The sequence below is a fragment of the Trichomycterus rosablanca genome, chromosome 7 (assembly GCF_030014385.1).
Source record: "Trichomycterus rosablanca isolate fTriRos1 chromosome 7, fTriRos1.hap1, whole genome shotgun sequence".
NCBI classification, from domain to species: domain Eukaryota; kingdom Metazoa; phylum Chordata; class Actinopteri; order Siluriformes; family Trichomycteridae; genus Trichomycterus; species Trichomycterus rosablanca.
This window is the reverse complement of record NC_085994.1, coordinates 21366135-21635000: the sequence shown is the minus strand read 5'-3', so window position 1 is coordinate 21635000 and position 268866 is coordinate 21366135. Positions and strand designations below refer to the sequence as shown.

The window sequence follows — 268866 nt, the reverse complement described above, 5'->3', positions numbered from 1 at the left end:
CATTAAAACCCACCTCCTTGTTTCTACACTCACTGTCCATTTTATCAGCTCCACTTACCATATAGAAGCACTTTTTAGTTCTACAATTACTGTAGTCCATCTGTTTCTCTACATAAATTTTTAGCCTGCTTTCACCCTGTTCTTCAATGGTCAGGACCCCCACAGGACCACTACAGAGTAGGTATTATTTGGGTGGTGGATCATTCTCAGCACTGCAGTGACACTGACATGGTGGTGGTGTGTTAGTGTGTGTTGTGCTGGTATGAGTGGATAAGACACAGCAGTGCTGCACTCACTGTCACTGCTGGACTGAGAATAGTCCACCAACCAAAAATATTCAGCCAACAGCGCCCCGTGGGCAGCGTCCTGTGACCACTGATGAAGGTCTAGAAGATGACCAACTCAAACAGCAGCAATAGATGAGCGATCGTCTCTGACTTTACATCTACAAGGTGGACCAACTAGGTAGGAGTGCCTAATAGAGTGAACAGTGAGTGGACACGGTATTTAAAAACTCTGATCCACTCATACCAGCACCACCACCATGTCATTGTCACTGCAGTGCTGAGAATGATCCACCACCTATATAATACCTACTTTGTGGTGATTCTGTGGGGGTCCTGACCATTGAAGAACAGGGTGAACACAGGCTAAAAAAGCATGCAGAGAAACATGCTTTTTTCCAAACACATGTAGTGAGGTGAATTGGAGATACAAAATTGTCCATGAGTGAGTTTGACATTAAAACTTGTGAACTGATGAATCTTGTGTAATGAGTAACTACCTGTCCTGTCATTAATGTAATCAAAGTGTGTAAAACATGACGTTAAACATTTATAAATAAATAACCTTTAACTAGCCTCAAGTAAGACAACATAAAAAATGTACTTCAATTAACTAATGCTTTATTATATGTATTTTAGCATAGACTACATTAGAGTTAGAATGTTATTAAATATGCTAGATAAAATATTATATAAACTAAATATATTAGAAAATTTACTGTTAATCACTAGATTTGTTTTTATTTAAACAGCTAAATATAGACTTTTATGCATTTTCTCCCATTTTCCTCCCGATGTAGCATAGTCAATCAATTTGTCCTCCACTGCTGGGGATACCTGATTGCATTCGAGGAGGGTATATTGCTGCTCACGCCTCCTCCGACACATGCGCAGTCCTAGTGGACCCCTTCTTTTCACCCATGCATTCTGCACAGGCGCCTTTATCTGCTAATCAGGGTCCTTACACGTGTTTGAAGACACGATGACCAATTAGTGTTTGCTGCAGGCACTGCCAATTATGCCCGCTAGAGACGCCTATAGACTTCAATATTAATTAACTAGCTATGTTAGCTGAAAATGTTAAACTGTTGGTCAGGTTGCAAATCCTTTGTCAAGATAAATTTTTTAAGCTTTTATTCTGTGTCATTGTTTCAAATGTCATAAAGATGCCATAGATAAACATCTGCCATATTTGCTGTTACCATGCAGTCCACTTTTAGTTCGAATTCTCTTCAGAATTTAAAATTAAAAGCATTGTGATTCAACAAACACCACATGAGGTACTAAAGAATTGAAACAGTGCCTACAAGCACAGCAGGAATTCCTCCGAGCGAATTCAATAAGGAGAAATGCGAATTTGTTTGCGACCTTATTGGAATGGGGGCTTGGTTTGAGAAACTGGCTTTGTGTGAGGAAGTACATTGTATTTGCGAAGTGCCATTACTCATTCAGGGTGGTGTGACACACGAGAGCTTTCATAGAGGGATGGTGAGAGAGAAAGATGACAGAACAGCTGATGAGGTAGGGACTCTGATCTGTACTGCAAGGATGATATATGGCACTGGCATTATGATGAGTGGCTTGCCAAGAATAAAACTCCTCATACACAGGCAGTGCAGAGGATGCCACTTTCTGGTGTGTGTGTGTGTGTGTGTGTGTGTGTGTGTGTGTGTGTGTGTGTGTGTGTGCATGGTAGATTGGTCCCAGGAGGAAAACACATGAGTTGTGTTTCTAATTTAGAAAACTGACTCCAGTGTTGAACTTAAAAGCACAACCACAACAAAGTCTGGCATTTTTAGGACTGTTACATCCAGACACTCAGTTGCCACTAAAAGCTGCTATAGTAACAAGGTGAAAGTTGTCGGTGATAGGTGATTGTCATTCAGATTTCTAGAACATCCTAATAGTTATCCAATTAATAGTAATACTAATAGTAATAATAAGTATATTATAATAAAAATTATAATCAGCTTTTTAAATAATATTTCCAAAAATACAGTTACAGACAGTGACCAGAGACGAGGTTTAAACCCAGGTTTCATCTTAAAGGGGGATGCTTTTTAGTCGCAGTGACTGGCAGCAAGATTTTTGGTAAAAACTAGGGCTAGCTCGATACCACTTTTTTATGTCCGATACCAACACTGCAAATTGAGTATCTGCCGATACCAATCCAATACCATCATTTCTCCTCTTAAACAACTAAGCAGTAATAATACATGTCTCAATGCACCATGGTTAAACTAGCTAAATAACAATGCTCAGAATGTGAAATAAATATTCTAAAGGAATAAATACAGAACCTACATCATCACACTTATGCAAAACTGCTCTTTTTATTTTAACGTCTACACACAGAACATTTAGCAGCATTTTTGGCTTGTATAACAAAAGTGTCTACAATTGGAAGATGTGGATGTCAATCAAACGCGATGGACCAATTAGAATTGAGTTAAGATTTTCCGTTAAAGTTCTGTCGTGTTTTGAGATTATTAAAAACCAAAGCAAGCTTATTAAAAAACCCTGCTGGATTTTGAAGAGGAAAATGGGAAAAGGTGTAGTTTGTTTTATTTCATAACACATGGATTAATCGTTGAGGATGTGAGCGATCTCCAAGCCAGGAAAAGTCCGATTTATCATTTATAAAGCGATTTTTATTGTGTTTAAACAGATATTAAAGTAGATGATTTTTTTTTAAATGCTTAAAGTTTAAGTAGATCAGTGTGTTTTAATTTCTGAATGGCTGTCGCAGACGAATTGTAGATCAGTGGCACATGTTAATGATGAGCTGGCAATAAACCGCACTCTGTTGGAATGTATCTTTGTGTGTTATTTGCTTTACACACAAACAATGGCCTTATTTATGTTAAGTGTTATTTACATTAAGCAACAGTATCGGATCGGATTACACGTTTTTTTTCCTTCCGATATCTGATCCAGTGATTTGGGCCAATATTGGACCGATACAGATACAGAGTATCGGATCGGTGCCAGCCCTAATAAAAACATTTTTCATTTTGCCAGAAGGTTGAGAAGAAAGTTTGTCTATCGCAGGGGACCAGTCGATCGCACAGTGCACGCTGGTAGATCACGCCTCATTCAAACAGGTCAATGTGATTGACATGAAATGTGGCCACTGTTTCTTTCATTTGCAGTATGTTACCATAGCTACGCCTCAGCCCGCCTAAAGCACAGCTAATCTAGAAGGTTCAGTTTTCATTCATTAGTAGCCAGTTTGCGCTAGTGGTGTGCGATACTGCAAAATTTGGTATTGATCCGATAGCAAGTAAATATAGGGCCAGTATCGCGGATTAAACTTTTTTAATAATTAAGGTAGATGCATAATCAATTTGCTAAATCTGAATGAATTTTTATGACCTTTAAGTGTATTATTGTATTACATACATTACATACAGTAAGTAGCTGCTCTCAGTAGGGTTGTAGATAAATTCAGTTGTTTAAAGCGGTCCGATTTATTGTTTATTGTTCTTTACTTTCTCACAACGTTACCATCATGGCGTATCACCACCAAGTGGCTAACTCATACCATGTAGTTGTGTTTGCTGGGTGAATAACTTTGTAAATTTTTAATAGTGACCAAATACATGCTCGGATTCATTTGAGTAGGGTGCGCAAAGTGTGTAAGGTGCGTCCGTACTTTACGTACGTATAGTCCATAAAATGTACCCTATTTCTGTATCTGCAAAGCAAAGTATTCAAAAACTTACAACCTTCTAATGTCTACCAATGTACTGATGTCTGTTAGGATTTTAACAACATAACAACGTGACAGTACCACAACAAAACACAGCAGAGCAGGAGTAAGTTGTGCATGTAAGATGTGAGAGGAGCGGCGTCTGCACAGACATGGTCTTTACTTTTTGACGAAACGGGAGAAACGTGCTGAATGTAACAGAGAAAAAGTCAAACTATCGATCCGATACCAATACCAACGTTGGTATCGATAATATCGATATTTGGATCGATCCGCCCCCCACTAGTTTGCACCATTTTTCCCTTTTGTAACCTACACTGTTTGTGAAGATGTGTGCGCAACCAAGCACAAACAAACCAAAAACGGTTTGATTCAGGCAAGGACACTGCAAACGCGGCTGTTTCGTTCATACGTGGGAGAAGCTGACTGAAAATATTCTAATCAACCTACTTGTGTGAAACAGCCTTTTTTCTCATGAAAATAATTAAGTCTAAATATGGGTCCACCCTTACTGATGAACACTTGGAAGCCTGCTTGAGAATTGGCATCGGCAGCTATTGTCCAGACTACATAAACCTGGCTGACACCATTCAGTGCAAATCATCAGAATAAGGTTAGTGTGATTTTTTTTTTTTTTTTACTCGCTCACCCTGTGCTGAATATCAATATAGGCAAATATGATGAGGCCAACTTTTTTAAAAAGTAGATCGCGATGACCTGTCGACTGAAATAGTAGATCCCAAGCCACGAAAGTATGGGCACCTCTGGTCTATCGGATAGTGTCCCAATTGATACAAATTTTGTCCTTCAAGTGGCCAATTCAAGAATCTTGATCTTTACAGAATTGCTTTGCACCACCACTCAACAACTAATCTAAAATAAATTGCTACTGGCTTTAGTAGCTCTCAGTGGTGGCTCAGATAAGAACTAATTAAGGTTTATTATTATTATTATTATTTTTTTTTTTTTTAATTAATGGCACTCTGATAATACCAGTGGTCTAATAGGCTAACCAAGAGCCAGGCCAAAGCACTGCAATGGATTGGTGCCCTGTCCAGGGTATTTCTGCCTTATATCTAGTGTTTTTAGTGGACCTGAACCTGATCAAGGAAAAGTAGTTAATGATAATAAAAAAAAAACTATTATTTGTGTTATCTGAACATATGAAAATAGAAGGTTTGTGTCAGGAAGGATGTCTGGTGTAAAAGCTGTGCTTTAAAATAAAATAAAAAAAAACTACTTTGTTCTAACAGAGTTTCAGCAAATTTGTATTCTTGGACTGTTGTCTGCCTAAATAGTAGGAGATGTTTACTGTGGAGACACTTCTGTAAGTCGCTCTGGATAAGATATGTCTGCTAAATGCCGGGAATGTAAATATAATCGATTATATAAAGAAAATTATACACCGATCAGCCATAACATTAAAACCACCTCCTTGTTTCTACACTCACTGTCCATTTGATCAGCTCCACTTACCATATAGAAGCACTTTGTAGTTCTACAATTACTGTCTGTAGTCCATCTGTTTCTCTGCATACTTTTTTTAGCCCTCTTTCATGCTGTTCTTTAATGGTCAGGACTCCCACAGGACCACCACAGAGTAGGTATTATTTAGGTGGTGGATCATTCTCAGCACTGCAGTGACACTGACATGGTGGTGGTGTGTTAATGTGTGTTGTGCTGGTATGAGTGGATAAGACACAGCAGTGCTGATGGAGTTTTTTAACACCTCACTGTCACTGCTGGACTGAGAATAGGCCACCAACCAAAAATATATCCAGCCAAGAGCGCCCCGTGGACAGCGTCCTGTGACCACTGATGGTCTAGAAAATTACCAACTCAAACAGCAGCAATAGATGAGCGATCGTCTCTGACTTTACATCTACAAGGTGGACCAACCAGGTAGGAGTGTCTAATAGAGTGGACAGTGAGTGGACACGGTATTTAAAAACTCTGATCCACTCATACCAGCACAACACACACTAACACACCACCACCATGTCATTGTCACTGCAGTGCTGAGAATGATCCACCACCTAAATAATACCTGCTCTGTGGTGGTCCTGTGGGGGTCCTGACCATTGAAGAACAGGGTGAAAGCAGGTAAAAAAAGTAAGTCAGTAATTGTAGAACTACAAAGTGCTTCTATATGGTAAGTGGAGCTGATAAAATGGACAGTGAGTATAGAAACAAGGAGGTGGTTTTAATGTTATGGCTGATCAGTGTATGCTTTCAGCTTTGTAGCAACAGTTTAGGGAATACCATTTTCTGTTCTAGCATGGCTGTGCTTCTGCTCACAAAGCAAGGTTTATAAAGACATGAAGAAAAGCCTGGTTTTAGGAAACTCTAGTCGCCTGCACAAAGACGCTGACCTCAGCCCCACTGAACAGCTTTGAAATATAGTGGAACATCAATTGAGGCATCAGTGCCAGGCCATACAAATGCTCCTTTGACTGAATGGGCACAAGTTTCCACAGTCTTCAAATTCTTGTGAGAAAGGATCACATAGATGACACTATTTTAATAGAATTTGTTTTTGAAATGGGATTTCCAACAAGCTCATGGTCAGGTGTAACTTTGTTGTGGCATCAACTATTCTATGTCATTTGCTCTGCTTACATACACGTTTTAGTTAGGTTATGCTAATTAGGGACCTGGGTTTAATCCTCACCTGTGGTAAGTCTTTTCAGCCTTCAGATTTCCACATGGGTTTCCTTGAGACTCCTTCCTTGTGAATTAAACACTCTTAATTGTCCCTAGTTGTTGGCAAGTAAGTTAATTAATTTGCGTAACCCCAGAAAGGTCTGATGCTTTGTCCAGGGTTAATTCCCCTCCTGTGTTTTATCTACACTTTAGGTTCCAGCTGCACTGAAGTCCTGATTAAGATGAATCAGTTACTGACGATAAATTCATTACTTCTAAATTAATCAGATTGGCTATTGAATGATAATATAATAACATAATTAATAATGTTATTTATTTATTCATTTATTTTGTAACTTGAACAATTTTGATTTCAGTTTGTACACTACATGCTTGTCGTATTTGCTTTGCCTCATATATTTAATTTTTAAGGTTACTTTTGAGCTTGAGCAAGAACCATCTTTTATCGAATTAAGCAAAAAAGTGTTCATTCAGAGCAAATGTAGAAGATTAATGTGATCCAGAGTTGAATTTAGCAAGAGTGCTTTCAATTTGGAGCTCAACGCTCTGCCGCACAGGTAATTGGACACCTCATTACAAGCTTCTGCATCTACTTCGATTTCAGACTCGAGTTTGTTTCATGTTTTCTGTGGTCTAAATGTATCCTAAAAACAAATCTGTCTGGTTACCGGAGTTTGTAAGGCATTTCAAGATAATTCAAGATAAACTGTAACAGTTGAGAGTAACAGGACTAATTAAATTTTGCCTTCTTTTTTAAAATGGATGATTTTTATTGTTCTTATTGGTTATTATATACCATATTTTGCTTCATATGCAGGTTTTAAATTAACTAATTCACCAGTAAAAGGTGAGTAAAAAAGCTTAGTAAAAAGGTGGGTTTTTAATCGTTTTTTAAAGATAGCAAGAGACTCAGATGTTCGGACAGACAGAGGAAGTTCGTTCCACCAATTGGGTGCAAGTACAGAGAAGAGCCTTGATGCTTGTCTTCCTCTAAAGTGAAGAGAACGCAGCAGTGGAATGATGTGGCAGTGTTTAGGTTGGTTAAAAACCAGATGGGCAGCTGCATTTTGAATGAGCTGCAAGGCTTTAATAATGGACATTGGAGAACCTGCCAGGAGGGAGTTGCAGTAGTCCACCATGTCAGTGTCACTGCAGTGCTGAGAATGATCCACCACCTAAATAATACCTGCTCTGTGCGGTGGTCCTGACCATTGAAGAACAGGGTGAAAGCAGGCTAAAAAAAAAGTATGTAGAGAAACAGATGGACTACAGTCAGTAATTGTAGAACAAAGTGTTTCTATATGGTAAGTGGAGCTGATAAAATGGACAGTGAGTGTAGAAACAAGAAGCTGACTAACATGTTAGTTTACACTGTTATTTTGCTCACAAACAATTCCTGTTCTCCTCACTGCTATCTACTGTGCCTGTTCCTGGAACAAACACCCACCTTGTTGTCTGAGAGCTTCTGCTCCACCACTCTTTCACTTTCTTGTTTGCTGAGAGAGCTCGCTTTAGCATGTTATTCTTCCCTGTGAGCAACCAAAGAGTGGCTGCTTTCATTGCTACTGCTCTGTCTTGCATGCCAACAGAGAGTCCCTGATTTCTTTACAACTGCTCTGTCCTTCATGCAAACGGGGAGTATATTCTCTGTTGTCGGTCTCCACTGAATGTTGACGGAGATTGTTTGTAAGCAGCAACAAAGGGTAGGCTACCTGCCTTCACTGCTGTGGCACATTGACGAAGAATACTTGCTTTCAACATTGCAGAGTTGTCACTTTCTGGTTGTGAATACCTGTCTTACTGTTGCTTCATTCTACAATGCTACACTCCTGCCATCAAAGACACACAATGCAGTTGCTCGCCCATTGTCTGTGCTGTTCTGCGCTCTTGCTACTGACAAACGCAGCTACTGAACTGCCTAAACTCAACAAATTTTACCACCTCCTTAGAGACATTGCCTTAATATCTAGTGAAGCTCGTATACTCAATCGATGTTGTTAAACGCTGTTGCAATAGAACTGTCCACTATTCTGATGGCACTAACAACTGTCAATACTATGCAACATAACCCTAAGTTCTGTTATTTATATTCTTTTCCATATCCCTGAACCAGCACTCACATGAATTACAACCCCCAAATCAGAAACCGTTGGGACTCCATGGAAAATGCAAATAATAAAAAACACAGCATTTCTTACATTTACTTTGACTTGTATTTGATTGCAGACAGGATGAACCTGAGATATTTCAGGTTCTATCTGTTTAACTTCATTTGATTTATTAATAAACATCCATTCCTGCATTTTAGGCCTGCCACACATTCCAAAAAAGTTGGGACGGTAAAGCATTTACCACTTTGTAATGTTGCTATTCCTTTTCACCACGCTTAAGAGATGTTTTGGCACCGAGGATACCAAGTGATTTAGTGTTTCAGCTTTTATTTTGATCCATTCTTCCTGCAAACACGTCTTAAGATGTGCAACAGTACGGGGTCGTCGTTGTCTCATTTTTCGTTTCAAAATACTCCACACATTTTCTATTGGGGACAAGTCAGGACTGCAGGCAGGTCAGTCCAGTACCCGTACCCTCTTCTTCTGCAGCCATGCCTTTGTAATATGTGCAGCAGGTTTTGCATTGTCTTGTTGAAAAATGCATGGACGTCCCTGGAAAAGATGACGTCTTGAAGGCAGCATATGTTGCGCTAAGATCTCAATGTATGTAATGTATATCTCAGTGTAAATGACCTTTGCCAGGGGGCATTGTTCTTTGGGTCTTTGATCCGGAGCACACGGCGTCCATTTTTTCCAAAAAATACACGTTTCCACTGTTTTCATCCTAGATGCCTCAGAGCCCAGAGAAGTCGACGCCGCTTCTGGACATGGTTAACATAAGGCTTCTTTTTTGCACAGTAAAGTTTTAAGTGGCATTTGTGCATGTAACTGTATTGTAGTGCTTGACAAAGGTTTGCCAAAGTAATCCCTCACCCATGTGGTTATATCAGCTATTGTTGAGTAGCGGTTCTTGATGCAGTGTCGTCTGAGGAATCAAAGATCAGCTTAAGCTTGTGTCCTTGGACTTTACGCACCGAAATTCCTTGAATGGTTTAATGATATTATGCACTGTAGAGGGGGAAATATGCAAATCCCTTCCAATCTTTCTTTGAGGTTCATTGTTTTTAAACATTTCAATCATTTTCTCACACATTTGTTGACAAACTGGAGATCCTTTGATCATCTTTGCTCATCAAAGACTCAGCCTTTCCTGGATGCTGCTTTTATACCAAACCATGATTACAATCACCTGTTAACATCACCTGTTTGGAATCACATCATTATTTAGTTTTTTCACCTCATTACTGGCCCTAAATTGCCCCCATTCCAACTTTTTTTTGAACGTGTTTCAGGCCTGAAATGCAGGAATGGAGGTATATTAACAAATGAAATAAAGTTGAGCAGATTAAACATGAAATATCTTGAGTTCATCCTGTCTGCAATCAAATAAATGTCAAAGTAAATGTAAGGAACACTGCACTTTTATTTTATTTGGACTGGCGACCTGTTCAGCGTGTTTCCTACTCTTCGCCCAGTGAATCTGACCCACAGCAATTCTAAAGAGGATAAAGCGGTGGTGAAAGAATGAAATGAAGAAATGAAACATAGTAACAAGCTGGTAACAACCAAATATTATCTACATCTGCAAGCCTCTCCCTGCTTTACATGGTGGTGGTGTATCAATAATCTTCTGCAACAAAATTAAGATTACAGAGCTCTATCTTACAACTGTAGCTTCTTTTTAATATCTGGTTCCTAAGCTACCTTGTTCCATTACTGCAATATTACTCTATCGACCTCTAAAAAATCATCTTTCCTCTCTGAATTATCTAAACTGTGCACAGTTGCTGGTTTAATTTCTCCCTGCTTGTTGTTAATTGGCAACTTTAATATCCATGGTAATTTCCCAGACTCCAAGCCTACGAAAGATCTTACTTCACTATTTGATTATTTCCACCTCACACAACATGCTGATTTTCCCACCCACGCTAAAGGTCATTCTCTTGATTTAGTCTGCTTATTTGTCTTACCTGTTCTGAATCTTCACCCTATACTGTTCCCCTCTCCGATCACAAGCTCATTCTGTTCACAGTTTCTCTTGTGGCTCCACGTCATTCTAACATTCTAACTTATTTCCTTCCACAAAATTCAGACTCTTACTCACTTAATCTCTTTTATTTTCCCCTTAGTGCTGCTCTTCCATCTCCTGATAAGCATGCTACAATGCTTAATGCTGATCTTTCTAAATCTTTCACCATTTTGGCTCCCTTGGAAACTAAATCTGTCTCACTACTTCTCTCTGGTACACTTAAGAATTATGTGCTGTGAGGCTGGTTGGTCGCAGACTGGAATGTCTTTACAAGAAAACTAAACCCCCGGGGCCGCTCAGGCGGTGCAGTGGTAAAAACACACACTGGAACCAGAGCTGGGATCTCAAATACATCGTATCGAGTCTCAGCTCTGCCTGCCTGCTGGGCTGAGCAACCACATGAACAACAATTTGCCATGTTGTTCAGATAGGGGTGGGATATTAAAGTCGGATAGGGACTCTCTCATAACTAATGCAATTACGACCTCTGCTGGCTGATTGATGGCGCCTGCACAGAGACGGGAAAAAGAGTGCTGTCAGGGTGTGTCTCTCCATACACAGTGCTGATGCACAGCTGCTGCCCATGTGTCGGAGGGGGCGTGGGTTAGCTTCGTTCTCCTCAATCAGAGCGGGGATCGGCATTGGAGGAGAGGAAGCATGACGCGTACGGGCAATTGGACGCCCTAAAAGGGAAAAAATGCATAAACTATATATATACTGTATATAGAATTATATATATAAAATTGTCCGTGACTATGTTTGACATTAAAGACTTGAACTGATGAACCTTGTGTAACAAGTAACTACCTGTTTTGTCATGAATGTAACCAAAGAGAGTAAAACATGACGTTAAAATCCTAATAAATAAATAAATGTTACCCCATACTTAAAAGTATATGGCCTTGACCAATCTTATCTTAACAACTACCACTCTATCTTCCATTTCTCTCAAAAATCTTTGAATGAGTTGTTGCCAACCAACTTCAAGTATATTTGCAAACTAATAATCATTTTAGTCAATCATTGTAGTCTATAATACCATTTGTTAGTACAGAAACTACCTTGGTTAAGGTAATCAATGACACTCATATCTGCCAATGAGAGCACAATGAGTCTCTCTATCTCTCTGTTAAAGCTCTATGAGCTGGACTTTAATGTATCTTCCTTGAACTGGTTCACCTACTACCTAACTGACAGACAGCAACGTATCACTCTTATTGGACACACTTCCTTTACTGCTTTTGCTCAAGGTGTCCCACAAGGCTCAGTCCTAGGACCTCTCCTGTTTATAATCAATGTACTCCCTTTTGGACACAACATTTAAACTAGACTTTTTATCCGCTATGTGGGTGACACCCCGCACAAAATCAATCATTTATCTGCCATTCAATCACTTAGATGCATGTCTTTCCAAAATCAAACTCTGGATGAATCACAACTTCCTTATGTTAAATAGCAGACTTTGATGTTTCTTCCTTGGACTGGTTCATCGACTACCTAACTGACTGACAGCAACTCATCACTCTTATTGGACACACTTCCTTTACTGCTTTTGTCACTCAAGGTATCCCACAAGACTCAGTCTTAGGACCTCTTCTGTTTATAATATATAGACTCCCTCTTGGACACATTATATTTGTATCCACTATGTGGATGACACCCAGCACAAAATCAATCATTCATTTGCCACTCAATCACTTAGATGAATGCCTTAAAGAAATCAAAATCTGGATAAATCACAACTTCCTTATGTTACATAGCAATAAGACTGAGTTCATTCTCATTGGTTCAAAATCAAAAAACAGTTTCTTTTGCTGTGTACATTGATGACATAGCTTTGTCTCACTCTCCACTGGTTTGAAATCTGGGGGTTATCCTTGATCCAAATCTCATTTAATGCCCACATTTGTGCAATTGTTAAAACTTTCTTCTTTCACGTAGGGAATATTGATAAAATCCGAGCATGCCTCTCTTCTCTGCTGCTGCTGCTGAATATCTCATTCACGCTTTTACCTCTAGCCATCTGGACTACTGCAACTCTCTTTTTGTTGGCACCATCTCTCCAGAATTCTGCTGCTTGTTTTCTCACTTACACCAAAAGACCTACTGGATCTTCTGCGGCTTCCTGTGAAGTATCACATTCACTTCAAAGTTCTCCTTCTCACGTACAAAGCTTTTACCTATCTTGGTCCCCCTTATCTGTCTGACCTTCTTTCTTGCTACAAAACCCCTTGCCACATAGTGTAAATGGTATACAATGCGTGCCCGAGACTGTGTAGGAGTTGGTTTGCTCTAGATACTGTATTTCCTTCTACATTTCTAAACCTTCCCAGGAGGTGTATTGACTAAATTGTTTGTAAGACATTTTTTATATGCAAATTCGACGTTCTATTGTTTTCATTCCTTTTTACCAACTGCTTTACTATGATTAGGTGCCAGACAAAAATATATCTACCCAGTTCACTCTACCGCAGGTCATCAGCACTCACGCCTACAGACATTTTTGTGTATTGCATCCAATAAACCTACTGCATACTATTTTGACATGGTGGTGCGGTGGGTAGCACTGTCACCTCACAACAAGTAGGGCCTGGATTTGATTTCTTGCCTGGGCTGCCAGGGTCTTTTCGTTTACATTTACTTTTTTGGTATTTAGCAGACGCCTTTATCCAAAGAGACTTACATTACAGTTACAGTATACAGTCTGAGCAATTTAGGGTTAATGGCCTTGCTCAAGGGCCCAATAGCAGCAACCTGGCAGTGGTGGGGCTTGAACCAGCGACCTTCTGATTACTAACCACTAGGCTACAGCTTGCCCTTGCTTCACACAGATTTTTTGTGTGGAGTTTGCGTGTTCTCTCTGTATCCACATGGGTTTCCTCCGGGTGCTCTGGTTTCATCCTACAACTCCAAATACATGCAGTCAGGACAATTGGAGCTACTAAATTTGTCCTAAGTGTGTGTGTGTGCCCTGTGATGGACTAGCGACTTGTCAGGGGTGTTTTCTGCCTTTTACCCAATCATTCGGACCCACCATAATACTGACCAGTATAAATCAATGGTAAAGCAGACAATGAATAAATAAAGGAATGTTTTTTTTTTATTATTGTCTTTATTTTATACACCTGCTAGCACTGAGTGTGACTGAGACACCTAAGTCTAGTAATTAAAAGAGGTGTTCACATGTATGTTTATTGTATTGCTTTTAAATCCTGTGGTTTTCAGCACTGCACACTGGCTGGTTTTTGCACTTGTCCGTAATTATTATATGTTATTAAATTTTACATTAGCCATTTTAGGTTTTTGATCCGAACTTCTCTGGGCTGCAGTTGACTTTTAAAATTCAGTGACTATGTAAACCTGCTATTTCACATCATATGTGTCTCTATTATGAAGTCCATTTAAGCTGTAATGCTGTATTTATTCTCTTCTCTCTAGGACTTTATGTGCTGCACATTTCTGTGTTTCCCTGCTCTAACCAATTTGCCTGTTATTAAACCCTTTATGAGCTGAGTCAGGTATGTTCAAGGGAGTAACACAAAATCGCAAAGGTTGCCAGGTCTGAGATTAAAAACTGCTGCTGTAGTAAAAAAGCATGACTCGGGGAGGTGGCAGCACCCTTACAGAAACATAAAGTGCTTTTTTCACAGCCACTTCGGCAACGTGCAGGAGCCATAAAATCCACAAATTTCTGGCATGAACGTAACTCAGAGTCTAGAAGGGGTAGAATGGTGACTCTCAGGGGAAGAGTTAGCCAGAATCACTCCTACGTCCTACATGTGTTATTTTTAGTCTGATGTGTGTTCTTACATTTACAATACACTGATCAGCCATAACATTAAAACCACCTTCTCGTTTCTACACTCACAGTCCATTTTATCAGCTCCATTTACATTTACATTTTCTTCATTTAGCAGACGCTCTTATCCAGAACGACTTACAGAAGTGCTTCCATATACTATATACTATAGTAAACATTTCATTTCTCAAGTTTAAGTAAACAACAATTGAAGAACACAAATCTGCTGAAACCTGTTAGAACCAAAGTGTTTTTTTGTTTAGTTTTTTCTCTGGAAATGGAAAAATGTTAGTAAATAAGTACAAGTCAGCTCAAGTGCTTAGTAAAAAGGTGGGTTTTTAATTGTTTTTTAAAGACAGTAAGAGACTCAGACTCAGCTTCACTTACCATATAGAAGCAGTTTGTAGTTCTACAATTACTGACTGTAGTCCATCTGTTTCTCTGCATGCTTTGTTAGCCCCCTTTCATGCTGTTCTTCAATAGTCAGGACTCTCCCAGGATCACCACAGAGCAGGTATTATTTGGGTGGTGGATCATTCTCAGCCGGCTGTTAGAGTTTTTAAACACCTCACTGTTACTGCTGGACTGAGAAAAGTCCACCAACCAAAAATATCCAGTCATCAGCGCCCCGTAGGCAGCGTCCTGTGACCACTGATGAAGGTCTAGAAGATGACCAACTCAAACAGCAGCAATAGATGAGCGATCGTCTCTGACTTTACATCTACAAGGTGGACCAACCAGGTATGAGTGTCTAATAGAGTGGACAGTGAGTGGACACGGTATTTAAAAACTCCAGCAGCGCTGCTGTGTCTGATCCACTCATACCAGCACAACACACACTAACACACCACCACCATGTCAGTGTCACTGCAGTGCTGAGAATCATCCACCATCTAAATAATACCTGCTCTGTAGTGGTCCTGTGGGGTCCTGACCATTGAAGAACAGAGTGAAAGCAGGTTAAAAAAGTATGCAGAGAAACAGATGGACTGCAGTCAGTAATTGTAGAACTACAAAGTGATTCTATATGGTAAGTGGAGCTGACAAAATGGACAGTGAGTGTAGAAACAAGGAGGTGGTTTTAATGTAATGGCTGATCACTATGGCCATCTCTTTATACTGTTCTGGTCACATGACATTGGGTGTTTGACTTTCCTCAATTCTGTGCTAAGTGTTGTCTCTTATCTGGTTACAACAGCTTAATGACAGACATTGCTTATCTCTGTACTCCCAGCCTCACCTCAAGCAGCCACATAAGGATTTAACAACTGTTAGTATTTAATGCACAATCAGCAAAATACTAATTTTCGGGTGATATCAAGCATAATATCTCATTTTTCCATAACAGTAAAGACACCTAAATTTCATTATTCGTACTCTTGGCCATATGATGTATCTAACAAAATAATAAAAAAGTGTGTGTGTGTGTGTGCGCCCGCAGTTGATTTGCCTCTAGCTGTGTGCACTAAATGTATCTAAAAAATTTGAATTTCAATTTCATGGCATTCAAATGTGCAAATTTCACCCTGCGCCGCATCCACTTAAGTTGTGTAGGAGTGTACGTAACGACAGACTGGACTCAGATCAGATTGTTTTGTTACTATAGAAACATTGAGATGTGCAACATGTAAGCAGGAAAGCAGAGAACAAGGTTCAATAGGTCTTCAAGAACCTTATCAGGTTGCCTTTTTTTCTTTAAATTGCATTACTTAAGGTAGGAAAGAAACGTTGCCATGTTTTCCTCAAAATGTCCTCTTTTCTCGGAACGTTCCGGTGTGACAACAAGCTGTCTTAGCCTGCAGCTTACATTTTCTCTTAATGTTCATGAGAACCAAGCTGAGCGACCCCTGCATGGCCTCAGGCGTCGTCTAGTGACAACCAAGTAAACAAAAGGCACGGGGCACCAAACACAGCGATACACCGTTACTAACATTTTTCTTTTAGTCCTTTTCCATTTCTATTTATGTAGATATGTGTTCTATTTCTACAATTGTTGTAGTTCGCTTCAAGAAATGTTTTTTTTTTAGAAAGAATAATCCTCTGGAACCTAAACACTGGCTTCACTGGATGATTCATTCATTCATTTTTTACCAACTGCATTGTCCTAGGGGTCGGGTTGCAGTGGGTCCTGCTGCATTCAAAAATACTGGTCATAACGCAAATACTTTCTTGCCAAGATGCAAATTCATCACAGGCAATTATAAGTTAGTCTATCTGTCAATTTGTCCATTCGTCTGTTCGTCTATCTACCTACCTATCTATTTAAGAAGAATCTGTAATTTGTTCATTCTCCTGAATCTTAATCTAACTGTGTTTTGTAAATAGAAATACATTTAGATTTTGATGCCAACACGCTCCAAAAAGTTGGGACAGAGGCAAAATAAGAGTAAAAAAAATTATATAATGTTTAATTACAGCATTCTACAATAAGCTGGTGAATTGGTATCAGGTGAGGGAATCATGATTGGGTATAAAAAGGAGGATCCATCAAATCATTTTGCTTTACAAGAAATGGTGACTTGTGGCTCACTACTTTGGGAAATGCCAGGATAGAATTGTCAATGAAAGGTTGCAAATAATCTCACCATCTACTGTTCATAATATTGTAAAAAGATTTTGCAAATTAATCTGTCTGTCATTCATCTGTCATTGCTACTGTGATAAATATAGCCACATGGGCTTGGGAGTACTTGGGAAAACCATTGTCACTTAACACAGTTCTATTCTATGCAGTTATCTGGGTCCAAGCTAATTTCAAATGGTCCAAAAGACAGTGGAAACCTGTGCTGGGGTCTGACGAGTCCACAGTTTAGCTTGTTCACAAACCCAAACTAGTTCCCAAACCATTTATATTAAACCATTAGAAAGCTCAAGTGGTGCAGCAGTAAAAACACACGCTGGAACCAGAGCTGGGATCTCGAGTACATCGTGTCGAATCTCGGCTCTGCCTGCCGACTAAGGCTGAGCGGCCACATGAACAGCGATTGGCCTGTTGTTCACATATGGGCGGGACTAAGCCGGATGGGGTCTCTCTTCCATGACTGGTGCAATTATGACCTCTGCTGGCTGATTGATGGTGCCTGAGATGAGAAGAGAGTGCTCTCAGGGTGTGTCTCTCCATACACAACGCTGAGCTGCACTGCACTCGTCAAAGTGTGGATGATAAGATGCATATGGCATGCTGCCCACGTGTCGGAGGGGGCATGAGTTAGCTTTGTTCTCCTCAATCGGAGCAGGGATCGGCATTGGTGGAGAGGAAGCATGACGCAATCGGGCAATTAGACGTGCTAAAAGGGAGAAAAAGGGGAGAAAATGCATAAAGAAAATATAAAAAAAAAAAAAAAAAAGAAAATCTCAATGATAGAAAAGGTGATGGAACACAGGGATAAACACATCTCTGTCCCAACTTCTGGAGTGTATTGCAGCTATCAAATTTTAAATGTGTCTTTATTTGCAAAACACAAAGTTGATTAGTAAAAACACTGGAAATCTTTTTTTTATCAGTTAATAAAAATTCAAAAGAATGAACAAATCACAGATTCTATAATTTATTGCATCTCAACTTTTCTGTAAATTATGTTACAGCTTCAGCTAGGGCGGCGCAGTGGCTCAGTGGGTAGCACTGTCGCCTCACAGCAAGAAGGTCCTGGGTTCGATCCCCAGGTGGGGTGGTCCGGGTCCTTTCTGTGTGGAGTTTGCATGTTCTCCCGGTGTCTGCGTGGGTTTTCCCCCGGGTGCTCCGGTTTCCTCCCACAGTCCAAAGACATGCAAGTGAGATGAATAGGAGACACTAAATTGTCCATGACTGTTTTTGATATAAACTTGTGAACTGATTAACCTTGTGTATAATGAGGAACTACTGTGTCTGTCATGAATGTAACCAGAAGTGTAAAACATGACGTTAAAATCCTAATAAACAAACAAACAGCTTCAGCTTTGACCAGCTTTCAGAGCTAGTTGTTCTATCTTTTCTTTCTAGAAGAAGTTTTGTATATTATACTTATAATTATTATTTTATTATATTAATATTAACATTAGATTATTTCAATTTAATTGTTATTTCTATTAATATTTTTGTTGTTGGTGGCAGTGGTGGTAAATGATTACAATATGAATAGATATTTATAGCCTAAATAATACATTACTTGGGTCATTCCTACAATTCGGTGCCTGGGTGTCCCCAGTACAGATCACTGTATTTATTAAGTACAATTTTAAACAATACAATTTTCTAAACATCTTACTGAAATAATTAACACTTTCAAATACTAAACACAATGTTTTCTACCCCCCCCCTCCCCCCAAAATAAAATGACTGTATACACACTGTTTTTATCTCTTAGATACCAGAATACCAGAGGCTTTCCCACGTCCCCAGTGTTGTACATTCTGATTTAGTAATGGATATATGAGGTTTAATCATGAAAATACAGTATCTCAGTCTGTCATGCTTTGAGCCTCTGTGTGCGCTCCTGAGGTGCCACGCCCCCCTCTCCATGAGCACACTGTCTCCTGCCACACCCCATTCCTGATTGGCTCTTCTGGGCTAATTAGCTCCAGCTGCTCCTAATAAAAGGAGGCAGCTTCTCTACAGAACTATTGAACTGAACTGGATTTATGGTGTGGAACTCTGTTTTGGACTCTGTTTTGGACTCTGTTTTGGACTCTGTTTTGGACTCTGTTTTGGACTCTGTTTTGGACTCTGTTTTGGACTCTGTTTGACGGTTTGTTTCTAGCTTGTGTTACTAGCCGTGTGCTTAGCTTGTGTTACTAGCCGTGTGCTTAGGTTGTGTTACTATGTAAATAGCACTTGTCTTCATTAATAAATATATCCTTGCTTTAGTTCACATCTCTGCGTGTGTCCTTTTGTCTAGCTGTAGACCCCCTCGTGACATAATAGTTCTCCCCGTTAGGACACAGCGAGATGGCGGTGGTTATTGAATTCCCGGAGTTTGACTCCATGGGGTTCCATCAGACCTTTGCACTTTGTAGGCCAGCTCTCTATGATGGAAGCAACCATAGTGTTGAAGGCTTCCTCCTTCAGAGCCAGCTCTATTTGCAGTACCTCAGTGACCCTAAGCCCACTGAACAACAGCAAGTGCTGTTTATGATGTCTCGGCTTAGTGGTGCAGCTCGCAGATGGGCTAGGAAGCTCTGGACTGAGAAGGGAGCTGAGCTTAACTCAGTGCAAGGGTTTGAGGGCCTCATGCGGGATAAATTTTCTGGTACTCAGGTTCGGGTGAGTCCTTTGCCAAGTCCGTCTGTTTCCTTGACTCGTAGTCAGTCTAAGTCTTTGGTTAGGAAAGTTTATGATTGTATCCTGCCAGTTTGGGTAGCTTTACGTTCGCCGGTGTCAGTCAGTCCAGTCCATGTCTTCTTCACTAGTTCAAACTAGTCCAGCTACTGTGTCGAGTCCAGTTTCTCCAGGGTCCAAACAGCTGACTTTTGACGCATATCCAGGGTCCAAGCAGCTGATTTCGGACGCCCCTCCAGTGTTTTCGCAGCCGAGTCCAGTCTCTCCAGGGTCCAAACAGCTGACTTCTGACGCATATCCAGTGTCCAAGCAGCTGATTTCGGACGCCTCTCCAGTGTTTTCGCAGCTGAGTCCAGTTTCTCCAGGGTCCAAACAGCTGACTTCTGACGCATATCCAGGGTCCAAGCAGCTGATTTCGGACGCCTCTCCAGTGTTTTCGCAGCTGAGTCCAGTTTCTCCAGGGTCCAAACAGCTGACTTCTGACGCATATCCAGGGTCCAAGCAGCTGATTTCGGACGCCTCTCCAGTGTTTTCGCAGCCGAGTGACGTTTCTCCAGTGTTTTCGCAAGTGACTTCGGACACCTCTCCAGGGTCCTCACCATTGTTTCAAGAAGTTTCTCAAGGATTTTTGCAGCTGACTTCGGACGCCTCTCCAGGGTCCTCACAGCTGTTTCAAGGAGTTTCTCAAGGATTTTCGCAGCTGACTTCGGACGCCTCTCCAGGGTCCTCGCAGCTGAGTGATGTTTCTCCAGTGTTTTCGCAAATGACTTCGGACACCTCTCCAGGGTCCTCACCCTTGTTTCAAGAAGTTTCTCAAGGATTTTCGCAGCTGACTTCAGACGCCTCTCCAGGGTCCTCGCAGCTGAGTGATGTTTCTCTAGTGTTTTCGCAGTTAACTTCGGACGCCTCTCCAGGGTCCTCACAGCTGTCTCAAGGAGTTTCTCGAGGGTTTTTGCAGCTGATTAATGACGTTTCTCCAGTGTTTTCGCAGCTTATTTCGGATGCCTCTTCTCAAGGGTCCTCGCAGCTGACTTCGGACGCCTCTCCAGGGTCCACGCAGCTGAATGACGTTTCTCCAGTGTTTTCCCAAGTGACTTCGGACGCCTCTCCAGGGTCCTCGCAGCTGAATGATGTTTCTCCAGTGTTTTCGCAAGTGACTTTGGACACCTCTCCAGGGTCCTCGCAGCTGAGTGATGTTTCTCTAGTGTTTTCGCAGTTAACTTCGGACGCCTCTCCAGGGTCCTCACAGCTGTCTCAAGGAGTTTCTCAAGGGTTTTTGCAGCTGATTAATGACGTTTCTCCAGTGTTTTTGCAGCTTATTTCGGATGCCTCTTCTCAAGGGTCCTCGCAGCTGACTCCGGACGCCTCTTCGCCAGGGTCCTCGCAGCTGACTCCGGACGCCTCTTCTCAAGGGTCCTCTCAGCTGACTCCTGAAGCCTCTTCGCCAGGCTCCACGCAACTGGTTTTTGGTCTCAAGTTGGCGCCCCCCGATGGCGCTTTTGGTCTCAAGTTGGCGCCCCCCGATGGCGCTTTTGGTCTCAAGTTGGCGCCTTCCGACGGTACTTCTGGTCTCTCGACGGCGCTGCCCCTCGTCGGCGCTTCTGGTTTTCCGTCCGCGGCCTGCGTTCCAGCATTTTTGTCATGCCTGTCTCGGAACTTTTTAAATTACTTCAAATTTGCCCCGCAGGGCCCAGGACCTCCTTGGTTTTGTTTTCTTTTTTGGTAAAGGCACTCCGGGAGTAGTGCCTTTGGGGGAGGCATCTGTCACGCTTTGAGCCTCTGTGTGTGCTCCTGAGGTGCCACGCCCCCCTCTCCATGAGCACACTGTCTCCTGCCACACCCCATTCCTGATTGGCTCTTCTGGGCTCTTCTGCTCCTAATAAAAGGAGGCAGCTTCTCTACAGACTCTGAGAACTATTGAACTGAACTGGATTTATGGTGTGGGACTCTGTTTTGGACTCTGTTTGACGGTTTGTTTCTAGCTTGTGTTACTGGCCGTGTGCTTAGCTAATGTTACTAGCCGTGTGCTTAGGTTGTGTTACTATGTAAATAGCACTTGTCTTCATTAATAAATATATCCTTGCTTTAGTTCACATCTCTGCGTGTGTGTCCGCCCTTTTGTCTAGCCGTAGACCCCCTCGTGACAGTCTTTCAGTACTGTTTAAAAGGTTTGCTTAAGTCCCTTTAAACCTTGGATTTTTTTTTTTTTTTATGAGTTTCATTTTATTGCTGATTAAAAGGTTTTTTTTTTTTTTACACATCCCTCAAGTTGCTGTCCACCCTGTTATTTCTTACTACTGTCTCTTAAAATGAAGAGCTGTTTTACATACTGACATCATTTCCTGGAGCTCACATGTTTTTTTTGGAGGGAAAACAACTGTGGAAGCTGAGTGGCTAACTCCTCATTTTAATGTTTTTTTTTTTTTTTTTTTTTTTTTCTTCACATTTTATCGAAAAGTCTTATATGGTCAACCAGAACATGTCCACCCTGTTATGGGATACCTGAGAAAAAGCAATACGATTTGATCATTTTAAAAACAATCATACTAAAAAGCAGAATTCTTTGTCTGATTTCACTTTTATGCTAGCATGGTTTTGCTCACTCGCTAGCTAATGGCTAATTTTAGTCAGAATGTCCACCTTGTTCAGATTAGGTTGTAACAGGGTGGACGTCACCGTGTATATGAGGTGCATGTGTAATTTAGCTTGACCAGTATTAGTTTGGAAAAGTAGAACAAGTCCTTTTTATAATAAAACATTAAAAAACAGTGTTTCATTTTTAAAAAGTTTTAAGATCCAAAAGGCACCCAATCACAGGAATGACCCACTCAGTTTATTTCGGTCACAACTCATATTTTGGCCTAATATTACAAAGTTTGTGAGTTCTTGTAAGTTTCCCGCTGTGGAAGTCAGAGAGAACCAAACCAACGTTGTTCAAATTACTGTGGTCTGCCTGTTTTACATGACTCAAAAAGCAAATTCAGAATAAGCAAAGAAATACAGGGGTTGGACAAAATAACTGAAACACCTGGTTTTAGACCACAATAATTTATTAGTATGGTGTAGGGCCTCCTTTTGCGGCCAATACAGCGTCAATTCGTCTTGGAAATGACATATACAAGTCCTGCACAGTGGTCAGAGGGATTTTAAGCCATTCTTCTTGCAGGATAGTGGCCAGGTCACTACGTGATGCTGGTGGAGGAAAACGTTTCCTGACTCGCTTCTCCAAAACACCCCAAAGTGGCTCAATAATATTTAGATCTGGTGACTGTGCAGGCCATGGGAGATGTTCAACTTCACTTTCATGTTCATCAAACCCATCTTTCACCAGTCTTGCTGTGTGTATTGGTGCATTGTCATCCTGATACACGGCACCGCCATTGGATGCACATGGTCCTCCAGAATGGTTCGGTAGTCCTTGGCAGTGACGCGCCCATCTAGCACAAGTATTGGGCCAAGGGAATGCCATGATATGGCAGCCCAAACCATCACTGATCCACCCCCATGCTTCACTCTGGGCATGCAACAGTCTGGGTGGTACGCATCTTTGGGGCTTCTCCACACCGTAACTCTCCCGGATGTGGGGAAAAAAGTAAAGGTGGACTCATCAGAGAACAATACATGTTTCACATTGTCCACAGCCCAAGATTTGCGCTCCTTGCACCATTGAAACCGACGTTTGGCATTGGCACGAGTGACCAAAGGTTTGGCTATAGCAGCCCGGCCGTGTATATTGACCCTGTGGAGCTCCCGACGGACAGTTCTGGTGGAAACAGGAGAGTTGAGGTGCACATTTAATTCTGCCGTGATTTGGGCAGCCGTGGTTTTATGTTTTTTGGATACAATCCGGGTTAGCACCCGAACATCCCTTTCAGACAGCTTCCTCTTGCGTCCACAGTTAATCCTGTTGGATGTGGTTTGTCCTTCTTGGTGGTATGCTGACATTACCCTGGATACCGTGGCTCTTGATACATCCCAAAGACTTGCTGTCTTGGTCACAGATGCGCCAGCAAGACGTGCACCAACAATTTGTCCTCTTTTGAACTCTGGTATGTCACCCATAATGTTGTGTGCATTGCAATATTTTGAGCAAAACTGTGCTCTTACCCTGCTAATTGAACCTTCACACTCTGCTCTTACTGGTGCAATGTGCAATTAATGAAGATTGGCCACCAGACTGGTCCAATTTAGCCATGAAACCTCCCACACTAAAATGACAGGTGTTTCAGTTATTTTGTCCAACCCCTGTAACTTCACACTGAACAGCAAAATGCATTTTTGTGATTGGTTCAGAGATAATTTTTAAAAATAGCCTTTGCTTCAGTTGCGCCGGCCCTGATCTGACGGGCAGTCAATCGTAACAAACAGAATTTGTATTTTAATAGGTTCAATTTAGAAATGTTTCTAAACCATTTTAATATTTTACTGGCAATACAAACCAACAAATCAGATATTCATTCTACAGTTATTTTCATATATTACTTTGGTGAACTTAGGTTTGATCAAAATGCTACGGTTGCTAATAAGAAGTAATATTGTCTGTCCATAAGCATCCTATACTAGCATCATTAACCAGTGCAGATGATAACTCCTGTTTTTATAATTCTGTGTTTATGTTTTTTATTAGTTTTTTATCATTCCCTGCTGACTAGTATAAACAAGCATGTGTGCATTATTAAAGACTGATAGAATTTCAGATTTGCAGAGGCATCTGAATTGCATATTGTTACACAACCAGGTGCATTAGCATATAAATGCATAGCACTTTTAGGGAAAAATATTGAGTTTTGTTTTTGCTTGAATGGTTTTTAAGGAACTGTTGTCTCTGCGGCGTCCTTCACTTAATGCAACAGAGTGACTTATATCTGCACATATGCATTAGAGAATATTCAGATGAGACATTGAGGAGATTTCCACAACCAATTTAAATATAGAAGGAATTTTTTTAATGTGTCACCTACCTCACCTTTTTTTAATGACTCACCTACCAATCAGATGGGTATATTAATGAGTCAAGGGTTCAAGAGGGATGCTCAACAACAAATTGCCATGGCAACTTCACCCATTCAGGCAGCCACAGTGGTACCAAAACAAACAGTCGGTAAATTACCATGGGGGCTATGATACTTCTTAAGTGGTACAGTTCTAAAGTAGCCTGTAAGCATTTGCATTTTAATAATAATATAACTATATTTTGTTTTTTTTTTGCTTACAAGAAAATATGCTGCATTACTATCTATACCACTACTACTGATAATAATAATAATAATAATAATAATAATAGCATGTGCATAAAATCAGCCACATAACGAACACCAGTGTATTTAACCGCTTGTTTATTGGAATATTTAACCTATTACTTAGATTCACGGACTGGAGTGAAGCCGGTTCAGCCAAATCATCTGAGTCTGTGGCTTTTCCAGTGAGCCTGCTCAACTCGCCTTGTGTACTTAGCAGCAGCCAGTCAGAGGACTCCTAGGATCCTGGTTAATTGAGATTTCGGACTCGTGATTCCTGATTCAGTACAAAGATTCGAATTATTAACCCGGGTGATTCAGGAACCGCCCAGCTCTAGTGTCACAGTTCAGTTTTTATTTCCAGATACCAGTCAGGAAAAAGTTACTAGTGGGAGGGGATTGTGTGTGTGTGTGTGTGTGTGTTTTAAGAAACAGTTAAGCCAATTTACTATTACTATGCGCATTTTCCTGAGTAATTAACAGCAATTAATGGGTTTATATGAAAGCACCCTAGAGTTGCAATGCTGAGTAAGTTCATACTGCCAATTACTGGTCAAAACATGGTACAATTGCAAGATAAATACCAAAAGAGCTCCTGTGCAAACAAAAGCTGACACATTACAAAGTAATAGAAATACTGAAGAAAAACAACAACATTTAAAACAGCTTTCTTTGAGCTCCTGAGATTTCGCCACACACAAACACACACACACACACACACACACACACACTATGTTGGAGCAATTTGCTCTTTCTTATGTATGTATATTTCTATGTATTTTTAATTATTCTATTCCTCTCACCACAATAACTCTGACCATGGTGCAAAACATCACATTACTAACCACCTTTTGGTGTGAAATTTTCACATGTAGCTTCAGTTCTCAAATGGCATAATAAATAACATCAGGGATGCTAAAGGAATCTATTTACATCGGAAAATCTCTGCATGCTTCAGAAAAACACAGCAGGTGACATTCATGAAGACAAACAGGTTGTTTTTCTCATTGAAAAAAACAAAAGACTGTGTGAGTACATCAGCTTTCACATTTGAGATTATTACAATATGTACACATTGTACAAATCTGCACTCAATTATGATCTTTATGTAATAGCCAGTGGTGTTTTTAGGAGAGGTACAGAGGTTTCAGCCCCTAATGAATTATAGGAGTTTGATTATTAAAAAAAAAAAAAAATCTACATATCTTATTATTGTAATGGTTTCCTTTTTTTGAGTTGTTTTTTGCACAACTAGTTTGGGTAGTTGTAGCCTAGTGTTTAAGGTACTGAACTAGTAATCGAAAGGTCTGGTTCAATCTATTCTATCTATTTTACTATAATTACAGGCAACTCTAAAAAGAGACATTTACATTTCCGGCATTTAGCAGACGCCTTCATCTAAAGCGACTTACAGTACTTGGACAGTATACAGTCTAAGCAATTGAGAATTAGGGGCCTTGCTTAAGGACCCAATAGCAGCAACCTGGCAGTGGTGGGGCTTGAACCAGCAACCTTCTGATTACTAGTCCAGTACCTTAACCACTAGGCTACAACTGAGTCAATTCCTTTATTACAAGCATTACAAAATTAAAGAGTTGATTCCGAATTATTTTAATAGGCTAAAATGGTAATGATATTCCTTATTACATGAATAAGCAGAGACTGACATAAGCAAAAAGAGGAATGGCATTAGTGCACACAGTATATGCACAATATAAATTCAACTTATCTTGTTTAAAGATAGATTAAACTGTCGCTCAGGTGGTGCAGCGGTAAAACATGCTAGCACACCAGAGCTGACATTTTGAACTCGTCGGTTCGAATCTCAGCTCTGCCATCCGGCTGGAGTGGGCGGCTACATGAACAACGATTGGCTTGTTGTTCACACAGGGTGGGAAGCCGGATAGGTACCTCATAACTGATGCAATTACGACCTCTGCTGGCTGATTGGTGGCCCTGCCCAGAGACGAGGGATAATGCATTGATCAGGGTGTGTCTCTCCGTACACAAAGCTGATTCACACATGAACTCGCCTCGTGCAGGTGAATAGATGCAGTCGGCTACTGCACGTGTCAGAGGAGGCACGTGTCAGTCTCACTCTCCTTAATCAGAAGTGGAGATCAGCATCAGTAAAGAGGCAGTGGAATGCAATCAGGTAATTGGATACGACTAGATTGGGAGGAAACTTTCTCATTCTTTTGTCTGCTGGCTTGCAGGTGGGAGAAAAACAAACAAACAATACAACTACAACAAAAAATAGACCATTAATATTTACCACTTTTACTAGCATCAGACAGGACCAGAGAGAGGAGGTGCACAAAGGAAATGACAGTGGAGAGGTGGAGATAACAAACTAATACATTATCACAGTTTGCAAGTACAATCATCATTTATTAATAATACACAAATAAAATAAAGACAGAAGCTTTAAAGCAATGCATATTCATTTTCAACCTTATATTTGTAAAGGCAATTAATTATATGTTTGGTTGAAAGCATAAAAAAATGATGAATCAAGCTAAATAACCCCAATCAACAATAATGCACCTTGTGACTCATCAGTGTACCATGTGACACAGCAATGTTAGCGACCCCTGACCACATCAAAGTGACAGAGCTGAACTTCAGCCACGGCATTGACCTTGCACTGCTTTGAACCATCATCAATCACATTTCAGCTCTGAGACTTTCAAAAACTAGTGGAAGTTTAAATCATGCCTTACAAGCTAAAATACTGCAGTCCCTGAAGTGCTGTTAAAAACCAAGCGTTCAAACTTGCCTTTGAACCAGTCGTTTTAAATCATTAAAATCCATGTGGAATGGAAAGTACTTTGAGTTTTTCATACCTAAGAAAATGAGAAACAAACCATTAACAATGTGTGTCACAGTAGCAGATGGTAAAGTGGGTACAGCAAAACAACACAGGTAACTCTCTGTGAGGAATTTCAAATATTGTCTTTGTGGGATTCCTTCTGGTACTCCAGTTTTCCACAGCTTATCCAAAATGTGACTGTAGTTAGATGGGCTACTTTAAATTCTGAAACAGACTGACATCAAGTGTATTTTTGCCCTTTGCATATTCTTACCAGGTGGAACTGGACCAACCACAATTATCACTAGGATGAGACAGTGAAAATTATTACACACACAGATATGTAAATGACTGAGTGTATGTTTTCTTTGCAATGGATCTCTGGCCTGTTTAAAGTGTATTCCTGCCCAGTGGTCAGTGTACAGAGACCCTGTGGTGGAAAAACCCTTAATGAAATAGCTGACAGACTGGAAGTAGAATAGAGTTTTAATCTCTGCAGAGAAGGATCACACAAACACACAGACTCTGTGAATGCGAAAACATTGGGAAAAATAAAAGTCCTTATATATCTTGTTGGTGACCTTGTAGGACAGTGGAAAAGTCCACAGTAAACAGAAATTAGCCAGAACTTGGGAACTGGTCTAAACCAGCTAGAACTGGGTTTTAGACGTCATACAATGCAATTGACGCACTTCTTAACATGTACACCATGTACACATCCAGTAACATTCTATTGTAGCAGTATTCTTGGCATATTGAAAGTAGTAATTGATTATACAACATTCTATTGTAGCAGTATTCTTGGCATATTGAAAGTAGTAATTGATTATACAACATTCTATTGTAGCAGTATTATTGGCATATTGAAAGTAGTCATTGATTATACAACATTCTATTGTAGCAGTATTATTGGCATATTGAAAGTAGTAATTGATTATACAACATTCTATTGTAGCAGTATTATTGGCATATTGAAAGTAGTAATTGATTATACAACATTCTATTGTAGCAGTATTCTTGGCATATTGAAAGTAGTAATTGATTATACAACATTCTATTGTAGCAGTATTCTTGGCATATTGAAAGTAGTAATTGATTATACAACATTCTATTGTAGCAGTATTATTGGCATATTGAAAGTAGTCATTGATTATACAACATTCTATTGTAGCAGTATTATTGGCATATTGAAAGTAGTAATTGATTATACTGTACAACATTCTATTGTAGCAGTATTCTTGGCATATTGAAAGTAGTAATTGATTATACAACATTCTATTGTAGCAGTATTATTGGCATATTGAAAGTAGTCATTGATTATACAACATTCTATTGTAGCAGTATTATTGGCATATTGAAAGTAGTAATTGATTATACTGTACAACATTCTATTGTAGCAGTATTCTTGGAATATTGAAAGTAGTAATTGATTATACAACATTCTATTGTAGCAGTATTCTTGGCATATTGAAAGTAGTAATTGATTATACAACATTCTATTGTAGCAGTATTATTGGCATATTGAAAGTAGTAATTGATTATACAACATTCTATTGTAGCAGTATTTTTGGAATATTAAAAGTAGTAATTGATTATATATTAATACATCTAGTGTACATTAACATTTTTCTCTCACAACCTTAATGAAGATTCTAATATGGGATGAATAGAAAAACAAGTAAAATAATCAACACTGACAAAAACCCTGTCATCCTAAAAAAAATGTAAAAGTGTGAAAGAAAAACAGCAGCTCTCATGCCTGCCTATAATAGCAGAATGCTTCTCTATCTGCAAATAAACTACAGTATATGATTGCACTTTTCACAGTTACAAATGAGAAGGATTTTAGGATTTATATAATCATATTCAATCATTTATTTAACAGTAGCCAAACCTTGCAAAATACATTTACAGTTTGGCATTTGGCAGTTTTTACTTATTCAAAGGTAAAGTCGGTGGAGCTGCGAGGCATGGTGGCTCAGTGGGTAGCACTGTCACCTCACAGCAAGAAGGCACTGGGTTCGAACCCCAGGCGGGGCGGTCCGGGTCCTTTCTGTGTGGAGTTTGCATGTTCACCCCGTGTCTGTGTGGTTTACTCCGGGAGTTTCCTACAGTCCAAAAACATGCAGTCAGGTTAATTGGAGACACTGAATTGCCCTATAGGTGAATGGGTGTGTGTGTGTGTGTGTATATGTGTGTCTGCCTTGCAATGGACTGGTGCCCTGTCCAGGGTGTTACTGTGTGCCCATTAAAAAGCTGGGATAGGCTCCAGCACAACCCCGTACACCCCGCCCCCCCACGACCCTGATTGGATAAGAAAGTGAGTGAGTGAGCTGATATAAATCGGAACAATCAACAAACTGGTTGTAGTTTGTTACCAGGCCCAGTTGACCAACATGCTTATAATTTAAGAGGCTCATCGTAGCAGGTTTTTAAAATGTTTTTTTCACTTTAACCTGGTCAGGTCCTGTATCTTGTCTTTTCAACTATCTTCAGATATTAGTGATGCAGTGAATAGAATCAGTATATTACATAAGTTTGTAGATCCCTTATCCAGCAAGAATGCCTGGTCTGTTTTGTACGGTATTATTAAGTTTTACTTTCATCTAAGACAAGCTTCTCATGTTTCCTCTCATGGATCTTTAATTAGCTACTTTAAGATAAATACCATTATTCTTTTTTTCTCAATAACCAGTTCAGCAAGATTAATGATACGATGCCTATTGTCCTTAAAGTACTTTCACTAATCACTGAGAGTGCGATGAGGCAGCAGAAGAAAAAAGACATTAAACAATGCAAATCAAACCACATTCTTCAAGCCTGCTGCGGTGCCCAGCTCAGCCAGATAGCATGGAAAAAGGAGACAACTCCATTAGCAATAGAATGGTAATAAGATAACACAGAGTGTATGATGTATGTGTTCCCTCCAGTTTCTGCTTAAGAAAAAGAGGTAATTTTTACTCAAAGTACATCCAAACTGAATCTGTTTCACTGTTTTGACAAACACTGTCAATTATTAAAGTGAGTTTAGACAAGCCACAATTGGCCCCTAAATCTTACATATATACATACGCAAGATGTAATGACCACTACAAAGCAGGTATTATTTAGGTGGTGGATCATTCTCAGCACTGCAGTGACAATGACATGGTGGTGGTGTGTTAGTGTGTGTTGTGCTGGTATGAGTGGATCAGACACAGCAGCGCTGCTGGAGTTTTTAAATACCGTCCACTATATTAGACACTCCTACCTAGTTGGTCCACCTTGTAGATGTAAAGTCAGAGATGATCGCTCATCTATTGCTGCTGTTTGAGTTGGTCATCCTCTAGACTTTCATCAGTGGTCACAGGACGATGCCCACGGGACGCTGTTGGCTGTATATATTTTTGGTTGGTGGACTATTCTCACTCCAGCAGTGACAGCGAGGTGTTTAAAAACTCCATCAGCACTGCTGTGTCTTATCCACTCATACCAGCCAATTATGCCCGCTAGATGGCGCCCAGCTGACCAGTGGCAATGCCGAGTTTCGAACCAAAGAGATTACAATCTCGGTGCTGGTGTGCTAGTGGAATATCCCGAATCCAGGACCTTCTTGTTGTGAGGCGACAGTGCTACCCACTGAGCCACCGTGCCCACACCCGAACCTAGAACAGGAACAGCTGTGTAGGAAATGGGGATGAGGTGGGTTCAAGGATACATTTTTGATGATTATGCCAAAGTTTCTGACTTGCTCTTTAATTTTAAAGCTCCAGGTTTAAGGTTTGTACTGTTTTTAAACACTCCTCTGTGCTACCAAAAACAGTAACTTCTATTTTGTCCTTATTTAATTATAGGTCGATCTGACTCATCCATTTATTTATGCACTCCAAGCATTAACATAGTGTGTCTATTTAAGTCTAATCATCAAAAAAACAAATATTTTTATTTATACTTATATACTTAAATTAAATTAAATACATTCCAGTTTTGTTTACATTCATATATCATCATTATCATAATAATCACTGTTAATTGTGAGTGGCAGCAAGGAGAACCAAAGACTACTAGGTATACTTTTACAAAAATAAAAATCTCAGCAAAACACTTTTCCAACATAAAGATCATTCACAGCTGTTCAGTTTGTCTTGTTCTGTTCTTGTTCTGACAGTGGATCAATATGTAAACAAACAAGAAGGACAACAACCTAGCCACCCGCACATTGATGAGTGTGGTGCCACCTAGCGTTGTGTGTGGAGAGACACACCCTAAGAGCACTCCTTCCTCATCTCCGTGTAGGTGCCTCTAATCAGCCAGCAGAGGTCGTAACTGCACCATTCCGACAGAGAGAGACCCACTTCCAACCTTAGTCCCGCCCATCTGAACAACAGGCCAATCTTTGTTCATATAGCCGCTCAGGCTCGGTCGGTAAGGCAGAGCTGGATTCGATACGACGTACTCGAGATCCAGCTCCGGTAGCAGCGTGTGTTTTTACTGCTGCACCACCTGAGCGGCATAAATACTTATTCTAAGGTATGTGTTGAGCAAACACAAAAGCAAGGCAAGTTGTGTCACTTTGGCACCCACATGACGACATTAAGGGCAGCATTATGACAGGACTTGGAATGACTCAGAAGTCAAGAAAGACCAAGAATAAGCTGGATCGAAGGCGTTAGAAAAAGCAGCCAACCATTATGAAGTATTTTCGGTATTTTTAAAGGTTTTTTGATGCACTTGTTCTTAAAAGCCTGTATGCTGAATGTCATACTTATTCTTTCGTCAGTATCCAGGCTTTACATCCATATGTGGCTTCTGGCCAGACCAAGGCTTTCATCAGTTGTACATTGGTGATGGTGCTGACTTGTTTTTCCATATCCTTGTCAATTCGGCCATCACCGCCATGCCCATTTGCATTCTAGACTTTCGTTTACCAGCACTTTCTGCAGTATTTGACACTTTACTCCCCAAATATAAGTCCACTTGTTCCAATGTTTTACCTTCCACCATAATCTCCAGTACTTACAGTCAAGCCTGAAAGTCTGCACACCCCTTTCACCTTCTCCACATTTTATTACGTTACCGACTCATTCTATAATAGATTGAGTTCCTTTTCTGCCTCAAACTTCTACACACAATCACCAATAATTACGTAGTGACAACAATGTTTAGAAAATATGCAATTTTATTTTACTGACAAAAATGGTTTATTTAGGGGTTACATACACTGTATTGCCAAAAGTATTCGCTCATCTGCCTTCACACGCATATGAACGTGGATAACATCCCATTCTTAATCCATAGGGTTTAATATGATGTTTTCCCACCCTTTGCAGCTATAACAGCTTTAACTCTTCTGGGAAGGCTTTCCACAAGGTTTAGGAGTGCGTTTACAGGAATTTTTGACCATTCTTTCAAAAGTGAATTTGTGAGGTCAGACACTGATGTTGGACGAGTAGGCCTGGGTCACAGTCTCTACTCTAATTCATCCCAAAGGTGTTCTATCAGGTTGAGGTCAGGACTCTGTGCAGGCCAGTCAAGTTCTTCCACACCAAACTCGCTCATCTATGTCTTTATGGTTCTTGCTTTGTGCACTGGTGCGTAGTTATGTTGGAACAGGAAGGGGCCATCCCCAGACTGTTCCCATAAAGTTGGGAGCATGAATGTCCAAAATCTCTTGGTATGCTGAAGCATTGAGAGTTCCTTTCACTGGAACTAAGGGGCCGAGCCCAACTCCTGAAAAACAACCCCACACCATAATCCCCCCCACCAAACTTTACACTTGGCACAATGCAGTCAGACAAGTACCGTTCTCCTGGTAACCGCCAAACCCAGACTCGTCCATCGGATTGCCAGACGGAGAAACGTGATTCGTCACTCCAGAGAACACGTCACCATTGCTCTAGAGTCCAGTGGCGGCGTGATTTACACCACTGCATCCGACGCTTTGCATTGTGCTTGGTGATGTAAGGCTTGGATGCAGCTGCTCGGCCATGGAAACCCATTCCATGAAGCTCTCTACACTCTGTTCTTGGGCTAATCTGAAGGCCACATGAAGTTTGGAGGTCTGTAGTAATTGACTCTGCAGAAAGTTGGCGACCTCTGTGCACTATGCGCCTCAACATCTCGCTGACCCCGCTCTGTCATTTTACGTGGCCTACCACTTCGTGGCTGAGTTGCTGTCATTCCCAATCGCTTCCACTTTGTTATAATACCACTGACAGTGGACTGTGGAATATTTAGTAGTGAGGAAATTTTCACGACTGGACTTGTTGTACAGGTGGCATCCTATTACGGTACCACGCTGGAATTCACTAAGCTCCTGAGAGCGACCCATTCTTTCAGTAATGTTTGTAGAAGCAGTCTGCATGCCTAGGTGCTTGGTTTTATACACCTGTGGCCATGGAAGTGATTGGAACACCTGAATTCAATGATTTAGATGGGTGAGTGAATACTTTTGGCAATATAGTGTATCTGTACACACCCTTAGCCTAATACTTGTTTGATGCACCTTTGGCAGCAATTACAGCTTCAAGGCGTCTTGGGAAAGAAGCTATGAGCTTGTTTCTGGACATTTTTGCCCATTTCTCTTGGCATATCCTTGCAAGCTTTGTCAGGTTGGATGGGGAACGTCCGTACACAGCCATTTTCAGCTCCTTCCACAGATGTTCGATTGGATTCAGGTCTGGGCTCTGGCTGGGCCACTCAAGGACACATTCACATTCCTTTGTTCACTTGGCTGTGTGCTTCAGGTCGTTGTCATGTTGGAAGGTAAATCTTTGCCCCAGTCTGAGGTCCAGAGCGCTCTGGAGCAGGTTTTCTTCAAGGATCTTGGTGTACTTAGCTGCATTCATCTTTCCCTCTATCAGGACTAGTCGCCGAGGTCCCGCTGCTGAAAAACATCCCCACATCATGATGCTACCACCGCCATGCTTCACTGTAGGGATGGCATTAGTCAGGTGATGAGCGGTGCCTGGATTCCTCCAGGCGTGACGCTTGGTATTCAGGCCAAAAAGTTCAATTTTGGTTTCATCAGACCAGAGAATCTTGGTCCTCTAGGTGCCTTTTGGCAAACTCCAAGCAGGCTGTCATGTGCACTTTCGTCTAGCCACTCTACCATAAAGGCATGATTTGTGCTGCCTGAATGGTTAATCTTCTGATAGGTTCTTCCATCTCCACAAGGATATGCTGATGTGATCAATACTTTAAAGTCATCAGCATACATAGTACTGCTAATGGTCATTCCACCAGTCTTGAATTCGCTGGCAAACGCTTGTAGCACCTTTGCCATTATTTGTTCTCCAATGATGTTAAACAGACATGGTGAGATGTTACATCCTTGTTGGACTCCATTCCTACCCTGAGCCATTCTAATGTGTGATTGGCTGCCCTGATGGAAGCATATTTTTTCTTCATTCCAGTTGAACTTTTTTCCTTGGTAAAAGTTTACCCACAGTGCTGTAGGATCAGAGAATCCACAGAGAGCAGAATATGCTGTCAATCAAAAAATGGCAATTAAGCAGAAGAAGCACCATCTGGCATAGCAGAACACCCAGCATTCTTAAAAGATTAGAGACAAAAAAAACGATGTATTATTTAAATGAATGCTGCTGACATCTAATAACACTGTATCAAGGATTTTAACATTATGTACATTTTGATGAGGTTTATCTGGAGGCTTTTGTCCTGCCATGCCGTCTAGTCAGAGCCAGCCCATGGCATAGGCGGTATAGGAGAATGCTATGGGCATCGTCCATCCATAGGGGTGCCTGACCCACACCATCATAACTTTATAGTAAAAAATATAAGTACTAATATTTTCTGATGTGTGATGCGTGCACCGTACGGCATCCCCCTGGCACATAAAACCCACCTTTTTCTTATTTCATATAAAAAGCAATAAAGATGCATGGGCATTTAATTAACACATTCCTAAAAGGCAACACAGATGGCTGATTTCGTAGCTTCTTAATCAGAGCCAAATGGCTTATTAGATCGAATGTTTGATCTGTTGTTGAGTTTCACATATTTTGGTCTCAATCTACTGTTGATGTGGAGCCAGCCTTAAATCACTTGCCAGCATTTAGTTCCTATAAAGATCTTAGAACTTTTCTTCATTCTTTGTGCTCTTTATTAACATTAGGGTTGTGCTGGGTGCCGGCCAGTAACGCTAAGTACGAGGCACAAATATACCCTGGACAGGGCACTAGATTATCCCAGGGCACTAATCAATTACTCACCAACCAAAAAGTGATGATTTTAAGTAGCAGTGGGCAGTGGGAGAAACTGAAGTATCCTAGAGAAATTTACACAGAGAACATGCCAAATTAGATCATGAAACTTTGCAACAGTATTCTTACGTTTACTTTTATTTATTTCATTAATTCATTTATTAATAAACATCCATTCTTGCATTTTAGATCTGCAACACATTCCAAAAAGTTGGGACACTAAAGCATTTGCCACGTTGTATTGTTGCATTCCTTTTCAACACACTTAAAATATGTTTTAGCATCAAGGATACCAAGTAATAAAGTGTTTCAGGTGTTTATTTGTCCCATTCTTCCTGCAAACACATCTTAAGATGTGCAACAGTACATGGTTGTTGCTGTCACATTTTTCGTTTCACACATTCTCTGCTGGGGACAGGTCAGTACCTGTACTCTCTTCATCCACAGTCAGGTGGAAGTAATTTGTGCAGAATGTGGTTGTGCATTGTTGTCTTGTTAAAAAATGCATGGACGTCCCTGGAAAAGATGTCGTCTTGAAGGCAGCAAATGTTGCTCTAAGATCTCAATGTACTTTTCTGCATTAATACTGCCATCACAGAAGTGTAAATGACCTTTGCCAAGGGCACTGACACAAGCTCATATCATGACAGACCCTGGCTTTTGGACTTGTTGCTGATAACACTCTTGATGGTGTTGAGGGAATTCAAAATAACCCTTAAAGATTGACACATAAAACAGGAGTAATAGTAAAAGCAAAAAATCAATTTATTACTCAGCTGAGGACCCATCTCATAATGCAAACACACACAGGCCTTTACAGGAGAGAAGGGTAGATACCGTCCACCCTATCGGCTTATTTATACTCCGCTTTAATCTAACTCTTCTCAGCGACCCAGCTCAAGGCCGACTTTCCACACCAAACTTGTTTATAGCTTTACAAGAATAGTTAGCTTGTTAAGAACATGGCGTACTTGCATAAGAATGTGTGTGCAATCAAAACTGTGCCCATGCCAAGGTCAACATATCACTGGGCTGAAATCTTCAAAAATTTACTTCTACCTCTGCTAATTGTTCTAAGAAAGCAGAAACTTATGAGTTCAATGCAAATAACTAATAAAATATCAAATTTCCAGTCACAATTATCCTTTTTGTCTTCGGTCCAGAGCACATGGCATCTATTTTTATTAAAAAGGTCTGGAATACTGATTCACCTGACCACAATACATGTTCCCTGTGTGATGGCTCACCCCAAAGAACTCCATGCTGCTCCTGGACATGGTTAACATTAGGCTTCTTTTTTGCACAGTTAGGTTTTAAATCACATTTATGAATGTAACTCCATATGATAGTACAAAGTAATCTCTTGCCCATGTGGTTATATCAGCTGTTGATGAATGGCACTTTTTTGGAGTGTGTTGCAGTCCTGAAATGCGGTAATGGATGTATATTAACAAATTAAACAATTATATTGTATTTATACTGTCTGCAATGAAATAAAAGTCAAAGTAAATGCAGGAGTATTTTCTGATTTGGGATTGTACATACAGACATGGTTGGCTATGTCTAAGGGAAATGACCAAGGCCCACAATAATTTGGTGTCCTGTCTGGGGTGTGTAACTGAACTGCATTCAGTGGTTCCAGGAAAGCTGAACCTGTCCGACCAAGACCAGAATAAAGTGGTGGTAAAACGTGAATGAAAATCAAATGAAAGACACAAGCAGTCGATTTGATTTATATACCGAATCACGAGTCTTATGAAATTTAAATTCAAAATAATTTATATTAATTATTAGGATTACGGGTGGCACAGTGGCTTGGTGTGTAGCACTGTTGCCTCACAGCAAGAAGGTCCTGGGTTCGATCCCCTGACGGGGTGGTCCAGGTCTTTTCTGTGCGTTTGCATGTTCTCCCTGTGTCTGCGTGGGTTTCCTCAGCAAGCTCCGGTTTCCTCCCACAGTCTAAAAACATGCAGTCAGGTTAATTGTAGACACTGAATTGCCCTATAGGTGAATGGGTGTGTGTATGTGTGTGTGTCTGCCATGCGATGGACTGGCGCCCCATCCAGGGTGTTAGTGTGTGCCTTGCGCCTATTGAAAAGCTGGGATAGGCTTCAGCACCCCTCCCCCCTTGCGACCCTAATTGGATAAGCGGTTAAGAAAGTGAGTTAGTGAGTATTAGGATTACTGTATACTAATTATGTCAGCGCTGGTATTATTAAATGTGTATTTTTTAAACAAATATCTAAATAAACTTAAAACTACAAATAAGTTTGTGTTTATTGACCAGTTTATCACCAATAATTTCCAAACCAACACAACCATAACCATTTACTATAATTATTTGGTTGGGGTCTCAGAACTGAAAGAAAGTATACATTGCACGTATAATATTTTATTTATAAGTAGTAAGCTGATATTTAATTAGAGATTTGTAATAGTATTAGTGTGAAAATCTTTACTTGTTGAGTTATTTTTACAGTATATAGAGGTTCGGTTAAAAAGTATTCCTTTAACCACTTAGATACCGCTACCGCTCAGGTGGTGCAGCGGTAAAATAAGCTGGGATTTCAAATACATTGTATCGAATCTCAACTCTGCCATCCGACTGGGCAGCCACATGAACAACGATTGGCTGTTGTTCACAGGGTGGGTAAGCCGGACCAGGGTTTCTCATGACTGGTGCAATTGCGACCTCTGCTGGTCTGCTGATTGATGGTGCCTGCGCAGAGTTGGGGAATAATGCTGATTAGGGTGTGGCTCTCTATACACAAAGCTGATCCTCATATGAACTCGCCTCGTGCAGGTGAAAAGAGGCAGTCAGTACTGATCATGTGTTGGAGGGGGCGTGTGTCAGTTGCGAAGCTCCTCAGTCAGCAGTGGAGAGTTGTATCGGTAGAGGTGAAGCGTAGTGCAATCAGGGTAATTGGATACGACTAGAATAGGGGAGAAAATTTGGAGAAAAGAGGAAAAAAAACACTGTTTACCAGTCCCAGTAAACAGAAATTATCCAAAGAAAAGTAATAAATAGACATTATCAAAAAAGCAAATAAAAAACAAACTGCAAGTGCACTAGGATCTTTTGCTCATCAAATACGTGACATTGGTTGCTCTGATTCTTGCTCTGATGAATGCTAGAATGGTATCACAGATTGTGATCATTTAACTTTCCAAATCACAGCCAAGTTCTCATATAAGTACAGCGTAGGCTTTTAAACACTGCCACAAGGTGTGATAATTTCCAGCCTACGCTCACAAAGGTAACAAGAATGCTTTGTGAACGCCAAAGCTGTTGTTTATGCAAATCCTATTCTTGTTTAATCTTGTTACATACATTTACTTGACTTTGTTTTGTAGAAATAAGAGTATATTTCTAGAGCTCAGATGAAGCTAATGATTCTGTAATTAATACAACATGCATTTCAATTTACTTGTTTTTAGGTCTGTCTGTGTATGATTGAAGTAAATCCTAATAATAGCTTGGTACATTCAGAGCTGTAGATAGAGAGAGTTGCGACACTCCTTGATCTCGCCGCCACGTGGTCACATGGTTCATGTAACCCTCCAATAGTTCCAAACAAACCCGGCGCTGTCATGTTCTCATATGGGACAGGCATCAGTGAATAAATAATAAACATTTGTACAATTTCTGGGTACTTTTAACTGCCTTTACATTTACTGCATCTGCTTTAATGTCAATTTGGTATATGAAGTGGAGATTGGTATATGAAGATTGATGTTTATAATGACTTGTTAATACAGTAGATCGTTCTTGTTAACACACAGTACATTATATTAGCATACATTACATAATGCGATATCATTAAGTAGTAGAGACAATATACAGTACAGAGATTAGACAGTTTTTTTGTTTTGTTTTTTGCATAAACTAATCTCCCTTCACTTTCCTGAGGATTCATAATAATAATAATCATTTTGGTTAAACACTAAGCCATGTGGCTGGATTCATAAGGTTTACCTGCACTGAATGAACAGATTCATAAACACACTACCGTACCAAAAACATTATAGTGCAGGTACATGAAATAGCATTCATTCATGTCTTATTTCATGAGTGATTAATAATTGATTCCTACATGTAATACATTAATGAATTCATTATGAATATGCACTAGTTCATTTTGTCTAATGTAAGTGGTGGACAAGGTACACAAACCATGCAGTTGAGTTAAAGTAGAGATATCCAAGGTAAAATATTACTCCAGTAAAAGTAGTAGTAAAAGTAAAAATACTCTTTACCTCCACTAAAGTACTAAACTAAATTTACCTTCAAATGTACTTAAGTATGAAAGTAAAAGTAGCATGATTTATTATGGCTCTAATGTTTTATGATCATTTCTGTAACAAGACTTGATTAATCAACTCATTTTAGGTGAAAAGACTCTAGTGTCATTAATTTAGCTTAACTGACTAAGCTAAATTGGGTTATACCTATTAATTAAGATAAACATGTAACATTTAGTGCTGAGCAAATGCTAAACAATAACAGTATTAAGTATATTAATGACATTAAATTCATTATTTTTTTAAAACAAAGCAACATACAGCTAAAAATGCTTGATAAGTAGTGGAAATGAATGGGGCTCTATGGGATGTTTGGAACTTTTCAGAGCTCCACAACCCGGAAGCTGCGCAGAAAAATGTCCCGCCCCCGTTACAACGGTTCCCTATGGGAGTGTCGCCACTCTGTTCTCTCTACTGCTCTGGGTACATTGATTAGACACTTTAGATAAGTGCATGATGGAGAAATTGTTGTAGATTCATTGCAGAAATCAATAGTGGGGTCAATAATGAAAGAGAAACACCAACCCGTATGTGAATGACTGGTAACAGTGTGATGACTGGGCTCAATAGAAGATTGCAGCTTTTTTAAACAGCTGTTGAGCACCAGTTTTAAGCAACTTTCCATGCCTCTGCCATGTTATAGGATGCCATCTTTTTGACATGAGCCATTTGCATTTTTTACTGTTATTACTATGATTATTCCAATTTCCAATGACTCTCTACAGCATTGTCAATATCTGCCTCATGCATGACAGCCACACTGGTCAATAAGGACTAAGAATAACACCGCCCTCAACAGGTGTAAAGCTTTTGGGTTATTCTTTTCAACATTTAGTGGTAAATTTCTTTATAGAGAGTAACACACTTTGTACACAAGCGCCCAGCTGGCATCACCGGAGCACCAATTGCTAATATTCTGACATGGAGAAGTATTTTTTACCAACACTGTCCAACCTGAAAGCAACAGAATGAGAAAGTAGAGTGCTACAGGGTATAACGTGTAATATTTCCAGTTAAACCAGTCCTTTGTAGAACATACAAACCTAGGGTCAGTATTAACAGTGTCAAACATCGGTTGAAGTGGTGTGTAAAGCACAGCACTAAATTCTAAACAGTGAAAAAAAATTCATTACATTTTTACTTGCTGCCTAATATATCCCACCCACTAACAGGAGCCGATTAGATTAGGAAAGAGTACTAAAATATTGTACTCAAGTAAAAGTACTATTACTTTAATGAATTTTTACTTAAATACGAGTAAAGTTACTAGTCTAAATATCTACTCAAGTAAAAAGTAACTCATTTAAAAAGTACTCAGAGTAAACGTTACTTAGTTACTTTTTTTAACAGGAGAGGGTGACAAGTTGATATAAATCTCACAATAGTTGTTTTTTATTTAAATATAATAGAATTTAGGACATTTAGGGATGTGAAATGTGTCATTTCAGTACAGACCATCCCATAAAACATTTTCAAACCGTATAACCACTAGTGATGGGTCATTCATGAACGATCCGATTCTATTGAACGGTTCTTTAAAATGAACTATTTATTTTTTGTGCGCACTTCTTATCGGCAGTAATCCACCCATTGCTTAGCAGAAACAAACACAGACACATCTCTGCACAAGAGAGGATTTTTCTGAAACTAAATGAATGAAACCACAGTATGTCTCTTCCCTGTAGTTTTTTCTCTATCACGTATTACTGAGTGGAATGTAATGAAATGTAAGCCCAGTTTGGCTACAAGTTATACAACAGATGATTTATTGCAATTATTTTAACCAATTTTTGTTATTAAAATATACTTGTTGTCAATTTGTATACTTTTGACAACAATCTTTTTTTCTCATTTAAGTGTTGTTTGAATTAGATGATTGTTCATCCTTGATATTAATATCGAGGCTGTATTATAGTTACAGTAGCGCCTCTCGCTGCCTGAACAAAAGAATGAAAAGCCATTTTTTTGAACGGCTCTTTAAAAGGAACTGAGCCAAAAGATCCGACTCCCCATCGCAGAATTCACTGCAGCAGTTTCCCAGATACAATTTTTTAGCATTTGTTTTTACTCAGTAACAGATGTTATTTGAAATGTAGCGAATTACAATTCGTAATACAAAACATACTTAAGTAAAAGTAAAATTACAGGTTGTAAAATCTACTTTAAAAAGTAAAAGTACACAAAAAAACTACTCAATTACAGTAACGCGAGTAAACGTACTTGTTATCTTCCACCTCTGCCGATCAGGCACAACATGACCACCTTCCTAATATTGTGCTGATCCCCCTTTTGCTGCCAAAACAGCCCTGACCCATCGAGGCATGGACTCCACTAGACCCCTGAAGGTGTGCTGTGGTATCTGGCACCAAGATGTTAGCAGCAGATCCTTTAACTCCTGTAAGTTGTGAGGTGGGGCCTATGCAGCCCCATACACAACAAACTGTGATGCACTGTGTATTCTGACACCTTTCTATCAGAACCAGCATTAACTTCTTCAGCAATCTGAGCTACAGTAGCTCGGCCAGCCTTCGCTCCCCACGTGTATCAATGAGCCTTGGCAGCCCATTACCCTGTCGCTGGTTTACCACTGTTCCTTCCTTGGGGGCAGCACGGTGGCTAAGAGGGTAGCACTGTCGCCTCACAGCAAGAAGGTCCTGGGTTCGATCCCCAGGTGGGTCTGGGTCCTTTCTGTGTGGAGTTTGCATGTTCTCCCCGTGTCTGCATGGGTTTACTCCGGGTGCTCCGGTTTCCTCCCACAGTCCAAAAACATGCAAGTGAGGTGAATTGGAGATGCTAAATTGTCCATGACTGTGTTCGATATAATCTTGTGAACTGATTAACCTTGTGTGAAGATGAACTGCTGTTCCTGTCATGAATGTGGCCAAAGTGTAGAACATGACGTAAAAATTCTAACAAACAAACAAATCCTTCCTTGGACCAGTTTTGTTAGATACTGACCACTGCAGACCGGGAACACCCCACTAGAGCTGCAGTTTTGGAGATACTCTGACCCAGTCGTCTAGCCATCACAATTTGGCCCTTGTGAAACTCCTTACGTTGCCCATTTGAACTGCTTCTAACACATCAACTTTAAGGATAAAATGTTCACTTGCTGCCTAATATATCACACCCACTAACAGGTGACTTGAAGAAGAGATAACCAGTTATTCACTTCACCTGTCAGTGGTCATAATGTTATGCCTAGTCGGTGTATATATGAAAGAACTTGATTGGCTTGCCAAAAGTCTTGATGTCAGCCCTAAGCAACCCCTTTTCCGTGATCGAAAAGGGCTAACTGGATAACCCTGCACCAGTGCCTAAGTTTAGTAATGCTTGGAACAGAAGAGAATTCTTGCTCTGCATGGACAAGTGGAGACTGTTACAATTTTACATGACTTTGCATGGTCTTAGAGTGTGTTATTCATGGAGTCTGACTTAGATGTGAGCTTTGGGTGTCCTCATACCTGTTCATATGTCCTATACAGTGACAGAGATCAAGTTGTGTCCTCTCTGACACTAACACTGCACCTGTGCCTAAGTTGAAGAATGCACTTGTCATCTGTTCTATGCCATTAAAATGAAGGATGTTTGTCTACAGGGTAATTTATGGCACAAACGTTTTGTTATCCCTTGAAGGTTTTTAATCGTCTGACACACCAAAGGTCTTCTTCCTATCCCGTAGTCACTCACACTGACTTTCAGCTTATGTCACTTAATTACTAAGCCATTGCCATCATGGGGTTTCGGTTTATACGTTTCAGCTGATGATTAGCCCTGTCAGACCCACCATCTCTCTCCTCATAGTGCCATATTGCAGGAGAGGGACCACGCGTTACGCTGTTGATATCACTGAGAGTCTGTACCCACTGGTCAGGCACTGAATTATTGATATGATGCACTACAAGCGGGAAGTTTTAATGGTGGTCATTCAAAAGATGAAGTGGCATCAGTAGGGCCCTAAATCTTGACAGCACGGTCCACAAACTGCAGCTTTATTGGCTGCACAGATGGCTGGCGCATTCCAGTTCTCTAGCTTTCACTGGAATCACTGGGGATGTGTTTCAAATTGATCACTGTCTCCAGAAACAGTAAGTTACTATCTATAGACTGAAGGTGAGTGACCTTATTAGGTTGTAAAGGACTCAGATTAACTGGAACAGAGGGACACGTAACAAAACTTGTCAAAAGTAAAGAGAGGAGGATAGTAATACTTCCTCTGTATTTACACTGGAGAAAAAGTAATTTGTCCTTTTGATTTTACACATTTTAAAGCAAATAACTACTTTTAATTTACACACAACATGCCATTTAGCTATGCACTTACAAGTATCAGCAAAAAAGTACACATCAGCCATAACATAAAAAAATCTTCCTCTTGTGCTAAAAACTCCCCCTGTCCCATCAATACATGGACTCCACAAGACCTCTAAAGGTGTCCTGTTGTACTGGCACCATAATATTAGCAGCAGAAGTGGGGTCTCCATGGATATTTTTGTCCAGCGGATCGCACAGATACTATATGGGATTCAGATCTGGGGTATTTGGAGGCCAGTTCAACACCTAGAACTTTGACATGTTCCTAATACCATTCCTGAGCAATTGTAAACACCATATATATATATATATATATATATATTATGCATAAGGAAGGTAACATAAAAGCAGCTTCTGGGGACAATTAGATCACATGCTATTATTTGATATTGCATGCTGACCCATGATGACTTCATTATGAGCTAATAAAGAGAGAGCATAAAATAGACATAATTACTGTCAAACCGGAGTTATAAAAAGTGCAGGCACTGAAACTGGTGTACATGAAAAATCAAAGAGCAATAGAGAAATACAAATAAAGACAGAAGAGAGGGAAAAAAGAGGTAAAAAGAGAGCACATTTAAGCCATACTTTGCTGTGTTAGATTGCCAAAAGTAAGTAGACACATGATCATGAGCTTGTTGATTGATAATACTATTTCAAAACCATTTTCATTAATATGCCCTCCAATGCCCCCCTTCCCCTTTGTGGCTACAGTGTACATTAATCTAAAAACTGAGCATTGTGTCAGTGAGAATTTGAGTCTAATAATAAATGTTTGTAAAGTCTGGAACTATTGGACTAGAAAGTCTGGCTCACAAATGATTGTCCAGTTCTTACCAAAGTTGTACCATATCTGCATAGTACTCTGTATAGGAAAACAGTCATGCTGAAACAAGGAAAATGACTTTCTCAAATTAATGCCACCAAGTATTTAATATTGATATATTTGATTTAATACACGTTAGTAATAATTGTAGCTAAAACACTACACTCAATATTTAGGAGGGGTGTACACGTACATTATTGTGTAAGCAGAATAGAAATATTTAATGCAATTTTCTAATGAAAATTGAAATATGCTTATAAAAGTATGCGTTCGTAGAGTATCCACTAAAAAAGTGTGTGTATGCATGTGTATAATATATATATATATATATACTGGTGCTGGTCATGAAATTAGAATATCATTCCATTCAAAAAATGAAAAATTGTATATTATATTCATTCATTACACACAGACTGATATATTTCAAATGTTTATTTCTTTTAATGTTGATGATTATAACTGACAACTAATGAAAACCCCAAATTCAGTATCTCAGAAAATTTGAATATTGTGACAAGGTACAATATTGAAGACACCTGGTGCCACACTCTAATCAGCTAATTAACTAAAAACACCTGCAAAGGCCTTTAAATGGTCTCTCAGTCTAGTTCCGTAGGCTACACAATCATGGGGAAAACTGCTGACTTGACAGTTGTCCAAAAGACGACCATTGACACCTTGCACAAGGAGGGCAAGACACAAAAGGTCATTGCTAAAGAGGCTGGCTGTTTACAGAGCTCTGTGTCCAAGCACATTAATAGAGAGGCGAAGGGAAGGAAAAGATGTGGTAGAAAAAAGTGTACAAGCAATAGGGATAACCGCACCCTGGAGAGGATTGTGAAACAAAACCCATTCAAAAATGTGGGGGAGATTCACAAAGAGTGGACTGCAGCTGGAGTCAGTGCTTCAAGAACCACCACGCACAGACGTATGCAAGACATGGGTTTCAGCTGTCGCATTCCTTGTGTCAAGCCACTCTTGAACAAGAGACCGCGTCAGAAGCGTCTCGCCTGGGCTAAAGACAAAAAGGACTGCTGAGTGGTCCAAAGTTATGTTCTCTGATGAAAGTAAATTTTGCATTACCTTTGGAAATCAAGGTCCCAGAGTCTGGAGGAAGAGAGGAGAGGCACAGAATCCACGTTGCTTGAGGTCCAGTGTAAAGTTTCCACAGTCAGTGATGGTTTGGAGTGCCATGTCATCTGCTGGTGTTGGTCCACTGTCTTTTCTGAGGTCCAAGGTCAAAGCAGCCGTCTACCAGGAAGTTTTAGAGCACTTCATGCTGCTGACCAACTTTATGGAGATGCAGATTTCATTTTCCAACAGGACTTGGCACCTGCACACAGTGCCAAAGCTACCAGTACCTGGTTTAAGGACCATGGTATCCCTGTTCTTAATTGGCCGACAAACTCGCCTGACCTTAACCCAATAGAAAATCTATGGGGTATTGTGAAGAGGAAGATGCGATACGCCAGACCCAACAATTCAGAAGAGCTGAATGCCACTATCAGAGCAACCTGGGTTCTCATAACACCTGAGCAGTGCCACAGACTGATGGACTCCATGCCACGCCGCATTGCTGCAGTAATCCAGGCAAAAGGAGCCCCAACTAAGTATTGAGTGCTGTACATGCTCATACTTTTCATGTTCATACTTTTCAGTTGGCCAACATTTCTAAAAATCCTTTTTTTGAATTGGTCTTAAGTAATATTCTAATTTTCTGAGATACTGAATTTGGGGTTTTCATTAGTTGTCAGTTATAATCATCAACATTAAAAGAAATAAACATTTGAAATATATCAGTCTGTGTGTAATGAATGAATATATATATATATATATATATATATATATATATATGAATATATATAATAGTTTCACTTTTTGAATGGAATTACTGAAATAAATCAACTTTTTCATGATATTCTAATTTTATGACCAGCACCAGTGTGTATATATATATATACACACACACACACACACACACACACACACACACACACACACACACACACACCAATCAGCCATAACATTAAAACCACCTCTTTGTTTCTACACACATCGTCCATTTTATCTGCTCCTCTTACCATATAGAAGCACTTTGTAGTTCTACAATTACTGACTGTAGTCCATCTATTTCACTACATACCTTTTTAGTCTGCTTTCACCCTGTTCTTTAATGGTCAGGACCGCCACAGAGCAGGTATTATTTAGGTGGTGGATCACTCTCAGCACTGCAGTGACACTGACATGGTGGTGGTGTGTTAGTGTGTGTTGTGCTGGTATGAGTGGATCAGACACAGTCGCACAGCTGGAGTTTTTAAATACCATGTCCATTCACTGTCCACTCTATTAGACACTCCTACCTGGTTGGTCCACCTTGTAGATGTAAAGTCAGAGACAATCGCTCATCTATTGCTGCTGTTTGAGTTGGTCATCTTCTAGACCTTCATCAGTGGTCACAGGACGCTGCCCACAGGGTGCTGTTGGCTGGATATATTCTCAGCGCTGCTGTGTCTGATCCACTCATACCAGCACAACACATACTAACATACCACCACCATGTGAGTGTCACTGCAGTGCTGAGAATGACCCACCACCCAAATAACATCTACTCTGTAGTGGTCCTGGGAAAGTCCTGACCATTGAAGAACAGCATGAAAGGGGGCTAACAAAGCATGCAGAGAAACAGATGGACTACAGTCAATTGTAGAACTACAAAGTGCTTCTATATGGTAAGTGGAGCTGATAAAATGGATAGTGAGTGTAGAAACAAGGAGGTGGTATGGTATGATCAGTATGTATGTTTATATATACAGTTTATATACAGTATATATATATATATATATATATATATATATATATATATATATATATAAAACAACAATAATAAATAAAATAAAGTAAAATACAACAATAGCTGTCATGAATAAATAAATAATGGAGGCTTTAGGCAATGCAAGGTGAGTGCACTATGCATCTGAAAGAATTGATCAAGTGCTTTCAAAAAAGAAAGAAAGTTATGAGAATGAGAGAGTTAAATGAAGGACAGAGAGAGACAGCAGGAGGGGAAATGAAGGTAAAACCAAAGGATTAAGGGAGAAAGTGCTGTATGGCATAAAAACAGGAGGAAATCATGGGATGCACAAGAACCACCAAGTAAAGGAGAGATATACCGAATATAGGGAGGACAAAAAATAAATAAAGAAAAGAGATGGCATTAGAAACAAGGGAGTGATGAGTGAGGAAAAACGGGAGGATTAAGAAGAGTGAGAGAGAGAGAGAGAGAGAGAGAGAGAGAGATGCAGCTGCTTCAGATCCGCTACATTCACATTCTCACCATCACCACTACAGCACTAACTACCGCAACTCTCCTCTCACTGATTCCGGTAAGTTATTCGCTTCTTTTCGTTCTTATTCGTTTTAATTCGTTCTTTCTCGGCTCTATTCGTTAAAAGTGAACACGCTCTCATATAGATGAATGAATGGCTGGTATATTCAGGTTAAAAGCTGCTGTACTGTACTGTGTGTATCTGTTGCATTCATCAGAGACGCTGATCTGCTCGGTTTTAATCTGATCTGATCTAAATTAGATCTGCTGGACCTAAGCATTAAGTTTAAAAGAGCTTTCAGGTGTCCTGAGGAGAAGATCCACAAATGTGTTTTATTTCTTAAATCCTATATAAACTGTCTAGGAGTAAATATGTAACAACAACCTCGCTGCATTTTTGCTGCAAACAGGACGAAAACTGATACAGACACTGTTTAAGAAAATAGGAGCTTATGTGTTAAACATGTAACCTACAGGGTGTCGTGCTGTTTTTAAATACTGTTTAGTATGTTAGTATGCGGGTAGTTATGCGCATGGGTGGCGTACTATTATTTTCACGCACTAATGAGTATGGTAGATTGCGAGTTTACAGCTTTTAGTGCGTCAGAAGTCTGCAGATGCAATACTGTGCATTATTTAATTTAATAAGTTCATTATTTTTTTAATGACTATAGGATGCTACTGTTGCATACTATCATGAGTTTATCATGCAGATAGATTCTTACTACGTCGACTTGTACACAGTGATTCATACTATTTTGTATAGCTGGATTAAAGTATTTGTGTTAGTACTGGTACGTAGTGTCTTGTTAGGTTAGTTGAAGTACTGTTTCCAACGTACTATTAAGTATGGAAGTATGTGGATTATTGTTATTTAACAGGTTATTTTTTTATTTAAATTGTGTACATTTTGCCACACTGTTTACAAAAGAAAGACTGACATATGTGACTATGGGGACAGTGGTAGCTTAGTGGATAGAACTTCGGACTATCAATCCCATGCAGCCGCTGTTGGGCCCTTGAGCAAGGCCCTTAACCCTTAAGGGGTGCCATAATATGGCTGACCCTGCGCTCAGACCCCAGCATCCAAACAAGCTGGGATATGCGAAGAAAACATTTCCTTGTACTGTACACCTGTATATTTATATATGACAAATAAAGGCATTCTTCTAAATTATTGGGACACATCATTTATGGTGTACTTTTCAGTTACCAATTCATCTTGGTCTGGGTCGCAGTAGGTGCGAAACTGCTAAGGGCAGCTTAGACATTCACATTTACTCACACGTCAAGGCCTAGGACAATTCAGCAAAGCAATTCGGAGCACTCGGAGCAAACCATCATGGACATGGTGAAAACATGCAAAATTCCTTAAAGATAGTAAGCTAAGAGAAAGATCAGACTCAGGTTTCAAGGACCTATGTTGCTTTGTGGCACCCACTCTACATACCGTACCACCATGCAAATTCACAAGACAAAAATAAAAAGTGGATTTCTACTTTAAACCTGCTTAGTATGGTAGAATGTGATTTGATACCATTTTGTGAGGTAAAATGTGTGGCTAAGTACTGTAGTTCAAATGGCATTTGGTAAAGTTGGGTACAGTTAATGCTTACATACTTGCTAATACGTTAGGATAAAGACTAAACCCACTTGTTCATCTCAAAGGTGAAGCCAACATTATTAATTCAATGTCAACAGTTTTGATGGTGGTAATAGCATCAAGAGTGTAAAAATCAGTTGTTTCTTGAACTATACAGTTTAATGGTGTGGATTTCATTGTCAAAATACTAATATACTGCTGAGGATCTAACTGCAATTTTATGATAAACAGTAACAAAGTCCTCACAGCATTGCGCTTCTATAGTGCACACAATTTATTGGTGATTGTGTAGCTGACTGCATGTACCCATACAGTCCTATAGCATAGTTTAGCAGGTATTCTTAATCCTTTTACACATTCATTTACACTAGACTACTATACTATTAAAATTAAATGTGTTTATGTGTTATGTTAGCATCTGCATTACCTATATTCTTTTTTTCTATTTTATTTATACTTTTCCAATTGTGTCTGCTGCAGACACTGCCAATTGTGGCATTTACATTTACATTTTCGGCATTTAGCAGATACTTTAATACAAAGTGACTTACAGTTGTGATATTGTACAATCTAAGCAATTGAGGGTTAAGGGCCTTGCTCAAGAGCCCAACAGTAACAACCTGGCAGTGATGGGGCTTGAACCGGCAACCTTCTGATTACTGGAACAGTACCTTAACCACCTGGGGCCAATATCTATTGTCTGTAGGTGGACTTAAATGTGACTAAATTGCAATTGCTTTGTTTACATTGTGTGCTTTGATTTTTTATTTAAATGTAAAAGTTATCTACTTAATTTTGAACTTAATGATGGTTAATTATAAAATATGTATTAAATACAGAAATGTATAGTACTTAGAGTAACAGTTTCTTGTAAATACAAAACATTAAAACCAACAACTAATTACATTTTGTAATCACTGTGCATGATATGAAATGATGTAGCTAGAGATTAGATCAAAACTCTGAGTATTCCTTTAAGAAACGTTCAGTATTCCTTTTAACATCACAGCCTCATTTGTTATTACTCACCCTCTCGTTCACTCACTCAGTCTCTCTCTATATCTTTTCCCCACAGACCTGGCCTTTCCATTATAAGATGATGGGATTAAGACGAATGGAGTGTAATCTTTTTGGAGAGCAGTAAACACCAGCAGCACGTCTTTTGGACCAGATCTGGATTTTTTAACATTAAAGCCTACCTACGCAACCTCTTTGCTTCTAAACCCTGTCAAGTGTATGTGGATATTGTGTTTGTCTACCTTTCTAACCATGGCTGCTTTAAACTCCTGACCTTGGCCCAGTAAATGAGAAACTGCAGGACTATTGAAACTGCTTTTAACATTCTTCAATGCATTAAGGGATCTCACTAGTATTGCACCGGTGTTGCTTCTCCACATCGTTTGAGTTTTCTTTCCCCTCCTTGGATCCTGTCTACATGGACTCATTCATGGCATTTACTCAGTACTGTGTGATTTGGTGGTAATCCACTACATCAGGAGTGTTTTAAGGGGACGGGGGGTGGGGGAGGATGCAGGCTGGGCTGCGGGCGCTGTGCGTCGGTGGAGGCGCTTCTCTCTGCTGCCTGCTTCTGCTGGCACTCATCTATACACACCTGCTTAAAGATGGTAAGCAAAATTTTTGTCCTCTCTGTGTTGGTGTTGTAGATGTCCAGTACAGCTATTAGAATAGAATAGAAAGCCTTTATTTGTCATAGATACATACACCGATCAGGCGTAACATTATGACCACCTTCCTAATATTGAGTTGGTCCCCCTTTTGCTGCCCCATACGCAACAAACTGCGGTGCACTGTGTATTGTGACACCTTTCTATCAGAACCAGCATTAACTTCTTCAGCAATTTGAGCTACAGTAGCTCATCTGTTGTATCGGACCACACGGGCCAGCCTTCACTCCCCACGTGCATCAATGAGCCTTGGCCGCCCATGACCTTGTCGCTGGTTTACTACTGTTCCTTCCTTGGACCATTTCTGACAGACACTGACCACTGCAGACCGGGAACACCCCACAAGAGCTGTAGCTTTGGAGATGCTCCGACCCAGTCATCTAGCCATCACAATTTGGCCCTTGTCAAACTTGCTCAAATCCTTACACTTGCCCATTTTTCCTGCTTCTAACACATCGTTTGAGGATAAAATGTTCACTTGCTGCTTAATATATCCCACCCACTAACAGGTGCCATGATAAAGAGATAATCAGTGTTATTCACATAACCTGTCAGTGGTCATAATGTTATGCCTGGTCGGTGTATACATATGTACAGCACAACAAAATTCTTTCTTCGCGTATCCCAGCTTGTTTGGAAGCTGGGGTCAGAGCGCAGGGTCAGCCATTGTACGGCGCCCCTGGAGCAGAAAGGGTTTTGCTCAAGGTCCCAACAGTGGCTGCATGGCAGAGCTGGGATTCAAACTCTTAACCTTTCAGTGGATAGACCAAAGCTCTACCCACTAGGCTACCAAATTTTTGTCCTCCCTTCTCTGGGTGGTGCAGCAGGTAGTGTTGGTGTTGTAGAAGTCCAGTACAGCTATTATAAAAGCTTTTAAAATAATTTAGCTTTACAAAAGTTGCCAGGAAGTGTATTTTTGTAATAATGCAGAGCTGGAGTTGGCATGGATGCAAAATCTAATGAACCATGTTATTCCAGCATGATTTCACAATATTCCAAAGAGCATCTTGTAATGTTACTGAATGCTTGGCTGTTTCTGTGTTCTAGTGCTCTCATAAATGTTCAGTAGGGATTAGGTCAGGTGACTGTGGAAATAAGGTGGTAACAGACAGCACTTCATCTTTTTTGGTCTTAATGTAGTTGTTGCATTAAGGTTTGTGGAAAAAAAGCATTTTTACTAGTGCTGTCAGAGTTATGGCCCCACTTTACACTGATCAGCCATAACATTATGACCACCTCCTTGTTTCTACACTCACTGTCCTTTTTATCAGCTCCACTTACCATATAGAAACACTTTGTAGTTCTACAATTAGTCCATCTGTTTCTCTACATACAGTTTTAGCCTGTCTTCACCCTGTTCTCCAATGGTCAGGACCCCCATAGGACTACACAGAGCAGGTATTATTTAGGTGGTGGATCATTCTCAGCACTGCAGTGACAATGACATGGTGGTGGTGTGTTAGTGTGTGTTGTGCTGGTATGAGTGGATCAGACACAGCAGCACTACCGTGTCCACTCACTATCCACTCTATTAGACACTCCTACCTAGTTGGTCCACCTTGTAGATGTAAAGTCAGAGACAACCGGTCATCTGTTGCTGCTGTTTGAGTTGGTCATCTTCTGGACCTTTATCAGTGGTCAGAGGACGCTCCCCACAGGGCGCTGTTGGCTGGATATATTTTTAGTTGGTGGACTATTCTCAGTCCAGCAGTAACAGTGAGGTGAGGTAAAAACTCCATCAGTGCTGCTGTCTTATCCACTCATACCAGCACAACACACACTAACACACCACCACCATGTCATTGTCACTGCAGTGTTGAGAATGATCCACCACCCAAATAATACCTACTCTGTAGTGGTCCTGAGGGGGTCCTGACCATTGAAGAACAGCATGAAAGGGGGCTAACAAAGCATGCAAAGAAACTGATAGACTACAGTTAGTAATTGTAGAACTACAAAGTGTTTCTATATGGTAAGAGGAGCTGATAAAATGGACAGTGAGTGTAGAAACAAGAAGGTGGTTTTAACGTTATGGCTGATTGGTGTATATGCGTCTTAGGTGACCCACTGGCATACATAGTCTCAGTAAAGCCTTGTTTTAGGAAATAACTAATTGTTTCTGAACAGAACAAAGATCAGGACTAACTGGACAAAAGACTTACAATTTGATCTATGCCTCTGATGTGTCCATGTAGGTTTTCCCAAGATACTTTAGGTTTAAACTGTTCCTAGGCTTAAATAAGTAATGTCCCAAAGTAGAGTCCCAAACTGCTCTGCTTTGTGGTAATGCTTCAAGAGTGGGCTCCAGAGACATTACACTCAGGTTACTAAGTGACTAAGGTAAAAATACTACTACTTTATTAGTATACTACTATATACTAGATACTTAATACTATATAAGTACTTTAAACAGCACAATCTATGTGAACCGAAGACAGTGACCACTCTGCCCAATAGAGCTTACAGTGTTTAATAGAGTAAAGATCAGAACCTATTCAACAACAAGCTTTTACCTCATTATTTTGAGTGCCATGCGTATGCCCAGCTTCCATTAAATTCTGCAGGCCTAATCCAGAGTGCTTTTCCTACATTAACCGCCTCAACTATTGGACAGTGGATTCTGAGGATGGTGTTACAGATATACAGTAGCAAGGTTCTGGGTTTGATCTTTACCTAGATGACCTTTGCTTGATCTTTTTTTTGGCTGTGTAACTTTACTCAAGTGACATTAGTTGATGGTTTTAAGGTCATTCAACCGACCGTTATTAATAAACGGTTGACCGATCACCAACAAGCTTGTAGCATCTCATTAAAATATAAAACGTCTAGTCCTTGTGCTTTATTTAATCAAAAACAGCCTAATGTTGTGAACTCCATGGTAAGATGAACTTAAACACAGTGAGCAGAACCAGTTAAATGTAGTTTATCAAAAGTGCTAACTAAACATGACTTTTTTTTTGGTAACACTGGTCAACAGAGATTTTGTTTCTTGAACACTTTTGGGTGTGTCTTAGGTATTTTGAGCTGCTGATAACAAAAATCACCTCAAATTTTTCCTATCACGTACCATTTTATTGATTCATGCCTCAAGGCTGTCTTGTTATACAGTGACAATGTCTATCCTTCAGTACCTGTTGGTATGCTTTACACATGAAGGAAACATACCAGAACATGGAACTGTTGTTTAAACACATCAAGTACAGCAACTACAACTGAAACAGCTGGAGATTTACAGTGGCACTGCTTCTTTGATTGCAGCTCAGATATACCAAGTATTGCTGCTTCATTTGCAATTGGGACAGTCATAAGAAGAATCATATTACACTAAAAATAACTGGCCAATTCATCAGAATTTGACCCCAGGGCAGAACAATATTGCACATAAACCACTTGTGAACCCAAAAAAAAAAAGATATTCACTTCACTTAAAACTCGGGCTGATGAAAAATTTTATAAAGGCAACAAACAAATAAAAAGCAAGAAGAGTTCGCAAGAATAACTGATACCATGATTAGTGAAGGCATTTCTGTTGGTCCACAAATGCGACACATCATGAATGATCAGTTCAAAGAGCTGGTGGTGAGACCTGAGAAAATCACTTGGAAATCATTCCAGGATGTTGTTGAAATTTTTTTTTTTTGCAACTATCGAGCGCCAAACTTCATCAAGCTGGGTGACAACCTTCTTCAAGCTTACAAAGTGATGAAGTGCAACGTCACTGAAAATTCATTTCCTGCATTTCTTCCCTAATCTTGGTGCAGTAAGTGATGAGCATGGCGAATGCTTTCACCAAGACATTGCCACAATGGAAAAATGTTACCAAGGCCACTGGAATCCGTCAGTGCTGGCTGACTATTGCTGGACACTAATACGAGATGCACCAGATGTTGAGTAGAAACGAAAATCAGCAGCAAAACACTTTTAGCTCAGTTGAACTAATGACACGTATAAGATTTAAATGTGTTATAATCAGTAAAGTTAATCTCATGTTTCTCAAAATTTCTATGTGATACAGACAATCAGAAACTACATTTGTGTTCAGATCAAATGGGTCTGTCACCATCACCAAAAAAATTCAAGGAAACAGAACTTTGGCAAAAAATTGTTGTCCAGTGTAATCAATCATCAGTCACTGATATCTTTAGTGTGTATACACCGATCAGGCATAACATTATGACCACCTTCCTAATATTGTGTTGGTCTCCCTTTTGCTGCCAAAACAGCCCTGACTCGTCGAGGCATGGACTCCACTAGACCCTTGAAGGTGTGCTGTGGTATCTGGCACCAAGATGTTAGCAGCACATCCTTTAACTCCTGTAAGTTGTGATGTGGGGCCTCCATGGATCGGACTTGTTTGTCCAGCACATCCCACAGGTGCTCAATTGGATTGAGATCTGGGGAATTTGGAGGCCAAGTCAACACCTCAAACTCGTTGTTGTGCTCCTCAAACCATTCCTGAACCATTTTCATTGCTTTGTGGAAGGGCGCATTATCCTGCTGAAAGAGGCCACAGCCATCAGAGAATATTGTTTCCATTAGAGGGTGTACATGGTCTGCAACAATGCTTAGGTAGGTGGTACAGGTTATCCACATGGATGGCAGGACCCAAGGTTTCCCAGCAGAACATTGCCCAAAGCATCACACTACAGTTGCTGGTCTGTTGGATCGGACCACACGGGCCAGTTTTTGCTCCCCACGTGCATCAGCCTTGGCCACCCATGACCCACTTGCCGGTTTACCACTGTTCCTTCCTTGGACCACTTTTAATAAAAACTGACCACTGCAGACCGGGAACACCCCACAAGAGCTGCAGTTGTGGAGATGCTCTGACCCAGTCGTCTAGCCATCACAATTTGGCCCTTGTCAAACTCACTCAAATCCTTACGCTCACCCATTTTTCCTGCTTCTAACACATCAAGTTTGAGGATTAAATGTTCACTTGCTGCCTAATATATCCCCACCCACTAACAGGTGCCGTGATGAAGAGATAATCAGTGTTTAACACATAACCTGTCAGTGGTCATAATGTTATGTCTGGTCGGTGTATAATAAGTGAATGTATAGACCAATAAATTCAATGTTTGAATTTGGCTATATCACTACTACTTTATTACTACTATATTTATAAAATAGAAATCGATGTATAGTTTTTCTTGGTCCTGTATTGTAGGGGTTGCCACACTAGATCATTCTGGTCCACATAACCTAATATTGGCACAGTTTTTATGCCGGCTGCACTTCCTGACGCAACCCTTCCTATTTTTATCCAGACTTGGCATAGGCTCTGAGAGTGCACTGACTAGTGCACCCCCAATGTAAATGTACATGTTGTATATGGGTTTTACTTTACTATTTACAGTACGTACAGCATTTTTGCTCCATCTGGTGTACCACCTGGAGTACTTCACTTACCACTGCTGGTACTTAAACTAGAGTTTTCAGAAGCTATTGTTTTGAAGTCTATCTATCTATCTACAGTGGGGGAAATAAGTATTTGATCCCCTGCTGATTTTGTAAGTTTAACCCCTTACAAAGACTTGAACAGTCTATAATTTTTATGGAAGGTTTATTTTAACAGAGAGAGACAGAATATCAACAAAAAATCCAGAAAAAAACATTAAATAAAAGTTATAAATTAATTTGTATTTAATTAAGGGAAATAAGTATTTGATCCCCTACCAACAAGCAAGAATTCTGACCCCCACAGACCGGTTATGTGCACAAAAGGCACACAAATTAGTCCTGTCCCTGTATAAAAGACTCCTGTCACAGAATCAGTTTCTTCCGTTCAAATCCCTCGACCACCATGGGCAAGACCAAAGAGCTATCAGAGGAGGTCAGGGACAAGATTGTAGACCTGCACAAGGCTGGAATGGGCTACAAGACCATCAGCAAGAAGCTTGGTGAGAAAGAGACCACTGTTGGTGCGATAATTCGAAAATGGAAGAAATACAAGATCACAGTCAATCACCCTCACTCTAGAGCTCCATGCAAGATCTCACCTGGTGGGGTAAGAATGATTCTGAGAAAGGTGAGGTCAGTCCAGAATTACACGGGAGGAGCTCGTCAATGATCTCAAGGGAGCTGGGAGCACAGTCACCAAGAAAACCATTAGTAACACACTTCGCCGTAATGGATTGAGATCCTGCAGTGCCCGCAAAGTCCCTTTGCTCAAGAAGGCTCATGTACAGGCCCGTCTGAAGTTTGCCAATGAACACCTGAATGATTCAGAGAAAGCTTGGGAGAATGTGATATGGTCAGATGAGACCAAAATTGAGCTCTTTGGCATCAACTCCACTCGCCGTGTTTGGAGGCAAAGAAATGCCCGGTGGGAATGGTGTTCTTGGGGTCATATCCAGCATTTCTCTGCTCCCAGCTCCCTTGAGATCATTGACAAGCTCCTCCCGTGTAATTCTGGACTGACCTCACCTTTCTCAGAATCATTCTTACCCCACGAGGTGAGATCTTGCATGGAGCTCCAGAGTGAGGGTGATTGACTGTGATCTTTTATTTCTTCCATTTTCGAATTATCGCTCCAACAGTGGTCTCTTTCTCACCAAGCTTCTTGCTGATGGTCTTGTAGCCCATTCCAGCCTTGTGCAGGTCTACAATCTTGTCCCTGACGTCCTTTGATAGCTCTTTGGTCTTGCCCATGGTGGTCGAGAGATTTGAACAGAAGAAACTGATTCTGTGACAGGAGTCTTTTATACAGGGACAGGACTAATTTGTGTGCCTCATGGGCACATAACCGGTCTGTGGGGGTCAGAATTCTTGCTGGTTGGTAGGGGATCAAATACTTATTTCCCTTAATTAAATACATATTAATTTATAACTTTTATTTAATGTTTTTTTTCTGGATTTTTTGTTGATATTCTGTCTCTCTCTGTTAAAATAAACCTTCCATAAAAATTATAGACTGTTCAAGTCTTTGTAAGGGGTTAAACTTACAAAATCAGCAGGGGATCAAATACTTATTTCCCCCACTGTATCTATCTATCTATCTATCTATCTATCTATCTATCTATCTATCTATCTATCTGTCTGTCTGTCTGTCTGTCTGTCTGTCTGTCTGTCTGTCTGTCTGTCTGTCTGTCTGTCTGTCTGTCTGTCTGTCTGTCTGTCTGTCTGTCTGTCTATCTATCTATCTATCTATCTATCTATCTATCTATCTATCTATCTATCTATCTATCTAATGTTAACCGAATTTTGTGCTAGCCAACCCCTTAGACTTTTATGCTAATTAGTGCTTAATGCTTGCCAATTTGTTAGCCATTTTAACTCTAAACTTAAGCTGGTACTCATTTAATCTGTTTTAATTGTATATTTATGCTGGCTTTTCCTAAAAAGTTTTTCTTATGCTTAATGTATGCTGGTCATGCTAATCTAAGCTGCTTTAAGCTAAATGTATGCTTGTCATACTGGTTTAAGATGCTTTACAGCAACATTTATTAGTCATGCTGATTAAAGCTTTCTCTTTTGAGTAAATTTATGGTTGTCATGCTGTTTTTAAAGATGCATCTAAGCTATTTTTTTATTATGTTGGTTGTGCTGGTCTAAGCTGTTTTTAAGTTAATATGCATAGATCATAGCTTATCAGCTATGATTTCTAAATGATTTAAAAGGACTGTGCTGGTTGATGCAAAATTTTACGGTTTTACACTGATCAGCCATAACATTAAAACCACCTCCTTGTTTCTACACTCACTGTCCATTTTATCAGCTCCACTGACCATATAGAAGCAGTTTGTAGTTCTACAATTACTGACTGTAGTCCATCTGTTTCTCTGCATGCTTTGTTAGCCCCCTTTCATGCTGTTCTTCAATGGTCAGGACTCTCCCAGGAACACTACAGAGTAGGTATTATTTGGGTGTTATTTGGGTTTTAAACACCTCACTGTCACTGCCAGACTGAGAATAGCCACCAACCAAAAATATATCCAGCCAACAGTGCCTTGTGGGCGGCATCCTGTGACCATTGATGAAGGTCTAGAAGATGACCAACTCAAACAGCAGCGATCGTCTCTGACTTTACATCTACAAGGTGGACCAACTAGGTAGGAGTGTCTAATAGAGTGGACAGTGAGTGGACACGGTATTTAAAAACTCCAGCAGCACTGCTGTGTCTGATCCACTCATACCAGCACAACACACACTAACACACCACCACCATGTCATTGTCACTGCATTGCTGAGAATGATCCACCACCTAAATAATACCTACTCTGTGGTGGTACTGTGGGGGTCCTGACCATTGAAGAACGAAAGTGGAGCTAATAAAATGGACAGTGAGTGTAGAAACAAAGAGGTGGTTTTAATGTTATGGCTGATGAGTGTATATTAAATCATTGTATTTAGCAGAAACAACAATAACTCTCATATTTCTCTATTATTTCCTTCTTTATTTCAACAGTATTGTATTTTGTAGGTGTAATTGCACGAAAGAAAGAATACTTCACTCAGCGACTTCCTTCTTCTCTCTCACTCACTGTCCCCTCTGTCTGATACACAGTGACAGCTAATGGCAGGAGTAATTATACAACAACACATAATGATTTTTTCATTTTCTCAGCTCTGCGCTCTCTCTGCACCTTATTTGGGGCCATTTTAATATTGAAAACACCAGAAAAACACCGTCCGCTGCGCAAATGTTCACTCACTGTGTATGTATATACAGTGGGGAAAATAAGTATTTGATCCCCTGCTGATTTTGTAAGTTTACCCCCTTACAAAGACTTGAACAGTCTATAATTTTTATGGAAGGTTTATTTTAACAGAGAGAGACAGAATATCAACAAAAAATACAGAAAAAAAAAACATTAAATAAAAGTTATAAATTAATTTGTATTTAATTAAGGGAAATAAGTATTTGATCCCCTACCGACCAGCAAGAATTCTGAGCCCCACAGACCGGTTATGTGCACAAAAGGCACACAAATTAGTCCTGTCCCTGTATAAAAGACTCCTGTCACAGAATCAGTTTCTTCCATTCAAATCCCTCGACCACCATGGGCAAGACCAAAGAGTTGTCAAAGGACGTCAGTGACAAGATTGTAGACCTGCACAAGGCTGGAATGGGCTACAAGACCATCAGCAAGAAGCTTGGTGAGAAAGAGACCACTGTTGGTGCGATAATTCGAAAATGGAAGAAATAAAAGATCACAGTCAATCACCCTCACTCTGGAGCTCCATGCAAGATCTCACCTGGTGGGGTAAGAATGATTCTGAGAAAGGTGAGGTCAGTCCAGAATTACACGGGAGGAGCTTGTCAATGATCTCAAGTCTTTGTAAGGGGGTAAACTTACAAAATCAGCAGAGGATCAAATACTTATTTTCCTCACTGTATATATACAGTATATATATATATATATATATATATATATATATATATATACAGGTCCTTCTCAAAAAATTAGCATATTGTGATAAAGTTCATTATTTTCCATAATGTAATGATAAAAATTAAACTTTCCTATATTTTAGATTCATTGCACACCAACTGAAATATTTCAGGTCTTTTATTGTTTTAATACTGATGATTTTGGCATACAGCTCATGAAAACCCAAAATTCCTATCTCAAAAAATTAGCATATCATGAAAAGGTTCTCTAAACGAGCTATTAACCTAATCATCTGAATCAACGAATTAACTCTAAACACCTGCAAAAGATTCCTGAGGCTTTTAAAAACTCCCAGCCTGGTTCATTACTCAAAACTGCAATCATGGGTAAGACTGCCGACCTGACTGCTGTCCAGAAGGCCATCATTGACACCCTCAAGCAAGAGGGTAAGACACAGAAAGAAATTTCTGAACGAATAGGCTGTTCCCAGAGTGCTGTATCAAGGCACCTCAGTGGGAAGTCTGTGGGAAGGAAAAAGTGTGGCAGAAAACGCTGCACAACGAGAAGAGGTGACCGGACCCTGAGGAAGATTGTGGAGAAGGGCCGATTCCAGACCTTGGGGGACCTGCGGAAGCAGTGGACTGAGTCTGGAGTAGAAACATCCAGAGCCACCGTGCACAGGCGTGTGCAGGAAATGGGCTACAGGTGCCGCATTCCCCAGGTCAAGCCACTTTTGAACCAGAAACAGCGGCAGAAGCGCCTGACCTGGGCTACAGAGAAGCAGCACTGGACTGTTGCTCAGTGGTCCAAAGTACTGTTTTCGGAAATCAAGGTGCCAGAGTCTGGAGGAAGACTGGGGAGAAGGAAATGCCAAAATGCCTGAAGTCCAGTGTCAAGTACCCACAGTCAGTGATGGTCTGGGGTGCCATGTCAGCTGCTGGTGTTGGTCCACTGTGTTTTATCAAGGGCAGGGTCAATGCAGCTAGCTATCAGGAGATTTTGGAGCACTTCATGCTTCCATCTGCTGAAAAGCTTTATGGAGATGAAGATTTCATTTTTCAGCACGACCTGGCACCTGCTCACAGTGCCAAAACCACTGGTGAATGGTTTACTGACCATGGTATTACTGTGCTCAATTGGCCTGCCAACTCTCCTGACCTGAACCCCATAGAGAATCTGTGGGATATTGTGAAGAGAAAGTTGAGAGACACAAGACCCAACACTCTGGATGAGCTTAAGGCCGCTATCGAAGCATCCTGGGCCTCCATAACACCTCAGCAGTGCCACAGGCTGATTGCCTCCATGCCACGCCGCATTGAAGCAGTCATTTCTGCAAAAGGATTCCCGACCAAGTATTGAGTGCATAACTGAACATAATTATTTGAAGGTTGACTTTTTTTGTATTAAAAACACTTTTCTTTTATTGGTCGGATGAAATATGCTAATTTTTTGAGATAGGAATTTTGGGTTTTCATGAGCTGTATGCCAAAATCATCAGTATTAAAACAATAAAAGACCTGAAATATTTCAGTTGGTGTGCAATGAATCTAAAATATATGAAAGTTAAATTTTTATCATTACATTATGGAAAATAATGAACTTTATCACAATATGCTAATTTTTTGAGAAGGACCTGTATATATATATATATAGAGAGAGAGAGAGAGAGAGAGAGAGAGAGAGAGAGAGAGAGAGAGAGAGAGTGAGAGAGACGCTCTGAGTCAACTTGTTCGTGATTTCACGTGTTTCGCGAATTTCGGTTCGTAATCCGAAATTTGTTTGTACGTTCAGTTGAAAAAGATCGTTCGTAACCCGAAATGTTCGTATGGTAAACCGTTCGTAACTCAAGGGTCAACTGTAATAAAAAAAAGTATTTGGTCACTAACCAATGAAATTAAAGGGTTACATAATAATAAATCTTTAGATCACAAACCTTTAATCATGGTGAAGGTAAAGAAGCTTTACCTTCACCAGTTGTAGGTTGTAGCCCAGAGGTTAAGGTACTTGACTAGTAAGCAGAAGGTTGCTGGTTCAAACCCCACCACTGTGAGGTTGCAAATGTTGGACCCTTGAGCAAGGCCCTAAACCCTCAATTGCTTAGACTGTAAGTCGCTTTGGATGCCGAAAATGTAAATGTAAATGCTTCCAAATAATTCTCAGAGACAAAATTAAACCTGAATGAAAAAGCTTTAGAACCAAAGCAAACACCTTAACCTTTGCTGTCAGTACAGCTGAGTTTGTTAAACCACAACATGAATCATTTATTCATTGTCTGTTTTACCAGCGTTTTATCCTATTGAGGGTCTCAGTGGGTCTGATTCACTGGTTGGAAGTTGGAAACACCACAGACAGGACGCCAATTCATTACAGGGCAAACAAACACACACACACAACTGACTGCATGTCTTTGGACTTATGGGCGAAAACCAGAGTACCCGGTAAATTTAACACTTGTTTAACCGTACAGACGGTTAACAGATTATGAAAGAAAAAAATAATAGAGCAAGCAAAGATGCATCCAGACAATCATACCTCATAGCAAAATTAATATTGTACTATGCTCTGTGGTATGTATACATTTTTGATCAGAGCCCAGTTCACTTTGATTTTGAACCAACATTGGATGACATTAAAAGAGAGATTAGAGCTTGGGTGGCACACTAGTCTATAATGCCACTAGTTGCCACCACAAGTGAGATCTCAGCAGAGCTGCAGCATCTACGCAGACATGATTGGCCGTGACACTGACTAGAATAAAGCGTTTGTTGAAAATGAAATGAAATGCAAAGAGAGTTTATTAGAGCATGGGTATCAGTAACTTTATACAAGCCTATAAAAAGCTTTATAGCTATATAAAACAGTACAGTTCTGAATGATTGACCCCTACAGTATGTGGTATGTGATCAGTTATTATTTGAAGGACAATAGATTCATCTAGAGAGAGAGAGAGAGGTCCAAATAAAGTGATTAAATGTTGTTCCTGCTGATTAATATAATGGGACATTTCTATCCTGATGTAATTTCTTCTAGGATGGCCCAATTCAAAAGGCACTAAGGAAAATATGTTGAAAGAACGATCCAACAGACGAGCTACTGTGGCTCAAACTGCTAAAGTAGTTAATGCTGTTTCTGATAGAAAGGTGTCAATACACAGTGCATCACAGTTGTAGGGCTGTTTTGGCAGCAAAAGGAGGACCAGCACAATATTAAGAAGGTGGTCATAATGTTATGCCTGATCGGTGTGTATAGGTGAACAATTGGCACCATAATCTATTATGCTAGCCCACCACCGATAAGATCCAGGTTTGAATTTCAGCAGGTGCTATTGGCTGGCCGATACGCTGACATGATTGTATATCCCGGGGTGGGGGGCAAAGCCCTATGGGTTGTGCACCCTGCTTGTGCAGGAATATAGAACAATTTTAAAACTATATAAAAGGAAAACCACTTCATTTCCCATAGGTACATGCTACATATGTATTTAAGCTTTGTTCAGCTTTTGGTAAGCACATTGCTTCTTTCTGATAAGTTTACACATTTTTTTTTTTTAACTGTTTACCTGTTTGTCACTGACGTAATTTTGAGTAAATACAATATGTCTCCTATAAATACCTGTATGGCTGAATGTCACTCATTACTGAAAGGAAATTTGTCCAGAACTAAAAGCTGCTGGAACACAGGTGTCCATAGTCAATCAGACTTCACCTTGCTATGGGCTTAAGCCTTTAAAAGTAGTTTTATAGCACAAATAGTTGCAAAGAAGGCTTTACAGAAATTGTAGTCCAAAATGTATTAGTAGCCTTGGGCAAAAGAACAATAAAAAACATTACTAACATTGTAATGAAAAATTACTTTTGCTAGAGTCCTTCAGCTCTCGTTTCTGGGATGTTGATTAGGGTTAAGTAATTGGAATCTAGAAATCTTGTAATCAGAAGGTTGCTGGTTTAAACCCCACTTCCAAGTTGTCACTGTTGCAAGATCTTAAACCTCAATTGCTTGACTGTAATTAGCTTGGATTCTGCACTTTTATATTTTGGTTGGAAACAGTGAGGGTGGGAGGAGTAGTAATTGGTCGTGTCTGAGAGACTGAGAGAGAGCTTATAGTCCGGATTTAGCACCATCTGATTTCCACCTTTTTGGACCGCTCAAAGAAGCTTTAAGAGGAAGAAGATTTTCATGTGATGATGATGTGAAAGCAGCAGTGCATCAGTGGCTACGTACTCAACCAAAACCATTTTTTGCTGATGGCATTAAAAAGTTGGTACGTCGCTGGGAAAAATGCATCAGAAGGTGACTGTAGAAAAGTGATGTTATTTGTTTTGGTTTTTTTTCAATTTTTCCCCTAATGTTCTCCCCTAATCTAGTCGTATCTAATTACCCTGATTGCGTTACGCTTTACCTCTATTGAAACCCTCCACTCCTGACTGAAGAGTTTGCAACTGACACATGCCCCCTCCGACACGTGTGCAGTACCGACTGCATCTTTTTACCTGCACGAAGCGAGTTCATATACGGATCAGCTTTGTGCTCGGAGCGCCACACCCTGATCAGCATAATTCCTCAACTCTGCGCAGGCGGCATCAATCAGCCAGCAGTGGCCGTAATTGCACCAGTTTTAGGAACCCTGGTCCGGCTTCCACCCTGTGAACAACAGCCAATCGTTGTTCATGTAGGCGCCCAGCCGGATGACAGAGCTGAGATTTGATATGATGTATTCGAACTCCCAGCTCTGGTGTGCTAGCGTAGTTTACCGCTGCGCCATGTAATTTGTTTTTGAAATTTCTAATAAATAGAGTTTAAAAAGTGTGGAAACTTTTTTAAGAACCCTCATAAATGTGTGGGTTGCAGTGATAAATCTTATGTGTGAGTAAGTAGGCAATTGTAAGTGTGAGTCAGTGAGTGAATGGGTGGATTTTTAATACTGTTTTTTAAGTTTAAAGTCAGGGTAAATCAATTACTGAAGATAATGAAATAAATTAATGTATACCTCACCCTATCATCAACCTGGGGAAAAAACTGACCACTGAATGCTGTGGTTAGTCAAAGGCATGAACCCTTTTTAGTGGAAGGTCACAAATGGGCCTTGTGGTGAATCATCCAGGCATCTAGACATCATCTTCCATGATAATGCGGGAAGGACTGAGGCCTTGACCTTTATGTCCATGTGCTGAAAGTTATTGCCACTACACTATACTATACTGTGTGTGTGTGTGCACAGTCTTAATGCTTTTCTTCCACTTGATTAAATTACAGCTTTCTCTGAGGCACAGCTGTCATCTACTATCACAACAGTGAGACTGTGGTCACTGGAAATAGTGACCACAGTCTCTGATAACAAGAACTTCTATCAATAATGCAGAGTAAAACAGCAAAATCAGTGGTGAGAACTGCCATAATCTGTCAATTAAAAATCATGTCATTACTGGTTAATTGCTACATCAGAGAATTTTGATTACTAGTTCTTTGTAAAATATGTATAAAAAACATTATTCATTCATACTCATTTTACATGCATTCATGATTTATTGTCTGATATGATATGCAAACAGGATAAGATCTTTGCCTGAGGGTGCAAGTGTGATTCTAGTTTTGATTTATTTCTATTTGTTTATTATTATTATTATTTTGGGTTTTTGTTAGCTTACATAATTTTACTTACATTTAAACTAGATCTGGCTCGATACCACTTTTTATGTCCGATACCGATACTGCAAATTGAGTATCTGCTGATACCGATACCAATCCGATACCGTCATTTCTCCTCTCAAACAACTAAGCAGTAATAATACATGTCTCAATGCACCATGGTTAAACTAACTATCTAAATAACAATGCTCAGACTGTTAAACAAATATTCTAAAGGAATAAATACAGAAGGCCGCTCAGGTGGCGCAGCGGTAAAAAGACACGCTGCAACGAGAGCTTGAATCTGAGTACATCGTATCAAATCCAGCTCTGCCTTACCGGTTTGAGGCTGAGTGTATGAGCAACAATTGGCCGGCTGCTCAGTTGGGGGGCAGGATGTGGGTCTCTCTCTGTCAGAATGCGATTATGACCTCTGCCGGCTGATTAGAGGTGCCTGCACAGAGATGAGGAAGAGTGCCCTTAGGGTGTGTCTCTCCGTATGCAACGCTAGGTGGCACACACTCATCAATGTGTGGGTGGCAAAAATGCATCCGGCTGCTGCCCATGTTTCGGAGGGGATATGAGTTAGCTTCGATCTCCTCGGTCAGGGCAGGGTTCGGCATAGACAGAGAGGAAGCACGATGCAAATTGAACAATTGGATGCGCTAAAGGGGGAGAAAAAAAAAAAAAAAAAAAAGGAATAAATACAGAACCTACAACATCACACTTATGCAAAACTGCTGTTTTTATTTTCACTTTTACACAGAACATTTAGCAGCATTTTTGTTTACGTGACACATCTCGCCTTACGGCGTGTCGTTCAAAGTGTCTACAATTGGAAGATGTGGATGTCAATCAAACGCAATCGATCAATTACAGTTGACGCAGAGTTGAGATTGTGGCTACATGGGAAACGGTGTAGTTTGTTTTATTTCATAACACTAATGGATTAATCATTGAGTATGTGAGAGATCTCCAAGCCAGAACAAGATAGGTTTTCTTTATCTCAGGTGAGCGATTTATCATTTATAAAACGCTTTTTATTGTGTTTAAACAGTGTTTTTAGATGTGGCAGTAGTAGATTATTTTTTTAAATGCTAAAAGTTGTAGTATATCAGTGTTTTAATTTCTGAATGGCTGTTGCAGATGAGTTGTAGATCAGTGCCACATGTTAATGATGTCATCAAGATGCACCTTGTTACGGCAGTTGCCGAGTGAGCTGGCAATAAACGTCACTCTGTTGGAACGTATCTGTGTGTTATTTGCTTTACACACAAACAATGGCCTTATTTACATTGTGTTATTTACATGGTGTTATTTACATTAAATGTAATTTACTTTAAGCAACAGTATTGGATTGGATTACACCGGTTGTCAGCCTTAATTTAAACACATATTATATCTTTAATTAACTGATAAAAAAGATTTCCAATGTTTTCACTTATCATTGCATTTTGTAACTATAAACATTAAGAATTTCAAAAAAGTTGGAACAGAGGCATGTTTACCCCTGTTTTCCTTTACCGTTCCTATTAATGACACTTTTTAATAGTTTGGAAATTGAGGACATAATTGTGGCAGTTTTGCAGGTGGAATTTTTGTTTATTCTTGTTTGATATGGTACTTGCTACCTAGCAGTCTGTACTCTGTACTTGCTGTTAACTGATTCTCCTCTTCATTGTGCACCATACATTTTCAATAAGAGACAGATCATGCACAGTCATGGACACGCATTCTGTGTAGCACATACAGAACCAGCTTTGTGTTGCTAGGCAGTTGTAGCCTAGTGGTTAAGGTACTGGACTAGTAATCAGAAGGTTGCCAGTTCAAGCCCCACCACTTCCACCTTGATTGCAAAATTTTCTATCTAAAATCCCAATATATGCCTTTTCGTTAATTGTACCTTCACACATGTGCAAGTCACTCATGCCACGGTCACTGATGCATCCCTATACCATGACCGATGTTGGCTTTAGCGTCTGGATGGTCCTATTCATTTTTGGCAAAGAGAACTCAACATCTGTTTTTCTCAAAGACCATCTTAGATAAGCTCTGCCCAGAGAACTAACCTTTCTGCATAGATTTGTATTGACAGCTTTCTGCTTTTCTCTTAAGTTAAGCTAGGTAACAGTGGTTTCCGGCTTTGTCCTACACAGACTGAGATCTTTCCAGATTCCCTGAATCTTTTCACATTAGTGTGAACAATAAGTGGTGAATACTAAATTATTTGTAATCTTGCATTGAAAATGTTCTTTTTGAACTGGCAATTGTCTCCTGATGTTGTTGCCTCTGTCGCAACTTGTTGAGGTGTGTGGCAAGCATCAAGTTCTAAAGGAGTTGTAGGGGCTTTTAACAGTCGACTGGAGCACTTTCATTGACCTTCGACTACACTGGCCCAAAACACAGAAGTGTTCGATGCACTGTGTTGATAAATTCACCTTATCACCAGTATTGTCATTATCTTTAATTAGAACAACATTAGCTCTTATGTTGGTCCATACCAGACTCCATAGCCTTTAAGTCATTAGACAACAATAAGTCCTGGCTGCCTGGTGTTTTACAGACAAACAAAGCCATAAGTAGTTACCAGAAGTATTTTAAAGTGTTAACTGATATGGTTGAAAACCATTGTGTACATTAATTTAATCTTTTAATAGCAGTATACATTTTTAGCTTACCAAGTGGGCATTGGACGTTATGGGTAGTGAGTATCATAATAGTAGGCTTACAGTGTAAAAAATAGGAATTCCAATGCAACCCTGGATGTAACATGCTTTTTCTTGTTTTGCCATTAAATAAAATGAATCTATATACAAAATGTGCCTTACGATGTTAATCCAAAATATTAGTTTTTTTTTAACACGTGGCGGCATTTTTAACTGTAACACTGAAAACTGTAAATTTAGATAAAACATGGTTTAGTGTAGAGAGATTGTAAGGGTTTATGCAGGAGAAAGACCTCTTTGGGTTTTTGTGTCTGGAACATTACTGCAAGAATTTCTGTGGACTAGTGTTTAATTTTGGCTCCTTAAGTGATAAATCTTGCAATTTGATAATAAAGACAGAACAGCATGCTTTTTCTCAGAGGAATTTGGATTCTTTAGGAGCATTTTAGGGGATAAGTAATGCACAAAAAGCCCGAATCGAATGTGCACAAAGGTCAGATTTGTATCATCAATCCTACCTTTTTTATACTCCTTGAAATACTAAACCATTTTACAAGCATTGAATTAGATAAAATATGTAAAATTTACATCTGTCGAATGCACTAACCTATCACCACAGAAACATGTTTCAGTTATAGTAGTGCCAACACAAACTGGATTGTACAGTTATCTTTATTTATGCAGATTTGGACTTTTTATTTTAAATCTGCTGGATATTTATGGAGATTTTGGTTCTATGTATCCTTCCAAGCTTCCTCCTGCCTTTGGAGGGTAAACAGGTCCAAAGTATCGCAGGTTCTTTACTGTTAGTAAGTGGGGATTGGGTTCCAGTAGTGTCTAGCAAACTCTAGGTGCTTACTTTTGTGATTAGATGAAAAATGTCCCTTTGCGATGAAGTAAAATACAGGGGTTTTTTTGAAGGACCAGTAACAGATTAAGGATCTGTACGTGCTTTTTTATTGAGAATTGTAAAAATTGCAGACTGGCTCTTCTGAGAGTTCAGTATTAAAGATCCAGATTGCTGTTTTATATAAATCGCTGACATAAAATCATGATGAGTTTCCGTATGCTTTGTGTGCAGCTTTAAAAAGCACAGAGGCATGAGACAACGTTTTGAAGGTGCACTAATACATCGGTGTACGGGGTCTCCATGCATGAGTGGCCCTGAATCCTGGCCCCGATGGCTACCCCACAATGCCACCATCTGTCATGAAGTGGACAGGAAATCAAAGAGCGCTTGGCTAAAGGCCTGAGAGCAGGCAGACAGATGAGCTGTCATCACCCGCTCAGCCGTCCGTTTGTTTAACAATACATTTAGAAATGTCACAACGCTGCCTGCATGGCTAGACACGCACACACACATACACGCACTATGCAGTTGGATGTTGCTTATCTTCATCATGGCTATGAAAGTTTTAACCAAACTAAATTTGTTACCTTCTAAAAAACCAATGTAAATGTGTAAATGTAGTTAATATGTTGTTAAAAACTGTTTAACCACTTTATAGCAGAGATGGGAACTCAAGTCTGCGACTCTCTGCGCACACACAGCGACTTCAGACTAGACTCGGACTCGTTTCAAATGACTCGTGACTCGCAAAAAATGAGTTGTGGACAACAAAAGTCAGCCACATTAGTTACGTGTGACAATTCATCATTCTGATCGTGTCATTTTCTGCTCTCTAATAACGCCCTGGCCGTCTTAACCCGCAACGCACACAATGGGTAAATGTTCCAGCCAGCTTCCGGCGTAGTGATGAAGCGTCGCTCCCTACTCCCTCTTTGGATTGCAATCTCACTTAAAATGGTGGAATACCCTACGTAGTGCACTTCACAGGAACAACTAATGTGAATGGGACGCTCCAACAGAATTGGCGCTAATGATTGTAAGAACCGCTTTCTAAACCAATCAGACCTCCTGATTTTAATTTTCAGTAAGAAATGCTGTTATTTGCATGTATTGCAGCGTCACACAGATGATTGTCAATGAAACGCTTGATTGGCTTTCTAACGAGTTCGTGTTTTACTTCACAACTGGGAAAAGTTTGGAGGTTTTTAATTATAAGCACATTTACAAAATAACAAATTATATTCCTAATTGGACACACTGTTATAAATTTAATAGCATCTGGAACAACATAAGCTAAGGTAAGCAGTGGTTATGGATTTTTTGCTGTGTTATGGATTTTGGCCTCTGCTGTAATTTGCAATGAATACAAAACGTCAGTTTAAGCTTTTAACTGGTACCTAGGAAAGTAAAGGCACGAAGTAAAACGGCAAAATACAGTTGTAATCTGTTGTTGTTTTTTATCTGAACTTATAGATTATTTGTTTATTTCTAAGCTACATTTCCAATATATATTTTGTGTTTATTATATTGACTCGTGACTTGACTCGGACTCTAGCCTAAAGACTCGTGACTTGACTCAGACTCGTATTTTGTGACTTGTGAACATCTCTGCTTTATAGTCAACGCTTTTAACACAGCTAAGTGCCACAGCTGGTAGACTGCCACACATACGTGGGTCAAGGGAATCTTCTTCTCTTTAAACCCTAGTTGTGAGTGAATGTGCGTTTTTGCCTTGAGATTCCACCACTTTTGAGAGATTTTGCTTTTGATTAAATGTACACACAATGCTTGAGTAGAGATTTGAATCTTGGGATTCAAATCTCAGAGGTTCTCTTAGTCACAAAAACATCTACACAGGCAGGATTGGATATGTCTGATTGCCAAAGCCTTGTAATGGAGTGGTGCCCTGTTCAGGTATGCCTTGCACTAGTGTTTCCCATTGAAACAACCCTGAATACGATAAACGAGTTAATTTAAATAAAATAAAAAATAAAAACAATATCTACACACAATTCATGTATTTTAAAAGAGCAAAAACAACTAAATTAATAGGGAAAATGTATTCAGATACACAGATAAGCCAAAACATTAGGACCACTCACATAATGCTGTCAAAACAGCTGTGACTTACCAACACAAGGACTCCACAAGGAGGAGAGTTCCATAGTATCTGGTAAATCACTGTTCCAATGTTCAGTTCTGATGCTATCATGCCCATTGTGGGTGCTTGCAAAAGTGGACAGGTGTATGGCCTACTACCCTATACACAGAAGGGTTTGTTGTATTAAAATGATCTGCAGTTTAAGCCACTGAAGCCCTTCTGTTGGTCTGTACCAGAAATCATAGTCTTGGCATTAATGAGTATTGGCTTCCCAACAACTTGTCCCTCCTCAAACCACTTTTGGTTCTCATCTGAAAATAAACATCTTGGCTCTTATCAGAGTCCCTCAGGTTTTTATGCCTGATTATATCTGCTGCATTCAGCATGTGCACTACGATTAACTACCATCAGCCCAACATTTAGCATATACAGTGCCTTGCAAAAGTATTCGGCCCCCTTGAACTTTTCAACCTTTTGCCACATTTCAGGCTTCAAACATAACGATATGAAATTGTAATTTTTTGTGAAGAATCAACAACAAGTGGGACACAATCGTGAAGTGGAACGAAATTTATTGGATATTTTAAACTTTTTTTAGAAATAAAAAACTAAAAAGTTGGGCGTGCAATATTATTCGGCCCCTTTACTTTCAGTGCAGCAAACTCACTCCAGAAGTTCAGTGAGGATCTCTGAATGATCCAATGTTGACCTAAATGACTGATGGTGATAAATAGAATCCACCTGTGTGTAATCAAGTCTCCATATAAATGCACCTGCTCTGTGATAGTCTCAGAGTTCTGTTTAAAGCGCAGAGAGCATCATGAAGACCAAGGAACACACCAGGCAGGTCCGAGATACTGTTGTGGAGAAGTTTAAAGCCGGATTTGGATACAAGAAGATTTCCCAAGCTTTAAACATCTCAAGGAGCACTGTGCAAGCGATCATATTGAAATGGAAGGAGTATCAGACCACTGCAAATCTACCAAGACCCGGCCGTCCCTCTAAACTTTCAGCTCAAACAAGGAGAAGACTGATCAGAGGTGCAGCCAAGAGGCCCATGATCACTCTGAATGAACTGCAGAGATCTACAGCTGAGGTGGGAGACTCTGTCCATAGGACACAATCAGTCGTACACTGCACAAATCTGGCCTTTATGGAAGAGTGGCAAGAAGAAAGCCATTTCTCAAAGATATCTATAAAAAGTCACCTGGGAGACACACCAAACATGTGGAAGAAGGTGCTCTGGTCAGATGAAACCAAAATCGAACTTTTTGGCCACAATGCAAAACGTTATGTTTGGCGTAAAAGCAACACAGCTCATCACCCTGAACACACCATCCCCACTGTCAAACATGGTGGTGGCAGCATCATGGTTTGGGCCTGCTTTTCTTCAGCAGGGACAGGGAAGATGGTTAAAATTGATGGGAAGATGGATGGAGCCAAATACAGGACCATTCTGGAAGAAAACCTGTTGCAGTCTGCAAAAGACCTGAGACTGGGACGGAGATTTATCTTCCAACAAGACAATGAACCAAAACATAAAGCAAAATCTACAATGGAATGGTTCACAAATAAACGTATCCAGGTGTTAGAATGGCCAAGTCAAAGTCCAGACCTGAATCCCATCGAGAATCTGTGGAAAGAGCTGAAAACTGCTGTTCACAAACGCTCTCTATCCAACCTCACTGAGCTCGAGCTGTTTTGCAAGGAAGAATGGGCAAAAATTTCTGTCTCTCGATGTGCAAAACTGATAGAGACATACCCCAAGCGACTTGCAGCTGTAATCGCAGCAAAAGGTGGCGCTACAAAGTATTAACGCAAGGGGGCTGAATAATATTGCACGCCCCACTTTTCAGTTTTTTATTTCTAAAAAAAGTTTAAAATATCCAATAAATTTCGTTCCACTTCACGATTGTGTCCCACTTGTTGTTGATTCTTCACAAAAAATTACAATTTCATATCGTTATGTTTGAAGCCTGAAAAGTTCAAGGGGGCCGAATACTTTTGCAAGGCACTGTAGCTGACCAGGACATGCAAAATTTTTAGAAAATAGGTATTTTCGATGCACATTTTTGGACTTTGGTCTGAATATATTTGCTCATCAATGTCTATAAACTTTATACATGTAACACTTGTACAACCCCAAATCAGAAAAAGTTGGGACAGTATGGAAAATGCAAATAAAATAAAAATGCAGGTGTTCCTTACATTTACTTTGACTTTTATTTGATTGCATGTTTTATCCGCTCAACTTTATTTCATTTGTTAATATACCTCCATTCCTGCATTTCAGGCCTGCAACACATTTCACAAAAAAGGTTGACACGGAGGCAATTTAGGGCTAGTAATGAGGTGAAAAAACTAAATAATGACGTGATTCCAAACAGGTGATGTCAACAGGTGATTGTAATCATGGTTTGGTACAAAAGCAGCATCCAGGAAAGGCTGAGACTTTGATGAGTAAAGATGATCAGAGGATCTCCAGTTTGTCAACAAATGTGTGAGAAAATGATTGAAATGATTAAAAACAATATACCTCAAAGAAAGATTGGAAGGGATTTGCATATTTCTCCCTCTACAGTGCATAATATCATTAAACAATTCAAGGAATCGGGAGGAATTTCATTGCGTAAAGGCCAAGAGCGAAAGCTCTTCGATCCCTCAGACGGCACTGCATCAAGAACCGCCACTCAACAATAGCTGATATAACCACATGGGCAAGAGATTACTGTGGCAAACCTTTATCAAGCACTACAATACAGAGTCACATGCACAAATGGCACTTAAAACTTTACTGTGCAAAAAGGAAGCCTTATGTTAACCATGTCCAGAAGCGCTGTCGACTTCTCTGGGCTCTGAGGCATCTAGGATGGACCATCACTCAGTGGAAACGTGTATTGTGGTCAGATGAATCAGCATTCCAGGTCTGTTTTGGAAAAAATTGACGCCGTGTGCTCCAGACCAAAGACAAAAAGGACCATCCAGACTGTTATCAGCTACAAGTCCAAAAGCCAGGGTCTGTCATGGTATGGAGCTGTGTCTGTGCCCTTGGCAAAGGTCATTAACACTTCTGTGATGCCAGCATTAATGCAGAAAAGTACACTGAGATCTTAGAGCAACATTTGCTGCCTTCAAAACGTCATCTTTTCCAGGGACGTCCATGCATTTTTCAACAAGACAATGCAAAACCACATGCTGCACACATTACAAAGCCATGGCTGCCTGCAGTCCTGACCTGTCCCCAATAGAGAATGTGTGGAGATTTTGAAACAAAAATTGCGACAACGACGACCCCGTACTGTTGCACATCTTAAGATGTGTTTGCAGGAAAAATAGGACAAAATAAAAGCTGAAACAATAAATCACTTGGTATCTTCGGTGCCAAAGTGTCTTTTAAGTGTGGTGAAAAGGAATGGCAACATTACAAAGTGGTAAATGCTTTACTGTCCTAACTTTTTTTGGAATGTGTTGCAGGCCTGAAATGCAGGAATGGATGTTTATTAATAAATAAAATGAAGTTAAACAGATAAAACCAGAAATATCTCAGGTTCATCCTGTCTGCAGTGAAATAAAAGTCAAAGTAAATGTGAGAAACTGTTTTTTTTTTATTCGCATTTTCCATGCTGTCCCAACTTTTATTGATTTGGGGTTGTATTTTGTACATTTGTTTTACCACAAAAGATGCAGAAAATAAAGAATTTCTCAGAGCCAAACGTATGAACCAGCACTTGAATGTTTAAAGCCACATAGCTACAACAAACACTTTTATCATTCCCATCAGTACAGTTGGTTTGATAGTCTGCAAGTAAGAAAGTCATAAAACCACATATCTGCCCCAGACAGACACAACATAAAATACTTATGGACTAAAGATACAGAAGGTAAAAGTAAACCCAGCACTCACTTCAAAAGCTAAACAACTTAAAAGAAGCAGCAGCAGAAAATAAAGACAGTAGACAGTAAAGAACAAACAAAAAAACTGCATTACAATCACCCTCTTCTTACACCACAGACAAAGTTCCTCTATTAAGAATGAAGCAAGTGATAATTGTCTTGATTTTGCACAGAAGCATTCAGACCAATCAAATCAATTTACAAAGGAAACACAATTACATTTGAATTGGCAGTAATTTAGTTTGTCATGTCTTGAAAGTGTTACACATACAATCCCAACAACACCGGGATATATTCGACATATTAGAGAAAAACTATATATATATACAGGGCTGAGGAATAATGCTGATGGGGGTGTGGCCCTCCATACACTGTGCTCGTCAAGTGTATGAACTCGACTCGTGCAGGTAAAAAATGCAGTCTGTACTGACTGTACGTGCCGGAGGGGGCGTATGTCCGTTGAGAGGCGTCCTCAGTCAGCTGGGAAGGGTCAAATCAGTATAGAGGACGCATTTAGGGTAATTGGACACGTCTAGATTTGGGGGGAAAATTTAGGGGATAAAAAAATACTCTTACAGTTATTGTTAGGTCAGTAATAATGTGTCATGTTATTTTCACTGGTCTGGTTTCACTGGGAAACACTGGGCACAAGGCAGGAATATCCTGTATAGGGTGCCAGTCCATCACAGGGCTTTGGCCATCCCTCTCCTTTGGACATAGTTAATCATGACTGTAAACGCCTGGTCAGCCAGAGATATGAAGGAAAAGCTTTCCACAAGAATTGCACACAATGTGGTCAGGTATATATTAAATGTACAGATAGTGGTAGTTACTTGTATTACCTGTGTTTAATGTACAACTCCAAATCAGAAAATGTTGGGACAGCATGGAAAATGCAAATAATTAAAAAACACAGAGTTTCTTACATTTACTTTGACTTTTATTTCATTGCAGACAGGATGAACCTGAGATATTTCATGTTTTGTCTGCTCAACTTCATTTCATTTATTAATAAACATCCATTTCTGCATTTCAGGCCTGCAACACATTCCAAAAAAAGTTCGGACAGTAAAGCATTTACCACTTTGTAATGTTGCCATTCCTTTTCACCACACTTAAAAGACACTTTGGCATTGAGGATACCAAGTGATTTAGTGTATCAGCTTTTATTTTGTCCCATTCTTCCTGCAAACACGTCTTAAGATGTGCAACAGTACGGGGTCGTCGTTGTCGCATTTTTTGTTTAACAATTCTCCACACATTTTCTATTGAGGACAGGTCAGGACTGCAGGCAGGTCAGTCCAGTACCCGTACCCTCTTCTTCCGCAGCCATGCCTTTGTAATGTGTGCAGCATGTGGTTTTGCATTGTCTTGTTGAAAAATGCATGGACGTCCCTGGAAAAGATGACGTTTTGAAGGCAGCATATGTTGCTCTAAGATCTCAATGTACTTTTCTGCATTAATGCTGCCATCACAGAAGTGTTAATGACCTTTGCCAAGGGCACAGACACAGCCCCGTACCATGACAGACCCTGGCTTTTGGACTTGTTGCTGATAACAGTCTGGAAGGTCCTTTTCGTCTTTGGTCCGGATCACACCGCGTCCATTTTTTCCAAAAAAGTCCTGGAAAGTCAAAGTTAATGTAAGGAACACTGCATTTTTTATTTTATTTGCATTTTCCATCCTGTTCCAACTTCATCTGATTTGGGGTTGTTTGTTTATTATTGTTTGTTTATTAGGATTTTAACGTCATGTTTTACACTTTTGGTTACATTCATGACAGGAAACGGTAGTTTATCTTTACACAAGGTTAATCAGTTCACAAGGTTATATCGAACACAGTCATGGACAATTTAGTGTCTCCAATTTACCTCACTTGCATGTTTTTGGACTGTGGGAGGAAACCGGAGCTCCCGGAGTAAACCCACGCAGACACGGGGAGAACATGCAAACTCCACACAGAAAGGACCCAGACCGCCCCACCTGGGGATCGAACCCAGGACCTTCTTGCTGTGAGGCGACAGTGCTACCCACTTAGCCACCGTGCCGCCAGATTTGGGGTTGTAGATATTTGCTATATGGCCAAAAGTGTGTGGAAACCTGACTTGAGCTTGTTGTATTCCAAACCATTGGCATTAATGTAAAGTTGGCCCCACTTGTCTGGGAAGGCTTTTCACAAGAAATGCATTCATTGTAGTCAGGTATATATTAAATGTAGAGATAGTGCTAGTTACTTGTATTACATGTGTTGAATGTAGCATATAGGGCCAAATAGTTACACCTAGATGACTGTGTTAAAGTAGTTTGCAACAACCTACCAATAGTGGGTGAAGGAGGACAACTCATCACAGTGTATAGTTATATTGCAGGTAACTTTAATGGTGATGAGGGGAACTGTGTTCTAGCACAGAGTGCATTGAACCCTTAAGTGTATGGGGCTGAGTAGTCAAAGGCTTGTACACTGTTGTAAGCTCTTACAATGCATAAACGTTGAAGACTAGATGTTGGGGCAACGGAACAAGTTTGGCAGGTTGAGTGAATTCCATTTGCTGCTATAGGAATTTGGGATTAATATTATAATTTTTTCGTGGCTGGCATGTGTGTGTTTTGTATGTATGATGGCAAAGGAAATAGTTGTGAATCAACATAGATGATATGCATTTCAACACAGATTATGCTACATTATTCACAGCAGATTTTAATAAAACATAAAGTGCGCGTCTTTTCTTTGTGCCTGTTTATTCTGTTGGCAAATGGAATGCAGATGAGCTTTTACTTCAGTGGTTTCCAGCACATAAGAATGTGACGGTGGCATTGGTGTTTCAGAAATGCAGCGTCAGGCTTCAGTCGTGCCACTGTAGCTAATGAAGCTCTTACAGAAGAGGAATGTTTATGAAAAACCTTTGAAAAGCAAAGGCAATTGTGACACCCCAAAGCCCTGTATTTTACAGTCTTGTGGTTCCTAATTTTATTCATGTCGACGACTGACCTGTTTCCACTTCAAATTATGTTGTTGTTTGTGTTACTTTTTCTCCTCGTGCAGCTGTGGAATGTTCTGCACTCCCCTTTTTATCCATCATAGCATTTTTGTAAATATATGCGTTCTTCTCTGTCTGCTCCTCTGAGCCCCTACATTTGTGGATCTAGTGTTGGATAAACACTCCAGAAATTCAGATGGGTATAAAAAGACATGAAACAATGTACAATGTACACTAGAGGGCCATTATTGTTACTGGTATTTCAGCCATACCTATTGCTAACAGGGTTAATTAAATGCTTTCATCTTTATGACAACAGTTTATGCACTAAGTGGGATCTATAAAGATGTGGTTTGATGAGTTTGGTTCACTAAGAACTTCAGTTGCCTGCACAGAGTTTGGACCTTAACCTTACTGAACACTTTTTAGGATGAATCGGATTGTTGATTGCAAGCCGTAATCAGAAGCTAAACTCAGGAATGCTCGTTTGACTGTAAAGGCACAAATTCCCACACACCTTTGTGTGAAACCTTTTCATAAGAGTGTACACACTTAAAAGATAAGACAAGATAGATACTTTATTGATCCTTTGCAGGAAATTTCTTTGTTACAGCAGCTCACATCAGACAAAACAATTTGTAACAGCATCCACTGACACAGTATAAAAAACAAGCTAAAAAATTCACAGGAATATCTACACTGACCAGCCATAACATTAAAACCAACTCATTTTTTCTATACTCACTGTTCATTTTATCAGCTCCACTTACCATATAGAGGCACTTTGTAGTTCTACGATTCTACGAACTGTAGTCCATCTGTTTCTCTGCATGCGTTGTTAGCCCCCTTTCATGCTGTTCTTCAATGGTCAGGACTCTCCAAGGACCACTACAGGGTAGGTATTATTCAGGTGGTGGATCATGCTCAGTACTGCAGTGACACTAACGTGGTGGTGGTGTGTTAGTGTGTGTTGTGCTGGTATGAGTGAATCAGACACAGCAGTGTTGCTGGAGTTTTTAAATATCGTGTCCATTCACTGTCCACTCTATTAGACACTCCTACCTGGTTGGTCCACCTTGTAGATGTAAAGTCAGAGATGATCGCTCATCTATTGCTGCTGTTTGAGTTGGTCATCTTCTAGACCTTCATCAGTGGTCACAGGACGCTGCCCACAGGGTGCTGTTGACTGGATATTTTTGGTTGGTGGACTATTCTCAGTACAGCAGTGACAGTAAGGTGTTTAAAAACTCCATCAGCACTGCTGTGTCTCATCCACTCATACCAGCACAACACACACTAACACACCACCACCATGTCAGTGTCACTGCAGTGCTAAGAATGATTCAGCACCTAAATAATACCTACTCTGTAGTGGTCCTGTGGGGGTCCTGACCATTGAAGAACAGCATGAAAGGGGGCTAACAAAGCATGCAGAGAAACAGATGGACTACAGTCAGTAATTGTAGAACTACAAAGTGCTTCTATATGGTAAGTGGAGCTAATGAAATGAACAGTGAGTGTAGAAACAAGGGGGTGGTTTTAATTTTATGGCTGATCTGTGTATATACCAGTGTTAATTTTGTTGACGAATGATTTTCGTCATAGTTTTCGTCAACTAACCTTTTTTTCATGACAAAAACGAGACGATAACTAAATAGAAACTACATAACTACATCGTCAACGAATAAAAACGAGACGAAAATGTTTGGCAGGGACGACATCCAATAACTGATTTAATTTTGTGGAAGGTAGGGACAAGTTAGAAAGAGATCCAATCATAACTACTTTAGCGTATGTGGAGAGGCGGGACAAGCCGGGTAGCCATCCAATCAGTACTAATCTCTTTTGCAGTACAGTGGTAAGACCACACTTGCACAAATTTGATCTAAACCCGGGAAGACCAGACTAGCCTGTGAACTGTCTTTACTTATGGAACTAGGTTAACTCCACAATGTCAACAGGGAGAAAGAGGAGAGTCGATATCTGGACACATTTCTCATTTGACGTCGTGAAAAACAAGACGATTTGTAAACCATGTGGGGCGACGATCTCAGGTAGAAACACAACAAATCTGAAACGACATCTGGCACCGCTGGCAGTATAATGGCAACATAATGTCACAGCTGCTTTTACGGTACCCAGTTTTATAAAGAATGTGATATGCAATTAGTTATGAACAGTGCATATATTTTTCAGGCAGAGCAGGCCTACTGGTCATTAATATTTTGTTATTGTTATGCTCAATAAGCAAGGTCAGCTAAATAAAGATGTTTGAAATAAGTTAAATCTGTTTTTGTGTGTATTGCACATTCAAACATTAATAATATTCCATAACTGGTTAAAAAATGTTTAATTTTGTGTAAGTGTATATAATGACTTAAATAATTCAAGGGAACTGATGAAAAAGCATTTACATTTTACACCCTTTATATTTTAGTCGACTGAATCGACTGTAGATTTAGTCGACTATATTCTTATGATAATTAGTCGACTAAAACTAGACTAAAACAATTCAGATGACTAAATTATAACTAAAACTAAATGACATTTTAGTCAAAAGACTATGACTAAGACTAAATCAAAATGTGCTGTCAAAATTAACACTGGTATATACATGTAAACATTAGACAGTGTATGCATAGCATATTATTATGAATTATTGAATAGTCTAATTGCAGCTGTTAGGAAAGACTTCCTGTAGTGTTCAGTCCTGCATCTAGGAGGAATCAGTCTATGACTGAAGGTGATCTGTCAACACCTCCAGGGCATGAAGTAGGTGTGAACGATTTGTGATTATTAAGTTTAGTGAGTTTTGTGAGCATTCTTAACTCTGCTACCTGCTAAATTGAATCCTGTTCGAACCCAATTATGGAGCCGACCTTCCTGATAAGTTTGTTAATTCTGTTTGTGTCTGTTGTTCGAGCACCCTCACCCCAGCAAACCACTCCAAAGAATGGTAAAAGATCTTAGCCTTCTTAAAAAGTAGAGTCTGCTTTGCCCCTCTTTGTACACTGACTCCATATGTCTGGACCAGTCCAGCTTGTTGTCCAGCTGAACTCCAAGGTACCTGTAGCTGGGTACAAATTCAACCTCTGTTCCCTGAATGTTAACTGGCTCTGGATCTTTCCTCTTATAGCTGAAAGCTAAGATATAGCGATATATATATATATATTGATTTGAAATTGGATGTCCAGCAAGCAAATGGTCAGGTGTTCACACACTTTTGGCCATATCGTGCATTTGTAGTTAAATAGCTTATTATTAGGCTTAAAGTGAGAGAAATTGCATCACAGTTATCGGCACCCTGGCATTCAATATTTTCTGGGGCAGCACGGTGGCTCAGTGGGTAGCACTGTCGCCTCACAGCAAGAAAGTCCTGGGGTCGCTCCCCAGGTGGGGCGTTCCGGGTCCTTTCTGTGTGGAGTTTGCATGTTCTCCCCATGTTCCTCCGGGATCTCCGGTTTCCTCCTACAGTCCAAAGACATGCAATTGAGGTGAATTGGAGATTGAGAGACTACAGAGGCCAATGAAGAGAACACAGCAATGGGGTGATGTGGCAGTGTTTAAGTTGGTTAAAAACCAGATGAGCACCTGATTCTTAAATGAGTTGCAAGGGTTTAATAGTAGACATGGAAGAACCTGCCAGGAGGAAGTTGCAGTAGTCCAGCCGTGAAATTATAAGTGATTGGACAAGAATCTGAGTGGCTTCCATAGAGAGAAACGGTCTAATCTAGTTGATGTTCTAGAGGAGGAACCGGCACGATCTTGTCATGTGGTAAACATGAGGAGAGAAGGACAGTTGGTTATCCAGGACAACACCAAGGTTTCGTACACTATCAGATTGTTTGATCTGGGAGTTATTAAAAGAGATGACTAGGTCTTGGGTTGGAGATTGATCTCCAGGAATAGGTACAGTGGGGCCAAAAAGTATTTAGTCAGCCACTGATTGAGCAGGTTCTCCTATTTAGAAAGATGAGAGAGGTCTGTAATTTTCATCATAGGTACACTTCAACTATGAGAGACAAAATGAGAATTTTGTAGGATTTTTAAAGAATTTTTTTGTAAATTATGGTGGAAAATAAGTATTTGGTCAATAACAAACAAGCAAGATTTCTGGCTCTCACAGACCTGTAACTTCTTCTTTAAGAAGCTCTTCTGTCCTCCACTCGTTACCTGTATTAACGGCACCTGTTTGACATCGTTATCTGTATAAAAGACACCTGTCCACAGCCTCAAACAGTCAACCATGGCCAAGACCAAAGAGCTGTCGAAGGACACCAGGAAGAAAATTGTAGACCTGCACCAGGCTGGGAAGAGTGAATCTACAATAGGCAAGCAGGTTGGTGTGAATAAATCAACTGTGGGAGCAATTGTAAGAAAATGGAAGACATACAAGACCATTGATAATCTCCCTCGATCTGGGGCCCCACACAAGATCTCATCCCGTGGGGTCAAAATGATCATGAGAACGGTGAGCAAAAATCCCAGAACTACACGGAGGGACCTGATGAATGACCTGCAGAGAGCTGGGGCCAAAGTAACAAGGCTACCATCAGTAACACACTACGCCGAGAGGGACTCAAATCCTGCAGTGCCAGGCGTGTCCCCCTGCTTAAGCCAGTACATGTCCAGGCCCGTCTGAAGTTTGCCAGAGAGCATATGGATGAGCCAGAAGAGGATTGGGAGAATATCATGTGGTCAGATGAAACCAAAATGGAACTTTTTGGTAAAAACACAACTCGTCGTGTTTGGAGGAAGAATGCTGAGTAAACACCATACCTACTGTGAAGCATGGGGTTGGAAACATCATGCTTTGGGGCTGTTTTTCTGCAAAGAGGACAGGACGACTGATCCGTGTTAAGGGAAGAATGAACGGGGCCATGTATCGTGAGATTTTAAGCCAAAACCTCCTTCCATCAGTGAGAGCATTGAAGATGGAACGTGGCTGGGTCTTCCAGCATGACAATGATCCCAAACACACCGCTCGGGCAATGAAGGAGTGGCTCCGTAAAAAGCATTTTAAGGTCCTGGAGTGGCCTAGCCAGTCTCCAGACCTCAACCCCAGAGAAAATTTGTGGAGTCCGTGTTGCCCAGCGACAGCCCCAAAACATCACTGCTCTAGAGGAGATCTGCATGGAGGAATGGGCCAGAATACCAGCTACAGTGTGTGCAAACCTGGTGAAGACTTACAGGAAACGTATGACCTCTGTCATTGCCAACAAAGGTTATGTTACGAAGTATTGAGTTGAACTTTTGTTATTGACCAAATACTTATTTTCCACCATAATTTACAAATAAATTCTTTAAAAATCCTACAATATGATTTCCTGGATTTTTTTTTCTCATTTTGTCTCTCATAGTTGAAGTGTACCTATGATGAAAATTACAGACCTCTCTTATCTTTCTAAGTAGGAGAACTTGCACAATCAGTGGCTGACTAAATACTTTTTGGCCCCACTGTAACAGCTCTGTCTTGCTGGAATTAAGTCTTCTTCTATAATGTTTAAAGAAACTTGAGAACATTCTTTTAATGCATGATCTCCCCAAAACCTACAGCTTTTCCTTTTGCTTACTTCAGGGCTTTGGGTTTTGGGAAAAGGAGTTAAAAGGCCAAAAACCTGCTTATGTAGTTACTCAAACTTTTTGTGAGGATTTGAATGTGTGTTAAGGATCTCTGTCCTGTTGAACAATCCAACCATGCAGCCACATTTTCAAGTTTTGGAAAAAGAAAATTGGGTAAAAAATCCCAAACCCTTACAGATCTTTACTCATACTTAACAGCAGGTAACAATTTATGTTTAACCATTCTTCCACTATGCTTTTTTGTCTCATTTAAGTAAATGTGCTCTGCACCTAAAGGAGTTTGGCAGTGAGCCATGTTGAAGTTGTGTCTTTCTGCATTGCCACTTTTGTCCAGCAGAGGGGGCACAGATGATTGATGAGTTGATTCCTTTTAATTGACAGACACCTGCTTCCCATGAAGTCCTAGATTGCTTCCACTGGGAGTGTCTGTGGCTGCGTTCGAAATCACATACTTAAACAGTACATACCAGATTCGAGGCAGTGCACACTGCTCGGCATCTTACCAACGTCACGTGATGCATGACATCAAAGTGATGCATTCTCCACAAAGCTACTCATAACGTTATCAAGGTTGTACTTAATCATAACATTTTTAATGTTTGTCTTACTCTGCTTTCCTTCATCTTTCTTCTTCACTACGAAAGCCTTTGCAGCTCCAGTTGAATTATGGGATGCCGCGAGTGTGCATCGTTTGCATACTCAGAAATGGCTGCCCAGGCAGTAGGTCATCGGGGTACTTTTTGTTTAATGTATACTACGTATTCGGACATACTAACCGCTCTCGCGTACTGTTTTCGCGTACTGTTCAGTATGGATATATGCGATTTTGGACGTAGCCTATATGTCACGGGTTGCCCCTTTTAGATTTGCCAGCTCCTCTGTCTGGCAAACCTGCTTTTAACTGGAACTGAGGTGCTGGGCCTGGTCTTGTTTTCTCATGCCAGCAGGGGTCACACATTGGGGGTGTCATGTTTGGAACTTGAATAAGTGAGCTGCCCCAGAGTCAGTGTGACTTCTCCTTTTCTGGAGCAACCCCCATGTAGTGGAACCATGCTGGCCTGGACTTGTGTTGAGGGTTTCATATCAGTCAGGGAACTGGGTTGTTGCAGACAGCTGCAGCAGCATGTCATATTATGACAACCAGTTCTCAGTTCTGCACTATCCCTCTTCTGTCCACTATCTCCGTTACGGACTACGGATGTTTTTGTATCTTTTGTTTGTTATTTTGGCCACCTTATTGTGTTTATTCCCCTTTTGCTATTTCTACCTTGGACAAGCATCCTGCGCTTGGGTTAATTTTTTTAATCTTGCAGATGCAGGGCTTTACCTCATGCCTCAGTAACAGTGTCTACAGTACATTAATGGTTAAATAAAAGAAAAACCTTCTGGAATTACAGTATTATGCAATTAAAGTTAAAACTAACTTCCAGAAAGGAAATCTAGAAGAAAGACTTCATAATCTTACATAGACTTGGTTACCCCAAAGTCTTACCATCTTCCGTTTCATTATTCCAGTTTTACACTGAATGTTTCATCAGATTCATATGGTTACACTTCTAAAAATTAATTCATTGTTTTACCACGACTTTACTGCGACTCAGGGTTGTAGTTGGTCTGATTCACAGGGCGAAAGGCTTAATACACAACTGTCAGGTCGCCAGTCCATCACAAAGCACACACACACTTACACTTGGGGCAATTTTTAGTAGCTCCAATTGGCCTGATTGCATGTCTTTGGACTTTTGGGAGGAAACCAAAACACCCATAAGAAACCCATGTGGACACAGGAGGAACATGCAAACTGCACACAGAAAGGACCCTGGCCTCACGGCCAGTGAATCGACCCTAACTGCTAATATCCAGTTTCAAAGTAAATTCTCTGAAGTGATGGATCTTACATATTTATATCTAAAAAAATAAATACAGTACATTTAAATAAATAATTAATAAAATCATTAAATGAAAATGTGTTTGGCATATACACCAATTAGGCATAACATTATGACCACCTCCTTGTTTCTACACTCACTGTCCATTTTATTAGCTCCACTTACCATAAAGAAGCTACAATTACTGACTGTAGTCCATCAGTTTCTCTACATACTTTTTAGCCTGCTTTAACCCTGTTCTTCAATGGTCAGGACCCCCACAGGACCACCACAGAGCTGGTATTATTTAAGTGGTGGATCATTCTCAGCACTGCAGTGACACTGACATGGTGGTGGTGTGTTAGTGTGTGTTGTGCTGGTATGAGTGGATCAGACACAGCAGTGCTGATGGAGTTTTTAAACACCTCACTGTCACTTTTGGACTAAGAATAGTCCACCAACCAAAAATATGCAGCCAACAGCGCCCTGTGGGCAGCGTCCTGTGACCGCTGATGAAGGTCTAGAAGATGACCAACTCAAACAGCAGCAATAAATGAGCGATCGTCTCTGACTTTACATCTACAAGGTGGACCAACTAGGTAGGAGTGTCTAATAGAGTGGGCAGTGTGTGGACATGGTATTTAAAAACTCCAGCAGCGCTGCTGTGTCTGATCCACTCATACCAGCACAACACACACTAACACACCACCACCATGTCAGTGTCACTGCAGTGCTGAGAATGATTCACCACCTAAATAATACCTACTCTGTAGTGGTCCTGGGAGAGTCCTGACCATTGAAGAACAACATGAAAGGGGGCTAACAAAGCATGCAGAGAAACAGATGGACTATAGTCAGTGATTGTAGAACTACAAAGTGCTTTTATATGGTAAGTAGAGCTGATAAAATGGACAATGTATGAGAAACAAGGAGGTGGTTTTAATGTTATGGATGGTCGGTGTATGTTTATTGATTTCATGTAACAAGCACCCTCAGATCAAATTTCAATTCATTTCTCAGTACAGGGAAAGGTTGAATTGTGTGCTTCAACACAGATTAGGTTGAAAAATGCTTAAGTATTTCTTTACGACCTTCAGGGGAGGCATGGTCTCTTATTTATTATCATTTCGTCTATTTATTGCATAACCACCTCCCAAAATGGACATATCAATTGATGGAAGCCTACTGTGCTCATAAGCTGTTCCTTACTTCCCAGATGGCACACAAACATCAGCACAATGTGGCCAATTTGCACTTTTACGTCTCAGTGAGGTAACATTCATCTTTTGCTAATTGGGAAGCCTTCACAATAATGTTTGTATATCGTCTGTTCCTTCTAGCTAACCTTACATCAGCATAACTATTCTCTTCTGGTTATATTTCAGCTATTTGTAGAGTTAATTTAGATTAATTCAGTGTGATAAACAGTCATTTCAAGTTTCTCTCTCCAAATTTTCTGTTTTGCCTAATGGATGCCGAAACACAACCATGCAAATTCTACAGTAATTTCAATAAAACACAACCATGCAAATTCTACAGTAATTTCAATAAAACACAACCATGTGAATTCTACAGTCATTTCAATAAAACACAACCATGCAAATTCTACAGTCATTTCAATAAAACACAACCATGCAAATTCTACAGTCATTTCAATAAAAAACAACCATGCAAATTCTAGTCATTTCAATAAAACACAACCATGCAAATTCTAGTCATTTCAATAAAACACAACCATGCAAATTCTACAGTAATTTCAATAAAACACAACCATGTGAATTCTACAGTCATTTCAATAAAACACAACCATGCAAATTCTAGTCATTTCAATAAAACACCACCATGCAAATTCTACAGTCATTTCAATAAAACACAACCATGCAAATTCTAGTCATTTCAATAAAACACAACCATGCAAATTCTACAGTCATTTCAATAAAACACAACCATGCAAATTCTAGTCATTTCAATAAAACACAACCATGCAAATTCTACAGTCATTTCAATAAAACACAACCATGCGAATTCTAGTCATTTCAATAAAACACAACCATGTGAATTCTACAGTCATTTCAATAAAACACAACCATGCAAATTCTAGTCATTTCAATAAAACACCACCATGCAAATTCTACAGTCATTTCAATAAAACACCACCATGCAAATTCTACAGTCATTTCAATAAAACACAACCATGCAAATTCTAGTCATTTCAATAAAACACCACCATGCAAATTCTACAGTCATTTCAATAAAACACAACCATGCAAATTCTAGTCATTTCAATAAAACACAACCATGCAAATTCTACAGTCATTTCAATAAAACACAACCATGCCAATTCTAGTCATTTCAATAAAACACAACCATGCAAATTCTACAGTCATTTCAATAAAACACAACCATGCAAATTCTAGTCATTTCAATAAAACACCACCATGCAAATTCTACAGTCATTTCAATAAAACACAACCATGCAAATTCTACAGTCATTTCAATAAAACACAACCATGCAAATTCTACAGTCATTTCAATAAAACACAACCATGCAAATTCTACAGTTATTTAAATAAAACACAACCATGCAAATTCTACAGTCATTTCAATAAAACACAACCATGCAAATTCTACAGTTATTTAAATAAAACACAACCATGTGAATTCTACAGTCATTTCAATAAAACACAACCATGCAAATTCTACAGTTATTTCAATAAAACACAACCATGTGAATTCTACAGTCATTTAAATATGGGTAGTATTTATGGACATTAAAATCATGCTGATTTTAATTTTATATAATACATTTATATAGGTCATAGAGTAATCTGTATTGAAATTAAAACAGCATTTTCTTTTTTTATTCTGGCATAATTTTATTGTATTCTGAGACTAACCAAATGCACTGTTTGTTACCGGGCCGCACAGAAAGAATAAATAATTAGAGATTGCTACAAAAGCAATAAAGACACTGCTTCCATTTCCAACATCCTATCTCTGCGAAGCGGGATTTTCTGCAGTGACGGCAAACAAAACAAAGTTACGGAGTAGACTGAACATAAGGAACACACTTGGGGTGTTATTGTGTGTCATCACCCCTAGGTGGGAGCGTCTCATTGCAGAAAAAAAAGCTCAAAAAAAGTCATTTCAATAAAACACAACCATGCAAATTCTAGTCATTTCAATAAAACACAACCATGCAAATTCTACAGTCATTTCAATAAAACACAACCATGCGAATTCTAGTCATTTCAATAAAACACAACCATGTGAATTCTACAGTCATTTCAATAAAACACAACCATGCAAATTCTAGTCATTTCAATAAAACACCACCATGCAAATTCTACAGTCATTTCAATAAAACACCACCATGCAAATTCTACAGTCATTTCAATAAAACACAACCATGCAAATTCTAGTCATTTCAATAAAACACCACCATGCAAATTCTACAGTCATTTCAATAAAACACAACCATGCAAATTCTAGTCATTTCAATAAAACACAACCATGCAAATTCTACAGTCATTTCAATAAAACACAACCATGCCAATTCTAGTCATTTCAATAAAACACAACCATGCAAATTCTACAGTCATTTCAATAAAACACAACCATGCGAATTCTAGTCATTTCAATAAAACACAACCATGTGAATTCTACAGTCATTTCAATAAAACACAACCATGCAAATTCTAGTCATTTCAATAAAACACCACCATGCAAATTCTACAGTCATTTCAATAAAACACAACCATGCAAATTCTAGTCATTTCAATAAAACACAACCATGCAAATTCTAGTCATTTCAATAAAACACAACCATGCAAATTCTAGTCATTTCAATAAAACACAACCATGCAATTTCTAGTCATTTCAATAAAACACAACCATGTGAATTCTACAGTCATTTCAATAAAACACAACCATGCAAATTCTACAGTCATTTCAATAAAACACAACCATGCAAATTCTACAGTCATTTCAATAAAACACAACCATGCAAATTCTACAGTTATTTAAATAAAACACAACCATGCAAATTCTACAGTCATTTCAATAAAACACAACCATGCAAATTCTACAGTTATTTAAATAAAACACAACCATGTGAATTCTACAGTCATTTCAATAAAACACAACCATGCAAATTCTACAGTTATTTCAATAAAACACAACCATGTGAATTCTACAGTCATTTAAATATGGGTAGTATTTATGGACATTAAAATCATGCTGATTTTAATTTTATATAATACATTTATATAGGTCATAGAGTAATCTGTATTGAAATTAAAACAGCATTTTCTTTTTTTATTCTGGCATAATTTTATTGTATTCTGAGACTAACCAAATGCACTGTTTGTTACCGGGCCGCACAGAAAGAATAAATAATTAGAGATTGCTACAAAAGCAATAAAGACACTGCTTCCATTTCCAACATCCTATCTCTGCGAAGCGGGATTTTCTGCAGTGACGGCAAACAAAACAAAGTTACGGAGTAGACTGAACATAAGGAACACACTTGGGGTGTTATTGTGTGTCATCACCCCTAGGTGGGAGCGTCTCATTGCAGAAAAAAAAGCTCAGGGTTCCCACGGATTTTCCATTGTTGGTGAGTAGTATTGTTATGCATGTTGTGTTTTTTTATTATGCTTGTTGCATAATTTTGTTGTAAATCCTCTCGCCCCCGCTGGTTCGTGAAACTATATCTTATATGAAACCGGTCCGTGGTGCAAAAAAGGCTGGGGACCGCTGTGGTAGACGGTTTACTTCTTAAGATGGCTTTCACATGATAAGCATTTTGTGCTTCGCTTACAGCGAGGTTGAGCACATATTGCCGCCTACTGGTTTTAAAGCTTTAAAAGCATTTAAGCTTTTACATGATACACAGCAAAACTCCTTTCTGCTGGGCGTGCTACTAAATGGCAAACCTAGAAACAATACACGATATTGACTGACAGTATTTACAGTTAATTCACATGCTGTTTCATATGAAATGGATTTTAGTTCAAATCTCTGGCAATAGTTATAATTTGGAGGCATGAGAAGATAAAAACCAACTAAAAGAATAAAGCAACTTTTAAACTTTGTCATGTAAACAATTTGTCTTATTGGTGGCACTATCAAATGGTCAGCGGTTTTCAAATTTTTAAATTGGGTCAAAGTTCAATCAGATTAAACTTTGAGCGCAGTGACAAGTGGTAAAGAGGCGGCACGGTGGCTAAGTGGGTAGCACTGTCGCCTCACAGCGAGAAGGTCCTGTGTTCGATCCCCAGGTGGGGCGGTCCGGGTCCTTTCTGTGTGGAGTTTGCATGTTCCGTGTCCGTGTGGCTTTCCTCTGGGTGCTCAGGTTTCCTCCCACAGTCCAAAAACATGCAAATGAGGTGAATTGGAGATACTAAATTGTCCAGGACTATGTTCGATATGACCCTGTGAACTGAAGAATCTTGTGTAATGAGTAACTACCGTCTCTGTCATGAATGTAACCAAAGTGTAAAACATGACGTTAAAATCCTAATAAATAAACAAACAAGTGGTAAAGAATGCACAGAAAACTTCACAGGAAACGATGGCACAGCCAGCGCAAAAGTGCTTTTGCCATATCATGCAAATGCAGCCTAAGCCTCTCTCTTAGCGCCTTTGGAGAAAAAAATGCCTTAGTACATCCTTCACCATACTTAGAATACTCATGTTAGAAATAACCAATTATGGTAATCAACAAATGACTTTATCCAAATTAGCAAACACATTGAAATTATGTTGCTTAGATAAAGACTGCAAATATTGTGCACAGATGGTCAGCATGCATAAACTAAGTCTGAAAATGCCACTACCACCATTAAAATGTTAAGATTTGTAAGGACACGTGGTCAAATGGGTTAAAGATGTAAGTGTTGTTACTACTGTCCAGTTCAGTGTGGGGAAGATTGTTGCAGGATTAGCTAAAGCAGGAAAGCTGTAAAACTTTGTCACAGTTGTAATTACGAGGATTCTTCCAAAAGTTTCCGCACTTTTTTAAACTCTATTTATTAAGAATTACAAAAACAAATTACATCACTTTTCTACATAGTCACCTTCCATTGCATTTTTCCCAGCATCGTACCAACTTTTTAATACCATCAGCAAAAAATGTTTTGGGTTAAGCGCGTAGCCTTCTTCCCCTTAAAGCTTCTTTGAGGGGTCCAAAAAGGTTAAAATCAGATGGTGCTAAATCCGGACTATAAGCTCTCTCTCAGTCTCTCAGACACAACTAATTACTACTCCTCCCACCCTCACAATTTCCAACAAAAATATAAAAGTGCGGAAACTTTTTGAAGATCCCTCGTATAATCATGCCATAACTAGAGTTTGAGATGTACTGTAAAAATATGTCAATAGGTGTGAATATGTGAACAGGTGCACAAGAAAATCTGTTCCTACAGTGGGGCCAAAAAGTATTTAGTCAGCCACTGATTGTGCAGGTTCTCCTACTTAGAAAGATGAGAGAGGTCTGTAATTTTCATCATAGGTACACTTCAACTATGAGAGACAAAATTAGAAAAAAAAATCCAGGAAATCACATTGTAGGATTTTTAAGGAATTTTTTTGTAAATTATGGTGGAAAATAAGTATTTGGTCAATAACAAAAGTTCAACTCAATACTTTGTAACATAACCTTTGTTGGCAATGACAGAGGTCAAACGTTTCCTGTAAGTCTTCACCAGGTTTGCACACACTGTAGCTGGTATTTTGGCCCATTCCTCCATGCAGATCTCCTCTAGAGCAGTGATGTTTTGGGGCTGTCGCTTGGCAACACGGACTCCACAAATTTTCTATGGGGTTGAGGTCTGGAGACTGGCTAGACCACTCCAGGACCTTGAAATGCTTTTTACGGAGCCACTCCTTCGTTGCCCGAGCGGTGTGTTTGGGATCATTGTCATGCTGGAAGACCCAGCCACGTTCCATCTTCAATGCTCTCACTGATGGAAGGAGGTTTTGGCTTAAAATCTCACGATACATGGCCTCGTTCATTCTTCCCTTAACATGGATCAGTCGTCCTGTCCCCTTTGCAGAAAAACAGCCCCAAAGCATGATGTTTCCACCCCCATGCTTCACAGTAGGTATGGTGTTCTTGGGTTCTTCTTCTTCCTCCAAACACGACGAGTTGTGTTTTTACCAAAAAGTTCCATTTTGGTTTCATCTGACCACATGATATTCTCCCAATCCTCTTCTGGATCATCCATATGCTCTCTGGCAAACTTCAGACGGGCCTGGACATGTACTGGCTTAAGCAGGGGGACACGCCTGGCACTGCAGGATTTGAGTCCCTCTCGGCGTAGTGTGTATACTGATGGTAGCCTTTGTTACTTTGGTCCCAGCTCTCTGCAGGTCATTCATCAGGTCCCTCCGTGTAGTTCTGGGATTTTTGCTCACCGTTCTCATGATCATTTTGACCCCACGGGATGAGATCTTGACCCCAAGGGAGATTATCAATGGTCTTGTATGTCTTCCATTTTCTTACAATTGCTCCCACAGTTGATTTATTCACACCAACCTGCTTGCCTATTGTAGATTCACTCTTCCCAGCCTGGTGCAGGTCTACAATTTTCTTCCTGGTGTCCTTCGACAGCTTTTTGGTCGAGTTTGGAGTCTGACTGTTTGAGGCTGTGGACAGGTGTCTTTTATACAGATAACAAGGTCAAACAGGTGCCATTAATACAGGTAACGAGTGGAGGACAGAAAAGCTTCTTAAAGAAGAAGTTACAGGTCTGTGAGAGCCAGAAATCTTGCTTGTTTGTTATTGACCAAAAACTTATTTTCCACCATAATTTACGAATAAATTCTTTAAAAATCGTACAATGTGATTTCCTGGATGTTTTTTTCTCATTTTGTCTCTCATAGTTGAAGTATACCTATGATGAAAATTACAGACCTCTCTCATCTTTCTAAGTAGGAGAACCTGCTCAATCAGTGGCTGACTAATTACTTTTTGACCCCACTGTATATCCACAATTGCAATATAAGGAAGAGTACAGATGGTTTTTGAGCAACTTACTTAAACCTCTAAGGTTGCCTGTTCTTAACTGAGTAGAGCTTTAAGAACATGAGCAATGTTATAAGTCAAAATAGATTGAATGTCTTGAAATTATTGAGAAATCTTCACTGTAATCTTGACAGGAAATCCTGAGTAACATTTGGGAGCTTATATTTAGAGGTCCCCACAATGGATCATTCTGTTTGCATACCTGATTTGGCTCAGCTTTTCACGGCAGATGCCCTTCCTGGTGCAACCCTCCTTATTTTATTCGGGTTTGGGACCTGCACTGAAAGCACATTGACAGGTGCAGACACACCCAACCTCCCAAACATAGCAAACATGTTACCGACCGATTGCACTGCTGATATTCGAATATAGTTGGCTAGTGTATTTTACCGCTGCACCAGCCGAGTGCCCTTTTGAAAGCTGTCTCATGGTCCTAATTTTTTTTTATCTCTGTATACATAAAACATGCTTTGTTTGAATGCCAAAGCTGAATTTTTATTCATCTTATTCGAGGTCAGAATACACCTAGTGTGCACTAGACAGCACTGGAACATTGCTGATAAGAGATATTGACTTTTTTGGCAACAAACACTTAAGATGGATTTGTGGAAAAAAAAGAATGGCTAGACAAGACAACAAAAGCATAAATTACACTGTGAAGTGTGCTGAAGAATCTGAAATGTTTGTCACTGATTTATCTTTAAAGGCCCTGGCAACGCTGTTTGAAAACTTGGCATCATGGGCTCTATGAAACTGTCTTGACTGGATTGTTCATTGTGACACATTTTCTAAACCTACGTCCAAATCAATATCACAGTATCAAGATTGTGTCATGAACATTCCAGCCTGCTGAATTAAACCTCATTAAAAAGCTGAAGCATGAGCTGAAGAAGAGCATACACACTAGAGGACCTAGAAGTCTACAGCAGTGGTCCCCAACCACCGGGCCACAGAGAAAGAATAAATAATTACAGATCGCAGGTGTCTCCAATCACCCCTAGGTGGGAGCAGTGTCTCATTGTAGCAAAAAAGCTCAATTGTGTGTAGTACAGTTATTCTATTTTTAATCCTCCCGCCCCCGCCGGTCTGAGAAATTACATCTTATTTTGGTCCATGGTGCAAAAAAGGTTGGGGACTGCTGGTCTACAGGATCTGGACAGACTCTGCACTCCTTGTGCAGGTGCCTCAACCAGCCAACAGAGGTCAAATTTGTAGTAGCAATGAGGAACCCCATTGAACCCCTCCTTCAGGCACAACCAATTGAAAGCCTGACCAGATATATAGCACAGCTGAGATTTAATCTGAAAGAATGAGGTCTCAGTGGTGTTGGGCTAGTGCACTGGGCTGCTGTGCCTCTAAATCTGAATAAATTTTGGGTGTAGCTGACATGATTGTGGGATTTATTTATTTTTTGCCCATTCAGTCAGGAGAGCATTTGTGTGGCGCCCAGGTAGCACAGCGGGAAATTCCACTAGCACACCATGATTCTGAACTCCTCGTTTTGAAAGGTCGGCTGGGCGCCATCTAGCGGGCATAATTGGCAGTGCCTGCAGCAGACACGGTTCTGCTAGGGCGAGATGACCGGACTATGTGGGTGGGGTCTTTAAACGCTGTGTAAGAACCCCGATTGGCAGATAGTGAGGCGCCTGTGCAAAGTGCATGGGTGAAAAAGAGTTCCGCAAAGGGCTGCGTGCGGGTCGGGGGAGGCGTGAGCTGCAATATACCCACCTCGACTGCAATCAGGGATCCCCAGCAGCGGAAGACAAATTGACTACACTAAATTGGGAGAAAATGGGAGAAAATGCATAAATAAATTGAAAAAAATAGAGCGTTTGTGAAGTTGGGCACAGTATTAAAAATGTAATGTATCCCAAAGTTGTAACAATTAATTGAGGTCAGTTTCTCAATGCCAAACCATGTTTTTATGGATGCCGAGACGTTATACACCTGTTAATAATAGGTGTGGCTTAAATACTTGAACTCAGTAATAAGGAGTGGTGTCTACATATTTTATATATATAGCCTCACTACAAAATAGGTGTGTTTTATAAAGTAGCGTTTTAGTGTATAGTGTGCACAGATGCTGCTTATTGCCCTGGAACATATAGCTCACAATCATCTGACAGCACGACGAGGCCTTCTGTCCCTCTGCTGTACAGAGACAGGAAATTTTCTCATAACATCAATTAATATGACAAGCTGTCATAGAGCTAGACAGTTCAAAATCTTGATCTCTTTCTCTTTCCTGTGATTGTGCTATCTCTCTCGGCCTCTATCTCTTCTCCTATTGGGTGTCTTTCAGGGCTTATCTCTGTTGGTGTGTTCTTCTGTTTGTTGTTGAATCATGAGAAGGGCATCTGATATCTGCTGGCTCACAACTGGCAAACTCCCACATCATCTCTTCATGTTCTTACTAATGTTTACAGGTCAAATTTAAAGTTTCTATACACATGTAGGGCATCTCTAGCTAAAAGTACTTTAGCATCTGGCCATGAGTTGTAAGACATCCCAGTCATAACAATCAGCATTGTTTTTTTTGCAATCTCCACTCTTATAGCAGATTTTGGTAAGGTCCGGCACTGTTCCAGTGCTTTCAAGTTGACAACCATATACACCGAATAGGCATAACATTATGACCACCTTCCTAATATTCTGCTGGTCCCCCTTTTGCTGCCAAAACAGCCCTGCAACTGCAATACACTGTGTATTCTGACCCCTTTCTATCAGAACCAGCATTAACTTCTTCAGCAATTTGAGCTACAGTAGCTCGTCTGTTGGATCAGACCACACGGGCCAGCCTTCGCTCCCAATGTGCATCAATGAACCTTGGCCGCCCATGACCCTGTCACCGGTTTACCACTGTAACTTTTGATAGATACTGACCACTGCAGATCGGGAACACCACACAAGAGCTGCAGTGTTGGAGATGCTCTGACCCAGTCGTCTAGCCATCACAATTTGGCCCTTGTCAAACTCACTCAAATCCTTACACTTGCCCATTTTTCCTGCTTCTAACATCAACTTTGAGGATAAAATGTTCACTTGCTGACTAATATGTCCCACCCACTAACAGGTGCCTTGATGGAGAGATACTCAGTGTCCTCAGAAAAGCTGTGGTAAGAGAAAAGATGATGTAACTTAGTGGGAAACATGGGTTGTTCTGTTGAAACGTTACGAGTGTCAAGTTTGGAATGAGCAATCTATCCATGCATCATTTACAGTTGAAAATTTCCAACCCCCTTCATTCTAAAAGGTATTAAGGTGATGGGTATATAATTAAACTAAAATCTACTACAAGTAGCCTCAGTAAACAGAAAAACAATATTTATTGATACATGCAAGCTATTTTGATTGCATGAGGTAGCATCATTTTGATTTAAAATGAAAAGCGTCTAGTTCTCTTTACAATGTCCATGTACACTGTTGTTAAACTTCTAGCCTTGATAACTTTGATAACGACTTTCTATAAGTGCTTACAAGCTACTCACACCTCTTCTGTGGCATTATAAAGGGTATTGTTAAGTTTCCAAAGGTTTAATCATGTTGTAGGACTTAAGCAATATGACATTAAGGTAAATAAATTATGATATGGCAGTATTAAAAACTACTTAAAAATATTACATAATTGGGCGCCCAGGTGGCACAGAGGGATATTCTGCTAACACACCAGCACAGAGATTCTGAACTTCTCGGTTCAAAACTCAGCGTTGCCACTGGTCGGCTGGGCGCCATCTAGCAGGCATAATTGACAGTGCCTGCAGCAGACATGGTTCTGCTAGGGCGGGATGACCGGACTATGTTGGTAGGGTCTTCAAACGCTAGGTAAGGACCCTGAATGGCAGATAGAGAGGCACCTGTGCAGAGTGCATAGGTGAAAAGGGGTTCCGCTAAGTGCTGCACATGGGTTGGAGGAGGCATGAGCAGCAATATACCCACCTTGACTGCAATCAGGGATCCCCAGCAGCAGAAGACAAATTCACTCACTCACTCACTCACTTTCTTAACCGCTTATCCAATCAGGGCCGCGGGGAGGTGCTGGAGACTATCACAGCTTTTCAATGGACGCAAGGCAAACAGTAACACCCTGGACGGGTCACCAGTCCATCGCAGGGAAGACACACATACACACACACACCCATTTACCTGTAGGGCAATTCAGTGACTGCATGTTTTGGACTGTGGGAGGAAACCGGTGTTCCCGGAGGAAACCCACGCAGACACGGGGAGAACATGCAAACTCCACACAGAAAGGACCCGGACCGCCTCGCCGGGGGATCAAACCCAGGACCCCCCGTGTCGCCCGGAAGACAAGTTGACACTATGCTAAATTGGGAGAAAATGGGAGAAAATGCATAAATGAAATAGAAAAAAAATACTACATCATTCATTTTCTTTGTTCATTTGCTCTACCATTCATCTGACAAAGACTTCATTTAACTTTGCAGAATAGTTTAGAGTTATACATTTTTATTTCTCTGTTTGGTTTGATTGAAGATTTTACAGTTCACGATAATAAAAAGGTTTGCGTTGTCTTATAGAGAAGCACCGCTTATTAAAACAAAGAGAGAAACAGAAAATGAGGGAAAAAAGTTGACCTTGATCTGGTTCCTTACCCGTTCTCATCTTTTCCATAATGATGTCTGCTGGGGTGTCTCTCCTTCCTCTGAATAAGACGTCCCTAATCACTGATGAGGTTAAAACAATGTTAATAGCTTCCCCACAAAAGCTTCTGGCTGCAGAACATCATTATGTTTAGTTCAGAGACAGGACTGGCACTAGCCGCGTGTCCTCTCAGCCAGTGATGCCACCAGACGCATTTCATACTTTATACTTGCTACCTTAAAAATTGACCATATGTCCAGCTCATGGAGACTTTCAGCAAAAACTTTTTCCTTTTTTCATATATATATAAAAAAATACTATACTGCACAATTTGGGACAAAAAGAATTTTTAAAATAAAAACAGACAGTGCTTGCAGATTATTTTGTACCTGAATTTTATAGTAAAAAGACAAGATCACCTTTATTGTTTTTTTTCTGTAAATATTTTCTAATTTTAAGTTAATGGCTGCAATATGTTCAAAAAAGTTGAGACAGGAGCATGTTAACCACTATGTATCACCTTACCTTTTAAAGACGTTTTGTAATCATTTGAGAAGTTGCTTGGCATAATACTTAACATATGTAATTTATACATCAACCACTGCATCGAGAACCGCCACTCAACAATAGCTGATATAACCACATGGGTGAGGGATTACTTTGGCAAACCTTTGTCAAGCACTACAATATAGAGTTACATGCACAAATGCCACTTAAAACTTTACTGTGCAAGAAAGAAGCCTTATGTTAACCATGTCCAGAACCGGCGTCGACTTCTCTGGGCTCGAAAGAGAAGTGGAAATATGTATTGTGGTCAGATGAATCAGCATTCCAGGTCTTTTTTGGAAAAAATGGACGCCGTGTGCTCCGGACCAAAGATGAAAAGGACCATCCAGACTGTTATCAGCAACAAGTCCAAAAGCCAGGGTCTGTCATGGTATGGGGCTGTGTCAGTGCCCTCGGCAAAGGTCATTTACACTTCTGTGATGCAGCATTAATGCAGAAAAGTACAAGGAGACCTAAGAGCAATCTTTTCCAAGGGACGTCCAGGCATTTTTCAACAAGACAGTGCAAAACCACATGCTGCACACATTACAAAGGCATGGCTGCAGAAGCAGAGTGTACGGGTACTGAATTGGCCTGCCTGCAGTCCTGACCTGTCCCCAATAGAGAATGTGTGGAGAATTTTGAAACGAAAACTGCGACCCCATTCTGTTGCACATCTTAAGACGTGTTTGCAGGAAGAATGGGACAAAATAAAATCTACAACACTAAATCACTTGGTATCCTCGGTGCCAAAACGTCTGTTAAGTGTGGTGAAAAGGAATGGCAACATTACAAAGTGGTAAATGCTTTACTGTCCCAACTTTTTTTGGAATGTGTTGCAGGCCTGAAATGCAGGAATGGATGTTTATTAATAAATTAAATGAAGTTGAGCACATAAAACAGGAAAAATTCAGGTTCATCCTGTCTGCAATCAAATAAGTCGAAGTAAATGTAAGAAACTCTGTGTTTTTTTATTATTATAGACAAAGTATAATTCTTTTTCATTATTTATTAATAGAAATTGTCCCAACTGCTTTCAGCTGTAGTTCTGTGGAAAGTTTTGAAACTTTGGAGTGTTTCATACGACGGCATATTCCAGGTTTAATCCCCACACACTGAACAGCTGAACAGAACTCTTGTGAAACTGCTGTGCTAAGTGTTTAAGCTATCTGTAGAGAAGCAGCTACCCGCACTCCAGTGCCTGTCAGGATCTTCCTGCTGGAAGTCGGGTGTTTTTCTATACATGGGGCGGGGTGATGGTGATGTTATGGGCTGTGTGTCTGTCTTAATCACGAGGCTCTGTGTGAAGTGTTGACCAAGCAGAAGCAGTACTCATCATTATTATCGCCGTCATCTATCGCACTCTGCTGCATTTGCATTTCTGCACGTCCAGAGCTATCATGAGTGAGAGAGGAAGAAAGGGAAGTAGAAAGTAAAGGAGAGAAAGGATGGGAGGAAAGAAAAGAAGGGGAATGTAAAATCTGATGAATAGAAATAAGCTCTGAAGCACTGTAATCAGCAATTGCTGACCAGATAGGAAGGACTGGTGCATACGTCCCAGCACATGATCTGACTTCCATCATCTCCACTCTGAGTTTCTGCACAGCTTGATTAAAGCTATTAGAGGACTCAGAGTCGCAGTTTCTAGATGACCTCAGGCTCTTCAGACTCTCATTTTCTGGGAGAAAGGCATCTGATTGGGTCTTTATTCCTACTGATCACTGTGAATTATGATTCCCCTTGAGAATGCCGTCCTCTGAAAACCAATCTAGAAAGTAGAAGTTTTTGGTAATTTATCATTGTTTCAGAGTTCTATTACAGATATAAAAATCTCCTTTCCTCACACACCTGTCAGCCTCCCAGTAGTAATCGCAAAGATTAATTGGTGCTGTAAATCAGTTTTTTATTGTTGGGTGAAATGACTGGACTATAGAGTACAACAAAGAAGGTTCTTGGGCTTCCACATATAAAAAAGGTGGCTTGGTGGGTAGCACTGTCACCTCACAGCAAGAGATCCAGGGTTTGAGTGAGGTGAACTGGGGATACAAAATTGTCCATGACTGTGTTTGACATTAAAGACTTGAACTGATGAATCGTGTATCGAGTAACTACCTGTCCAGTCATGAATGTAACCAAAGTGTAAAATATGACGTTAAAATCCGAATAAATAAAATAAAAATAAAATAAAATTTTGACTGCACTTGTTCAAATCTAACCACAAGCAGGATAAATCATCCCACATCTAAACAACAGTTTCATAGGCGCTCAGATGGCGCAGCGGTAAAACACGCTAGCATACCAGAGCTGACATTTCGAACTAGGCTGGGCGCCTACATGAACAACGATTGGCTGTTCAAGGGCAGGGTGCCGGAGGGGACTTCAAAACTGATGTAATTCTGACCTCTGCTGGCTGATTGAGTCGAGGGATAGTGAGAATCAGGGTATGGCTCTCTGTACACAAAGCTGATCCACATATGAACTCGCCTCCTGCAGATAAAAAGATGCAGTCGGTTACTGCACACGTGTCGGAGGGGGCGTGTGTTAGTCACAGCTCTCCCCAATCAGGGTGAAGATCAGCATTAGTAGAGCGGAAGAGTAATGCAATAGGGTGATTGGACACGGCTAGATAAAATAAACAACTGTTCATGTATTGCTGTATTTGTGGAGGAAAAAAAATCATTAATTAAATGAATGGGACAGAATAACTTCTCAGGTTGTTTGCTGAGTCAAGTGTCATACGAGCAGAGATGGGCTCTCAAAATAGTGATACGCGTCGGAGTCAGAATACAAATAGACTTCAGACTTGACTTGCAACTCATCTGTAATGACTCCCGATTCGACTCGGAATCGTCAAAAACAATAGGCGTCATTCCAGGTGGGACTCTGCAACGTTGGGCACTTCGTATTATTTATTCATTCACTGATTGTTTTATAGGCGGCACGTTGGCTCGGTGGGTAGCACTGTCGCCTCACAGCAACAAGGTCCTGGGTTTGATCCTCAAGCGGTCCGGGTCCTTTCTGTGCGGCGTTTGCATGTTCTCCCTGTGTCTGCGTGGGTTTTTTCCAGGAGCTCCGGTTTCCTCCCACAGTCCAAAAACATGCAGTCAGGTTAATTGTAGACACTGAATTGCCCTATAGGTGAATGAGTGTGTATGTGTGTGTATGTGTGTCTGCCCTGCGATGGACTGGCGCCCCGTCCAGGGTGTTACTGTGTGCCTTGCACCCATTAAAAAGCTAGGATAGCCGCTCAGGTGGCGCAGCGGTAAAAAGACACGCGCTGCAACCAGGGCTGGATTTCGAAGGAGCGTCGTTTCGAATCCAGCTCTGCCTTCACGGTCGAGGCTGGGCGGCTATGGACAACGATTGGCCTGTTGTCCGGGTGGGGGGCGGGACTTGAGACCGTAGGGGATGCTCTCTCAGGAACGGGGCGGTTGCGCCCTCTGCTGGCTGGTTGGTGGCGCCTGTATGGAGACGGGAGGGGGTGCGGCGGAGTGTGTGATCCTCCGTGCACAGTACTCTGCCACACTACACTCGTCAAGTGTGGGTGATAAGACGGTCGATTGGCTGTGCACGTTTCGGAGGAGGCGTGGAACGGCCTCTTCAGCCCCAATCAGGAGCAGGAATCCGCACTAATGAGAGGATGATAGATGGGATGAAATTGGACGCGCTAAATTTAAAAAAAAAAAAAAAAAAAAAAAAGCTAGGATAGGCTCCAGCACACCCTACACCTTGGGTAAGCGGTTAAGAAAGTGAGTGTTAGTGAGTGTTTGTTTTATCAGCCCTTAATCCTATTTAGGGTCACGGTGGGTACGATTCACTGGGCGAAAGGTATGAAACACACTGGACAGGTCGCCAGTACATCACAGAAATGCTTTATATTAATATATCATATAAAAATGAGAGATCTTCAAAAAGTTTCCACACTTTTATATTTTGGTTGGAAACGGTGAGGGTGGGAGGAACAGTAATTGTTTGTGTCTGAGAGATTGAGAGCGATCTTATAGTCCAGATTTAGTGCCATCTGATTTCCACCTTTTTGGACTGCTTAAGAAAGCTTCAATGGGAAGAAGCAGCGGAATATCAGTGGCTACACAATCAACCGGAAAAAATTTTTGCTGATGGCATTAATAAGTTGGTACAACGCTGGGAAAAATGCACTGGAAGGTGACTATGTAGAAAAGTGATGTCATTTGTTACAATGAGTTTAAAAAGTGCAGAAACTTTTTGAAGAACCCTCGTATCATCCTTATGCGGTTGCCATTTTAAAAGTGCATAGCCCTTTTAAAGAAAGTAGCATGTGTTTTGGTGTGTTTCAACAAACGACTTTTAATTTTTGGTGTTGATCTGTTTTAACATTGGTTGCGCAGCTGGACATTGCAGCAGTATAAAGTAAGACGATGCTTACTTGCTCCCGAGCTTTTAGCAACTTGATATTGTGTACAGTTGCCTATCTAAGATTCATAATACTTTTGTGCTTTTGTGCATTGTGCTTATTTTGCACTCTGTGAATAAAGCATAGCCTATTGGTGTGCTTTAAACAGTAAACACATACCTATTAATGTTTTGGTTTATTGTGGACTTGAGGGCGAGTGCTTTCAGAGCAACCTATTATCTTCAAAGTACCAAAGTAACTAGCACTAACAAACTGGTAGGCCTTACACATAAAATGATTTTATTAGCATATCTTGCCTTGTCCGGCAGATTCTTATGGGGGTATTTTTACAGAATCCTGCAGGTTGCTGAGCAGAATAAATCACTGTTTCATTCTCCTTTACAGTTTTTGTTTTTGGCCTTAGTGGTCACTGTTTAGAATGGGTTTTAAGGAAAAGTTGCCAACTGGTATAAATCAATGTGTATTATTGTTTAATAATGCTTATGAGCGTTTCTGAACTATTTAACCCACTAAGCCTGAGCCAGAGTGGGATCTGTATTAATAGTTGGACTATATAACACAGAGTTGTGCTGCTGGAGTCTTGGTGCTGCTTTGCTTGGACTAATGTGTGGAGAATTGCTTTAGGTATTTGGTGTCTCTTTTGTGAGAATTTGCTTCAAGTGTGATTGGCGCTGTAAAATCTTAGGTGCCCTCTTCTGGTTACTAGACCACCATGGGTGTATTAATCCTTTTATTTCTTTATTCCCCCTACTGCTACTTTCTCCTACTGCTCTTCTTTAAGCACTGTTGATAATTCGGCTGTATATTTTTTAAAGATAGCAATATGGTTGCTGTTTGTTTGACACTTGACTTGGAATATAACCTAAAGACTTGTGTCTTGACTTGAACTCTAGCCTTAGGACTCTTGACTTGACCTGAACTTGTATTTTGTGACTTATGAACATCTCTGACACACAGTGTTTTACCAATTTATTGTGTACACTTACAGCCAAGCTCAGCAGTCGGCTCCCTATCTTTATAGCTAACTTTCTAGAAAACAGATGTTTTAGAGTAAAAATTAATTGGTACTCGGATTACCACTTGCAAGAGATGGTAGCCCAACAATGGAACATCCTCTCCATTAACTTTTCAACCTCAAAATAAATAGTGTAACCACAGTGATCCCACCACGATCTCTGCATCCTCTGCAAAGCGCCAGTTGCAGCTTAGCGTTAACAAAATCCACCACTGGCCAGTTGTTAAAGCAAAACATGTATGCAGATGAACAAAGATGAACACTCCACCTCGAACCAGATCCCTTATTAAAATTACATATACATCTACATTTCTAGAACTAACATTAGACAATAAATTATCCTTAATTTCACACATCAAAAACTGAAAAAAGGATTCCTTAGGAAACTTGCCATAATAAAAATACTAGCCAGCACCAAGTGGAGTTCAGAATTCCTCCCACTAATCCGCATCTACAGAATGATGATCCGGTCAAAGTTAGACTACGGATGTATAATCTATGGGGAATGCAGGAAGTTGTATCTGAACTGTCTAGACACTATCCACCACCAGGCCATGAGACTGGCCCTAGAGGCCCTCCGAACTTAACCTGTATAGAGTTTATATGTGGAAGCTCAAAAACCCTCTTTAAAATACAGCCGTTTAAAACTTGTACTCCAATATGCCATCAAACTTGGAAGCAACCCACAGAACCCTGTGTATAGCACATCCCCCAACCCCTGTGCCTTGGAAATTAGTAAAGCCCAACATCATCTTGGTCATTGCCAAATACCAAAAATCATCCACTCATCCAAATACATACCTCAAAGACTTCCTTCGAGTCAGAGATACAGTGGGGTCAAAAAGTATTTAGTCAGCCACTGATTGTGCAAGTTCTCCTACTTAGAAAGATGAGAGAGGTCTGTAATCACATTGTAGGATTTTTAAAGAATTTATTCGTAAATTATGGTGGAAAATAAGTATTTGGTCAATAACAAACAAGCAAGATTTCTGGCTCTCACAGACCTGTAACTTCTTCTTTAAGAAGCTCTTCTGTCCTCCACTCGTTACCTGTATTAATGGCACCTGTTTGACCTCGTTATCTGTATAAAAGACACCTGTCCACAGCCTCAAACAGTCAGACTCCAAACTCAACCATGGCCAAGACCAAAGAGCTGTCGAAGGACACCAGGAAGAAAATTGTAGACCTGCACCAGGCTGGGAAGAGTGAATCTACAATAGGCAGGCAGGTTGGTGTGAATAAATCAACTGTGGGAACAATTGTAAGAAAATGGAATACATACAAGACCATTGATAATCTCCCTTGGGGTCAAGATCTCATCCCGTGGGGTCAAAATAATCATGAGAACGGTGAGCAAAAATCCCAGAACTACACGGAGGGACCTGATGAATGACCTGCAGAGAGCTGGGACCAAAGTAACAAAGGCTACCATCAGTATACACACTACGCCGAGAGGGACTCAAATCCTGCAGTGCCAGGCGTGTCCCCCTGCTTAAGCCAGTAAATGTCCAGGCCCGTCTGATGTTTGCCAGCGAGCATATGGATGATCCAGAAGAGGATTGGGAGAATATCATGTGGTCAGATGAAACCAAAATGGAACTTTTTGGTAAAAACTCAACTCGTGGTGTTTGGACATACAGACAACACAACGCTACTTTTCTACAGCTTAGTCCACACACTGCTAATGGCACTAAACCACAACGAGCACCTTTCCAGTGCACTGATACGTACTGACTCCAGGTCCTGCTTACAAGCAATGGAAACTCATTGTCACCCAGCAACCCGACCATAAACAGAATTTTAAGGAAAATATAAGAACTCACCAGTATGAAGTATCACATTAGATTCTGCTGAATTCTGCTGTAAACTTCCCCATCAGATGCCAAACTACTAATATCTTTCTCTACATTAAAAATATGTGGCAAATAGAATGGAACGCACAAAGTCAAAAGAAACCTGACATTTACCACCAACTAAAAACCTAACCAGAGAAACTATTTAATCAGGTAGTCTATACCAGATGCCGCATCGGACACACATGATTAACACATTCTTTCTTGTAGGGGGGGGATATCCCCCACTCTGTGATACCTGCAGAATACCTCTTTACATTAAACACATACTGACTGAATGTACTCAATACTCTCAGAAATACCAAAGACTATGTAAAATTGGTGTAAAAGAACACATTTCAAGAACAACAAAAGAACAGCACTTGACAAGGTTGATAGACTGACATGACGATTATCTACCTTTCCTGCTGTGAATATAATCATGGTGTAGGCACAGCATAAAACAACAAAAAATAAATAAATGTGTACACTACTATAATAAGTGGTCCAAATGGCCCAAAAATGTTTTTTTATGGAAATGCAAAAAGCACTCTCAGTTTCTTAAAGAACCTCCAAGTTGGATGTTTTTTGAAGAAGCCAGGTCTACACTGCAATTCGTAACATGTGCTAAATAATGCTGCAAAAAAAAAAACTAGTCCTTGGCATAATAGTAGCAATGTAATACCTAGAAAAACATGATTTAAAAGAAGGTAGGTTTGGATCTAATCAAGACAGCAAAGGAGCACAGCATTAAGCGGAAGTTTGGCATCATCCTCTTCTGTCATCAGTACTCCATATTAAAGTAACCTAGGTCAGAAGTAAACAGATTTTTGTTTACACTTTGATGAATAAGGGATGTTTTTGTCGCATATAAGGGAAGAACCAGATTTGGGACACTTTGACCTAAAGTGTGAATGTATTCTAATGCATTTTTCTTTTGGAGGCTGTTTGTCTTAACATTTCCATTGTGCAGGTTTGTGAAAGATTGTTTTGTAATCTATTTATAGAAATATGCTCCCCCATCCCTTACTTTTCCCATCTCCTTATTTTCATAGATCTTTTTCAGTTAAGTGCTGGTAGTGTAATGAGTGGAAGGATATCAATTTTAACATTATTTACACGCACACTTCACACTATACACTTTGAAATACAGTAGACCCTTGCGTTACGAACGGTTTAGCATACGAACATTTTGGGTTACGAACGATCTTTGTCAACTTAACGTTCGAACAAATTTCGGATTACGATCCGAAATTTGTGAAACACGTGACATCACGAACAAGTTGACTCCGAGCATCTCTCTCTATATATATACAGTGAGCGAACATTCGGACAGCGGACGGTGTCTTTTCTGTTTTCTTTATATTTTGTAAAATTCAATATTAAAATGTCCCCAAAGAATGTGCAGAGAGAGCGCAGTGTTGAGAAAATGAACAAATCTATTACTATTTGTCGTGTTGTATAATTACTCCTGCCAGTAGATGTCACTGTGTATCAGACAGAGGGGACAGTGAGTGAGAGAGAAGAAGGAATTCAGCTCAGTAAAGTATTCTTTCTTTCGTGCAGTTACACCTACAAAATACAACACTACTGAAATAAAGGAAATAATAGAGAAATATGAGTTATTGTTGTTTCTGGTAGATACATTTTATAAAAAAGAAGGAATTGTATTATAGTGTATGGTACAGCACACGTACTGTACTGAAATGTGATGTATGTGTTTTATGTACAGTACTACTGTGTATTGTTGTTTATTATTGTTTATTACAGGAATGTCTATTCTATAATTTAAGATTTAAGGGAAAATATACTTGCATTTATAACAAAAAAGACCATTTAAGGCATTAGAAAGGTTAGGTAAGGGGGGTGGTGTGGGAGGTCTGGCACGGATTAATTGTATTCACATTATTTCTTATGGGAAAAAATTTTGACTTAAGAACAGCTCTTTGGAACCAATTAAATTCGTTAGTCAAGGGTTCACTGTATAAAGGTGTGTGTGTATTTTCTTTTTTTTAATGAATTTTCTCCCCATTTTCCTTCTGATTTAGCGCATTCAATCTTTTGTTTTCCGCTACTGAGAGATACCAGATTGCATCCAAGGAGAGCACGTCGCTGTACACGCCTCTTCCAAGAGGTGTACAGCCCTTCTCTTCTCGCCCATACACTGTGCACAGGTGTCTCTTCCGGCAATCAGGGTCCTTACACAGCGTATGAAGACCCACCACAGATTATCAGAGAGGTTACAAACAATTTGGTATCAGGAAACAGAATCACCTCAACATTATGATGTATTGCTTCCCCTGTAGATTTTATCATTGAATTTAGACCCTTTTATTGTGAACCATGAGCCACTTTGTAATTTCCTGACAACCTGCAGTAGCTCTGGACTGAAACTGCACAATATATTGTTATTTACAAAAGATTGCATTATTGTCTCTGCTGTATCTTATAAAAGAACACGGAGCTGCCACTGGGGCAATGGCAGCTCAGCAGTTAATGTACTGGACTAGCAATCAGAAGGTTGCTGGTTCAAGCTGGTTCCACATTTTCATGCTGCATTTTAGCCCAAAGGAATATATATATATATATATATACACACTATATTGCCAAAAGTATGAAGCTCGTCTGCCTTCACACGCATATGAACTTGAGTGACTCCCATTCTTAATCCATAGGGTTTAATATGATGTCGGCCCACCCTTTGCAGCTATAACAGCTTCAACTCTTCTGGAAAGGCTTTTCACAAGGTTTAGGAGTGTGTTTATGGGAATTTTTGACCATTCTTCCAGAAGCGCATTTGTGAGGTCAGACACTGATGTTGGACGAGAAGGCCTGGCTCACAGTCTCCGCTCTAATTCATCCCAAAGGTGTTCTATCGGGTTGAGGTCAGGACTCTGTGCAGGCCAGTCAAGTTCTTCCACACCAAACTTGCTCATCCATGTTTTTATGGACCTTACTTACTTTGTAAGTCATGTTGGAACAGGAAGGGGCCATCCCCAAACTGTTCCCACAAAGTTGGGAGCATGAAATTGTCCAAAATCTCTTGGTATGCTAAAGCATTAAGAGTTCCTTTCACTGGAACTAAGGGGCCGAGCCCAACTCCTGAAAAACAACCCCACACCATAATCCCCCTCCACCAAACTTTACACTCAGCACAATGGAGTCAGACAAGTACCGTTCTCCTGGCAACCGCCAAACCCAGACTCGTCCATTGGATTGCCAGACGAAGAAGCATGATTTGTCACTCCAAAGAACACGTCTCCACTGCTCTATAGTCCAGTGGTGGCGTGCTTTACACCACTGCATCCGGCGCCTTGCATTACACTTGGTGATGTAAGGCTTGGATGCAGATGCTAGGCCGTGGAAAACCATTCCATGAAGCTCTCTATGCACTGTTCTTGAGCTAATCTGAAGGCCACATGTAGTTTGGAGGTCTGTAGCGATTGACTCTGCAGAAAGTTGGCGACCTCTGCGCACTATGTGCCTAAGCATCTCGCTGACCCCGCTCTGTCATTTTATGAGGCCAACCACTTTATGCTGTCGTTCCCAATCACTAATGTTTGTAGAAGCAGTCTGCATGCCGAGGTGCTTGGTTTATACACCTGTGGCCATGGAAGTGATTGGAACACCTGAATTCAATTATTTGGATGGGTGAGTGAATACTTTTGGCAATATAGTGTATATATATACAGGCACGTGCACAGACATTTTTGGGGGCAGGTGCTCAAGCCAAAAAAAGGGCACCCATCGCCAAAAAAATAAACAAACACAGTAGGATATTTAACTTATATATTTATTTTTGTTAACACAATCAATACACATCTAATCAAATAACTCAAATTATCAAATTGCATAAATAAACGAAAAACAGGCAAAAACAAGGCCATATTGTGCACACTTTTTAATAACCAACTGATACTGATACATCTCCCTCATTAGCTTTACTGGTAGATGGCCTAATCCAGGATAAAAGAGAGCTGCTACCCTGAGCTGCTTGCTGTAGTTTCTTTTCTTTCTGCTTTTGTAACCTTTCTTTTCTTGGCATTATGCTGCAAAATGTGTAAATGAGATAAATCAATGTTGTGCATAATAATCAAGAGTGACTTACTGAATCTCCATAAAGGGGAGAACACAGTATACATCATTTTACTGTTTTCTGACAGAGTTGAAGCATTACACTAAAAATATACCATTACTAGTATCAATTTACCTCACCAGACTGTCATGTAGCTCAACTTAAGACCTACCTTTGATTTCAAATCAGAAACCCACTTTGGGTAGTTAATGTTAACAATGGGCCTATTATTATGCCAATAAAATCAAATAGACTGATGAAAAAAATATTGATGAATGTAGAAAAAAATTGGGCTCCAGCAGAAAGGGCACTTTTCTCATCCAGGGCAAAAGGGCAGGTGCTTGAGCACCACTAGGGGTCTATCTGTGCACGTGCCTGTATATACAGTATATATATATTATTAGAGTTTGAATTTCTGGCACAGATGGCATTGAAGTGTTATATATTTTTAACCATTGTGTTTATTTGTTTATGGTGACAGGTCAGTTGGCAGTGGGCACGTGTGAGATTGTGATGTTGAACAGAGACAGCAGTCAGCCTAAGCGAACCATTGCCAGACAGACTGCCCGCTGTGCCTGCAGGAGAGGCCAGATTGCTGGCACTACGCGGGCACGACCAGCATGTGTTGACGGTAAGAAATGGGCTCCAAAAAGATTATCAGTTATAATTAGATTGAGCATTTTTTTAACTATTTACAGTTACTGTCACATTGTGCTTTGTATTTAACAAAGACAGTATTTTTAGTATTGGATAAAATAACACTGTGAATGGAGAATTTTACATGTGGGTTATTGTTTTAGAAGTCATTTTAATAATGATTTGGTTTAATCTGGATGATAAAAAAGAAATGAATATGTTAAATTCCTGGTTCAGGCATAATAATTAGTACAAGCACAAAGAAGCTTAAACCATGAAAATCCTAAATCCCTGATAATGACATAATGGTGTGATATGTTAATTTGTGTAGAACCAAAACAGATTATGGTGCTAAAAGCAATATGGTTTAAAATAATGCGGTGCAAATGAAAATAATGCACTATATGGTCTCCTGGTGTTACCAAATAACTACCCACCTTTTTTACATAGTACTTTCGTGCAAAATATGTTAAAAAAGAAACAGCCAGATAAACCCCATGACATTGTAGATCTGGAAGATTGATATAAGTATTGATTACCTTGATTAATTTTGTATGCGGTGGTGGGCTAGTGTAAAAGACCCCTGCACCACCTGTGGCCAGGTGTACACTCACTTTTGGCCATATGCTGTACTTTTCTTTTACTACACAAAATGTGAACAGCAAACGAATTTCTTTGCTCTGATTTCTTTGATTTTTCTATTATAAAATTCCAACGCAAGTTGATTTCAATATCAACTAAATTACACAATTGCTTGTTTGTCATTGAAAAATGTGGTGAGAATGTAAAAGAAGTAAAACGATACCCACAGACTGGATTAAAGAAGATTTATTAAAACACAATTGTGGGTTTTTACAGCAGTATGTAAGCTGAAGAACAATGAACAGAACTGTGGCCCTGTCTGGACAGATATATGAAATATAACTAACTATATGTTTACTAAAATATACACACACTTACATATTGCATCACAAATAGTGGAAAACACATTAAAGATGTTATTGATTAATATTGTAATGAAATAAAATGTTGAAAAATGTATTAAAATTTATTGAAAATATGCATTTTGCCTATGTGTCCAGACTTTAGGGACACACACTGTATTACTCTAGTCACATCACTGTTTTAACACTTGTGGGTTGAACTTTGAAACCTCCATTCTGTGATAACGGTTGCAAAACTGATTTAATGCTTAAAACAGCATACTACTAACACTTTAGGTAATATTAAGCTGGTGGAATAGTAGCTGGCAGAGTTGCACCCAAACGCTTCTTCTCTGAGGCTGCCACTGTTTTTAGTTTTAGATCTAGATATTTAGTGAAAACCAAGTCTATAAATAATTCTACAAAAAGAACTAACAGTCAAACCACCTATAGGCCAGACTATTCTACACTTTGTAACTAAACAAAACTGGCACTCATGAGAATGACTACTGTTACATTGTGAATGTCTGTCTAAAGACTATAAACCAGCAGTCCCCAACCTTTTTTGCACCACGTACCGGTTTCATATAAGATATAATTTCACGGACCGGCAGGGGCCGGGGGATTTAAAATAGAATAACTGTACTAAACACAAATGATCTTTTTTCACTGCAACTAGACGCTGCTCCCACCTAGGGGTGATTGGGGACAATAACACAGGTAAAAAAAAGTAGTATTTTTATTGCTGATGTAGCGATCTCCAATTATTTATTCTTTCTGTGCGGCCCGGTAATAAATGACCCATGGACCGGTACCAGTCCGCGGCCCGGTGGTTGGGGACCACTGCTATAAACCATGCATAAACTATATCCATGGTGTTACAACAAAAGGGTATTTATGAATTAGATGCTATCACTGACAAAGCATTTGCTTGCCTACGAACATGCAAAATGCCACTTGGAACAGTTCCCAGTGATGTGGCAGAACGTTCTGTGGTTTGATCATCTTAGATCATCTGAATGTGTAATGCTCCTGTATTGTAAATTATGACACAATTTAATACAAATGTGCCCTCCCACCATGTGTCCAGTATATCATGGGACAGGCTTTTGATTTACCACATTGACTACGACAAAGTGGTTACTGCAGTTAAATAATGAAACTTTTTTTGGTTTTATTATTCATAATAAAAGTGTCTAATGCACTACAGTGTTCATTTAAAGACATCTCCTTCTATATGAGTGTAATGTATGTCGGTTAAATGAGGAGAACCATTTCAGTAATGCTACTCATTTAAGTTCCACACTAAGGATGTTTACAGCTGTTTGTGACACCAAGACTGGCATTATTAACTTACAAACTGGTATAATTACAGCTGGAATAAATTAGTTTTTATTGGCTTTCACCACTCGTTCATGCTTCATTAGTGGAAGGCTATTAAGGCCTGATGCTTGCTATTTTCAACAAGCAAACACACTATCATTTTGCAATGTAATCATATTCGATGTACACAATTTGTCCATCTGTTTACCTGTTTGGATGCCCATCCATCCATCTAATATTAAATTCAAAGCTTTAAATACAGTTGCATGCAGTTTTAAGATTTCCTTTTACATTTTCCCCTTATTTTTCCTCCCAATCTTGTCATATCCAATTACCCTATTGCATTTTGCTTTCTCTCTACTGATGTTGACCTCCACTCTGACTGAGAAGAGCCGCGACTAACACATGCCCCCTCCGACACGTGTGTAGTACCCGACTGCTTCTTTTCACCTGCATGAGACGACTTCATATGTGGATCAGCTTTGTGTACGTAAAGTCACACCCTGATCACACATTATCCCTCGTCTCTGTGCAGATGCCGTCAATCAGCAAGTGGAGGTTGTATTGCATCAGTTATGAGGTCCCCTCCAGCACCCCCATTGAACAACAGCCAATTGTTGTTCGTGTAGGCACCCAGCCTGCCGGATGGCAGAGCTAAGTTTCGAACCGATGAGATAAAAATGTCAGCTCCGGTGTGCCAATGTGTTTTACCACTGCGCCACCTGCACGCCCTTCACAACACATTTTAATGAAAATTTTGAGTTTTAAAATAACTATATTTTTTTCTTAGTTTTTTTTTTTTTTTTTTTTTTTTTTTATTTAAAATATGCTGGGTCACATATACATTAAAAAATTGTAAAGAATAGTAAGGAAATTGTAAAGAAAAAAGTTCTACATAGATAAAGTGTAAAAAGGTAATTACTATTTCTGTAATTTTACAAGAACCCTTTCTAAAATTCCTTGAAAATTTTGACCTATAACATACTTTAATTTCCATCGGGATCAATAAAGTATCCATCTATCCCTCCATCTATGTACTGTAGTCTAGGCTATTTCTATGCCGTGGTCTGGTAGGTGTGGCTTCAATACCCTCAGACATTTTAAAATATTAACTGTAAGCTTAGTGTCATACAGGTCATACAGGTCATACAGAGTAATTATCTTTAAAAAATAATAAAAAAGTTACTGCTGATATTACAAAAACATTGAAAATTTGGGACTATTTACATATAAAACCAAAAAAATGCATAATTTTACTTTGTAAAAAAAACCTACTTTAAATTAACTATCATATGTGTTGTGAAAAAAACACATAGAAATGTGTGTTTTATTATTTAAATACATTAATTAAATGTCAATATAAAATACATTTCTTTCTCTAATTGCAGGTTAACTGTACTTTTATGCTGTGTCATTCTTTATTTAAAACACAGACTGGATATTCCGCTAGCACACCAGCACCGAGATTCGGAACTTCTCGGTTTGAAACTTGCCGTTGCCACCGGTCGGCTGGGCTCCACCTAGTGGGCATAATTGGCAGTGCCTGCAGGGCAGGATGACCGGACTATGTGGGTGGGGTCTTCAAACGCTGTGTAAGGACCCTGATTGGCAGATAGAGAGGAGTGAAAAAGGGTTCCGCTAAGAGCTGCGCACGGGTTGGAGGACGTGAAAACGTCACCACCTTGACTTGAAGTGTTTTTGCTTTAAAAACAACAGCTTTTGTTTTTGACTCCCAAAAAAATGCATTTTTTTGTTTTTTTTCCATAATGCAAGGTAAAATTCATGAAAATGATATGAAATTTATATTGTCTTAAATTAAGGCGTAAAACACAGTTAACTTTTTTCAGTTGACTCTATGGTTTCCCTTATCTCAAAATTTCCTTAATGAATAAAAATGCAAAGTAAAAGTCAAAACCTACTAAAATTTTATTTTTACCTGTCTCATATGGAAGTCAATACCTGTGGTTACAACCAAACTTGCGAAACCATGTCTTGTTGGAGCTCAGTTTGTGTCATGCTGGTACAGGAAAGGGCCTTTCCTAAAGTGTTGACACAAGTTTGAAGCATGGAATGTGTTTTAATACTTAATTTAATACAACTCTAAGCAATGTGTGAGGCTCAAACATCTGGTCTCGAGTATTAGGAGTACTGTTCACATATTTTAGCCATATACTGTGTTATCCAATCATTCAGTCACGGAATAAGAACAGTTGCACAGGTAATTACTGTCAGAATTGGTGAGAAACACATGCTCCCTCAAATATATGTAAACTTTTGTCTTCAGCTGTACCCAAGTGAGAGACTTTGGTGTGGACTTGACAGATGGTGCCAATCGACAGATGGCAGGCTGGGTTTTGGGCTGTGGTGGGGACAGGATTCTCCTCTCTGGGGAGGATCTGGTTCAGAGCTAAAGAGATGGATGGCTCAGGTGCTGGGTGCTGGGTGCTGGCATCCAGGAAAACAATGAGCAGTGCTTTGTGGGCTCAGAGAATCTGATGAGTCAGATCGCTGTGAGGCCTCCCTGGATCTCATCCATGAAGCGGTTATTGCCCCAGTGATGCTCCAGTGGGTGTCCTGTTCATCCCTCTGGGGCTTTCTTACTGCTGTTCTGGCATCTCTAAATGCATGTTGGGACTTTCTGTTTGCTTGCCCTATATACTGTAAGCACCACACAGGGATTTTTGCATAAACAGGGACATTTTTTGCTATCTAAGAGCGGTTAACGATGTTAGAGGCTGGCGGCTTCCCATGAGGCAGTATGCGCAGTGTTTAGGCCGATTCTGCTATTGCAGCATTACACCTGAAAAACTGAATTAACAAGATATTTTAGTGTATATGAAAATGAATGCAGCATGCAGGTCTAATTATTTAAACTTTTTTAACTGGTAGGTGCATTAATCCAAAGCCTCAGGCAGTGTTTTTACAACTACACCCTACCACATCATTTCAATAGCATTTGAATGTGTTACCTTAAAACTCGAGGTCAACTGGTTCTGGGAGTGGCGTCGAGTTTAAAAGACAATGAGTTTCAAGTAATTTTTTTCCATAAGGAAAAGGTTGTATGGGAAACCTGTTAATGAATACTTTCCATGGTCCTGTGGAACTGCATATATTTTAGGCTAATGTAAAATAATGGGGTTGGTTTTGGTACTTATACACTGAAAATAACACAAATATAATATTAAAACACTGAAATACAATTGAAAACAGTTAAAATCAATATAAAAATACAATAAAACCTGCACTTTTACCTTTTTTACCTTTTTTTATTGTTTCCTTATGCTTCTTAATCATGGAGATGCTTGATCTTGGAATACCGTATTCCGTTCAGTAAAGGTGCATTCACATGAGAAGCGGCAAAATAGCACTTGTGCTGGCTGTGCCATTATTTCCTATGGAGTGTGCCGGTGCACAAAGCTTAACCTGACGTGTATTGTACTTAAACAACAAGCGAGGAATTTAATTACTGAAGAGAACTTGTGAGCAGTAAGAATTAAGAGAGGTTTAGTGTTTCTATGTCATTCTTTTAATACATTGTCACATTAAGCTTTTATTTTTAACAGTAAGCATTTTAGACTCTCTCTGAAAAGCTGATTCTTACAATTTCTCAGTACCAAATGATTTCAAATACAGGTTTCCCCTGCTATCAAAAAAAAAACCTTTTGGAAGGAAAAATGGTGTAAAACTTTTATATAGAAAAATGTTAAGCTTTTTCTATATTTTAACATAGTTAAATATTCATTTAAATAGTTAAATAATAGTTAAATATTTATTAAAATAGTAAATGCAGGAACGTTATAATAAATGCTTAAAGACAGCCTATATAAAGTACAAATAATGTATGTACAGTGTTGTTTTACTTACCAGAATACCAGACTATACCAGTTTAATGCAAAGCAAGCTAGATTCCGAAAAGTGGGGAACACCTGTAATGTAATGGTACACAATGCCTATATAAAGCATGCTGCAAATCAAATGCTGAAGTTTTTACCTTTTTTTCATAACAATTTGAATCCTTGGACTATTAGGTTAGTGAAGACAGGAACTAAGTCTTTTGTAAAAGCAAACTGGCATAAAGTGAACATTTTGAAAGTGGATACTTGTTATTAAAAAAATATATTACATAATACACAAGGCGTACTTAAATAGAAACCAGACACTAACATTATTTTGGTAATTTAGGGAACAACATTGTAATTGATATCTACTAATGTTATAATTTCATAACTTGGTATGAATTGGTATGAATTTGAGAAGTAGCATTTGCAACTAATCACTTTCTTTAATTTGACATTAGTCTTTCACATAACTGAAAAAGTTTTAGCTTACTTTTTTATTTTAAGAACTGTTTTAAGTTAAGCAGAACTGTTTAAGTTAAGCTTTGCTAGGTTTTTAAAAATCAACTACTCGTTTTAGATCTCCCCATTGCATATTTATTGAATTCAAGCTAACTAGACCACATGTGTAAGCTTGTTTTTTTTTATCATTTATTGTCAGCTGTTTGGTGTATTTTAGAATACTGGCCTGCTGCATAGCTAAATGATACCTCTGTTTTAAATCATGCTCAGATGACCTTACATTCTTCTCAAAATTATGTTTGAGTCATGTTTGTATTTTAGAGACTTGGCAGGAATCAAGCCTGGTTGTGTCCAGTCTAACTGAACCCAGTTCTCAATTAAGTACTGTTATTTAGATATGGTTCAGAATAGGGTTTAATTTAGGACTTTGACTAGACCTCTCCAAATGCTTCATTTGGATCATCATTGTGTTTCTGAAAATGTGAGATGAGATGACATTTGTGATATATTAGTTAGCCAGGGTTTTTACCTTTGTCATTTTTGTCAAGGCTATTTCTAATGGTGGAATCATAAACACTCACCTGAGGAAAAGAGGCATGACATTTAGCAACGTTATGAGACTGAACTGCTGTAAGTGGCCTAAGTGTGCAAAAAAGAAAAGGTGTCATATCTGTCTTGTTTTTATTTCTTTTATTTCTTATCATTACAATTAGTTATTAGTCATATGTTGATCACAAATGTAAATTTTAACTGGTATTGTCTTAACTGGTGCTAGTTTACATTAAAAAATTAACACTGATTCATAAATGTGCTAGTATAATCAGCTTGATGAAACATCTCATCTAAAGTAATGCTATACTTGGAATAATGCAGAGCACAAAGACTGTCCAAGGATTTCAATAATGTAGCTAAATGTCTTTAAAGCAGTGAATGGAAAATAACTGTCATGCTAAGTTATTTTGAACAGCAGGCCGAGCCAGTAAAAGTACCTCCTGTGCAGTCTGGTGTGCAGAAAAACCTGTGCTTCCTGCCTGAAATGGCAGAGAAGCCACCATCTATCTTCATTTGTCTAGGATTTCCCAGCACTGGAGTAGTTTGGAAGCAGGTGTAATGCTTAGTTTGGAAGTTAGGGTGCTGATTATGATTAAGGTTAGAGGTCTCTGGCCTTTCCAATTTCTCTCTGTGTTCCTTGTGTAAATAAGGCAACTAAGGCACAAGCAATGCAATGTTTTTCCAAAATACAGCTGAGACTAAAATACAGTCTAGTACAATTAACTCTTTCTGTGTGTGGTTTTCTTCAAAACTGTTCATTTATGCCCATGTCTTTAGAGAATGCCCCTATAAACCTATTAAAGCATTAAAAATGAACAGACTTATGATTGACCCTAGGTGTGAATATTGTGTGCGTGTGTATTGATCTGTAATTGTAACGAATAGGCTACTGGACAAGAGGCGAGGGCTGACACACACACGCAGAGATGTACACAAACATTTATTCAAGAAACAATAAACAAGACACATTAGCACAAGACACACTAACACATGACCTAAGGTAAATGCTAAGCTAACTGCTAAACTAAACACACATGAAACCTAATTATACTATTCTAGACACCAAACATGAACAACACAAACACTTTACAAGACTTCTAAACGAGAGCATGAGCCTGAACATAATCCAAAACCATGAACATATGATTCATAACCATGACCTGGCAACAACCAAAATCTATCCAATAGCATGACAAAGGAGCCACAGCTGCTTCCTTAAATGCCCTGAGCATTACACCTAAATAGAGGAGCAGCTGTGGATCATTAGCTTTAATGACCAATCATTGTGAAGGGGTGTCAACCTGAAACCATAAGACCACCTTCAACATGTGATCCAGGGTTATTCTTTGCAGACCCACTGCAACCCAAATACAGTGGTACCTTGTAACTTGACGTCCCCTAAACTCGAAATATTTGAAACTCGACACCCTTCGTGGAGAAATGTGTACCTTTAAACTCGATTTTTACCTTAAACTCGAAGTGAGTGCAACTATTGCTTTGTTTACATTCATACTGTTGGTTTTACTTCAAATAAATGAGCATAAAAAATCCCGAAAAAAGTTCAATACTTGATAATGCTTTGCTATCCCAGATCAACCACACAGCAGCATAAAATCAAGTCAAGTCAACTTTATTCATATAGCGCTTTTTACAATAGACATTGTCTCAAAGCAACTTTACAAAATCCAGGACCAACAGATATAAAAACCCCTGTTGAGCAAGCCGAGGGCGACAGTGGCAGGGAAAAACTCCCTTAAAATTACAGGAAGAAACCTTGAGAGGAACCAGACTCAGCAGGGCCCATCCTTCTTGGGTGGACAATCTTTCACTACCGCTGCTTACCTGAGCTTCTCTTCTTCAAATCTGTATCTGTGTGTTGTTCCATTAGGGATATAATCCACTTGTTTTCTTTTTGGCAGCCATCTTGTATGTTTCCAAAATATTTTCAGAATATAAAAATCCATATTCAACTGTGTTTGTTCACCTAACTAAAAAAGGCACAAATGTATTGAATAATGACACTATTAAGAATTATTTATCTTACATATTTTTTCTGCAACTTCAATAACCCCAGATCAGAATGAGTTAGAAGCTAGTTAGGCCTCCAAATTCCCCAGATCACAATCCAATCAAGCATCTGTGGGATGTGCTGGACAAACAAGTCCCATCCATTGAGGCCTCACCTCGCAACAGGAGTTAAAAGATCTGCTGCTAACATCTTGCTGCCAGATACTACAGCACACCTTCAGGGGTCTAGTGGAGTCCATGCCTCGACGGGTCAGGGCTATTTGGCAGCAAAGGAGGGCCAACACAATATTAGAATGGTGGTCATAATGTTATGCCTAATCGGTGTATAATATAATATTCATATGAAGAAAAATGCATTTCCACGGGACCATGGAACGCATTAACAGGTTTCCCATACATCCTTAAAGGACAAAATACCTTGAAACTCAACGTCTTTTAAACTCAACACCACTCCCAGAACCAATTGAGTTGTAAGGTACCACTGTACCATGTTACAGTGGTCTTAAAAACTACAACCCTAACTGCATCTGTAATCAGTTCTAAGAGATCTTAGTATATTAATACTATATTAAATAAAAAAAGTCAAAAAAACAGGCAGCAATCATTTACAAACACTTTTTGAGTTGTATTTATGTAAAAAAACAAAATGTTTATACTTTTACCTGAGCAACTGTACATGTTTACTAACATTCTGTAACACATCAGCTCCTCATATATTTTTATACAGATAGACTGCAGACAGGCCAGTCTAGCACCTGCTCTCTCTGTTGTTTGAAAATTAATATATATCCCTTAGCATTTCTTTGTTACATAACACAGTTGTGTTTTTTAACACAGTGATGCCTGAGGGACTGAAGGTCACTGGGAAATTGTTTATTCTTTCGGCCTGCCTTGCCCTTTTTATGCACATTTTATGTGGACTGTTTTATGTTATAGGGTGTGTTCGAAAAGCTAGGGAGCTGTCTACATAGGCAGCATCTTATGTCATCCTTTGCGCGCTCCCGAGAATGAGGCTGTTCGAAATGCTAGATGCCTTAAAATCCTCACTTCTGAGGCATCTTAATATTTCAATGTTATTTTGGCTCAAGAACGAGTGAGCATTCGACGATGCCTTAGTGATCAAGGCAATACCAGCATTCATTGCGGGTCGGGTGCTCTTCTTTCACAGAAAAATAAACATGGCTGACTGTGCAGAGAAACTAATGGAGTTATTTGCAAACGTAAATAAAATATTACTGGTTTTTAACTTGTATAAACTTGTACCGAGTGTTTTTATTTGCAAGTTTGGGCTTGTCAGGAAATGTAACCGTTATCGGTACATGAAGGGAGATGTTATATCGACGTTAGCGTGCTGTGCTACCTCAGTTTATTGGTTTTAATGGCAAGATGCTAAATGCTAAACGCGAAATGCGAAACCCGATGGAATCCCTATCTAAGTAGTACGTTCGAATAATCTGCCTTATAAGTCAATGACTTATTAGAATCCTCTCTACTAAGGCAGCTGCCTATGTAGACAGCAAGGCAGCTCCCTAGGTTTTCGAACACACCCATAGAGAGTAAAATTGCATTAAGTGTCACATCTTTTTGGGAATGTGTTGTAGGTATTAAATTAGAAATCAGCATAAATTTATGGCAATAATTATAAAAGGTTTACAAGGTAAAACATTAATAAATTTTCTTTCTTTTAATTGATTAATCACTGCTTTTTTATTGTGCATATTATTTACTGTCACATTTTTTTTTTTTAATTGGGGTTGTATTTGCCTCCAACTTAGTAGCAAAGGGAAGGGGTTTGGGGAAGGCCCCTTATTTTCCAGGATGACTGTCACCCTGTACACACAAAAGGACCCTAAATACATGTAGTGTGGAGAAACACCTATAGCCTGCACAACGCCCAACCTCAACCCCACTGAACACCTTTAGGATGGATTAAATATCCAATTACTATTGCAAGCCAGACCTCAACCTACATCAGTACCTGATCTCACAGATAGTCTTTTGACTGAATGGGCACACATTTCCACAGACACTTTCCAAAATCTTATAGAAAGTCTTCCCAGATAAATGAAGGCTTTCATCACCACAATGAAGGGCAACTTCAAATTATTGGCCAAGGTTTTGTAGGAACTACAAGTTCTGACACTTTGCTTTGCTGTGTGTGTGTGTGCAGCTAGGATAGTGAAGAGCAGACAGTGGTGTGAGATGACACCATGTTCGGAGGGAGAGATCTGTGGATTGTTGTTTAACCATTCTGGCTGGACCTGCACCAAAGGAGGAGGTCGAATAAAAACCATTACGGTAAGATCTGATAAGATTTTTCTATCACTGTAATAAAGTAATTGTGCCACATAAACATAATTTGCATTGTTACACTTTAAACAAAACTTGCTATTATAGAAAGGAAACTTGAGTAAAAATAAAACTAAACACAATTTCATTTATGTAAGGACAATGTCAAACAATTGTAATCATACCACTGCTTAATTGGTAAGCCAATGTAGCTAATTGAACACCAAGGCCTGGTGTCAATCTCACTAGTTTTTAACCTTATTGCCAGTCATGCACTTCCCCTAAATTTGCTACATAAACACTAGTACAATCTAATTAAAAGACATTTGTTTAGAAATAAATTCTGAAATTTCTGTAAAGGGTTACAAAGTCAGTTCTAAGGTTTGAAGACTCCACAGAACCACAGTGACAGCAACAGCTTATTAAAGCAGTCACAAAAACACCTAGTAACAACTTAAGAAGTAGACCAGGCAAAATGAGATTAATGGGAGGAGAGCAAACAGGAAACCAAACCACATTTGCAAAATGCACACTTGTTGTATAGACTGGAAGGAGGCGCAGATTATGGTATCATACTCACCTGCCATCCAATTAATGGTATCCATGGGCACTTTAAGGGCAGTCTCTGCACTTAATTCAAGTGTTAATTGACTGCAGTTGGTCTGAGCTACTGTATATTGCCACCTTTGTATCTAACTCAGGGCTGAATCTTCTTATTACCTGCTTATGTTTGAAGTACTTTGTGTTTGAATATTAACAGTATGATTGATCTATGGTGGTGGGGATTTAAAGTGTGGGCTAAAAACTGCACAATAATGTAAAAGGCTCAAGATATAGAAACTGTTTACTTCATCGTTGCTGCAAAAGGTGGGACAACCACTTAAGTTGAGTGAGCAATTTGTAAATACATTTTTTAGAGTGAAATGGGTTTTGGATAACTTTTTTCTAAAGATAAATGAAATTGTGTCTTGTAAAATTGGTTGTATACAATGATTTCATTATATGTAAGAACTGTTAGAGCTTGTAACATAAAGTACTTCATTCATCTTACATCTTCTTGTCTTTTATTGATTAGGGGGGGGTCTAAGTGCACAACACTATTTTTGTACCATTAGCCAGGAAAATGTAGAGGAACGTCATTATGTTTCATAATAGGACCTGCTGAAGATTTAAATAGTGTATTGTAATATTTTACATTGTAATTTAGAGAAAAAATGTGTCTATTCTTCTTTTCTGACATTATAGCTCCAGTATATACAACCCCAAATCAGAAAAAGTTGGGACAGCATGAAAAATGCTAATAATAAAGAAAAAAACACAGAGTTTCTTATATTTACTTTGACTTTTATTTGATTGCAGACAGGATGAACCTGAGATATTTCATGTTTTATCTGCTCAACTTCATTTCATTTATTAATAAATATCCATTCCTGCATTTCAGGCCTGCAACACATTCCAAAAAAGTTGGGACAGTAAAGCATTTACCACTTTGTAATGTTGCTATTCCTTTTCACCACACTTAAAAGACGTTTTGGCACCGAGGATACTAAGTGATTTAGTGTTTCAGCTTTTATTTTATCCCATTCTTTTTGCAAACACGTCTTGAGATGTGCAACAGTACGGGGTCGTCGTTGTTGCATTTTTCCTTTCAAAATTTTCCACATATTCTCTATTGGGTACCCGTACCCTCTTCTTCTGCAGCCATGCCTTTGTAATGTGTGCAGCATGTGGTTTTGCATTGTCTTGTTAAAAAATGCATGAACGTCCCTGGAAAAGATCTCAATGTACTTTCTGCATTAATGCTACCATCACAGAAATGTAAATGACCTTTGCCAAGGGCATTGACACAGCCCCATACCATGACAGACCCTGACAGATTCCAAAAATGACCTGGAATGCTGATTAATCTGACCACAATACACGTTTCCACTGTGTGATGGTCCATGCTAGATGCCTCTGAGCCCAGAGAAGTCAACGCTGCTTTTGGACATGGTTAACATAAGGCTTCTTTTTTGCACAGTAAAGTTTTAAGTGGCATTTGTGCATGTAACTCTATATTGTAGTGCTTGACAAAGGTTGGCCAAAATAATCCCTCACCCATGTGGTTATATCAGCTATTGTTGAGTGGCGGTTCTTGATGCAGTGCCGTCTGAGGGATGGAGGATCACGAGCGTTCAGCTTAAGCTTGCGCCCTTGGCCTTTACGCACTGAAATTCCTCCTGATTCCTTGAATGGTTTAATGATATTATGCACTGTAGAGGGAGAAATATGCAAATCCCTTCCAATCTTTCTTTGAGGTTCATTGTTTTTAAACATTTCAATCATTTTCTCAAACGTATTGACAAATTGGAGATTCTCTGGCCATCTTTGCTCATCAAAGACTCAACCTTTCCTGGATGCTGTTTTTGTACCAAACCATGATTACAATCACCTGTTGACATCACCTGTTAAAAATCGCATCATTATTGAGTTTTTTCACCTCATTACTAGCCCTAAATTTCCCGCGTTCCAACTTTTTTTGGAATGTGTTGCAGGCCTGAAATGCAGGAATGGAGGTATATTAACAAATGAAATAAAGTTGAGCAGATAAAACATGAAATATCTTGGGTTCAAACTGTCTGCAATCAAATAAAAGTAAATGTAAGAAACCCTGCATTTTTATTTATTTGCATTTTCCATACTGTCCCAACTTTTTTTGATTTTGGGTTGTATTAAATTGACCTATATGTGATCTTTCCTGCTATCACAATAGCCACTCTTCTGAGAAGGCCTCTCGCAAGACTTACACAAGTTTGTGGGAATTTGTGCCCGTTCAGTCAAAAGAGCATTTGTATGGCTGGGCAATGATGTTGTTCAAGAAAGACTCAATTGATGTTCCAGTTCAATTCAAAGCTGCTCAGTAGGTCAGGGCTCCATTCCAGAGGTCAGGGCTTTGTGCAGGCCAATGTAAACAAGCTTTTCTTCATGTCTGTACAGACCTGTTTAAAAAATGAGAAGAGGTGTCCCAATACTTTTGTCCCAATACTTCTGTGGTGTGTGTGTGTGTCTAAAGACAAGTTGCGTCATTACACAGGCCAGTGGCAGATTTGTACAGAGAGCTTTAACACATAAAGGACCATGCTGCTCTCTCTGTATTCATTCACCCTTCATGTCAGCATCTTGAACAGAGAGTAGGAGACACTGTTTCAGCAGCTACAAGGCCATTCCCTATACCGGGCTTTTCTCATTTAGACACGGCCAATTGTGTTTGTTGAGCCAATGGCACCTCCTAAACTAAAGCACCAAGTTGGTGTTTTCTACATCCATTTTTATTTACATAATAAACAGTTTATATGCTGTACAGTGACACAGCTGGTAAAGTGTAAGCCACACAACAACATGATTCCTGAAGTCATAACATACATGTCCCTCACGAGTGTGTGTAATTTTTGATTGTACGTTTATAAAGTACGCTTGTACTTATACATCCTTAATTAGCATGCTTCCAAGTGCTTTGTGATTATTTATGTGTAAATTGTGGGCATGACATCAGTCGTGAATTAATTATGATTCTGTAATCACATAATCACTGTAATTATGCATTCAGAGTATTGGTGCAGCACGTCTTGTTCTTTAAGATCCACTAAAGGAGGAAAACGGCACGAAGCACAGTGTTTTCCTTTTACGTAGTCTTACTGAATGCTGTGTGGGCTGCAAGTATTATAGACTGAAAATGATTTATGAGAGGCTTTTCACAAAGAACATGACTTATCTTGGCTTATATTACCTTCCCTTCAGCATTGAATTAGGTACTGATGTTTGGCAATAAGGACTCCCTCACTGTCAAAGTTCCAATACATGGAACTCTTATTAACTATTACTAAGAATATATGGGTAGAGGTCAGCGCACTGTACAGGCCTATTTAAGCCTACTGTCCTCTTTAATAGGAACACATACATTGTTAGCACTTGTGGAAAGTCGACGACTAGAGATCTTTTTTTTTTAGTCTTTTAACAGGCAGTACAGTGGCTCGGTGGGTAGCACTGTCGCCAGGTAAAGCGGTCTGGGTCCTTTTTGTGTAGAGTTTGCATGTTCTCCATGTCTACAAATCATCTAGTCTTTTAGCAGTGGACACTTTATGATGCCAGGAAGCTTCTGACTTTCTCCTTTAATACTCCCAGGAATAAAAATCCCAACAACACTGCTGCTCCTGATTCACTCATACCAGTCTAACACACTGCAATGTAATTACCATGTGAGTGTTACTGCAGTGCTGATAATGGTCCACTATTTAAATACCATACAGTCAGTGGGGGTCTATATGGGTTCCTTTCAGTTGGTTAAAGGGGTATGGTGGGTGACAGTATACAGGTATACAGTATACAGAGCTACAGATGGGCTAAAGTCAGCAATTGTATACCTTGTAATTAAATACCAATGAAATAACAAACCTGGGATATCTGAGTGTATTTTGCTGGACAAAACATTTTACACTATATGGCCAATAGTTTGTAGACACTTCATCATGTTGGACATCCCATTTCAAAACCATTGGCATTCATTTGCACCACTTTGCAATTGTAGCTACCTTCACACTAATGTGAATGCTTTCCACATAGTTTTGGATTGTGTTTGTGATGCTCGTTAAGTATAAAGTGCATTTCTAAAGTTGGACATTGATGTGACAAGAAGGCCTGGCACACAATTGGCATCCCAAAGGTTTAAATGAAGTGGTAGCTAATAGGGCTGGGTATCGCCACTAATTTCCTGGATCGATTCGATTCGATTCACAAGGTCCCGATTCAATTCAATTTCCAATTCGATTCGATTTAGATTCAACACAGTTAGGCATATTTGAGTTACATTAACAGGTTTTGTTTAAATATGTAAAGATGTTCAGAGAACGAATGTGATAATTGTACAAAGAACACTCATTATTAAAAATATTTGTGTATTTTGTTTACATAAATAATTAATCCAAAACAGAAAACAGTAACATTAATTTTTTATTATTATTTTATATGTCTGACACGCTACAACATTGTAAATGTAATGTAAATATACACCTGGCTGTTGAACAGCTTATGCCAAGTTTACACTACACGACACTCTGATTAACACCTGGTCGCTGTAATGTTCACACTACACGACTGATCGGCGATGGGGGGTTTTACACTACACCATCTATCACCAGGGGGAATCACAGGCAAGCTTCTCTGGTCTCCAAAACTACATTTTGTCACGAAAACACACGTGAGAAGTGATGAAAGGTTTAATGATACCACGTCCAAACATGCACATCAACAAGTAGCGAGAGATGAAAGTTTGTGTGCTGATGAAATAAATGAATCTGAGTGGATTTGGCAACACGAGCAGCATGGCTTGTTCTATAGTGAGTTGGAGGTTAATAAATATTTTGTTTTGTAGAGAACGATCAGGTCAGAAATACTGTAAAACTCGTGTGTGCTGATGTATTCTGATAGAAACTATATTGCGCTCCACCACCTGTTTACAACCTCTCCCCTGTGTTTCCCCTCGCTGTTTCACACATTGATTGAGAGCCGAGTTTTGATCGCAGAGCGAACACCGAGTTCCTCCCGAATCCAGCACCGACCCGTCGCCGAGCGAAAATCAGTGCAAAAAGTTGTGTAGTGGTCATAACTTGAGCTTCTGCCATGCTAAACTGATGTGCAGGTCAGATCTCGTTGCATGAAAAAACACTGGCTGGTCACGCGAAATTAAAGGGGGTAACAGATTTCCGTGTGCACCGTAAAAAGGGGCGTATTTAAAAGATCGATCTCGCATTTATATGACTCGATATCGGATCGTTCAGATAAAGATCGATTCTAATCGAAAAATCGATTTTATAGTGGGGCCAAAAAGTATTTAGTCAGCCACTGATTGTGCAAGTTCTCCTACTTAGAAAGATGAGAGAGGTCTGTAATTTTCATCATAGGTACACTTCAACTATGAGAGACAAAATGAGAAAAAAAATCCAGGAAATCACATTGTAGGATTTTTAAAGAATTTATTTGTAAATTATGGTGGAAAATAAGTATTTGGTCACCCACAAACAAGCAAGATTTCTGGCTCTCACAGACCTGTAACTTCTTCTTTAAGAAGCTCTTCTGTCCTCCACTCGTTACCTGTATTAATGGCACCTGTTTGACCTCGTTATCTGTATAAAAGACACCTGTCCACAGCCTCAAACAGTCAGACTCCAAACTCAACCATGGCCAAGACCAAAGAGCTGTCGAAGGACACCAGGAAGAAAATTGTAGACCTGCACCAGGCTGGGAAGAGTGAATCTACAATAGGCAAGCAGGTTGGTGTGAGTAAATCAACTGTGGGAGCAATTGTAAGAAAATGGAAGACATACAAGACCATTGATAATCTCCCTCGATCTGGGGCCCCATGCAAGATCTCATCCCGTGGGGTCAAAATGATCATGAGAACGGTGAGCAAAATTCCCAGAACTACACGGAGGGACCTGATGAATGACCTGCAGAGAGCTGGGACCAAAGTAACAAAGGCTACCATCAGTAACACACTACGTCGAGAGGGACTCAAATCCTGCAGTGCCAGGCGTGTCCCCCTGCTTAAGCCAGTACATGTCCAGGCCCGTCTGAAGTTTGCCAGAGAGCATATGGATGATCCAGAAGAGGATTGGGAGAATATCATGTGGTCAGATGAAACCAAAATGGAACTTTTTGGTAAAAACTCAACTCGTCGTGTTTGGAGGAAGAAGAATGCTGAGTAAACACCATACCTACTGTGAAGCATGGGGGTGGAAACATCATGCTTTGGGGCTGTTTTTCTGCAAAGGGGACAGGGCGACTGATCCGTGTTAAGGGAAGAATGAACGGGACCATGTATCGTGAGATTTTAAGCCAAAACCTCCTTCCATCAGTGAGAGCATTGAAGATGGAACGTGGCTGGGTCTTCCAGCATGACAATGATCCCAAACACACCGCTCGCGAAACGAAGGAGTGGCTCCGTAAAAAGCATTTCAAGGTCCTGGAGTGGCCTAGCCAGTCTCCAGACCTCAACCCCATAGAAAATTTGTGGAGTCCGTGTTGCCCAGCGACAGCCCCAAAACATCACTGCTCTAGAGGAGATCTGCATGGAGGAATGGGCCAAAATACCAGCTACAGTGTGTGCAAACCTGGTGAAGACTTACAGGAAACGTTTGACCTCTGTCATTGCCAACAAAGGTCATGTTACAAAGTATTGAGTTGAACTTTTGTTATTGACCAAATACTTATTTTCCACCATAATTTACAAATAAATTCTTTAAAAATCCTACAATGTGATTTCCTGGATTTTTTTTTCTCATTTTGTCTCTCATAGTTGAAGTGTAGCTATGATGAAAATTACAGACCTCTCTCATCTTTCTAAGTAGGAGAACCTGCACAATCAGTGGCTGACTAAATACTTTTTGGCCCCACTGTATAAACCCACCCCTAGTAGCTAATAAAAGTAGTAGTGGGCAGTGATAGCTCAGTGCTTATGGTAATGGACTAGTGATTAGATGGTCCCTGGTTCACTGAGAATTAAAAAAAAAAGTCCCAACTTTTCTGTAAATGGGGTTTATATACACCAATCAGGCATAACATTATGACCACCTTCCTAATATTGTGTTGGTCCCTCTTTTGCTGCCAAAACAGCCCTGACCCATCAAGGCATGGACTCCACTAGACCCCTGAATGTGTGCTGTGGTATCTGGCACCAAGATGTTAGCAGCAGATCCTTTAACTCCTGTAAGTTGTGATGTGGGGCCTCCATGGATCTGACTTGTTTGTCCAGCACATCTCACAGGTGCTCGATTGGATTGAGCTTTGCTATCAATCTTGCTGAGTCTCAAAGAGGGAGGTCAAGTGGCATCCTCATTGCCTAATTCCAATGTAAAGCCTGCTTGACTGTAGACAGTTTTGTTCAATGAATTCAACCACAGTGAAAATCAAACACTTAAAAATAACTTTCTGAGACTTTCATGAAATACATTTTAAGAACATTTGACTTCAGCTATAGATGCAGCCCTGAGTTTTTTAAGAATAATTTCTAATTATGCACCTCTACTGACAGTTGGTTTATGGATTTTTATTCGTCTGTACATTTGTGTGTGTGTGTGTGTGTGTGTGTTTTGTGGTGGTTAAGCGTTTGCAGTTGTGTCTAGATTGCAGAGCGCAGGTGGTCTGTTGTTGATATTGTCTATTTCAGCATCTTTTGTGTGTGTGTGTGTGTGTATGTGTAGGCATAAAATAAGCCTGTAGTGTTGTGTCTCACAGCCTATGGCAGCTGCAGGAGATTTCATGCTCATGTTTCCAGCACCATATAATCCGGCCTGACACCACAGGCACACAGGCGTGTTTGTGTGTGTTTGTGTCGGGGGAGATAATATGCATATGTGAGCGAGCATTCTGATTTCACCTTTTAACACAGTATTTTTAGTTCAGTACATGAAGCACGATGCTGAGAAATTAGTGCATGCTTGTATAATATCTATATTGGACCATTGCTATATGTTGCTCAAGACCTGAGGTTTCTGTTAAGTTTTAGCTCTAAAATGCTCAAGTTCTTATTAAAAAGATTATAATAGACCTGCCTTTGTACTGCACAGTTACATTTGATATTAGAGGTGGCCACATAAGAAACTGGGAATGTTGTGGAGGGGCGGACTAATAGGGTGAACAAAATGTGCAGGTTTTTTAATTAATTTTACACAAAGTCCTATTGCTATTTAGTTTGCAGTCTAATTACCTCACTTGCTGTTTTGCAGTCCTTTGTTCTTGTTGTATATTCTTTTTGGATTGACTGCTCCAGTTCTGGATGTGTAAAACTTAATAAAGTACCTTGTTGTGTTTGCAGTTTAGCTAGCAAAGCTTCAGATGTGAGCGCTCTGCATCATTCAAGTTCTTGTATTTCTCTGTGTTCAATACCGTGATGGCGATTTAAACCCTAGATTTAAATTTTGATTCTTAAACAGCTTTACATCTGACTTCAGTTCAATTAAATACATAGAAGTTAATGTTTTGTTATCAATTACACTCAATTACAATTAAAATCAATTACATTCTGTCCGCCAACGCATTACAGTGAAGCTGGATACACCCACACACACGTAAATTGAAACTTAAGTACATTTAAAGAAATAGCACTCCTGTCAAAATGAAAACAATCCTGTTGTATTGCATGTGTGATGTACATTTATTTATGTTTGATTTTTAATTACCATTGACCTCATGCGGGCCGGTTGGGGACAGTCAAAGGGTCGGATGTGGCCTGCAGGCCGTACAATGCCCAGGTGTACCCTACATGATATTTATAATGAATAACAAGTTGTTTTTTTATTTACATTGGATATGGAGTTTAAAATTAAAATAAGCTGATTTATTTTAGGGGAGTTTAGTAAAGATGGATAATATTAGGATAAATGAAGTATAAGATTACACAAGGGTTAATATGAAGACTCCCCACCTTTTTTTAAATTATTTTATTTATGCATTTTCTCCCATTTTTCTCCCAATTTAGCGTAGTGAATTTGTCTTCCACTGCTGGGGGATCCCTGATTGCAGTCAAGGTGGGTATATTGCTGCTAACGCCTTCTCCGACCCGCTTGCAGCCCTTAGCGGAACCCTTTTTCACCTATGCACTCTGCACAGGCGCCTCACTATCTGACAATCAGGGTCCTTACACAGCGTCCGGTCACCCCGCCCTAGCATCTCAGCGCTGGTGTGCTAGTGGAATATCCCGCTGCACCACCTGGGCCTTAGACCCCCACCCTTTTATACCTATAATACGTAGAATCATTTTTTTGGCAAGTTTTCCACAAAGGTGTGTGTTTTTGCCTGTTAAGTCAAAATGAATTCAAACGATCAGTGTTTAAATTCCATTTAAACGTTTGATGGGTTGCCAAAGGTAAATGCGCCAAAGGTAAATGCATATCGATTATATAATTGATATAATGCACCTGTTAGCAATGGGTGTAGATGAAACACCTGAGTCAATAATAAGGCGACCAGTGGTCCCAAACCTTTTGTGCACCACGGACCGGTTTTATATAAGATATAGTTTTATGGACCGGCGGGGGTGGGAGGATTTACAATAAAATTATACGACGAGCATAATAGAAAACACAAAGTGCATAACAATACTACTCACGAGTGATGGAAAATCAGTGGGAACCCTGAGCTTTTTTCGCTGCAATGAGACGCTCCCACCTAGGGGTGATAGGACCAGAAGTGTGTTTTTTATGTCCAGTCTACTGCATAACTTTGTTTTGGTTGCCATCACTGCAGAAAATCCTGCTTCACAAAGATAGGATGTTGAAAATGGAAGCAGTGTTTTTATTGCTTTTGTGCTTTTGGTTAGGGACCACCTAGGTAGACTGTTCACATACTTTTGGCCAAATTATGCAAATGAATTTAACTCCAAGATTAAAAAGTTCAGAAAACTGTTTAAAAAATAGTTCAATATTATTAGTATTATTATTTATATAGTATTTATTATAAGTAATTAAGTAAATCCAAGACTTTAAAATGAAATATTATTTTATAATAATTGAATGTAGTAAAATAATTATCAATTGTATAATGATCAGTAATGATCTTCTTTTCCTGGGCCTTTATCCCGTTTTGGTTGTGGGGTCGGCTCTTCGGCGGATCATGATCTGCACATCGATTTGGCACAATTTTTACGCCGGATGCCCTTCCTGACACAACCCTCCCTATTTTATCCGGGCTTGGGACCGGCACTACAATGCACTGCTTTGTGCATCAAGCGGCTAGGTATCTATAGGACAATTCAGTGTTAATGATCAGTAATAATAATGATTATAATTATAATGCAGTGGATTTGGCACCAACCAGTAACATCAGGTGCAAGGCAAGAATACACCCTAGACAGGGTGCCAGTTTATTTTTCACATTTATACATAACACACACTTAAATGCCACATTAAATCATTCACACCCAGCACAAGTTCAAACCAGCTATTACACCTTCTGCATATTTTTGGAAGGTGGAAGGAAAACCTAGAGCAAATCCACACCAAATACATAAATATATATGTATAAAAAAATGTGATATGCCATGCTACCCGCAAGGACATTCAAGGCATTATAAACAAAAAAATGGAAATGGAAAGTCCCCTCAAGTGGAATTTAAATGGAATTTATTCAGTCTGGGGTGCAGTCAGGAAATCACTTGCAAACATTGTCCATCTGTCAACCATGGATTTAAGCTTGCATGCCTTAAGAAAATAAAAAAGACAGTTTTTTTTAAACAAGTGTAAAACTTTTAAGTGTGTAAACTTTTAAGTTACTAAAACATAAGTTGAGATTTCTGTTCAGGAAGTAAGAGTAAATAACTGTGCTGTGCCGGGTGCTCAGGTGGCGCAGCGATAAAATCACGCTAGCACACCATAGCTGACATTTCGAACTCATCTGTTAAAAACTCAGCTCTGCCATCTGGCAGGCTGGGTGCCTACTACACGATCAATGATTGGCTGTTGTTCTAGGGGGGGTGCCGAACGGGACCTCATAACTAGGGCTGCCACTAACGACTATTTTTCTATAGATTAATCTATAGACTATTTTATCGATTAGTCAATTAATCAAACTGTATGGTATAATAATATGGCACAAAACTAAACAAAAACAGGGTTTATGTCCATATTATTAAATTCTCAAGTGCTCCATATTAAACAAAGTGCAGCATGTGTTTATGGCATTCCGTGCACAAAGCAAAGTGCTTAAACTTATAGCATAAATAAAATAGAGGTAGGTAGGTGTCATTAAGTCCAATGTTCAGTAAAGACAGAATGAGCCCAAATTCTAACCTACACATTCACTAAAAAATGTAAACAATGTGGTAAGTGTTTCACATGAGAAGCTTTTTGCGCTTTGAGTGCCGCAGCAACCACAAAAATCACGAGCGCTAAGAAATACGGTATTCCAAGATCTCAGCGATTAAGAAGCTTAATGAAACAATATAGACATGCAACATCGTGCCAGTGCTGTTTTGGTACCATCAAAGCTTTGCACAGTGTACAAACCACCTTTTTGTTTTGTGGCAGTTTTAAGTATTCCCAAACTTTTGATGATTTGGGAATAACTGATGCAATTACGATCTCTGCTGGCTGATTGATGGTGCCTGCACAGAGACGAGGGATAATGAGGATCAGGGTGTGGCTCTCCATACACAAAGCTGATCCACATAAATGAACTCGCCTTGTGCAAGTGAAAAGATGCAGTCGGCTACTGCACACCTTCGGAGGGGGCAAGTGTTAGTCACGAATCTCCTCAGTCAAAGTGGAGGTCAGCATCAGTCAGATTAAAGAAATGATAAAGGAATTGTCAATTACAGCTGTGAGTTTAAAAATTTGTATTGAAGCTCAGTGTTATACTGTTACCCATAAGAGAGGATGCAAAAAGTACAACAGGGCTTTAAAACCTGTCGGATAATTAAATAGAATGAATCAAAAGACACAATTCATAGCCAACTCACATAGTATTTATATTAGAGATCACAGCCTTGCTCTATTTTGTTCTGTTCTCTGTGTCATTATTATAATAGACTCACCTCTAGCTTGTTTCTCCTGACTTGTTCTTTGTCATCGTCTAGTGGTTTTTCAGAATTAACACTTGCCCATCTGCCAAAATTCATGATGGTTTTTGATGTCATAAAACTTTAATATACTAAATGCAGAGCATATAACAGACCAAATAATTTGCATTTAAATGTGCTGCGGGTTAAATATTTTTGTACTTTTATTATCTAAACTTTCACCAGAATGTAAGAGAGTCTAAAATTTGGATTTTTTTTCTGGGGGCCGGCAGACCCCCTGCTTTGGTTTGTATAATCTTCCTAAGAACAAATCAGAAATGCATTAAGTAGCTCTGTGGAAATACGTGTGGGTGTTGTGTAAAGATGGCTGAGCACCACAGGCACCACAGTGAGGCACGTCTTCTGCAGCAGCTGAATCACAAAAACACCCCACACAGTGTGTAATGGGCTGCAGTCCAACATCCATCATGTTGAAAAGGGAGGAAGGGAGGAGACAATGGAGCCAGGCTCTGACCCTCTGATAGAGTTAGCATATGCAGGATGCTGAAGTTTGGCCAGACATTAATATAGATCATCCACCAGAGACCAGAACACACGGTGTCATTTGTCTTCACTAGTGAACTTCTGAAAGGTTCAAAATTGCCGTATTCTCCCAGGCCGGGTACCACGGAATTGCACGTGCCAAGTGCTAAGCACTGAAGGAATGCAGACAACTCACGCCTGTTACACCTCAGAGCTCATAAAGCATGCTTATCAGACTTGTTAAAGTAACAAGAGCTTTGTTTTACCCTTGTGCTCTGTTCAGTAATAACCAACAGATGGTTTATTGACCCAGTACGTCTCTTTAGATTTTACAGCAATAGAATTGTACATTTATTTTAAAATACCCAATATATTTATTACAGACATACAAATGTTTTTTCAATGCTTGAGGATCTTTGAGAAATGTAACAGAACCTAAACTCGCTATTCAGTAAATCAGTCATTTTTTAATCAAACATTTAAGAAACTGAACTATATATAAACTTTTTATGAGCTAATAATACCACATTTAGCACTGCCCTGTATGCCATACTCTGAACAACTTCAGTGACTGCCAAAAAATATATTCTATAATGTATACGGCACACTAAATAATGCACTAAGTATGCAGTATAGTATGCATTTATTAACTGATTTATTTCCAGGTCTACCTGGAAGCACTGAACACACAGTAAAATCCTGTTAATCCTTTGAAGCGGCAAAGTAAATAATAGATATAATTTTGATTGGAACTTCACACATATGCAAATCACCCATCTAGTGGCCACTGATGCCCCCTAATTCTATGACAGATGTTGGCTTTTGCACCTTTCATTAATAACCATTTGGATGATCCTTTTTTTTATCCTTTTTCTGCCTTTTAGTGCGTCCAATTGCCCGATTTCATCATGCTTCCTCTCCACCAATGCCGATCCCTGCTCTGATTGAGGAGAACAGAGCTAACTTACGCCCCCCTCCGACACGTGGGCAGCATGCCGTATGCATCTCATCACCTACACTTTGACAAGTGCAGTGCAGCTCAGCGTTGTGTACGGAGAGACACACCCTGAGAGCACTTTTTTCTCATCTCTCTGCAGGCGCCATCAATCAGCCAGCAGAGTCATAATTGGACCAGTCATGGGAGACAGACCCCATCCGGCTTAGTCCCACCCATATCTGAACAACAGGCCAATCGTTGTTCATGTTGCCGCTCAGCCTTTGCCGGCAGGCAGAGCTGAGATTCGATACGATGTATTCGAGATCCCAGCTCTGGTTCCAGCGTGTGTTTTTACCGCTGCGCCACCTGAGCGGCTTGGATTAACCTTTTTGACTGCTGATTTTGCCATTATACATAGCCTAACTTGTTGCAAAGCAATTCAAATGAAAATGGTGAATGTTTACTTGTAGATCTAAATCTTTTTCATTATGAAATTCATGTCTGATGTCAAACTAGAAAGCCTGGCTTTAGTCAACGAATCAGTTTTATCCTAAGGTGTTTTATTTTGTTGAACAGGTCTCTGTGTAGACCATTGGACTTCCTTGGATAAGGCATGTACCTAAAGACTTAGCTTTGTGCATAGGGGCACATTTATGCTGGAACTCGAAAGAGCCTGGGGTCAATTATTTGGTCTTGCTGTGTACATTCAGTCAAGGGTGGCACAGTGGCTCAGTGGGTAGAACTGTCGCCTCACAGCAAGAGGGTCCTGCTGTTTGATTTCCAGGTTGGGCGGTCTCGGTTCTTTCTGTGTGGAGTTTGCATGTCCTCCCCGTGTCTGCGTGGGTTTCCTTCGGGAGCTCTGGTTTTCTCACACAGTCCAAAGACATGCATGTGAGGTGAATTGGAGATACAAAATTGTCCATGACTGTGTTTGATATTAAACTTGAACTGATAAATCTTGTGTAATAAGTAATTACCTGTCCTGTCATGAATGTAATCAAAGTGTGTAAAACATGACGTTAAAATCCTAATAAATAACATAGTCATTGCCAAAATATTGACACCCTTGCACTTTTTAGCGCCACTTCTCCCAGAAAATTGTTGCCATTATAAATGATTTATTATTTGTTTATTTCTTTTGTTTGCTAAATCAAATCTGATATTATTCCACACAGAACTTCAAAAATGGACTGCACAAAATTATTATCCTCAACTTAATATTGGAAAGCACAGCCAATGGAAAAAATAACTGTAACCATGAGTGAGTTTCATATACCTCTATTCTGGACTTCTGGTGTCTCAGATTTGCAGGGTGCCTCCTCACAACTGCTGTTCTGGGATCCCCTCTCAGGTGTTTGATAGAGTTTGGATCTAAACTCATTGCTGGCTATTTAGGAACTTTTCAGCTTATTTTATTTATGGGTGCTCTTTTAAGTATGCTTTGGGTCAATGCCCTGCTGGAAGACCCATGACATTTGACAGAGTGTCAGCTTTCTGACCCCCATCCCTACATTGTTCTCCTACATGGTTTGGAAGACTTCAGACGCCAAAGCATCTGTGAGCCTCTACCATGTTTGACCATAGTGACTGGGTTTTCTTTAAGTTCTGTAAAAGGTAAAATGATGTGCTTTACCAAAAAAACAAAGAAAAGAAACTCAATTTAGGTCTCATCTGTCCTCAAGATTTAGAATTTGATGCCTGCAGTACACTCCAAAAAAGTTGTAAAAGAGGCATGTTTACCTCTGTGTTCCATCACCTTCCCCCCAATTTTCTCCCCTAATCTAATCATATCCAATTACTTTGATTGTGTTACGCTTCACCTCTACCGATACAACCCTCCACCGCTGACTAAGGAGCTTTGCAACTGACACACTGCGACAAGTGTGCAGTACCGACTGCATCTTTTCATATGCCGATCAGCCTTGTGCACAGAGAGCCACACCCTGATCAGCATTATTCCCCAACTCTGCATAGGCGCCATCAATCAACCAGTAGAGGTCGTAATTGCACCAGTTATGAGAACCCTGGTCCAGCTCATCCCACCCTGAACAACAGCCAATCATTGTTCATGTGGCCACCCAGCCCAGCTGGAATTAATGAGACTTTTTAATGGTTTGAGAGGTGAAGACACTAACTGTTTCAGTTTTGCAAGTAGCAATTTTGTTCATTCTTATTAATATGAGACTCCAGCTGCTCAACAGTCAGTGGTTGCTGTTGTCTGATTTTCTTCTTCATGATACACTGTACATTTTCAATACGAGACAGATCTGGACTGCAGACAGGCCAGTCTAGCACAAGCATTCTGTATCCTTCTGAATGAGGCCTGGCATCACCTTGCTGAAATAATCATGGACTTTATGGGAAAAGATGCTGTATGTGTCTCTCGAAAATGCCAATATAGGCCTGTATGTCAATGGAACCTTAACACATGTGCAAATCACCCATGCAGTGGCCACTGATGCCCCCTAATTCTATGACAGATGTTGACTTTTGCACCTTTCACTGATAACAGCTTGGATGATCCTTTTTGTCTTTGGCAAAGAGAACCCGAAGTCTGTTTTTCCTGAAAACAAGGTGAACAGGTGAAGATGGACTTTTTTTTTCCACTGTAAGTGCATGTAATTACAGATTAGATAATCCATGCTCACCAGACAGCCTTTTCACTTTTGCATCTCTCTATTTCTCATGTACAGACATGGCTGCCAATTAAAATAGGAAGGGAAGGACATAGAGATTGTAACCAGCTACAGTCTCCTTTATGCATAGTGTACATTCCCTTCCACGGCTGCTCGATCACAGATCACAACATTCAGTCCTTTTAGAAATGCACAGAATTTTAAAAAGCATAGTATAATAAAAAAGTGAGAAAGCTAAATATTAGACACACTGAGAGAGTGGAGGCTGACCTGAAGGAGTCTGTGCATTGGCATCAGTCAGCATTTTATCCTGGAGCTTATTGAGACAATGAGGCTGATGTGACAAGGTCAGAGTGAACACAGTATCTTATACGGGCTTCCCACACATAACTCACACACATACATTACTCCACCTGCTTTCTTCTCACATACGTCTTGGTTTGCCCACATGCCCACATAGAGGCCACTAAAAATTCAGTGCACATGGGAATTGGCAGTCTATGGAGAGTCTGTACCCCTTTCAACCTTGCTTTCTGCTTGCTTTTATCAAACGCATTTATAAAGCCAAACACTTCTGGCTTGCCGGGTCAGCTGATTTGATTTTTCATCTGCGCTCTGTTTCTCAGGGGGGAAAAAATAGATGGATGTCTATGAGGTCTCTAGAGCCGGCGTATCACTGCAGAACGTTGCTTAGTATGCCATTGACGGTCTGTTCAGTTGACTGGAAGCACTGGAAGGTTTTTCCTGTAATTAAAGATGTGATGTGTCAATTAACAAAGAACAGACTGAGGCAATAGAGAAAATTACATGTGAACAGCTGAGTGTAGTATCTGTCCTGCAGACACAACCTCAATGAAAAAACTTAGTCTAGTCTGAGATTATGCTAGACACATCTTTTTATGGCCATTTTGAAACTGGCTTAAAATCAATACATTTTGCTAACTAATTAATCTTTTTATTAATTTAATGTGCATATTGCAAGTAATAATAATAAAATCTAGCATTCTGCAATCATATTTTGTAATGTCTACAGTACTCCTTTCACTTTCTGTGCTTTCAGTTACAAATGGTTCAAAATAAACCAAAAACGAGTTTTTTATTTTATTTTATGTATGCATTTTCTCCCAGTTTAGCATAGTCAATTTGTCTTCTGCTGCTGGGGATCCCTGATTGCAGTCAAGGTGGGTATATTGCTACTCGCACCTCCTCCGACCCGTGTGCAGCCCTTAGCAGAACCCTTTTTCACCCGTGCATTCTGCACAGGGGCCTCTCTTTCTGCCAATCAGTGTTTGAAGACCCCACCCGTATAGTCTGGTCATCCCTCCCTGCAGGCACTGCCAATTATGCCCGCTAGATGGCGCCCAGCCGACCGGTGGCAACGCCGAGTTTTGAACCGAGGAGTTCAGAATCGGAACATCCCGCTGCGCCACCTGGCCACCTTTGAGGAAAAATAGTGTTCCGTTCTAAGTAGTGTGTTAAATTTATTCGCACCTTTCTGCTAGGGATGAGAATTGTCTGTTTGTCTAGAATATCCACGCTGTGCACAATTTACACATTTCGTAGTCAAGTAGTAGTTGTCTCATAGCTCAAATCATTATAGCCTCAAAATACAATGGCAATTCAGCTAAGCCGTGAAGTGCTTCTCTTAAGTGAAAAGATACAAATTCTTGACTTGATACAGAAAGAAAAAAGACAAGAAAATTTTTTTTTATTATATAGGGTTCAGTAATATCCAGTTTAATATACAGAATATAGTGGTACCTTGTAACTCGATGCAAATGTATTTCTTTAATTTTATATGAACAATGAACAGTCGCTTTGTTCAGTGCTTGGCTTGAGTGGTGTGGTAAAACGTCATCAAAGTGCGCATATGAGACGAATCTGCATTTGTGTGGAATAACCGTCAAATTCACTCTGAAAGCTCCACCTGTATGTGTTTAGCTGGATTTTCATCCTGTTTAACTTTTAAACTTGTGTTATAGCTCGGGGATCTGAGAAATTGTGAAAAAAAAAAATGGTTGATGGTTGAAATGGTTTAAGTTTTGTGCATCGCCACAGCAGTGGTCCCAAACCACCGGGCCACAGACCGGTACCGCACAGAAAGAATGAATAATTAGAGCTCTATAGAAAAGCAGTTTTCACTGCTTCTTTTTCGGGTGTTATTGTCTTATTGTTACACCTAGGTGGGAGCAGCGTCTCGTTGCAGCGTAGAAAGCTCATTTTACATTGTTTGTGAGCAATATTATTAAATCCTCCCTTCCCCGCCGGTTTGTGAAATTATATCTTATATGAAACCAGTTCGTGGTGCAAATAGGAAATAACGGCACAGGCAGCGCAAAAGCGGTAAACGTGCAGGTTAAGGTAAAGCTAACGTGCAGGTTTTATTGTATTTTTAATTGAATTTTAACTGTTTTTTAATTGTATTTTTATATTTTTTGTTATTATTAGTGTATAAGTGTCAAAAACAACCCCATTCTTTTACATTAGCCTAAAATATATGCAGTTCCACTAGACCACAGATGCATTAACAGGTCTTTTCCAATCAGATGTGGATAATTGTTAGAACTTAGAAATGTTAGAATTTTATACATTTAAATGTATTACAGAAAATTGTCATTCTCAACAATTTCTGCTGTAGTTCTTCATATATTCGCTTATATTTAGTTTTCGTCAACTATCTAGAACATCTAACAAACTCAAGGCCCGCGGGCCAAATCCAGCCCGCCACGTCATTTTATGTGTCCCGTGAGAGCTTAAAAGACGTATGATTGTCTTAAAATACACTGTAAAATCCTAACCCTAACCCTAACCCTAACCCTGCATCTCCCACAATGCATGCTGATTTTGTGACCCGCAAAATGACCGCATCCCACCACTAGATGGCAGTGTTTCCACATCAGCATTTAACTGAGGCGGCTTTCCAACAAGTGATGTTGAGAAATATTTACAAATATATATAATCCAAAAATGTACAAGAAGGGAAAACTGAACCAGAAGGAGGTAATTTAATGAAAGATGAGAGAGTGAAAATAAAAGTTTGTGCTCCGAGAAGAAAAACCCAGTAAGTCTCTTGTGTTATGAGGCCGTGTCTGTGGTAAAGGAGTACAATATAAATGTAGATATACATTATCAATATACAGTATAAATTTGGCATTTTGACACCAAAGAAAGAATTTAGCCTCCAAGAAAAACAACAGATTGTCCAAGATTTAAAAGGCAGACTGCAATCACAACAGGATACATTACAATCGGCCCTTTGAGGGCCACCATAATGCAGATGTGGCCCTTGGTGAAAATGAGTTTGACACCCCTGATCTAGAAAATTATGATCAAAAATTATATGTTGCAAAAGTGAAGAGATGTGATGTAGCTTTTACCACTACAGGCTGATGATTCTTCTATTACACGCTCCAAAATAATTTATTCCGGACGTTTCTTTGAAGTGTCTAGGTAAAGTGTTTGATGATCACAAGCTGCCAGGACTGCTTCAGCAAATCTTGGCATAGTTTCTACAATTCTCCGGAAATGAACTCCTCATTTTTTATAATTACTATTGTTATTTTAATGATAGTGGTAGAAAGCACATTCTTACACATCAGTCCAAAATCTCTCAAAGGTGTTAAACTGAGGTTTAAAGGTTGTAGCTTATAATTTACTCAGCAAACCATTCAGTAATCCCTTGTATGAGGGTATTGTCATCCTGAGAAAGACTGATAAAGACTACATTTATCACATGATGAGTCAGCTTTGTATTGATTTTGGGACAAGTGGAACCAAAAAGCCTCCCACAGAATACTGGAGCCACTAAACCCATTTACTGTAGGCTAAAGTACTTAGCTTTGTTTCATTCTTTTTGGTGTAGTCCACACACGCAGTGCAAAATGTGAAACACGATGCAGTTTAAAAGGCTTTGTGACCGAAGCTCCTGCTGTTCATGATTCAAAAATGAAGCATGTTTTAAAGTAATCTTGCTATTTTTCTCTTGCCAAAACTGAAATCAACTGGGCCTGTACACGTCACAGAGCATAACAGGAAATAAAATTGCTCATTGAAGTAAATCTGGCTGGAAACATCTGTAGTTGTTGTTTCTTCACATATTTGCATTTACATTTACAGCATTTAGCAGACGCCTTTATCCAAAGCAACTTACATTACAGTTACAGTATACAGTCTGAGCAATTGAGGCTTGCTCAAGGTCCCAACAGCAGCAACCTGGCAGTGGTGGGGCTTGAACCAGTGACCTTCTGATTACTAGTCCAGTAAGACCTTAACCACTAGGCTACGGCTTGCCTAGTGGTTAAACCTGATTTAATTTGTGACCCCTTTGTATGTACCTGTTATTTACAACCCCAAATCAGAAAAAGTTGGGACAGTATGGAAAATGCAAATAAAATAAAAATGCAGTGTTCCTTACATTTACCTTGATTTTGTTTAATCTGCTCAACTTCATTTTATTTGTTAATGATCTCCATTCCTGCATTTCAGGCCTGCAACACATTCCAAAAACAGTTGGGACGCGGGAAATTTAGGGCTAGTAATGAGGTGAAAAAACTAAATAATGATGTGATTCCAAACAGGTGATGTCAACAGGTGATTGTAATCATGGTTTGGTACAAAAGCAGCATCCAGGAAAGGCTGAGTCTTTGATGAGCAAAGATGGCCAGAGAATCTCCAATTTGTCAATACGTTTGAGAAAATGATTGAAATGTTTAAAAACAATGTACCTCAAAGAAAGATTGGAAGGGATTTGCATATTTCTCCCTCTACAGTGCATAATATCATTAAACCATTCAAGGAATCGTGAGGAATCTCAGTGTGTAAAGACCAAGGGCGCAAGCTTAAGCTAAACGCTCGTGATCTTCGACCCCTCAAATGGCACTGCATCAAGAACCACCACTCAACTGATATAACCACATTAGCAAGGGATTAGTTTGGCAAACCTTTGTCAAGCACTACAATATAGAGTTACATGCACAATGACATTTAAAACTTTACTGTTCAAAAAAGAAGCCTTATGTTAACCATTCAGGAACCAACAGGAAGCATTAAGCGAACTCTACAGAGCCATCAGCGAACTACAGACCATTCATCCAGACGGACTGTTTATTATCGCTGGGGATTTTAATCATGCAAATCTCAAATCTGTTCTCCCTAAATTCCATCGGCATGTGGACTTTGCTACGAGAGGAGCGAACACGCTGGATAATGTTTACACCAACATTGCCGGTGCGTACCGGGCGGAGCCCCGCCCCCACCTCGGATACTCAGACCACATCTCTGTAATGCTAATTCCAGCATACAGAGCACTCGTCAGGCGCTCCAGACCTGTACAGAAACAGGTGAAAACCTGGCCAGAAGGATCCATCTCTGCTCTTCAGGACTGTTTTGAGTGCACTGACTGGGACATGTTTAGGGAGGCTGCAACATACGGCGATTACACTGATCTAGAGGAGTACACGACTTCAGTGACCTGCTACATCAGCAAATGCATTGAGGACGTCACTACCACTAGAACCATCACTTCCAGACCCAACCAGAAGCCGTGGATGACTCCAGAGGTGCGTGCACTGCTGAGGGCCCGAGACTCCGCTTTTAAAGCAGGTGACCAGCCGGCTCTGAGAACAGCGAGAGCCAGACTGTCCCGGGCGATCCGAGAAGCAAAGCGCGCACACGGCCAGAACATCCACAGCCACTTCCAGAACAGCGGTGACACACGGCGCTTGTGGCAGGGCATCCAGGCCATCACCAACTACAGGACGACTCCACCCGTCTGTGACAGTGATGCCTCCCTTCCAGATGCGCTGAACGACTTCTACGCTCGGTTCGAGGCGCAGAACAACATGTTGGCGAGGAAGATGATCCCACCTTGTGACGACCAGGTGCTTCGTCTCTCCACAGCGGACGTGAGGAGAACTCTGCACAGAGTCAACCCACGGAAGGCTTCTGGACCAGACAACATTCCTGGCCGAGTGCTCAAGGGATGTGCAGACCAGCTGGCAGATGTATTCACTGACATCTTCAACATCTCCCTGAGCAGCGCCATCGTTCCAACGTGCCTCAAGACGACCACCATCGTACCCGTGCCAAAGAAGTCATCTGTGTCATGCTTCAACGACTATCGTCCCGTAGCACTCACGCCTATCATCATGAAGTGCTTCGAGAAACTAGTCATGAGGCATATTAAGACCCTACTGCCTCCCACCATGGACCCACTGCAGTTTGCGTACCGTCCTAACCGCTCAACGGACGACGCCATATCCACCACACTTCACCTGGCTTCTACACACCTGGACAGAAAGAATACTTACGTCAGGATGCTGTTCATAGACTTTAGCTCAGCATTCAACACCATCATTCCTCAGCATCTAATTGGAAAGCTGAGCACGCTGGGCCTGAACACCTCTCTCTGCAACTGGATCCTGGACTTCTTGACTGAGAGACCTCAGTCCGTCCGGATCGGTAAGAACACCTCCAGCACCACCACACTGAGCACCGGCGCTCCCCAAGGCTGTGTGCTCAGTCCACTGCTGTTTACTCTGCTTACGCACGACTGTACAGCAATGCACAGCTCGAATTCCATCGTTAAGTTTGCAGACGACACAACTGTGGTGGGACTCATCAGCAACAACGATGAGTCAGCGTACAGAGAGGAGATACAACATCTAACGGACTGGTGCCAAGTCAACAACCTGTCTCTGAATGTGGATAAAACCAAAGAGATGGTCATTGACTTTAGAAAGACACTAAGGGACCACTCCCCACTGCACATCGACGGCTCATCTGTTGAGATCGTCAAGAGCACCAAATTTCTCGGTGTTCATCTGGAGGAGAATCTCACCTGGACCCTCAACACCAGTTCCATCACCAAGAAAGCCCAGCAGCGTCTCTACTTTTTGAGAAGACTGAGGAAAGCTCATCTGCCACCCCCCATTCTCACCACGTTCTACAGAGGAACAATCGAGAGCATCCTGAGCGGCTGCATCACTGTCTGGTTCGGAAATTGTACTGCGTCGGACCGCAGGACTCTCCAGCGAATAGTGAGGACAGCTGAAAAGATCATCGGGGTCGCTCTTCCATCTCTCACGGACATTTTTAACACCCGCTGCATCCGCAAAGCTCTCAGCATTGTGGACGATCCAACCCATCCATCACATGGACTTTTTACTCTGCTCCCATCTGGGAGACGATACCGCAGCATCCGGACTAACACAACCAGACTGTGTAACAGTTTTATCCCTCAAGCAATCAGACTCCTCAACTCAGTACTATAACAATTTCCTCCGGAAATTTTCTGCTGCCACACACTGATCTGTATTGACTGTTACTTGCATTTTTGACTATGTTACTTGTATTTTTGCACACCTCCTGGAAATGCACAATAATTTCTGCACCTTACTTGTATTTTGCACCATATCTACTTTTTAGGCACCTTATCTGCATTGCCAATTTTACGCTGCTAATGTACAACATGTCACTACCTCAGGAACCATTGTACCATCTATTCACCATCATGTACTAACACTTGTCTTTAGTCCTGTGTTCTAATTACTTGTTTAGATTAGGGATAATTAGGAATATCTTTTGTAGTTATTTATTATAGGATTTTTTGTATTATTGTTGTATTTGCACTGTTTTGTCTTGCACTTTTTGTACCGTGTTACACCGTGATCCTAGAGGAACGCTGTTTCGTTTCAATATGTACTTGTATGTAGCTGAAATGACAATAAAACCTCTCTGACTCTGACTCTGACTCTGACCATGTCCAGAAGCTGTGTCGATCTCTCTGGGCTCGGAGGCATCTAGGATAAACCATTACACAGTGGAAACGTGTATTGTGGTCAGATGAATCAGCATTCCAGGTCTTTTTTGGAAAAAATGGACGCCATGTGCTTCAGACCAAAGATCAAAAGGACCATCCAGACTGTTATCAGCAACAAGTCCAAAAGCCAGGGTCTGTCATGGTATGATGGCAAATATAATTAACACTTCTGTGATGGCAGCATTAATGCAGAAAAGTACACTGAGATCTTGGAGCAACATGTGCTGCCTTCAAGACGTCGTCTTTTCCAGGGACGTTCATGCATTTTTCAACAAGACAATGCAAAACCACATGCTGCACACATTACAAAGGCATGGTTGAGGAAGAAAAGGGTACAGGTACTGGACTGGCCTGCCTGCAGTCCTGACCTGTCCCCAATAAAGAATGTGTGGAGAATTTTAAAATGAAAAATGCGACATCGACAACCCCGTACTGTTGCACATCTTAAGACGTGTTTGCAGGAAGAATGGGACAAAATAAAAGCTGAATCACTAAATCACTTGGTATCCTCGGTGCCAAAACGTCTTTTAAGTGTGGTGAAAAGGAATTGCAACGTTACAAAGTGGTAAATGCTTTACTGTCCCAACTTTTTTTTAGAATGTGTTGTAGGCCTGAAATGGAGGAATGAATGTAAATGTAAGATGTAAAATTTTCATTTTTCATGGCGTCCCAACTTTTTCTGATTTGGGTGATGATTTTTCTGATCTCACTGTAGTAGTAGTAGTTTCTCTATGCATCTCTCACTATGCATTGCTCCACTGTGTTTTATATTTTCAGCCTCCTCTTTTATGTCAGAGGGCCACCATGGCTTTCTTGGGGCTCTTTCACCCGTTGCCACTCGTGCTGCATATTGCCTGCATCCTGTGTTGATGCCTGTCACCTTCCTGCTTTAAACTGCCATTTCCTTTTTATTCATGCACGTTTTTGGACATCCTGAAGTATGGTTTGTGGGTAGTTTTGTGTGGGTACATCAGACCCTGATCACAACAGAAGTCTTGTATTTCATCTAGCAGGAATGCCCGGTCACCATTCATCTTTCTACTGCATGCAAACCAAAACCTCTGTTTTATTAAAAAGCCTTCTCAAATAAACATTCATCTGAGGGATGTGTCATGTACTCTGTTGGCCATGATTGAGAATACTTTTTTGTGATTCACTTCCAGTGTTAGAGATGAGTGTTTTCAGATGACACTACATGAAATATAAATGGCCTTCCGCTTGTCCGTGCACAAATTGATCTACATGTTGAGGTAGTCCATGCATTTGGCATTCAGTAGGCGTATTCTGTACTGAGTGCTACTCCATCAATAAACGCTTCATTAGTCTATCAGACCTTCTCTGCCACAGTAGATCGCTCTGCTTCAAAGCTCCACTTGCAGCAGTGAAGATGATAAATCAATCTCTAAATGGTTAAAGCAGCCGAGGTGTGAGGTGGATAAAAACTCACACTTTGCTTTTAAAGTAGCTGTGCTCAAGTGTGATGTGTTTTATTTGTAGGGTAGATGAATAGGTACTATTTTGTGGAATCATGTTGAAAATGGCCAGCTTTGCAAAATAGCCTAATCGCTGAATGACAATATGAAAAAATTATCTTTATTTAAACAGCATTTTATAAAATTGATATATTACAATTTTTGGCACTTTTTTGTATAGTACTTTGTATAACATTTATTTGGCAACCAAATCAGCACTGAGTTTTTTTGCTATAATGCTTGATTAGATTACAAAATCAGATCAAGAACTCGATCAGATCAAGAAAAAGCTTTCTCTAATACATTTGTCATTAAAAATTTCTGGTACTTCATGAAGTCTATGATGTGTCTAACATAACCATTCTCTATTATACTTAATAGAATAGAATGCCTTTATTTGTCATATATACATACACCGATCAGCCATACCATTAAATCAGCTCCACTGACCAAATAGAAGCACTTTGTAGTTCTACAATTACTGACTGTAGTCCATCTGTTTCTCTGCATGCTTTGTTAGCCCCCTTTCATGCTGTTTTTCAATGGTCAGGACTCTCCCAGGACCACTATAGAGCAGGTATTATTTAGGTGCTGAATCATTCTCAGCACTGCAGTGACACTGACATGGTGGTGGTGTGTTAGTGTGTGTTGTGCTGGTATGAGTGGCTCAGACACAGCAGCACTGATGGAGCTTTTAAACACCACACTGTCACTGCTGGACTGAGAATAGTCCACCAACCAAAAATATATCCAGCCAACAGTGCCCCGTGGGCAGCGTCCTGTGACCACTGATGAAGGTCTAGATTATGACCAACTCAAACAGCAGCAATAGATGAGCGATCGCCTCTGACTTTACATCTACAAGGTGGACCAACTAGGTAGGAGTGTCTAATAGAGTGGACAGTGAGTGGACACGGTATTTAACGGTATTGGACATGCAAGTGAGATAAATTGGGGATACAAAATTGTCCATGACTGTGTTTGATATTAAAACCTGTGAACTGATGAATCTTGAAACAAATAACTGCAGTTTCTGTCATAGATGTAACCAAAGTGTGTAAAACATGATGTTAAAATCCTAATAAATAATTAAAGAAAAGCTTTCCTCAGGCATGCCTTCTAAATTCTTGGTTGGCAAAAAAGTGCAGACTTGGTACCCACAAAATCTCCAACCCTGTTTCCTAGAGAAATGCCTACCTCTCTAATCATCCTCCTTATTGAGTATACAGTAAGTGTGAACATTTACAGCCTTGAAACTCATTTATAACCGTTAATTGATGTTAAGGCCTAATATGCTTTTGTTGTGTTTCATTTATGTATCTAATCTTCTTCTAATCTTCTTCTGAACAACTGATAGAATTTGTTTCTGGTGTCTCTTTATATTTATACCCCACTGAAAGCCACATCTGGCTGTTTAAAGAGTTCCTTCTTGAGGCTGCTTCAGTAAACTGTAAACATATCTATATTCAGCACAATATCAGGCTAAAAATATTTTAATGATCTTTTTCACCAAGCGTGCCAATAAGCTTGACATGATTGGCTATGTCTTAAAGGGGGGTATGGCCGAGACCTCATGATGAATCAGCGCCCTGTCCAGGGTAAGTTTTTGCTTTGCGCCCAGCGTTTCTGTAAAAACAGCATCCACCGTGATACCTATCAGGAAAACGAAGTGGCAAAAAGTGCAAATGATATAAAACTATACGGTGGCTCTGGACACTCATTTAAGAGAATAAAATGAGGAATAGTGGCACTACTTCAGTATCATTACTGCCCAGATTGCTAATGTGTACTTTGCTAATTGAGCGTATTAGCTTTTATCAACTCAAATGAGGTGACGACTCCAGATGTTAGGCTCTGCAGGGGGTGGGAAGTGATCGAATCATAGTCACATCAGCCGTGACAGTGTTTACTGTTTACTCAATTCAACAGCAAATATAGCTCTGTTGTGTCGCATCTAGATTGAACGAAGGCATAACAAAGACCTTGTCAAGTCGATGTGGGAGTCGATCCTGCTTCCTGCCAGGTCAGCAACATCCGTCCTCTAACTCCAGCTGTATTGAATTAGGATAAAATTGTCTTGATTCAGCACTTAGGATAAATCTAATTAAAATGGTTTTTATAACAAAGACACCAGTAAATGTTTCCCAATCAGCAGGAGATAAAATATGAACCAGTCAGCTGAAATATTGTTGGCATTCTTGGTAATCAGTAATGGTATGCTCTCTTTACCATGATATGCTCTATCTACAGATAAGCTCACCAGCACCTCCGTCAGTGTTGTACTTCTGTAGCGTTTTTATAGTGTTTATTGTTTAGTTTGTGTTACTTTTTCTCGCTTTTTCTATCATAAATATACTTGGTGGCAAAAACATGTTTATTCATGGGAACAACCACTCTCTTTACGGACAAGATGGAATGCCGGCATCGTCTATCTATCTATCTATCTATCTATCTATCTATCTATCTATCTATCTATCTATCTATCTATCTATCTATCTATCTATCTATCCATCCATCCATCCATCCATCCATCCATCCATCCATCCATCCATCCATCCATCCACCCACCCATCCATCCACCCACCCACCCATCCATCCATCCATCCATCCATCCATCCATCCATGTCTGTCTGTCTGTCTCTATCTATCTATCTATCTATCTATCTATCTATCTATCTATCTATCTATCTATACATCCATCCATCCATCCATGTCTGTCTGTCTGTCTGTCTCTATCTATCTATCTATCTATCTATCTATCTATCTATCTATCTATCTATCTATCTATCTATCTATCTATCTATCTATCTATCTATCTATCTATACATCCATCCATCCATCCATCCATGTCTGTCTGTCTCTATCTATCTATCTATCTATCTATCTATCTATCTATCTATCTATCTATCTATACATCCATCCATCCATCCATGTCTGTCTGTCTGTCTGTCTCTATCTATCTATCTATCTATCTATCTATCTATCTATCTATCTATCTATCTATCTATACATCCATCCATCCATCCATGTCTGTCTGTCTGTCTCTATCTATCTATCTATCTATCTATCTATCTATCTATCTATCTATCTATCTATCTATCTATCTATCTATCTATCTATCTATCTATACATCCATCCATCCATCCATGTCTGTCTGTCTGTCTGTCTGTCTGTCTGTCTCTATCTATCTATCTATCTATCTATCTATCTATCTATCTATCTACAGTGCCTTGCAAAAGTATTCAGCCCCCTTGAACTTTTCAACCTTTTGCCACATTTCAGGCTTCAAACATAACGATATGAAATTGTAATTTTTTGTGAAGAATTGTGGGACACAATCGTGAAGTAGAACGAAATTTATTGGATATTTTAAACTTTTTTTAGAAATAAAAAACTAAAAAGTGGGGCGTGCAATATTATTCAGCCCCTTTACTTTCAGTGCAGCAAACTCACTCCAGAAGTTCAGTGAGGATCTCTGAATGATCCAATGTTGACCTAAATGACTGATGGTGATAAATAGAATCCACCTGTGTGTAATCAAGTCTCCGTATAAATGCACCTGCTCTGTGACAGTCTCAGAGTTCTGTTTAAAGCGCAGAGAGCATCATGAAGACCAAGGAACACACCAGGCAGGTCCGAGATACTGTTGTGGAGAAGTTTAAAGCCGGATTTGGATACAAAAAGATTTCCCAAGCTTTAAACATCTCAAGGAGCACTGTGCAAGCGATCATATTGAAATGGAAGGAGTATCAGACCACTGCAAATCTACCAAGACCCGGCCGTCCCTCTAAACTTTCAGCTCAAACAAGGAGAAGACTGATCAGAGATGCAGCCAAGAGGCCCATGATCACTCTGAATGAACTGCAGAGATCTACAGCTGAGGTGGGAGACTCTGTCCATAGGACACAATCAGTCGTACACTGCACAAATCTGGCCTTTATGGAAGAGTGGCAAGAAGAAAGCCATTTCTCAAAGATATCTATAAAAAGTCACCTGGGAGACACACCAAACATGTGGAAGAAGGTGCTCTGGTCAGATGAAACCAAAATCGAACTTTTTGGCCACAATGCAAAACGTTATGTTTGGCGTAAAAGCAACACAGCTCATCACCCTGAACACACCATCCCCACTGTCAAACATGGTGGTGGCAGCATCATGGTTTGGGCCTGCTTTTCTTCAGCAGGGACAGGGAAGATGGTTAAAATTGATGGGAAGATGGATGGAGCCAAATACAGGACCATTCTGGAAGAAAACCTGTTGCAGTCTGCAAAAGACCTGAGACTGGGACGGAGATTTATCTTCCAACAAGACAATGATCCAAAACATAAAGCAAAATCTACAATGGAATGGTTCACAAATAAACGTATCCAGGTGTTAGAATGGCCAAGTCAAAGTCCAGACCTGAATACCATCGAGAATCTGTGGAAAGAGCTGAAAACTGCTGTTCACAAACGCTCTCCATCCAACCTCACTGAGCTCGAACTGTTTTGCGAGGAAGAATGGGCAAAAATTTCTGTCTCTCGATGTGCAAAACTGATAGAGACATACCCCAAGCGACTTGCAGCTGTAATCGCAGCAAAAGGTGGCGCTACAAAGTATTAACGCAAGGGGGCTGAATAATATTGCATGCCCCACTTTTCAGTTTTTTATTTCTAAAAAAAGTTTTAAATATCCAATAAATTTCGTTCCACTTCACGATTGTGTCCCACTTGTTGTTGATTCTTCACAAAAAATTACAATTTCATATCGTTATGTTTGAAGCCTGAAATGTGGCAAAAGGTTGAAAAGTTCAAGGGGGCTGAATACTTTTGCAAGGCACTGTATCTATCTAGGTTGAACCTAAGCAAGTTAATAATGGTTACTCCAGCCGCTCAGGTGGCGCAGGGGTAAAGTACGCTAGCTCACCAGAGTTCACCTTTCCGACCTTTTCCGGCTTGGGCGGCTGTATGAACAACGATTGGCTGTTGTTCAGGGTTAGAGGGTAAAAAAGTCGGATCGCAAGTCAGTTGAGAGGCATCCTCAGTCAGCGGTGAAGGGTCGAATCAGTATAGAGGAAGCATTCAGGGTAATTGGACATAACTAGACTGGGGGATAAAAATTTAAGATAAAAAAGAGGGGGGAAAATATAAATAAAAAAAATAATAATGGTTACTTCAAGGGACTGATTGCTTATCATCTTTTAAATAAAATTTTCATTTTAATGTGTAAAATACAGCTGCAAAAGTGTTGGATTTGAATTTAATTGCAACATGATTAAATGTAAGGATTATGACAGAGTATGCTGATTTTCTATGGGTACTTTACCAGAGCAAGTGGTATCTTCTCAATACATTTACATTTACATTTTCAGCATTTAGCAGACGCCTTTATCCAAAGCGACTTACAGTACAGTATACAGTCTGAGCAACTGAGGGTTAAGGGCCTTGCTCAAGGGCCCAACAGCAGCAACCTGGCAGTGGTGGGGCTTGAACCAGCAACCTTTGGATTACTAGTCCTGTGCCTTAACCACTAGGCTACGTCTTGCAATACAGAATCCTCCTCGACTTGTGAAATCTCCTACTCAGCTCGCCACACAGGTTTGTAATACTTTCCAAGTTAGGGAGCTGTAAAAGCCGTGGCAAAAGCTTGATTCTCTCGTTTATGCCAAACCCACTTTTTTTCTCTCTCTCTCTAAATTCCATTAGCATTCAATGAACCCTTAGTGCTTATCTTTGTGCTAGTGTGTTGGCAAGGTGTGTAGAAAATCTAATTGCAGATTTCCTTCTGCACTCCTCCTGCAAATCTCCACCCATGATCCTTGAGGAAAATTTTACCTCTTAAATCATTGCTTGGTTGTGTGTGTGTGTGTTTGTGTGTGTGTGTGTGTGTGTGGGCAAAATGCAGGTTTATTAATAGTCATTGCACTAACAGTGAATTTGGGCATTTTAGGCCAGGAGCAATTTATAATGCCATTACATGATTAATAAAACTCATCTATATCTAATTTCACTTTCATCTCATTTGTCTATTCGATCCATCCCACTTTGATGATTGACTAAAGGAATTCAGCATGTTACCTCATTTAAACCCGACTAAAAATTAATGAATTCACTCAGGTGAACTGAAAAAAAGGATTGAAATATATGTGGAAACGTTTTATTACCACCAAAAAAATTTATAGGGGTGCTAAAATTGTCATGCATATCTTGATTTTATTAATTATTTTGACTGATTTATTTTATAATTAATTGACTTTAAATGTTTGAATTTTAGTATTTTTACTGAAGTATTTTCTGAAGTATTTCAGGTAGTGCTGGGTGGTATGACGGTACATTCGGTATATCGTCTTTGATTCCTCATACCCTATGGATTTTTCAAATACCGCCATACCGTATGAATTTTTCAAATACCGCCATACCGTAGCACAGTTAATACAACAGCTGTAGGCTTCAGTAGGCAGCAAATCATATAATATTGTTCAATGCTAAAAGCGCTATAAAGCACTGTGCAGATTAGATACAGCTCATGAGTTAGCCATACCAGTGTTAACAGATGAGAGAGGCTTCCTCGATATGGTGAAAAAAATAACCAAAAACAGATGGAGGATGAAAAGAGGAAGACCACATATGCACCGGAAGAACCTGCCAAAGAAATTAGGCATGTCAGCAGTTTAGAACAGACTAAAACACAACAAGTGTGGGGGCGTGATGACGGCGTGTGGCTGAGAGGACGTGTGAGTGCTGAGCTCCCGAGACCAATGACTTTTTTTTTTTGTTGCAATTGATAACCTGTATCACAGTATTATAACATATTTTAAAGTTAGACTTGACTTTTCGGAGAAAGAAGAACCATGTCTTCAACAGAGAGGAGCGCTAAACCACAAAGTTATTTGAGGAGTAAGCAAGGTGATTCAGATTCACAAGATGGCAGCCCATGCGATTGCGGATATTTAACTCAGTGGACCCGTGAAGTTACACAGTGCATCAGCAAGGTGCTTGATGAAAAACTGGCAAAATTCACAGAAACATTGGAAGCAGTGGCGGCCAGAGTCGAAGACCACACTAAGAGATTAGATGAAGCGGAACGGCGGGTGTCGGGGATGGAGGACGAGCTGGCTGGTGCGGAGAAACGGTGGAAAGAGGTGAACAGACTAAAATTCTATATACTGCACGGTTTGTCAAACCACGGCTGGTGCAAACAATGACATTACAAATGCAGTAATAATCCGCATATACAAGGGCATAATTCCTCTATAGACAGTCGAGAAAGAAGCTTTCAGAGCAATAATTAGAACACTGGATTTCAGGTTTGTCTTACAGGGCGAAAATACTTCAGATCAGTTGCTAAACCAGCATTTTAAGTGAACTGGAAGCGGAGATGTCGAAGTATGAAGTCGTCCACTTTTCTACAACAGACCAGTGGTCAAGTTGTACAGTGGTGTTTGCAAACGTTGTTTTATTAGTTAATGGGAGAGCTAATGGTAATTGTACCATAAATAAAAATTGCATTTATTGAGGCCGCTCAGGTGGCGCAGCGGTAAAAACACATGCTGCAACCAGAGCTGGGATCTCGAATACATCGTATCGACTCTCAGCTCTGCCTTGCCGGCTGAGGATGAGCGGCCACATGAACAACGCTTGGCCTGTTGTTCAGATGGGCGGGACTAAGCCGGATATGGGTCTCTCTCTGTCAGACTGGTGCAATTATGACCTCTGCTGGCTGATTAGAGGTGCCTACACAGAGATGAGAAAAGAGTGCTCTCTCCGTACACAACGCTAGGTGGCACAACACTCGTCAATGTGTTGGTGATAAGATGCAATCGGCTTGCTGCCCACGTGTCTGAGGGGGCGTGGGTTAGCTTTGATCTCCTCGGTCAGAGCAGGGATCGGCATAGGCGGAGAGGAAGCATGATGCAATTGGGCAACTGGACGCGCTAAAGGGGGAGAAAAAAAAGGGGAGAAAAGGCATAAAAATTTTTTTTTTTAATTGTATTTACTGCAACTTTTACACGTACTGATTCCATCATATATTGTGTCATTTTGTGGGGCCAAGCAAACCTTATAGTACTCAAAACCTTCAGTATATACGTAGTAAAATTAAAATGTTTTATATTCAATGTACTTATGACAGTAGAATAAGCCACAGTCCTACAAATAATCCCAGTCATACAAATAAAAAAAACATAGTGGTTAAGGTGCTGGACTAGTAATGGAAAGGTCACTGATTCAAGCCCCACCACTGCCAGCTTGCCACAGTTGGGCCCTTGAGGCCCCAAGGCCCTTAACCCTCACAGTACTGTAAGTCACTTTGGATAAAAGTGTCCGCTAAATGCTGCAAATGTAAATGTAAACATAGACAGAAATAGAACTCATAAAGAGGGCAGATACTTTGGCACAGTAGCTATTGCATGATTTATTATTATTTTTATTTTCTATCTGATTTCATCTCCATCTCCTAACGGATTCCACTCTTCTGCGAAGTCTTTCCACAATATTATGGACTGTGTATGTAGAAATCTGTTCCCATTAAGTTAAAAGGACAATTGTGAGGTTGGACACTGATGTTGGATGAAAAAGTCTGGCTTGCAGTCAGCGTTTGAGGTCAGGGCTCTGTTGAAGCTACTGGAGTACCTTCAAACTAAGCTCATCAAGGCATGCCTTTATGGATCTCTCGTAGTGCACATGGGTAGTACTCATGCTTGAATAGTAAATTGGGAGTCATTTTGTTTTATTGATTTATCTACCTGTTAGCAATGGGTGTGGATGGAACACAGCTTTAAGGACAAGTGTCTATATACTGTTGGCTGTATAGGTTACCTTGTATTCACTGTAATTATGTGTATCAGCATTAAGTAAGAAACTGTGACTCCACAGAAGGCCCAGAGTACCCCCTCCAGTGAGCCCATTCACCTCGTTAGCCTTTTAATTAACACGAACAGTTAATTGTAAGTCCCCTAAGTGCTGCCTCAGCCTTTGCTTTTGAAGTTCATGTCGGTTAGTCGATTGCCCAGCATGTGATAGGCCCAGACACTGTATAAAAGTCTTTTAGTCTCTAAACTTAATGAGCAGCTAGGGAAACTAGGGCTTAATGCGCTGGTCTTTTTGACCAGTTTATTTTACTTAAGCTACAAATGTTTGTACTTTAAACACTGCAAAAAAAGAAGCAAAAATATGAATAAAACTAGATAGTCTGACAGATTTGCTTGAGAGGGGTCTTTTTCCTTACCCTGGGATTTATTTGTTCTGTTATGAATACTTAGCATTTAGATAACATGTTTGAGAAGCATTAGATCAGCCAGGCTTTGGGCACCCAACGGGCAGGAAGGCAGGCAGTGAGAATACCAATCACTCAGGCATCTGCCAAGCTTTACGGCACAGCCAAAACTGTTGTAAATAACAGTGTGTGAACTCAGTCAGCATTGTTTTGAGGCCAGTGAGTGACTCTGAGGGAGTCGTTGGCATATGAGTACAGTGAGTCAAAATGGCCTTGATTCACCAAAGTTGTTAAACAGTGAATACATGGTGGTATAGGGCTGTGGTATAAGGTCTTGTTAGTACATATACATCAATCAACCATAACATTAAAACCACCTCCTTGTTTCTACACTCACTGTCCATTTTATCAGCTCCACTTACCATATAGAAGCACTTTGTAGTTTTACAATTACTGACTGTAGTCCATGTGCTTTGATAGTCCCCTTTCATGCTGTTGTTTAATGGTCAGGACTCTCCCAGGACCACTAAGCGCAAGTATTATTTAGGTGGTGGATCATTCTCAGCACTGCAGTGACACTGACATAGTGGTGGTGTGTTAGTGTGTGTTGTGCTGGTATGAGTGGATAAGACAGCAGCACTGATGGAGTTTTTAAACACCTCACTGTCACTGCTGGACTGAGAATAGTCCACCAACCAAAAATATATCCAGCCAACAGCGCCCTGTGGGCAGCGCCCTGTGACCACTGATGAAGCTCTAGAAGATGACCAACCCAAACAGCTGCAATAAATGAGGATCATCTCTGACTTCACATCTACAAGGTGGACCAACTAGGTAGGAGTGTCTAATAGAGTGGACAGTGAGTGGACACGGTATTTAAAAACTCCAGCAGCGCTGCTGTGTCTGATCCACTAATACCAGCACAACACACACTAACACACCACCACCATGTCAGTGTCACTGCAGTGCTGAGAATGATCCACCACCTAAATAATACCTGCTCTGTAGTGGTCCTGTGGGGGTCATGGCCATTGAAAAACAGGGTGAAAGCAGGCTAACAAAGCATGCAGAGAAACAGATGGACTATATTTAGTAATTGTAGAACTACAAAGTGCTTTTATATGGTAAGTGGAGCTGATAAAATAGACAGTGAGTGTATAAACAAGGAGGTGGTTTTAATGTTATGGCTGATCAGTGTATGTGCATACATACATGCAATCTAATAACAGCCAAAAATGTAATTTTTTAAAACAGGGTTTATAAAAGATTTCAAAAAGACCAAAATTATGCCTCATGTCCATTTTATAGGTTTGTCTTTGGATGTTCACATTAGCCATGTGGCAAAGTAACAGAGTAGTGAGTACAAAGCAGAGAGTCAGGCATCAGCACCAAGGGATATTAAGACAAATTAGGTATGATGCCATTCAACTGAAAGACAAATATATAAATGTTGTGTTCCTGGGTTTTATCAATACAATAAAATGATGTTTAAAACAAATTAAATACAGTGGTATGGACATCTAATTCATTAGACATTATACATATTGGCCATAAGCATTTTCTTGTCAATATCCAGTCCTAATCAAAAACAGCAGTGGCTTCCTTTATGTCCATGAGAGACAAACAATAAGCGTTATTAGTGATTCGTAATGTTAAGTAGTGTCAATACATGTAATCATTTAGTACAGACAGTGCGATTTACGGCAGCCTTTTTTAACAAGCTGGTTTAGCTGCTCACCAGCCTTATTTTGTCATTTTTGCACACAGTTAGTTTAAAGAAGGCACTGATGTTAGTTGTGAGGCACTGATGTTGGAGGGAAAACCTGGCTTGCAAGTGACATTCATTTAATTCAAAGGAGTTAAACTGGGTTAAGCTCAGGACTCTGTGTAGGCCTCTCTTCCAGAACCAAACTGGATAAAACATGTGCAGTGGTACCTTGTATTTCAACATCCCCTAAACTCGAAATCTTTGAAACTCGTCGCCCTTTATCGAGAAATTTGTACCTTTAAACTCATTGTTTACCTTAAACTTGACGTGTGCAAATATGAGACGAATCTGCATTTGTGTGGAATAACCATCAAATTCACTCTGAAAGCTCCACATGTAGCTGTATTTTCATTCTGTTTCACTTTTAAACTTGTGTTATAGCTCAGGGTTCTGAGAAATTAAGAGAACCAGCTTTTCCAAGAGAGTCTAAAACACTTATCGTTAAAAAAGGTTAACGTGACTTAATGTATTGTTTGTTTGTTTATTGGGATTTTAATGTAATGTTTTACACTTTGGTTACATTCATGACAGGAACGGTACACAAGGTTCTTTAGTTCACAAGTTTATATCAAACAGTCATGGACAATTTTGTATCTCCAATTCACCTCACTTGCATGTCTTTGAACTGTGGGAGGTAACCGGAGGAAACCCACGCAGACACGGGGAGAACATGCAAACTCCACACAGAAAGGATTCGGACCACCCCACCTGGGGATCGAACCCAGAACCTTCTTGCTGTGAGGCGACAGTGCTACCCACCGAGCCACCGTGCCGCACACTTAATGTATTTAAAGAATGACATAGGAACATTAAACCTCTCTTAATTAGGTTCTCTCCACTATTGAAATTCCTCACTCCTCACTGCACGACAAAAGCTATTTTGTCGCTTCTCATGTGAATGTGCCTTTAGTGAACGAAATATGGTATTCCAAGATCATGCATATCTATGATTAAGAAGCATAAGGAAACAATAAAGAAGTAAAGGTAAAGTGCAGGCTTTATTGTCTATCTCTAACTTATTATCTAACTTATATTTGTGCTATTTTCAGAGTGTAAGTGTCAACAACAACCCAATAATTTTACATTAGCCTAAATATACTTGCATTACTATGCATTAACAGGTTTCCAATACATCCTTATGGGAAAAAATACCTCGTGTAGAGGAGCAGTCATGCTGGAACAAAAAAGGATATTTTCTAAACTGTTACACAACACATTACAGAATAAAACATGTAAAATTAATAATTTCTTTTTATTTCTTTTTTATCTTTTAAAACATACAACCCCAAATCAGAAAAAGTTGGGACAGTATGGAAAATTCAAATAAAATAAAAATGCAGTGTTCCTTACATTTACTTTGACTTTTATTTGATTGCAGACAGTTTGAACTTGAGATATTTCCATAATACACAGAGTATGTTTTTTTCTGCTCAACTTAATTTCACTTGTTTATATACCTCCATTCCTGCATTTCAGGTCTGCAACACATTCCAAAAAATGGATGGGGGCAATTTAGGGCTAGTAATGAGGTAAAAAAGAACTAAATAATGATGTGATTCCAGACAGGTGATGTCAACAGGTGATTGTAATAATGGTTTGGTACAAAAGCAGCATCCAGAGTCTTTAATAAGCAAAGATGATCAGAGGATCTTCAGTTTGTCAATAAATGCATAAGAAAATTATTGAAATAATTGTACCTCAAAGAAAGATTGGAAGGGATTTGCATATTTCTCCCTCTACAGTGCATAATATCATTAAACGATTTTAGGAATCGGGAGGAAATTCAGTGCGTAAAGGCCAAGGGCGCAAGCTTAAGCTGAACGCTCGTGATCTTTGATCCCTCAGACAACACTGTCACTTGGAATCCTCAGTGCCAAAACGTGAAAAGAAATGCCAACATTACAAAGTGGTAAATGCTTTACTGTCCCAACTTTTTTTGGAATGTGTTGCAGGCCTGAAATGCAGGAATGGATGTTTATTAAGAAATGAAATGAAGTTGACCAGACAAAACATGAAATATCTCAGGTTCATCCTGTCTGCAATGAAATAAAAGCCGAAGTAAATGTAAGAAACTGTGTTTTTTTTTCATGCTGTCCCAACTTTGTCTGATTTGGGGTTGTAAAAGAAAATATAATTCATGCTGGTGGTAGTGGTGTAATGGTGTGGGAAATCTAATATCTAATACAAACTGATAATCATTTGAAAGCCATAGCATATCTGAGCACTGTTGCTGACCAAGTGCATTCATGGCCACAATTTACTATCTTATAATGGCTCTTTTAAGCATAATAATGCACCATTTCACAAAACCCGAGACATCTTAAACTGGTTCCATAATGAGATTAGTGTGCTTTAACTTATCTGAATTCATTAGAGGACCTTTGGGATGAGCAAGAACAAGAGATTTGCATTAGAAATGTGCAGCTGAATATCTGCAGCAATTACATGATGCAATTTTGTCAATATACATTGCAATGTCAAAGAAATAGATTTTACACTCCTTGTAAAAAATTCATGCCTCAAAATTTAAGGCTGTTCTTAGAGACCCTGCATAGTATAATTATGGTGATATATACTAATAAAACAGGTAGTTCCAACCAACAATCCGGTTTAATTTGAGTAAAACATAAAATCCCATCCAGGCTGCTATAGTTATTAACAGTACTGTGATTATTTCATCGGGGTTGTATAATTTTAGATCCCAGCTGCAAATTACCCATAACGGTCCTTTTATCTTTTGGCTGGATGGATGGATTGGCTAGTACAACTTGTTTATCATTCAGTGTGTACTTTGGACAGACTGAAAACAAATGTGACATTAATAGGGTACATTTGGGGCTTGTGTAGTATGTAGATATTGCAGTGACAGACATGCAGCCAGTAAAGTGAGTCCTGTTTGATACCAACACTCATCCTACAACACCAACTTCACTCTTTTGCTTTACATAATGAACACAAATGTAAGAAAAAAGACCAGCGTTGTGTACGGAGAGACACACCCTGAGAGCACTTTTTTCTCATCTCTGTGCAGGCGCCATCAATCAGCCATTTCTGAACAACAGGCCAATCGTTGTTTATGTGGCCACTCAGCCTTAGCTGGCAGGCAGAGCTGAGATTCGATACGATGAATTAGAGATCCCAGCTCTGGTTCCAGCATGTGTTTTTACCGCTGCACCACCTGAGCGGCCTTGTACATCATATTTTCTAAATCACCTAAAACAGTTTTACATAATGCCTGTCAAAATTCATGTTTCATGTAATTCAAGGGGCTCAGCTTTTCTGTAGTTCATTAAGTGAGGCGCAACCTTTTTGACAAATTGTTTTCTCTTGTGTTTCAGCCACTGCCCAAGGAGCCATCTTAAAGGATATTAGCTGAGAGGAGGTAAGAAACTACTACATTTTTACAGATCTCCATCTACACAACTGTTTCTATTCTGATGGCTTTACTGTATATATTATTTAACTCAATTTCACTGTCACAGAAAACTCTCTGATTAGGAGTCTTAGACTGCATTGTAACATGCTCAGTAGTAGCAGATTCAGTGCAGATCCAGAGACAGCTGATATTCTGGTACATTCTACATTCTGGTAGTGTACCAAATTTCAGATCAAACTCCAGCAGTGTGACACTGCTATAATGCTATGATAAGTAAAAGCAACCAGTAGATGGACAGCATGGAATGACTCGTGTTTATATCTGATCAAGCTGATAATTTATTATGCTGTCCAGGGCGACGTGGTGGCTCAGTGGGTAGCACTGTCGCCTCACAGCAAGAAGGTCCCGGTTTAATTCCCAGATGGAGCGGTCCTTTCTGTGTGGAGTTTACATGTTCTCCCGTGCTTGTGTGGGTTTCATCAAAGATCATCACTTGAAACTTGGGAAAATGTTTAGTAGCAGATCCACCTACCAGTATGTACAGTATGTGTGAGCTTAGAAGAAACCTATGCAACTTATTTAACATATCTAATAACAAAACCATTCTACAGCCAACATTTGTCTATAGAGACTGCATGCCTGTACACTTCATTTCAGCATTAACTTAAAATAGTGTTCACAGATAATATATGACCAAAAGTATGTAGACACCTGACTTGTTATACAAAAAATAGGTAGATTTGCTACTACTCATGCCACCTATGCTGAGTAGCATAAATCAGGTACTGAATGAATAAATAAACCAATAAATTAATTACCAAGCACATATGAATGTGATTTCCTTTATCCACATTCTTTTGGTCATGCAGTGTATTTTTAGAGACTGCTTGATCCAAACTTTGCTAGCAATCCAACTACATTTCTCAGCCAGTTCTGTTACTGTAGTAAGCAAACACTGAAGAACAGCGCAGCAGGCATTGGCAAGGCCGAACAGAAATCTTATGATTTATCCAGCCAATTCTGCTCAGACAGGCCTGATTAAGGCATCTAAGAAAGGAGCCACAGGCTCAGCAGCATAGAGCGGATTAAAGGGCAAGCGTGGGCCACAGATACAATAAGAATCTGCAGATAAAGGGAGGAGATGACCATTCAGGACGTGACTGGCAGCCTGAAATCTCTCAGCTGCTTGCTGGGTAGTGTTTCAGTTTTTAGTAGAAACACTTGCACCATCCACCAGCATAGGAGCAGAATTAATTGGGGCAATATCAAGAGAATCTACAGTTGCAACAGGAAATAATCAACCCCCTGTCTAAACTTATCAGTTAAACAAATGAACAAAGAAACTGTTTTAGTATTTTTTATTTATTTATTAAGATTTTAATGTCATGTTTTACACAATTTGTTTACATTCATGACAGAAACAGTAGTTACACAGTTGAATGTCAAACACAATCATGGACAATTTAGTATCTCCAATTCACCTCACTTGCTTGTCTTTGGACTGTTGAAGGAAACCGGAGCTCCGGAGGAAACCCATGCAGACACAGGTAGAACATGCAAATTTCACACGGAAAGGACCCAGACCATTCCACCCAGGAATCAAACCCAAAACCTTCTTGCCGTGAGGCGACAGTGCTGCCCACTAAGCCACCGTGCCATCCAACGGTTGCACCATGATTAAACTCAATAATTATCCTTAATTTGATGTAGCTGTGTGGGTGTTATATAAACACCACCCAGAGATTCAAGGGTTCAATGTATGTTGCAACCATGGTGAGAACTAAGGAGCGATCACCAAACCTGAGAGAGATGATCATTTCTTGGGACATTAAAGGGACATTTTTGTTGAATTTGGAGAAACCACTTTTTTGTTTGTAGATTTAGCTAATAAGCCTAATTTGCAATAGGGGTTGAATCATTATTTATTAGATAGGTAGGTAGGTAGGTAGGTAGGTAGGTAGGTAGGTAGGTAGGTAGGTAGGTAGGTACATACATACATACATACATACATACATACATACAAACATACTGTACATTAAAGCCCCAGTAGCATTATACAACAAATATATAACAGTACAAAACAAGTACAAATACAAGCAAACACTACAACTGAGTAGTTCTTGTACATAAAATGGAAATCTGTCAGTGGTAAACTTAAGAAGATCACTTAACAATCAAGGACTTTATGACCAGACTCCACAAGCACAGGAAGGGTTGACTGAAATACGGAGATGGGTCAGTGATGATATGGAGATGTTTTTTTTTTTCTGCTGCAAGAACTAGTAGTCTTGCTTGTGTGACTGGCATTATGAATTCACAGAAATACCAAGGTACTTCGAAGAAGAATGTTATGCCTTCGGTTGTGAAACTGAACCTTGGTGATAATTGAACAATGATCCCAAACACACCTCCAAGTCAACCAAAGCTTGGCGACCCTCTCAGTGTCCAGATTTAAATCCCATAGAAAATCTTTGATATGATTTAAAGAAAGCAGTTGCAGTCTGAAAGCCTTAATGAGCTGGAATGAGCTGGAAGCTTTTGCATGAGAAGAATAGACCAAGATTTTACAAGAGAGGTGTCAGAAGCTTGTTAGCGCTAACACTTCACTTATTAAAAGTTATGAAAGCAAAAAGATGTTCCACCAAGTACTAAGGCTGAGGAATGGTGCACTTGGACATTTGTCAGGAGAACATGCTATGCTTGTGTGTATCAATACATGTTATTTCTTGTAGTCTTATCTTAATTTAATTCTACACACCTCACTACACACCAGTTGTTTGCTCTGTCGCTCACTGTAATAGCTTAGTAGCTTTTTAGCCCAGGTGGCAGAGCGGTAAAATATGCTAGCACACCAGAGCTGGGATTTCGAATACATCGTATCATATTGTAAGAAGAGAGTAGGAACTTATGAAATTCTGTTCTGATCTGTGAAATTATATTTAAGCCTATTAAAGTTTAATTGGTCAGTGAATTTTACAAATCCCTGCTGTGAATTATTTATTTATGTGGCAAAACATGTAAGGGAGCATAATTGGTTTCAACTGACTGTGTTTGAAGTAAAGATTCTCAAACTGTTGAAACTTGGGTACTGAGAAAGGAGTGAAAGTCTTATTGGAATTGCAGTATGGATATGTTAGAAACAGCATACATTTAATGTGATGTAGCATTTAATGTAAACTCAAATACGCTAGCTCTGCCATCGGGCTAGGCTGGGCGGCTATATAAACAACGTTTGGCTTTTGTTATCCAGGGAGGGAGCCGGATAGAGACCTCATAACTGATGCAGTTACGATCTCTGCTGGCTGATTAATGGCATCTGCACAGAGTAGAGGAATAATGCTGATCAGGGTGTGGCTCTCCGTGCACAAAGCTGATCCACATATGAACTCGCCTCTTGCAGGTAAAAAGATGCAGGGGGTGTGTGTCAGTTTACTCTCCTCAATCGGGGCGAGGGTCAGCTCCAGTAGAGAGGAAGCATAACACAACTGGGTAAAAATTTTGATAAAATTGCATAAAAATGGCTTATTAGTACTTATTTAGTTTTAAATATTACTTTAAAGCACTGGTTTACTGATGTAGTTGTGTACTGACATGTCATTTAGTTATTTTTTAGACATGACAGCTGTGGTCCATGGTCATGACATTATTTACAAGCAATCTCAGGTTGAACATAGTGTTGACTAAACAGTTGGTGACAATAGTTGTGTGTAGTTTGGTACTAAGCATGTTTAAGTTACTACAGTTTTTTGTGGTGGCACAATCAGAAGGTATAGATGATCCAAATAGTGTTTGGTCCTGCCCTTATAAGAGTTTCTTCTTTCCCACCTTAGGGTCAAAATCTCAACAAATTTCTCTTGACTTTTTATTTTTCATAGACAAAAGGCCTGGCACTGCAAATCTTTATATCTATATGAATTTCAGATCCTAAAATGCGACACGACAAACTGCTGTTACCAATTTAGCCTGGTTAGGCAGATCGTCGATTTCCTAGATTAGCAAAAACCGATGTGGGGATAAAAACATCTAAACCCTATCAGAGCTTGTGGTTTTGCATGAAAGCCTGTGGCAGTGTTATCCGCATTTGCATTGTGTTAAAGCCTCATCATCGGAAGACTGATTTCTCCAGACCTGACAGATTGAAAATCACATGAATCACACACAATTACAGTCATGCAGAAAGAAACAGGGAAGCGAGGAAAACATAAATATTTATTTGTAAGAAGAGGGTAGGAACTTATGAAATTCTGTTCTGATCTGTGAAATTATATTTAAGCCTATTAAAGTTTAATTGGTCAGTGAATTTTGCAAATCCCTGCTGTGCATTATTTATTTATATGGCAAAACATGTAAGGGAGCATAATTTGTTTCAACTGACTGTGTTTGAATTATAGATTCTCAAACTGATGTTGAAACTCGGGTACTGAGGAAGGAGTGAAAGTCATATTGAAATTGCAGTATGCATATGTTAGAAACAGCATACATTTAATGTGATGTAGCATTTAATGTAAACTCAAAGCCTTCTTTCTTATCTATTCTGCTCTGTACTAGTGTTAGATTATTTCTATGTAAAATACAATGAATATGTTGTAAAGAAATTTTCTAAGCAAAATGCTTGATTAAAAGGGATGGAAATGTACATTTATATTTTAGGCATTTAGCAGACGCTCTTATCCAGTGCTTCCATAGTAGACATTACCTTACTCTAGTTTAAGTAGACAACAGTCCAAGAATATAAATCTTCTGAAACCCTGTTAAAACCAAAGTGTTTTTTTGCACAACTAATTAATGAGTGTAAGTAAGTACATGTTAGTTCTCAGCTTAAGTGCTTAGTAAAGAGGTGGGTTTTTAATCGTCTTTTGAAGACAGCGAGAGACTCAGATGGCAGACAGTGGAAGTTCGTTTCACCACTTGGGTGCAAGTACAGAGAAGATCCTTGATGCTTGTCTTCCTTGAGTTCTGGGTGGAGGATCAAGTCAAGCGAGACTAGTGGCACGAGGATGCGTGGTATAGAGCGGGGTTTTATTAGACCTCGAAGGTAGCTTGGAGCCGGTCCATTTTTGGCTTTGTAGGCGGGCATCAGTGTTTTAAACTGAATGCGTGCAGCTACAGGAAGCCAGTGAAGAGAACGCAGCAGTGGGGTGATGTGGCAGTGTTTAGGTTGTTTAAAAACCAGACGAGCAGCTGCATTTCGAATGAGTTTCAAAAGTTTAATAGTGGACATAGGAGCACTGCAGTAGTCCAGCAGTGAGATTACAAGTGATTGGACAAGAATCTAAGTGGCTTTAACAGAGAGAAATGGCCGAATCTTCCTGATGTTGTAGAGGAGGATCCGGCACGATCTTGTCATGTTGGCTACATGAGAAGAGAAGGTCAGCTGGTTATCAAGGACGACACCAAGGTTTCTTACATTATCAGACGGTCTGATCTGGGAATCATCAGGAGAAATTACTAGGACCTGGGTTGGAGATTAAGTTTTAGATGATGAGCTGACATCCATTATGAGATATCTTGCAGGCATGCTGAGATGCAAGCTTAGACTTGTGTGTCTGAAGGAGGAAAAGACAGGATGAGTTTAGTATCATCTGCATAGGAGTGGTAAGAGAAGCCATGGGAGGCTATGCTCTTACCCACAGAGAGCGGGTGTAGATAGAGAATAGAAGTGGGCCAAGTACAGAGCCCTGAGGAACACCAGTTGAAAGAGTGCATGGAGGGGATATAGATAAAGGTTGGAGAGAGTGGACAAGAGAATGCTGTGAGAGGTCAAGAAGAATGAGGACCGATGACAGTTTGGCTGCTTTGGCTGCATGAAGCTTCTCAGTAACAGCCACAAGAGCTGTTTCTGTGGAGTGTGCTGCCTTGAAGCCAGACTGATACGGATCATGGAGGTCATTCTGAGTGAGAAAGAGAGATAGTTGGTTGTAGACAGCACGTTATACACAACATGCAGTTCATGTGATGTAGCATTAAAAATAAACAAAGCATTCTTACTTTTCTAGACTCTTCTAATGTAAAAGAAAAAAAACACAGTGGGTGATGAAATTTCATTGTGCACCACATGAAAACAAAATAAGCAAGAAGATCAATGAAAATGTAAATTCAACCCAAGAAAAAAGACATGTGGCTGAAAACAGCACGCTGCCTGTTTCTTTGATCATAACAGACGGTGTGTTTTTCAGCCATTCTCATGATCTTTCTGTCTCTTTGCACAGGTCTATTGACATTCTCGTGAACGTCACAGACCAGAAGTCATCGATCAGACCAGCACATCGAATCCATCTTTAAGCACCCTGGAGCTGAAGAACTCACCCACCAATCAACCAGCCTGTTACCCACCACCAGACACATCTGATTTTAACTTTACAGGAGCCAAAACATTAGACATGGACAATCAAGCATCACTGAGATCACATCTAGTGTCCATGATGCTGGGTTTATGATTGGCAAATGGACTGTAAGACCCATAAATCTGTGAAAAACTGGGGTTTAGCTTTCTTACAAAGCTGAAGAATGGAAGAAATTGTTAGCTTTTTGTTTACAGAATCTTTGGATATCAAACAAGCTAGCTTTAAATGCAGAATTAGAAAAAAAAAAAACCTTTCAGACTAAAGAATGATTAAGATTGCTTTGATGTCCTTTAGTACCTGACGACCTGAAGAGGCAGTTTGGATTACAGAAGTTGGCACGGACTGTAAGAGTAAAATGTAATCTCAATAGGACTGAAAGCATTTTTAAGGATCTGCATTTTTTTCAGCACCTGATGACCCCGAAGGTGCAGGCATGGATTTTAGAAGTATAATGTCATCATGTTTGTAAGGCTCCAGCATCCCCAGGACTTGTTGACCACCCAGATACTCTTTCAGATCCACAGACAAATCCACAGCTTTTTTTGGACTCTTGCATTTTTATGATGCTGGGAAACCATACTGTAGGGCACACCATAAATAAATGGATCATGGACACCAATATGTGGTGGAATAAAATTTCCATTTCATCCTATAGATTTCACAACCTCTTTCCCGTTGTCAAAAATTGTATTGGATTGTGTTGACATTTTCAAGACATCTACCCAGCTGCTGGTCTTGCTTTTAAGCATCTTCAGAATTGAATATATTCTTATTACAGATGCTGCAAGACGACCAGATGTGAAATGTGAAAGGAAAATAGATAGAAAATAAAGGACCTCTGTGTGTATACTTGTGTGTATTACAGTGACACATGCAAATGGGTCAGATTGCATCGGCCTTCTGTTGTTTTGCCATCCATCATGTAGATTTTTACCCCTCCAGTGTCCAAGGAGCTAGAAACAAGAAATGATTTCTCGGCATATTGTTAGTTAAGTGGCCAGAAAAGATGATAAGGCAGAGCAAACAGTCTTGCATATAAAAGAAGTTCCTTGATGGACATTAGGATAGTATGCTGCAGGGTCTGGCAAGCCTAGAAAGCAGGCGGAAAGAAAATGGCCACTTTCACTGAACAGTAGGTTAGTAATTTATCAGTCTGGAGGGGTAGGCAGAGCTCCTTCAGTTGTGAATTTTAATGGTGTTTTATGGTTCCTAATAAAGTCTGTTATGCTTCTGGCAAATATGCAGAGCACAACATCCCTCGCTTCCAATTACTGCGAAACTCAAGGAGATTCTTCAACCATTCATCACGCTCTACAGTTCTCAGAAATAACAGCAGAAAATCTCCTTTTTTGTTTTGCTTTCCTGCTTTAAACCTTTATTATACTTTGTCATAATGCATAGATCTAAAGCGAGGCAAGAACACCGCACACACAAACAATTTGTAATCTAAAATCGATTTATACTCTTATTTCATTTAAACAAGTGTAGATGGAAAGATCTTTTATTAGTTGCTCTGTTTGAGATAAGGCTGAGAAAACAGCCTATAGACCTTTGTCAATGAGGATTTATTGAAGACTATTGAAGAGATTTGCTGCATTGAAGCAAAACAAGCTTAATGAACCAATACTATTAAAGATACAGAATCTTTACATTTAGGACCCATTAACCAAGTACAGTGGTACCTTGTAACTCGACGTCCCCTAAACTCGAAATATTAGAAACTGGATGCACTTCGGGGAGAAATTTGTACCCTTAAACTTGATTTTCCCTTTAAGTCGACGTGTTCAGCCTTAACTTTTTTTTTTTCATTTAATTTTAAATGAACAATGAACAGCCGCATTGTTCAGCGCTTGGCTTGAGCCGTGCAGTGAAACGTCATCGAAGTGTAAATATGAGACAAATAACAATCAAATCCACTCTGTGTTTAGCTGTACAGTACTTTCCTCACTGTATTACTTATAAACTTGTGTTATAGCACGGGTGGGGGGGTTGGGGGTAAAAAAAATTACGTTACTTTTACGTAACTTAATGTATTAAAAGAACGACACAGGAACACTAAACCTCTCTTAATTGTTACTGCTCATAAGTTCTCTCCTCTAAAAAAGCGGAAAAGTGCAAAAGTTATTTTGTCGCTTCTTATGTGAATGTGCCTTTACTGAACGGAATAAGGTATTCCAAGAGTAAGCATCTCCACAATTAGGAAGCTTAAGAAAACAATAAAGAAGTAAAGGTAAAGTGCAGGTTTTATTGTATTTTTATATTAATTTTTAACTTTTTCAATTATATTTCAGTGTCTTATATTATATTTGTGTTATTTTCAGTGTGTAAGTGTCAAAAACAACCCCATTCTTTCACATTAGCCTAAAATATATGCAGTTCTATGGGACCATGGAACACATTAACAGGTTTCCCATACATCCTTTTTAGAAAAAATGCATTGAAACTCAACCCCTTTTTAAACTAAACGCCAGTACCAAACCAATTAAAGTCAAGTTTCAAGGTACCACTGTACCAAGCTCAACTTGCTTTAAATATTCAAGTTTGTACTCTGTCGATTCTGAGCTAGTTTGAGGAAGACAAATGTAGCCAAGCAAATCTTAATGGAGAATATTTCATTAAATTTTTACTTTTTATCTTAAATCATCTGCAAGAAAAAGCCAGGAGAATAGACCAATGACAGTGCTGTCTTTAACATGCAAATCCCAAGAATTTAAGTTATGACAAAATGAAAGCTCTGATTAATTAAAAAAAAACACAATCAATATACCAGAGTTCTTAAAGGCTGTTGTAAACTAACACCGTAATGTCATTGGTCTACTACACGTTTACCATTTTTTTATTTGAAGAAAGTTCTAAAGCTCTGGCTTTACAAATGATTTACTAATGTAAAGAATAGCCAAACATTACTGTACCTGTTTAATTAAATAGGGGTTGAGGATTAGGGTTTTAATACCAGGTTTGTTTTCACACAGTTAAATTCCTCACAAAGCATAGACTTACTGCACAAATATAGCACTGTGTCTAATCATTTATGGAATGTCAAAATATTTGCCAAATCAGGAACTAATGGTTATTCATTTAATACCCTGTAGCAGCTGCTTCATTCTGATCAAGGTCATGCTGGTACCTACCATGAACTACACAGATCAGCCAAAACATTAAAACCACCTACTGGTTTCTACACACTCTGTCCATTTTATCAGCTCCACTTACCATATAGAAGCACTTTGTAGTTCTACAATTACTGACTGTAGTCCATCTGTTTCTTTACATGCTTTCTAGCCTGCTTTCACCCTGTTCTTCAATGGTCAGGACCCCCACAGGGCCACCACAGAGCAGGTATTATTTAGGTGGTGGATGATTCTCAGCACTGCAGTGACACTCACATGGTGGTGGTGTGTTAGTGTGTGTTGTGCTGGTATGAGTGGATCAGACACGGCAGTGCTGCTGGAGTTTTTAAATACCATGTCCACTCACTGTCCACTCTATTAGACACTCCTACCTAGTTGATCCACATTGTAGATGTAAAGTCAGAGACGATCACTCACTCATCTATTGCTGCTGTTTGAGTTGGTCATCTTCTAGACTTTCATCAGTGGTCACAGGACGCTGCCCACGGGGCGCTGTTGGCTGGATATATTTTTGGTTGGTGGACTATTCTCAGTCCAGCAGTGACAGTGAGGTGTTTAAAAACTCCATCAGCGCTGCTGTGTCTGATCTACTCATAGCACAACACACACTAACACACCACCACCATGTCAGTGTCACAGCAGTGCTGAGAATGATCCACCACCCAAATAATACCTACTCTGTAGTGGTCCTGGGAAAGTCCTGACCATTGAAGAACAGGGTGATACCTGTTCTGCAAAGCATGCAGAGAAACAGATGGACTACAGTTAGTAATTGTAGAACTATGATGTGCTCCTATATGGTAAGTGGAGCTGATAAAATGGACAGTGAGTAGAAACAAAGAGGTGGTTTTAATGTTATGGCTGATCAGTGTAGATTCAATTAATGCGGTTACTGTGGAGGACACACCAATTTGAGTATTTTTTGTTCAGGATGTTTATTAAATTTAAATGGATGTACAATTTCAAAATGACTATATACATTCAGTCTAAATACTCACTACTGTAAAATAAAGGTGTTAAATCAAAAAGGAATCATTTCCTTAGTAGATGTAGTAGACCAAGATTTGTGGTCTTGCTGGATCAATTTTGATGAGTGCGTTATGGTCTTTAAATTGTAATAATTTTTGCTACTGTTCTTTTGAAAAATTAGAACATACTTAAAGTTGTTTGGTTTAGACTAACAGAGGGGCTCAAACTGCAGATAATTTTGATACTGGTGATAAATATTTTACACAGTGCAAAACCCTTCTGTGTATGAGGCTGCACATGCTCATTCAAGGTTGACTGGTCTGACAAATCCTGTTTTCTTCTAGATCATGTGGATGGTTTGGCATGTGTGCATCATACACCAGAGAAAGAGCAATGTTGGATGATCCACCTCGCAAAGTACAGAAGGTTGGACCTGCTGGTAATGTTCCAGTACCACATACCACGGGACCACTTCAGATGTCTTGTGGAGACGAAGTCTCATTGGTGACAGCTGTTTTGAAGGCAAATTAGGCAGAGGGCCATAATGTTTTGGCATATTAGTGTATACTGGCAGAAGGAAATCACCGGCTGTTGTCAAAATAATCACAAATGTGGAATTGAAAGGACATAACATTAAAACCACCTCCTTGTTTCTACACTCACTGTCCATTTTATCAGCTCCACTTATCATATAGAAGCACTGTGAAGTTCTGCAATTACTGACTGTAGTCCATCTATTTTTCTACATACCTTTTTAGCCTGCTTTCACCCTGTTCTTCAATGGTCAGGACCCCCACAGGACCACCACAGAGCAGGTATTATTTAGGTGGTGGATCATTCTCAGCACTGCATTGACACTGGGGGTTTTGTGTTAGTGTGTGTTGTGCTTATTTGATTGGATCAGACACAGCAGTGCTGCTGGAGTTTTTAAATACCGTGTCCACTCACTGTCCACTCTATTAGACACTCCTACCTGGTTGGTCCACCTTGTAGATGTAAAGTCAGAGACGATCGCTCATCTATTGCTGCTGTTTGAGTTGGTCATCTTCTAGACTTTCATCCGTGGTCACAGGACGCTGCCCACGGGGCGCTGTTGGCTGGATATTTTTGGTTGGTGGACTATTCTCGGTCCAGCAGTGACAGTGAGGTGTTTAAAAGCTCCATCTGCATTGCTGTGTCTTATCCACTCATACCAGCACAACACACACTAACACACCACCACCATGTCAGTGTCACAGCAGTGCTGAGAATGATCCACCACCCAAATAATACCTACTCTGTGGTGCCTGTGAGGGTCCTGACCATTGAAGAACAGCATGAAAAGGGGCTAACAAAGCATCCAGAGAAACAGATGGACTATAGTCAGTAATTGTAGAACTACAAAGTGCTTCTATATGGTAAGTGGAGCTGATAAAATGGTCAGTGAGTGTAGAAACAAGAAGGTGGTTTTAATGTTATGGCTGATCAGTGTATAAAATATAACGTAACATAAATATGACTGTTCCAGTAACTGTGCCCCTGCACTTAAAGTCTGGTTTATAAATACATGGTTTGACACGTTTGGTGTGAAGAAACTGCACAAAGCAATAACTGCAATCCATTTAAGTACCTTCAGAAGAATCGTAACATTGATTACAAGCCTAACCTTCTAGTCGAACATAATTTTCTGAGCTCACAAATGGGCACAAATCCCACCTGAACACACACACACACACACACACAATGGAAAGTCACAGAAGAAAGAACTGCAAAAATCCCAATACTTCCATGACATTCATGTCCCTCCCTGACTTCAACTGTATATTCTACTACACCTGTTAAGCTGTTTCCAGTTGGCTTCTTTAATATGAACTGAAACCCCTAATGTGAACCTAGTACAGGGATTACATTTACACCTGACATCCAATGAAAATCCAATCACAATGTGAGTCTGACCTCCTTCAGAGATTCTACTGGCTTATCCCATCCTATCATATTGCCGTCAGAATCCATGATCCATGCTGTGTGATTTTATTATATATTTTCTGATAGAATATCCAGCTCCAGATCACGTCTGAATGGACTGGAGCCTCAGATTTATAATTTATCATCCATCAGTAGCCTACAGACAACTCTTTTAAAGACCCAAGAGACCGCAGTCCTATTTCATTCAGACACTGCCATCTGTTCCGGTGTCATCCTGCTGTCATATTTATGTACACATTTCCTCATCCTAAGCACTGCTTGGCTTTATGGAATCAATAGCACTTCAACATCAATCCAGGAGCCAGACATCGGCACACGGGTCTCGTTATGGTTGATGTTTGGACTTTACTGCCTTTTCATATGAAGCTTCAGTGCTTTATATGATTTATCCAGCACATAACTGATGCATCAGTCATCAGCATAGACTTATTTTATGTGGCTATAATAGGCTACAACCTTTTATAAAGGCTATCCTCGGCCTGATTACCTGAATACCTGCCAGTCTTATCCCACAACCTTTGGTTTTCAGGAACTCAAGTCGGTAAATGATAAGAGCATTTTTGTACTACAGCTACCAAAGGCACGCTTTCTGTTTTCTTTGCTGATGCTGGTTTTCTGATTTCTGCAATTCACTGGTGGACTGAGTAGCTGTTTAAGTTGTATTATTGTTTCATACCAAATCTGTCCCTTTGTTTTTCTGTGATTTTCTTGGTAATTGCATTAAGTGGAATGCAGTGTTTCTGACCCCATAATGCAGTCACCAGCTGTCAGTTGTTCTCTTAAATTTGGTTTATTACATTCTTTTTTTTTTTTTCTCATTATTAATGAAAAACCTGTATGTGTATTTTCAGCCACAGTTCACCTGGTGCCTCTGCCACAAGTCACTCTCCACTAGGAGACAGTTGTGAATTCATGCCAAAGGTGTTCAGTTGTTTTGAGTCCAAGGTTTTGTGCAGGCCTGATATTAAAAAGTTAAAAAAAAGATTTATAAAATTTAGTCTAGTAAAGTGCTTAAAGGGTTACCTCTCAAAATTTGTTTATTACTAATAAGGTGGAAATATCTGGAAAACGATATGAACCAGAATTGTTGCAACTATGTGATTAGAGCAGGAGCTTTCTAAGCTGGCTTGTTTACTTTCCAACTGTCATTCACATTACAGACATGCCCCCAAGAGCCTTCTACTTAATGCCCATATTTACTGTTCACAAATAAAATCATGGTTGACTGGCTTGCTAAATAACTAGCATCTAAAGATACTACAGCAACTGGGGAAAACAGTAAAAAAAATCTTTTTATTTATCCTTTAACTACTAAAGACTTGACATGACTACCCCATGTCAAAACGTAATATGACAAATTACTTTCAGGTTGCTAATTACAATTTTTTTATGCATTTTCTCCCTTTTTCTCCAAACTTTTAGCGTGTCCAGTTTTTACCTAATTGCAGAACTATTCCTTTCTACTGGAGTTGACCCCCGCTCCGATTGTGAAGAGCAAACTGACACTCACCCCCTCCGACACGTGATCAGTACCGACTGCCTCTTTTCATATGCAGACCAGCCTTGTGTACGGAGAGCCACACCCTGATCAGCATTATTCCCCAACTCTGCACGGGCGCCATCAATCAGCCAGCAGAGGTCACAATTGCACCAGTTATGAGGAACCCTGTTTCGGCTTACCAACCCTGTGAAAGACAGCCAATCTTTGTTCATGTGGCCGCCCAGCCCAGCCGGATAGCAGAGCTTACTTCTCAAGATTTGATTTACTATTACTAATAAGGTAAAATATCTGGAAAATGATATGAACCAGAATTGTTGCAACTATGTGATTACAGCAAGAGCTTTATAAGCTGGCTTGTTCGTAAGAGCATTTCACTTAATGCCCACATTTACTGTTCTCAAATGAAATCATGGTTGACTGGCTTGTTAAATCACTAGCATCTAAAGATACTTTAGTAGCTGGGAAAACACTTTAATAGTTACACTTTTAGTTACACTTTAACTACTAAAGACTTAGTTCTACCCCATGTTGCTTAAAAATAAATGTCAAAATGTAATATGACTTGTGCAGCAGTAAAATACGCTAACACACCAGAGCTGGGATTTCAAATACACTGAATCTCAGCTCTGCCATCCGTCTGGGCTGGGCGGCCACATGAACAACGTTTGGCTGTTGTTCATCCAGAAAGGGAGCCGGATAGGGACCTCATAACTGATGCAATTACGACCTCTGCTGGCTGATTGATGGAGCCTGCACAGAGTAGAGGAATAATGCTATCAGGGTGTGGCTCTCCGTACACAAGGCTGATCCACATATGAACTTGCCTCGTGCAGGTGAAAAGATGTAGTCTGCTACTGCTCACATGTTGGACAGTTCGCTCTCCACAATCGGGGCAGAGGTCAGCACTAGTAGAGAGGAAGCATTAGGCAATTGGGTAAAAATTGGATGTGCTAAAAATCGAGAAAAAAAGAGAAAATGCATTAAAAAAATTTAATATGATGAATTACTTTCAGGTGGCTAATTACAAAAGTTATGATAATTACATAAAATATTTAAAGGTCTTGTGGTTGTAAATGACCCTGTTCAATATCACCTTAAATGGCAAATAGTGGGTGTTACTGCTTTGCGCCCAGTGATTCTGAGTAAGCCGGACCCATCAAAATAAAAAATAAAAATAAAGTGAAATGAAAACAATTTTAAACTCTAAATACAGAATATAGAGAGAGAATATAGAGTCATTTTGAGAAACTTTTACCCCACATGTAGAATCCATGAAACTAGACTGAATTCTAAAAACATTTCTACACGCTTCAGTGCTTAACTTCACTCTGAATAGCACCCATGGTTGGCAACTTATCCCATCATGACTTCCAATGTGTCAGACTTTATCTCAGAAACTTGCAAGTGCTGGCCAAAATCATTCTCTTCTGTTGAAATGCAAATCTTAACGTTCTGGCACAAACTTGGTCATTTTCAAAGCTCAAAAAGTATCCAGCTGATTCCAGTATGCTGCTCTAACAGCAGGTCATTCGGCTCTGGAGTCCATGTGTAACACCAGCTGTGGAAGTGCACATTTGTGATGATGGAGATTGCTTCTTAATGTCCTCTGAGCTACAATGGATGTGACCAGAATGTACATGGATGGACTGTCATTAGATACAAGCTGCATTTCAGCAGGAAGCTGCATTGCCTTTAATATAAAATGTCACAGAGGAACTTCACAGTCTAATTCCTGACTGAGACGTAATGAAGTTAAAATGTTATGTCAGCTTGATCAGCCTTTGCTATAGATGCAGAGCTGATGAGTTCAGAGAGATACACTTTTTAAGCAAAATACCACAGAGAAATAAAGCTTGAAGCAAGCATTACATACACATTTACAGCATTTAGCAGATGCTTTTATGCAACTTACAGTACTGTGACAGTATATTTTTGTCTAAGCAATTAAGGGTTGAGGGCCTTGCTCAAGGGCCCAACAGTGGCAACCTGGCAGAGGTGGGGCTTGAACAGCGACCTTTTGATTACTAGTCCAGCACCTTAACCTCTAAGCTACAACTGCCTAGGCTACACATTGCTGTGTCTTATCCACTCATACCAGCACAGCACACACTAACACACCACCACCATGTCAGTGTCACTGCAGTGCTGAGAATCATCTACCACCCAAATAATACCTGCTCTGTGGTGGTCCTGGGAGAGTCCTGACCATTAAAGAACTTAAACAACTGGGTTCAAACCTTAACACCGGTTACTGTGACTTTGCTATTGTTTCCTATGGAGTGAAGTGGTGCCATATAACTTGCCCCTGTGCTTCCATGGGCGACATGCCCCATGTACTATTGCCATGTTGACTTGTGTTTTTGACCGATTAAAAAGCTGTTTCATTTATAGCATACACCTAGTACTGAGTGGAATAGACCTGGCAGCAACGCAAGCTGTAACATCCCTGATCCAACAATGCCCCTATCCGCCATCCAATCTCAGACAAATTATAAAATCATGTACCAAAGTATATTGGCAAAAAGAATGAGAAACTTATACCACAAACAAACTCTACGAGATCCACCCTACCATAAAAACTGATAGAGCGCAATACCCCAAACAACCATGGGAACAAAGTATCTACACAAGATGCCGCATAGGACACACCAAATCCCATACTTACCTGCTAAAAGGAGACCAGGCCCTCGCTTGCTTTCTCTGTGAATCAAGAACTTCCATCAAACACCATCAGAACAAAATTCTACCATACAGACAACTACAAGGAAATCTTCACCTCAGTACCCCTCACCCCCAAATCTGCTTAAATTCTTGGAAGTGCCAGCACTTAAAAACAACATATAAGTTATGAAAAAATAATTAAACTCATAGACACACAAACACCCTAACCACTATACACACAAATGTAAAGACGTTTAAAGACAAACAAACTAAGTGGAATGGGTGCTACACAGCAATATCCAATAAGTTTTTGGGTCCTAAGTTCCTGGATTCAGTACTTGTCTTCAGTCCAGGCTTTAGTAAAGTATACAGAGCACTATACACTCTACTAAAAACCTTTGAGATAAATATGAACATCTACTGTAAGCTGGAATGGAAAGTGAAAGTTGCTAATAGTAATATTTTTTTTGGTTAGAGAGGATTGCTGACTTTAATTGGCACTGTCTCTTTCTGTCACTCTCAGATCCTCTCACAGGGATTTCTGACCTATAAGAGTTGCCACTGGCATATGGGCTCTGTGCATCAGGAGACAACCGTTTGCCCTTAAGCCTACACACACACACATACACACATACAAATAATGTGTTACTGTTGCTTGTGAGGGGAATGAAACTTGAAACGTTCTTGGGGGAAAACCTTACAGACTCATGTGGTCATTTCAGATTTACTTTATTTTATAAGAACAGCAACTACTGCATTTTTTAAAGCATCCTCATATATATATATATATATATATGTATGTACAGTGTATCACAAAAGTGAGTACACCCCTCACATTTCTGCAAATATTTCATTATATCTTTTCATGGGACAACACTATAGACATGAAACTTGGATATAACTTAGAGTAGTCAGTGTACAACTTGTATAGCAGTGTAGATTTACTGTCTTCTGTAAATAACTCAACACACAGCCATTAATGTCTAAATAGCTGGCAACATAAGTGAGTACACCCCACAGTGAAGATGTCCAAATTGTGCCCAAATGTGTCGTTGTCCCTCCCTGGTGTCATGTGTCAAGGTCCCAGGTGTAAATGGGGAGCAGGGCTGTTAAATTAGGTGTTTTGGGTACAATTCTCTCATACTGGCCACTGGATATTCAACATGGCACCTCATGGCAAAGAACTCTCTGAGGATGTGAGAAATAGAATTGTTGCTCTCCACAAAGATGGCCTGGGCTATAAGAAGATTGCTAACACCCTGAAACTGAGCTACAGCATGGTGGCCAAGGTCATACAGCGGTTTTCCAGGACAGGTTCCACTCGGAACAGGCTTCGCCAGGGTCGAGCAAAGAAGTTGAGTCCACGTGTTCGGCGTCATATCCAGAGGTTGGCTTTAAAAAATAGACACATGAGTGCTGCCAGCATTGCTGCAGAGGTTGAAGACGTGGGAGGTCAGCCTGTCAGTGCTCAGACCATACGCCGCACACTGCATCAACTCGGTCTGCATGGTCGTCATCCCAGAAGGAAGCTGACGCACAAGAAAGCCCGCAAACAGTTTGCTGAAGACAAGCAGTCCAAGAACATGGATTACTGGAATGCCCTGTGGTCTGACGAGACCAAGATAAACTTGTTTGGCTCAGATGGTGTCCAGCATGTGTGGCGGTGCCCTGGTGAGAAGTACCAAGACAACTGTATCTTGCCTACAGTCAAGCATGGTGGTGGTAGCATCATGGTCTTGGGCTGCATGAGTGTTGCTGGCACTGGGGAGCTGCAGTTCATTGAGGGAAACATGAATTCCAACATGTACTGTGACATTCTGAAACAGAGCATGATCCCCTCCCTTCGAAAACTGGGCCTAATGGCAGTTTTCCAACAGGATAACGACCCCAAACACAACCTCCAAGATGACAACTGCCTTGCTGAGGAAGCTGAAGGTAAAGGTGATGGACTAAACCCAATTGAGCACCTGTGGCGCATCCTCAAGTGGAAGGTGGAGGAGTTCAAGGTGTCTAACATCCACCAGCTCCGTGATGTCATCATGGAGGAGTGGAAGAGGATTCCAGTAGCAACCTGTGCAGCTCTGGTGAATTCCATGCCCAGGAGGGTTAAGGCAGTGCTGGATAATAATGGTGGTCACACAAAATATTGACACTTTGGGCACAATTTGGACATGTTCACTGTGGGGTGTACTCACTTATGTTGCCAGCTATTTAGACATTAATGGCTGTGTGTTGAGTTATTTTCAGAAGACAGTAAATCTACACTGCTATACAAGTTATACACTGACTACTCTAAGTTATATCCAAGTTTTATTTCTATAGTGTTGTCCCATGAAAAGATATAATAAAATATTTGCAGAAATGTGAGGGGTGTACTCACTTTTGTGATACACTGTATATACAGTATATGTATGTATATATATATATATATATATTTTTTTTACGCATTTTCTCCCCTTTTAGCGTGTCCAATTGCTCGATTGCATCATGCTTTCTCTCCACCAATGCCAATCCCTGCTCTGATTGAGGAGAACAAAGCTAACCCACGACCCCTCCGACACGTGGGCAGCATGACGTATGCATTTTATCACCTGCACTTTGACGGGTGTAGTGCAGCTCAGCGTTGTGTATGGAGAGACACACCCTGAGAGCACTCTTTTCTCATCTCTGTGCAGGCGCCATCAATCAGCCAGCAGAGGTCTTAATTGCACCAGTCATGGGAGAGAGACCCCATCAGGCTTAGTCCTGCCCATATCTGAACAACAGGCCAATCGTTGTTCATGTGGCCGCTCAGCCTTAGCCGGCAGGCAGAGCTGAGATTTGATACAATGTATTCGAGATCCCAGCTCTGGTTCCAGCGTGTGTTTTTACAGCTGCACCACATTTACATTTACATTTTCATTTAGCAGACGCTTTTATCCAAAGTGACTTACATTACAGTTACAGTATACAGTGTGAGCAATTGAGGGTTAAGGGCCTTGCTCAAGGGCCCAACAGCAGCAAACTGACAGTGGTGGGGCTTGAACCAGCGACCTTCTGGTTACTAGTCCAGTACCTTAACCACTAGGCTACTGCTTGCCCTAGGTGCCACATGAGTGGCCAAGCGTCCTTTTTTAGTATGCATTGCTTACCTAAGGAAAACATGGCACCAGGATGCACTATGTGAAGAAAGCAAGCCGGCGGAGGCAGTGTGATGCTCTGGGCAATGTTCTGCTGGGAAACCTTGGGTCCTGCCATCCATGTGGATGTTACTTTGACATGTACCACCTACCTAAGCATTAGGCAGACCATGTACACCCTTTCATGGAAACGGTATTCCCTGATGGCTGTGGCCACTTTCAGCAGGATAATGCGCCCTGCAACAAAGCAAAAATGGTTCAGGAATGGTTTGAGGAGCACAAGAACAAGTTTGAGGTGTTGACTTGGCCTCCAAATTCCCCAGGTCTCAATCCAATCGAGCATCTGTGGGATGTGCAGGACAAACAAGTCAGTTTCATGGAGGCCCCACCTCACAACTCAGAGGAGTTAAAGGATCTGCTGCTGACATCTTGGTGCCAGGTACCACAGCACACCTTTTATGTTTTTGTTCACTTTTAATTAGTTTTCTTTACAAAAATCACAGTTTTCTGTTTTAATTTGCATTTTGCGTACTGTCCACATCTCTTGGGAGCATTTTCAAAACCTTTACCAGACATCATTTTCTCTTCACTATGAATGTATTTTGGTGCTAACTACATATCTTTATAGCACAGGGCACAATGGCTAAACTTGCCTCAGGATACATCTCGAAACACATTTCAGTAAAAGTATAAATGTTGTGTTTAATGTTGTTTTTCTTCTCCAGGGTACATGGTCATCTGTGTACTGAAAAGCCAATTTGGATTGTTTTATGTTGCTAAATTACTTTTCCCTGTTTCGTGCCAGTTGTATTTTGATGCCATCTCATCCTACCATAGCCTCAGAAACTGAGATGAAACAGCAATTTGATAAAAGATTTGTCAAAGTAACCTTTTTTTAACAGTTTTTACTCTTACATAGTCAATTTAATAAGAGTAATGTTAATCTGGCAATTTGTGAGCTGTCAGAGTGATATAAATATTCATTTAGAATTTGTTTTTGCATACTATCTGTATATAGAGAAAGTAGGCATGAACTTGAAAAGACAATATACTAGTCAATACTCATCGTCTGATGTGGTCGTCTGATTCTCCTATTCATCTTGCACCATATATTCTCAAAAGAAGGCAGATCTGCTGGCAGGCCAGCCAAGGATGCATTCTGTGTCTGCAAAGCCACACTGTTGTAGCATGTACAGAATGAGGCATCAGCTTGCTGAAATAACCAAATAACCATCTGTCAATGAGGCATTGACAGAATGCCTCATTCTGTCAACCTGGAAAAGACGTCGCCTTGATGATAGTATATGTCTCTGCGTCAACGGTACCTTCACACAAATGCAAATCTAAACTGTGAACTCATCTGACTACAGTACATGTTTTCATTGTCATTTGGACCATCTGAGATGAGCATAGGCCCAGAGAACGCTTTGTGCAGCAACAGACTGTGTTAAGTAATATTGGTTTTCTGAAGTACTCCTGAGCTCATTCAGCTATATTTATCACAGTAGCATGATGGTTTGTCAGGCAGTGCCATCTGAGAGCTCAAAGGTCACACATTCACCAGTTCTCTCCAGATATACTGAATCTTTTCACAATATTATGAACAGTAGATGGTGAAAGACCAATCTTGCATTGAGAAATGTTCTCTTTGAAATTATGAAATTAATTGGTAATGTACATGGTTTTAAAATGGGATGTCCAAGAAGTTCATGGTTAGGTGTCCACATGTTTTTGACCATATAATATACACCAATCAGCCATAACATTAAAACCACCTCCTTGTTTCTACACACATTGTCCATTTTATCGGCTTCACTTACCATACAGGAGCACTTTGTAGTTCTACAATTACTGACTGTAGTCCATCTGTTTCTCTGCATGCTTTGTTAGCCCGTTTTTTAATGCTGTTCTTCAATGGTCAGGACTCTCTCAGGACCACCACAGAGCAGGTATTATTTGGGTGGTGGATCATTGTAAGCACTGCAGTGACACTGACATGGTGGTGGTGTGTTAGTGTGTGTTGTGCTGGTATGAGTGGATCAGACAGAAATGCTGATGGAGGTTTGAGGAGAACGAGACTGACCCACGCCCCCTCTGAGTGCAGTAGCCGACTGCATCTTTTCACCTGCATGAGGTGAGTTCATATGCGGATCAGCTTTGTGTACGGAGAGCCACACCCTGATTAACGTATTATTATTCGACTCTTGTGCAGGCACCATCAATCAGCCAGCAGAGGTCGTAATTGCATCATTTGTGAGGTCCCTATGCGGCTCCCATCCTGTATAAACAACAGCCAATTGTTGTTCATGTAGGCACCCAGCCCAGCCGGATGGCAGAGCTGAGTTTCGAAACGAGTTTGAAATGTCAGCTCTGGTGCGCTAGCGTGTTTTACCTTTTCACTAATTAACCTTTTCACTTCTAATAAATGAAGAAAAACACATTTTAGATGTTGAAGTATCAAAAAGCTTTTAAATTGTCACTGTCTGATTATTCTCTCATCAGTGTTTTTTACAGGTACATGTGATTTGGGACTTAGGTTTCTGGCTGAATGAACAATGTTTGATCAGTACAGCATAAAAGCAAATGTTAACCACTTTCTCTACTTCTTCTCATTCCTGTATGCTATGCCCAAAAGGGATGTTCCAAATCCCAGATCTTACCAAAGCAAACCATCCACTTGTCACATATCTTTGCTGATTCACTTTTACAAAACTGTGCATCAATCATTAAAAGCGCTCATCTGTGAATGGTCTCCAAAAAAATCAGTCCACTGATCCTTATCCAAGCTGTTCTGATGTTCTGGATCACTAATTATTAATTACAGTGATGATTCTATGGAGACCTGAGGAGGGGTTTAGGATGACGACAGGTTCTGCTGCCCATTGATGCATATCACTGCCTCTTTACTATGCTTATACATTCACAAGACCTGTGTATATCTTATTCATTCATTCATTCATTTATTCATTCACTCATTTTTGCCCAACACTACATCCAGATCAGCTTGTCTCTTACTGGAAGCCATTAAAAAGAGTGCAGCAGTCATGTGTTTTAGCAACACTGTAGATTAAAATCGGGCATGCTGCTGTGTTTTGAATGAGTTGCAGAGGTGTAACGGTGGATATGAAAAGACTTGCCAGTAGGGTGTTGCAGAAGTCCAGGCGCTTTATAACAAGAGACTAGACAGCAATCTGGCAACTTCCATATAGAGGAATAACTGAATTATTTTGATGTTGTAAAGTATGATGATTGGATTATATTATTGGATTATAGGCAATATGAGCTGAGAAAGATAGCTGGTTTTTCAGAACAATGCCAATCTTTTAGATAGTGTAAATTAAGTGTACTTAGTGACAATGACAAGATCTTGACTTTCATGGTTGTAGTCTGTAGTGTAAATAAAACAACTGCTTTCATATTTAGGGGCCGCAACAGCAAATCAGTCAGCCAGACTTAACACGCTGACAAGTGCATTTCCCAATGGCTACTCTAACCCCTGGACATTATGCATGTCCGTGCAGATGCACAACCGCCGGATGGCATTGCTGAGATTCCTACCCGGAGCTCAGTTGTAGTGGGCTAGTACCAATTTAATAGCACTGTATTCACCTCGCAGCAGGGTGCCCTTCTTGGTGTGTTGAGGTGAAACCAATCATTAGTGTAGAACTACAACAGAAAACAAAGTGGTTCACAACCCAAAGAGTCAAATCAATTTTGTGCAGTACCCAATATTACCAGTGCCAAACGAACAGCTACAGTTAACACAGCTCAGTTGTGCTCTCCTGCTGTTAATATCACACTTGTGATTTTGCCAGTCTGTGTGCCCTCCTTAACCTCACAATCGACTGGCTTCTTATTGTATTATTATTGTTTGATTCCAGATTAGAACAGAAGCTGCTAGCACTTTTTCTGAAGTGAGTCACCATTGAGAAGTACTTAAGATATATGTCCAAAAGTGTGTGGAGACCTGATTATGAGCTTTTTGGGCATTTTATTTCATAAGAATGGTCATTAATATGGAGTTGCCAAAACCCAGATTTTGTATTGTGGGATTTCTACAACATTTGTCTGTAGGAATGTGTTCCCATTTAGTAAAAAAGAACAAAAAGACTTGGCTTAGTGTTCCAATTTGGTTGGTCATGATGGAACAGGTAACAGCCTTTTAAGATTGGAAGCATACTGTTGTTTCTTACATTTACTTTGACTTTTATTTCACAATCATCTGTTGCCATCACCTGTTTGGAATCACATCACTATTTAGTTTTTTCACCTCATTACTAGCCCTAAATTGCCCCTGTCCCAACTTATTTTTGGAACGTGTTGCAGGCCTGAAATGCAGGAATGGATGTTTATTAGTACATTAAATGAAGTTGACCAGACAAAACATGAAATATCTCAGGTTCATCCTGTCTGCAATCAAATAAAAGTCAATGTAAGAAACTCTGTGTTTTTTATTATTTGCATTTTTCATGCTGTCCCAACTTTTTCTGATTTGAAAATGTTCAATGCTATTCATTAATTGACCGGATGCTTTGTCTTTGAACAGGCAAATCATTTGTTTTCAGTATTGATTTTTTTAAAAGCAGTCTCCATTGTTTAACATCATTTTCTGAAAGAGAATAAACCTATTTTAATACAAGTTCAAACTTCTCAATCCTGCTGGTCGATATGCTGTAATTGACTTTTTGAATGCCTAGCTTGTTGACATATGCCCATCCCTCTCTTTTGGGTGAACTGAGAGCCACAGCTCGGCCAACAGGAGGGACCCAAATGTCAGGCAAATGTCAGAAACTCATTTTGAAAATGATGTGGTTGGGAGGGATGGAGAATATTTGTTTTCTGGCAGGCCTGTACGATTTCTCAATTCTATTATTTGAGCTAAAGAAAATCCTTGCAAGCTAATCTTACACATGACTAAAAATGGAGAAAAGTTTTACACAAAATCGGCTATTATACTTATATTACTATATAATTATATTTACAAGTACAGTATAAGTACAGTATATATTAGAAATAAATCAGCGACACCCAGTTAACACATGCCATAAACATTAATATTGTCATAGAAAACTAAGGTGATATGATAAATTAAAACAAAGATTACAGTTGACTGGATTGGAAAATGTATTGGCTCGATCGTGGGTTTTCACAGCAGTGGAATAGCTGAAGAACAAGGATGAGAGCTGTGCCCCTCCTTTTATACTGTTCTATCCATATCACACTGGGTGTTGGACTTTGGAACCTCCATTCTGTGCTAACTGTTGTTTCTTATCTGTTTACAGATACGACCTCTGCTAGCTGATTGATGGCGCCTGTGCAGAGTCGAGGGATAATGCGTTGATCAGGGTGTGTCTCTCCGTACACAAAGCTGATCCACATATGAACTCGCCTCGTGCAGGTGAAAAGATGCAGTCGGTACTGCACACGTGTTGGAGTGGGCGTGTGTCAGTTGCGGCGCTCCTTAGTCAAGAGTGGAGGTTAGCATTGGTAGCGTAATGCAATTGGCCAACTGGACACACTAAAAAACGGTCAGGAGAAAAAGGGGAGAAAACGCATAAATAAAAAAAAAACAAATAATAAAACTTAATATTTAGGGGAAATAATTGTAAATGACACCAAAAAAATTGGGGCAGTAGTAGCTCTGTAGTTAAGGTACTAATCTAGTAATTAGAAGGTTGCTGGTTCAAGCCCCACCACCTTCTTGCCACTGTTGCCCCAATCAAGGCTCTTAACACTTAATTGCTCAAATTGTGTTGCGTCGTAATTGTAAGTCACTTTTGATTAAAAGTGTCTGCTAAACGTTGCCAGTGTAAATGTAAAAATTAGGTTAAACACCTGAGTAAAGCAGCAGTAGTTTATGGCATGTTTGGAGACCAAAAATTGATGTATGTAATTAGAGATTTTCTTTCCTTTTCTTACATATAAACCCATTCTAATTTATTTTCCACTGTGCACTGTTTTCTTAAATCCCCTGATCAGTTGTGTACACTGATGCATCTCTGATGCTGACTGATGAGACTGTTCAGTCTGCCTGAACACAAGTCTTATAAGAAAAAAAAATTGCACCTTGGAGAGAAAAAAAATCCAGGATACAAGAAGCTGAGATATTGTTTTTGGATTTTGATTTGAAGGAAGAAGATTAAAAAGAAAATGTAATAAGTTGTTGCTTTCAGATTTCTGCATCAGTGCATTGTTAAAATATCGCCAGTCATCAGAAATGTCACAATCTCTTTCACTAAAGTCTAAAAATTTCAGACCTTGTTACTGTAGTGTAGGCGGTTCTGTCTTTCTCCAGTCGTAGATCTGCAGAGAAAATCATGTAGGAAATGCATGTACTTTAAAACCACTGATGGAACAAAAATTGGATTTTGGATCTTAATGCTAGGAACTTACATTTCTAGGCAACACTACATTTATTTTCCTCCTGCAGAGGGTGGATTGGCTGCTCTAAAGTGCCTTTACTTTACTTTGAGTAAGTGAGCACATTTGTAAGTCTGAAATGCCGTGTTATATATTGGCACAATGTATTTACAGTGGTACCTTGTAACTCAACGTCCCTTAAGCTCAAAATCTTTGAAACTCAACGCCCTTCGTCAAGAAATTTGTATCCTTAAACTCAACATTTCCCTTAAACTGAACATGTTCAGTTTGTTTTTGAAAAATGTATTTATTTAATTTCAAATGAACAGTAAATACTCGCTTTGTATAGTGCTCGGCTTGAGCGGTGCGGTAATACGTCAAAGTGCGCATATGAGACGAATCTGTATTTGTGTGGAATAACCATCAGATTCACTCTGAAAGCGTCCACATGTATCTGTGTTTAGCTGGATTTTCCTCACTGTTTCACTTTTAAACTTGTGTTACAGCTTGGGGTTCTGAAAAATTGTACGAATCAGCTTTTTATTTCACTGTTTTTATATTATATTTGTGTTATTTTCAGTGTATAAGTGTCAAAAACAACCACATTATTTTACATATGCCTTAGTCTACATTTGCAAGTCTACGGGACCATGGAACACATTAACACGTTTCCCATACATCCTTATGGGGAAAAAATACCTTGATACTCAATGCCTTTTAAACTCAACGCCAGTCCCAGAACCAATTGAGGTTGAGTTTCAAGGTACAACTGTATTTATTTCTTCATTTACTTATTTCTTATTTATGGGTGGCACGGTGGCTCAGTGGGTAGCACTGTCGCCTCACAGCAAGAAGGTCCTGAGTTCGATCTCCAGGTGGAGCGGCCCTGGTCCTTTCTGTGTGGAGTTTGCATGTTCTCCCCGTGTCTGCGAGGGTTTCCTTCGGGAGCTCTGGTTTTCTCCAACAGTCCAAAGACATGCAAGTGAAGTGAATTAAAGATACAAAATTGTCCATGACTGTGTTTGACATTAAACTTGTGAACTGATGAATCTTGTGTAACCAGTGATTACCTGTTCTGTCATGAATGTAACCAAAGTGTGTAAATCATGACGTTAAAATCTTTTTAAAGCTATGACAGCTAGTAGTCAAGTCAACTTTATTTATATAGCGCTTTTTACAACAGACATTGTCTCAAAGCAACTCCAGACTCCAGGACCAACAGACCAAAACCCCTGTTGAGCAAGCCGAGGGTGACAGTGGCAAGGAAAAACTCCCTTAAAATTACAGGAAAAAACCTTGAGAGGAACCAGACTCAGCAGGGACCCATCCTTCTTGGGTGGCCTGGAGAATAATTTGAATAAATAAGACTTACACAAATCAAACAAACATAAAATGAATTAAAGTTGTAACTAGCAAAAATAATTGGAGTTATTATTCAGTCCAGTCTGTGATCAAGTCTGTAGTGAGTTCTTGACATTCTTGGTGCAAATACGCCAGGTTTCCATCACATCTGGCAGGAGCAGCATTGTTGTCACGGCAGTCTCGACTTCATTCCTTAACCTTGGGTGGAAACAGGTTTCCCTCAGAACCACCTCAGGATAAAACAACAGAAAATGTTGTTAAAAATGTAAAATGTGAATTAAGTAAGATGTCAGTTTTGCAGAGAGTAGCTTTAGACGCCGACACCCCTAATTATTACAGCATAAGTAAAAGGGAAAGTGAGCTGGTAACAAGGTCATGAAGGCTTTCACAGGACATCAGCACCCACCTCCCCCACCGTCATCAAACCTGAGTGATCGGACAAGAGAGGCAGAACGACAGCAACCCAACATCCCTGATCACCACAAGTTTCTATGACCAAGAACCCCCAAGCTCTGCGCCTTTGTCTATATTTGTGGTGGGCAGCTCTGGTCCCAGAGTCCAGAAGCCAGGCGCAGCCAGAAGCCAACACGCAGCGCCAGCAAATCTGACAAAACATGAGAGCACCAGACTGCCCAGACCCCAGATCTCCAGGACCGGAGCCACACACCCCTGAAAAGTCTCAATAAATTTTTGTAACATGATGGACCAATTTCATCTTGTATCTTACACATTACCAAATGTGTGCTTCTGTATGGTTAAAACCATGACCTGTTTTTAAGAGAATCTACCATACTGATAGACCTCACAATGGTCTTTAAGGACTTTAATTCTTGTAAAATAAAATAGCTGTTAATTCTTTTGAAATATCAGTAAATCCATATATTTTAAACAAAAATCTGTAATTACAGAATTGGGAAAAACCAAAATGTACAGTATATTATTTCCTCCTGTAGAATCAGCCATGAAAGTGTTTAATAACTCTTGCATGGAGCCCTAATTCCCATCTGGCCAAATGTCAAGTCGATACCTGCAGGTACATTTGGAGAGCACTATAATTGACAGCTGTGTCACAGAGAGATGCTGATAGATTCAAGATGGTGGCTTTAGTGAATCAGAAGTAGATCTGGGCAGAAGCACCAATGTCTATCTATGTCTCCTGGCAAATGTTGTGAAATGTGCCTGAAAGAACAAGCCATGCCCAATATGGCACTTGGTCTCCCTCCTAGAGGTAGGTCATGGCCAGATGGCTCTCTCTTGTTTCGTAGTGTGTTGCTGAAAAAATACTCTGCTTTTTTAATTTAATCTGTCCACTGTTTTTCTTGTATTGAAAGAAATCAGCACTGTATGTTTGTTGTTAAGCTAAAAGGTATTGATGCAAAAGTACGTCGAAACACTATCTGTAAAAGAAGAACGGTTAAAAAATAGTCTCTTGATGCATGCTCAATAATCCAGGTACACAAATCAAGTTGAATCAGTTCATCTGGACTCAAGTTTGTTGTAGGGATACGTATCATCACTCGTCCAAGTAGCTTCTTCAGTCTGAGCTGGTGTTAAATACCCCAACCTTATATGCAGACGATTTGCATAACGACTGATTACCGCCCATTGTATGCCCAAACACAGCTCCAGTGGATTAAAGGGAGGAGGGACAACCACTGTCCAACCAGTGGTGATTCCATATGTGGCAGGAGTAGCAGAACAGTTGAGACAGATATTTTCCAAACACCACATTTCAGTTGCTTTCAAACCCCAAAACACACTACACCAAAAATTAGTTCACCCTAAGGACCGGGTCCCACGACACAAACAGAGTAATGTAGTGTATACTGTTAGGGGCCAGGAGGATTGCCGGGAACTGTACATCGGCTAAACTAAACAGCCATTGGCAAAACGGATGGCCCAACATAGAAGATCAACCTCTTCTGGCCAGGACTTCGCGGTTTACACTTACCTACAAGCCAGCTGCCACTCATTTAATGATGAAGATGTGCAGATCCTTGACAAGGAAGAATGCTGGTTCAAACGAGGAGTCACAGAGGCCATCTATGTGAAGAGGGAACGACCATCTCTGAACCGAGGGGGAGCCTGAAAGTACATCTCTCACCATCTTACAACGGCATGATAGGAGCTATACCCCAATCATATGTGAAAGGCACACATGGCCATTGTAATTACTGGTCATTGTGATTTGCATATAGATCTGATCACCGGTTCCATTGTTATACAAGAAGTTACTTGGATGAGTGGTGAAACGAAGCCAGTGCAGGGCATCGTGCGACAGGCAGACATAGCTAGACTTCACAGGCAGTTGAAAAATATCCAAATTTGATGCAAATAGCAAACCTCCGCCCCTAAAAAAGTTTTTTCAGTTTCTCGTTTTTCCTAAGGACAAAATACCCCAGTAATCTTGCAAAAGTTCGCTTTGTCATTAGTCTCACACTGTGCTCAGATCTCTGCCAACACAGTTTTCATATTTATCTTCAACTGAGAAAATACTGAGAGCTCAACATGAACTCAAAACATTTCATATATAATCTAAAACCCTACTGATTTTTGTGTAGTATATTTTAATCTGGAAAAATTTATAATTTGATCAATAAAATGTATGTGTAGACAGATAATGTTGCAAAAATAATATATATAAATATAAATATTCTTAAATAAATAAAAATTACTTCTTTAATTCTCCTTTGTAATTGTCCTCCTTTACCTCCTGTTTCCGATTCTCTAATGATCTCTCAACCTCTGCCGCACATGACTCAAACTGACTGTACATTAAAATCTTCATCAAATGAGAGACAATATATACTCTATGTTTAAACCACACCCATTGCTAACAGGTGGATAAAATCAATGAGTTATATGTATATATACTGTATATGGGTCAAAGACGAGACGTAACTTTTTAGTGTCCCCACTTGATAAATAATATACAATTATATTAATATAAGTGGATATACCTTCAATCTACTCCATTTGTACATGTTTACTGAAACTTAAAGTAATTTTTACAGAAAATGTATGATTTTTGAAAAAATAACCATTGAAACCCCCAAAATGTCATTCAGTGCAACGGTCCCCCTACCTCTTTAAGTAATAAAACATTAAGAAAAAACTAATTAATCTTAAGTAAAACTTAAAATTTACTGCTTTGGCATAATTGTACAAATGTCATGTGTGACATATTAAATAATATTTAATCAGATGTGTTTTTTAATATTAATAATATTCAGGACACTTTCAGTCCCCATTTTCCCAATCTTCAGGTGTCATTCAGTACAACGTTAATAAAAAGCCTTATTTTAATATACGATCAAGTTACTGCAGTCATGTGACCAATTATAACAACAAAAGAAGACACCTGGGGACCCTTCAGCACACACACAAGGTCAATGCATTTTAACATTATTTGATGAAAATGTATTTTTACTGACATAGTACATTAAAGAACAAAACTGAGTGTCATTCAGTACAACACACAAAACGTAATTTACGGTTACTCTTATAAACAAACAAGGTTATTAACATTTAAATGTGAATATGTGTAGAAATGCCTTTGAGTTAAGGTCAATGTTAGCTTTGGCTAACCACTGGGATAACTGTAAAATGTGCTAAAGTAAAATTTCTGTCATTCAGTACAACAACAGTCATTCAGTACAACAGAATTTCGCTGTTGCACTAAATTGACAATGACATTGTTATACTGACTTTTTAATGTTTAAAAATTATTTTTAAAGCAAAATTTAAACACAAATTCCTTTGTGTGGCCAAATCCACCTGATGAAATTTACTTCCTTAAGTCTGATCAGGCACGTGCACAGACATTTTTGGGGGCAGGTGCTCAAGCCAAAAAAAGGGCACCCATCGCCAAAAAAATAAACAAACACAGTAGGATATTTAACTTATATATTTATTTTTGTTAACACAATCAATACACATCTAATCAAATAACTCAAATTATCAAATTGCATAAATAAACGAAAAACAGGCAAAAACAAGGCCATATTGTGCACACTTTTTAATAACCAAACAACTGATACTGATACATCTCCCTCATTTGCTTTACTGGTAGATGGCCTAATCCAGGATAAAAGAGAGCTGCTACCCTGAGCTGCTTGCTGTAGTTTCTTTTCTTTCTGCTTTTGTAACCTTTCTTTTCTTGGCATTATGCTGCAAAATTGTGTAAATGAGATAAATCAATGTTGTGCATAATAATCAAGAGTGACTTACTTAATCTCCATGAAGGGGAAATCACAGTATACATCATTTTACTGTTTTCTGACAGAGTTGAAGCATTACACAAAAAATATACCATTACTAGTATCAATTTACCTCACCAGACTGTCATGTAGCTCAACTTAAGACCTACCTTTGATTTCAAATCAGAAACCCACTTTGGGTAGTTAATGTTAACAATGGGCCTATTATTATGCCAATAAAATCAAATAGACTGATGAAAAAAATATTGATGAATGTAGAAAAAAATTGGGCTCCAGCAGAAAGGGCACTTTTCTCATCCAGGGCAAAAGGGCAGGTGCTTGAGCACCACTAGGGGTCTATATGTGCACGTGCCTGAGTCTGATGTCAAAATCATAATCGCAAAACCAAAGCCATGTACAGCAAGAACCTCAAGGTTAACAACAAAAGATAAAATGTGACTTCAAATGTGACAACAGACTGGACTGGAGGGCTAACACGGAGGCAGTGTACAGGAAGGGGATGAGCAGACTCTACTTTCTGAGAAAGCTCAGGTCCTTTAATGTGTACAACAAAATGTTGGCTATGTTTTACCAGTCTGTTGTTGTGGGGGCTGTTTTCTTTGCAGCAGTGTGTTGAGGAAGCAGCCTCAGAGCAGGGGATGTAAAGAAACTCAATAAACTGATCAGGAAGGCTGGCTCAGTTTTGGGCTGCTCACTGGATAGTTTCGAGTTGGTGGTTGGAAGGAGGTCACTGAATAAACTCACTACCATACTTGACAACCCATCACACCCTCTTCATGACCTGTTAGTCGGACAGCGGAGCACTTTCAGCAACAGACTCATCCAGCTCCACTGTAACAAGGAACGGTACAGGAGATCGTTTATACCAGCAGCGATCTCGCTGTACAACAATTCACTAGTTCGGGACATCATCGAACACTAAACCACTTTCAGGACAGACCCATAGAGCAGGTTCTAGCATTCTGTTCATAAACTCTATACTACATATCTGTTGTTATTTAACACTACTACAGCTTAGTATATCACATTACATATCTCATCTGAATATTTAATGCCAGGATACTTCTATACTACTATTTTTTATTCTATTTATTCAATTAAATAGTGTGTACAATATTACTTTTGTACTTCATTCTTGTACCGGTGATAGCTCAGTGGTTAAGGTACTGGACTAGTAAACAGAAGGTTGCCGGTTCAAGCCCCGCCACCACCAAGTTGCCACTGTTGGGTCCCTGAGCAAGGCCCTTAACCCTCAGTTGCTCATTGTGTAAGTCGCTTTGGATAAAAGCGTCTAGTAAATGTAAAAAAAATGTACTTTTATACTTTTGTAGTTTTATTCTCTGTACTTTAATACATTTGGCTTTACTGTACTGGAGCTGCTGTAATAACTGACTTTCCCTCTGGGATTAATAAAGTTATCTATCTATCTATCTATCTATCTATCTATCTATCTATCTATCTATCTATCTATCTATCTATCTATCTAAATGGTTTTCACAGCTGAATGAATTTAGCAACTTTTTCACGTGTTATGACACAAATTCCACACTTCCACACTGTTCTGGTGCCTTACAAGTTGTTATGATGGCTTCATTAGCTATGTTTTAATATTAAAATGCTTTATGAATATATTGAAATGCTTTAACAGCAACCATTTTTTCATGCTATGACAGGACTTATGATCTTATGTTACATCACTTTTATGCAAGTTTCTTGTTTTATTTCAGAATAAAGTTAACGTTTTTGATTGCCTTACTTTTTTCGTGATGTAGTTTGTTTGTTTGTTTGTTTATTAGGATTTTAACGTCATGTTTTACACTTTCGGTTACATTCATGACAGGAAACGGTAGTTTATCTTCACACAAGGTTCATTAGTTCACAAGGCTTTATCAAACACAGTCATGGACAATTTAGTGTGTCCAATTCACCTCACTTGCACGTCTTTGGACTGTGGGAGGAAACCGGAGCTCCCGGAGTAAACCCACGCAGACACGGGGAGAACATGCAAACTCATGATGTAGTAATATTATAACACATACTTGCCACTTGTGTGGCATAATTTCATTCTACTACTGCTACTTAAAGAACTTAAAAACAAATTAAGTCATGAATATTCTGATGTAACAGGATAATTTGGAGTATGTCATTCAGTGCAGCATAAAATCATACAGTGCAACAAAAACATTTGCTTAAAATAACTGTAACAAGTCATTATTATATATTTTTTTCATGTGAATGCAAGAGAATCCAGGCCTGCTTCATAGAAAACGGAGTTTGATTGGGTTTCAAATAGAATAGAATGTGTAGCAAAAATGTCTTGTATACAAATAAACAAAATCCCAAGACGCATTAGAGTACAAACAATGCACAGAAAATTTAAAACAGAGTAAGTACAATTTCTTCTGAGGTTTTAAATCTTTTGTAAGAGATACACTAAACTTATACATTTGAAATGGCTAAGATTGTTCCTTGTGTGTGTATTTTTTCATAAATTAGTCGTTGCACTGAATGACATTTTTGTGCCCTTGCTGTGTGTCAACAACACTATCAAATAAGCAAAATGCTGAGAAAAAAAATACATATTTACATAGGTGACACATTTGTGCACAATATTAAATGAAAAAAATTATACAATTTAACCATTTTATTTTTTTGGTACTTGGAACACCCTATTCGTCTTTCACCCATATACACTGATCAGCCATAACATTAAAAACCACCTCTTTGTTTCTACACTCACTGTCTATTTTATCAGCTCCACTTACCACATAGAACCACTTTGTAGTTCTACAATTACTGACTGTAGTCCATCTGTTTCTCTGCATGCTTTGTTAGCCCCCTTTCATGCTGTTCTTTAAATGGTCAGGACTCTCCCAGGATCACTACAGAGTAGGTATTATTTGGGTGGTGGATCATTCTCAGCACTCCAGTGACACTGACATGATGGTGGTCTGTTAGTGTGTGTTGTGCTAGGATGGAGTGTCTAATAGAGTGGACAGTGAGTGGACACTGTATTTAAAAACTCCAGCAGCACTGCTGTGTCTGATCCACTCATACCTTTGGGGGTCCTGACCATTAAAAAACAGGGTGAAAACAGGCTAAAAAGGTATGTAGAGAAACAAATGGACTACAGATGGTCAGTAATTGTAGAACTACAAAGTGCTTCTATATGGCTGATCAGTGTATGTTTCATGCTACCAAGTAAGTTCATAGTAAGCACTGATACCATTTTTGAACAAAGCAGTATCACTACTAGCACTGACTAGTAAAAGAAACATGTTAGCTAAGAGGTAACATTACACATTTGGATCTAATCTTTGTAATTGTGTATGTAGCTTAAAATGTAGTCTTAGTTGCTGATGTTTGGCATGATGCTTAAATGATGTGACTAAAATTGTTGACCATAAGCCTGGGCAAATTTTGAAGTGACCGAGTAAAAAATCAGAATATGGCCAGATTAGTATGCAGAAGAGTGAGTACATACAGCACATTGGTATCCTCAGTCCCTTAATGATTAAAAACTGTAATTAAAAGAGAAGTTAAAGTAAGTGTGTTGCAGGCATCAAATTTAAATGTTTACATTCTCAAATTACAGTTAAGTAAAAGTGAAAACATAAAAGTCTAAGAAAATTAAAAACTCACAAGATTCTTGTTGTTATTGCATTTTAGTTCAAACCCCGGTTCAAATCTCGGCTCTCGGCTGGGCGCCATCTTGGCAATTGGCAGTGCCTGCAGCAGACACAAATTGGCAACCATGTCTGCTGGGTGGGGAAATGACCAGACTAAGTGGGTGGGATCTTCAAATGCTGTGCAAGGACCCTGGTTAGCGGATAGAGGTGCCTGTGCAGAAGCAAGGGTGTAAGAAAGGGGTCAGCTAGGACTGCACACGTGTCGGAGGGCACGTGAGCAGCAAATATACCCTCCTCAAACGCAATCAGGGATCCAAAGCAGTGGAAGACAAATTGACTACACTAAATTGGGGGAAAATAGGGGAAAATGGGAGAAAATGCATAAATAAATAGAAAAAATCAAATGAACTACTTCAGGCGTACTTTCCTTAAATGCTCATGCAGTCTTATTTGTACACAAACCAATTGTGCATAAATCCTAGTAACTAAAATGAGTTAATTAGTTCGTAGTCCCAGTAATTAAAGACTAATCCACAAATTTATTGGATTACAAAAAGGACATGTTTTGAAATTTAGATTCAGTGTCTAAGTACTTGCTTAATGCACTGTGTGACTAAAAGCTTCACTGTGTTTTGCATATTATTCAATGCACATCTCCTCTGGGAACATACAATCTGTTCTTGTAAAGTACTCTAAGATAATGTTGTAGTTTAAGTCATGCAGGATGGATTCTCTTGACTGACACCCACAACCATATAATTAAATTCCCACAGAGAGCTGGGTGGCATTCATAGAGACTGGCATTGGAGTCATGGATTCCCCCTGGGCTTAGTGCCAGTGTCAGATACTGAAATATGTTGTACTTCAGGTGCCACTTACTCTATATAACAGCTTTTAAAAAGACTCATGTAATATTAACATGATTGTCACCAAGTTCTCAGGTCACTGACAAACTGCTTATCTAAATTCTTTTTGTTTATTTTTTTTTTACCTTTGAGGTGCAGCCAGTCACAAAAAAATCCATTTTCTCTGTTAAAAACAACTCCAGTGTTGCTTTGGCACTGGAATTGTTTTGCTGAAAAAACAAACTTTATTTTTCCATTACTCGTGACCAAATTGCTAGTTCCTCCAGCAACAAACATCTCATAACAGCAATGGTACCACAATCATATTTAACTGGTGACTTTAAGAGCATGGCTGTAGTTTTATAAATTCTCTATTACCTTTGATGGACTAAAATGAACTCTAAAGTATGTGTATTGCTTTTGAGGTACTATTTTATGATAGACAATTGTGGGAGGAATATTGAAATGACACAGCAATGCTGATGGAGTTTTTAAATACCGTGTCCACTCACTGTCCACTCTATTAGACACTCCTACCGAGCTGGTCCACCTTGTAGATGTAAAGAGACGATCGCTCATCTATTGCTGCTGTTTGAGTTGGTCATCTTCTAGACCTTCATCAGTGGTCATAGGACGCTGCCCATGGGGCGCTGTTGTCTGGATATTGTTGGTTGGTGGACTATTCTCAGTCCAGCAGGGACAGTGAGGTGTTTAAAAACTCCATCAGCGCTGCAGTGTCTGATCCACTCATACCAGCACAACACACACTAACACACCACCACCATGTCAGTGTCACTGCAGTGCTGAGAATGACCCACCACCCAAATAATACCTACTCATGGGGGTCCTGTGGGGGTCCTGACCATTAAAGAACAGCATGAAAGGGGGCTAACAAAGCATGCAAAGAAACAGATGGACAACAGTCAGTAATTGTAGAACTACAAAGTGCTTCTATATGGTAAGTGGAGCTGATAAAAAGAACAATGTGTGTAGAAACAAGAAGGTGGTTTTAATGTTATGGCTGATCAGTGTATATATCACTTTTTAATAACTCAGAGACACTTCATAATAGTCTTTATCAGTTGAATGATACAGCAAATGAACAAGGAAAATCACTGATGTTGTATATTAGAGTAGCAGGATAATTAGTTAATTTTGCCATGTCACAATTATTCAACCCCTATATAAAACTGCTGATCTTAAAACCTACCGCTTTTCTGTATGAACTAAAGTTGGGGTACAACATAAATAAATCATTGGATTCCAGGTGTTGCAACCATAGTGAAAACTAAGGAGCTAAGGAACTAAAGACCTTGAACATTCTTAAAGACATCCTAATTGGAGTGTTTTCTGGAAGCTCAAAATGTACAGCACAGCAACAAACCTGCCTGGCCATGGAATAAAGCCCAAAATTTCATCCTGAGGCCTTAGCAGTTGTATCAGAACAACAAAGAAAAAATTAAACTGCAAACGAGTTACAAGATAACCTGATAAATGCTGAGACCTGACATGTCATTGGCAACTATAAGATGATCACCTAACAACCAAGGATTTTATGGCCGGGGATCCAGAATGGATTTGAATGGGACTGCAGACTTCTAGAACGTAGTTCTACAAGTGAGTGACAAATCAAAACTGGAACTGTTTGGTCATGTTTGCCTGGCACATGAAAGGTAAGGCTTATGACCAGACGAATACTATCTTCATTGGTTGTATATATCCTCAATCTTGAATATGTGGCAGTAATGTGCTAACATTGCATTTTTGTGATAATTAGTGTAATGGGGCAAGTTGCAGGGTGCAAGATTAAGTCCTGCACTTACAAGAGTGGAAAAATAAATCCAAGTGCAAGAGGAATAATCAGGGTGGAACAATACTGTGTTTAAAAAGCCACTAACAAAAAAAGTGGACAATCGCAGTGGCCAAAATAATGGAAACAAGGTAAGAAATGAAAGGCACCATCAGAGGCAGTGGTAAAACAGACAACAAATGAATGAATAATTGTTCACTGTAAACCATGATATACTAATTAAATGAGTTAATTAAACTGTAATAAAACCATAAAAGTGTGCAATCTATACTAAAAATAAAAAGGACTGTAGTCAAGACCAAAAATAAACAAAAGAACAAATATTGAGGATCTTCAGAAACCTCAGGTGTCAATATAATTAAATAATTTAGTACCACTATTTCAGAAGTGCATATTGCATTAATATCAGAAAAATCAGGTATAATTTGATTTGCAATTTGCACAGTGCATACTGTATATGCTATTTATTTGTGATGTTTAATGAACAACTGACCACTGTAACTATTTATAAATAAAGAGCTGGTAGAATTATACACTGATCAGCCATAATATTGAAAGCACCTCCTTGATCCTACACTTACTGTCCATTTTATCAGCTTTACTTACCATATAGAAGCACTTTGTAGTTCTACAATTACTGACTGTAGTCCATCTGTTTCTTTGCATGCTTTGTTAGCCCCCTTTCATGCTGTTCTTCAATGGTCAGGACCACTACAGAGTAGGTATTATTTGGGTGGTGGATGATTCTCAGCACTGCAGTGACAATGACATGGTGGTGGTGTGTTAATGTGTGTTGTGCTGGTATGAATGGATCAGACACATAAATGCTGATGGAGTTTTTAAACACCTAACTGTCACTGCAGGACTGAGAATAGTCCACCAACCAAAAATATCCAGCCAACAGTGCCCCATGGGCAGCGTCCTGTGACCACTTATGACCAACTCAAACAGCAGCAATAGATGAGCGATCGTCTCTGACTTTACATCTACAAGGTGAACCAACTAAGTAGGAGTGTCTAATAGAGTGGACAGTGAGTGGACACAGTATTTAAAAACTCTATCAGCATTGCCGTGTCTGATCCACTCATACATGTCATTGTTACTGCAGAGCTGAGAATGATCCACCACCTAAATAATACCTGCTCTGTGGTGGTCCTGTGGGGGTCCTGACCATTGAAGAACAGCGTGAAAGCAGGCAAAAAAAAAAGCATGCAGAAAAAAAGATGGACTTCAGTCAGTAATTGTAGAACTACAAAGTGCTTCTATATGGTAAGTGGAGCTGATAAAATAAACAGTTAGTGTAGAAACAAGGAGGTGGTTTTAATGTTATGGCTGATCAGTGTAAGGCATATTAATTAATTGAACTATTGAACGATGGTGCATGTTGCTTTTACATATTTTGTTTTTACCCTGTGCCATGCTGTTTGAAAATAGAGTTAAGTCAGTAAATTATGCTTTCTATTATGTCTTTAATCATTTTGCCAATTCTACAAATTGTGCCACTTTTTAAATGTAGGTATGAGTTTAGCTTGCACAAGTAGTGACACTATCAGTAGTCTCACAGAGAACTTATACAATTGGTGACCAAAGTTTGGCTTATGGTAAAAGTTAATGAGTGAAAAGGCAGGAAAATGAGTGTGGCAGCAAGAGTGAGCTGAGCTGCTAGTTCTCTCCCAGCTCTGGTAATTGAAGCCCCAGGGAGTTGCTTCCTGAGTCGAGGCCACCATCCGTTCAGCGCCAGGGCCTTTGTGGCTTGGCAATCTTGTCCATGGGGACCTCACTCCTACTCTGAAAGAGTGAAATACATCATTATTGTCAGCAAAGGAGTTTGACCCGACCGTCATGGAGACCTCTAATGCAGTAAATACGAGAACAATAAAAAGAATGTGCTGTCGTTTGAGAATTTTTAAATGAAGTTTAGGTTTTCAAGCCGTCTGGCTAATTGAAAGTCGTGTAGTGATGGTTTCTGCATGAGTGTGATTGATTGGACATTTTATCCACACCTGGCTGCCCCTGAAGGTTGTTGCTTTTAAAATGTCCCAGCTTTGAGCAGAGAGTGTGACAAACAGTAAAGGTCTGGAGAGTTCTAGCAATTTAAATACATTTAAAGGTGATGGAGTTTGTATGTGTGAATTTGCACCCATTCAAAAGAGCATTTGTAAGGTCAGGCACTGATGTTGAACTAAAAGGTCCAACTCAGAACTGACATTTCAATTCATCCCAAAGGTGTTTACTGTGGTTCTCTGTGCAAACTGGACTTCCTCCACACCAGATTATTTAACCCAAATAAGAAGGGTGTCCACAAAGTTTTGTCCATTTGGTGTACACTATACATCTGATGATGTAGAAAGTTCTAGAACTTGAACTTTGTGGAATGGTCTCTTATTTCCTTGTTAGTGCTCTGATTTGAATATTAGTGACTTCTTTGTGTCCATATAAAAGGGCTAGACTGACTGCACACAAAACAGCTGAACCTTTGTCAAGAAGGTGAAGCTCACTTGGCTGTGAACAGTGTCATCCATGTCATCTACTCTTTGGTTTGAGCTGTTAATATACTTCTTGCCACTAGGGGCTGCAGCTAAATTATTAATTTATTCAGTCTTTTTTTTACCCCCGCTTTGTTCTAGTCAGGGTCCCAGAGGGGTCAGATTCATTGGACGAAAGGCAGGAAATACCCAGTCCAGCTCACATTCACACACACTCACACTTTTTAGTCATTTTTAGTAGCACCAGTTGACTGCATGTCCTTGGACTTGTGGGAGGAAGCTTAAGCATCCGGGGGAAAACCACACGGACACAAACAGACATAAGCTACCCCAATTTTACTTTCTTAATCAGTGGGTCTTGGTCGTAAAGCTACTGCATGGCTGGAATAGAAACCTGCAATCACTGTAGTTCTTTGGTGATTAGATTGTGTACCTAAGTTGAATCCCATTCCCATGTCCAGCAATTTAAAACTGTATTTCTCTCAGAGGGACCGTTGTAACCTTTAAGAATTAAAGATAATTTGCTACAAGGAATGGGTCAAAAATGAACCACAGTGCTGCAAAAAGGGAATTATTTCTTACTGTAAACATCTTAACTGCCCTCAATAGCTTTCTAAGAGAGTACTAATGTTATAAATTTACATATTTTTGTTTATGCTTTGTGCTTTTTTATGTATAGTTATTCATTGTTTTCTATTTCCAGAAAAGTCTGGACATTTTGTAAAATGCAATAAAAAGAAACACCAATGTTTTATTAAGCAAGAATGGAGAAAAATTCCACTTGCAAAACTGTAAGCATTAGTATCTTCAGTTCCCAAACCATTAAAAAGTCTCACTAAAAGGAAATGAGATGGAACACAGGGGTAAACATGCCTCTGTCCTCTTTTTTAATGTGTGTTGCAGGCACCAAATTCTAAATGTGTTAATATTACAAACTACAGTGAGAACATTGGAAATATATTTACTACTTTTGTCAATTAAAGATTCAGTTGAATTAACAGATACAACATACAGTGTATAAACATTGTGTGTAATAATGCAATTCTTGTTTTACCCCACTGTATTATACTAAATATACAAATTAATCTGTTCATTAATAATAATAAAATAAATAATTGAATGAATAGTCCACATTTTGCTTTTCCCGCTTTCTGGTGCTGTTAAGACAGTACTGTTATTATTGTTATTGTTATTATTATTATTATTATTATTATTATTACAGCTAAATTTATTCACAATTAATTTGACTTCCTTTTTCCAGGCTTAAAATCAAGGATTTAAGTAAGCAGGTAAAAAGGGTGATTTATACACAACTAGAAAAACCTGCCAACCTTGGAAAAGTAAACTGCATGCAGGTAGTTTCCATATTCTTTTTTTTTTAATGCATTTTCTCCCCTTTTTTTCCTGACTTTTAGCGCATCCAATTGCCCGATTGCATCACGCTTCCTCTCCACTAATGCAGGCCCAGGCTCTGATTTGAAGAGAACTATGCTAACCCACACCCCCTCTGACACGTAAGCAGCAGTCGTATGCATCTTATCACCTACACTAGACGAGATCAGCTGCAGATCAGCTCTGTGTACGGAGAGACACACCCTGATCCGCACTTTTTCCCCGCCTCTGTGCAGGCGCCACCAACCAGATAGCAGAGGTCGTAGTTGCATCAGTTATGAATCCCTATCCGGCTTAATGCCCCGCCCCTATATGAACAACAGGCCGATCGTTGTTTAAGTGGCCACACAGCTCAGCCGGCAGGCAAACCTGAGACTCGATACAATGTATTCGAGATGCCAGCGTGTGTTTTTACCACTGCGCCACCTGAGCGGCCTATAGTTTCCAGTGTGGCTACCACAAAGCACCAGGGTCATGAGGACCGAAAATCAAACCTAACCTTTACAAAGCGTTTAGTTATTACTCCATGTTTCCTTTAGGTACTCTGGTTTCCTCCTACCTGCCAAACACATTTAAAATGGGAATTAGGTACTGTAAACATCCCATAAGAGTGAGTATTTATTTATTTATTCATTAGGATTGTAACGTCATGTTTTACACACTTTGGTTACATTCATGACAGGACAGGTAGTTACTGGTTACACAAGATTCATCAATTTAAGTCTTTATTGTTAAACAGTCAATTTTGTATTTCCAATTCACCTCACTTGCATGTCTTTGGACTGTGGGAGAAAACTGGAGCTCCAGGAGGAAAAGCCACCGTGCCACCCTTTAAGAGTGAATAAGTGAATATTTGAATATGTTGTCCTGCAATAAATTGGTGCCCTGTCCAGGGTTAATTTTTGTTTTGTGCCCAGTGTTTCCCAGTGGTGCCGGACTGTTACTAAAGATGATTGAGTGACTGCTAACAGGCTTCAGCCAGATATGTTTAGTAATTCTACATGTATTATATATTAATGTATTTTTTAAGCAAGGTTGCCAGCTTCTAATATGGTCATTTGTGTTTGTTGAAGTTAAACATTAATTACTGAGTAGAATGCTAATCAGTATGATCTCAACCTATTTTATCATATGTTTTAATAATATGTGCATATGTTTAATAAACAGAGAAGCATATAGATTTATCAGAGAGTTTGCATTGCTTTACACCCATAATGAGAGTATAAGGACTACGATGGTCATAGCATTTGAGAGCTTAATGAGCAGCTCTATTTAATTCCTCCCACGCCGTGACACTTACAGGTGAGCAAAGTCATTTAGAGCATCGAGGTTAAAGCACATAATGGTGTGTGTTCAATACTTGCCCACACAACACTGGCATGTTCCTCATTCTTCAGCATTTAATTGGATCACTCTCATTAGAAGGCATACACTAAACCCTTTGTTAATTTATATGATGGATCATGGTGAGAATTTGCTGGAAAATGCATGTAAGGTTTGAAATTTTGACCAGAGATAATGGTTTATCTGAAGTGTGTGTTGTATGACCAATAGCTATATGACCAAAGGTATGTGGATACCTCTTTTAATTAACTACAGCCACAGATATTGCTAACAGGTGTATAAATGTATATAATAAATTAAATGCTATGGGGGGAAGGCTATTTACTTTTCCAACATGATTGTGCCACTGTGCAAGTGAATCACCTAAACATGGTTTGATTAATTTAGTATAGAGGAACTTCAGTGGTCTGCACAAAACCCTGAATTTAACCTTATTGAACACATTAGTGCTTCATTGAAATGACTACAAGCCAGGCTGTTTCATCTATATTCAGTGCAAGGCCTTACAAATGCTGTCTTGACTAAAAAGACACAAATTCCTAAAGACCAGAGTAGAGGCGGTTATAGCTACAAAAGGGAAATTAATGTCCATAATTATGAAACAGGATATTAATAGTCAGGTATCTACATACTTTTAGCTATACACTGTTGTGTATGATCAAAAATATGTAATAATAGGTGCCTAGGTGGAGCAGCGGGATATTCCACTAGCACACCAGCACCAAGATTCTAAACTCCTCGATTAGAAAGTCGACCTTGCCACCGATCGACTGGGCGCCATCTGGCAGGCATAATTGGCAGTGCCTGCAGCAGATACTAATTGGCCACCGTATCAGCTAGGGCGGGATGACCGGACCATGTGTGGGTGGGATCTTCATACGCTGTGTAAGGACCCTGATTAGTGGAAGAGACACCTGTGCAGAATGCAGGGACGAGAAGAGGAGGGCTGTGCATGTGTAGGAAGAGACGTGGGCAGCGACGTGCTCTCCTCAGATGCAATTGTGTATCCCTCAGCAGCGAAAGACAAATTGACTGCACTACATTGGGAGGAAAATAGAGAAGAAAATGCATTAAAAATATATGTAATAGTATTGGGGCTGTCTAAAAGCCTGGTAAGCTGCCTTGCTTGCCTCCTGCCTACCTGCCTAAGTAGAGAGAATTCTAATAAGACATTAAACTTATAAGGCAGGTTATTTGGATGCAGTACCTAGACTGTGATTACGGCGATTACGTCACTGCAGTTTTTGCTTACTAAGCTAACACAGTTCCATAGTGGCCATTTAAGCCAATGGGCTAAGGCAGTCCAACCCACTAGCATGCCCACTAGCTAACATCTCCCTGTGTGTACCGAAAATGGTTAAAATGTCACTGACAAGCCTGAATTTGCATTTAAATGACACTTGTACACCTTATACAAATTTACATTTGAAAAGAACTACGCTCGTTGCTCCACATTCGTCCACCATATTTGTAATTTTTTGTGAGAAAAGTGCCGCACTGAATGCTGGGATTGCCTTCACCGTTAAGGAAGGATCGGATGCTCCCTCGTTATATGGTCAGATTTTTACTCAGAATTAAGGCACCTTAGTAGGCAGCATTTTAAGATAACTAATAATTTAGACAGGCTTATTCTCGGGAGCGTGCGTAGGATGACATAAAAATGCTGTAGATGTAGAGAGCTCACTAGGTTTTCAGACAGACCCATTATTTTAGGCATAATAGGTGTTATTACATTTAATGCCACAGTTTAATGGAAGAGTAGAAACTTTGCCAACTTATCATTTTATGCTGAAAAGCAATTTGGCTGTTCTGATGTAATTCAAGAACCAAAATCTGCAGGTCTCCCCTATAATAAAAGCAGCTGGAACACAGCTGGGTGTGTCTGTCCAAGTCAAGTGCGAACAGAAAAATATCTACAAATTAGAATGATTAGGAACTGAAAGTGCTATTGGCTGCCCAATGATGAGTCTGTAAAAAGAAATCATTTTAGTTAATCACTTTAAATTAACTGTTAAGAGAAGTAAAACATGCCTGATAATGATTTAAATTATTTAAAGCCGCTCGGGTGGCGCAGCGGTAAAACAAACTAGCACACTAGAGCTGACATTACGAACTCGTCGGTTCAAAACTCAGCTCAGCCATCTGACAGAGAACAACGTCGGATTGTTCTAGACGAACAACGATTGGCTTGTTGTTCATACATGGTGGGAGCCTGGACCTCATAACTGATGCAACTATGACCTCTGCTGGCTGATTGATGGCGCCTGCACAGAGTCGAGGAATAATGCACTGATCAGGGTGTGGCTGTCCGTACACAAAAGCTGATCCGCATACGAATTTGCCTTGTGCAGGTGAAAAGATGCAGTCGGCTATTGCACATGTGTCGGAGGGGGCGTGTGTTAGTCACGCTCTGCTCAATCAGGGGTGGTGATCAGCATCAGTACTGATCTGGTAATTGGATACAATTAGATTTGGGAGAAAAATTTTGGAAAAAATTTTAAAAATTAAAAAATAAAATAAATAAATAAATCATTTTAAACTTTAATTCCACCAGATCTATTGTGTTGGATTGCCAATTACCAGATAATTAAAGCATTATTTTAAATTAAAAAAATTAAAATGACCTTAACTAACTAACTTAACTTTTAATAGTTCTTTGTGTTGAAGAATTAAGTAAAACCTTTAACTTAATTCTGCAAAGGCAATCTTGACTAACAAAACTTTTTTCGGATGACTTTAAACTTTTATTTTTGATTTAACACACCCATGTGCCTTTCAACAATTCAGATCTAAAAAGAGGGTGGCACGGTGGCTTAGTGGATTGCACTGTCGCCTCACAGCAAGCTGGGTTCGATCCCACAGTTCAAAAACATGCAAGTGAGGTGAATTGGAGATACAAAATTGCCCTATAGATCAATGGGCGATGGACTGGCGCCCCGTCTAGGATGTTACTGTGTGCCTTGAGCCCATTGAAAAGCTGGGATAGGCTCCAGCACTCCAGCAAGCTGACCACTCTGTTTTTCATCTTTAGAAAGAAGCAGCAAGGGAAAAAAGTACTTTGAAAGCTGCAACTTTCCTGAGGCAATTTTCAGAACCGGTTCCCTCATGACCATTTCAGAGGAGGCATGTAGAAACGTCTTGCTGGTCTTAATACAATGCACAATCAGAACCATGGATTATTTTGGTTATCCGCCTCCACATAGTCTTTACTGCACAATGTAGGTTATGTACTGTCTCTGTAGTTTTTAATTTGTATCATGTCCATTTTAAATGAGGTTAAGGTATGTATGCAGCCCCGGTTCTGGACTGCTTTGCTTGGGGGGGCAGTAAAACCTAATGAGGGGGCATGTTGATAGTCATGTTTTTGAAGCCAGAAATATATTCAAGGCTTGATTTGTGCATGAATGATGACAGCCAAGCTATTGATACTGGCTTAAAGTGATGTATGAGTTAAAGAAATAAAAATGCATGTTTTCGAACTTAAACTTAAAACCCAATGATTAAAAAATACATGTTGATTATGTAAATGGAGAAAAAAGATTATCTAATTGTATTTCATTTTAATACGCCCCCTTAATTAAATTGCCATTACTAATAGAACAACTCTATTTCTTGAAAGGCTTTAATACAAATTTAAGTCAAAGCTGACAAATGTACCTACACACAGACTGAGAATATTCAAACGTGGAAATAGGAATGAGTGAGAATATTTATATTATTGGGAAATTAAAATATAAAGAAAACAAAAGAATACTAATTCTGTAAAAAAAAAATGTTTACCAGTATACCTGCCTCTCGCTCACACTAACAGAACATATACTGCCGAACTGAACTGTTTGGGGCAGTCTGCCGATTTTTATATGACTCAAAGAGCCAATCAGGAATAAGCAAGGAAATATCTTCACACTGTAAAACAAAATGCATTTTTGTGATTGGTTCAGAGATAATTTTAAAAATAGCCGTTGCTTGCATTGTGCTTGGGGGGGCAAAGACACAATTTGGGGGGGCAATGCCCCCCTCAGCCCCCCCCTAGCGCCGGCCCTGTATGTATGGTTATTTTAGTTGTGCATCAAATCAAATTGTATATTTTAATTCTGTTTTGGAAAAAGCATTTAAAAAAAGTCATGGCATCTTGAGATTTTAATGATTTATAAAACAATTTTCTTTTTCTTTGACAAAGATTGGAACCCTGAAAAGAAAAAAAAATATGAATTTAAGGTTTTCTTTCAGTTTATTCAGGCTGTAAAAATGTACTTTTATGCCACATTTATTTAAACTAAATTTTTCACAATTCCTAAAACTAAATCCTAGTACACATTATTTTTCTTTGATTAGTTATGATCACAACTATATTTTAAGAATGTTAAATGTCAGCCACTCAGGTGGCACAGAAGTAAAATACACTAGTACACCAGAGCTGGGATTTTGAATACATCGTATCGAATCTCAGCTCTGCCATCCGGCTGGGCAACTACATTTGGCTGTTGTTCATACAGGGTGAGGAGCTGGATAGGGACCTCATAACTGATGCAGTTACGACCTCTGCTGGCTGATTGATGCCGTCTGCCCAGGGTGGAGGAATAATGCTGATCAGGGTGTGGCTCTCCATGCACAATGCTCATTCACATAAGAACTTGCCTCGTGCAGGTGAAAAGATGCAGTCGGCTACTGCTCACGTGTTGGAGGGGGCGTGTGGCAGTTCGCTCTCCACAATCAGGGCAGAGGTCAGCACCAGTAAAGAGGAAGCATAACGCAATTGGGTAAAAATTGGACTCACTAAAGATCGGGAGAAAAAAAGGGGGAGAAAATGCATTAATAAAAAAAAAAGAATGTTAAATGTCAGAATAATAATGGAGACTCCCAGTTATATTACCAGTGACTCAAAGGTTTATACACATTGTCAGTATTAAGTAGCACTGTCTTTAAATTGTGTAATTTGGGTTTAACTTTTCAGGGACCCTCCTCACAGAACTGGTGTAACTGAGTCAGGTTTGTGATGGCTACTTCATTACCTTCATTACACTTTGTTTTCCTTAAGCTATTTTGCCACAACTTTGGAAGAGTGCTTAGGATCACTGTTCGTTTGCACCCAAGCTATAACTTCATGGCTGATGTCTTAAGATGTTGCTTTAGTGTCTTCATCATTTTTTTTAATAATTTTTATAATTTCCTTCAGAATTTTCCATTCTCATATAAGTCACAGGCTGATCCAATTTAATTTCAGCAACTCATAATATGACTAATTAATGTGTATGGCCCGCATGAACTCCTGACAAAGTTTGGGCATGCTCCTGATGAGATGATGAATGGTATCCTAGATGATCTCGTCCCAGACCTGGATCAGAGTATCAGTGAGCTTCTGGACTTGGCATATCGGATGCACTGATACATAACGTCCCAGAGGTTCTCAGTTGGATTCAGGTCTGGGGAACATAAGCGCCAATGGCATCAATGCCTTTATTATCCAGGAACTGCTTACACACATGGGGCCGGGCGTTGTTCTGCACCAGGAGGAAACCAGGGCCCACTGCACCAGTGTAAGGTCTGACAGTGGCTTTAAGGATTTCACAGCATTCAGGGTACTGTTGGCTTTCACATAGAGGTTTGTGCGACTCTCTAAGGATATGCCTCCCCTGACAATCACTAACCCACTGACAAACCGGTCATGCTGGATGATGTTCACAATGGCATCTCCAGAATCTTTCATGTCTGTCACATGTGCTCATCTGTGTCACAAATTCTGGTGTTCTCTGGTGAATGCCAATTAAACTGCTTGGTGCTGGGTTTGAGCACAGGTCCCAGTAGAGGACTTTGGGCCTCATGTCACCCTAATGTAGTCTCTTTCTGACAGTTTGGTTAAAAACATGCACACCAGGAACCCACTGGAGGTTATTTTGTAGGGTTTTGGCAGTGCTTCTCCTCTTCCTCCTCACACAAAAGAAGCAGATACAAGTCTTGCTTTACATTAAATGTACATTTAGATCCAACATTGATATGAGAACTTTACTCTAGAAAAGAACAATGTTTATACTATCACCACAATAACTCTATTCATGGTGCAAATGGAATATCAGATTAATACCTGCTCTATAGTCAAATTAATTCAGGAATCAAAGTAAGACTAAAAATTACTAAGGCTGCATTCGAAATCGCATACTTAAAACAGTATGTTCTAGATTTGAGGAAGTATGCACTGCTCATGTCGTGGAGGCTTTTTTAGCACCAGTTAATTTTCCATTGCAGAATTCACTGCAACCGCATTCACTGCGATTTTTTTTTACTCAGTAACAGATGTTATTTAAAATGTAGCAAATTACAATTCTTAACACAAAGCATACTTAAATAAAATTACTGGTTGTAAAATCTACTTTAAAAAGTACAAGTACACAAAAAAACTACTCAATTACAGTAACGCGAGTAAATGTAATTCATTACTTTCCACCTCTGGTTGTACACAATAATAACATTTTTCATTTTTGTCGTACTTACACTTGTAAACAGCCAACTCTCTGCTTTCCACCATCTATCAGTTCCAGTTGAATTATGGGATACATTAGCTGACCGCAAGTGTGCATCATTTTCATACTCAAAAATGGCTACCCATGAAGTAGGTCATCCGCGTACTTTTTGCGTACTATTTAATTTATACTACATATTCAGACATACTAACCGCTCTCTCGTACTGCTTTCGGGTACTGCTCAGTATGGAAGTATGTGATTTCGGACGCATCTTAAGGAGTTTTAAAAATCACAGCTGACACTTAATAGATCCATCATCAACATTAAATCTTACTTATTTAACAAGGCCAAACACTTAACAAAATCTTAGAGATGCAATCATTTTTAGACCCTGTTAGTTAGCTTTGACATCAAGTTTGCATATATTTTGTCTCACACAAGCCAGTAAAATCTTGCTCTTCAGTAAATTCATATTAAATAAACAAGACTTGGCAGAATAAACTGGTGTAGGCTAAAAAGATAGTGAATGATCATTTCTGAGTTGAGTTCTTAACAGGAATTGGCAGGGCTGAAATCTGGGTTTTACTATTACACAGTAAATAGAACCATATTGTTTTACTTGTAACTTTTTTTCTCACAACACCAAATCAGAAAAAGTTGGGACAGTATGAAAAATGCAAATAAAATAAAAATGCAGTTTCTTACATTTACTTTTATTTGACTGCAGACAGTTTCAACCCAAGATATTTCATGTTTTATCTGCTCAACTTCATTTCAAGCTTAAGCTGAACGCCCTTGATCTTCGATGTGTCAGTGCCCCTGGCAAAGGTCATTTACACTTCTGTGATGGCAGCATTAATGCAGAAAAGTACATGGAGATCTTAGAGCAACATATGCTGCCTTAAAGACGTCATCTTTTCCAGGGACGTCCATGCATTTTTAAACAAGACAATGCAAAACCACAAGCTGCACACATTACAAAGACATGGCTGTGGAGGAAGAGGGTACGGGTACTGGACTGGCCTGCCTGCAGTCCTGACCTGTCCCCAATAGAGAATGTGTGGAGAATTTTGAAATGAGAAATGTGACAATGACAACCCCGTACTGTTGCACATCTTAAGACGTGTTTGCAGGAAGAATGGGACAAAATAAAAGCTCAAACACTAAATCACTTGGTATCCTCGGTGCCAAAACATCTTTTAAGTGTGGTGAAAAGGAATGGCAACATTACAAAGTGGTAAATGCTTTACCGTCCCAACTTTTATTGGAATGTGTTGCAGACCTGAAATTAGGGATGCATCAATACCATTTTTTCCCAACCGAGTACAAGTACATGTATTTTTGTACTTGCCGATACCGATACCGATACCAATACCTATTGGATCAGATATCTGACGTGCTAGAAAACTCGATCCGCTCGCCGAGCGCTCGGCGAGCCAGTCGGATCGAGTTGTTGGATAGTTCACACTTAGCGATCGAGAGCCGAGTTTTGATCGCCGAGCGAACGCCGAGTTGCTCCCGAGCCGCCAAATCTAGCGCCGACCAGTCGCCGAGCGAAAATCAGGGCAAAAATCGTGTAGTGTGAACCAGGCATAACGCAGCAACGTGCACTAGGCACACGGTATCGGATGTTTAGTATCGGAGCCTCGTTTACGAGTAAGAGTACAAGTTAATGAGCGCGGTATCGGGCAAATACCCGATACCAGTATCGGTACTCATACATCCCTACCTGAAATGCAGGAATGGATGTTCATTAATAAATGAAATGAAGTTGAGCAGACAAAAAATGAAGTAAATGTAGGAGAAACTGTGTTTTTTTATTATTTGCTTTTTACATGCTATCCCAATTTTTTCTGATTTTGGGTTGTATTTTATTAGTGTACAATTCCCTAGTTGTTACTTCACAGATTATCATGCCCTCACGAAGAGACTCCATTTTTAGTGGCTCTATAGGGCTCTGGCAGTGCTCCTCCTGCTGCTGGGTTAGCGGCCTTGGTTACTGTCAGTGTAACAACAGCCCATGACATGTATTTCCTCCATTCACTTGAGACTGTTCTGAAAGACACAACAAACTTTCTTACGCCACTTAGTATGGATGTGACATTCTGGAAGAACTGGACTACCTAGGTGTTACACAATTTTTAAATAATGTACATAATATTTGCATATAAATCTTTGATGTTTATATTACTTCACATTTAAATTATTTTTATTTCAGTTTAGCCAATATCACATTATAGCATTTTAACAGGTTTTAAAGAATATCTGACTCGACGTCAGTTGGTTCTGGGAGTGGCATTGAGTTTAAAAAGGAGTTGAGTTTCTGCACTTTACCTTTACTTCATTATTGTTTCATTATGCTTCTTAATAGTGGAGATGCTTGATCTTGAAGTACCGTATTCCTTAGCGAGTTTGGTAAAGGCGCATTCACATAAGAAGCAGCAAAAACACTTTTGTGCTGGCTGTGCCGTTATTTCCTATGGAGTGTGCTGGTGCACAAAGCCTAACATGACATTGTACTAAAATAAGATAGGAATTTTATTAGTGGAGAGAACTTATGAGCAGTAATATTTAAAAAAGGTTTAGTTTAGTCACATTAAGCTTTTTTTAACGACAAGCGTTTTAGACTCTCTCAAAAAAGCTGATTCTTACCATTTCTCAGCACCCCGAGCTATAACACAAGTTTAAAAGTGAAATAGTAAGGAAAATACAGCTAAACACAGATATATGTGGACGCTTTCATGTGGAGTGAATTTGATGGTTATTCCACACAAATGCAGATTCATCTCACATTCGCACTTTGATGACATTTTACCGCACCGCTTAAGCCAAGCACTGAACAAAGCGGAGGTCGCATAAACGCCGAGTTTAAGAGTAGAAATTTCTTGACAAAGGGCATCAAGTTTTCGGTGTTTAGGGGACGTTGAGGTACAAGGTACCTCTGTATAAAAAATGTAAAATGGATGCTCCATCCATATTCTGCTGTGTATTAGAGTTTATACCAATCATTAGAAGGCAATACAGTTGTAAAGAAAGGACGAAGAGGAAGGAGTCTGGATGGATGTATATGCTTTTGTGGTCAGATTACTTTCCAGTTATTTTCAGTTACAATTTTGTTGCATATTAAGATAAGATAAGATTTTATTGATCCCCTGGGGAAATTAACTACAATAAAATTCTTTTTTTTTCATACCCCAGTTTGTTTGGAAGCTGAGGTCAGAGCGCAGGGTCAGCCATTGTACTGCCCCCCTAAAGCAGACAGGGTTAAGGGTCTTGCTCAAGGGCCCAACAGTAGCTGCATAGCAGAGCCTAGATTTGAACCGACAATCAACCGACTGATAGCCCAAAGCTCTACCCACTAGGCTACCACTGTCCCAGTATTAAATCTTTAATAAACAATGTAAAAGGCCCTCCTGAATTTTGTGTGAGCAGCTCTGATAAAATGAACTGAATGAAAATGTAGCTGTCTACCACACATGATTTATAAGCTGAACCTGAACTCATTGAACTGGTGAAAGTTATTTAATGCTTCTTTAAACATTAAAGTAAGACCTTAAGAGGAGGAGAAGAAATAGAAACAAAAAAGTGTCTTTCAGAAATTACTTTATGGTACTGTGCTCTTTTTGGCCAGTACCCAATACAGTACTGGAATCAGTGCACTGATCAGCCATAACCATATAGAAGCACTTTGAAGTTCTACAATTACTGTCTGTAGTCCATCTGTTCCTCTGCATGCTTTTTAGCCTGCTTTCACCCTGTTCTTTAATGGTCAGGACCCCCACAGGACCACTACAGAGCAGGTATTATTTAGGTGGTGGATCATTCTCAGTACTGCAGTGACACTGACATGGTGGTGGTGTGTTAGTGTGTGTTGTGCTGGTATGAGTGGATCAGACACAGCAGCACTGATGGAGTTTTTAAATACCGTGTCCACTCACTGTCCACTCTATTAAACACTTTTATCTAGTTGGTCCACCTTGTAGATGTAAAGTCAGAGACGATCGCTCATCTATTGCTGCTGTTTGAGTTGGTCATCTTCTAGACCTTTAGCAGTGGTCACAGGACGCTGCTCACGGGGCGCTGTTGGCTGGATGTTTTTAGTTGGTGGACTATTCTCAGTCCAGCTGTGACAGTGAGGTGTTTAAAAACTTCATCAGTGCTGCTGTGTCTGATCCACTCATACCAGCACAACACACATTAACACACCACCACCATGTCAGTGTCACTGCAGTGCTGAGAATGACCCACCACCCAAATAATACCTACTCTATCGTGGTCCTGTGGGGGTCCTGACCATTGAAGAACAGCATGAAAGGGGGCTAACAAAGCATGCAAAGAAACAGATGGACTACAGTCAGTAATTGTAGAACTACAAAGTGCTTCTATATGGTAAATAGAGCTGATAAAATGGACAGTGAGTGTAGAAACAAGGAGGTGGTTTTAATGTTATGGTTAATTGGTGTATAAACACAAGGTAATATCCTGAAATTGACCTCATGTACACTTTATTCATGTAGCTTTATACATTTGGAATTTCGGATAAACTGCCAAGTTAGTTTTGCAAAACAGTCATATTAAAATAATGTCCTTTTGTGCAAGGAATTTGATGTGACCCTATGCTGCCACTCTTATAGAATGTCAGTACAGAAATTACATCTCATTTGCATTTAATCAACCGTAGACGTGGCTGGTTTATGGCTAAGCTTTCTGAGACAGTAAACAAGAGGAAAAAAAAGACCCCACCTATAAGCCTTAATGAAAGTGAGGGTGTGACAAGCAATTTGTTTTTATGTCTGGAAGTCTGAACAGCATGAGGCCACGCATAAATGAATGAAGTGCAGTGATGGCAGTAATGAACACAGCCTGCATTGTTAAACGTAGCTCTTATATAGCCTTGGATGATAATTTTGTGTGTGTGTGTGTGTGTGTGTTCTCTTGCATTTAGTGGCATGCTTGTATGGATGATATCTAGAAGTAGAAATTTGAGTGGATTTTTTTCTTACTTTTTTTACAGTCTGTAATTTAACATATTAGCAAACGCTCATTTACTTTTTCTCTGAGCTCATTTTTCCACATTTTGTTCTCGCTCTTCAAAACTGACCTTGAGATGTGAGCTGAGAGTTAACTGCCAAATCGTCTTCTTGAAATGAGCCTTTATAAACAAATCTTCATAAAAAGTCGGTCAATGTATTTTTTTGTGCTTTTGTACACCAAAATATGTCAATTTATTTGAACATTTACCACATCTTATCACTTAAAATGAATAAATAGCACTTAGTCTTAATAGCACACAACATAAAAGCACCATATGGCCAGGGCCGCTCAGGTGGCGCAGCGGGAAAAACACATGCTGGAACCAGTGCTGGGATCTCGAATACATCGTGTCGAATCTCAGCTCCGCCTGCTGGCTGGGCTGAGTGGCCACATGAACAACGATTGGCCTGTTGTTCAGATATGAGCGGGACTAAGCTGGATGGGGTCTCTCTCTCTCATAACTAATGCAATTACGACCTCTGCTGGCTGATTGATGGTGCCTGCAAAGAGATGAGAAAAGAGTGCTCTCAGGGTGTGTCTCTCCATACACAGTGCTGAGCTGCACTGCACTCGTCAAAGTGTAGGTGATAAGATGCATACTGCTGCTGCCCATGTGTCGGAGGGGGCGTGGGTTAGCTTTGTTCTCCTCAATCAGAGCGGGGATCGGCATTGGTGGAGAGGAAGCATGATGCAATTGGGCAATTGGATGCGCTAAACGGGAGAATAAGGGGAGAAAATGCATAAAGAATTTTATTTATTTTTTTTAAAGCACCATATGGCCAAAAGTATGTGGGCATCTAGGTTATTACTGTGTTTAGGTGTTTCAGTCACATCAATTACTAACAGGTGTAAAAAAAAAAAATCAATATATGCTTTAAATTTTGTGACATCATATGGGAAGAGCACTTTTTACTGTTCCAGCATCTTCTGTGCACAAACATGATTTAAATTTGGTGTTGTAAGGCTCCAGTGGCTTGAACAAAGCACTGACCTAAACCCAAATGAAGACTATTAAGTGGAATAAGAACATCTATTGTGAGCGAAGCCTTCCAACCCAACATTTGTACATTACCTCAGAAATGATTATTGAACCGATCAGGCAGCGCAGCTGTAAAATACGCTAGCACACCAGAGCTAGGATTTAGAATACATTGTATCGAGTATCAGCTCTGCCATCCGGCTGGGCTGGGCAGCTATATGAACAACGTTTGGCTGTTGTTTATCAAGGGAGGGAGCCGGATAGGGACCTCATAGCTGATGAAATTACGACCTCTGCTGGCTGATTGATGGCGTCTGCACAGAGTAGAGGAATAATGCGATCAGGGTGTGGCTCTCTGTGCACAAGGCTGATCCGCATTTGAACTCGTCTGGTGCAGGTGAAAAGAGGAATTGTCAGTGCTAAAATCTTCCACTTTTATTTTTTATTTTTTTAGTATTTTCCCCCCAATTTTCCTCCCAACCTAATCTAGTCGTATTCAATTAACAAATTGTATTACACCCCCTTTTACTGATGCTGACCTTCACTCTGAGGAAAACCGTGACTAACACACACCCCCTCCCACATGTGTGCAGTAGCTGACTGCATTTTTTCACCTGCACAAGGCGAGTTCATATGTGGATGAGCTTTGTGTATGGAGAGACACACTCTGATCCCATTATCCCTAGTCTCTGTGCAGGCGCCAGCAATCAGCCATCAGAGGTCATAATTGCATCAGGTATGAGGGATCCCCTCTGGCAACTCCCTTAAACAACAGCCAATTGTTGTTTGTGTAGGTGCCCAGCCTGTTGGAGTTTCAAACCGACACATTCGAAATGTCAGCTCTGGTGTTCTAGCGTGTTTTACTGCTGCGCCAACTGAGCGCCTATCTTTCACTAATTTAGCAAAAAATTGAACCATATTGTTTTTTTCCTTACATTTTTCCTATTAGTTACCCAATTGTTACCCAACAGATAATTAGTGTCCCTTCTGTTATGAGTGCAGTTGCTTTTTTTCACCTGCCAGAGGTGGACTCTCACAGAGAGCCATAAAGTGTATAAGAGACCTCCTATGCCCAACTGTGAATTTTTCACCCCTCACCCAGGCACCACATTCAGCCAACAGAGGTAGCATTTGCAGCACCACTGAGAAACCCCATGACCCTTTAAGTCAACAGGAAATAACATTGCTAACATTGCTTTAAGGATGATTTTTTTTTCTGATAGGAAGCAACATAATGTCTGAGACTGCTTCCAGACATTAGCATCTCTGTGACATATGGGAAGCCATGATTTTTAATGATTTAGATATAATTAAGAAATGGCTGTTCTTCCAAATGGCATAACATTGTGATGCCTACTAGGCAACAGAGCCATGTGGAATGCATATGAAAAAAACATACCCTAGTTTGTATTACACAAAAGTGTTGAAAAACTGCCACATAATTCATATTAAATTTGCATGTACAGGAACTATTAGAAATGATAAACAGAAGCTGTCATATGCATCTTTTTTTAGAACAGGTACATATTGTGCATTTTTATTGGTCTTTTGAGATCATTACTTAAAAATGTCTAATTTCGACACAGTGCAATATCATGTGTACTCAGTGTCAGTTTAGATGATATGATTCTTTAATGACAGCCCTTTAATTACACTGTCATGACACATCAGTCAGAAAATAATCCCTCAGCATTATGGTGGCATTTTAATTCCTAAATAAAACACAATTTAATAAGCAAAAAAGGGACAATTTGGGCTGTTTGTGGCTGGGTAAAATACAGTAGAATAGAATGTCCTGTTTTCAAAGACCACTTGATGTAAAAATGATATTTTCCTTATTCGCATTTGTGGTAGCTCCTATGTCATTGTAGAAAAGCTCAGGTTCCTATGTATATTGGTATATACTCCAGAACTGACATCTCAAACTTGTGAGTTCAACTCTCAGCTCTGCTATCAGCAGGCTCTGCGCCTATACGGACAATGATTGTCTCGTCCGTTGGGTTGAAGGCTTTTTTTAGCAGTTAGCTTCCTGGCCTCTTATTATGATTTGGAATAGGACATATAGGGAATCAGAATCAGTAAGGAACTCATATGACGCTCATACACATCTTTATGTGGCAGTATTTGGACTGGTGTTCTACGAGGCATGCTGGCATGCAACATATGGTCTACAAAACAAAAGCTGGTTGTGAATAGGGCGCACTGTCACCTCACAGATCAAGGGATTAATTCCCAGTTGGAGAGGTCTGGGTACTTTTATGTGGAGTTTGCCTGTTCTTCTCATGTCTTTGTAGTTTTCCTCTGGGTGCTCCGGTTTTCTCCCACAGTCCAAAGACATGTAGTCAGGTTAATTGGAGCTACTAAAATGCATTGTGTGTGTATGTGTGTGAAAGAGAGAGAGAGAAAGAGAATGTGTGTGTGTTTGCCCTGTGATGGCCTAGCAATCTGTTCGGGGTGTTTTCTACCTTTTGCCCAGTGAATCTGACCCACAGCGACACTGAATAGCATCAAGCAGTGATAAAACCTAGAATGAATGAATGACCTAACTGTGATTATTGTGAAATACTGTGTGTAATAGTTATCCACCGTGCAGGGTCTAATCAATTTAAGCCTGAATATCATTGGATGTGCATCATTGCTCAAGGTGATTCTCGACATGCCCATAAAAAGCTGAAGTTTCTGTGATGCCAGTGCCAGATAAATCGCTCACTGGCAATGCTCAAAATGACTTCCTTGTGATTTGCATACGCTAATTAGCGGGGATAATGATCACAGCCTAATTACACAAAGAAAAGAAACACAAAGTGGTAACAGCACACAAAGGGAAGAGCACTAATTACAGATCGGCATGATCAAACCTGTTTATGGCTGGGGGTTAAAGATGTTATTGTGATTAAATAGCAGCAGTTTCCTTTTTTCATCACCTGCTTGTCCAAATAGCATTGGCTCGGTTGTCAACAGGTTTGATAATGTACTCCCATTATACATCGACCTGGCTTAACATTATGACCACTGACAGGTAATAACACTGATTGTCTCTTCATCAGGGCACCTGTTAGTGGGTGGGATGTATTAGACAGCAAGTGAACATTTTATCCTCAAAGTTGATGTGTTCGAAGCAGGAAAAATGGGCAAGCGTAAGAATTTAAGCCAAACTGATAGCTAAACGACTGGGTCAGAACATCTCCAAAACTGCAGCTCTTGTGGGGTGTTCCTAGTCTGCAGTGGTCAGTATCTATCAAAAGTGTTTCAAAAAAGTAACAGTGGTAAACCGGCGTAAGGGTCATGGGCAGCCAAGGATCATTGATGCACGTGGAGCAATGGAAGAAGGTGGCCTGGTCTGATGAATCACGTTTTCTTTTACATCACGTGGATGGCCGGGTGCGTGTGCGTCGCTTACCTGGGGAACACATGGCACCAGGATGCACTATGGGAAGAAGGCAAGCCGGTGGTGGCAGTGTGATGCTTTGGGCAATGTTCTGCTGGGAAACCTTGGGTCCTGCCATCCATGTGGATGTTACTTTGACACAAACCACCTACCTAAGCTAAACATTGTTGCAGACCATGTACACCCTTTCATGGAAACGCTATTCCCTGATGGGTGTGGCCTCTTTCAGCAGGAAAATGCGCCCTGCCTCAAAGCTAAAATGGTTCGGAAATGGTTTAAGGAGCACGACAATGAGTTTGAGGTGTTGACTTGGCCTCCAAATTCCCCAGATCTCAATCCAATCGAGTATCTGTGGGATGTGCTGGACAAAAACACTGTTTTTGCAGCATTGTTCCAGACGGATCACACACACATTTTAAATTATTCATAACTATGTGCAATATTTTTTCCCATGTGCAATTATTTGTAATTATTTGTAAATGTTTTTCCTGATTTTTGTATTATTATTATTATTATACATTGTACTTCTTATTGTCTATCTTTTGTACTGAGTGCTGTACTATCCCTTCGCTGCTGCAACAATGTGAATTTCTCCACTGTGGGACTAATAAAGGATTATCTTATCTTAAAAAGTCTGATCCATGGAGGCCCCACCTCGCAACTTAAAGGAGTTAAAGGATCTGCTGCTAACATCTTGGTGCCAGATATCACAGCACACCTTCAGGGGTCTAGTGGAGTCCATGCCTCACAATATTAGGAAGGTGGTCATAATGTTATGCCTCATCATTGTACATGTATGCCATTATTTGTAAGGAATATAAATAATAAATAACTACGTCTAGAGAATATTAATTCTAGAACATTCAACTTGTGAAAGATGACCTTGTAAAAACATCTCATAATCCATATTAGAAAATCTTTGAAAGCATTTTGAAGAACTGGGATCTACTGTAATAAAAGAATGAATGATTAATATATTTGTCAGGATGATGCGCTTGATTGTTTATAGCATCTTGTTAAAACTGTAATGAATCTGAATGCTGTGTGTGTGTGTGTGTGTGTGTGTGAGTGTGTTTGGCTGGCTGGCTAACCAAATCACAGTCTGTCTGTTTTAATGACAGGCCCAACTGACACATCAACAAGCCAAATGGGACTCGATCAGCGAAGGGTAGATTTTTGATATTGTATTTTAATTAATGCTGCTGTATACCCCCCACCCCATGTTTTGGATGAGGGTGCTGGGTAGCTTAGCATGTATCTGACGCACTTGCCTGTCAACGTGTCCTTCACGAGCCACTGCGCCACTAAGAAGTCATTCACACCAGCCATCCCCCATATGGCTGCATTGCTATTCCAGCAGATCTGCCACCGCCGCCGCTGCTCATAAAAGTCCATGCCTGTCAGCCTTTTAAAAAATAGCATTATCCTACTTAATGATGCAGCACTTAAATTGCAGGAGAGGGGAAAAACAATAAAGAGGCTGCTACTGGAATATCATCAATGGCAGATAACAAAATGGAAATTTGTCATTCATGGTAGCTCGTGGCCATGCATCATCAAAAAGTCTGGATGGGATGCCATTGCCTCCTGTGTATGGTACACTGCAAAATGGATTTTGCTGAGGCATGCTGCATGTCCTGGATGGAATGTTGTCTGACAGATAGAGCCAAAGTAAGATCCTTCAGGTACCCTGTCATATCAGACAGGTGATCTGGTTCTAGTTCTCTGATTTCGTGGTAGACTGCTGACATCACAATCGAGTTGAAGTATTCTTGGCAAAAAAACTAAGATTCACATATGCACTTAGTGTTGGGCTCTGACTAACTGCTTGTACTGGTCAGGATCCAGTGTGGGGATAATGCCATGCCTGCACACAAGATATTATGCACAATCATTGTTTTAGGGTTGGTGTTTTCTTTCAAATATCCAAATAGAGGGTCAGTTGATATTGAGGGTCGAGTCCTTCACATCACCCCCAGACTAATATTGTTCTGATTATCAACCATATCAATATACACTTCACTTCACTTACCATATAGAAGCACTTTGTAGTTCTACAATTACTGACTGTAGTATATCTGTTTCTTTGCATGCTTTGTTAGCCCCCTTTCATGCTGTTCTTCAATGGTCAAGACTCTCCCAGGACCACTACAGAGTAGGTATTATTTGGGTGGTGGATCATTCTCAGAACTGCAGTGACACTGACATGGTGGTGGTGTGTTAGTGTGTGTTGTGCTGGTATGAGTGGATCAGACACAGCAGCGCTGCTGGAGTTTTTAAACACCTCACTGTCACTGCTGGACTGAGAATAGTCCACCAACCAAAAATATCCAGCCAACAGTGCCCTGTGGGCAGCATCCTGTGACCACTGCTAAAGGTCTAGAAGATGACCAACTCAAACAGCAGCAACAGATGAGCGATCATCTCTGACTTGTCTAACAAGAGTGTCTAATAGAGTGGACAGTGAGCGGACACCGTGTTTAAAAACACCTAGCTGTTAAGGTACTGGACTAGTACCCCACCAGAATGTCACTGTTGGGCCCTTAACCTTCAGTTGCTTAGACTGTATACTGTAAGTTGCTTTGGATAAAAGCGTCTGCTAAATGCCGAAAATGTAAATGTAGACACCCGACAATAAGCTTGTAGGACATCCTATTTCAAAACCATGATCACCATAATAGGGGTGGCCTTTTTGATTTTGCCACAAGATTTGTTTGCCATTTGTTTGAAAGAGCTTTTAAATACATAGGCACTAATGATCGATGAAAAGGCCCAGCTTGCAATGTTCCAACTATTCCCATTGTGTGCTGTGACCATACGCTGTTGTCTCTTGCAGAATTCCCAAGTTAAAGCTGGTTCTAGAGGTCAAAGATGAGCTTAAATTGAGGATCTTTGGAATGTTGGTGGTTTTCCATTATGAAAACATTTTGTGCTGTCCATTTTAGGGTCTTCTACCTCTTTACCTCTCTATTTGGGTAAAAGAACATTTGTAGAGACAGGCACTGATGTTGAATAACAAGGCCTAGCTTGCAATGAATTTTCCATTTATTCCCATAGGTTTTTTAAGGGTTAAAGCGAAAACACATAAACTCAATTATTAGAAAGGCTAAATGCTGTTTTTAAGCAACTTACCAAGAAAACATAAATAAAAGGCATTCTTCATCCCCTACCACAATTTATTTATTAGGGAAAGCTAATTTTGGGGTCAAAAATAGTTTGTCACAACTGTGCAGCTCAGCACATGGCTCCTGTTTTCATGCCACACCCCTTTTGTCTCCGGCTCCTGTTTCTGATTTGTATAATTATTACCAGCTGATCCTTGTTTGATCATCAAGACTCTTGTCTATATAATCCCCTGTTTTGCATTACCCTTTGTGTGTACTTTGAATGGCAGTGCGTGGCATGTATTGGCAGCTCCTTGAATTGTGGTTTGTTCTTGAAGCCTAGTTCTTAATTAGATTTGGGCAGGACTATCATGTTCTTGTAGTTTTTAGAGTTAGCTTAGCATAGTCTTTACTGAGATAGTAGCCAGGACAGATTAGTTTAGGGTTATATCATGTATCTTGTAATATGTTGGCAATTAGTGATTGGTTTTAGCCTTAGCATAGAATAGTTTGCATTAGTCTGTTATCTTTTGTTTGGTGAAATGTCTAGACTCTCTCTGCCTGTGTCTATCTCTTGGTTTGCACTTCACCACAAATGGTATTGCTTGTGATGTGAACAAAACTAAAATGTAATATTTTTATTAATTTCATGAACTCCACAGTATAAAGAAGCTTATATTCATGAAATGTCTTAGTACTAAGGATGTGTTCCAATCACAGAAATGATTGAAATCTGACTTCCATTACATAGGATTTTGTTTCAAATGTATGTAAACATTTGACCTCAGCTATAGTCTATATTGTGTTAGTAAACCCTCTGTTGAAGAGTTTAGTGTAGGAGAGAACAGCAGCTACTGTCTGTATAGAAAAAGTGGCAAAAATAAGCAAGGCTAAGGTATCAGTGCCTAAATCTACGGTTGTGGCAACCGTTGATTCAATTAAAATTGAAAGAGATGTAATTGGAAGCGTTTTTTGAGAATTACAATTAGGTATAATTATAAGCAACAACACTTTTACTGAAAGAAAAACTGGATAATGAAGCTAAGTTGAAGATATTTAAACAACAGGTACATAAATAGAATCTGAAAATGAGAGAAATACAATATGAATTTAAATGAAGCTGGCTGCTTATTGTAAGGAAACTCTTGTTTTTGTCTTCATAGGTACAAACAAAATGTGACAGCTAACATATTCATTAAGTTTATTTTCACCAACCTTATTTATTTTTTACAACAGGAGACATTTGGGGCCCAACACCATTGGTAAATATTGGGCACAAGCCAGGAACAAACCCTGACAATGCAAATCCAATGCAGGGATGCCAAGGTCAGGGAGAGGAAGTTTGTCTGGATGGTCTGATCTTATACGATCCAAGAACTACCAAAAATCTAAAAAGATCTGCCATTGTGATTTATTATAGTCCTGTTGGTGTAAAATAGTTCAGAGCAGCCGCTCAGGTGGCGCAGCAGTAAAACACGCTAGCACACCAGAGCTGGGATTGCGAACACATCGCTTTGAATCTCAGCTCTGCCATCCGACTGGGCTGGGCGGCTATGATTGGCTGTTGTTCAGAGTTGGACAAGCCAGACCAGGGCTCCTCATAACTGATGCAGCTACGACCTCTTCTTGCTGATTGATGGCGCCTGCGCAAAGTCGAGGAATAATGCATTGACCAGGGTGTGGCTCTCCATACACAAAGCTAATTCGCATATGAACTCGCCTCATGCAGGTGAAAAGATGTGGTCGGTACTGCACACGTGTCGGAGGGGGCGTGTGTCAGTTGCAGCGCTCCTAAGTCAGCAGTGGAGGGTTGTATCGGTAGAGGTGAAGCGTGACGCAATCAGGGTAATTGGATACGACTAGATTAGGGGAGAAAATTGGGGGAAAATTGGAGAAAAAGAGAGAAAAAAGACAGTAATGTCTCCACAACCATTTTTTCCTGTGCTCCATACTGTGCTGTGACCTCCTTCTGCTCACAAGCTCTTGCCTTGACACCTGTAGGTCTTACTTCTGTGGCTTATTCATATGATATTGAACATAGTGGAGCCAAATTGTCTTTGTGCTTTAGGGTCAGAAGAGGTGTACGTATTGGAGTTCTGTCATGGAGACCTTCAACATTTAATACACCCCTTACTGTGCAAACTAAAACTGTGCTTGCTGCAGGTCTTTATAGTCCTTTGAGGGGTTTTTTTACCACCAGTCTCCTAAGGAATCTGCTTTCTGCCACGTCCAGATAGTGTAGCCAGTGTTCCTTAACTTTAAACTATGTAGAATGATATCTCTAGGAACATTTAGTACCGTTGCTCTCTTTTGAATCATTTACCTTGTTTGTGCGAGGCAGTTGCAGTCCCTCATCTCAACCTTTTGGACAATTTAGCCATATTTCTAACATGCAATCAAACGTCACAGAAAACAAACCCCCAGCCAGTCCAGGTGCTTTATGTGTTTTATCTCAAGCACACCTAATGCAATTAATAAAGCCCTTGAATACCTACATCAAGTGTGCTTGAGGCAACATCTGATTTGCAAATGTGTGCTCTTATGAGGGATTCTATTCAGGGTTGAATAATTCTGAGACTGGAGTAGTCGTTTAAGTGGCATTTTGTGTTGAATTTGGAGAATTAAATTGTTATATTAGTTGTTTTGAGCTATTTAAGTTGTTCTTATTTGATTGGTTTATTTTAAACAGTTGAAAGTTTGTAAAATTTGCTATTAAACCTACTTTGCAGTGAGGGTTGGATATTTTTTAATGCAACTGTAAATATCTCCTGAAGCCTATAGTCCTCGTCAAATTATATTTTAAACTTAAAATTACCTGTTAAATTAATAATTATTATTATGATAATTATTATTATTTACAACCCTAAATCAGAAAAAGTTGGGACAATATAGAAAATGCAAATGAAATAAAAAGGCAGTGTTCCTTACATTTACTTACACAGGATGAACCTGAGATATTTCATGTTTTATCTGCTCAACTTCATTTCATTTGTTAATACACCTCCATTTTTGCATTTCAGGCCTGCAACACATTCCAAAAAAGTTGGGACGAAGGCAATTTAGGGCTAGTAATGAGGTGAAAAAACTAAATAATTATGTGATTCCAAACAGGTGATGTCAACAGGTGATTGTAATCATGGTTTGGTACAAAAGCAGCATCCAGGAAAGACTGAGTCTTTGATGAGCAAAGATGATCAGAGAATCTCCAGTTTGTCAACAAATGTGTGAGAAAATGATTGAAATGTTTAAAAACAATGTACCTCAAAGAAAGATTGGAAGGGATTTGCATATTTCTCCCTTTACAGTGCATAATATCATTAAACCATTCAAGGAATCGGGAGGAATTTCAGTGTGTAAAGACCAAGGGTGCAAGCTTAAGCTGAACGCTCGTGATCTTCAATCCCTCAGACCAAGGACGGATTAAGGATAGTCTGGGCCCCTGGGCAAAGAGTTGCCCAGGGCACCCCACCCCCCACCCCGCCCCCTCCAAAAACATAAATAAATTAATACATTAAACAACCTGTCAATAACTAACCCTAACACAAGAATCTATTTTATATAAGTTTCTTTCTACTCTTCTTTCTTGCAAAGTCATCCTCTAATTCATCAAAATTAAGCTGTCTGACCAAATCTGATTCAATGGCCAGAAGTGACAGTGAGTTCAGGCGGTTTTGGCGCATCCTAATCCTGAGTTCATTCTTAATACGAGCCAGTTTGGAGAATGAACGCTCCCCTTCACAATTTGTGATAGGCACAGTCAAAAAAAGTCTAAGTGCTATGTAGACATTTGGTTGACTGTAAATTCAAATTTATCATGGTTTTGAGCATTTTACTAGGACATTTTTATTTTTCTGTTATGAATGATTTGTATTGTATCAATTCATCTGCCAGGCTCATGTTCAGATCTGAAGGATCTGCTGCAGCGAGTGAGTTAGCCTTTAGCTTACTGTTGGACATATTGTCAGGCATGAAAAGAACATCAAATAGCTTAGTTAAGTGTGTGTATGCATTCAAACTGCTTGAAATTGCTTGTCTTAAATTTAAATAATTGCAAAATTGCTAAATTAATTTGTGTCTCTGCGCTTGTATTAATTTTGAAACAATACAAATTTAGAAACATTAAGTAAGGGCCTGAATCGCATATTTGCAACAAAACGTCTGTTATGAAATATGGTAGCTTGCCTGGCAATTTGTAGGTCCCTAGAAAGTCAAGGAGCCATGGTAAACGACTTCTATGGAAGTCAAGGGCCCCATAGCAGGGGCCCTCCTGATCAAGGGCCCTCTAATGGTATGCCCTGCTCTTCTCTAGGGCCCCCTGGTAGGGGCTCTCATAACCAGGGCCCTCTAAAAATATGCCCCCCTCTTTCCTAGGACCCCTAATAGCCAGAAGTCGAAGTCAGAGCAGTGCCACAACGCCTCATCCATTTTCATAAGGGGCCCAAAAGCATGGCTAGGGCCCAAAAGCATGGCTAGGGCCCCCAAAAGCGTGGCTAGGGCCCAAAAGCATGGCTAAGGGCCCAAAAAGCATGGCTAGGGGCCCCAAAAGCATGGCTAGGGACCCCAAGAGGCCCTGGGGTCAAAGTCCCTAATAGTCAGAGGATCCTTAAAATGGAGGGCCCTCGGAAATAAAAATATATTGTATCATAAATGTTGATAGGCATCGCAAAATGTTTTGGGCCAGGGCCCCCCCGGGGCCCCCTGACCTCAAGGGCCCCTGGGCGCTGGCCCCACTGGCCCGGTCAGTAATCCAGCCATGCCTCAGACGACACTGCATCAAGAACCGCCACTCAACAATAGCTGATATAACCACATGGGTGAGGGATTACTTTGGCAAACCTTTGTTAAGCACTACAATACAGAGTTACATGCACAAATGCCACTTAAAACTGTACTGTGCAAAAAAGAAGCCTTATGTTAACCATGTCCAGAAGCGGTGTTGACTTCTCTGGGCTCGGCAGCATCTAGGATGGACCATCACACAGTGGAAACGTATATTGTGGTCAGATGAATTAGCATTCCAGGCCTTTTTTGGAAACTATAGATGCGGTGTTCTCCGGACTAAAGACGAAAAGGACCATCCAGACTGTTATCAGCAACAAGTCCAAAAGCCAGGGTCTGTCATGGTATGGGGCTGTGTCAGTGCCCTTGGCAAAGGTCATTTACACTTCTGTGATGCAGCATTAATGCAGAAAAGTACACTGAGATCTTAGAGCAACATGTGCTGCCTTCAAGACATCATCTTTTCCAGGGACGTCCATGCATTTTTCAACAAGACAATGCACAACCACATGCTGCACACATTACAAAGGCATGGCTGTGAAAAAAAAGAGGGTACGGGTACTGGACTGGCGTGCCTGCAGTCCTGACCTGTCCCCAATAGAGAATGTGTGGAGAATTTTGAAAAAAAAAATGCGACAACGACGACCCCGTACTGTTGCACATCTTAAGACGTGTTTGCAGGAAGAATGGGACAAAATAAAAGCTGAAACACTAAATCACTTGGTGTCCTCGGTGCCAAAACGCCTTTTAAGTGTGATGAAAAGGAATGGCAACATTACAAAGTGGTAAATGCTTTACTGTCCCAACTTTTTTTGGAATGTGTTGCAGACCTGAAATGCAGGAATGGATGTTTATTAATAAATGAAATGAAGTTGAGCAGATAAAACATGAAATATCTCAGGTTCATCCTGTCTGCAATCAAATACAAGTCAAAGTAAATGTAAGAAAGAAGCTCTGATTTAGGGTTGTACATTATTATTAAATGGAAACATGATGCTGAAGGGTGCTTTTTGGACTGATGTAGCATAGCAACCTTGTTGTAAATACTATTGACATCTGGTTTAATATGCTGATAACTTGCCAAATCTGTTGAGTGACTGTCCTGCTTGGTCCAAAACAACTTATCTTTTATGTGCCTGTCCTTACATGCACTGTAAAACAGCACTCTAATGGTATGTTTACCTTCATCATTATTTGTGAGCTGCATTCTGACTGGTTGGTGATAAATAGGCACCTAATAAATTAACATGTAGGGTGTGCAATTTAAACCACACACCTAAGTTCGACAGTCTGAATCCCAGTGCACATCAATGAATGTAAAGTTTTAATTGTGGCATCTCAATCAATGTGTCTCCATTTTTGTCCTCTTGTCCCCTAGTCTCTGTCTCTTCTATCCCCCTCTGTATCTGTTTCTGACCTTACAGATCCTGCAGTCAGGCATGCAGCATCAGTGTCACTTTCATTTGACAGCAGGCCAAGAGGATGACAGGCATGAGTAACGCATTTTCACTCTGACTTTAATGCTCAGTGACGTTCATCACAGCACACACACACACACACACACACACATTCACACACAACCATTTACCAGAACAGTAGCCCAATTTAGTACATTTAAAAGAGACACACTTATTTAGTCCTGGTGAGGACTGCAGGCTTAGCAATTAACAACAGATTTATGGACCTGTAATCTTAACGAGGGAGTAACAGATGTTAAACTGCAACAAAGCTGAACTTCATTGCACATCTGGAACACGTTTTTATTAGGAACGGCACAATGTGGCATCTGATAGCCTCAATAAATACTGAATTGACTGAAGTATTGGAATTGTTTCTTACATTTACTTTGACTTTTATTTGATTGCAGACAGGATGAACCTGAGATATTTTATGTTTTGTCTGCTCAACTTCATTTCATTTATTAATAAACATCCATTCCTGCATTTCAGGTCTGCAACACATTCCAAAAAAAGTTGGGACAGTAAAGCATTTACCACTTTGTAATGTTGCCATTCCTTTTCATCAGACTTAAAAGACGTTTTGGCACCGAGGATGCCAAGTGATTTAGTGTTTCAGCTTTTATTTTGTCCCATTCTTCCTGCAAACACGTCTTAAGATGTGCAACAGTACGGGATTGTCATTGTCGCATTTTTCCTTTCAAAATTCTCCACACATTCTCTATTGGGGACAGGTCAGGACTGCAGGCAGGCCAGTCCAGTACCCGTACCCTTTTTTTCCGCAGCCATGCCTTTGTAATGTGTGCAGCATGTGGTTTTGCATTGTCTTGTTGAAAAATACATGGACATCCCTGGAAGAGATGACGTCTTGAACGCAGCATATGTTGCTCTAAGATCTCAATGTACTTTTCTGTGTTAATGCTGCATCACAGAAGTGTAAATGACCTTTGCCAAGGGCACTGACACAGCCCCATACCATGACAGACCCTGGCTTTTGGACTTGTTGCTGATAACAGTCTGGATGGTCCTTTTGGTCTTTGGTTCAGAGCACACGGCGTCCATTTTTTTCCAAAAAAGACCTGGAATGCTGATTCATCTGACCACAATACACGTTTCCACTGTGTGATGGTCCGTCCTAGATGCCTCAGAGCCCAGAGAAGTCAACGCCGCTTCTGGACATGGTTAACATAAGGCTTCTTTTTTGCACAGTAAAGTTTTAAGTGGTATTTGTGCATGTAACCTTGCCCATGTGGTTATATCAGCTATTGTTGAGTGGTGGTTCTTGATGCAGTGCCGTCTGAGGGATCGAAGATCACGGGCGTTCAACTTAAGCTTGCGCCCTTGGCCTTTACATACTGAATATCCTCCCGATTCCTTGAATCGTTTAATGATATTATGCACTGTAAAGGGAGAAATATGCAAATCCCTTCCAATCTTTCTTTGAGGTACATTGGTTTTAAACATTTCAATCATGTTCTCATGCATACTGTCCCAACTTTGTATGTGTATGAATGTTTTAAAGATCACACATACTTTAAACGTGACGATCTTCTTCAGTCAGGATATATTTGTATGCAGGTTCCATTTCTGCACAGCCTTCATACAAAATCAATACTCAAAAACACCACCTGATCAGCCATTATCGGTTACAAGCACATCTTTCAAGCTCTGACCTTGGAGAATTCATTCAAAATTGAACAAACATCACCAAGCCAAGGTGACACGAACAGCCAGGAAAACAATCAATGCTGTGCAAACACTGCCAACGGCATCCCAGAGAAAATTGTAATCAAAATGAAAATCAAAACTTTTGCTCTTCCTTTTGATGGCTTTTTTTTTGTTTTTCTCCTGTTTTACTTCAGGTTTCAAAGACAATCTGCTTATGTGCAACTTTTTATGAATAAAACAGCAGACCTTAACCTACATGACATTATTTCAGAGTATGTTTTCTATATGCCAAAAAGTCTCTCATTAAGTCCCATCACTGGATATTTCATATAGATTATTACAGTAATTGCATCCATTTGGGATGTGTTATTTGCTTCTTCTGTCAACGCTCCCCTGGTTTTCCTCAGGTGGCTCCAAGCCAGCTGTGATATATAATCCCCTTAGCTGGTCTTTGGTTTATTCAGTAGTCTTTTTCCAGTAGGACATGCCTAAAACAGATCCAGCATGACCCAACCATGTGGCGTTCTTGTGACATGTCCAATCAACTTGGCTGTAATCGATTTATAGGAGCATTGGCTCTACTCAGTGTTCCTCCTGAATGGCTGAGCCAAGCTACCTGGCCAAAAAACTCATTTCTACTGCCTGCACCCATTAAAATATCATTTTCATCATTACTCACAGCCCTTGACAATAGGTCAGAACAGAGACTTCAAATGACTGAAACAGAAAAGGACAAAGTAACCCCAAAACTGCTGCTGCTGATCCAAACTTGCAGCTTGTAAAACTTATGTTTGCTTTTTCTATCACTTGACATTTTTGAAGTCTCTTACTTTCTCCAGACTTTCTCCTGATTATATAAATTTTCTTAGAAAAACAGCACACATAAATTAAATTGACATACATTCCTTACATTTACTTTGAATTTGATTACAGACAGGATGAACCCAAGATATTTCATGTTTTGTTTGCTCAGCTTCATTTCATTTGTTAATATACCTCCATTCCTGCATTTCAGACCTGCAACACATTCCAAAAAAGTTGGGACGGGGGCAATTTAGGGCTATGAGTTGAGAAAACTAAATAATGATGTGATTCCAAACAGGTGATGTCAACAGGTGATTGTAATCATGGTTTGGTACAAAAGCAGCATCCGGGAAAGGCTTTGATAGGTGAAGATGGCCACAGGATCTCCAGTTTGTCAACAAATGTGTGACAAAATTATGGAAATGTTTAAAAACAATGAACCTCAAAAAAAGATTGGAAGAAATTTGAATATTTCTCCCTCTACAGTGCATAATATCATTAAACGATTCAAGGAATCAGGAGGAATTTCAGTGCGCAAAGGCCAAGGGCGCAAGCTTAAGCTGATGCATGAATGCAGAAAAGTTTATTGAGATCTTAGAGCAACATATGTTGCCTTCAAGACGTCATCTTTTCCAGGGACATCCATGCATTTTTCAACAAGACAATGCAAAACCACATGCTGCACACATTACAAAGGCATGGCTGCGGAGGAAGAGGGTACGGGTACTGGACTGGCATGCCTGCAGTCCTGACCTGTCCCCAATAGAGAATGTGTGGAGAATTGTTAAACAAAAAATGCGACAACGACGACCCCGTACTGTTGCACATCTTAAGACGTGTTTGCAGGAAGAATGAGACAAAATAAAAGCTGAATTACTAAATCACTTGGTATCCTCGGTGCCAAAACATCTTTTAAGTGTGGTGAAAAGGAATGGCAACATTACAAAGTGGTAAATGCTTTACTGTCCCAACTTTTTTGGAATGTGTTGCAAACCTGAAATGCAGGAATGGATGTTTATTAATAAATGAAATGAAGTTGAGCAGACAAAACATAAATATCCCAGGTTCATCCTGTCTGCAATCAAATAAAAGTCAAAGTAAATGTAAGAAACTCTGTGTTTTTTTATTATTTGCATTTTCCATGCTGTCCCAACTTTTTCTGATCTGGGGTTGTAGATTACAATGGCTGTAGCACAGGGCTATGCCTTTCTTTACAGCTATGAGCTAAGGAAAGTCCTTTATTTAGCAGCCACATTTACTTAAGTTTGCATTCATGTTTTTATCACTTTTAAAATGGATGTAATAAAAGGATCTGGAGATACTAGAATTTAGTCCAACATGTTTTGGCTGCCAAGTGAAGGGCTCTTGGGGAGTAGCAAAATCAGTGCCAAATTTTTTTGGAACGCACTTAACAGCCACACACTGCCTAAATGGAGCCTTTTAGATATCCATGTCCAATATCCCCTAATAAGCAAGCCTGGAGCAACAGCTGTAAAGTTAAAAAAACACCTTGTGCAGGTGAAAAGATGCAATTGGTACTACACGTGTCGGAGGGGGCGTGTGTCAGTTGCGAAGCTCCTCAGTAAGCAGTGGAGGGTTGAAGCGTAACGCAATCAGGGTAATTGGAAAAGACTAGATTAGGGGAGAAAATTGGGGGAAAAAATTGGAGAAAAAGAGAAAAAAAATGTATTATAGTTATAAATAAACTATATATACTGTGTATACATAGTATATATATTAGAGATGCATGAGTACGGATACTAGTATCGGGTATTAGCCCGATACCGCGCTCATTAACTCGTACTCGTACTCGCAGACGAGGCTCCGATACTAAACATCCGATACCGCGTGCCTAGTGCACGTTGCTGCGTTAACGCAGGGATTTTCAACCTGTGGGGCGGCAGTGCGAGATTTTTTTACTTCTAAAACTAAAGCAATTCATTTTTCACCCACGGGAGACAGATTGAATTATTCTCACTGACCACGCTCACACGCACGTTTAATGTTATTTAGTTCCGTTTGAAAAAAAACCCCCTTCAAAATCGAGCTAACAGCGAAGATAACCGGTTACAAAAGCAGCGACCGCTGTTATAGGACGTGTGTGTGTCTTTAATACTCTGTTCACAGTGTCGATACAAGTGATTCAGGAGTCGACTCATTTTAAGCGCCGCGTAAGTTTCTTTTCTCAGTCATCTCTCCGTGTTTACTGTTATAATGAATGATGCGGTTGTAAATAAACACCAACTACTACAGAACATTTTGTGTGACTCGCTTACCTTATAAAGCTCAGGCTTAATTATACTGGTTATTACCACAGAGCGGGAGCCGACTCAGAGTCGTTTACGATTTACCGAGGTGAACCACGAACGTACTGTATGTGCTGATAGAATCGGCTCAGATGGGATCGGACTATATTATCCTTTTAAAGTAAATATTTCAATCAGCAGAATCGCATCGCATGTATGATGTGCACAACGTTAATTACGTGCGTTTATTAATGAACGTTAACGTTAGCTTGTCAGAAGCTTTCTCAGTGATGTCTGTGCGGTGTTTTTTTTTTTCACAATTAGTGATGGCAACCCAAGCAACTGTTCCACTGCACTATTTTACACTAAAAACTACACTATTCCATAATGCTCCAGATTGCATCATTCTAAATAGGTATCGGTATTGGTATCGGCGAGTACAAAAATACATGTACTTGTACTCGTACTCGGTTGGGAAAAAATGGTATCGATGCATCCCTAATATATATATATACTGATCAGCCATAACATTAAAACCACCTCCTTGTTTCTACACTCACTGTCCATTTTATCATCTAGCTCCACTTACCATATAGGAGCGCTTTGTAGTTCTACAATTACTGACTGTATTCCATCTATTTCTCTACCTACCTTATATACGTATATATATATATATATATATATATATATATATATATATATATATATATATATATATGGTTAAGTGCTAAGACAGATCTGATTTCAGCCTTTGTAGAGCGCAGACAGGGTTAAAGATCTTGCTCAAGGACCCAACAGTGGCTGCATAAAAGATTCTGGGTTTGAACCGACAATCTTCCAATTAATAGCTCAAAGCTCTACCCACTAGACTCCTACTGTCTTTATTCACTATTTTAGCAGGCGGCATGGTACATCCTGGAGATGCCAGGATAATCATGCCCCAGCTCTCGCCCAGTTATCACAGCACACTGGGAATACCACTCTGGCAGCACCCTTTTCCATTAGTTCCCAGCAAGCAAGCCGCTTGTCACATTATTATGAATAATTTAAAATGGTACATGTATTTATTGAGAACATTTTTGAATTTTTGTCACACACATTTTGGTCACTGCTGGGGTTTTTTTTAAGTAATTTGTTTTACGGGAGGGTGGCACAATGGCTTGGTGGGTAGCACTGTCGCCTCACAGCAAAAAGATCCTGGGTTCGATTACCAGGTGGAGTTGTCCTTTCTGTGTAGAGTTTGCATGTGGGTTTCCTCCCACAGTCCAAAAACATGGTCAGGTTAAGTGGAGCTACTAAAAAGCCCCCCTTGTGTGTGTGTGTGTGTGTGCGTGTGTGTGCGTGTGTCTGTGTGTGTGTGTGTGCGTGTGTGTGTGTGTTTTTTTGCCAGACGGGCGACCTGTCTGGGTTGTTCTGCGTTTTGCTCAGTGAATTGTACCCACCATGACCTTGAAGAATAATAAGCAGTGGTAAATCAGACAATGACTGAATGTTTTATAAAACATTTACTATCCAACTGCTTGTTAGGCTGCATATATATGATCAACACCCAGGAGATTCACAGCGGTGTTATCGTAAAAGAATAGGACCTTGAAATTCAAAGCATCTTTTCTAATTAACGCAACGCAGAGCAATATAATATCGTAGGATAAGGATAACTTACCCTTCCTATATCCCAGACGAGCCCCCAAATTGTAAGGATTACTATAGTCTCTGCAACTGGATCTGGATCAGTGGTCTGTTGGCTCAGGTCAGTTCTTACAAGATCTCTGAGACAGACAACAAGGCAAAAAATATATTTCTGTGCTTCATCGAGTGTCTAAATAGGTTGGGCGTGCAGGCCCTTTTTATATTGGTAGTGTACGTGACAATGTGCAATAAATCTAGTCTAGGGTGTATTTGTGTGTCAATGATATATGATGGATAGGTCAAAGTATTATGAGAACATAGCAGAATATTGTACATAACAGGATCCAGACACTACCTATGGTGGAGTCTTGGCACCAAGCCTTGAAGAAACAAAACACAAATAGAACAAACTCACGCAAGGGTCATCACGACTTCTCTTACCCTTTCAAAAGTAAAAAATGCTCTGTGAACAGGGTAACAAGTACTGTATTACTATATTGAGAAAACAATAAAGTCAACTCTGTTAGAAAACAGGAGGAGAAGAGAATGTAAGGTCATCTGTCTGTTGATGATGCTGAGGTGTTATTATGTTATGCAGCAGAACAAGGATCCAAAATACAAAAGCAAGTTTACATCTAAATAGCTGAAAAGAAACAGAATTAAAGTCTGGCCTTGTTAAAGTTCTGACTTAAACCCAATGGAGACACTGTGGTGGGACTTGAAATAATTAGTTCATGCCCGAAAGACCTAGAAGTGTCTGTCTCGCAAAGACAAAGTGATGTAAAATCTAAATATTAAATTATGTGCAGTTGCAGGCATGCCAGGCTGACTTTACTCCTTTTGTTCCTTTGTGTAATAAGTTTAGTTTAATGTTTTGGAGTTATTCAGTGTAACATATGCAACAACAAAGAATATTACAGCACTATATGTTCCATATTTTAGTCTGTTCTTTCTAAAATTGTCAGCAGATAACAGAGAAGAACATCATAAAACTGTTACATTAAGAATTAAAAGAAGACACAACTTACTCTTAAAGGGAGACATGAAATTTAAAGAAAAAGAAATACTGGGTAGGAGTACGCAGTATTGCACTGTAGCACTCATCAGGTTCATCTCTGCATTACTGATGCTAATGAGTAGACTTGCTGCTGATCCAGGGTTCTTTCACAAGTCACCCCGAGCTTGGCTAATGGCATCGTGAAAGTAATTAAAAATCTGTGTGTGTGTGTGTGTGTCTCCTGGATCCAGCATGCATCTATAAAAACTAAACCATAATGGCCTTCTCTTACCTAATTTAAATCTTTTAAACTACATGGGCCGAGTGGAGGGCCAATATAATTAATTTTCACTGTCTAATTAGGGCAACATTTCCAAATCTTTATTTATTTATTTATTTTCACATTCTTTATCAGGGTTGAAGTTGGTCCTGTGCCATTTACTAGGTGCAAGGCAGGAATTAACTCTGGACAGGGTGCCAATCTATTTCATTCACCACCAACAACTAATCAACCTTCCACACTTTTGATAGATGGCAGAAAAAAATGAAGATCTAGTTAAAATTGATGCAAACACAATGAAAACATTTCACAGTCAGTAAGACGAGGATCAAACACAAGGTACCATAAAGCAGAACTCACAATTACTGTTTCTATTCATCCCACAGATGTTCGAAGGGGTTGAGCTCAAGGTTCTGTGCAGGCTACTGGAGTTCCTTCACACCAAACTCCATGTCTCTATAGACCTTGCTTTGTGGATGTTAGCAAAGAGTGTGGCTGAAACACCTGAACGCATTACTTAGGAGGGGTGTTCGCATACTTCTGGTGATCTAATGTGTTTATGGTTCCTAATTATTTGCTAATTCTCAGATTTTGTCTGAAGGTCATTTAAAGGTGATTCAAAATGAAACAAAAAATAACAAACAATAATTAATTACATTTATTTCTGACATGCTGAGGGTCTAGTCTTTCCAACAATGTGTCAGAGGAAACCCAAACAGACACGGGGAGAACATGCAAACTCCACACAGAAAGGACTCAGACCGCCCCACCTGTGGATCAAACCCAGGACCTTTTTGCTGTGAGGTGACAGTGCTACCCACTGAGCCACCGTGCCACCCCAAAGCGAAGTCCATAAAGACACGGTTTGATGGGTTTGATGTGGCCTGCACAAAGTCTTGAGTTAAACCCCAGTGAACATTGTCGGGATGAATTGGGAACCAGTCATGCCATCCGCCAATATCTGAACAACAGACCAATCGTTGTTCATGTGGCTACTCAGCCTAGCCGGCAGGCAGAGCTGAGATTCGATACAATGTATTCGAGATCCCAGCTCTGGTTCCAGCGTGTGTTTTTACTGCTGCGCCACCTGAGCGGCGCGGCACAACTTTCCTCACAGAAAAATAAAAAACATGGCGGATGGTGCGGAGAAACAAAAGGAGATATTTCAAACAAATTATTATTGGTTTTTAATTTGTATAATTGTGTACAAGTGTCATTTATTTGCAAATTTAACCGTTTTTGGTACACGGAGGGAGATGTTAGTTGACATGCTAGCACGTTGTGCCACCCCATCCCATTGGTTTGAATGGCATGAGGCTAACTGTGTTAGCTTAGTTAGCGAAAACTGATGGAATCACTGTCTAAGCAGCGCGCTCGAATAACCTGACTTATAAGTCAATGACTTATTAGAATCCTCTCTACTTAGGCAGCAAAGCAGCTCACTAGGTTTTCGAACACACCCAGTAGTGTATGAGAAACCAAGTCCAAATTCTGCATGGTTAAACTTAGTTCTAGTTTCTAATAAAAAGTACAACAAGCATGTACTCACCTATATCACCTATACATACCCATGGAAATCTATATTTTAAAATTAAATTCAAATAGTTGTCTGATTTCAGCTGTAATTATTGGTAAAACATTGTACATAGATTGCTTTCAAGATTTATATCATTTTATTACGGCATTGCTTGAACTTCAGTTCTTGTCAGTTTTTTAATGCAAGATTTAAATCATTCGAAGAGTAAATGAAACATCTACTTGTCATGGGACTTTTCATTACCCAAATCCACCACCAGTCAGTGCCCAGCTGGCAAGAAGCAAACAGGTCAATAAAAGCAAATAAAGAACCTTGCGGGGGTGAGAGGTGCAATACCAAATGCCATTTACACACCTGCCAGTCTTTCAGCGCTCGATAACTCTAGTCATAAATAGTGAGAATAAAACAATAACCCTGTGATACCATTACATTTTGACAGTATGACAGCACTTAATTGCACCCATAGACATTTCACATCTGTATGCATGGTGGTGTTGCAGGTAGTGTTGATGTAACACTGTTCTAGGGATCCAGGTTTAATTCTCACCTCTGGTTAATATTTTTTTCTTCGTGCTTTTCTCCCAATCTAGTCATATCCAATTACCAGATTGCATTACGCTTCCTTTCTTCTGATGTTGACCTCCACTCTGACTGAGGAGAGCTGTGACTAAGGAGGAATCCCCTTCGGCACCCTTCTCTGGAACAACAAGCCAATCGTTGTTCATGTAGGTGCCAGCCAGCTCGATGGCAGGGCTGAGATTCGAACCGACGAGTTGGAGATGTCATCTCTAGTGTGTGTTAGCGTGTTTTTACCGCTGCGCCCCCAGAGCGCTGTTACTGTCTGTTTTGCGTATGGCATGTCATTCCAGTATCACCAAAGATTCAGTGAGTCAGTCTGAACAGCTATACTGGTTGTAAGTTGTACAGTGAACCACACTTAATCCTTGAATGTCATGGTAAGCTGTGGATTTTCTTTAAGATTTTCATTCACCAAGCCGCTCAGGTGGCGCAGCGGTAAAGTATGCTAGCTCACCAGAATTGGGGTTTCGAATACATCGTATCGAATCTCAGCTCTGCCTTTCCGACTGGGCTGGGCGGCAGTATGAACAACGATTGACTGTTGTTCAGGGTTAGAGGGTAAGAAAGTCGGATCATAGGTCCTCATAACTGGTGCAACTGCGGCCCCTGCTGGCTGACTGATGGCGCCTGCACAGGGCTGAGGAATAATGCTGATGGGGGTGTGGCCCTCCATACACAGTGCCCGTCAAGTGTATGAACTCAACTCGTGCAGGTGAAAAATGCAGTCTGTACTGACTGTACGTGCCGGAGGGGGCGTATGTCAGTTGAGAGGCGTCCTCAGTCAGCGGTGAAGGGTCGAATCAGTATAGAGGAAGCATTCAGGGTAATTGGACACGACTAGATTAGGCAGGAAAAATTGGGGGGAAAAAAAAGACTTTCATTCACCAAAACTAAGAGAGGTCAAGCTTACAATTCCCAATCAACCAAACTTTACAGCTGGCGCTGTGGTTGCTTATTGTGAAATTCTTTATCTGCCTAATCCAGAGTCACTTCAGTGAATGTTTCTACTGCCCCAGAGTCCAACAATGGTGGTTTAATCCCACTACAGCTAAGTGGATTTAAGCATGGTGATCTTATGCTGCATTTGACTTCGCCTGCCCTGTAACTGGAAACAATTTCAAACACAAAATCTTAGTTTTACACCCAAGAAATTCAAAGCATTTCTTCTTTTTATATGAGAATATCCACTGAACTTCAAAGGGGCAATTATGTTTTACACTGGCAGTGGAAATGAGTCCCTCTGTGATTAAAAGTGTTTAATTATTGACATGTCGCTATCTCATTTGCATATAGTTAAACTTCCCTTAATTCTGTTGTGGCGCAGAGTGGGCGAAGTCAGCACTGCAACAAAATTAATGATAACGAACGATCCACCTTCTACTGCTGTACGTTGCTGGCTTGTACTGATAATTAATGTCCTCCAGCTGCTTTGTCATGTTGCATTACATTAATGCTGCAGTAAACACCGGGGTAGAGTTAATTAGGGCAGCTCTAGCAGGGCAAAATCTTTGACAAAATTACTCGATGAAAGGATGGCCAAGAAATCAAGTGTGACAAATATTTAAATTAGCATCATACCTATCCCAAAAATATAAACAAGAGATAAATTAATAACTCACTGGAACTTGAATTTATGTTTTGAAGTTTTAATCACATTATGATATTTTGTATTTTATTTCATTTATTTTTTCTTTTTATTTTCTCCCCTTTTTCTCATGACTTTAGAGTTATCCAATTACCAAATTGCATTATGCTTCCTCTACTGATGTTGACCTCCTCTCCGACTGAGGAGAGCCGTGACTAACACACGTGTGCAGTAGTGGGACTGCATCACCTGAACAAGGCAAGTTCATGTGTGGATCAGCTTTGTGTACAGAGAGCCCCACCCTGTTCAACGCATTATCCCTCGTCTTTGTACAGATGCCATCAATCAGCCTGCGGAGGTCATAATTACATCATTACATCATAAGTTTACATCATCGTGATCAGGAAAATCTATTACGCCACTATATATACTGTGTATATATATATATATATACAGTGTATCACAAAAGTGAGTACACCCCTCACATTTCTGCAGATATTTTATTATATCTTTTCATGGGACAACACTATAGAAATAAAACTTGGATATAACTTAGAGTAGTCAGTGTACAACTTGTATAGCAGTGTAGATTTACTGTCTTCTGAAAATAACTCAACACACAGCCATTAATGTCTAAATGGCTGGCAACATAAGTGAGTACACCTCCCAGTGAACATGTCCAAATTGTGCCCAAAGTGTCAATATTTTGTGTGACCACCACTATTATCCAGCACTGCCTTAACCCTCCTGGGCATGGAATTCACCAGAGCTGCACAGGTTGCTACTGGAATCCTCTTCCACTCCTCCATGATGACATCACGGAGCTGGTGGATGTTAGACACCTTGAACTCCTCCACCTTCCACTTGAGGATGTGCCACAGGTGCTCAATTGGGTTTAGTCCATCACCTTTACCTTCAGCTTCCTCAGCAAGGCAGTTGTCATCTTGGAGGTTGTGTTTGGGGTCGTTATCCTGTTGGAAAACTGCCATGAGGCCCAGTTTTCGAAGGGAGGGGATCATGCTCTGTTTCAGAATGTCACAGTACATGTTGGAATTCATGTTTCCCTCAATGAACTGCAGCTCCCCAGTGCCAGCAACACTCATGCAGCCCAAGACCATGATGCTACCACCACCATGCTTGACTGTAGGCAAGATACAGTTGTCTTGGTACTTCTCACCAGGGCGCCGCCACACATGCTGGACACCATCTGAGCCAAACAAGTTTATCTTGGTCTCGTCAGACCACAGGGCATTCCAGTAATCCATGTTCTTGGACTGCTTGTCTTCAGCAAACTGTTTGCGGGCTTTCTTGTGTGTCAGCTTCCTTCTGGGATGACGACCATGCAGACCGAGTTGATGCAGTGTGCGGCATATGGTCTGAGCACTGACAGGCTGACCTCCCACGTCTTCAACCTCTGCAGCAATGCTGGCAGCACTCATGTGTCTATTTTTTAAAGCCAACCTCTGGATATGACACCGAACACGTGGACTCAACTTCTTTGGTCGACCCTGGCGAAGCCTGTTCCGAGTGGAACCTGTCCTGGAAAACCGCTGTATGACCTTGGCCACCATGCTGTAGCTCAGTTTCAGGGTGTTAGCAATCTTCTTATAGCCCAGGCCATCTTTGTGGAGAGCAACAATTCTATTTCTCACATCCTCAGAGAGTTCTTTGCCATGAGGTGCCATGTTGAATATCCAGTGGCCAGTATGAGAGAATTGTACCCAAAACACCAAATTTAACAGCCCTGCTCCCCATTTACACCTGGGACCTTGACACATGACACCAGGGAGGGACAACGACACATTTGGGCACAATTTGGACATGTTTTGTGATACACTGTATATATATACAGTATATATATATATATACAGTGTATCACAAAAGTGAGTACACCCCTCACATTTCTGCAAATATTTCATTATATCTTTTCATGGGACAACACTATAGACATGAAACTTGGATATAACATAGAGTAGTCAGTGTACAGCTTGTATAGCAGTGTAGATTTACTGTCTTCTGAAAATAACTCAACACACAGCCATTAATGTCTAAATAGCTGGCAACATAAGTGAGTACACCCCACAGTGAACATGTCCAAATTGTGCCCAAATGTGTCGTTGTCCCTCCCTGGTGTCATGTGTCAAGGTCCCAGGTGTAAATGGGGAGCAGGGCTGTTAAATTTGGTGTTTTGGGTACAATTCTCTCATACTGGCCACTGGATATTCAACATGGCACCTCATGGCAAAGAACTCTCTGAGGATGTGAGAAATAGAATTGTTGCTCTCCACAAAGATGGCCTGGGCTTTAAGAAGATTGCTAACACCCTGAAACTGAGCTACAGCATGGTGGCCAAGGTCATACAGCGGTTTTCCAGGACAGGTTCCACTCGGAACAGGCTTCGCCAGGGTCGACCAAAGAAGTTGAGTCCACGTGTTCGGCGTCATATCCAGAGGTTGGCTTTAAAAAATAGACACATGAGTGCTGCCAGCATTGCTGCAGAGGTTGAAGACGTGGGAGGTCAGCCTGTCAGTGCTCAGACCATACACCGCACACTGCATCAACTCGGTCTGCATGGTCGTCATCCCAGAAGGAAGCTGACGCACAAGAAAGCCCGCAAACAGTTTGCTGAAGACAAGCAGTCCAAGAACATGGATTACTGGAATGCCCTGTGGTCTGACGAGACCAAGATAAACTTGTTTGGCTCAGATGGTGTCCAGCATGTGTGGCGGCGCCCTGGTGAGAAGTACCAAGACAACTGTATCTTGCCTACAGTCAAGCATGGTGGTGGTAGCATCATGGTCTTGGGCTGCATGAGTGTTGCTGGCACTGGGGAGCTGCAGTTCATTGAGGGAAACATGAATTCCAACATGTACTGTGACATTCTGAAACAGAGCATGATCCCCTCCCTTCGAAAACTGGGCCTCATGGCAGTTTTCCAACAGGATAACGACCCCAAACACAACCTCCAAGATGACAACTGCCTTGCTGAGGAAGCTGAAGGTAAAGGTGATGGACTAAACCCAATTGAGCACCTGTGGCGCATCCTCAAGTGGAAGGTGGAGGAGTTCAAGGTGTCTAACATTCACCAGCTCCGTGATGTCATCATGGAGGAGTGGAAGAGGATTCCAGTAGCAACCTGTGCAGCTCTGGTGAATTCCATGCCCAGGAGGGTTAAGGCAGTGCTGGATAATAATGGTGGTCACAAAATATTGACACTTTGGGCACAATTTGGACATGTTCACTGTGGGGTGTACTCACTTATGTTGCCAGCTATTTAGACATTAATGGCTGTGTGTTGAGTTATTTTCAGAAGACAGTAAATCTACACTGCTATACAAGTTGTACACTGACTACTCTAAGTTATATCCAAGTTTCATGTCTATAGTGTTGTCCCATGAAAAGATATAATAAAATATTTGCAGAAATGTGAGGGGTGTACTCACTTTTGTGATACACTGTATATATATATATATATATATACACCAATCAGCCATAACATTAAAACCACCTCCTTTTTTCTACACTCACTGTCCATTTTATCAGCTCCACTTACCATATAGAAGCACTTTGTAGTTCTACAATTACTGAATGTAGTCCATCTGTTTCTCTACATATATTTTTAGCCTGCTTTCATGCTGTTCTTCAATGGTCAGGACCACAGATTACACATTATTTGGGTGGTGGGTCATTCTCAGCACTGCAGTGACAATGACATGGTGGTGGTGTGTTAGTGTGTGTTGTGCTGGTATGAGTGGATAAGACACAGCAGCGCTGCTGGAGTTTTTAAATACCGTGTCCACTGACTTTCCACTCTATTAGACAATCCTACTTGGTTGGTCCACCTTGTAGATGTAAACTCAGAGACGATCGCTTATCTATTGCTGCTGTTTGAGTTGGTCATTTTCTAGACCTTCATCAGTGGTCACAGGACGCTGCTCACAGGGCGCTGTTGGCTGGATATTTTTGGTTGGTGGACTATTCTTAGTCAAGCGGTGACAGTGAGGTGTTTAAAAACTCATACCAGCACAACACTCACAACACACCACCACCATGTCATTGTCACTGCAGTGCTGAGAATGACCCATCACCCAAATAATACCTGCTCTGTAGTGGTCCTGGGAGAGTCCTGACCATTGAAGAACAGCATGAATGGGGGCTAACAATGTATGCAGAGAAACAGATGGACTACAGTCAGTAATTGTAGAACTACAAAGTGCTTCCATATGGTAAGTGGAGCTGATAAAATGGACAGTGAGTGTAGAAACAAGGAGGTGGTTTTAATGTTATGGCTGATCGTGTATTTATACATGCAGTAGAAATGCAGTGCATTTAAAGCTATCTAAAATGGATTAGGTATTTTAAATGCTGAGGTGATGTGGCCATTTGGGACTGTGGTTGACAGGCTGGGTGAAAATGAACTGCATAAAGCAGCATTGCTGTTAATTCCTCTCTCGGGTAAAAAGAGATCATTTACTTTCTGAAGACTTTATTCTTTAGACCCTGAGATGGCTTTCACACAGTAGCAGTAAACTCCAGGCCAGAGACAGGATCACCATCATTAATTACACCGGCCTCCCATCGTTCTCCCTTCCTCTTAACTTCACCCCTGGAGAGCATCATTGATCGAGAGCAACGCTTAATTCCCTAAAGCAGAAGGAACACATGAAAGCACCTTTAACTTGTTTCTAATCCGTTATATCGTGACCCGGCAGCGTGAAGAGAATGGATGACTTCCTGCAGGTGTGCATATGATTATCTCTGTTTGTTTTTTCATGAGGCTCTTTACTGATACCAGGACATTTTCAATGCATTTCTGCATATGCAATGACTGACAAAGAGGATCTCAAAAATTATATTTCTTGATGCAAGCATGAACTGCTGATCTGATTATGAGCGGATTTTGAAGGGTGAGAGTAATGAATGTTGCTTATTTATTCTTCGAGGTGTTTGTTTTTCTTGTTTTCCTGTAATCCTTACAATCTAAAAAGTCAAGAAAGCTTCTATAGTGCTTTTTGGGTGATGAGAGAGGAAATATCAAAACAGGCACAAAACATTTAAGCCCTACCTCTCTTACCATTTCTTTTCATGTTGTAATTCAATTACAGTAGACCCTTGAGTTACGAACGGTTTACCATACGAACATTTTGGGTTACGAACGATCTTTTTTAACTTAACGTATGAACAAATTTCGGATTACGTTGACTCTCTCTCTCTCTCTCTCTCTCTCTCTCTCTCTCTCTCTCTCTCTCTCTCTATATATATATATATATATATATATATATATATATATATACAGTGTATCACAAAAGTGAGTACACCCCTCACATTTCTGCAAATATTTCATTATATCTTTTCATGGGACAACACTATAGACATGAAACTTGGATATAACTTAGAGTAGTCAGTGTACAACTTGTATAGCAGTGTAGATTTACTGTCTTCTGAAAATAACTCAACACACAGCCATTAATGTCTAAATGGCTGGCAACATAAGTGAGTACACCCCACAGTGAACATGTCCAAATTGTGCCCAAATGTGTCGTTGTCCCTCCCTGGTGTCATGTGTCAAGGTCCCAGGTGTAAATGGGGAGCAGGGCTGTTAAATTTGGTGTTTTGGGTACAATTCTCTCATACTGGCCACTGGATATTCAACATGGCACCTCATGGCAAAGAACTCTCTGAGGATGTGAGAAATAGAATTGTTGCTCTCCACAAAGATGGCCTAGGCTATAAGAAGATTGCTAACACCCTGAAACTGAGCTACAGCATGGTGGCCAAGGTCATACAGCGGTTTTCCAGGACAGGTTCCACTCGGAACAGGCTTCGCCAGGGTCGACCAAAGAAGTTGAGTCCACGTGTTCGGCGTCATATCCAGAGGTTGGCTTTAAAAAATAGACACATGAGTGCTGCCAGCATTGCTGCAGAGGTTGAAGACGTGGGAGGTCAGCCTGTCAGTGCTCAGACCATACGCCGCACACTGCATCAACTCGGTCTGCATGGTCGTCATCCCAGAAGGAAGCTGACGCACAAGAAAGCCCGCAAACAGTTTGCTGAAGACAAGCAGTCCAAGAACATGGATTACTGGAATGCCCTGTGGTCTGACGAGACCAAGATAAACTTGTTTGGCTCAGATGGTGTCCAGCATGTGTGGCGGCGCCCTGGTGAGAAGTACCAAGACAACTGTATCTTGCCTACAGTCAAGCATGGTGGTGGTAGCATCATGGTCTTGGGCTGCATGAGTGTTGCCGGCACTGGGGAGCTGCAGTTCATTGAGGGAAACATGAATTCCAACATGTACTGTGACATTCTGAAACAGAGCATGATCCCCTCCCTTCGAAAACTGGGCCTCATGGCAGTTTTCCAACAGGATAACGACCCCAAACACAACCTCCAAGATGACAACTGCCTTGCTGAGGAAGCTGAAGGTAAAGGTGATGGACTAAACCCAATTGAGCACCTGTGGCGCATCCTCAAGTGGAAGGTGGAGGAGTTCAAGGTGTCTAACATCCACCAGCTCCGTGATGTCATCATGGAGGAGTGGAAGAGGATTCCAGTAGCAACCTGTGCAGCTCTGGTGAATTCCATGCCCAGGAGGGTTAAGGCAGTGCTGGATAATAATGGTGGTCACACAAAATATTGACACTTTGGGCACAATTTGGACATGTTCACTGTGGGGTGTACTCACTTATGTTGCCAGCCATTTAGACATTAATGGCTGTGTGTTGAGTTATTTTCAGAAGACAGTAAATCTACACTGCTATACAAGTTGTACACTGACTACTCTAAGTTATATCCAAGTTTTATTTCTATAGTGTTGTCCCATGAAAAGATATAATAAAATATTTGCAGAAATGTGAGGGGTGTACTCACTTTTGTGATACACTGTATATATATACAGTACAGGCCAAAAGTTTGGACACACCAGCCAAAAGTTTGGACACACCTTCTCTTCAATGTTTTTTCTTGATTATTTTTATTTTCTACATTGTAGATTAATACTGAAGACATCCAAACTATGAAGAATTATGTAGTGAACCAAAAAGTGTTAAACAAACCAGAATATGTTTTATATTTTACCAACTCTACCTCTGCACAACCCAACTGATGGTCTCAAACACATTCAAAAAGCAACAAATTCCAAAAATTCACTCTAGACAAGGCACAAACATTCATTGAAAACCATTCCAGGTGGAAACCTAATAAAGCTGGTTGAGAAAATTTCAAAGAGTGTGCAAATCTGTCATTAAAGCAAAATATGGCTACTTTGAAGAATCTAAAATATAAAACATATTCTGGTTTGTTTAACACTTTTTTGTTTACTACATAATTCCATATGTGTTCCTTCATAGTTTGGATGTCTTTAGTATTAATCTACAATGTAGAAAATTTAAAAAAATTAAGAGAAACCACAGGAATGAGAAGGTGTGTCCAAACTTTTGGCCTGTACTGTATATATATAAGGAAGTTATTCTTTCATGAAAATACTCCTACAAAATACAACGCTATTGAAATAAAGAATGAAATAATAGAGAAATATGAAAGTTATTGTTGTTTCTGGTAGATAACATGTATTATGGTGTATGGTACAGCACACGTACTGTACTGAAATGTGATGCACGTTTATGTGCAGTACAGTACTACTGTGTATTGTTGTTTATTATTGTTTATTACAGGAATGTCTATTCTATAATTTAAGATTTAAGGGAAAATATACTTGTATTTATAACAAAAAGACCATTTAAGACATTAGAGAGGTTATGTGGGGGGTTAGGGAGGTCTGGCACGGATGAATTCTTTTTACATGATTTCTTATGGGAAAAATAGGTTTAACTAACGAACATTTCGACTTAAGAACAGTCCTTCAGAACCAACTAAATTCGTAAGTCAAGGGTCCACTGTATTGACACCTACATATACCAAGATTTTAATAAATAAGCTAGAAAAATAAAAATGTAGCTAAGGTATATCAAATATAAGTATATATATATATATATATATATATATATATATATATATATATATATATATAGAGGAGGGTTTTATGCATTTTCTCCCGACTTTTTAGCATATCCAATTACCCAATTGCATTATGCTTCCTCTCTACTGATGCCGATCCCTGCCGACACGTGTGCAGTAGCCGACTGCATCTTTTTTAAGAACAGCCCTTCAGAACCAATTAAATTTGTAAGTCAAGGGTCCACTGTATTATGACACCTACCTGTATATACCAAGATTTTAATAAATAAGCTTGAAAAATAAAAATGTAGCTAAGGTATATCATATATATATATATATATATATATATATATATATATATATATATATATATATATATATATACAGTATATATATATATATATATATAGAGAGAGAGAGAGAGAGAGAGAGAGAGAGAGAGAGAGAGAGAGAGAGAGAGAGAGAGAGAGAGGTTTTATGCATTTTCTCCCGACTTTTTAGCATATCCAATTACCCAATTGCATTATGCTTCCTCTCTACTGATGCCGATCCCTGCCGACACGTGTGCAGTAGCCGACTGCATCTTTTTACCTGCACGAAGCAAGTTCATATGCGGATCAGCTTTGTGTGCGGAGAGCCACACCCTGATCAACGCATTATCCCTCGACTCTGTGCAGGCGCCATCAATGAGCCAGTAGAGGTCCTAATTGTCTCAGTTATGAGAAGTCCCTATCTTGCTCCCACCCTGTATGAACAACAGCCAATCGTTGTTCATTTAGGCATCCAGCCCAGCCAGGTGGCAGAGCTGAGTTTTGAACTGAGTTCTGGTGTGGTAGCGTGTTGTACCGCTGAGCCACCTGAGCACCCAGAAAAATTGAGTTAAATGAAGTTGAAGTCATAAGTTTAAATACAACTTATCCACAGAATGTGAAATATCAGAATAATGCTAGAGAATAATTTCTTTTAGCTTTTATTTATTTAATAACATTCAAAGTGGCGCAGTATTTAACTTGTTTAACTTGTGTCAAACGTTTGCAGTGGCCTTCCACAAGCTTCTCCAATAAGGTGCTGGAATTCTGGCCCATTCCTCCTGGCTGAACTGGTGTAACTGAGTCAAGTCTGTAGGCATTTTTTGCTCTCACATGCTTTTTAAGTTCTTCCCATTAATTTTCTATAGGACTGAGGTCAGTGCTTTGCGATGACCACTCCATTTACTTTGTTTTTCTTTAAGCCATTTTGCCACAACTTTGAAAGAATGCTTGGGGTCATTGTCCATTTGGAAGACTCATTTGCACCCAAGCTTAAAGTTCCTGACTGATGTCTTGAGATGTTGCTTCACTATCTTCACATTACTTTCTTTCCTCATAATGCCTTCTGTTTTGTGAAGTGCATCTGCCCTTCCTGCAGCAAAACACCCCACAACATGATGCTGCCACCCCCATGCTTCACGGTTGATATGGTGTTCTTTGACTTGCTAGCCTCCCTCTTGTAACTTTATAATGATGGTCATTATGGCCAAACAGTTCCAAACAGTTGTTTCATCAGACCAGAGGACATTTCTCCAGAAAGTAAGATCTTTGTCCCCATGTACAGCTGCAAACCTGTAACCTGCCCTTATTTGGTTGTTTTAGTGCAGTGGTGTTCCTTCTTGCTGAGCGGTCTTTTGGGTCATGTCTGTATATAGCAGTGTTTTACTGTTGATTTAGATACCTTTGTACTTGTTTCCTTTAGCATCTTCACAAGGCCATTTGCTGTTGTTCTTGACTTAATTTGTATTTTTCTCACCAAAGTATGTTTAACTTTAGGAACACGTCTTCTTCCTGAACAGTATGGCTGCATGGTCCCTTGATATTTAAACTTGCATTACTTATTGTTTGAATAGATTAATTTGGTACCTTCAGGTGTTTCGAAATTGCATTCAAGGACATACCAGACTCATGAAAATCCACTATTTGTTCTGGTGTCTTTTGACTTTTTTATAATGTCAAGCAAAGAAACAGATATGACTTGAATGTAGATCTTAAATACTGCCGCAGGCATCTCTCTAATAACCTAAATTATGTCAGTAAGCATATCTTAACCCATAATATTATTTTCTGGAATTTTCCAAGCTACTTAAAGACACAGTCAACTTGGTGTATGTACACTTCTGACTCAAATGATTTAAAAACATTTGTTGGTTGTCATGTACAAAATAGATATCCTATACAACTTGCTAAAACTATGGTTTGTTGACATGGAATCTGTGGAGGGAATAAATATGAGTTTTAATGACTTCAACCTGAGTATATGTAAACTTATGACCTCAATTGTACATAGGAAATCTTACAAGGCCATATCTAAGACTCGACAAACATCCCAAAACATTCCCAATTATTGTGTTTTAGACCCACTCAATACTAAATGCTGAATAAAAGTATTCATTTTAATTACATTCTTTACTTTTACTTTATCCTAGTCAGGGTCAGGGTGAGTCCAGCTTCTCCAGAATCATTAGGCACAATGCAGATAACACACCCCAGATAGGACACCAGTCCATCATGGGCCCATGGCCACCCCCAATATAGCTAATACACCCTGAGCAGCCGATAACACAGCTGGGGATTCGAACCCTTAATCCAAGCAGTAGGATAATTTGCTGCTGTGCCACCAAAAAGGCTAAAATTAATTATGTAAAATTAATTACATGCCATATGCTGCCATGGTATGGTTTTGGGGGAAACTTTATGGTAATGCCCATAGCTTTGCAAGCTTATGATTAGATGTTTACATACCTTTGGGAATATTCTATATTTCACCAGTTTTGTGATTAAAAAATCACTTTATATTTATGTATTTTAATTTGATTTATTATTGTGTTTTATTTTATTTTATTTTATTGTGTATTATTGTATTTTATTTAATTTTAAGCATATACTGGTTCAATTGAATTAATTTAATATTTGTCGTATTTAATTAATATATGTGAAGGTTATTATTGTTAATCATGTATATACTGTATATACCCATCAGCCATAACATTAAAACCACCTCCTTGTTTTGTGACAATGACATGGTGGTGGTGTGTTAGTGTGTGTTGTGCTGGTATGAGTGGATCAGACACATCAGCGCTGCTGCTGGTTTTAAATACTGTGTCCACTCACTGTCCACTCTATTAGACACTCCTACCTAGTTGGTCCACCTTGTAGACGTAAAGTCAGAGACAATCGCTCATCTATTGCTGCTGCCTGAGTTGGTCATCTTTGAGATCTTCATCAGTGGTCACAGGACGCTGCCCACGGGGCGCTGTTGGCTGGATATATTATTGGTTGGTGGACTATTCTCAGTCCAGCAGTGACAGTGAGGTGTTTAAAAACTCCATCAGCGCTGATGTGTCTTATCCACTCATACCAGCACAACACACACTAACACACCACCACCATAATACCTACTCTGTAGTGGTCCTGTGGGGGTCCTCATCCTTATATATCCTTTTATATATTTTAAGCACAAAGTTAAAGACATATGGAAACAAAAGGGGTTGAAAACTGTACACTAGCTGTAAGCCACTGTTACAAATTGCATTCATGTTATTGACATTTAATTGTGGTATGAAAAGGAGAAAGATAACATCTTTCTCAAGTGTTTGTTCAGGAAGGAAGAGCCCACCACCACAATGCTTCCCACTTTTACTAATGAACCAATTATCTCTGCTCTGCAACACAGGAAGCAGCATGAAGTGGAGATTTCTGTCATTCTTATCACTTCAGCAGAATATTCACTTTAACAATAAATATAGAGGTTGCCAGTGTGCTGGTGTAATACACATTGTTTGTTTCATAAGAAAATTGAAATCCAAACCTGTATGAGGTGAAACCAGCTGATTTTAAGAAGTTTTAAGAACATCAGTTGTGCTTTGAAACTGGATGTTTTTCTTCCTCATTAGTTCTCACTTTGCTGTGAAGTAGCAAGAGCTAGCAACAACAACACTTCATTAAAGCTATCCTACTCTCTGCTGTTAAAGTCACTCTGAAAACATCCTCAGTCTTTCGTTTGTTTCTACTTCGGTCCAGTGCCATTCTTCAAAGCAACAGATGCAAGGTGCAAACACACCCTAAACAGCACTCCAAACCATTGTTTGGCACCAAGCATTTACACATTCACTTACATACACTATATGGACAAAAATATTGGGACACCTGACCATGAGTTTGTTGGACATCCCATTCCAAAACCATGGGCATTTATATTGAATTCATATTATATTGAATCATTCACTCTTCTGGGAAGTCTGTCTGTAAGAGTTTGTGCCCATTCAGGTAATATAGTCAATGATTTTGGAAGAGAAGGTCTGGCTCACAATGTTTTTTGCACACAACTAATCTTTAAATACCATGCTTTGTACTAAGGGTCATAATCATGCTGAAAGAGAATTTTCCCAAACTTTTGTCACAATATTACAAATCCCAGCTCTGCCATGCAGCCACTGTTGGGCCCTTAAACAAAGCCCTTAACCCTCTCTGCTCCTGCTGTACAATGGCTGACCCTGCGCTCAGACCCCAGCTTCCAAACAAGCTGGAATATGAGAAGAAAGAATTTCGTTGTACTGTATATCTGTATATGTATATATAACAAATAAAGGCATACTAAGGGTCATAAGGCATTCTAAGGGTCATAATCATGCTGAATCATATTTCCAAACTGTTGCCACAATATTAAAAGCCTAGTGAGTACAGCTTTGGGCTATCAACTGAAAGGTTGAGAGTTTGAATCCCAGCTCTGCCATGCAGCCACTGTTGGGCCCTTGAGCAAGGCCCTTAAGCCTCTCTGCTCCAGGGGCACCATACAATGGCTGATCTTGCGCTCTGACCCCAGCTGTATATGCTGTGTATACGTCTGTATATGTATAAATGACAAATAAAGTCATAAAAAGGCATATATATCATTTACCTAATATAATTTTTATGCACCTGTGAGCAATGAATGTGGCTAAATTCAGTCATAAGAGGGGATATTCACATACTTTTGGCCATGTAGTGTACATCAAGAGGTAGTTTGAAACAGCTAATCCACCTTCTACATGTTTTTGGCAGGATTGGACCCATGTCCTCAGGATCCATGATGTAGTGACCACACTACCTGATGCACCTCTGTGCCAACCTTGAACATGTAAATGCCAATACCATCTACATAGTATAATACATGTTAATTATTTTGATTACTACATTATTGTACTCTTTAAATAATATTACTTTTATATAGCACCTATTTACATCCAACATCCAGAGGTTTTTCCAGAAGTCACAATCCTTTTATTATCGATGTTGCCATATACAGGGGTTGGACAAAATAACTGAAACACCTGGTTTTAGACCACAATAATTTATTAGTATGGTGTAGGGCCTCCTTTTGCGGCCAATACAGCGTCAATTCGTCTTGGAAATGACATATACAAGTCCTGCACAGTGGTCAGAGGGATTTTAAGCCATTCTTCTTGCAGGATAGTGGCCAGGTCACTACGTGATGCTGGTGGAGGAAAATGTTTCCTGACTCGCTTCTCCAAAACACCCCAAAGTGGCTCAATAATATTTAGATCTGGTGACTGTGCAGGCCATGGGAGATGTTCAACTTCACTTTCATGTTCATCAAACCAATCTTTCACCAGTCTTGCTGTGTGTATTGGTGCATTGTCATCCTGATACACGGCACCGCCATTGGATGCACATGGTCCTCCAGAATGGTTCGGTAGTCCTTGGCAGTGACGCGCCCATCTAGCACAAGTATTGGGCCAAGGGAATGCCATGATATGGCAGCCCAAACCATCACTGATCCACCCCCATGCTTCACTCTGGGCATGCAACAGTCTGGGTGGTACGCTTCTTTGGGGCTTCTCCACACCGTAACTCTCCCGGATGTGGGGAAAACAGTAAAGGTGGACTCATCAGAGAACAATACATGTTTCACATTGTCCACAGCCCAAGATTTGCGCTCCTTGCACCATTGAAACCGACGTTTGGCATTGGCACGAGTGACCAAAGGTTTGGCTATAGCAGCCCGGCCGTGTATATTGACCCTGTGGAGCTCCCGACGGACAGTTCTGGTGGAAACAGGAGAGTTGAGGTGCACATTTAATTCTGCCGTGATTTGGGCAGCCGTGGTTTTATGTTTTTTGGATACAATCCGGGTTAGCACCCGAACATCCCTTTCAGACAGCTTCCTCTTGCGTCCACAGTTAATCCTGTTGGATGTGGTTTGTCCTTCTTGGTGGTATGCTGACATTACCCTGGATACCGTGGCTCTTGATACATCACAAAGACTTGCTGTCTTGGTCACAGATGCGCCAGCAACACGTGCACCAACAATTTGTCCTCTTTTGAACTCTGGTACGTCACCCATAATGTTGTGTGCATTGCAATATTTTGAGCAAAACTGTGCTCTTACCCTGCTAATTGAACCTTCACACTCTGCTCTTACTGGTGCAATGTGCAATTACTGAAGATTGGCCACCAGACTGGTCCAATTTAGCCATGAAACCTCCCACACTAAAATGACAGGTGTTTCAGTTATTTTGTCCAACCCCTGTATGTCCAAAGTCTATATACTAACAGCATCACTTTTCCACTGGGTGGAATTATTGGGTACATTTAGGGAAACTGAGGGTATCACAATAGTGCTGCAGATAGTGGGGTACTGGTTTAGGATGAGTTTGGCATGTGCTTTCCATGTGGGCTTTTCTTTGAGTGCTGCTGGGTATTGTGTTAACTGTTTTTAACTGCCTTAGGTGTGAGAGTAAGAGCAATGAATTGGCGTTCTGTCCAGGGTGCATTCTTGTCCTGTGACAGTGTTTCTGGGAAAGGCTCCAGACCCACTATGACCTTGATCAGGATAATCAGTTAGTGAGGACAAATAAATGGATTAATTCTACTTTTTTAATAAATCACACTGACATTTCTAAGAATCGTCAGCACTATTGATGAAACGTGATATTCTTTAAATGCAAATTAAATGACTGAGCATGAATCTGATTAATGCATGTAAAGTAGTTTAATCTGCCTGTTCCTTTGCTCATATTTTATTTAATATTGTTTTAACCCTATGTAATACTAGATTGCCATCTGGTGTTGTGTTATGTACAATACACACTAGATACACAAATCAGATTTTGGCCGATTTAAATAAAAATGATTTTACAGACACATAAAAAATTATGAAAAAAGATCAGTTATAATTTGTTATTAGTCTACAGTGCTTTCAATCATCTAAATCTTAATGGACACTTCTCCAGTCTTTATTTGGCCATATGTCCAGTCAGATTGTGAGCAGGTTTGAAAGCCTGTGCCCTTGATTTTTATAGAATTACCAGACTGTATAATTATATAATATTTAACACATAAACGTTTTTTACTGAATGAAATATGTTGGTGTTCACCATTCTATTAACTTGGGCTCACTAAATATGAATAAAAGCAGATTTTACGCACAATAGCTAGCTAGCTAACTATATGGATGTTGTAGACTACCGGTTAAGGTACTGGACTAGTAATCAGAAGGTCACTGGTTCAAGCCCCACCACTGCCAGGTTGCTGCTGTTGGGCCTTTGAGCAAGGTCCTTAACCCTAAATTGCTTAGACTGTATACTGTCACAGATCTGTAAGTCGGTTTGGGTAATGTCTGCTAAATGCAGAAAATGTAAATGTAATGTATCTCCAAGTGGTGGAAAAATGATTGGAAACAGAAAACAACAGAAATTCATTGCTGGAATTTATTGTTTGTAGGTGGTTTTGGTTGTATGGAGTCGCTGTTTTCATTAGTTTGTCTTTTTTTAATGCATTTTCTCCCTTTTTCTCCCGTTTTTTTTTTGGCGCGTCCAATTTTTACCCAATTGCGTTATGCTTCCTCTCCGCTAAAGCTGACCCCCGTCCCGATTGAGGAGAGCAAGACTGTTACACGCCCTCTCCGACACGTGTGCAGTAGCCGATTGCATCTTTTCACCTGCACGAGGCGAGTTCATATGCCGATCCACATTCTGATCAGCATCATTCTCGACTCTGTGCAGACGCCTTCAACCAGCCAGCAGAGGTCGTAATTAGCTCAGTCATGAGGAGTCCCTATCCGGCTTATCCTACCCTATGAACAACCACCAATCGCTGTTCATGCAGCCGCCCAGCCCAGCCGGATGGCAGAGCTGAAATTCGATACGATGTATTAGAAATCCCAGCTCTGGTGTGCTAGCGTGTTTTACCGGTGCACCACCTGAGTGGCTATTCATTAGTTTGTCTTAATAACAGACACAAGCAAATTTATGTTTAAAATGAGCTAAGGTATAAAAAAAATAATTTAAGTTAATTTAATAGATTAAATTTAACAAATATTTGCAATTATTTTGGTAACTAGGCCAGAAAAAAAACTGGCAAGCAACTGAACAGTCTTATTATTTTGAAGTAGCCTTTTTTCATCCTCTAGATGGAGATACTTCTCCTGGTATTGGTACCTTGCTACGGTGGAGAAGCTTAAGTGTACAAGAACACTGTACCTCACCTTACGTCAATAACATTTATCCATTCAATATAAATTATATGGCAGCCCACAAAAATCCCAATAAATTACTGAAAACAGCCTATAAATATATACATGGATCACGTCATTTTAGGCCAGAAGCAATGGCATTTGGATAAATATGTAGGGAGTTTACCCCAGGGGCCAAAGATTGTATTATAACAACATTTCAGTCCAGGCCAGCGGGCCTGGTCGTAAGATAGGAAAGAGTTGATCCATTCCCAGGCTCACAACTTAAGTTAAAAAACGACTTAACTTGAATAAACCCTACAAAACGGCCTAGACATTCTATATAAGCAACCCCACAGCATAGCTAATACAAGTTGTTTGATAGTTTAGCACTTTTAATGTATTTTAAATAAAACCCCAAATTAGAAAAAGTTGGGACAGCATGGAAAATGCAAATAATAAAAAAAAACACAGAGTTTCTTACATTTACTTTGACTTTAATTTTATTCGAAGATTACTGGTGTTCAGCTTAAGCTTGCGCCCTTCGCCTTTATGCACTGAAATTCCTCCAGATTCCTTGAATCATTTAATGATATTATGCACTGTAGAGGGAGAAATATGCAAATCCCTTCCAATCTTTCTTTGAGGTTCATTGTTTTTAAACATTTCAATAATTTTCTCACGCATTTGTTGACAGACTGGAGATCCTCTGATCATCTTTACTCATCAAAGACTCAGCCTTTCCTGGATGCTGCTTTTGTACCAAATCATGATTACAATCACTCGTTGACATCACCTGTTTGGAATCACATAATTATTTAGTTTTTTCACCTCATTACTAGCCCTAAACTGCCCCCATCCCAACTTTTTTTGGAATGTGTTACAGGCCTGAAATGCAGGAATGAAGGTATATTAACAAATGAAATGAAGTTGACCAGACAAAACATGAAATATCTTGGGTTTAAACTGTCTGCAATCAAATAAAAGTCAAAGTAAATGTAAGGAACACTGCCTTTTTATTTTATTTGCATTTTCCATACTGTCCCAACTTTTTTTGATTTGGGGTTATACATTTAGAAATGTAAATTGATGCGCATGTATAGAAAAACCAAAAAAAAAACTTTACTTGTATTTGATGGGTGCCTTTGACAAATATTAAAGTTACTAATTCAACACAAGCGAAACACTGCAGGTAACACCTGCGCAAACATCTTTGAATAAACTGCAACAAACCAGCATCGTCAAGGTGGAACTATAGGTACCGGACGTCATGTAAATAAGACAATATTTTTACATTGTTAAGCTAAACATCAGACTTCATGTCAAGTTAGGACAGTGGAATGTTCAGGTTCTATCTATTTGATAGTGAATTGGAGAGGGTGAACATCGGCATTTGTGGGTTGTCTAAGTGGTCAGGCACTGGACGCTTCAATACGTTGGATAGATGCACAGTTCTGTTCTCAGGCATAGAGGGCCACAAACATCATGGAGAGATTTAACTATGATCCATTGTTATCAAACAATGTGAAAAGATCAAACAATTCTACAAGGAGATTGAATGTGTGTATGCAGTGACTCCCAAGCCAAGCAGAACATTCTTGTGATCACTAGTGAATTCAATGCAGTCTGGGAAGACGCAGAAAAGGTGAAGTTCTTGAGACCAAAGATGGTGTGTCAATGATGAAAGGATGACTGTGAGGAATTGTACAGTGGTAAAGAGGAGAACATACAGATTGATGTTCAAGAAAAGAAAGTGACACTACTGAAGGAAAAGATCAAGTGTGCCAGCTAGATATGGCTAAGTGAATGGCACCTAGTCCAGATGACACAGCAAGTTGCTCAGATTTGATAGAAAAATGACTCTGCAGGAAAGTGTGGGAGACTGGGATCTGGCCAGAAGAATGGACACAATCAGTCTCCATTCCACTGCCTAGGAAAGGTGACTTGCTTAAATGCATCAACTACAAAACCATTGCACTGGTCTCACATACTAGCAATATTCTGTTGCTAGTAATCCTGAAGCAAATGCAAACCAAGCTCGAAAAAGAGACTGACTGAAAACAATCTGGATTTAGGTCATGAAGTGGATCAGATCACAAACCTCTGGATCATCGTAGAGAAAGCAAGAGAAAGGAACCAGGCACTATATTTGTTTCACTAATTTCACAAAGGCATTTCACACGGTACAGCATGACCAAATATGGATTTAATGGATATAAACCATGCTTGAGATGGGTGTCCAACTAAAATCTTTATAGCCAACAACATGCTGCTGTAAGAACAGCCAATCACACACTAGCATGGTTCAAGGTAAGAAAGGGAGTATTAAGGGTGAAATGTCTCATCATGTCTAATTAACATCCTTAGAGAACAAGTGATGAGAACGGTGCTACAAGAATTTGCCAGAAGATTAAGGATTGGTGGAAAGACCATTAGCAATCTCAAGTATGCTGAGGGCATTTTTTATTGGTCACATCTCCAAAAGAACTACAGGAGCTGGTGTGTTATATCGAGAAGGCTGCGATGAAATATAACATAATAGTAAATAATATGGGGGAAGGTAGAAAATTGATCAAGTGGACTTCTTATATCTGCAATGTGGAGTATCAAATACTGCAGAATGTGTGGTGACGTGAAGTCAAAAGTGACAGATGGCATGGCAGTGATAGTCAAATTGACCAGGAAGGAAAAATAATTAGCACCACCACAAAGCTACAACTGATGAAAGCCTTGTTCCGGCCAGTAGCCACATATCGATGTGAAGCCTGAACACTAAAGAAAGAATAAATACACATTCAGGCTTTTGAGAACAAGAGCTTTAGAAAACTGCTAAATGTCTAATTGAGGAAGATGATCTAATTGAGGAAGAACAGAAAAGAAGCTATTAAACCATGTTAAGTTCAACATTGGGCATGTGATGATCACCTACATGACAACAGTAAAGGCAGACTTGTGGAATGACTCAGAAGGCACAGACCAAACATAAACTGAATTGACAGTGTCACAATATGGATTGCATTATCAGTGACTAGTCTGCTACAGGCGACACGAGACAGAGGGCATTGGAGAAAGCTGACCTATCTTGTGCGGAAGGTCTTTTCTGTGTGGAGTTTGCATGTTCTCCTCATGTCTGTGTGGGTTTTCTCTGGGAGGTCCGGTTTTCTCCCACAGTCCAAAGACATGCAAGTGAGGTGAATTGGAGACACTAAAATTGTCCATGACTGTGTTCGATATAACCTTGTCAAGTGATGAATCTTGTGTAATGAGCAACTACTGTTCCTGTCAAGAATGTAACCAAAGTGTAAAACATGATGTTAAAATCCTAATAAACAAACAAACAAAGACTAATCAGTCATTTATTTATTTATTCATTTATCAATTGGGCGGCACGGTGGCTCAGTGGGTAGCACTGTCACCTTACAGCAAAAAGGTCCTGGGTTCGATTTCCAGGTGGAGTGGTCCAGGTCCTTTCTGTGTGGAGTTTGCATGTTCTCCCAGTGTCTGCGTGGGTTTTCTCCGGGAGCTCCCGTTTCCTCCCACAGTCCAAAAACATGCAAGTGAGGTCAATTGGAGATACAAACTTGTTCATGACTGTGTTTGACATTGAACTTGCGAACTGGTGAATCTTGTGTAATGAGTAACTACCCGTTCTGTCATGAATGTAACCAAAGTGTAAAACATGACGTTAAAATTCTAATAAATAAAAAAAACATTTATGAATTTGTTATTTGGCAGCACAGTGTTTACATGACAATATATAAATCTACCAAGTAAGTTATCAGTCTGTATTTCACTATTACTGCAGAATCACTCATTTAAGTACAGTGGTACCCTGAAACTCAACGTCAGTTGGTTCCTATAAGCAGTGGTGTATAAAGTACCTGAAGTCCATACTTGATTAAAAGTACAAGTATCTTACCAGAAATGTACTTTGATAGAAGTAAAAGTCACCTTTTAAAATATTACTTGAGTAAAAGTCTAAAAGTATCTGATGTTTAATGTACTTAAGTATCAAAAGTATCTGATATTAAATGTACTTAAGTATTAAAGTAGAAGTAAAAGTAAATGCTGTTAGTATAAACTGAAGTGGTCAGAATTTTGAAAAATATGAAGATTGTTCTTTTAAGAATTTATTTAAGAATGTATTTAAGAATTAAATACATTTTATTCCTTTATCTGAACATGATTTGTGCCAAATCATGATTATAATCAGCTGTTGACATCACCTGTTTGAAAACACATAATTATTATTATTTTTTAACCTTATTACTAGCCCTAAATTGCCCTGTTCCAACTTTTTTGGAATGTCTTGTAGCTTAAAATGTATGTTTATGTATGTTAAGTTTAAATGAAGTTAACCTGACAAAACATGAAATATTATGACATGAAAGATATTTTGTCGATGTAAATGTAAGAAACACTGCATTCATTTCATTTGCATTTTCTATACTGTCCCAATTTTTTTTGATTGAGTAGTACATTCAAGTCATAGATATATATTAACTCAAGAGTTTAACAAAACGTGTGGCATTTTTAACCCTTTAATGTTCTGCTCAACTATTAGTTTTAATCGAAATATTTGGGTAAAAATAAGCTGTATTTAAATAATCTTGTTTGGGTCGTATCTACTCCCTGACTGGCATGTTTTAAACTAAAAAATATTGGTATTCTTATTTTAAGAAAACATAGTTTCTAACTTTAAGCAGCAGCTGAAAAATCATCCATGAAAAGTTGGAAACGTTGAAAACTAGGAAAAGCAAAGAAATATATATTTTTTAACATAATTTTCTTGTTGAGACATTAAAGGGTTAAAGACGTGCATTTTCCTCAACACCATGAATGTTTCCTCTGCCGGTGTAATACAGAAATTAGATGAAGAAATATTAGTCGGCAGGTGAGTTTTTATAAATCGACATGTCTTCATGAGTTTTGCACTGAATTAATTCCAAACAAATTTAGTGAAACGTTCTATCTGTGGTTTGAATGTAATAAAAAATGTAAGCTAGATATCTGAACAATGTTAATGTTAATATAATGAAATAAAAAAACAATGGTGCGGCGAATTTACTTTGTTAATCATTAACTTACATCAGTGTGTTAAAAGCGGAGCTTCTGATATGCCACCTGTTATTTTCGTGTCTTTGGGTGAACGACGCGCTTCACTTTGTTTGCACATGCGCATTAATGTGTGTAACCACTGATCTAACTTCCAAGTGCAGATTCGCCAAACCTGCTGCAGTCTGTCACACATCTCACATGATTTAGCTTATTTATTATTATTATTTTGTTGTAACGAGTAACGAATATGCATACGTCAAATGTATCGGAGTAAAAGTACACAATTTCTTTAGAAAATGTAGTGGAGTAAAAGTGAAAGTTGCCGAAAATTTGTATACTCCAGTAAAGTACAGATACTCCAAAAAACTACTTAAGTACTGTAACGAAGTATTGTTACTTCGTTACTATACACCACTGCCTATAAGGATGTATGGTAAACCTGTTAATGTGTTCCATGGTCCCGTGAAACTGCATATATTTTAGGCTAATGTAAAATAATGGGGTTGTTTTTGACACTTATACACTGAATAACACAAAAAATAATATATAAAAACAATGAAATACAATAAAAAACAGGAGAAAAAAAAGAATACAATAAAACTTGCACAATACCTTTACTTCTTTATTGTTTCTTTACTCTTCTACTGTTTCTTTACCTCTCACTAATGCTGGTCCCTGCTCCTGATTTACATTTTTACATTTTCAGCATTTAGCAGACGCTTTTATCCAAAGCGACTTACACAATGAGAGGAACACGATGAGCAATTGAGGGTTAAGGGCCTTGCTCAGGGACCCAACAGTGGCAACTTGGTGGTGGCGGGGCTTGAACCGGCAACCTTCTGTTTACTAGTCCAGGACCTTAACCACTGAGCTATCACTGGCCCTGATTGGGGAGGACGAGGCTGCTCCACGCCCACTCCGACACGTGCACAGCAATCGAACATCTTATCACCTACTCTTGACGAGTGCAGTGCAGTACAGCGCTGTGTCCAGAGAGCCACACCCTCTACTGCGCTCCTTTCCCATCTCTGTGAAGGCACCACCAACCAGCCAGCAAAGGTTGTAATCTCACTAGTCTGAGAGAGAGTCCCCATTCGGCTTAATCCCGCCCCTATCTAAACAAGGGGCCAATCATTGTTCATGTGGCCGCCCAGCCTCAGCCGGCAGGCAGAGCTGAGATTCGAACAGCGTGTGTTTTTACTGCTGCGCCACCTGAGCGGCTCTTTATTCTTCTTAATCGTGGAAATGCTTGATCATGGAATACCGTATTTTGTTCAGTAAGGGGGCATTCCCATGAGAAGTAGCAAAACTTGTTGGCTGTGTCGTTATTTCCTATGGAGTGTGTCATAGCTTAACGTGACTTATTGCACTAAAACAACAAGCGAGGAATGTCATTAGTGGAGAGAACTTATGAGCAGTAATAATTAAGAGAGGTTTGGTGTTCCTATGTTGTACTTTCAATACATTAAACCATGTTAAGCTTTTTTTTTAACGATAAGCCTTTTAGACTTTAGAAAAAAAAGCTGATTCTTACAATTTTTCAGAACCCCGAGCTATAACACAAGTTTAAAAATGAAACAGGAGGAAAATCCAGATAAACACAGATACATGTGGAAGCTTTCAGAGTGAATCTGACGGTTATTCCACACAAATGCAGATTCGTCTCATATTCACATTTTGATGACATTTTACTGCACCGCTCAAGCTGAGCGCTGAACATAGCAACTGTTCAATGTTAATTTGAAATTAAATAAAAACAAACCCGTACGAACACGTTGAGTTTAAAAGAAACGCTGAGTTTTAGGGTACAAATTTCTTGACGAAGGGCGTTGAGTTGTAAAGATTTTGAGTTTAGGGGATGTTGAGTTACAAGCAGAGGTGGAAAGTAACGAATTACATTTACTCACATTACTGTAATTGAGTCGTTTTTTTGTGTACTTGTACTTTTTAAAGTAAAGTTTTCAACCAGTAATTTTACTTTTACTTAAGTATGTTTTATATTAAGAATTGTAGGAAACTCATTTTAAACTGAAGATTTACTCTGAGTCAGTGGCGTAACTACAGGACGGGGGTTTAGGTGCACTGGGGCCCTCCATGACATGAACTCAACCACCCACCTCACTGCCCCTTTCATATATACAGTGTATCACAAAAGTGAGTACACCCCTTACATTTCTGCAGATATTTAAGTATATCTTTTCATGGGACAACACTGACAAAATGACACTTTGACACAATGAAAAGTAGTCTGTGTGCAGCTTATATAACAGTGTAAATTTATTCTTTCCTCAAAATAACTCAATATACAGCCATTAATGTCTAAACCACCGGCAACAAAAGTGAGTACACCCCTAAGAGACTACACCCCTAAATGTCCAAATTGAGCACTGCTTGTCATTTTCCCTCCAAAATGTCATGTGATTTGTTAGTGTTACTAGGTCTCAGGTGTGCATAGGGAGCAGGTGTGTTCAATTTAGTAATACAGCTCTCACACTCTCTCATACTGGTCACTGAAAGTTCCAACATGGCACCTCATGGCAAAGAACTCTCTGAGGATCTTAAAAGAAGAATTGTTGCGCTACATGAAGATGGCCAAGGCTACAAGAAGATTGCCAACACCCTGAAACTGAGCTGCAGCACAGTGGCCAAGATCATCCAGCGTTTTAAAAGAGCAGGGTCCACTCAGAACAGACCTCGCGTTGGTCGTCCAAAGAAGCTGAGTGCACGTGCTCAGCGTCACATCCAACTGCTGTCTTTGAAAGATAGGCGCAGGAGTGCTGTCAGCATTGCTGCAGAGATTGAAAAGGTGGGGGGTCAGCCTGTCAGTGCTCAGACCATACGCCGCACACTACATCAAATTGGTCTGCATGGCTGTCACCCCAGAAGGAAGCCTCTTCTGAAGTCTCTACACAAGAAAGCCCGCAAACAGTTTGCTGAAGACATTTCAACAAAGGACATGGATTACTGGAACCATGTCCTATGGTCTGATGAGACCAAGATTAATTTGTTTGGTTCAAATGGTCTCAAGCATGTGTGGCGGCAATCAGGTGAGGAGTACAAAGATAAGTGTGTCATGCCTACAGTCAAGCATGGTGGTGGGAATGCCATGGTCTGGGGCTGCATGAGTGCAGCAGGTGTTGGGAAGTTACATTTCATTGAGGGACACATGAACTCCAATATGTACTGTGAAATACTGAAGCAGAGCATGATCCCCTCCCTCCGGAAACTGGGTCGCAGGGCAGTGTTCCAGCATGATAATGACCCCAAACACACCTCTAAGACGACCACTGCTTTATTGAAGAGGCTGAGGGTAAAGGTGATGGACTGGCCAAGCATGTCTCCAGACCTAAACCCAATAGAACATCTTTGGGGCATCCTCAAGCGGAAGGTGGAGGAGCGCAAAGTCTCGAATATCCGCCAGCTCCGTGATGTCGTCATGGAGGAGTGGAAAAGCATTCCAGTGGCAACCTGTGAAGCTCTGGTAAACTCCATGCCCAGGAGAGTTAAGGCAGTTCTGGGAAATAATGGTGGCCACACAAAATATTGACACTTCAGGAACTTTCACTAAGGGGTGTACTCACTTTTGTTGCCGGTGGTTTAGACATTAATGGCTGTATATTGAGTTATTTTGAGGGAAGAATAAATTTACACTGTTATATAAGCTGCACACAGACTACTTTTCATTGTGTCAAAGTGTCATTTTGTCAGTGTTGTCCCATGAAAAGATATACTTAAATATCTGCAGAAATGTGAGGGGTGTACTCACTTTTGTGATACACTGTATATATATATATACTGTATATATATATATATCAGTGGTGATTTCTC

The 268866-nt window shown here is 39.8% G+C and overlaps 1 protein-coding gene across 1 annotated transcript; it reads left to right on the top strand.

Moving 5' to 3' along the window:
• The first annotated feature begins 52007 nt into the window (after positions 1 to 52007).
• On the top strand, positions 52008 to 171070 carry tafa5l (TAFA chemokine like family member 5, like). Its single transcript, XM_062999137.1, has 5 exons — positions 52008 to 52104; positions 112041 to 112190; positions 123490 to 123617; positions 163840 to 163883; positions 170087 to 171070. The coding sequence occupies exons 1-4, from the start codon at positions 52008 to 52010 to the stop codon at positions 163861 to 163863; spliced, it is 399 nt and encodes a 132-aa protein (XP_062855207.1). The 3' UTR covers positions 163864 to 163883; positions 170087 to 171070.
• The last annotated feature ends 97796 nt before the right edge of the window (positions 171071 to 268866 follow it).

What these genes read in the sequence shown, in the direction of transcription:
- tafa5l (XM_062999137.1), top strand. Translation starts at nt 52,008, where the DNA reads ATGCAGGCTGGGCTGCGGGCGCTGTGCGTCGGTGGAGGCGCTTCTCTC. An exon ending in TACACACCTGCTTAAAGATG is followed by an intron (nt 52,105 to 112,040) that starts GTAAGCAAAATT and finishes TTATGGTGACAG; the next exon opens with GTCAGTTGGCAGTGGGCACG. An exon ending in GTCGAATAAAAACCATTACG is followed by an intron (nt 123,618 to 163,839) that starts GTAAGATCTGAT and finishes CTTGTGTTTCAG; the next exon opens with CCACTGCCCAAGGAGCCATC.